This window comes from Polyergus mexicanus, unplaced genomic scaffold, assembly GCF_030449975.1.
Source record: "Polyergus mexicanus isolate NDT 795.1 unplaced genomic scaffold, iyPolMexi1.0 SCAF_12, whole genome shotgun sequence".
Lineage (NCBI taxonomy): Eukaryota > Metazoa > Arthropoda > Insecta > Hymenoptera > Formicidae > Polyergus > Polyergus mexicanus.
Genome location: NW_027223332.1, coordinates 2,123,447 through 2,370,810, shown reverse-complemented (window position 1 = coordinate 2,370,810; position 247,364 = coordinate 2,123,447). Strand labels below are relative to the sequence as shown.

Below are 247,364 nucleotides of genomic sequence, written 5' to 3'. Positions count from 1 at the left end.
AATCTTATCAGCTTTCCTACTTACCAATTCATTATTTCCTACAATGAATTGGTATTATCGTAAATAATGTGCATAATTGTTTCGATATGAGCCATTTGTAATAAATACTAATAAATTCTTTTGTATGTAAACATAATATCCTACTTTTATGGCATTGGTGCATCAATTAAAAGTATTATGAGTACAGTGTAACGTTTGTGCTAGATTATCGTGTATGATACAGTTTATATACTCTTTATTCTGTCTTTTTAATCACTCGAAATGAAATAATTGCAGTAACATCAAACTCTTCTAGAAAAAAAAATTCTTTTGTGATTAAAATAAACTAAATCAATTCTTTTATGATTCCTTTTTTGCTAATACCAAATTGACACACAATACTTTACAATTTTTATGTATCAGAATTATATGTTGATGATATTAACCAGACGCCAAATGGCATAATAACAATTTACGTAATTCTCTATCTCTCTCTTTCTCTCTGTAAAACAATGTAATTTACGTGAACGTATACAGAATACACATAAAATTAATCCAATTGCAGCCATCAAATAATATTGGGAGTGGGGGGGGGGAATGTTGTATATACAATAATACAATGTAAAAATTCTAATTCGAACTCATCGAATATATACTTACTTAAGGTCACTGATATTGTTTTAAATTTGTGTACAAAAAGCCCTATTTTAAATAAAATTTTTAATTTTTGGTTGATAAAAGAACAGATGGCATGACGTTTTTGTATGAAATGTATATAATTCTTTTTGCTCGCTCGTATATATGTCCAAAAAATCTTTTTTCGGATAGAAAAATTATTAAAGCCAATGGTGATCTTATTTTGATTAATAAAAATTATTTTTAAAGTACACGTTGTTCCACGAGGGAATTGACAAACTTTATTGTATTAATGTATCTAAAAGTATTTTTCAGCAATAAAAATCACATACACTATAGGTCTATTTAGCTTTGTTATGGAATTAACCATATATTATTGTTAAAATAAAATTATTATGACTGTTAAAAAATTAGAAGTTCATTGTTATACATGTCAAAATATAAAACTATCATAAATGTTATCTTAATATTTCTGCTATTTTCATTGATTTTTAAACTTTACATCATTAAAATCACTCAGTATCACTTTTGCAAATACTTCAAAGTGTCCAACTCCAAGAGAGAAAAAGAGAGTATCTGTGTGCAAACATATGTTGCTTTCTATTCCATCGATTCAAAATTTATTACAATCCATCAATATGCCTGTTTATAAGCATAATCATTAACTCGCAAGATATTTCTTTGTGAACAGTATTTGTAAAAGTAATTTTACAATATACAATCAAAACATTAATCAAAATAACAGATATATTAAAATAACATTTATGATAATTTTATATTTTGACATCTATAATAATGAATTTCTAATTTTTTCGATAATAAAATCAGATCGATTCATAATATTTATGATCTTTTTTGCTGAAAAATATCTTTAAAGAACATCCAGTATATGTTCTGTATACATATCATGACGTTTCCAATTTTATTTGCGAAATATGTCAATCTATGTACCAAACTATAATAATACAATATTGATACAATAGTTGCATCAATAAATTAAATAAATCAAATCTAATGCCTAGATTCGAGATTTTTGATTAGCGATTCGTTTTCTTTTCAGATTATGTATATTCATATCTACGAATAGTGAAAAAAAAAAAACGGAAGAAAAGATGAATTAATTCAATTGAACTCAATTCTGGGCCTTCTTTTTTTTTTTTTTTTTTTTTTTTTTTTTTTTTTTTTTTTTTTAAATTTATAATGTAAGTCTTTCTATTAGATTCTTAACTTTAATTATATCAGAAAAAAGCCCATCTATAATTAAATATAAATATGTTGTATAATTATTATATATAAAAAATTTTCTTTTTCTGTCTCTTATATAATCTCTGTCAGTATGTAGAAGAAAAAATAAGAAAAATAATTGAAAAATAATTAGAAGAATAATTTTCGCATTTTATTTTTTTTAGAAAACATGAAATTTGAAGAAACGAGGTAAAAATTGCCTATACAGGGTGAGTCACTTAAAGACCGGCCATCTGAATAACTCCTACAGTTTTGGAGATAGGAAAAAATGTTTAAAGTAAAAGCTGTGTAGTATCGAGGGAGACATCTTGTGGAGATGAATATTTTTTCCCAGCTGGAGGTGCTTAGGAGATTTGAAGGTTATCTTCATATTTTTTAATGGAATTATGCATTTTCGAACATCTACAATTGAAGTATTTTTACTGAAACATTTTTCACTGTTACAATTTAGACTAGCACGATATAAGGAACATTTTTTATCTGAGACTATGCGGATTGTTTCCATTGAATGTTACCTAAACGTTCCACCGAAATTTGTTTACATTAAATAATTTTGTTATTGACTAAACTTTATAGCTTAAATAAAGTAACCAAATCAAAATCACACATCAAACATAAATAATAACATTTCGGTTTGATTCAATTAATAAAATCGTGAAACTACTCGTCTTCTCTTCAAATATTGAGTGTTTGAATTGGAAAAATACGCAAATTTCGCATACAAATTAGAGGAAAAATATTTATGTAGATATATTTATCAATTTTTTCAAATATCAGACAGTTAAATGATGATAACTAAGTAAAATTTGAGATTTCTAATTGTAATGTATTTAGCGCGATAAATTAAATTACAATGATTCAATAAATACAGTTTGTAAACCAAATACAGATTATCAAAGTCCGGAGTCTCGTCAAAATTGTTTCATGCGTTTCGCAATAATTTACATTAATCCAAATTTTTCATTAATTTAACAAAATTGATTAACGATAAAGATATAGTAATGTATCGATAAAAAATTGAGAAACTCGCCAAATAAGAATATCAGAATATGAATTTAAATATCTTTCGTCTTACGCAATTTTATTCTTTAAGATTTATTATATTTCTCGATGCATTGTTCATCATTTCTTCATTAATAGAGAATTAATATCGAAATAGATAAAATTAAATAAATAAACTAAACATATATAAATGTCTTAAAAATTTTAATTAAAATTAATTTATATCGCTGTTATCATAATTCTTCTCAGGGTGAACATTTTAACCGATTATAATTTACCTCGATCCCCCGATATCCTGGTCGACGAACTCCATCGTCACTTGGCAGTAGACAATCTTGACAACGTACATTGCGACGCGCGTCGCGATCCGAGCCGCTACGGCACTTTACACTGACGACACTCCGCGATGCGAATGATTTCCAATGTGCAGATGACACACGCGGTTTGTCAAAGCCCCTTGTTCCGTACTGTATGCACGTGTGTATATGTATTACGAACCAAAAGGACGGAGTAGGAGGAAGATAGAGAGACACAGAGAGAGTGAGAGAGAGAGAGAGTGGTATTCGGATGCGCGAAGACGGATATCCGGTGTTCCGCTACTACGATCACCATAACGCAATAGCACTGCGCGGTTTTCGTGCTAATTAAAATATTACGGTATCGTGCGGATTATTTAATTCGAATCGATATCATCAAATAATTTCCCGATACCGTTGATCCACCGTCCTTTGAGCCTGTAATCTAATCGCCATTATAAAAGAGTGAAGAGACTTTTGTTGCAACAAAATTAATTATGGCAAATATTGTATATGTTTGATATCCCATAATATAGATCTACTCGCCCTTTACGCTAATAATATCTTGATATTATAGTTTTTATTTATGCATAGAAATATATTCTATAAATATTATTACTGAAATTGATACGTAGGCGGTTCCTATGATTTATTGGCAATATTGCGACTATCGATACGCAATATATGCTGCGAGTTATATATATATATTTTATTCCTCAATTGGGAATATAATTCGGTAAACGTGAATACTATAATTTAGGAAGAAAAATGATGTTTGAATCTATTTGAAACATAATCCGCGAGTTTAGCTCCGAAATAGTTTTGTCAGTAAAGCTCTATTTGAAATTATATTCAAACTTATATTTATACAAAGCATTCTGGCTAAATTATGAAAACATATTCGCGAAATTATTATTAATATTTTTCACGACAAAAATATTGATTTTGTACACGTTGACAAAATTACAAGACAATATCAATATAATTTTTCGAATCGTTCATTTGGAAAAGGATTTTAGCATAATTGGCATATATTGCTCGCAATTAAATGGCAAATTGCAACTCATGTATGTAAAACTATTTCCTTGATTCTCGAAATAGAATGGGGATTTGCGGGTAGCATTTTACGGAATATCTCCTTGTTTAGAAATGAACGCCTAGTTTATACAGACGAAGTCGTAATTAGACCACAACCGTGTTAATAAGCGTTGCCTGACCGTGGCAATATACACGGCAGTAATTAACTAATAACTATTACTAATCGTGACGCATCGTCTCGGAAAACCACGAAACCAACGCACTTCTAGATTCTCAAAACGAAGAGCTCGGAGCAGAACGCGCAGAAAAAATTTTCTCTCGACTTTTAAATTATTCGTGTCAGCCTTGTCCCGGTTACAGCTATTTTATTTCGGTCTTTGGGATCGCTTTGCGGAGAAGTGTCCGAAGGAAAGCTTCATCTATCGCTATTTTAAAAACAGTCGCACGAAGGACACCCACAATTATCGCAACTGTGAAAGGAATTTCGTTGAAGAAGAACAAATTGAGAGTTAGTTTCGTACTTTCGCGATGGAAATCATCTTATAATTAGTGGAACTTTCTGACGCTTGAATAATTAGTGAATCGCCGGCCCAGATAGAGAGAAATATTCTCCAGCATGGGCATTAAGGTTTCTTCATCAGTCTTTAAGATTACTCGGAGACACAACGCGAGTAATTAATTATACATATAATACATAGTTTTTATTAAGATTCTTGGATTAGCGTCATAGGAAAAGTCAACTTAATAAATCAACTTAAAAATTAAGATTGATACTTATCCATCGTGTATCCCAAGTATCTATATCGATCGTATATTTCACATAACTCGCATACTTTGCATGCGTTATTAGAAACCCTGTTACTCACCGATGGCACTTCTGCCGCTGTCGTTCCTGTACCCATAACGCCTCGCCAAGATTATGAGTTCCACTTTGCACACCGCCCATGGCCGATCGCGAAGAGACCTGATATAATTTAATATTTAATGCTTGAGTGATGTCGAGAGTATTTTTTTATATTTAATATTTTATATTTTTATATATTTTTTTATTGTTAAATATTTTGCAAATGTTTTCAAAAGTCGCGGCGATAGCATCATTTTGACAGTACGCACCTTACTTAAACACAACTTGATAAAACGATAAATTGTGCTGAATACGCGACATATCTCATATATGAAAATATGATGACATTATATTGTATATATATATCTTTTATTATTGTAATGACATACTAATTATTATTTATAATCGATTATTAATTTTTATTTGAAATGCATACAACTGATATTCAAATTAACGGTTAAAGGAATTGTTTCGGATAAATGATAACGTATTAACGTCATTATGAAAATTTATAATTAATTATTCAATGGGTTTGATACAGATCGTTACACTCGTCCTGAAGCCATTATAAATTTCGATAAAAGTTTCGAAGTTCTAAAGTGTAATATCCATTTATAACATACTCAGAATTGCATTAGAAAAGAGCGTTGCTAGTAACAAAAACTTTAGCTATAAAAGATTGAAAGGTACAATTACTACTAAATAAATGTACAGTTCCTTCCCTCTTATATGTACGTATGATTTATGATATCTCGACTCACTTTCCAATTTGTGTTAAAAAATCCCGTTAAAAGTTTATGATATAGCGTTAAACTTTTTTAACTTTCTTGACATATGAATAATAGAGAGAAAGAGATGCGTTTGTTAATAGTGATTTATATTCGTAATGCACAAACAGCCGATGTAACATTTCGTACATGTTTAAACAAAACTGATACCATCGAAACGATGATGTAAATCCAATGTTTTTTTCTGCTCTGTTTGGCTATGTAATAGAAACCTATATCGCATACACAATAACGTGAAAGGCATTTAGGGGCATATTGTCAAGCTCGTTTTCAACATGTTTATTCGGTGTTTAACGAGTACGTACGAGATTATCCAATTTTGTCGACAGACTGAGCACGGCGCTATGAAATTTAATGGGGGCAATGCATGTATTCGCGAGATACATATTGAATGCCCTTAAAAATGGAAGCATTTCAAGAAATTGCAAGCAAAACTAAAGCGAAAGGCCCGTCTGGCGCATGTGTTACAACTCGAGCGTAAAGACATTTATGATGAAGCTCCCTTCTCGTAACTCTCGTCTACGTCTTTCTCGTGTATGTATAAATTTTTAGTCAGCCCGTTTCTCGTATCAAGACTTGCTACTAGATGACACTAGCGTGCAGTTTTCTCGTGAATAAAATCGATCTAGGAAGGATATATAACGAGAACCGTACGAGAGATACGTTTATTGCGAACCGAGGATGTTCCAACGTTAACTTTTTCCAGAAAGGGTCTTGACCGTCAGGTTTAGACCTAATAAAATTATTAAAGCAAAACGTGTTCTATTTTTCCTTTTTGATAAATTTCACGATTAAAATATTTTATTCTTTCTTTCGGAAATTATACCGCACTCTACTTCAATGAAATGTCGTGGTAATGATTCGTAACGGTGGGGGTATTTCGATAGTAGAGATTAAAGTATTGTATTTTTCGGATTGATTTGTAAAAATTTAGATTTTTTAATTCAGAGTCAACGCAACATATTTCTATATAGTATTTATTCTGTGTTGTATTTACTATTTAATTTTATGTATTACTGAAAGACAATAATTAAAAAAGTATATTACATATATATATATATATATATATATATAATCGCTTGGTTGAAAGCATTAAACTAAATATCACTCATCCATATAAGATATTTCGAGCTTATACTACTTTCGAAAGGAAATCTCTGCATCAAATATTTTATATTTTTTCATGGAAAAAAAATGTTTACTTATATATATAAATATATATATTATAAATAACTAAAAATGTATACATTAGATATTTTTAAAATGCATGATTTTTTAGCGCCCCCCACGGAACTTATAATTTTAAAATCTTGGTTAATATTAATTTTTTTTTTTTTTTTTTTTTTTAGTTATAATATTTTACATTTATATATTTCTCCCTTAATTTTATTATAAAAATAATTATATATAATAAATCAAACATTTTCTTCCATGAGAAAATATAAAATATTTGATGCAGAGAGATTTTCTTTTGGAAATGGTATAAGCTCGAAATGTCTTACATGGATAAGCGATATATACTACTGTCTAATACTTTCAACCAAGCGATCACGTACATCCACCTGCAGCGTCAAGTATCCTAGAGTCATATATTATTTACATACCTAAGATGCCATGAGGATTCACGTTACGAAAAATCGAGTTGTATATTTTAATTGGCTAACGTTACGTTCATTTTGCATATTGCTTCGAAATAAAATAGCAAAAAGTTCTTTAAATCTTTAAATAAATCTTTAAATCTACAGATAGATATTTCGCAGATTTGAAAATTGAAAAGTCAAATATCAAAGAATATTAAATATTGAATTACGTAAAAAAGAAAGTAAATTTTAATTTTATATTTTTAAAGATACGATATTTTCATAGAAGCTACTATCAAGATATCCCAAACGTCCCAGACAATGATCACTATATCTCATGTGGTAGAGTACGATAGCATAATTTTTCCAAAAGAGGAAGTGAAACTGCAACATGTCAAATACGGTTACACGCAAACTGCCAGTTACGATCCACAGACACACACACACACACACATACGACCCCACAAGATTACGTTATTATCACCGCGAATTGCATGATATACGAATAACGGACTCGTCGGTGAACGATGAAAGAATAAAGATAATAATTCCGTGCTTAAAATTCTGGTAATACGGGATTTCTCAGAGCTGGATTTAACTCACGCAATGCTTATTAATTATACACGGTTATACGCTTTTTTCGTTCGACTTTATAAAATATTTTACCACATGTCAACATATCAGTAACTTTCTAGAGAATCATCGACGCGTAAATCTCTTCATAATTTGGTTGAAAGTTGGACGGAAATTTTTAAAAAGCATATAAGAAAGCTCGTATATGAAAGATGTATATGAAAGATTTTTTTATAATTTTAGAAACACATTGCCTATCAATTTTTTGAATTATCTATCAGACGCGCGAAATCTCAAGAATATATTTCATTATTTGTGCATACATATATTATATAGAAGTTTACATTTAAAAGATGATGCTTAAAAGATGAAGTTTATATTTAAAAGATGGCTAACAATTAAATAGTGAATTAAAAATTTTTATTATTATTTACATTATTATTTTTATATTCACTCTTTAATTCTACATAACAGTTTTAATATTAAAAACATAACTATATTTATACAGAAATTAAAGGTTTTTTTTTTATTTTTATTTTATTTATTTATTTCAACTGCGTATGCATTTGGTTCATTATGAATAAAATATTCGGAATGTATAATATTCCCAGCAAATTATATTTCAGAAAAATAGCTGTAACTAGATTTAATAAAACATAAAAAACTAAATAAACATATTTAAATCGAAAGGTTTAATGCAAGAGTGGAATAAATCTATATATTTTTTATAAGGTCCGTTTTAAATATGAAATAATGTCTAAAATAAACATTATAGTTTATGATATTACCTTTATATTTTGCCCTTAACCCTTCAATTTATAATCCTAACCACGCGATTACTCTAGTGCTAACGGCAATGGGTCCTCGGGAATATCATAAGTTATGAGCGGTCAATCTCATAAATATCCATCTACCTACCCTTGGGAAGTTCCCTTGGTAATCGTCAGTCGTACATCTCCGAGCAATAAAGCAAAATCGAGGTCTAGAGAAGTTTGAGGGAGCGTCGAAATATTATTGCGAAAAAAAAAAAAATAACTACGTCGCCTTAGTTCCACGTTCGCGTCACTTATTAATTGAGCAGGATCTTACGATAGACTGCGGCGGCACAGAAAACTTCACCACCGCATCGCACCACGGACAATAGAAGAAGGGAGGCGAGCGGTTAGGTGATGGTAAATTTCTTACCACTTCCACACCTGTGTATGCCAACCTATTACCGGGTGATGCACATGGATCGCCGTGTTCGCCGATCGTGTGTCATGTGCGTGGGGGCGCATTAATTGTCGGACGTTACCTGTCCGTTTAAAGAACACGCAATTATCGCGGCATTAAATTCCTATCCGAGTTGCAGTCAATCACTACCGATCGCTCTTTAAGCGTCCTAAATATAATCGAGAGATCCTAGCTCGTTGTTGTTTCCCTTTCGGGACAAGAACTCTCCATGACAAACGATTAATGATTTTCTCATAGATTTTCCTCGCCAATAAAATGATATTGCCGACGAATGATATGATATTATGCATATAATATTATATAGATAGAGATATATAATATTATAAATAATATTGTCAATATAAATGTTATTTTATATATAATTGAAGTAAGAATATATTGTACGATTGTCATATTTTGATGTATTGTACGATGCTATTATAATACACACAGTTCCATAAAATAAAAAAGATAATGTATAATTTTTTTTCAAAAGGGATTACATATTTTTACTTGCAATAAAAATTATATCTTTAATCATATAAAAATAATTACAACGATCGTGATCAGAGAAATAGCATCTTGATATGTAATTTCCAAATTATTGATTAATCATGTTCAATGTAAAATGTATCGTAATAATATATGCACTTGTATCTTTTGCAATACATTTATAAATTATTCGATCAGAAATATTAATTCTTCCGCTTCATCGTTAATCCATCACACGCTTTAATTTCTTGTATTTCATAATCTCAGGCGTGAAAAATTCGCATTTCTGTTTGAAAATTTTTAGTGCTGTTTATTAAAATTTCATCGTTTTTATTAAAAGCTGGAGTTTCTGTATTGTTTTTTCTTTAAAGGTATTTACACAATACATACAAATTTTTGAAATTATTTTTAAAACATATTGGTTCATATGATTTTGCATATGTGCATCGCGAAAAAATGCATCTTTTAATTTTAGCTAGAGTTTATATGTTAAATTTTTTATTTATTTATTTTATTTACAAAATATATCGATTACTTGCTAATCCTTTATCATCTCATCTATCGTTCGCAGTATCCTTCAGCAATTTCAATATTCTATGATGGCGTAACTCTTGCAATTAGTCGCTTATTGCTCTATTTGCCAGTTTAAAAATTATAATGACAAATTTGGAAAGAAAAACTTACGAAGATAGCTCTTGCGCCTATAGATGCATTTTTAGAGATCGTTAGCGCAAGCGGATTAATGCTTGGTTCCGTTCTGCTTACAGCGGAAAGACCTAGGTCGTCTCGTTCCGTTCTCCACACTCTAATACCTTCTTCATATCAACGGCTTGTAACCAGGTTAATACACACAGTCTAGCTCTCAATTGCGCGATTATCACGCGAACAAAATCGCGGATACATTGCGTTTTACCGATCCTACATATCTTTCTTCTTTTGTAGTTCTGAAAAATGCATGGATACATTTAAATAATCATTCAAACAAAATTTTTCGAATAACGATTAGATTGAGAATTTAACGTAGAACATGTTGCATTACTTTTTATGTAAATAATAATAGTTGAGGCAATATTCTTATCGATTTTGGATTTTTTTATAACTTGTTTTATTTCATTTAATTTGCAATATCCTCATCAGAGATATTTAGTAAATTAATTAATTGAGAGAAACAGATTGTGCATCAGAAAATTGTTCGACGAGCTGTTCCGTTATATGAAAGGTTGAAATTATTTTTAATAGATTTATATTGCACAGATATAACTTTAAGTATATACAATGGACAACACAGATAAAAAGCAAGTATGTAGCGTGTAACTAATGTTTAATGTGTGCTTTTATAATTGCGTATATTCGCATATTTCCATTGCCTCGATGGCGAACGATGTTACGTTCCGTTCTGCTACGTTATAATTTTAATTATTGTACATAACTAACAATTAACATTCTTTTGACATTATTTAATCGAATTGTCAGGAATAAATTAATTTAAATATTGATTGATCAATTAAGTTAAAAAAAAATTGATATTAGTATAATTTAATACTATTGAATAGAAATACCGATAAAATTAAAGTTGAGTATCGCTCGAAGGCTCGCAATGCTAAATTTCATGTTTGAACTCGATATCTCCCATCCGAATTTTCAACAATGGATACGAACAATCCATGATACGATTATACGCATGTACACATGCGTACTTTTCTCAGCATGTGTAAACTGTATTATGTTTTTGCTAATCGAGAGATATTCGCATGATGCGTGCAATCGAGTGCACACATATGGATGTAAAAAATATGCTAGAAATGATTATTAACAGATTTTCGAAAAAAGCTTTTATATATATTTTACGTATTGTTTTAAAAGAATAAAATCTTATAAAAATATTCACGGAATCTAATAAATTTTCTTCACAAAACTTGTTAATTTTATTCATAGTAAAGGCAATTATGTCTTATTTTGCGTGAAATATATATATATATATATATATATATTCTGTAGATTCGGATGTCACTGTGACATATTACAATGGGCTTCCCAGAATCACGGTACCTCTTCCATCTAGAAGAGAAAATTGCTCGTTCACCATGAAGCCGATAACACATACAGTCGGCAATTTTTTAGATATGTTGAAGACAGAGGATCGTGGCATCGATCGAGCATGCATAACATCGTTAGGTGAGATATCGTATCAATCATTCTCCTTAGTGGCTAATTAATAATTAAAGTATTAGAGACGGAATCGGATAGATCTTTATATAATAATGCAAGATAAAAGTTTTGATCGTTTTTCAGATGGTGTCAGGATATCTTCCAGTAATACGATAGAATCGCTTTTAGAAGAGGATTTCAAATTAATAATAAATAATAACGAATATATTGTTTCGCCGCCGATTCAAGAAAGGTGCACGATAGTGAGTTATCACATAAAGACTCGTCTTTTGTCCGACTTTGTATTTTTAATACAATTTTTATATAATCTAGAAATGCGTAGTTGTGGGAATGCTCTGTTTAATGATTGATTCGAATTTTAAACGAGCGATATTTTGGCTAATCATAATTTCCACACTCGGCGATATCTTTTATTACAGTTCACATATTTTCTTTGTCGAACCAAATGTAAACTTACAAGTATCACTATACATTTCTCACTTTCGCAGGAGGATCTTCAAAAACTTGGAGATATACAAGCACTTATCGCACAACTGTACGAAGCGTTTCACGTACGAGAATATCAAGTCGATATGGAAAGATCGGTTGTGGCCGAGCTGGAAGATATTAGATTACAACTAATACCTTTAGAACAGGTGGAAATGTTAGAATAATATTTCATATTATAGATTGCGCGACATACACACACGAGTTATATACGAGTTGTATACACAAGACATGGATATATTTATGTGACAGTACATAGGTTTGTTAATTGATTTAATAGTAATTAAACGAAGCGCATGCATCGATTACCTTTCCATCGTAAACGCGCATAAATTAGTTTAAACGCGACCGCATTCCTATTTTGTCAATCTTTTCTCATATACTACGTGTCGGTTTTACGACTCTTCTTAATTGCCATATTCTTCTAATTAGCACACTCGTATCGCGCTTCGCACACGTGACTGAAGAAACAGCAATACTTTTCTAATCCCTTCGTGCGAATTTCACTTGCTATATTCGCTATTATGCAATGTCAAAAGAAGAGAATTTCTATAAAATATTTCTTACGTCTTTTCTTTTCTTTCTTTATGAGATTATAAAGCAGAAAAAATCATATCACTTTAGCTTCCACAATTCTTCCTGATAAATTTATCCATCTCTGATATTATTCATACATCTTTTTTTTTAATTACATATAGGATATGATAGAAAATAAAATATATATTTTTACTAACAGAAACACCTAGATACACCTAGATGAATTTTATATTCTCTTAATTGTTTTAGAAATTGCTAGAAATACAAAATGCTGCTTATAAAAAAGCGAATTTTTTTATCTGGACGTTCCTAATTATGATGTCAATCCAATTTGGAGCATTAGCCAGATTAACCTGGTGGGAATATTCATGGGATATAATGGAGCCCGTCACTTACTTCGTCACTTATGGCACTACTATGATGTGGTTTATTTATTACCTCGTCACCAGACAGGTTGATTTTATAATAAAATATACACGTAGAAATCTATAACATTACGAAAATTATCAAAAATACATTATATAATGTTAAAACTATATATAATATTATATATATATGACATCGACACAAATCAATTATTTTTCTTTATACAGGAATATATGCTGCCGGATGTGTTGAATAGGCGTCATCTCATAGTACTTCATAGAAGAGCACGAAAGATCGGTCTCGACATTAACTTGTACAATTCGTTAAAGAATCGAGCTTACGAATTAGAAACCACTCTGAAAGTTATTCGCGGTCCTTTATATGACTATAAGATGCAATTGGAGCGAAAGCAACGCGCCAGATCCAGCTCTAGTAGCAGCTCAAGATCACCGAGTTCCTCGCCTAGTCCCAGTCCTAGCCCCAAAAGAGATGTTCCTAAAATCACGTCAGAACTGAACGCTTCGAAGAAACATCCCGATGAGGGATCTAAAGTTTAGTCAAGGTGGATGAAAGTTGGATCAAGGTTTGTCAAATTAAGTTCAACGTAGAATGTGCGATAAAAAACCATAGTAACGAAATCAACGATTACGAATCGCTTAAGTCGGCATTATCTTTTTCCAACGAAGTATTGGATATATTCAAAAGAGACTTTTTCAAGTCGCGCGATGCACTCAGGGGAATTTTTAAATCCGCAAAGTCAGTGCTGAACGCGATCAGATTGCAAAACAAAGGGGAATGTAATTTATTTTTGTGTTTGTGTGCGTTTGTGCAAAGAAATCTAGAATGATATCTTCAGATCTCGATTCAGTCTTCCAAGTATCGGCGGCAACCCTCACCACGCGTATTTCACAGGCATTAAAATATCGCGTTTATCGAATGCTCAATGCTGTCGACGTGTTTGGAAGACGTTAGAGAAAAATATAAGAGATAATTATACCAGGCATCATAAATGTCATAATAATCGCTAAATGAACAGTCTTCGAACCAGCTAGCACTTTGACAGAAGAGAGTAACATTTCACAAAACTTTTATAAAAGTTTTATAAAATAAAAGATGTTTTATTTGAAATACAATATGGTCAAAATGACGTATGTCAAATATGACGCGTTTTTTGCTAAAAATACATTTGGCAAATATTAAGGCATTTATGATGTCCAGTATATGTTAGCTTAGTGTATGCTATTTTGATTAACTTTTTGTTGTATGTATTGTAATTGAAGGGTTATTTCCTGAAATATGTCAACGGATGATGTTGTAGATTATATTTAATCACTGGCCAATTTCTCAGCACCAATCCAATCATTATCTCTCATTCTCGGCCGAATTATATTATAATAAATCTCAAGGCAGCAGTGCTGTAACTTGAAACTATATGATTATATGATAATGATGACAGTAATTTTTGCGCACTGGTGCAGACTAAATACAATTGACTACAAAGTTATTCAAAATTATAATATAAGTACGTTGACCAATGAAAATTTGGTAGTCGATTTATGTACACAGTAAAATTTATGTACATCGGTTTTTAGTATACATCTGTGCGCACTAATACTTACATTCAATCGAATTCGCTATAAAAAATAAATAGCAATTTAAAAATTAATTGACAAGTGATTATTCTGTCACTACAATATAATATGCCTCGCGAAAACTGTGAGAAGAGAAGAAAATTGATCTTCTGAAATGTAAAGCCATGTTAAGTGTAAATTATGTTTATAATTATGTATATAAAAAAATTAAATTATATATATATTTCATATACATAATTATTGTATATATATATATAACATTATATAATTTTATTTATATAATAAATTATAATATTTTATATACAGTAATTATATGTATGTAATATAAAAAAATGTATAATGTGTACACGCAAATATCTTGCTTGAGAACAAAACGATATAATGAAAAAATTGTAATATATTAAGGAACTGCAAAATATAATTATAATTATATTTTTTTTGTAAACTGTAAGGTAATCTACAGAAATACTGTCTTTTATTTATATTATTTAATGTTGTGTCCAACAAAAATATATTGAATATTTTCCTAAATTTTAAATTAAGTGGATACACATAAGATTTTTATTCTGCAAATATTAAAAGTAATTGAAAATCTTATTGAATTACAACAATTATAGATATATTATAATTTGATGGGAGATATACAATTATTAATGAATACTAAAATCATTTTATGCATAGTATTAAATAATGCTGTTGACTATTCACAAAGTGGTATTATGATATATACATCGACATTGATGTTATTGTATATATACAATTTTTCATAAAGTCAACGAAATTGCTAATCATTAATAATTAATGCATTTCAATAACATCACATTGTAAATATCAATATATATATACATTGCTATCCTTTCTTCTCATCAATTTCATACATGAACATTAGCATAGATAAAAAAAAATCCATCCGAAAAGACATTAGTGACTCGAAAAAATATAACGAAAGGTAGGTTAATACATTCGCTTACGTATCTTATCATGTAATTACCAAAAATATTTAATGTTCTTTCAAAACTATAAACTTGAACTTGAACTTGAAAATTTCTAGTTTTCAAACTCTTTATTGTAGAAAATCGTTGATATATGGTCAGAAAGGTCGTAACAAAAAGCACTTATACTCCTATCACTTTAGCATTATCAATGTTCTTAATGAAAGCACACGAATAATGCTACTATTACTATGCTATTACATACCATTTTCATGCGAGAATATTATAATATAAAAGAATCATACATAGATTGTACTTCTAAACTTATAAGACTTCTTCTTGCTTTCATAAATATCTATCCGTCCGTGAAAATAGTTTGTTGAATCTATAACTGGTTTCATTTCTTTTGTACTTATACGTTAATAAGGAAGTTCGATAGAATAATGATTGTTAGGTTATAATTCATATGTTAACAAAATCTTTAAATAAAATCTCGACTTCTCAATTTTAAATTTCTGATTATGATCTTCTATAATCATTGAAATAAATTAAAACAAATTTATTAAAAAAAAATATATATATATATATTCAGAGAAGTGAGATACAACGTACCTTATTTTGAATTTTTTATGTCACGTAAAACTGTTTTTTTATGTATCACACTATTACGATATTAAAATGTATGCCACATTTCAAACATAAAAAATAGGCGATCCTAAATTAGGGATATTAGGAATTAATTAAAATTTACTGCTAACACATTAGATGCCAACGCTTTTTTACAACAGGAAAACGAAGCATAAAAAATATATTTAGAGCATCTCTATCTTAATCACTCTTTAGTGAGCTTATATATCTTATTTCCTATAAGAATGTACGTTTCGAACGAAGAGTTAAAGATCTTTATATTGTTTGTAGTGGAATAAGAAGCATAATATTATCTAGAGTAATATGAATGAAAGTATCACTTTCCTATTTCTGATTGTCTCACCGCACAGTTATTTTCCTAAAATATTTTGTACTCTATTCTTAGAAAGAAGATATTTCGTATATATATAAAAATTTTTGTACATATATAAATATATACATATATATACGAACATATGTACATTACGCACATGTTATTTTGCGAGTGATATTGCCTTAGTGCATTTCTCATGTAAGCTTCAATGCCTAATTCTCGATTGATGCATCAATAGATAATCAAAGCTAATTACATTTGAAAAAAGGCTATTATATATCTATTGTATATCTGATGTAAATGTTAAGAGAAAAAAAATAACTTGTAAAATGTTCACGTTAATTATAATCACTAATCTTTGATGCCAAGTACTCTATTTCATCAAATTGTCCAAAGAAACGAGAACCAAGTATCAAAATTCATTTGATAAAAATTACTTCGTCATCAATTTCAATCATATTCATGTATATCTTATATCCGCATATTATTTTTTTTTAAATATGTATATCCAAGCCATCGGAAATATGTTTAATTCGACGAATTTAATTAAAAATTTTATGTATGGTAGATAAGATTGATAGATGTACCTATAAAATGATATGTAAAGGAATACACATCAAAATCTTATTTTGAAATATATGAATCTCGCAAATTCTACAATAGTATACTCAATAACAAATGTACTTGTAACCATTCATTTCTATTTTCGTTTCGATATACTACTACAGTCGATACATGAATATTTATTTGAGCGAAAATGTGTTGTGTAATTTTGCGTTCAATGTATTTACGTCTATGTGAATAAAATTGAAAATAATATATATATATATATATGCAACATTAAATCAAATTTCACATTCCATCTATGTAATTAATAAAATATTCATTCCTATAGACCTTCGATCTATTCATTTTCACATAATTTGTCTACAATATAGATGTTATTCCTTTAATAATTCCTTTCTATTTTTATATAATCTTAATAATAATTAATTTAATTACATATAAATTTTATAAATCGAATATTTATAAAGGATAACTCTCTAATATATGTACACATATATATATTAACTTTGTACATATAAAAGATATTTGTCAAACAATATATTTATTAAAAACTTATTTTTGTAAAGTCTGAGATTTATATATGTAAAAGTATTTGTATATATCTATATATACATATATCCGCGATTCGACTATTTTATTACGTGTTTTCAATCCGAATCATATTTAGATCGTCGAAAAGTCGGACGATACAGCATTGGACAAAATATATTTATTTTTAAATATTTTTATAAAAATAATTGTTGCCAAGAAAGAGAGAGAGAGAGAATTAATTTATTATTAATTGTATCAAATTATTTCTCGATATTTGTCGTGATCGCATTTAGACGAGAAATTTGAATACTAAGATGGCAAAACATCACGCGCAGCTAATAAAACATTAATAAATTCATAATATTTCTTCGCAATTTTGATCCACAATTATATGGATCTAGCACGTACATGTACCAATCGGCTGTTTTACCATGGCACCGAAAAGTGAATCTGGTCATGTAGTCTCGCTGACTTTAAAATGAATTTAGTTGACGCTACTGTAGAGCTACAAAAGCGCCTTATGAAAAACGATGGCGTGACCCTTCTCAGGTTTCTCATTGCTTATAGCTTATACATATACGATTCACTTTTGTACAAGTTTATGAACGACTGATATTTTTGGCGGTATTTGATATTTAACCTAACGAAGTAGTGTGTGTATATAAATTGTCCAAAAGAAATTCAAAAAGAACACTGAAGAATTTAACAAAGATGATCATACCGATTAAAAAGTAAATCTTTTTTTGACGTATTTTTACCAATTATATATCTTAAAACGGATTATTTATCATAAGATATGGACAACTTTCATTATAACATATAAAAGTCTATTTTCGCTATTTTTTTAGAAATGGAGTTATAGAAGATTGGGCTATCGTAGATTTGCAAGGTGATTTAAAATTTGAAAGAACCGAAAATTCAAATGATCAACTAATTGGCGACCTTCATTTTACGAAAGCTGGAATACCTATTTTGATTATCGGAATTCATGTGCTACATGGGAAGGAAATAACACTTGAAAAACCTTTAGTTGTATTAGAAAGGCATCGTGACAATGTAAGAGAAATCGGAGAGGAAGATCAAACAGTAAAGACGGAATACACTGTAAAGGCTATTGTAAAGAAGAAACTTCTATTTAAATCAAGACCAAAATCTATAGTAACTAATATTCCGAAACCATGTTAACATATACATTTGTATCACTTATGAATTTAACTGTATAATGCTTAAGAAACATTTTAATTTCTTATTGATTTAACAAAAGTAATTTTATTAGTCCAATTATGTTAATACTTAATAATACAAGGTTAAAATATAATACTAAATTTAGTATTAAGCTTAATATATTTTATTAATCTTTCATTTCACCCTCTTCATCCGATTCCTCTACCCCTCTTATATACATGATATTGTTACACCTAATTAAAATTTCTCCGAGATTCCCCGTGCAGTTGCCATCAATGTGTTCCTCGGTATTAGCCAGCTGTAAATTCATATAACCGTCCACAGAAACTAGATAACCTTTGTATTCGTGGCCCCATTTTAATTTTACCATGACTGGTTTCCCAGTCAAACCATTGAGGAATGGTTTAGGATTTATTGGCATTGTCGCAGCCATGGTAGATTCTGTAATATAAATTTTTTAAAAACATGTGGCACGTAACAAATTAGCGTTTGCAATCTGCATTCAATATATTTATAATCAAACCATATATATATATATATATATATATATATATATATATATATATATATATATATACACACACACACACACACACACACACACACACACACACACACACACACACACACACGTACAGACTTTAATATATATTAGATATTATTAATTAAAACATATATTTACAATATAATAATATCTATTGAGAATATATCTTGGTGGCTATGATAAATTATCAGCAATTATCAGTTAAAATACATTTACGCGAATAATAAATAATATATCCCTTTTTCGAAAGTCAATTTTTAAAATTAAGTTATAAAAATATATTAATATAGATATTGTATATTAAAATATATATTAAATATAAAGCATATGTTATTTCTTATGAATATGAAATATATACATATATATGTACTTACTTCTTAAATAGAATATAAATAAAAAATTTGTTCAAATACAATTTCAGGCTAACTATAACCTCGATTACTATACACACGCTTCTGAAGAATATATCTGCACTTTGCAATCTGCAATTCTACAGCGCTCTGCCGGCTCAGTCAGCAGAGAAAAGCTCTATCCCTCTCTTCGGAAATTCGTTTGCGTAGGTTGGTACACCATACAAGTTACCATCTGCAAAAAAATAAAAATTGACAAGTTTATCTAGTTCTGGAAGTTCTGCAGTAAGAAAAAATAGAATAATATCACGCAATTGGCTATGAACTAGATAACTTTTGAGAAATCCCTAAAATATTTCTATTTCATAGAATATTTCATAGAGCCAATCGTGAGACATTGTATCTATGTGCGTTTTTGTTGGAAAGTTGCCTTTATATCGCTAAATTTGTAGATATTTTCAATCATATGTCATACGCCATGGAAAATTATTTATATGTACTTTGTTAAATCAAAACAATTATCTAAATAACTTTACTGATTCTAAATTTATTATATCGAAACGATTGTTTTTGTGTAGCGTGGCAATAATGAATATTCTACCAAAGAAAAGGTATGAGTTATCTTTGTTAAATGTATTTTTGTATATATCTTGCATATATTCTAATTAAAATTTATTCAGGTGGCATGTCCGAACGAAAGAGAATATCGCTCGTGTACGTCGAGATGAAGCAAAAGCTGCTGAAGAAGAAAAAATTAAACAAAAGCGGATTCAAAAAGCTGTATGTCTATAATAAATTATATAAAATATTGATTATTTTTTGTTATACTATTTAAAAATATTGTTTATTGATTCACTTCCTTCTCAAAATTATCTCTTATTATTGTTATGGTTATGTAATTTTTTGGTTTTTTTTTTATTAGGAAACCGAAGCGAGAATAAATTTATTAAGACATCATACAAGATCCAAGTACGATGGTCGTGAAAAAATTGACAATTCGAATGAAAAATTAGAACATGTTAACTTCTTTGCTGAGCTTGAAGATGGAAAGATTGATTACAACAAACCTAATATAGAACATGAGAGAGAAAAAAAGGAAGACAAGGAAAAATATGAAAAGCAAATCGGATATCTGACATATCTAGGGCAAGATACTAATGAAGCAACTGGAAAGAAAAATTGGTATGAGGAATTGCCAAAGAGATTAACAGATACAGAAAAGAATGTGGAAGTAGAAATTAAGAAAAAAGCTTTGAACGATCCAATAATTGATATAAAAAAATATTTGAATGTTATGCGCTCTAAATCTGTTGAAGACCACCTAAAAATAAAAATAAAGGATACTAAGAGAAAATATTCTAATTCTGATAATTCTCATTCCGATCAGGAAACTCATAGTACATGTAAGAAACATAAGCACAAAAGAAATAAACATGAGAAAAAAAAGTACAAGCATATAATGGAAAAAGAAACCAAAAGTCAAAGTAGTATAGATATAAAAAAATTAAGAACAGAGAGGATGCTTAGAGAGCAGAGCGAGAAGTTAAGAACTGAAGCACTCTTGGCCAAAGTAAGAGGTGAACCAATACCTATTATAGCACCAGAAACTCCTAAACCTGCCATAAAACAGAAATACAATTCGCAATTCTTTCCTGAAATTGCTAGACAAAATGCAGAAAGAACACCCAAATACACAAATGCTAAATAAAGTGAACAAATTTTTAAACAAGCTACTTTCATTTCCGGGAAATCCTTAAAATATAATTATTATAAGTCTAAATGTAAAACATAATATATATGGAATTATATGTATTATATATATATATATATATATAAGATTTATGTATTGTATATACACTGTACATATCGTAATGAATGATTAATAAAGTATATATAGTTAAAATTTTGTAGGAAACTCTAAATGCAAAATTATTATAAGACCTTGTAGTTTATTATACATTATTTTTTATACTGTATTTTTTTTAAATATAATTTTCTATTTTTTATATTACAAAAATAAATAAATGTATTATTTTATTTTATATATTTTTTGCAAGAAGAGTTTGATCTAGTGAATATTTCCAAAATTTCCATAAATATTGCCAATCCTCAGGTGAACAATAATTTTGATTTTGGTACCAACAGATAAATGTATTAATAGCGTCAAAAGCATTCTTTGCTGTAAGATCATTCTCTGAACTGTCATCTAAATACTCTTTATTTTCTATTTCTATTTCTATTTCTTCATTTCCTTCATGGTCGATGTTATTTTCGTAGTTTTCAGGCAAGATCACTTGATTTAATATTTCCCAGTCCTCTTGCTTTTCATGGTCATTGGTCAATTCTCGACACAAGTCATCGCTTGCATCTTGAACAGTAGAATCTTTTTCCCCATCGGTGTCTTTCTCTTCACGAACTGATAAAATAATGTCATGTCTTTCTTTAAATTTATTCAAAAATCCTGTAGAAGCTTTGAAAGTCTCTGGACCATTAAGTATTTTATTTAATTCTAATGCCTTCTTTCGCAACATTGGTCCTGTGACACGAATCCCCATGTTTTTTTCCTGGAGGTACCATTCATATAACATTTGATCAAGACGACTATTTTCAACACCTGTGCATCTTTTTTTGGACGTTTTTCCTTGACACATAATAAGTGAACTTCTTTGTTTCAACAAATTTTCTTTCGATTTCTTTATGTTTGCTATTGCCGACGTAGATACTTTATACTCCTGTGCTAGAATCACACCTTTCTCTCCTTTATCAAGACGTTCTAAAATTTTAACACGATCGTCAATGCTGAGACGTGTTTGCTTAATATGTTCCTGAAAAAAAAAATATATACAAGTGTCAGCAAAATCATTGTCAATAATTTTAATGCAATCTATATTAATGTACCTTCTTTGTTGTCATTGATTTTTTATTGTTTATACAATTGAAATTCGATATTTTTTTTATCGGAACCAATTCCTCTTAATAAATTTCTCTTAAATCTCCCCAACCTGTAACCTCAGTAAACTTAATTTCTGTTCCTGCGTTGCTCTCTCTCTACTTCACATGAAAATATCAATGTACGCATGATCAAACAAGAAAGCGAGTAAAAGAAGTGTAATAACATGATGTAGCCAATCAGATTCGCTAACTTATCTTTTTATTTTTATATTCGCCTAAATAAATTAGTCTGCATATTTTTCCAGTTATTTTCTTATCTGTTATCGGAGAATATATAGAGAATCTGCTTAATCGCGAGGAAAAAAATATATGAAAACTATTATAAACAAGCAGTTTGATTGTATATACGTATATATCATACACATATGATAATGTGTGTGTTGCACGTGTGCGTGCAAAAATTTGATATTTATGTCATTTTTTTTTTACCTCTCACATCTTAAAATGGTCTCTACTTAAGTAAATTCCTCCTGTGAGTTTGTATTTTTTTATACAATGCTTTATTTACGGCAATCTTTCCTTATTACTTTGTAATACAAATGTATTTGGAAATCTCGAACCAGACGCTCGTATGCGCGAGGTTCTTCGCGAGATACGATTTCGAATTCGAATATATTTTCGAACGTGTATTTTCTATTCTTTTTACAAATATGTCATCGTAGGAAAAATTTGATTTATCGGTATGTCGATCCCGACTTGAATTACTGTTCGCAATATTACTAGTCTTACTGTTATAACTGCTCGCAGAGATAACCTCATTATTCTATATTGATGTACACATTTTAATTTATCATTTTGTGATAGAGATATTCATAATCATCGAATATTAAAATAAATCTACTTACATATTTCGTGATACATGTTTCTATAACAGCGTATTTTTTTGTTATTCCAAATATAGATGTATTACATGAATTATATGATTAAAATATAAAATTGTAGATTGATTTTTGTGTGTGTTGGGGAATAGAATCGTGTATTATAGCAAATAATTTTGTATATCTGTATATATCAATTCATATATATTGAAATTTGTATTGCAAGCTGCATTAAAAGTTAATTGTGCAAATATTCTGAATCTTAAACGATACGTTATAATGCTTAGTTAGATCACTCTACAATCCTTATCAGCAATGAATGAAGAGACAAATCTAGACGTATCCTATTTGAGTTGTGATATAAATGGCACAAAATATATTTATAAAATTGCACCGTATCCAATGGACATGATAAAAGATACATTTAATGAAGAGCAAAATACTGATGATATTATAAAGGAAACTAAGCTGGAAAATGAACAAGAGTCAATTTCTTTAGTTTATTTGAATGGGCAAGTGTATGCGTTTCAAAATGGAGTGCTTCAAGAATTGGACACAAATCAGATTATAGAACAGACAGATTTTCAGGAAAAAGCGCTCTTAGTATCAAAGGATGTGGAAAATTGTGAGAACGAATATATCACTAATGGAAATATAATAGTTAAAAATGAACATTCTGAAGAACAATATGAAGTTACTGCAGAAGAACCAAGGAAAGATTTTGTTATAGAGGATGATAATATTAATCTTGATGATTTTGTAGAAATTGTAACTGCTTTTAAATGCAAGATATGTGCTTATATAACTCAAAATAAAATTCAATTATTAAGCCATATTCAAAAAATGCATCTAAATTCTACTATAGATATTGAGGTAAATAATCTGAATTTAAATATTATAATTCATAATTTTAATAAACATGATAAATCTATAATGTAATATCAAATGGTTAATTTTTATATGTATGCAGTCAAAAGAAGAATCTAAAAATATGAGTGAAGTAAGAATAGTTTATATGTGTGCAGAATGTTCCAATTGCTTCCCTTCTTTTGAGGACTGTAGAGAGCATATGATTAATGTAATCATCTTAAACTGAATTTTTTTAAATGTAGCTTATTTTTATTTCTAGACAGTATGATAAAATATACTCTTTCTTAGGATCATCAATTAACAGACATTGGAAGCGATGAAGCAGGGAAAGAAAATTTAACTGATCTGACAAATCCCGATTTAATGACCGAACATGTAGATCAACCTATCGAAAATAGTAAAGTAGAACATCCAGTAAAAATCCCCAAAACATTAAGTTTAGAATATATGCGTAACAAGAAAATGATAGAATTAACGGAAAGAAATGTTAAGTATGTTATTTTATTATAAGAGATATGTTCGATAGAGATATGTTCTTTTATTTATATTTTACTTTTGTAATCTTTACAAGGTGTTCGTATCAGAGTTGTCCATACAAATTCGCTTCAGAAGAAATTATGCAGCAACATATTCTATGTCACACAGAATCTGAAACTATGACAAAATTCAAATGCAGTGTATGTCGAGATGTAAAATTTACAAAGTGGCGTCAATGTAGTTTACATTTGTGGAAAAAGCATCAAATTGGTTTGTAAAATACTGTTATATACAAATTAAAGCAATGTATAAGTAGTGTTAAAAGAATTTATATTCACAAAATTATTTTCACTTAGATATAGGTCTGTTCACTTGCAAAATATGTGAAGCTTACAAAAGCGCTACCATGGTAAAACTTTTAACACACATGAGAGTGCACAGTGATACTCGTGATTATGAATGTTCTGATTGTGGGAAATGTTTTAAGCAAGCTAGTCAATTGCGCAATCATCGTGTAATGCATTTAGATCGCAAAACCCTAGAAGTAACCCGATGGTATACCTCAAAGAAATGCGACGTGTGTGGTAAAATTTATGCAAACTCAAAATGTTTAAAGAATCACATTCAAGCCGTGCACTCGAAACTACGTCCATATGTTTGTAATGTTTGCGGCCACTCTAGCGCCAGGAAAGCGATGTTGCAAATGCATTTACGTCAACACACGGGAGATAAACCTTTCAGATGCGAGATTTGTGAATACAAGACTGGAGACCATAACTCTTTAAGACGGCATATTATGCAACATACGGGTAAGTATACTAAAAATATGTTTTAATTATATGATTTTTACTTATGAAAGAGCGATTTGATTTTTTTACCACAGGATTTCGACCATATAAATGTCCACATTGTTCATATACTGCAATACAAAGTAGTAGTTATAAAAATCATTTAAAATCAAGGCATCCTCTACTGTCTGGCTTATTTACGTGCGACCTGTGTCTTTTTAAAACAGTGAAAAATGAAAGCTATATTCAACATGTAAGAGATCATGAAAAGGGTTTAATAAAATCTAATGTGCAGAAAAAAGGTAATACTAAAAATCTGTTAAACTGCATGCATATACTCTCTTCATAATTTAGTGGATTTTCATTACTTTACAGACAGCGAGAATGTAGAAGTCTTTCCTGGTAACATTGCAGCAGCACAATTAGTTTATAGCTGTCTGGGTGCCTTTTCGAAAGATGGAGATACATTAGAAGCTAATTTGATGTCTTCCTCAACATCTGCTGATGGTACTTCACAAACAATCACAATACAAATACCATCAAAACATCTCGAGGGTTCATTATCAACAAGAGAAAGTTTAAACAAAACTGATTCTACAATTGAGCAAGAGGATGATGAGACAATGCACTGCTTTTTAAAAATTCCTAGAGAAGAGGAAGAAAGCATAGACACTGGTGGTATAACAATACCCGCAGAACCTGAGGAAAGAAGTGTAAGAAGCATTGATATTGAAAACACCAGCATGACAACCAGTGATATTGAAGAAACAAATGTGATCGCTATTGATATTGATGCATGAAATTATACAAATAATAATTAATTGATAATTAATGTCAAATTAATAAAATGATCTCCATATCCATTATTATTCTCTTGCTAGTGTCAAAGATTTTAATTATTTTTTATAATATACCATTCTTTTGTTTTTTCTGTAGTAAACATTACCGATATTGCATTTAAAATAAAATCAAAAATAAAGATCGAATAACTTAGCAATAATTCTCTTCGTAAATTATATACATAAAATCTTGAATAAGTTCTCCTTTTCACAATTTTAAAGCATATATATTATAAAATGTGCTTTTATTCTTGCAGATATATTTATTAATAATTAAAATTATGGAAATATTCTACATAAAAAATGTAATAGTCTAAATGTAAAGTAATAGTTTGAAAGATACAAAATGTAAATTACATTATCCTTCCGAGTATTACATTTTACAATAGAATTATAAAATATTTTTGAATGAACAAAAATGTGTAACAAGATTTTGATTCTGATAAAACCAAATAAAAACAACTGATATAACTGAAATGTAAATTTGAGAGATTTTTTTTCTTCATTCTTCTTTTAAATTATACTCTGGCCAATTCACCGTAATAAGCTGTACATGCTGTAAACCTGCCATTGAGCATATTTTGCTGAAGTTCCACCTTACCATACTTTTCAGCTAATTTGATAATCTGTAATTTTATTTATATTTGACAAATATGCAATGAAAAAGGATATTTCTTTTTTTCATACGCAAGTATTAGCTATAGGTTTGTTTGCATTGCTTGAAATTCCTAAAAATTTTTGCACTTGAAACGAGATAAATATATATTTGGATGTTGAAGAGAATGAAAGCGAAGATGCTGAGTGCAAAAAGTTCAAGCAATGTGAACAAACCTTGATATAGTTGCAAATAAATTATTAATTATATTATATTAAGTCAAAATTGTTTACCTGTAGAGGATCTGAATTTCTGGGTAGGTAATAGGCCACATGTTGTGTAATTTCCTTTGCTGCTTTAAATACACTTTCCCCACCAACAGGAGACATGATATTTTCAAGATTGAACACTTTCCTTTTTATATAATCGGGACCGCCCCATGGTGGACTTAAAAATACAACATCCGCAACCAATTGTGGTGCTAACTGCAGGAAATCTCCAATAATAAATTCTATTCTATCGTCTACACCATAAATTCCTGCATTATGTCGAGCAATCTTAATTTTATTGGGATCGATGTCTATTGCAATCACTGTAAAACATAATTCATAAATGTTTTTGTTTATAAATTTTTATGTAATAGACATACCTCTTTCACATGTAAATGCAAATTGAATAGAATTGCTGCCTGCACCACAAAATGCATCAATAATTGTATCACATCTACATCTTTCTGCTATGTTCTTCGCTATTTCTTCTGGCGTTACAGAAAACCAACTTTCTGCAAGAAATATATAATATTACTATCACTTCATATATACAAAAGATATTTATAATTTTTAAGAAATATATGAAGTACCTACCACGATCTAATTTAATTCCATCTTCATATCTGCTGAAGAGGCCAAAACGTTTGATATAATATTTCCATAGCTTATAGTCATTAGCTATTTCCTTTGGGAGGATTTTATTCAATCTTTTAACCTGCTTCTTCTTCTTTTTCTTTTGCATCTTTTTTATATTATCTTCATCGTCAGAACTTGATGTGAATGTAGCTTGTGCTTTTGTATAGGAACCTTTGTCATTAGACTGTACATCGATTTCTGCAGGTATCGACGATAAATCACAGGATAAATACTTGTTAGTCTATAATCAGGAATAAGTCGTTACTAACCTCTAAATCAGCATGGGCATGTTTATATGACTGCGTTCAGAAACATCACTCGTGTGCGTACGAGCGTCGTTCTATCTTTGTTCATTCCAGTCCAGTAAATAACAAAGATATAATGACGCTCGTGTGCGCATACGTATATGTATGTGATAATTTCTAACAAATATTAGAGATATATAATTGGAAAACACTGACATTTTCAGCTATGCGATATAAATATTTAAATGATTAACCTATATATAATGTAATATTAATTTTATAATTTATTATATCAATATTTCGTATATACGTAGATCGAGCATTTGTCTTTATTTAAGGAGTGGGGGTAATGATGCACGTAGAAAAGGACATACTCTGTTTCGTGCTCCTTGCGTTCTCTCTCGCTCACACAGAGCATAGCGTGGCATAACACCCTCTTTCGTCATGCTACATGCGAGCGAGAGAGAACGCAAGGGGCACGAAACAGACCATGTCCTTTTCTACGTGCACCTCGGCTCCCACTCCTCAACACTGGGTCTAGATATACTATGTCTATGGTGATAATAATCGAAATACACATTTCACATAGCATTTCATAGAAATATACATCGCACACACATATATACGAAATATTGATATAATAAATTATAAAATTAATATTGCATTATACAATATATAAGTTAATCATTTAAATATTTATATCGCATAGCTGAAAATGTCAGCGTTTTCCAATTATGTATCTCTAATATTTGTTAGAAATTATGTTCTTTTGCTCTCTATCATGACTAGATATTTAACAATAAGATACATTTGCACAAACTATAGATACACAACTATAGATACATTAAAAAAATAAACAATAGCTACAACTTATATGACATATAAAAGTATAAAATTTTACCTTATCTGTATGTTTGGTAATTATTTCTGCATTATCAAACATGGTTTTGTGCGTAGTTTTCAATCGTTTAAGTTCCGCCATTAATTGAAAACTTTGCCGCCTAATATTACGTTTCCGGTAAACAACTTCGCCTTGCAATTTTCTTTGGCTGTCATCATATTCTCTTAAGCCATAGCCCATTAATGAGAAAGCTTTTTTTACAGTTTCTAAACCATCTTCATTCTCATTACAGTTATCCTCGTGACTAAATGACAGAGAAAAAATATAAATAATAGAAATAATATAAATTAGAGTAGAATAAAAAAAGAGGAAAATAAAGAATAAAGATTTATTGTATTTTGCAAGAAAACTATTATTACTACTGCTGCTATATAACTCTTGCTTTATTATTATTAAATACATACCTTTGTTGAGTTTCTTCGTGAAATTCATCTCCATCAGAAGATTTTTGTTGATGATTATTATTGAAATTATTATTGGAAGCTATAGTTTCTGTTTTGGTTTCTGTAATTACTGAAACTTGGGCATGAGTAGTCTGTTGCTGTCCTTCATATGGTTTTTCTTCCTCGACAGTATCAATAGACTCATTCTCTTCTACCTTTATTGTTAGATTTCTCATAAGCATACCCACTGAATCTATAATTAGCCTCTTCGTCCTCGATTTATTAGATTTTGAATACAATGCATTATTCTTTTTTGTGTTTCTATTTCCAGATGAATTAACTTTACTTGATGTAGTTTTGTCAATTTGTACAGCGTCTGTGCTCTCGTCTTTTCGGTTTTCATGGATATCAGTCCCTGAAACTTCCTTGCTACTTATACTTTCTTGTTGCTGGAAGGTTACATTATTTTGTGGAAGTGCAATTGAATTTGCAATTGGTTCATTTAACTTGTTGAAATATAATTGATCACAATCTACATTGTGCTTCTTTTTATAATTAGCTATAAATAATTCATACTGTCTTTGATATTGCATCTGAAAATTCTCTTTCCACAGATGTTGCCAATATTTATCATTATCTTCTACTGAAAGTTCGTTTTCTTGATCGGAACAGCTACTGGTCATACTACTTTCAATGGAACTTGTAACAGAAGTAATGAGACTAGACGAATGAACAGAATTGGAATCGCAACTAGAACTAGTTAGCGTCATTTTGGTAACATTTGTCATGGAATCAGAAGTAGCATTTGTTTTCGCTATCGAGCCATTAATAGAGTCACATCTCGTTAATAATCTCTCGTCTTCTGCATTAGATTGTTGATTATAATTTTCTTCTATACTAAACGGGCTTAAAGGATTCCAGCCATCAGCATCTTCTGGTGATATCTCAAAATTAATAATTTTCTTCCTATTTTCATCCGCATCTTTGTCATTAACCTCTTGCCTGCCCATTTGTTCAAATGAGAAACTAATATTCGAGGAAGATATTGCCGCGACTTTTAACTCGCCGTCGTTCGAATTATTTTTATTGAAAATTCCTGCAAAGTTAGAATGTAGAAGTTCGCAGTTTTTGTGCGCTTGGTTCGGGAAACATGTATTTTGCTCAAAATATTTTTCTATGGCTACTTCATTAATCTCAGCATTCTGTAACTTTTCATCTTCTGGTATATGCACATTATTCTGAAAATAATCAGGATTGATATAATCTGCATATTTTTCAATCCAAGATGCCCAGATTAACTGCTCTCCATTTTTAGCCCAAAACTTGTCCCATGCTATATCCATTACGCTCTTATTACTTCCATAATATGCAGAATAAGGATAGCTATAAGAGTCACGATTATATTGTATAAAAGAGATGAGATCTTTGTTGTGTACTTCTCCATTTGACATAGTGATATTATCTGATAAACTTTGTGTCATTGATTCCTTGTCATCTAAACATATAAAATCATCAATATAATATATTTTTAACTAGATATATTACAGAATTTAAACAATTTTTTAAGGTTTCAAGATTTTTTAGTGGAATTACCTGATATATGTTTATATTCAGTTAGCATATCTACATTTTCATAATTGTTTTCAATTTCAGTCTCTGCAGTTTGGAAAGTCTTTCCATAAGATGCCACAAGATTCTGTATACTTTTCGCTTCATGCTGATCGTGATATTCAGAGAGGTCTGCACCAGAATCCGACTGATGTAGACCCAGTTTTTGGGTCAAGGAATGTGCAGTGGGCCAATGAGCCGAGTCGCGTACAGAATCATGTTCATCTGTAGAGTAATTGTTATCTGTGTGAGATGCACTGCAATAACAGCTTACTGGTTCTTCCTATATCAAATAATTGACAATTAATATAAAGATATTAGCTGTCCTGCTTATTATACTTTGTATATATATTAATATAAAGGATAAGCTCTATCATACATCATGTTTTTCTATGGATTGTGTCTCAATCGTAGATTCTTTGTAAAGATCCAACATCTCTCCCACATAATCTCCATCAATATCTTCCCCTTCACTGGCATCTTCTGAAGCTAAGACTGTATAAACTTCAGGGCTCCTAAAAAGAACAATGAGATAGAAGAATCAATGATAATATAAATGTAATTGTAATTATTTATAGCAAATTTTAATATCAAAATTTATAAACACAAAAGATGTCCAAAGTTCTAATGTATTTTTTTACAATTAAATTTAGATTTCAATATTAGCTCTTTCTTTGCTATTATGACTTTATATCACAGGAAATCTTTTCTTTATTCTATTAAGAAATAACGAAATATTTTTGTTTTGTTTATAAAGCTTAATTTAAATATATATATATATATATATATAATCTACAATTTGTAATAAAAATTCACACAAGAGAGAAATTTATCTATAGCTTCATATGCTGTATACCTAATATATATTTACATTCTAAAATGTATTTTATATATGCATATATTTTACTTCTTCAATTATTTTCTATACATTTAGAATACAAAAATTATTAATAGAATTCTATCCTACATTTTATTTTAAAATAAGCTTAAAAGTTACAAATCAGTCAACATAAAAACATCTTTCCTAAATAGAGATAGTTTCAAACTCTTCTTTCTATCCATAACGCCAACTACGTAATACATAGTATTACAATTCGACAAGATTTTGTAAAATTTATTCATGAACAATGAAAGATGAAATACTTCACATTTTGAGAAAGTTATTTTCTGAATTCTGTAAAATTTTGGCAAATTATAGCACGACCATGTCCCATGTGATTATCATTAGAAACATTGAAACAAAGAGAAGTTTGATAGCACTACTATCTTATTGATTTCTGAATTTTAATTATTCATAAAACGATATGACAGAAAAGCATTCCAAAAATTGACCGTGAAATCTTACTTATTCGCGATGGAGGAGAGTGGATGTCAAGGTTAAATCATGCTTCATATCACTGATCAATAAGCGCGGGTTAATACTTCACAGCGTTTCGCATGTCTAATTACGTTGGGTGCGTCGAATATTTTGTTTAAAAAAAAAAAAAAAAGGAAATAAAACAATAAATCGCCGAGGAAAAGATTGGATATGATTGACTAGAGGCAAACATACCGAATAAATACTCTACTGCAAAGACAGTAAATGTAATCATCGGGATCAGAGGACTCCTGATCCGCGATGTAGATTTCGGCTAAGGGCTCCCAAAAGTTATCGCACATCCCGAAGACGGGGATCCTCTCAATCTACCACGTTATCGTGTCAATCGTCACAAATGCGACATGCCTCATGCCCGAATTTTCACGACCACCGTCGCGCGAAAACAATCCACCAATTTCTTTGACGATACAGCATCGCGAGTCGCGAGGTTGATTAATCTCTAGCAGGCCTGTCTGACTTAAGGCCTATTCATACGTATGTTACCTTTGTAGTTATGTACATACAAGAAAAATCTACCGATCAATGAATGCAGTATCCTTTAAATTAGATATACGATTAATCGATTTCTCTCAATATGCATTATGTGATCGTGCAAGAGTTTAGACCTTTAATATTTTACTTCTCGTAAAAGAAATGTATCGTACGTGATTGGTTGTTAGCGCGGTTATAACTGATGTCTGGATAAACCTTTAGCTTTGCGCAATATTTTGTATTACAACCATGCCAATTATATCGCAATATTATCGACGATAGGTTATATCAAAAAGTTCTCCCATCAAATCGTGAAATTTTACAAAGGAGGCGGGCTATCTTTAATAAGTATTTTGTCCATGCTTGACTATTATTTTTTTTTTTTTTTATTCCGTAATGTTGGTTACAGAGCGTTCATGTATTTTTATATTCGTTCATTAATTTTTTCAAATTGTCACTTATAAAACTTTTGCTCTTTAATAATTCTTCGAAGAGATATACAACCATAAGAAATTAATCAAATCTAATATTTTTAAATCGATAGAAAATAAATAGAAACTATATCAATTTTTCTATAACTGCATACGGTAAGTTTTTTTGCTCGTGAGAATATTTAATATGTATTCATATAATGATCCGTGCATTAACGGACAATATATTTTAGCGCAAATAATAGAGCGCGATTTTTTAAGTATCGATTTGTGATATGAAAGTAATTTCGATAATATAAGATGAAAATTATCGACGTACACGAAATTTTCATCGGAACCTGGCGCCATCTGAAGCAACCTTTCAATTCCATGTACTAGTCCGTTTCTTTTTCAAGTACACGCCATACGTTTCTCCTCCAGTCTCCTTCTTAAAAATTTACCGAAAGTGTATATTCCTTGCAAAAATAATGTATTTCTTGTTTCGTAAACGTCGAGTAAAGCATCGATGAATGTTACAAGAAGAGAAACACGATTAAGCTTGGATGCGTATGTAATTTTCATTACGTCAACTTTTTCGATACAGCGGGTGGTACTTGCCGACATATATCATCTTGAATTTGAAACTGTCGATTATAGTCGAACGCGCGTTGGCGGTTGCTAGTATTAATCGATTATCAAAAAGGTTAAATAAAGGTAAAATAACGATTATCTTTCGAAATTTTTAATTTCGCCAAATGCTTGAAGCGATATATCCAGTAATCGTAAAATGCATAACATTTATATCTGCTCTTTTTAATAATTAAATGTAAGATATATATATGACATTTAGAAAGATTAAAAAGAAAATATACTACAATATTATCGTTATTATATGTATAAAAACATTTTCACGTAATGAATTTAATTACGTATTTCTTTGTTACAGATAAAAGATATGCTCAATGAAAATTTGTATAGTGACGCCGATTATTTGATCTAGTATCTATATATTGACCCAAAGATGCAACGCACGAGGAAATTTTTTGCGTGGAATATCTGATACCCGACAGGTAACGCTATCTCGCGGGATGCTGCAAAGTCTCGCTCGCGTGAACGGAGCAATGGCGTAGGCGGTGATTCATGCGATAAATTAATTTTTATTACTTCGTGGGTGGCGGCTCTTTCTATTGGTCGCTGATCGGGTACCTCCTACTTCGCACAATGCATCTGGACCCTCTCCAGCTTTATTCTGCGCAACGACGACGGTGATAGAACGGCATACCATTTGTCTCGTCTTAAGACGAAGCAAAACTCAACGAGGGAACCAATCGCGATATTGCCGCGCAGATTGGGAATTGCATGCGGCGGCGACCGCGGCTGGGACGGCTGATACTCATGCAAGGGTGTATTACACAGGTATTTCTCGGCATGAACTGGTGAGTCGCGCATGATTAAATTTATTTATACGATTGACCGTACACAAAATTTACGATCAATCGGAAGCGTTAACGATATTTAACGTGCCTCGGATACAACCGTAAGAGGAATAGGAAGCTTAATACCCATTGCGAAAAGTTGTAGGCTAATGATAGTATATAATTATTGTTATAGTTAATAATTGTGTGTATATGTAAAAATTATATTATAATATTATATTATAATATTATTCAAACGAATATCTCTGAATCAATGAGAAAATCAGAAATATGCATTATTAATTTACATTCACGAGAGTGACAATCAAACTCGTATTCTTTAAAACAATGCATCTGGAAAATAATAAAAAATATACGCTCGAATTATACGCATTTTCCAATGTATATTCAAACTATTGACACGCATTGAAATCACCAAGCAACCCGCGTCTTATATACATTGTTCGTATTTTCTTTCACATGTGGTCTCTTATCAATGACCAGTAATTATGTTATAATTATTATGCAAACCTCCTTCAGATATTTGATCTGATAAGATACACACACATATATATATATATATATATATATATATATATATATAATTTCATACAATAATTTTAAATACATTAATTTGTTAACTTGTATTAGCTTGTGTTAAAACAATATATACACAAAGCAACAAAATTCTGTTATAATAACAAATACATAGAATTCATATTTTTAGATCTGCATATATAAATTTTAAAGAATAACTGAAGATATAAAAAATTAGAAAGATTGACTTGTAACAACTTATTTCGTAACTGTATTTGCGATCATTGCGTGAACATTTGCAGTTTCAAATTGCTGTAATCGCGATTGCGTTTACTCAAAGCCGCACCTGTAGTAGCCGGCTGTATAGTATAGGCTATGCGGAAAAAAGATGCATAAGCAATAAAGTACCCTAGTATACGATGTGGTAGTGCTTTCTTCGATTACATTTACGAGGTGGCTGACTGCTAAAGTTACGCGAATCACCGTTGAACGTTACAGTACGCGCTATGTTTTACAGCGTCAACGCCATTCCTGTATCTAACTTTACTCCTCTTTGATTTATTCTAATAAGATAAACTTGGCCGATTACTTCGCCGAAAACTTAAGTGAATATCTGATTTTATCAGAATTTGTAATATTTTCTCTTTCGAGATTGGCAAATAAAAAAAAAAAAAAAAAAAAATTCTATCACGGATCGACGAGATGATTCTTTCAACATCTCAAAAGATGATATTTTAATAAAATAAAATAAACTCTTTATCACGATATAAACATGATTACAGAATCATATAATTGAGATTCAGGTTAAAAAAAGTGATCTATGAGAAGGTGGAAACTATACGAATACATTGAAAAAAAAATTTAATCACACATTTTGGAATGTTAGCTTGGAAACTTTTTTTTTTACTCGAAACAAGATTAATCTCTGCAGTTATTTTTATCATGATTTACGAATTACCTTGTAAATATTTAGAGAATCACGCATACTACGTATCGTTTGATTATAAATTTATTCATGATTATCTATTTGTCGATTACCATCGAATATTATCACAGATTAATAGAACATTAGTAAGCCTCGTCATTAAAATGATTACTTGTAGATTTCACTTTGTTTTCCAATTAATCATCAAATACCAGTTTGAAGACTCAGTTTAGTGTGATACTATCAATCAATATGTAAAATATTATAAAATAGTTTCACGATTTATTTTATTTTCGATTTGAGACTTTGGTATGTCATCGATCTAATCGATGTTTCTTCACTTTTATACACAAGATTCTCTTAATCGCGGCATCGCGCGATGAGTCAATGTTCTCTGCGGTTAAAAAATTTAGCGATTCTGCAATTCTCCAACAGAACCGTGCGGCATTATAGAGCGAAATAGAATTCTCTGTCGCGAATCTGCATAAGATACCACTGGATCGAGCAAAGGAGGGCTGTGTATGAAATTAGAGGGGGAGGGAAGCGTGCATACGTGTGTCGTCTCTTCAGTCGCGGGAGAATCGCGGCTTCTCGCGAGAGGATCAGTTTGTAACTGGATGGTGGTGGAGAGAGACGAACGCAAAGCGAATAGACGGCGCGAGACAAAGTACGAAACGAACAGCTGGAATGACGGAGAGGAACGAGCGCGCGAACGAGCGAGAGGGAAACAGCTGTACCGTGTTACCTCCACCGTAGTGCAGAGACGGATGCTGCGTTGAGTCCGTGAGAAATAGTGGGGGAAAAAGAAAGAGAGGGATGGGAGAGAGAGAGAGAGACAGATGGACGAAGCAAGAGCGAAGCAGTCGGGAAGAGACGAGCGTGAGAGAGATCGACCGACGAGGTGTGAGAAAGACGACGTGCTCGCAAGAAGGCCGCGGTAGTCCTTCTCAGCTGGCTAGGTGAGATAAGGACGAGACGGACAAACGGATTGACGAAGGTGCCTAAGGTAGGGGATACTCAGTCTGGCGGCCACGTGCTACACGAGCGCACGCCCCGAGCCGGCCGGCGGTCCAGCCAGTCATCCACGACGCCGTCCTCTTCTTCTTCGTCCCCGTATCATCCCCGCGCGTTTTCTCACGTTCCTCCCATCCGTCCCATCAGTTTATTCGTCTCTTTTTGTCGAACCTGTGACGGAAATCGTCGAAAAGTCGCGCGACGTAGTTTCGAGCGCGAGCAAGCACGCGATCGGTGCGATTCTCCAGCATATGTTCTAAAGGATCGAAGAGCAGTGATCCTGAAGAAAGATTCGAAAAGAAAAGAAAAGAAAAAAAAAAAACATTTGGTTTTTGTGACATCAGTCGGTGATCTCTGCGCGGTATCTTACACGCGATATACCTTTGTACCTTGATCCTTTCCGACAGATGATTACGATTTTTCTCTGTCGGAGGATATCCTTCACGCGAGTGTACCTCGGTTTGGTGTAATGACGTTACCGCGACGAAACGATCGCGCATCGTTTAATAATACGGTGCGTAGATGAAGAACGTGCGTCAATGTGTGTGTTTTCTGTGCTGGAAAAGAGCAAACGACTGATAATGCGTATTGTCGCGGCGAACTGACGCGCTTGCAGGCGCGACAGTGCGAAGAATTGACTGAACGGAGGATTTATATTTGAGTGTGTGCGTTGAGAGAAGAAAAGGAATAAACAGAAATATCGGTGAGGAATTTTGGACAGGTATGTATCGCATATTTTTCACATTCACGCATAGTCGTAAATTTACTAGTGTCAGAGAGTCATAGGCGGATCTAGCCTTAAGAAGGAAAAACCCTTTACCCTTTTCCTCAAAAGAGAGTCATGTCTTAAAATTCATCAAAATATATTATTCCTATGTATTTCAAATATATATTAAAATTCTCACATTTTTTAATTAATACATCTATTGTATATTCTTGATGGAGAGCGAAAAGAAAAATCATATGTGAGATTTTATTATTCTATTTATCTAACTAATATATTTTTCGAGAAAGAGAATTCGAATTTTCGTTACACAGATCCGTCTACGATTTTAAAAGCTTTTATCCGTTCACATGTTATCACATAATATATATTCGTTAACGATTATATGAAAGAAATAATAATGCGAAGAAAATTTTAGAAAATTTCAATATATATATTGTATTTTACTGCATTTTTAAATTCTTTTTTTCATCTATATATCTTTTTTATTTATTTATATTTTTTAATATTTTAAAATGGTATCGCCTTTCCTGCAATTTTTAAATGTTAAAATCAAACGTAATGACTTATTGCTAAAACTCAATAGCTCTTTCCTCATTCTGGTATTACATTAGTTTTTATCTCAGTTGGTTATGATTTTAGGCGTGCCGTGCAAAATTAATCGAATATATCTCTTCGATTTATTTATAACATAATTTTCTGACATAATGTGTACGCCGTATCTTTCGTTTTTCTCACATTTATCGAACTGCAGTTGAGAATCGTGACGTTACACACTCTCATAATAAGTTTCAAACATATAACGTTATATATGCCGATAGCGTGATCTCTTATTCGAATCGTTTCAATAAATAACGTAACAATATCTCTCGTGTGAGAAAGGCCTTTTACTATGCTATTTGTCGAGATGCTTGCCTCTTCGACGCTCGAGCAATCCCTTGTAATGAAATCGAGTTACGTTTGCGTAACAAAACGATCAAGAGTGTCAGAAATTAACAATAATTCAAACTCATTATTTTAGACTCGAAACTTTTAAAGGGGAAATCAGTGCTATACGAGATGTATAATTAGAGACTTAGAACTTTACAATTACAATGTACAAAGTGGCATGCTATATTTGACCTCAAATTCGCATATTGGAAATCGATTGATTCAATCTCACAGTGCTTGCGATTAATAATGCCCGTGATCGCGAACAATTCGACGAACCAGCAGCCGGTGCCGTTACATGAAAAATCGATTCAGACGATTCGCAGCGGTTATGATTAATTTGTCACGACTTAGAGAGAGAGAAAGAGGGAAGAGGGGGCGCAACAATTTCAAATGCTGCAGCCGGTACGGTGATATCCATGTGACGTGCCGCTCACAACCGGTTCATTAAAGGTGCAGTCCGCTCGTCACTCATTGGCTGCCACGGCTTGGCAGCGATGGAGATGTTCGCGCGCCCGCCCGAAAAGGAGAACAGGAGTAAAAAAAAAAAAAAGGGAAGATTACATACACGGATGATGCTTTTGACGCGAGTGTGTTTCACCTTTCAATCATTATTATTGCGAAGACGAGCAGAGAGGCAGCCGGCCGCCGATCGCGATCACCGCGCGCATCTGTCAGAAGTGGAGAAAAAAATATTGCCGGACAATCGAATTATTAATATCGGGACAGAGGAGTGGCTTTCGCAAGGCGAGAGGAACCGATAGAAGAAACGACGAATTAGCAATGACGAAATCAACAACGGCGGGAGATCATTTGAAATCGTTATCGCGGAAATAAATAAGCGTGTTTCGATAGGCATTTCAATAAATTGCCGCGCAAACTTTCGCGGATTGATATATTGGATATCACGGCCGTTCATAGAGGGATATTTCATAAGTTTAGAAAGGTCGAATTTCTCATATCGGATCTAAGCTGATAATTAATTCAAGACTCTCAAAGTTTCGATCGAGTCAACTTTGGATCCGTGATGGAATGCGATTAATACTTTAATAATGTGACGCGATCGAAACATTGTTCTAAGCGTCAAATGTCAAATCAATCTCGACGTTCGTCGTCATGGTGAATAAATTGCGATTTAATTTAATACCTATGCGCGGTATCATTATTTCTCGCGACAGTATCACTAATTACGCTTTAATATCCTAATTATTTCACAAATTAAGCTCACAATCGATTAAGATCAAGTGGGCTTTGTAATGAAATTATTCACGCAGGTATTCATTAGCAAATGCGCGAGACGAACGCGCCGCGTTCACGTTCTTGTACAAAGAGAAACGATTCTCCTTCCGCTGATTTGTTCAAGGACCGAGGACGCGTCGCGATCCGCGTAAATACCTAGATGTGGAATCCTTACGTCGCCCGATGACAGCTGAAACATATCGGCGATGACGGCACGCTGATAATAGTTTTAAGAGCGAAGAGGCGTCCTTCGGCATCGGCTAATGAAATATACGCTCGTTAGACGCAACTCGAAAACGCAAATAGGAAAAACCCTGATGACATCGATGATCGGTCATCATTGTCGTCGTAACTTCGGAGAACGCGTGATTATCACGAGCGTTACAATTGTGCTACCGCTGATTTGTGCCTTAATCCGCGGGAACAAGGATTTATCGGAGCCGGGAAGCATGGCGGAGATATTCAGGTGGAACCGGTCTTCCGCGAGCGTATACGGCTCTTAATTAATTTGTCATTAGTCGACGAAGAGAGATGGCGCGCAATAAAATTTATCGGTCTCTTCTTTTGTCACGAACACCGCCGATTACGTTGATTTTAATACATATGTCTGCGAAAACAGACGCGTTCGCCCGTCGAAAACAATCTTTTGATTACCGCGCGAATAAGAATTATATCGTTTTTACATGGGATAGTAATTATTCTTAGAGATAACACTTAGAATATATATAATCCTACGTTAAAAATTATGACGATGAGTTACATAAACAGGAAAATTTTTTCTTTGTTATAAGTACCAATGAGTATTGATTACGTCCTAGATATATATAGATTATAATAGTCACACTTATTATGAATTATCATTAAAAGAAAAAAAAAAGAAAAAAAAGCATTTCTGTTGTTTCGGACATATTAAAGTTCGCGCGCACACACTTTAGCTTCGAATTATTATCAATCGACAATTAAAGAGTTTTAGTGAATAAAGTTTCATCAATTATGGATTTTATGCTTATTTGCCGATTTTATTCATTAGTATTTCGTATTAAATGTACCAGTTCTCCTTGATACCGCTCCAACTTTACGATATATAGTGATGTGTTACAACTTGAGCATTAGTATTGTATAATCGTGGCGCTATAAATTCGTAGCAATTTAACGCAATCAAACGTACTTCAATTATAATCCATGAATATTTGAAATCTCGTATATAATCTCTGTTGCTACAAATTCTCGCGTATAACGCGATCATGTTGTAAATATGTATAATACTCCGTGATCGAGTAGATTAACTCGCTGCGGCACCAATTACTGCGTTCTTAATCGTGGCTTTGCGATTGACTAAGAAAATCTCAGTATCCTCAATTAACATTTACTTTCAAATCTCGAAACTAGCCTAATTCTTTAAGCTACAGATCGCGTTATCTCATACACGTCCCATCCGTCATCCTTTGTATTAATTACGTAAAGAGATTTAATTTTCGAATTCTTTTAGAATTCGTATGAATATTGATTTCCTCGTATTTACAACATTCAACAATCCCGTTCTGAGTTGCTTCGAGCTAACACGAGTTTATTCCTCAATAAATTGAAATTAAATCTCGGTAATCATATATACAGACACATACACACACACACACACACACACACACACAAGCATATACGTTTGTACACGTTGGTTGAATTCCCACATGATACGCAGGGCGAAAATTAATACGTGGCAGCCTCTGTAATTAGCTCTCGTATTTATGCGTCTCTCGCAGGGCGGGCTGCGTTAACATGGTAATGGCGTTACATCGTTGTAAACACGACATGTTATCTCGAGCGATACATACCTGAGGGCCTCGCGTTCGCCGATCGCGATTTCGGGAAGAGGACTGCGTTCCCTCGCTTTTATACTTCGCGACCCGCCGCTCGTATTCTGGAATAATTATTATATGCCGCGCGCTGATACGCCGCCTCGCGCGTTCATTCGCCGTAAAAATGTCCTTTTAATAGTGGGAGATATCGGTTAGTATATTCTCTTGGTGTTTCTGTTGCGAAAAGGCGGTATCTATGTGTGCTCGATACACTAATATCTTGTCTTATACAATACATTAGTGAATGAATCGCCGAATTCAAACAAGAATATTATAACAATATACAAAAAAATATTCAGTTTTATCAATTAGAGAGAAATAATTAATTCAATCCGTATAATGTACGACATTATAAGTTATTGATTTTTCCCGAAAACTTTTTGCGTTTTCACAGTGACAAGCGTGACGATACGGAAAAAGTGTCAAAATGTTGGCACGCCACAATAAACGAGAAGACGGCAGGTCGAGTTATAGGCCAGGACGGCTGACACCGAGGGATTAAAGCACGTCGAATGGATGTGGGCGATTTATCGGGCTCGGCAGGATTGATAGGGAGCGGATCCATCTCGGTTGCGACGGGTGTTGGTATTATCGCCAACACGACATCCGCCACCCCAGGGTGGTGGACGCCTACGTCGACAATTACCTCGGCAGCGGCCAACACCGACGTGGTGAGTTTCCTTCTCTTTATATATAAATTATTAGCTTCTGCAAAAGTTCATTTTCCGTCTTCGTATTAAAAATCGAAGAAAAGAAACTTTATATAAATAAAACAAATTATTTTTTATTTAAATTATAATTTGATTATTAAATTTTTTTTTTTTTTTTTTTTTTTTTATGATATATGTGTAATACTATTAGAGAAACGGTGACAATTATATCCCACGTACGTGTAATAAATGCCCGTATATTAATAATATAGAATTAATCGTCTTACGTCAGACAATAAAGATTCATACGTCACATGGCATTTATTGTAAATTACGATTTTTTTTTGTTATTCAAATATGATATTTCTGTGGCATTTAATGTTTAATCATGGGTCTTGCGATTCAATTAAATTACAGTGTCTCTCATAAACTGATCGGATTGAAGACACGTATCGCGCGAATTTCTTTTCGTCGTCACTCACTCGACAGTTGATTGGTATTTACATAGGTTGTATTATTCTCATTAAATTGCGCCGTTGCCTGGAATAACGGAATTTAGAGAGCGAACAAAACCCTGAAAAAGAAGAGAAATGTGTAACTCATTTTTTGTGGGAAAAAAAAACACGCATTACGCTATCTCTGCTCGTTATTGAATGTCGTTTGTGGCGACGCTTAATGAGATGATTCTCGCGCGTGGGACGTGGGTGGGCGATGGAAAGGATTCATACCGATGTGTAGCGATGTAGATTATCCGTAAATCGTGCGAGAAGCAACACGACCACGGGAGCAACGCGTTATTTAACATCGTCGATGTGTGGTGGTCTGTGGCCGCGGAGATTAGAACCGAGATTGACATAGCCGCGTCATCTGTTGGACGTTTAACCTTTTTTGCCTCCTACCTCGGCTTGCGCGTCGCTGCTCCTCGCCATCATTTCCGCGAGAAATCATCAGCCCGTACCGAGCATACGTTCCTAGATTAATGAGATCGAAAGTCGTTTTCGAATACCTGTGCATCGCTGTAGGCCATTTTAGCGTTTACGACGTATAAAGGTCGTTGCGATGAATTTTACATTTTAAACAAAAGGGGCGAATAAAAGCGAACGTTTACCTCTTCTCGCATCCGCGCGGGATTACACGGGTATGCGCGTTTGATGATATATATTTTATATGGTGATATACGTCTCGATAATATATAATCGAAATATTTCACAATTTAGGTCATTGTGTGAAAATCTTACCATATATGCATAATTGTTTTCTAATCAAATCGATTCCGTACGCAATGCGATAAATGTGTGGGGCCTAAACCCAATCAATTTATTCGATGCATAAATTTGCAAATTGCGCATTCATTTCATGTTATATATATCGGAATTGTAAAGCGCCATTAAATGCAGATAGTTATGATCGGTAGAACGAGCGCGTATAAAATGTTAACCGCGCATAAAAAATATATCTATAAAAATTATTGCTCGTAAAGCGAGAGACCTAGTCCTAATCTGGCCAGGCGACGTCCGTCGAATGAGCGAAAATAAATTCGAGCACGTTTGAATACAGATCCCAAGGATCGAACGCGTTGTGCGATCGCCTTCGATTATTCCCGCTCGATCAATTTCTCGTTGCTCTTACGAAAGAGAGCGGTCGCGTTAACTTAGTTCGCCCTTTTCGTGTGGGAATCGGAGCCTGCGCGAATCACATCCCGCGTACAATTCGCACGCTCACCCGCGTCCACGTACGCTCACGCTTAACATACGCAGCGTGCACGGTCCTCTCATCTTTGCGTCGCCTTTCTCGCGCATTCAAGCTGAGGATGCGCGGCGGAGCTGTGCGATCCGCTAATGACTGGCTAACTAGGTTTTAATAGGAACGCGGTTTCTCGTAGAGAAACCCCTCTCGCGCAAACACGAGAAGAAAAGGTCCTTTTTTTCTCCCGCGCGACGTCACCGTCGAGGATCCTCCACGTGAAGCAGATGCGCGCGCGCTGATTGCCGATTGCGGATCGCACAATTCGACGAGAGATTGTAATTGAGAATTTTAAGGGATCGAATCCGGGAATATGTTCGATATTCTTGGATAATCTTACACTGGAATTAATTGGGACGAAAAGCAGAAAAATAAACCCTTTTTTTTCGATAAACGAATTATTTTCAATTTAGATCTAATGATGCAAGGAATTAGAATATTTAAATATATATAACGAAGAAGATTCGTCATTTTCAATTTTGAGAATAATATAGGTGGCTATTATATACATACGCATGAAATAGTATTGTGATAAATCGATAGCGTTGCGATAATGTTTTTAAAAAAATATATTAGAGATATCTTTTTTAGTAATTTGTTTTATCACATGCGACATCGCATCGCAAACAGTACTTCACAAACGCATATTAGTTTTTCATATTAGTTTTTTATAGCCAAGTATAACACAAACATCTGATAAATTTTATGATTAATCGGCGTTCGAGAAGTTTAGTAATTAATTGATACTTCAAGTAAGTTGACATCTTATTGTCAAATGTAATTAATCATATTTTAAATATTTTTGATATTAAAAAATAGTTGATGAGCGAATTAATATATCTGGAGTATATTTTTAAAAATAATTTTCACGTTCCTTTTCAGTTACGATTTCATAATAATGCTTTGTACTGAAATAGAAAAATCCAACATATATTACGGCTTATCCCTATCACACAGTGCTCCCCGTTGTTCCGTGTTGAACTCGCGTTTCGAGAGCGTTAGACCGGGATCGAGAATCCTTTTGTGATTGGCAGACATTGTACGGAAATCATGCGCGATCGTCGGGAACATTCTGAACGTTCTCGGATCCCGAGCGTAACCACATATCGCATCTTTTTGTTGCAGATGAATCAGCTCTGCAGAGTTTGCGGAGAGCCGGCCGCGGGTTTTCACTTCGGGGCCTTCACGTGCGAAGGCTGCAAGGTCAGTATCTTCGCACCGCCATTCTTCCACGGCTATTCATCCGTGTCGTTATTCTCTGTGTAATAAAACGAAAAAGAAAAAAAAGGAAAAGAAGAAAGGGACGACCCGCGATTATTACGTTTCTCGCGCGACGGGAGATACTTAAGTCTGCAATTACGTAAATCGCGTAGAATCACACCGAGACAAAAAGTAATAGTATCGCAGACGCGATTGTCTTTTGCAAATCAGACTCTTGCGTCAACAGTCCATCCGGTGCAAAGATATCCCGGTGTTAAAATCAGTCATCCGTAATTTACCGTTAAATTAAAAGTCGCTACGCGTCGAAAGAGCACGTTGTCCGAAGGTTTAATTACGTCTCGCGAACGCGCTTGCTTCTACTGTATAGCTTGTAAACTTTCCGACAGTTGAATCTAACTTCTTACTAACAGATAGATAAATGTTTTATTTCGATGCGTTTCTCTGCACATCTGGTACGTAATCAAGCGAAAGTGCAAATCGTTAATCGATTGCCATTCATCAATGTGCGCATCTTTCGCTTTCTGTTGCACAGTCTTTCTTCGGGCGTACTTATAACAATCTGGGCAGCATATCTGAATGCAAGAACGGCGGCGTCTGCGTGATCAACAAGAAGAATCGCACCGCCTGCAAGGCGTGTCGCTTGCGGAAGTGCTTGATGGTGGGCATGTCTAAGTCCGGTTCACGTTACGGCCGGCGCTCCAATTGGTTCAAGATACACTGCTTGCTGCAGGAGCAGTCTCACCAGGCGCAGAATCGCCTAATCAAGGACCCTAAGTCCGCGTACGAGAAGGCTTTCGGCTCGTTGGACGCTGCGAATAACAACAACAATAATAACACCGAAAACGTAAGTAACACCAGCGCTAGCAGCGTCGTCGGCATCGTCACCACGGCGACCACTACGGCGAACAGTTACCATCATCATCCGCACCACCATCATCATCCGGACCGGTTGCCCAAGAGGGAAGACGGCGCGCTCAGGCCACCGGAGATGCCGGTGCAACTGAGATCGCCGGAGATCCCACCTAGGACCAGCCAGGACGCGATTTTGAGGCCCGGTGATCTTCCGAGGGTTTCGCACGAAATGCTCAGGCCTGAAGTTTCGAGGTTTCCCATGTGGCGGGGCCCGCCGTTGTTCCATCCGGCTCTCACACACATGCAGCTGCTTAACGCGCCGTTCTTTCCCTTCCAGCAGGCACGCTTCATGGTACCTTACATGAATCAAATAAGCCCGCCGCAGATAGTGACCAGTTTATCGACCTCGTCCAGCGAGAACGTTAGCCCGCGAACAACCCCGTCGCCAACGAAGAGGAACGAGGAAAATCGAGAATGTCACGAGATCGACCGCGACGCCAGCCAACGAGATCGACGTCCGAGGAGAGGATCGACAGAGATCGCATATGACAAAAGCCTGGCGTTTCTGCGATCTCTTGGACCGGAGCAGGAAGAGCCGATGGACCTCAGCATGAAGGACACGCAGACGGATGGGCATGAAATGGATGCTGGTAGTATGGAAGAGGAAGAGGAGGAGAAGTCGAGCGATAGCGAGGATAACGAGTTTCTGCAAGATACCGGACCGCCCTTGGATCTCACACGAAAGACATGACCTCGGATATCAGACGGTGCTCAATAGATGCTTAATAGAAATTTGCTCTGATCGCGAAGGATTGTCGTCGGTGTCGCTCCAAGTTCGCGAGGGCGACGTAAAAGAATAATGGTTCATAATGAAAGGGAAATTCTGACAAATCGAAGCTTGCCGGCGAAAGGGAAAAAATAAACGCTTGAAGGAAAAAAATGGGTGGGAAAATAACGAAGAAGACGAAGAAGAAGCTAAAGAAAGGTGAAGTGAGGTGAAGAAGAGAATGGAGTAGAACGTGCGAGGTGCGGAGGGAGAGAAGGTACAGTTACATCGTAATAACGTGGCGAGCGAGAAGCACGGCCAAGTGTCAAAGGTGCCTTGGCACAAGAAACGAGAAGACGATTCGGGGTGGGGAAGAAGAGTAGCCGAATACGATTATGTTGGAACGACACGAGGGAAAAGCGGGAGAAGGGGGGGAGAGAGCGCGGTCGGCCTACATCGGCCGATGGACAAGACAAGAACAAGAAGTGCCGCGCGTAGCTAGCCGGCATAAACGGCTTTATGATCGGTGATCGCCCGATCGATGAAAATTGCTCAAGCCGCTCGGTATTAGTCCCTTTTGCCCAGCCGTATACCGGCGACAGGTGCACGTTGACGGAACGGAGTCGTCGGCTCGTGACACATCTCGTGTCATTGGGAAACGACGGACGATTGTGCCTTATAAACGGTGCCTTCTTTGAAAGTGCGCCGATACAAACTATAGTTTAACGTTAAACGCGATATATAACTATTCGCTGTGTATAGCGCGACGACACGCTCGGCGATGGCCAGTGAATTCTTCGCGCGTGTTATCGTTCGGCAATATCCGAGGCCCGAACATTACTGTTCGATCCGCACACGCGCTCGTTCGCCAAAATTGATTCGGCGAAATGAGTTCGATGTGATAAATCGAACAAGATTGATTCGGGCACCGAATAGATCGTGATTCTACGCGTGAATCTCGAGTACTCTTAACGTAACTTATATTTTTCGAGAGTCTCTTTTTTTCGAATAAACACAAGCGCGGGGAAAGCTATTCCGAAACTCCTTGATCGCGCCGAACGTCCGCGGCGAGATCGCGAGTTGCGCTCAAGTACAAAAAAAGAAAAAAAAAGAAAGAGATGCATATAGAAGATGTGGTAATGACGACGCGGGCATCGTTTAAATGTCCGAGTCGAGTGAAATAAAGAATATTATATACCTGAATGTAACGCTGTTCATTAAATCCCTTCACACATGCTCATCGATCTTCCATCTTTCACGCGGGTACGTATACCGTTCCAAACTCGGAGATGGTATTCCAATACTTTCGTCTCGCGCGCCTTTCAAAACGTTTTTCGTCGCGCCGCTACGAAAGCGCGCGTTATAATATTATTACACATGCGCGCGTAAACGCGCGTATTATCGTACATGCAATGTTATTTATCTAGCAATAAATTTGCCCGTCTTGATATACTACGCAAAAAATTATCCTCTCGATAGTTTCACGCCGACGCGACGCGATGCTTCGGGAAAGAATGATGCGATTCCCGTCTCGAGAGTCGAGGACGTCGGAAACGCTTAACAATAAATTTTCTTAAAAGTTCAGCAATAAATACGCGGGTATATCGATCGTAAGGTTTCTCCTCCTAAGGTCGTTTGACCGGGTCAGCCGGAGCTCCTTTCCGCGCGCGAGAAGAACTTTCGGAAAAGACGGCCGCGAAACGCGCCGCTTGACGAGCGAGCGACGTACTCGGAAGTGCGTGCTTTATTGCTAATTAAGTTAAACTCTTTGAGAAAATCAAGGTGGGTTCCCGTCACCGTGTAATACCTAGCGCGCTGGTCCTGATAATTTATGAATATTTACGTCGCTGGCAAGATCCGTGCTGAATCTTCGAGGAGAGATCACGACACCGGAATTCACGTTTCGCGACATAGAGATTTGTCTTACAGGAAAGTTTTTACCTGTGTTAGACAGAGGCTTCTGCCTGTATGGCCTCTTTTATAAGTATGCTAACGCGTTCTTCACCGATGTGCTATTATTAGCGATTTCATGATGACATTATAACTTATGGTATCTTAAATGTGCCTTATTAAAGATCATGAATTTTTTGATTACGCAAATATAATTTCTAAATTATATTGGTTTTTCAGCGAAAGTATGCTTACTCCGAATTATACAAACATCGAACATTTTGAATTTCAACAAACTATTGAAAACAGTAGGGTATTCATATCTATTTAAAATTTATGCACGGTCTCTTCACGAGTACTTGCAAGGATATTTCAAAGTTAGAATAGGACGTAATATGGTCTGGTAACAGGGATTGTGCAACGCGAGACGTGCAAGTTCGCAAAATCGTGTAAAGTTTGCCCCGCGCGCGAATCCCGACACGAGTTCTCTGTCAATATTCTCAGGAACAAAATGGCCTTCCCTCTCAAATAACGCTTCGTACATATTGCGAGCATGTTTTCGCATATATTTAACGAAAGAACAGACGATTTATGTCTCTCGTCGCGCAGGATAATTAGTATCGAATTCATGAATTGTTTGACGCGACTCTCCAAGTATATGTGCATGATTTCTAACTTAATTACATATTTCAAAGTGCTTTTACATTGTACCGTAGATGAAATAACTTTAATTATATTTTACTTTGTAATTCACATTGCCATCAAATTTCTAAATATTTTACACGAAAGCCTAATATAATCTTGACAGATCTAAATATAATATGTATGTATATAATCGTCCAAATGCTCGCGCTTCGATCAATAATAAATTTTACAATATGAAAGAAAGAGAGAGAGAGAGAGAGAGAGTAGTCGCTTTTAATTTAACGAATATTTTTATTCTTATCACGGGCATTTAGTTTGATTCTTTAATTCGCGCTATTACATTAGATTAAATTCTCAACAAATCTTTGTATTATACGTGATATTAACGCAATAATTCCCATGACAGGTACAATTATTATCATTACGCACATAATTACACCAAATGCTAAAAAAACTGCGAATTATCCGTAGCACGAGATTCTTTTGTCGTGATATAGAACGAGAGCAAACCAGATCAGACTCGTCAATGAACTTATCGACTATTTCAAAAATAATCGCTCCATGAAAATCACATTTCCGATTTTCGATCCTTTCGCAGAATTTTCCCAACGGCGATCACACAAGAGGTGTTCATTTGCGTGCACCTGCGTGCGTGTGTTCACGCGACACACTCATACCCGTAATGCCGCGACAGTAAAATACCGAGCAGAGTCCGTTTGTTGACTTAGGTGGGACAAGAGAGGCCACTCGATGTCCATCGCGCGGGCATTTCCTGTCGAACTCGATTCAGACATTCCGAGGGACGGGACATAAGAGAATGTATGACGATGCACAATATATTTCTCGCGCACGTGGTCATTTCAAATTCCATCGAAACTCGGCACGCGATTCCCGATATCCGAGCATTCTTCATATCTCGAAGTACATATTATATTATGCTTTGCGGTAACTTGCAGATATATAATATTAAAAAGAGAAATTATATTCTTTCTGTTTAATGTTTCTAAGACTTACAATCAAAATAGAGAGACAATTACAAAGAATTAAAATAGACAAGATTACAAAAAAAAAAAAAAAAGAAACAGGTGAGGTATAATTATATTGTTTAAATTGTTTAATCTCAAAATTATCTCGATTATTTATTTTCAACGTTGTATACTGATTTCAATCAGGAATCTATATACCATGAAAATACATACTTTTATATATTTTAAAATTTTCTCCATCTTCCTCAATTTACATTTAGCAAATTTAAGATAATAGCAAAAAATAAAAAGAAAAAAAAAATAACTGTAACTGGAAAAAATGAAAAGAAGAAGAAATAGTTACGTTGTAAGTGATAAAGTAATGTGTATATGATATGTTGAAGGATAATCAGAATTTGTCAAGATATTCGAGGTGTATCTCGTATCAGGAAGATTTAGAAAAGTACAGACGATCGATCGGTTTAATACTTACAATATCGAAAAGGACGCAAAGTGCATGTGTAAATCATTAATCACATTTATCGAACTAATATTGTCGATTTAATCATCTTGACACCTTGTCGAACGTAATACTCAAGGATATATCCGTTATTCAATCGTCCTTAAAGTCGTGTTAATTCCTACCTTGACTTTTTTATAAATTCTCGATTCATTTCATGTTGAAACATCATTTTATTCATACATATTTTTTATGCACTTTCCTTGCTGTTATTGATCGTCTTAAAAATGCTTTTATACGCGTTGAAAAGACATTTTTGCTTTATTAAATATAATAGCTTACAACGATAATGCATTCAACGTTTAACGTCACCGTTTTTATTTCCACCTGCGATTTTTAATTCTCGAAACTTACGCTCTCTAAATTTCGCGTCTTAATTATTATTGAATATATAACAATTTTTTATACCATACATCGTACAAATCATAAATATTTTTCACACATTTTTTTACGATTATTTATTGATCGCTGATGCGCGCAACGACATTATAAATTATTTATTCATCTATTAATCCATCTATTTTCGTACGAGATGCCTCTGTCTTTCCGTGTTAATGAAATAAAGCCGCAGTTTAATTACCTTTGATAGCGCACGTTGTCGTATTGTGGAGCGTGCTGCTTATTCTATTACGTGTCTTGAAATTTAGGCTCATCTTAATAACTCTTGCTCCTCTCTCTTGCATTATATCAGTTGGGCACATCTTTTGTCGCGCGAATTCTTTTTATAGCGTGCCGTTTTATTACCGCGAGGACGACGGCAGTGACGAACCGTCTGCGATTCTGCCGAATTGTCTCTTCCCACTTCGCACTTGCTCGAGTAATCAGGGTGTTACTAGCCCGTGAAAAAGATATAGACCCTGGTCTCGAGGTCGCATATCATGCCATGTCGCCGGACAGCTAAAAATCGCGTCATCCACGTCATCGCGCGATCATTCGGAAGAAAGAGACGCACCTGATCTTTTTATGGCCGCCACTCGAGAACCGTTCGATCTCTGCGAGACGTCTCTCAGATTACGAGCATAATGGCGATGTGTTTGTCCATCGCCGAGCGTTCTCTTTTCCCCCCCCCCTCCCCCTCCCCCCCGCTTTCGTCTCGCGTCTCCTAGATGGGTTACGTTACGTCGTTACGTAAATCTTGACGAGGAAACTGTACGATCGTCATCCGTCTTGTCATAAATTAATAAATCTCTTTCTCTTTGTTCCTCTGAGAGCGAAAAACGAGAGTGAGAAATCGAAAAATGCGGTAACCGGAAAGGAACGATAGACAGACAAGACGGACACAGTGGATGAGAAGGGGGAGAGAGGAGGGTGCGGGGGAGGGGGGGGGTAGGTAGAGAGACGAAGCGATGAAGGAGAGAGCCCGGAAGAGAAGGACCGGTTGCTTGTTCATTGACGGCGCGAAGGCCCTCGCTCGTGAATGGTGGTGGACAACTCGCGAGCTAAGAATAGGATCTTCTCTCGGCGATCTCGAATTTTTCTGCGTCGCGCTCATGAACTCGCGCCACGGTCGTGTCACATCGTTCCCGTCCTTCCTTTTCCTCCCCCGTCACCCTGGACGTAGCTGTAGTTCGCGACGCTGATTAATGCGCGGATGCTGAAGACAATCTTGATCGAGTCCGACGAGCAATCAGCTGCGTCGCTTGTTTTGATTTCCGGCAGTAGTCATCAAGCGCTGGTACAACAATCGCGATTATTTCTGGTATGATTTCTTTGAAAATTTTTTTTCTATAATCGCTTCCTTTTCACATTTATCGAAATAATTTGTTGAGATTATGATTGATACCTTTATCGATATTAAAGTGTTTTATAAAGCGCGTGAGATCTTTCAATTTCCCACGATGATATAATGTTTTCATAATTTTAGATCCATTTGTGAAGGCAATGATTTGATAGAATGCAATGTATACGAGTAACTTTTAATATTACATGTCGCCAGAGATATATTTTTATTTCGGTCTTCGTAATGGATTGAATTAATATTCAACCTCGCGAAATTCCGAGTAGATTTTTATTCGTCTTCGCTTCTTGTTAATGGCCGAATGATGTCACGGTCGTTGAAGAATATAATAACATTGATTGATGAACGCTTCATGGATGCGTTAGAAAACCATCTGTTTTGATGTGAGACCGATGTTCATCGATTATTGTTTATATTCGAGAGGGTGACCAAAAGGTATCGTATCTAATGGATAATTTCAAAGACGAAGTGACGTTATACGGCATAACTTTTTACAAGGGAAGAATTGCGATGAACAACAAAAAATTTTTAAGTCATAAACAATATACATAGCGGATCGGTTTTAGTGTCCAGGTCGTGTGTGCTAGATAGAAAATTATCGGCAAAGAGGCCGACGATAAGAAAGAAGACGTAAACGCGAGTCGTGGCGATACACGCTAACAATAAGGTCGACAGATGCGCGGCACGAGTGTAAGAGTGGCCATTACGCGTGAGGTAAAGAGGTTTACTACACCTGTGGCCTGTAGGCTTGGCCAGGCACGCGTGAGGGAGAAGGAGAGACAGAGATAGATCGAAGAGAAAAAGAAGAAAGAAAGAAAGCTGGCCACGAGAGAAGACAGAAGGGAGTTTGTGTAAAGGTAGAGAAGAACAAGGGAGAAGGGAAAAGGGGACGTAAAGACGGAGAAGAGGGCGCGTTTAAAGTTGACAATCCGAGGTCACTCAGCAAAACTGTCCGTGCTTCCTCCGATTGGCCGCCGGGAAATTCATAATACGTTTTTCATAGATGCCGGAGTGCCTGGGCGCTGCTCCGGCCGGACTCTCTCCGGGGGTAGGGTCGAGAGTCGAGTCGAGTCCGAGTCGAGACGAGTCCGAGTCGAGCCGAGCCGAGTCCGGTCGAGTCTCGAGCGTTTCACCGGACGTTTACGAGCGTTTGACCCTAAGTGTACGGTGGGAGCGCGGGAAGTAGAGAAGGCGGAAAAGAGTAGACGATGGAGGCGAGATGGAGAGAAAGGGAGAAGTCGCTCTCTTGCGCGGCCCCGCTAATTGGGTACGTTGCGCACGCATCGTCGTAAGAGGATCTTTGAGTGGACGTAAACCCAATATCGCCGCCGTATATGAGAAAGGGATGCATGAGGAGAGATGCGCAGCGCTTTTAATGGGCGATTCGGTGTGACGCGCCGATGGTTTGTCGTCGATCGCGGACATTGCCGCCGCTGCTGCCTCTAAGGCTCCTGGAGTCCTGGAGACCGAGAGTCGTCTAAACACGATGTAATAAATAACGTCTCCACAAATCAATTGTCGCTGATCAAATGGATAATTACGAGATTACCGCTAGATATTTATAGTGTGCGTATAATATATGAGTATTGGTATTTTTATTTATTTGGTAGCAAAGTTGGTAGTTTTTTAAATTGTACTGTTTAATGCTGTCGAAAATAATAATTACTCGAAGCTTCCATAATTTATATGTATAATGCACATTACTTATTACATATATAAAATTAATAATCTTTAGATCAAATCAGAAAAATTCATCTTTTGTGATCAGTTCGTGAAACCCTTTAAATTAATGCGATCAAGTCAAATTTAATTGTGAAAAATACGAGTTCGTAAGTCACTGTCTGATTTCAAAAATATTATATCATCTCGACTGTCAAATTTAAATTATAGTAAAATGATAAAAAATAATTACACCTTTTTTGCAATAATGATAAGTTGAAATATCCGAAGCGAAAATTCAAAAATTTTTTGAAAAAACTTTTCCAAAAAAAAAAAAAAAAAAAATTCTCAGGTTTTTTAACGTTCGAGCGAAATATAATATTAAACGTATATTTTAATTGGGGCAGTTAAGCAAAAATAGCTCATCAAAATTTCGCCTAGCCGTTGTTCTAAAGGGAATTTGTCATTGACACGCACATGTAGGCGTTTAAAAATGGGATTGGCAGTCGCGCTATCGTTTCGCATAAAATTATCATCGGTCTTTCCCGATCGACCGGCCATCGAGTGTCAAAGCGTCGCGCATACGAAACACGTTAGATTGGCAATAATTATAATACACTCGAAGTTTGATCATTTATAACGTAACGCAGTTAATAAAGACTAGTCAACTGGTTTCGCCAAAAATACTGATAAACCTATTACTCATTATTTAAAAAAGTAATTCTATACCTCGCGATTTGGACGGAAGAATTAACGGCTGTTATGGTGGCAATATCCGCATTCTGCCAAATTTTATTGGTGACATTTGCATGCCTTGGCATAAATAAGGCAAATAAATGAGGCAAATAGCCCCGAGGCGCTAAAATTATTGAATCGCGTGCGAATTCTGAATATGCGTTGCTCAATATTCGATCGTTTCGTTTGTTAAAATTTTGATCGGATTTCATATAATGTTTTAACGATTATTCAACGCGATCGAATGTTCTCTGCGCGAGCAAGAACAAAAGAGATAATCGAGTATAATAGTAGTAATTTATAAGGGAAGTTTCATTGATTGTGCGATGCGACGAAGCGGATGAGAAATAAAAATAGAAATATTAATATACATTTGTATATTTCCATTTTGTCATTTTATATGTGTATTATTATTCGAAGAGAGTGTAATTCTCTCACAGATTAAAAATATTTCTGTAAATACAATATCTTACGTACACGCGCACATACAGAAAAAATTACTATTTACCTAATTTAATAATGCAACTTTATAATTAACAAGACAAAATACTTTTCTAAATTATCAAATTACTGTATTTTATAATGTAATAAATGAAATCACATTTATTGATCACTATCTTCATTGAATATATTTAATACTATCTATTTTTATTAATTGCTAATGTTTTTCGCGATTCTTGTATTAATCTCTTTCTCTCTTTCTCTGTCTCTACCTCTCTAAAAATCTAAAAGCTTCTATTTAAAAGAATCTATTCTATTAAAAGTTCTATTAAAAGAATTCTATTTAAAAATTTGAATTTAAAATTTAAATTTAAAATAATCTATCTAGTTATGCAAATTTTTTATAAAAGTACATTTTATAATTAATAAATTTATATAATTGTATATATATATATATATATATATATATATATATATATATATATATATGTAATTATTATATATTTGTTTGACAGAGAAACAGAAACACAAACTCATTCCAATTATGCGAAAGTCTCAAGGAATTCTGTAAGGCTCGTAATCGATCATCACATATAGAGAGTCATCGGAGCCAAGACTCGGAGCTTATATATCTTCTTGCGTGAATTTTTTTTTTTTTTTTTCCCCATTAGTAATGTGTTTAATGACGCGGTCGCGCGCGTCATCAAAAGTTTCACGAAAGTTATTGCGTAGGTGCGGGCACCGCTTTCGAAGAGATGCGCGTTCGCGCAACTATTAATAAAATGACGCCGTATCTACGATAAGGAACATCTATGATGACCAAGAAATATTTTATCTGTCGAAATTCATGCGTGTGTCTCGCTCGCGTGCGAGGCATGAAAAAGGAGGACGTCTCCGTAAGAGAAGATGCAAATGCCATTAGTGCGTAGGATGTTAAAAAATTAATACAAGCTACATAAGTTGTCTTTCCTGTTGCCATTTTTCATGGTTCGCCATAATTAAGAGAATATATTTCTGTATAAACAAAAATGCTAATGCCACTTTCTTTCAGTCAATCAATTATTTCGATGTAATCGAATATAAAGAAGAGATGCTATTATTTAACTGATTTTTTTGGACAATCCACACAACACTATTAAAAATTGCGTGTATTACATTGAAATTTTTTCCAATCGGAGAAAGCTAAATTATAATAAAATAAGTTATTTTAAAAGTTGTTTTAAGAAAAAATTATTTAATTACGAAATGATTTAAATAATATGTATTATGTATTAACTTCAGGATTTTTTTGTATATATATTTACTTATATATCCATATTAATTAATAGGACATTCTAAACTAAAAAATAGCAATGAATGTCATAACTTTAAGTCAAGAGGGAGTCGCGGCGACGCGACGCGATTCGATTTGGAGAAGTCGCCGTGGCGAATTCTCACCCGCGAAACGCAACCATTAATAAAGTGACGCGTCCAGGATCTTGGACACACGATAAGGACCCTCCACGTGCGACCGATGTGCTGCCGTTAAGGCCCCGCGCCGAGACCCCGCGCGCTCCCGCACGGCGGGAATTCCGTGGCGCGTACTTTCGCGCGGACTAAGGTAACTTATTCTCTGTCTTTGTAGGCGCCCTTCTTGCGCCTTCGCCCGCGGGATGGGGTTAAGTGGGTGCGACCCCAGGACGCTAAATAATATCGAGCTGCGCCCCATCTACCGAGCGCGCCATTTTGAAATATTATGCCGGACGCTTTATTATTCGCGTGCGCGAGAGTCCGTCCCCCCCCGACGACGCCGGATTTATAGACGCAGAAGTAGGGCCCGGTATCCCTGTGAGTACTACAGCTCCGGTATCAAAAAGCCGTAGAGAAAAATGGTGCTTGGAATCTTCCATAGTTTCAATCTCGCGTTCAAGCGAAAATAACAAATAATAATCATTCAACAGTTGATATTGGAATATTTTGTAAAATATATGTATGTATATTAAATAATTTTTTTTCTAAACGGCATAGTTTTTATACATTCAAAACTTTATAAAAGAATTCGTTATAATACTTTCTTTTTTTTTTCCCCCCAATAAAATAGCTATATTTTTTTGTATCGCATTTCTACAAATACGAGGGAAGTTATGCTAAAAGAGATTAACGCTATTTTAATCGAACAATATATTTACCTAAACGAATGCTTAAAAAAAAAGATATTATAGATAGTAAGCGAAGAAAATTTCCTGAATCATAAATACATCATTGCTATCTCCACCCATGATGCAACCATCCCATAGAATTCTCTTCTTCTTTCCCGTAATAATATCCCGCCACGTTATTATATGCGCTTTCGGATTCTTCCTTCTTTGTTGAGAATCTGTCGGCTACAAGCATGACACTTTCCCCTCTCGTTAGCTCTTGCCTCTCGGCATCAGAAATTAACGTGCGCGTAAATCAAAATTCGCGTCGCGGCGTACGTCGAATATTTCACGGGTTAACTGTCTTACTGTCTTACCGTCTTTGCGGTCGGTAGCGGCGCTTACGGTCGATAGCGATAAAACTCCAACGATGGCCGCGTTAACCCCTTTGAGATAGGGATTTTATTTATCTTTTCGTGAAGAATTTTAATTACGCGTGTGTAAGTCTTAAAGTCGCTTCAAAAGGTTAAGCGCGGCGGGAACAATTTTCTCCCTCGCAATTCTTCTGCATTCTGTCCTACTCATTAACAAGACTTTAATTAGATGTATAAATTACAAGGATGTATCTCTTACCGTACATCACTTTTCTATACGAGAAGGCAGAAGCTTCAAAACGAATATTAAAATCTTAAATTAGCTTTTATCCTACTCATTGAAGATGAAGAGATTCCTCTTCGTTGGACAAATATACTTCATAACTATCTATATATTTACCATTTTCATACGATTTTTTTTTTTTTTTTTAATCGAAGAAGACTAATCGTTTCTATTTCTATTGGCACATAATGATCGTTTGCCTTTGCTTCTTTATTGGGCAGATGTATTTTTATAACTTTTGATCATGTTACGTCGACGACGGCGACATGTCAGTCGCCGCGAACGTGACGAGAAAAGATTCGCTCTGAAACTGAGACGTATGTCTAGTCCGTTTCCAATATGGCTATAAAACAACAGTGATGGACAAAACGGACGAGCAACCTTGGAGTTTGAGATCCTCGTCCACCGAACAGAATTCGAGAGCAAACATGGGCGCGATCCGGCGACCGTTTTCGACATCGCGAAGAGACACGAGAAGCACTCCGCATTCATTCCGCCACCGTTCCGCTCCGCGGCCCCTCTCTTGGCCTCTCTCTCTTCGGCAATATGTGCTCGTACCTTCTCGAGATTGACATTTGAATTTCAATGAGCGCGTCGAGAATGCCCGGTACTTCTCGCCACTCGAGGCGGCGGGGAGGAATAACCGACGGCGACGCGACTGTACGTGGATTTTGGACGTGAAAACGGGAATTAGTGGTAATTTTGACGATTCCGTGGAAACTGGCGTGTTTACCCGGATGGAGGGCGAACAATGTCGCCACTTGGGACGGTGTTAATCGTGCTAAACGACGAGCCAGACATATTCTCGCGTTCTCTATCCGAGATTTCGTAGTTTTATCCAAAGAATCGTTAATATTAAATAACGTACATGGGTAGTATATCCGTTGTCACTTATTCTATATAAAATTGCAACTATACGGATGTATCTGGATCGCTTAAAATATTATATCATCACATTACGAACGAAAAATTCATTGTATGACTTTTTTATAAAAGCCATAAATTTTATAAAAATTTAAAAGTCTCCAAATTCTTCTTATCCTAAATAAATATGCTAAAAAAATAATTTATTATCTGTAAAACGAATAACGCACGGCACAGTGTAGTTGCGGAGGCACGCGTTCGGGTATGAGGTCGCCAAAGGTGTGCCAGAGGTCTTTTTAAACGCCCGGGTTTATTTTCTTCTGTCGAGACTCTCGTAATTTCGCGGCCGGACGTTCCGAGCACGGTGACGTGAAATCGCGAGCGAGTAAACGACAAACCCCGGAGGAGATTACAGTGCTTACATATGTTTACTTAAATGGCAGGCAATTAGAAAGACGGTAATGAAAGTGCCAGTCGAATCGCACGTTTCGCCGCTTCACCAATAAAGATCGTGCTTTATGGCGCGCGCTGAACCGACCGACTCGGTCCCCTCACCTAAATTTCCCGCGCTCGACATTAAATTCGTGCCCTCGCTCGCACATCTCCTCCCTCCCTCCCTAACGCGAATGCGCGTACTCCCCTTCGATTAACTGGATATTTATTAATTAGGGATAATTGCCGGAATTTACGATATCGTCGGGATTCATATGTACCGGAACGATTTGAGAATTCGCCACCGGCTTCTTTCATCCGGTGTAGAACTCGCGATAATTCGTGGTTTATAAAAGATTTTAATAAGCTTGGTTCGTTTTGTTGATATTACTCATATCGATAGATTTTTAATGTTTAATCGATAGCTGAATTAAGTAAAGAACGTCAATTGTGCTTTTCTTTAAAAAGTATTTATTATAATTCTATCGAATAATATCGCTCCTTTTCCTCCTGCATGTAAAGATTTGCATTTCCGGAGTTTATGGGACTGGACGATATCGTACGCTAAATTATTCGACAGACTGAGGCGACTACTTCTCCGATCTCTGCGTCAACGATCGATCGCCTGATTTGTTTCCCGGTCGGAGCAGCCGTGGAGTTCGCGTGCTAGTCGTAAGTCTCCGCCGCGATAAAATCGATTCTCAAAAGCTCCCGCGCCCCGATAGGTCTCGGGACCTCGCGCGTCCCGTGGGCGCATAAGCAGCCCTGGTACACCTGTAAGTCCTCTCCTTCATCTCTCTCTCCCTATTCCTTCTTCCTCTGCATCTCGCTCGCGTACTACCTCCGTTTATTTTTCTCTCTCTCTCTCCCTCTCTCTCTTTCTTCGCATCTTCGGGGTATCAGTTGCTGATCGATTCAACCCGTGGGTGGTCTCGGCCACCTCGGGTGTACGTACTGTAACCCTACTCTCAGCCAAGACTACCCGGTGTCTCGAAGATTTTCGTCGCGGTTTCTCGCGACGCATCGTCGCTAATATACCTAAACTTGGTGTCGAAATCGGTCACCGTGTATCGATTCGCGAAGGGACGTACTTTATGGCGTTGTATCGCCCGAACGCCAAGAGGTAGCCCATGCACTGAATTCAACGAGCTTGTATCAGAGATACTCGCCCGGCATCGATAATTTTCGAGAAAATATTGAATAGTATTACTAAAAGGAGAAAAAAAATTGTCGTTACGAATATTATATAAAAGACGCTTCCAACGAACGAAGCAAATCCATTATTGGATGTATTATTCGTGCTCTGATTTTTTATAATCGAAAAAAAATTCATCGGGAAGACTTCACCCGGTACATAGAACGATATGAGACGAGGGTGTAAAAGAGACTGTGACAAATGACATACAGGAGTGGTAACCACCAAGACCACCGATGATATCAGATCTACCTTGGCTATCTAAAAGTATCAGTTGGAATCGCTCTTGACCAGTCTCGAAAGTATGCCGGTATGCCAGGATCGTTAACACTTTGGAGACGGCATGGTAGGGCACAAATCACACGACCCAGACAATGTATCTCGTTCCCAAAATGTCAAGTGACTCGTGTCATTCGTATTTCGATATATTTAATATATATTCAATATTTTCAAAACAATGCGATCCTCGTGTAATTTTAATGACATGCCTATTAATGATAGAGAGATCTGTAAATCTTCCTCTTTATCATGGTAGCGCACACGGAATATATACATATATGGAGGATCTATTACATTTTTCGATAAGCATCGCTTAAAGAAAAATATTACAAAACGAAAGTATAACGTCCTTGCATTTCCCGGTGTTATAAACTAATATGATATATATATATATATATGTTTCTACGTCCGTTGCATTATGAGTTATGCGCACGAAGGAGATATGATCTCGCCTTTATCGAGTTTAGACCCGTAATGTCACGCTAACGTAAGACGTATGCGTCTCATTAATTCGCATTTGCAACAGGTCGACCGTAGATACAGGAGCCCAACCGGCCGCGCGAGGACTCTCATTGTCGCGTTTGAGATCTCACTTTCGAGCCCCGCATATCTAGTAGCTTACTGCGCTCCCCCGATTAATCTACGAGGGGTCGACAAATCAAAAGCGACGTACTTACATGCATTTATCCGAACGCTGATATATCGCATCGCGCGCGGCGTAAGCGAATTCTTTTCAAATCGGCTGACGCGACGCGCTTTTGCACGATATAAATTCGCGATTTCTCAGACGCAACGAAAATGCACACGTTTACCGTCTTTATATTATAAGTGGAAAAAATGATCGACCTAAGATAAATCGATGCGCGAGAAATTTAGTGCGGTTCTGGTGTTAGTTCGATATACAGGGTGTCCTCAATTTAAATGGCAAAACTTCAAGAGCGTGTAGGAGACCGAAAAACTAAGACATGAAGTCCTTTAGAAGTTTGCTCGTTTTTGCTCCATTTTAGAGAAAATCGTAAAAATTCAATCTCTCATTGTCCGTTGTTCTCTCGAGTCGATTGGCACCGAATAAACTTTTTGCTTCAAGGTTCCTTACATATGTAAACACTTGATGTTATCCTTTACGGTGCCAATCGATTCAAGAGAGCAATTAAGAGACCGAATCATAGACGCGGTGCACCAAATATCACTAGAACAATGTCTAGCTGCAATTAATGAGGTCAGTGCTAGATGTAACGCTTGCGTCGCTGCAAGAGTGCAACATTTTGAACAATATCTGCATTACATAGATGATAACATAAATAAAATATAAATAAATAAGTAAAAAAACGAAAACTTGTTTTGTTTCTTTTTCTGTGATTTTTTCCAAAATGGAGCAAAAACGAGCAAACCTCTAAAGGACTTTGTGTTAACTTTTCGGTTCCCTACACGCTCCTGAAGTTTTGCCATTTAAATTGAGGACACCCTGTATATTATTTATCACAAAAACAAGAGCACATCTGAAAATGAAGAAGTCCCATCGCAATTATTTATATATATTCTTCTGTCGTTCTATACCATAATCAAGATTATTAATCGTCGCGAAAAAATTCGCAGCATGAGATTTTCTATCGCATTATCTTAAGAAGAACAATGTCGGATGATCGGAAATGAAGGGGCGGGTACGAATCCTACGGATACTTTTACGATGGAATATATTCCTCTCTCTCTCTCTCTCTCTCTCTCTCTCTCTCTCTCTTCGCTGCGATTCTACGTTTGCCATTTTTTTCCCCGTCACATTAGCACAATAGATTTTTTTTTCTCGTCCCACGGCATGAAACGTTAAGAAGACAGCAAGTTTTGTGCCGCCGGGTTAAACACGTCGGAACAGTCGCTCTCGCCTACTTCCATCGCTTCTTGTTCTCCCGCCGGAGAGAGGCGCGAGAAACGAGATACGAGAATGAGATACGACGGAAGTGCGACACCGCAGAGCCGTAAGGTAGCCTACCTTATGAATCCTCGCGCCGATACGTATGGTGCGGGTAGTAAGTACGAGCGTTACGTGCCGCCGAGAGGCGCGTACGCGTCTCTACGGGGGTGGTCCGCGTTTCTCGCGCCGGTGCCGAGAAAACCAGTCGCTAATCATGTTCCCCGTTATACGCATCGTCGACGTATCCGCTACGTCTCCTCGCTGCCACCGGCGGTCGTTGTGGTTGGCGGTAACACGGCGATGCATTATCCGCGGCAGCTCGGGTGCTACCTGCGCCTGTCAACCTACGCGTCGCGTCGTTATCGAATTTCACAACGAATTATTTTTCGCCGCTATCTGTATTCCGTATTCACGGATTCGTTAAGAATCGCGATGCAAAACAGACCTTTATTCGAGAATAAAAAATTTAAGACAATGTTAGATGAGTTGAATTAATTTTTCTTTGTCAACATAATTATATAACGATAACTCTTGCAGCTATAAAATAGTATTAGAGAAGGAGATAGATAGCGTTACAAATTACAAAATTATACGAAAAGGGGGTATCTAATTAAATGTTTAATAGAAAAAGTCAATTCTGTAGGAATTCATACTTGAAACAAGTTGCCGAAACACACAATACACAACTTGTACACGGATTATGTAATTTAAGGAAAATTTGACAGACACACGATGGTGATATTATCTTACGTGAAGATGAGACGTTAGATTGTGTTCGCAGTCTTGTACCCCACGCAGGCTGCCCCTGCGTTCGCACAAGCTTTCGCGTCGATCAGCCGCGGCGCATTCTCGAGGAACGAAACGTCGAACACGTGTCACGTTCAACCAACGACACGCGGGCGCACCTAATCATACAACGGTGGTACGCGCGATGCGTGTACTTGTGAGTTTCTCGCTCCTAGGTGGTACCATACGGAGTACACACAATACCGAGCGAGTTGTATGCTGCAACGGTGAAACCCGGCAGGATTTCACGGCGCAGAAATCTTAATTCCTGGAAGAGAGAAGAGGAGGAAACGGGCGAGAGAGCGTCGAACGGCGGGAACGAGGGACAGAGGAGGGGGGGGGGAAAGGAACGGAGAGGGAGAGAGAATAGGAATGAGAGGAGAGAAGGAGGAAACGATTCTCGGGAGCTTCGTCCGATGGTTATACGAGGATAATGCAGATAAATCGTAATCCCAACGCCACGAAACGAGTGCCGATTAATTTCGAGATGAGCCCTGTCAAAATACAGGCGCGCCGTGAGGCCCGCTGTTCTTCCGCGGGTACGAGAGCTAATCTTGACTAATAACTGTCGCAACTGCGAGAGGCGAAAAGATAGGGCCCGTTATGGGTCTCTATGAGAGGCGACGGAGCGGCGTCTTTTCGCTGTCCTATACGCCGGCATCGTATCGTCTCACGATACATACATTCATAGATCAGAGATTATAAACCAATCGTTTTTTTTTCTCCGTATGAAAAATTTATCGTAAGAGGGATGCTTACCGCTGACTCGGTTTCTCAGATCGACGCGCATTTCATTTCATTTACAAAAACAACGGGAGAGAAAAATATTTCTATTATGTAAAAACATATATAATTAACAATTTTATATAATTAAATTATAATATTAAGTTTCTCAGACGCAATGTTGTCGCAAGCGAAAGAAATACGCTAGGAACAGACAAAAATTTTGAGAAATGTCAAATATATATCTAAAATTGGAAATAATTATAACAGGAAACACGCAATATACAGAATATTTTTTTTTTTTTTTAACGGATATACACAAGCTTATCCTTCAGTTATTTTAAGATTTATGATTTAAATAAGTTACCGAAACGATTCAATATTGAAAATGCAGAAGGGAAAGAAAAAGATTGCGCCCAGAAACGACATCGAGAGATACTTTATGGTAAATCATAATCGAGATCATTGCCAAGCGATGCGAATGCATGCGATTTACTCTTGCCGAGATCAGCCGAGGCGTTCGTTCTAAATCCGAGATTGGGCACTTAGCAAAAGGCGAGAGATGTCGGCCGACGGCGCGAAACGCCGCTCGTTTTACCGAGGCATTTCTCTCGACTACGTGACCGACCATCCCTCGAATGACATTATACGCTGACCCCGCCGTACAGTCGATCCACAAAAGGGGCAACGAATGATCCGTTCGCGATTCTGCCTGCAAGAGTAGCCGGCAAGAGATCGCCTCTCGTCACGCGATTATAATCGATCTAAGGAGAGATCCCTTTCTTACAAGAAATACGATTTCACACGTGGGAAAGTCAGTACGTATCACCGAACCGGAAGTGCGTCGATCGAATCGATCGTTCGTTCAATATCGTGCGGCCGGATCGTAAAGAGTGTTTTCTTTCGAGATAAGCTTGTCGATGAGTTGCGGCAAGATTGATCGCTGAAGAAATGGCGTGACCGAAAGGTTTGTATGCTCGCTTAATTGCACACAGAGAAAGAGAGAGAGAGAGAGAGAGAGAGAGAGAGAGAGAGAGAACTCGGAGGTTTTTATTACGCCGCCGTTACATTCTGCCGCGAAGCACGCGATCCCTGAGACGTTAGGAACAAAGTATTACGATCATAAATAAGGGTGGCGTAATTACTTTAACAATTACCATTATCTCCGTTTCCCCTTCTGCCGCCTTCTGACGTTGTTTGCCATTTAAACCTTTCGCGATCTTTCTTGCGATGTATCTTCTTTGAGAATTTTCTGCATTAAAGGAGAGTGAATATACTCGCCTCTTGTTTTCGCGTTTTGACTTTTCGGCCGAAATCTGTAATTAAAGAATATATTATTATTATTATTATTATATTTATATATTTCATTCGCCTCTACACAAAATAATGTAATACGATATAAAAATGACATAAAATCTCCATTTTTTTCTGTTCTTGAAATTTAATATCGGGATTTTATAATATCTAACATACATAATTTTAAATATATATATATATATAATATTCTTATTAATATTAAATATACATAATATATATATTTTAAACATACATAATATTCTTCGATGTTGAAATAACTAGAATTTTTTATAGAATTTGACTTTTAGTATCTCTAGGTAAAAAATTGACATGACACGTTTATAAGTATGCTTTATAAAAGTATTAAAGTATAAAATGTAAAATTTCTAAAATCTTAGGCTTAATAAATTTAATCCAAAGAAACATTATAGGCACACCGCGTGTCATCGATCTCTGAATCTTTCGAAGATACGGGATCGATGATCCCTACAGACATTATCTGAATGGAGTGTACGAGAACGAACGCAGCTAAAGTGTTCGGGGAGCAATCAGCGTTAAGTACAGCGATTCCCCGAGAACCATGACGCCATCTTGTTACGTGAGCGTCGTTTGTCTCTGACATATGATCCAGGGAACCCGTTGGTTGCCTTTTACCTGTGTCAGTTTCTTGCACGTACGCCGGGTACCGCCGTCGAACGCGATGGGACCCGCGGAGGAGGTCTGAGCGAGCGAGCGAGCGGGGATCTGGATCGAAGATCGGAGATGGATACACGCTAGTGAAACAAATCGATTCCGATGATAAGCCTCGATCGAATCCAACGAGCCGGTAATTTGCCAAAGAATCAGCCGGCGCAAATGTGCCGGACCGTATTAGGAGTATCAGCCACATATGTATATGCGTCAGACAGATTCCGATTTTTCTTCCAGAGACGATTGAGAGAGAGAGAGAGACGACTGTTTTCTTATCATACGATATTTGCATCATATTCTGGATTACGTCAAGTGTTACTTTGAAGAGAGTGTCCAGCTTGAATAGTCGACAATACATTCTAGCGTCCGTATAATTTTCATAGATTCCAAGTGTCAATCAATATCACGTTCACGTCTGCATGAATTCTGACACGAGTACAATTGGTAGCAATCGTTCTTGCATATAATGAGATATGATTGCTAGCGAATCAGTTGAAGCATTAGATTTATAATGCATTCAATTAAAGGAATGTCATCGTCAAAGGTTGACTGAGAGTCAAGAAGAATGATATTTTTAAAGAAAACATTACACAATTCCCGATACAAATTATTTTTAAATCTCTTATTATATACTTTTAAATATAACATAAACATAGACTATATTTAATATTACGTTGTTGTATAATGTCGTACCATTAACGTAAAGTAAGTACAGTTGATCAAATCCTCTTTCAATTCGTTACGCGTGCGGAAAGCGAGTAGCGGCGCGTTGAAATTCCACGCGTGAGAATGTCGTAAACTTTAGCGACGAAGCGGGATCCGCGAATACCATTGCTCCATTTAACGTCCCCTTCGATATAATGAATTTGCTTTCACATCACTGTCTCTCGTTCGATCGTAACATTCCAAGACCATTTGTTATCGGTCGCATTCAAGTATCCCGGAAAACGTAGCCAGATCGATCCGTTGCGGCTGGGATCGATTAACGCAATCTACATGCGATCGAAAGAATATACAATATGTATATCTATCTTTGAAATAGATCTGAATAGCCATTCTTTAACGGCGATGGCGGCTGGAATCGACCAGGTGTCGAAGATCACGATCTCGATCTCGATCATACTTTTGGGGACGAGATGAGAAAAGGGGGGCACAAGTCGCGCAGCGAAGAGAGGAAAGGGAACAACGATGGGATCCCAAGAGTGTTCGCGCATCGGCCACTTCCCATGTTAATATCCGGTTATGCGTAAGGTATGGAGGCGTACGGCCAGTTTGCATGGAAACTAAGGCATTACCGTCGTGGACCACCGGAGTCGAACCACTCGTCGAACGGCCCTGTTTGCCGACACCTCGGTGGACGACTCGCCGGAGCACCCTACTCTTCTTATCTCTCCCCTTCCTTCTTTATCCTCCGCACAGCTGTTGCCTTCTCACTCGCGCCTGTTCTCAGCTCGTACCCGCCATTCTCCCATTCTTACTCCCTCGACGTTTCCTTCTCTCATTCACCGCGGATGTTCAGATTACGCCAAAGTATCATCGCCGGATCATTGCGGCGGCGGTTTTATCGATATCGGCAGGGCCGGCCGTTCAGGTCTAGGGGCCGCCGCGACCTATCGGCGTTAACGATCGCGCCTAGCATCGTATCGACGATCGGCGAATTAAATAGCGAAACCGAATCGCTCACATCTCGCGCTCCTTTCGGATAGATAAGATCGATGCTGGGAATCGCGTTGCAAACTGTGTGAGATAGCGCGCGACGTTTCGGGAAAGCTTCGTTGTTGTTCTAGTCATTGTTTATTTCTCTCATGTTCGATGAATGTAATAAAATTTTAGTTTTGTTATGTTTACATCGTCGAAAGATATCTTATATAGAGCGTTGTTTCTTTCGTCTAATTTCTTCTCTTCATCTCTTCTTTCTTTCTCGTATGTTATCTGTCTTTTCTCTTTAAAGTATTATCCTACGAGAGAAAGTTTTCTCACAGGGGCCGTTAGATTGGGTGTCAATTAGACGTGGGCGGTCCATCACACAGATTTGCCTTACTCGGAAATTTTTATTTGGATGCCGGAGAACACGTTTCTCTTTTGCTCTTCTCCTTCTCATTTTCTCTTTCTTCAAGGAATTTCTTCGATATTTGTCGACATTCTTCTTCATAACAAACTAATTTAAATTAATCAAAAAATTCATTCGACAATATTAAATAAATAAGAATTCAAAAAATCTGAAGCCTCGTACATTACGCAAAGATAATGATAAATGTACTAATAATTCAATTAAAATTTAATAAAATGTTATGTGTATTAATATACATATGAATAAAATTAGGAAAGAACAGAATCAAAGATCAGAATCCCAATAGTCATATTCAGTCGCTGCATTCTCGCACTGTTCGCATATCGACAGATCGCTTTCTGATACGGCCCTGCTACATTTGAGACAGCTCGACTATGCTTCCATACGCTGGATCTAAAAAGCTGATCGGCGCCCACACTAGGCTTAAGGAGGTTCAAAGTTTCCTCCGCAGTCGTTTATGCCTTATTTATTCTCGTAATTTACTCCCACACGGCCCTTGCGCGCTGGCAATTTACTTTACGACGATCATATCTGAAAGTGGCCGGTAGAGAGAATGCTGCCCGGATCTACACCGAAGTGGCCTGAGATCGCGCGGATCGGGGCCCCTGTTCGCAGCGGCGGCCCTGAATAATGGGCCCAACGAGGGAAGGTAGGAAAGAAAATGGGCGATGACGCGCCGGTGAAAAAAAAAAAAAAGGAAGAAAATTTAACGGAGAGAAGAGAGCGGCCGCGCGTCTCCTCGCGTTCATCCGCGACGGCGATTTATGGACTGTCGACGCGAAATATAAAAAGCCGCGGCGAGCATCGAGCTTATACTCACAGCGGATACTTTACGATTCTTAAATGTCGCGACCGCGGGAAGGCCGCCGTTTCGCAGTGACGTCGTCGGTTTCGATCTCGTCGCCGAGGGGGACTCTTTTTCGCCGATTCCGGATTTCAAGCTGGCGTGACAAAACTGCAAAACTATGTTAAAATGAAAGAGCGAGTGTATACATATCTCTAATTAAGATTATATCGAAGATGTATTTTAAATCGAGACGCAATAATGCTTCAATGTTAGAGAAATTATATATGCGCGCGAAGAAAACGCGTCGTCTCCGATACGTCGCGCCGTTATTTATAATGTATAATCGGTTTCCGCGATAGGTATCTCTGAAATGCGACCTCTGACAAGCGGAGGACATCGAAAGTGCTTAAACGGCGTTGAAAGGGGGATCGTGTCGCACCAGGTATTCCTTCCTATAATGAATCGCAATTACTGCTTACACCGATATTCGCGCTTTCGCGCGCGTACAACCTTCGACGGAGTTTACAATTAAATCAATCGAATCAATATTACAAGCTGCTACAAGCGCGCCGCATTCGCGGAATAGATTTACCGATACTTGAAGGATATCTGGATTCTTAAGCACTCGTCGTCGAGAAGATGAGCCGTTTAAAGGTCTGAGTAAGATGGCATATGTTAAGCGTATTCAAAATGTAAGGATTCCAGAGACACTTTCACGATTTAATTAAAATAGAAGATGATACGCTGATCAGAGTCGATAATGCCGCTATATTTTATGAGACTATATATAGATAGAATACATACCAAGGTTCTAGAATACCGTCCCGTAATGCTTGCATCATCAGAGATTTTAAGGCTTTCTACGAGTTGCTACTTGAACGCGGTGCCATTTTTTAGAAACTCAAGATAATTGATTGCGATTACATATTGACGGTCTAGACCTGTTGCACTCTCTGACACTCTCGCTTACACAATCCCCTACTTACGACTTACCCACAAAGACTTTCTCTTATTCTATTCTTAATTACATGTACTACTTCTGTATCCTACTTGCACATCTCTTATCCATCTGTACATACTTTCTATATTATTATTATTTACAATTTTTTTGTTCCACTATCATAGATAATGCGTAGAATTGTTCCTTACTCTCTTAAATAGAATCAATATATTATTACAGAAAAGCAGATGATTAGTATCGCTAATCCTCCGTTAGTCACAATATTTTTTACCTAAGGTATTAGGATGGATAAAGAAAAATTGAAATGATAATAATACGGCTTAAAATAAATGAATTGGTATCAATGGTGACAAATATAATTTTTATTTTAATCTGTTTTCACATGCTCATTCATCAATCTTTTAATGTTGCATATCAGTTATAATATGTATCTATTGGATATTGCGACTAACAGAGGGATGGCAATGTAAATCAGTGATATCTCATTGAGAGATTTAATTAGTGATAATGGTAGTTTCAATCAGTGATATATTTCAAAATATGTCTTACAATATTATATATATGAGAAAAATTTGTAGCAATATATTTTATTAAAAAAATATCTGATCTAGAAATGTTTGAATAGTCAATATTTTCAATAGTCTTGTCCATTTCTTGTAGATTATATTTTAAGGATAGAAAATATTTAATTCTAAATTTGAATACTATTACCATATATAATAGTTATATTTTTCATTCTAGATATGTGTATATTGGAGGTTTTCTTAAAAAATAAAAATACAAAATAGAAAAAAATTTTTAAACTTACATCTTGTAAATATATATGATTATTGCTGATCTCTTTTAATAAAATCTTAATGCGAATGGTTTTACTTAATATCAATGAAATACCTATTGACTTTTGGTGAAACTTGTCTCATTACTATAATCGATAACATTTTCACTGATTTAAAAGAATATAATTTATAATTTTATGACTAAAAGATTATTTTTGACACTCAATAAAGGATGCTGAACGATAATAATAATGTTCACTCTTATAAATAACTCGCGAATTTCATGTACGTGACGAATAAATATGCGTCGTTATTTTCGCCAGATTTCGTATCGCGTATATCCCGCGTTTCTTTTTTGAAAAAAGATCTCGTACGTCGGGCACGCGGAATGGAATTTTAAGCATTCGTACCCATTCAAGCCCGGATCGACGTCCAGGTGGATAACATCCCATCGGACATGGGCGTCGCTGATGGTATTAACGCGGCAGCGTAATCGCCGCTAACAAGGATCTTTAAATTACAGACCGCCGATAAATATCGCACGGGACCGCAGAATCCACCCGGATATGACGGTCCAATTACGCAAGTGTATTTATATTCATCCGTCGCCATGTTCATTTTCGTGTGCGTGATTTAATAAGAAAAATACGAATGAAATGTATCGAAAAGAATCGAAAGACTGGCTGCCTGCCCGTTGCCAAAATCGATTACGTTTCTAATGCGAGGCGAATCAAATATTCTTTAAATGTAAACAAATTTCAATCAATTTTTTTTCCATCGGATTGCTTGTCGTAATATCATTCTTAATAAATCACGGTTAGTCTCTAGAGAGATGAAGAGAGATACCGCAAAACTAAAATTCGTTAAATAACGTTAATCGCAAATCCACCGCACGCAGTCAAAAGCGAAGGAGATAATTAAACGGTGAAAAGAGCCTCGTGTGAACGGACGATACGGTATCGGCGTGGTAGCAACGATAATTTCGCGAGAATTGAATTTGCCAATTAGCAACGCAAGAGGCACGGGAGTAATTCGGGGGCGCCCCCCGAATTGGCCGGTGAAAACAGCGCGGACACACGCGGCGTCGGGCGTTAACGGGCGCAAAATGAATTATCGTTTATACGCGGCTCGCTCGCCGCGTGCAAATTTGCATTGGCGTGACGGGCCCTGCCCGTCCCGACCCGGGCCCGGCGCGGGTTGTCCGCGGGCCCCGTTCCGCGAGGCCGCGTAGCCCCACTTCGCACCTTCGGCAACGGCATAAACTGCCCACTGTGTACGTCGTGCCGCGCGTTTATTTATTCCGATGCCGGCCGGTAGCTTTATGGCGGAAAATTAGCGAGGGTTATACGCGAATGCTGCGACTTGTCGCCACTTAGAGCCGTCGATGCATTGAGAGTTTCTTTAATGGACGAGACGACACGCCCTCCTTAGCGCCCTTTTTAACACCTATCGGTGAGCATCGCCCGCGCCAAAAGGCGCTCCTTAAAGGCATCTTTAAAAAGCAGGATACGCGCGCGCGAGCGCTACGGCTAAAATCGGAGAGGAAGGTCGATTAGCGAGTTCCGCGGCTCGATTTCATCCCGCTCGTTCGCTCACAAGTGGACGCTTTTACGACTCCTCGACGGTTAGTCGCATTGTTCGACGGGAAGTGGAGAAAGGTGAGCGCGTGACGAAAGCTGCGTCTCTTGAAAGCGGAACGACGTCGCTCGCTGAATGGGATGCGTGTTTTAGCATCTCGCACGTTTAGAGAACGCGGCTATTCGTTTGATTGGATAATGGCAGCAGCACACATATATACACACACGCACACGTATGGAAGGATACAATCTTCTTACAATTTTCTATTAAATATGAACCGAACCGAAAAATGGAAAAAAATATTTATCAATCAAATATTTATCGATGAATCATCGATTTCCTAAAATCTCTTACTGTCTTTAATTAATTTCTCAATTTCGGGAAATTGATGCATTATATCGCATATTTTATTACAAGTAATCTTTATTTAAGATGGAAATTATGATATTTACGGAACCAACCAATATACATATATGTACTGTAATAAAAAAGGCGATATATTTCGCGGAGTATTGTGTGTCCGTTTAAAATTCTTCCTTTATAAAATCAGCATTATTAATGAAACACTTATCAAGCAATGACTTACTCAATACCGTTAACGATTTCCGACGTTAGCTTTGAGCGTCAGTTATTGAAAGTCGCAAATTGGAGATGCTTGTCAACGCGTTTTTGATCCACCTAGGTAGAATTAGGCACGTAAAAGACGAGTCGCGACGCACTTTCTCGCGGTTCGCGTTTACATCTTTCCTCCCCCTCTCTTTTCTCCTCTCTTCGAGATCTTCTACGCACTGAATTCTCAAGTGTGCCGTCTCGTCTTCGAGATTTTCCTCGAGAGTTCTCCATAACTCTGATGTGACGAGTGGACAACCCGTGACGGGTTATCCATACTGTTTACGCACCATTGAGTTCCATATGTCGAGAATTACCTCGAACTAATTCGAGAAAAATCAATAAGAATCGCGTAGAACGACACGCATCTCTCGCTGATTCTTCGTGTGATTGATTTTGCACGATTAATATATGATAAAGCGATAGTTATTAATAATAAAGCTCAGTTTAGTTACCGAATACTCTTCAAAATAAGTGACGTCTATAATAATAATAATAATAATATTAAAATATTTTAATTTAGTTTACATCGCGCAAGAGTGAAGAAAATCAAATTAAAATATATTAATAAATGATAAGCTTTAAAGAAATACTGAGATGTCGACATTAAACATTTCGAATAATGCAACTGATGCAATTAAAATATTTTCACCAAAATATAAAAATATCTCCTCATACAGTATTATATTTATTTCGTGTACGATAAGCTTTTAAACGGAGACAATCGTAGAAAATCGTTGGACTTTAGAAACTCTCTCGGCAGCCTATATGTCGCCATGAAATTGCACAGGCATCAATCGTGCAAGGCATCATGCTGGTAACAGCCAGCCGTAATCGTCTGTCGTCGGCGATAAAAAATATCGAGTAGCGAGGGAGAACTCGCGAAAAAGTTATATCGTCGACATTGCGTCGATGGCGCGAGATCTAGCGTACTCGTGCGTATGAAGAGAAGCTACCGCACCGACGTGACGTGTAGCCGATGCGTCTCGCTTTCAAGATTTCCCTCGAGGGTACTCCGGAACTTCTCTCCGCGACGGCGGCGGCGGACTACCTACGAGAAAAAGAGAGGGGTACCTGCATCTCTCCGTTAAGTTACAGCGACTGGCGCTTAACCCCTGACACGACGCACAATAGCCAGACGGGACTCCATAATTGTTATTTTAATAAGCTAATTTTCGCTGCGTTCGACCGGCGCGAACCACACACGGGTGGAACACACCGGAGCGACATGGAACGAAAGAGGAAGAAAGAGGAAAGAAGGGAGAAATAGTAGAGAAAGGAAAGGAAAGCGAGAGAGAGAGAGAGAGAGAGAGAGAGAGAGAGAGAAGAGAAAGAAAAAAGATGAGAAGGTGCACTGGGTAAGGCTTCATCGACGGTTACGTCGGACGCGTCGAGATTAACGGCCATACTTCCGAGGGGTTTGACGATTTACCCGTAATAAATGTAGCCACGCTTCTTACACCGCGATTCGTCCCTGTCGTGTAGTCTTTTCCGCGAAAGTGTCCTTCCACGGTTGCGTTTTCTGGGCTCATCGTTCCGGGTGTACACGCCCCGGAGATTGTTGCATATTCGCGCGATGCAGTTTCTTGTAAACGAGACGCAGCGTCTTGTCAAATAAAAATAATCGCGCTCATCGAAATTGCGTATTAAAAATTGTGTTAAAAATTCAAGGAATTCAATTCACAACAAGTTATAATCATTTTGACAATCGCGCAAATCGAAACAAAAATAAAATATACAATAAGAATATAAATAATAAAATAAAAATCAAATATCAGTTTAAACTGCTTTTGATTCAGAGGCAGTTTGATAAAAAATTAGAGACATTTAAGTAAAAAGAATTATTTAAAGTCATATAAAAAACATGTGACTATAAAAAATTGACTTTCTCTATACTCGAGCCGTATCTTTCAACGCAAGCTTTAATCAATTTCTACTTTATGGCGCATAAATACTTTTCTCCGAGCCATTCATAGCTTTTACGCGTTGCATCGATTGAACGAGCAAATGTCACAGCATTTAGCGATTGTTTACAAACTCCACATACCGCTCCAAACAATCTCTCTGTAAAAGTGCATTTCTTGGTGCGAATTATGATTTTTTTTCTCGGATACAAGTTTTATAATAAAAATGATATATAATAACGTAGAAATTTTTATGGAGATTTATCTCATCACGCTATCAACTTGTTACTACATCAATTCTGTCTGATAAAAGTTGTTCAAGATTGCAAGACATGGATAAAAAAATATTAAGAAGGATTGACCCTGAAATATTGAAAGACTAGATACATTTAAATAATGAATTTGGATATAGAAAAACATTTTTTAAAAACAAGATTTCTTTGGAGCACAAGTTTCTAACGAATAAAAAAATACTATATATTTTAATTGTGTGCGCTTATATTTTTATATGTCGCAAAAATAAATCGCATAATTGCATATAATTTGCAAATTCTTTACTTTTTTGAAAAATATTTTCTTATTACGGGGATCTTTCAGATACAATATTACCTTTGACGGGATTCAATTCTACGTTACTACTGCAAGGGTTAAGAGAAAGAGAGAGAAGCCGAGATGAAAATGCGGCGCGATTAATTCGGCCGAGATAAATCGTAATGAGCTTATCGCTCGGCCAGCCGGTCGCAATATGCGATTCCGCATCGCTCGCTTCTAAGCTCCGCGAGCCTCAACGGCGGAACGTTCACTCGCATTAACGGCTTATGGGATTCTCGCGTAACGTATTTACGACGACAAAGAAAAATCTCGGCGCGCGCATAATATACGCTCAAATCCGCTATTCTTCAATTACGCCTCTACTCGCGGGGCCGCGGACTCGACGGACCCTCTTCTCCTTGCGTACGTGCGTGCGTGCATGCATGCGTGCGTGCATACGTGTTTGCGCACGAGCCTGTTGCGCAGGTCGATGTAAGAGTGCGTCGAGTACGGGTTACCACCCGCGGGTCAGAGGTCGGGTATCTTGTAAGAGAAAGAAACGGGGTAGAGGAGGATGGGCGTGGTTCGTATTTGAAGTAGAATCGACCCTCCACCTTCTATTCCCTTCGTTCGAAGGAGGCGCGCATAGACCGTCAAGGATAACGTCGTCGGAAAGCCTCGCGAATTCAAAAGAAATTCTCATCTTATCCCGCCATTCTCGTGTCGCGATATGAACGAGCAGGTCGATCCTCATCTCATCTTCCTCCACGCGGGGCGATTCATTAATTTCTACATTAACGGCGTGTTGGGCGAGGATTTGGATTTTGCTCGTAGCCCGAATAGGATGGCGGGATTTACGGTGTTTGTCGCGCTTAAGGTTTTATTAGTAGCGATTAAGCTTGCTGGTGGCGTACACGATTAGCCGGTACCAAATTATATACGTCGGTGCCGAGCTCGAAACGACAGCATCGCGAAGAACGATCGCATACGAGCGTGCTATCGAGAAATTAGACAAAAGGCCGATACGCATTTTTAATCGGAGAAAGAGACTGGCTCGATTCGACTCGCAACGCGATAAAGTCTCTATATAAACTCTGTAGACGCGTAAGAACGTGGCTCGATCATCGGGGCACGAATGTGGATGATTACATCTCGTAGCTATAAATTTACAATATAACGACGATGGAATTAGAAAGAGACGCAGCTCGCGATCGACGTAAAGATCTTAAACAAATTCCTATACGTAACTCCACAAGTAAGAATCTCGCATGCGTATCACTGACATATCGCTTAATTAATGTCCGACCTCGACGTGTATAAATCAAACGCGTTAATTTTTCAACATATCATTCGAGGACTATAGAACAGATTGTTTTTTTCTGATTACCATGTGTTCGATCGCGTATATATTGATATTAGAAAAATATAAATTTTTCCACACGGCGCGTTAAAGCATTAGTCATTTACCATGTTACAAAGCGGGGGCGACATACGCTATTCGAGGTAATCGTCGTCGTCATCTTGGCGAGATCTATTGATGCGTGAAAGTGAGGACCAGCGGTCGCGAGCAACGAACTGTACGTTATGAATTATTGTTTTCCACCAGGCGCGCGCACGTAGATGACAAAGAAATCGGAGAGAGAGAGAGAGAGAGAGAGAGAGAGAAAGAGACAGAGCGTTCTCGCGTCGCGAGGACGCAGAAAGCACCCGGGATGACGGGACGAGAAGAAATTGCGACGTTACGACTTGTCGAACGTAGTCGTAAAACAGCGGCTGATGGACGGTCGATGCGCTAGGAATTTCGTAAGACGGTTAACGCACGTTTTCGCTGTGAAAAGGCATACGCGCGCGGCCGCGACCTAGGGGACTACGACGTGCTTTCACACATGCCGGTTTAATACCACCGGCAGACCCTTAAAGCCTGACTGAACTTTGTAATGGCATAACGATCGTTATGCCTCTCGCGCCTCTTCCTCTGAAAAAACGCTGATGCGATAAATTATTTCGGCTCGTAAACATAATCGACTGGATATATATGTGCACGCATACACTAAATGTATATATGTATATGAAATGTTGAAAGCTGGTATAAAGTAATTGTCGTTTTTCTCTTCTGCTAAAATTTTTATTTACGCATAATGGAAATTTCTATCAATTCATATCAAATCGATATTAGCAATGTTATAAGCACTAGAAAAATACACATAACATCCATAAAATTGTATCAATATTTTAAAAATGTATTCGTAGATTTTTTTGTAAATTCAAAAATTTTAATATTAACAAAATTATTAATGAAAGAGACTGAAATATATTATTACATATAATAGAAAAAGTCTCTCTTAAAAATGATAACATTATTATCTCATTTGCATTGCTGAAGAAAATTGGCAATTAATTTACTTAATACAATAAACATGTAAATATTTATTCAAGATTGATTAGAAACCCATCATGTTGATTGATGCAATTTTTTCGAATGCGCGCGATAATACAATATTATTATAAGATAAAATTTAATGTAACAAAGAGTGTATTTAGCACGATACTTTGTAATAAAAATATAAATAGACTTCGAAATGTGCAGAATATCATATAATCGCATAAATAAACGTGATTGAAAAAAAATATCTTCAAAGATTTCTCGGAAAATAAATCCGGCGCTCGTATATAAACGCGCGCCGTTCGAGAAACAATTAAGCCGTGGCGCGCGCGCGCGGGATTGACGAAAGATGCAAAGTCTTTGTGAGACGATTCATCACCACCACCTCCTTATTGCTCGTGCGATTCGGCCCGCCGTGACGAGTACTATGCCGATGACCATCGCTAATTTAATAAAAGCGCCGCAAAAAAGGACACCGACGAAGACGTGATTCTACGCCTCGCTTTAAACGCCAAATGTTCTCGCATCATCTATCGTATCGATGACCAATTTAGATACCATTCCGATCGTGGCCTTGGACCTGCCAAACTGTCAGATCGATTCCATTGACGTCGCGGGAGAAAAGTTTCTTTTGCTTGGCGCCGTTACGAACAGCATTCTTATTGTTAAACATCGAGTACCGCTTTGTGAAACGAACAATTTTGGAGCAGCTTGCGCGATAATGTTGTGAGAACAGCGATAAGCGAGATTCTAAAGAATCTTAGAGTTCCAGGAGCTCTTCGTTAATCGTTATTTAGGAATGGGATTTAATAAGATCACAATTTTTTTAGTTGAATCTCGAAAAAGGCTTCTCTCGTCAAGAATTATTAAGAATTTTATATGTTCAACGATTTTGAAAAAAAAGGAATGAAAAATTCATAGCGATTTGCGGCACGCAGGCGAAAGGGCTGTTTGCGAGTCGTCGAGAAATTCATAGGGTGGATGAGTTCCTAATACTTTCCCGGACATTAAAATAATTCTTCCTAGGCAACTGGCTGGCTTCCCTCGACGATGTCGACAATTAAAGCCTTATATACCTTCCATTAATCCGCATAGAAGAGAGGAAGAGAGAGAGAGAGAGAGAGAGAGAGAGAGAGAGAGAGAGAGAGAGAGAGAAGATAGCCGGATGCCTCTCCGCGGGGGTCTCGCTTCACGATTCCTCGTCCCCGCTTCCTTTCGAAATGACACGAAACACTGGACAAACGATAAAAAGGAAACAACACGAAGCTCCTGTCACCGAGGGATCACCGCGGGTGGGACGGCAACGACCTACACAGCCCTTCCTTCTTTCTCGGGCCCTCTTAAGAGGAGATCTCTCGGCGGAGAATGCCTCCGCATACACACCGTCCTCTTCCGTGTTTAAAGATTGTCGCAATCGCGAGTCTGATTCCCTTTGATACCGATCGCGAAGCTGGACTTGATGATAGGCACGACTTTACTTTGTCACTTTATTATTTCACCGATCCGATTTGTCGATTCGATGAATTTTGTATTATTATTTTATAATAATTATCACACATCGGTTATTATTGTGAATTGCAATAGAAATTAATATAGTGAAAAAATGTGTAATAATAAATAAACAATTCATTCCGCGATATTTCAGTTCTGCAGTGGACCACTTTTGTTCCAAGTATCGATTAATAATCGATGCTAATGGATATCCTAAAGAAATCATATATTTACGGTGTTATTTGAGGACAACATATTGTGTACACTTTCTCCGAAATATTACAGCATTCGAATTTCCAGACATCCGGATTACCGCTTTCACAAAATTCAAACAATTCCTTTTCCAGGCAGCGGATAAACGGTTAGGTTTTCGTTAATATTGTCCAGCTCGCGTCGTGTTCGACGAGGCCTACATCGATAATTTATTATAATGTGACTGATCTCTCGTACGTGATTAAAGAAGAAAAATGTCAAATAAATTTCCTGGACTTTGTTACACGGATTCCTGTTTTTTAACGATGTTTTAGAAAGTGGAATATCGAATAGCGCGTTACTACATTTTCTACCGAGTATACGTGTGTGTGTGTGTGTGTGTGTGTGTGTGTGTGTGTGTGTGTGTGTGTGAGAGAGAGACAGGGTAATAATTGTACATAGAAGATTAACTAACACTTACTATATATATATATATTGGAGGCTCACTACGCGAGGTAACAACAAATAAATTAGCGATGCTCGCATTGCGGATGGGGTAATAGACGTCGCGTAGCGCTGACATTTAAACCGCGACAGTACAACCACCTCTGTTGTAATCCCGCGCATCGTGCCGTATATGCGCATCTCGCCTATCTTTGCGCTTCCATTTTCTACTTTCCTGTCGCGTTTAAAGCCGTAGAGCGTCTAAAGCGCATAATGAGCCACGACGAATCGCGCCAACGAGGAGGATAAGAGCAATCGGCGCCCGCGGCCGAAAAAAATCGTCCCGACTCGGCTACAATTGATATCGATCGGCCCTGCGAACGATCGCATCGCACGCTGCAGCGCTTTTGTCTATCGCGAAGAGATTCGCGCGCGAGATGAGTCAAGTGGGAGGAAGTAATCGTTACCTACGATATACACGTCCGCGTCGCTAAATTTCGCGCAACGCAACGAGCGACTATAAATAATCGAGCGATTATAGCACACGCCACGTCTGCTTCTCTCTCTTTCTCTCTTCCTTCATCCCTCTCTTCATATTCTCTTTTTTCTCTTTCTCAAAAACTCATCCAAGCCTACTCGCATCAGCAACTAATAATTTCTTTCCTGTCAAAATACAATCGGAAAATCTTTCGCGAAATAATCAATGACCAAATGACCTGGCATGAAAAACGTGTCGCAAAAAGATAAGGAATATATGCGAATCCATGCAACGACAGAGGTGAGAAATGAGAGGAAAATATCGATATCGCGAGAAGGTAATGTAATAAGAAATAAAAATGAATTAATGAATACAACGAAAGTGTAATTTTCCTCGGTTTTTACATTGTTTCAAAATCGATCATTAACGTTGCGTTAGCTTTATTAAAGCGATTTAATTGTTCCTAAATACACTTAGTAATATACTTTGTAATTATGTTTTTTATTATAGCAGCTGTTATAACGCAAATGTATATATCATTAATGTGATAAATCAAATCAGATTTGTTTATAATTATGTGTACACATAATGCACGCTCACATATTTTTTAAGTCTTCGAAATTATCTATTAATCAACCAATTCCTTGATAGTATTCCTCGGGTAGTATTACTATAAAAAATTTTATACAAATTTTTAAATATATATATATATATATATATAATTTGATATACAGGGTGTCCCCAATTTAAATGGCAAAACTTCAAGAGCGTATAGGGGACCGAAAAACTAAGCCTTTAGAGGTTTGCTCGTTTTTGCAAAATATAAATAAATAAGTAAAAAAACGAAAACTTGTTTTATTTCTTTTTTTGTGATTTTCTCCAAAATGGAGCAAAAACGAGCAAATCTCTAAAAGACTTTGTCTTAGCTTTTCGGTCCCCTACACACTCCTGAAGTTTTGCCATTTACTTTGGGGACACCCTATATATATATATATATATATATATATATTTAAATTTTTTGTACGTATACAAAAATGTTTTATAGTTGCATCTTTCAATTAAATATCAAAAAATCATTTAATATATTAATATTCAAATATTTTGCTTCAACTATTTTTTCTCAGCGGCAAAGATGTACATATCGTACATATTAATGTCGGAAAATCTAAAAGTCTTTATATCAGTAATACATATATGATGTTCTTCGTTGCGTCCTCGTGATCGTCGAGAATGATGGTCGTCGATGTAAAGTGAAGGGAGCCCAAACGCAATCTCATTAACGGCATTCTGTTTTATAGTCTCACAGATTCGAGCCAATTTACGAAGTAATATAGTGTTTTTAATTTCGGATTATACACGATGTGGCGCGCGTATAAAATCAAAGTTGGCTTATTATTATATCTTCCTTCATCTTTTCCTCTCCTCTTACGTCTCGCTATCAATCCATTTTTGCCATGTATGCTATGAATCGCAATTTACGTACATGCTTGTGCTTTTCGCACAAGTGAAACAGCTGTTGCTCGATGATAGCGAGATGTATCACGGACTGCGATTGCGGATGCACGTAATATATTAAATGAGATATTAGCCTGGAATTTATCGTACGTCGAACTAGATAGGAAGAATCTGAAGGCGAGGTATTTCGCGTGATCGTACGGTGCTATGTGGGTGGTTATTTACGGAGCTGTTGCATAAAAATACCGTTACCATCGAGATTTGCATCACTCCTTATATTTGATATTTAATGGAGGAATAATTTATACAAAATTAATTCCAGGCAATCTAGACAAATCGTTGATTAATTGCCTGTTATATTTTTATATTATCAAGTTGTATGAGATATGTATTATATATTAACGAATACTAATTCACATATAATCTGAATAATTTTAAATATATATGAGAGAAATATATTATTTCTTACAGTTGATATTGAGAATCTACGAAAAGTAATTTCTCAATTATATATAAATTAATTTTGATCTGAGAAAGAGTCAAGTATTTTCGGAAAATATATTTTCGAATCATAATTTCGCAAATTCTTCGAATCGAACGTTACTGATTATTTGTAAAAGGGGAAAATAAAAGTCGATAACAAGAGATGAGTCGGAACATCGGTTACGTCGCGCGCGCGCGCGCGCGCGCGTTGCAGTCCTCGAGACTGGATTAAATGTTCACACGTACGCACGAGTAGGAGATGCATGCTTATTTTCGTAGCGCGTAAGCTGTAAGCGGAGGTAGAGATCGCGTCCTCGTCTCTCGTAGTCGTCGATATCACGTCGCGGACTATCACGTGCGCGCTCGTGCGCAAAGTCGCATCGCGCGTCGGCGGAGGAGTACTCGGGTGAGGATGACCCCTGACCCGCGCGAGGCAGGTGAGGCGCGATTTTTCAGACGATCTTTCCCCGCGCCCCTCCCCCCCCCCCCCCCGACCCCCCCGTCCCCTGTGATGTGTACACACGCGCCGAGATATCCGTAAGCACACTGTGAGCACACGGAGGACGAGGGAAGGTGAGGTAGCGGAGGTAACGTTTGCCGATTGGTCGGCGCCGTCCTCTTCGCAGCCAGTGACGAGAATGGAGGCCACCTGGACCCACTCCCACCGCGCCTAGTTTATTCTTACCTTACCTTTCCATTCCTTTCCTTTCCATAATCCTTACCATCTCGGTAAGCGCGATCCCCACCTCGCCCCGTCGTCGCCGTCGCGACCGCCACCCGCCACCGCTGCCGCCCCCGCCGTAGCGACCACCCTGGCCGCCTATATCGCGTGGATAAGCAGTGGTATCAACGCAGAGTACTAAGAAGAATCGCGTCGTTAATACATCACCGGTCCCGCGAATAATGGCCTGCCATCGAAAATTTTCACTAAAGAAGAAAAAAAAAGGGGGGAAAAAAAAGTTGACGAGATAAATTTATCACCTATCTGTGAGTGAAAGTTCGAGCTGTCTCGGACAGACCGGATAGATAGTTTGAGAAGACTATCGATCACCCAATAGAGGAACCTAGACGCTCGTCGCGAGTTCGCTGCTCATCGCTCGTAATGACGCCATGGAGTGTTTCGAGGGCGAGAGGACCGTTTACGGACCGGTAAACGATCGACGTTCATCGATCATTTCGCGGGTAAATTCATCTCGCGCGCGCGCGCGCGCACGCGGAAGTCTCGCCGTCTTGTCCGTGCTTTGTTTAACGAACACCCGTAACGCAATTACTCCCGCGAGTTTCCCTCCCCGTCGATATACGTTTCGACCTCTCCATTCCCGGCTGCGAATGTTTCATCGCTCGTTCATCCACCTGCCGCGCGTACCGGACACTTGGACGTTTTCGAGATTAGCGCGTTAGCGGCCACGACGCCTATCCAAGGATATAACGCGTTGAACGTACCAACGGATACGGAAAATTTCCGTCGGACGTCATGTGTGGTCCGCGGCAGAAACAGATTGGCGTGATCAATCTGCGACGCCGATCCGAGTCTATCTTTCCTCTCCTCCTCCCCTCACGCTTACCTCCCCTCATTTTATTATACGCCTCCGCCATCCTTCCTGCTTGTCTTCCCACCTTAGTCGCGCGCGGAGACGCGTCGTTTCTTCTTCTTATACTTCACCTTAATGCCTCCTCCTGGTGGATGGTATAGATCCCTTTTGCCGTCCGCTTCATCTCTCTTTCTCTCTCTTTCTCTCTCTCTTAATCTCAAATTACGCGCGTTCTCTCACGACGCGTTACGATGTCGTAATGCCTGCGAGCGTAGAGAGTAATATCTCTATTAATAATGTAATTGCCGGGCGCCCGCAGGATCGTGCGCATGCCCGGTACACGATCATTAGGAAGGGTTCGCGCTCAAGAGTATACCCTCTTCTCGACATGGGTTTCACCTGGCGAACGTTTACCGCGGTCACGTCGATCGTCGTCGCCGCGATCCTCTAGCACACGTACATCGAGGTCACTCTTGTCCCGTGCGCGCGCGGTTCCGCACGACTATGAATATTTTATGGCTGTTTATTCAAATGTCTCTCTCTCTCTCTCTCTTCTTATCCGGAACCCTTATCACTCTTGTGTTTCTATGAATATACATATTCGCTCTCCATCGATCTCAAGTCGATTCCAACTATTTCGCAAGTATTAAGGAAAAGTAGTGTATAATAATTAATTTTTTATGAGAAAATTAAATTGGTTTCTGTGGTAATAAATTTATCCTTCACATATTTCCGTATATATTTTTCTTTTCGTTTGTCTTTGTTCAAAGCTATTCGATAAAATCCCTCTTTATATACATATCAATGAAATATATTTATTAAAGTAGGATGTCTCTACTGCTTCGAAAAATATGGAAAACCTGAAATTATCAGGGATTTTTTTCGTATTTGAAAAAATTAGACTGCTCTCATGGAATTTTATTGAGACTCCGGGAATTTTTTTTAAAATCCTCTCTTTGATAATTTTCTTCCTATATTGCAAGCAGTCGGCAAATCAAGTGAATTATGTATTTAAAATTTCTTACAAATATATATCTATTTCTGTTTATACATATTCGATATCCTAACAAAATATTGGCTATATAGTACATATCGTTTATTGTAATTTTTAGTCATTAAAATTTAGCATTAGAAAACGTATACAATAAATTTTTTTTTTCTTTTTTTTTAGAAAGTTGCATAGGAAAATCTGTAAAATCTTTTCCTTATACCTGAAATTTTGTACAAAAATAGGAAGGATCAGGGAATGTGGAGAGAATTTTTTTACAAAAATTGAGTAGACACCCTGTAAAGCAATACATGTGAAAGAATAAGAATGGTAATTTTCAGAACATTCTTTGAAATAGAAAGAAATTTTGACGTGTCGGGACTCTTGGAGGGCGTCGCTTTTACTTTTCGTCCTCCGTTCGTTAATTGAAAGTCGGTTTTTATCGGGTCGCGCGTAGCGGCGGATAAATATATCGCTCTTCTTGCGCGGTTCACCGGTTCGCTCGAAACGATAATAATTGCATTTGCACGGTAATGGATGAGGCTGAGCGGCGGCACGTTTTTCGCCGGTGAGAAAAAGCGTCTCGACGGCGCGTTCGCGGGTATGTGAGCGCGCATCGTGGTCGCGACGCGACGAGGAATGCGAGGCGTCTCCGTCGTGGAGAAACGATCGTCGTCGACGGTATTTATGTTCGCTTCTCGAGGATCTCTATGACGCTCGAGCGCAGGCTATTGAAAATAACAGCGTATAATTCACACGCGGGCGAGTAATAACGATAACGAACGTGAAGCGCGATATTGCCGCGGTGTTCGCGCTTTTTCGCGAACAAACGATCAAACTAAACTCGGCGTACCTTTCAATGCATTCTCGCGTTTCGCCTTAAACGAGATATAATTGTATTCGTTCGCCGAACCAAGTTTATGGAGCTCTTTATAGACGGAACTATAGTTACCGTGTCATTTAATAAACGAAGGGGACTATCGATTCCAAATGAGATTGTTGTTAACAACGAGCTTCAATATACATTGAGTGAGTTTTCCTTTAAATTGTTAAAGGGATAATATAATTATACAATTGCCGAGTATATATAATATAAATATGTCGTGAAATAATTAGCTAGCTATTAATCTAAAACAGAGAAAGAGAGATAGTGGAAGAGGAGCAATTTGCAGACTTTAGATGATAAAAAGATTAATATGACATGTCAACAGAATTTAGAAAATATTAATAAAAATTGAATTTTAACTACAAAAAGTCATATATGTCATACAATTTTTGAATTTAATTTAATTTAATTTTTGTATTTAATTACAAAAAATTAAATATATATTATTATAGATATATAAATTATATAAAATTATAAATTAATAAAAAGAAATTTTGTCTATCTATAAAAAGAAACGTAACGCAACGAAGTCCGTTAAAGGCTTGACAATGTTGAGAGGAACATTGCGGAAGAAAGACGACAACGACGACGGTGGCCGCATGCGTGAACGCAAACCCCTCGCCTATTAGGAGGGTATTTCACGGCGCGTCACGTTTTATGCCGGCCACGTGACTCCCCGTGACACTGCCGAGCCGAGCCGGTGCCAGGTCGAAGGTTACGCGCGATTCGCCTCGAACCGTCCGGTCCATCCGTCCGTCCGTCAGTCGGTCGGTCGGTCGGTCGGTTTACCATCCCGATCGACTTCATTTCGCGAGCTCTCGCTACTAAACGACCGGTCGGCGGTGCCTTTTGAGACTTTCCCATCGTGAGAGCGCAAATATACCAGAGACAGCGGAGTCGCGCCGCAGACTAATAAAATTGAGACCGCGTGATATCACCACGCAAATTCCCTATCGTTATATAAGAAGCAGATAAAAAACATATTTTTTATTTTATTTGCTATGTAGAATTGCACGCGCGAAAAATTGTATACCTACGCACAGAATTAATACCCATACGATAGATCGAGATAGTAGCGCGCACGCGCGCGCGTAATAATAGACTACATGACTGTAACTTTAATCCGAGAAAAAGATCGCTAATCCTTTTGGGAGAAGCAACGATTCGCCGACACTTGCGATTATTCCGACTCTCACCGTAATGAGCGTGCCGAATCTCGCGATGTGGCGTGTCGGCGCCGATTCGAGACGTCCACCAAATATTCGGGATTCGATCATACCTAGTACAAGGATAGAGGCGGCTTACACAAGGTCGACGCTCGCGGTGAATGCTACAGTTTTATATCCCGTCGTGATTTACACGCGTCGGAGGCCGGTACGGACGTGATGCGCCAAGTCCAGAACGATATATTCTAATTTAGTTAAAGTTTGGTAAGCCGGGTATATACATATAGTAACTGATGAGAGGCGAAGAGAGAAGATCGGTGAACCGTGGCGCAGCAGGGGTGCGTGCGTGCCTTTTAACGACTCATTTGCGTCCCCTGGGAATTTTACGAGCCGCCTGATCGATTATTTTATTTTATTTTATTCCCGACTCCCCTTCTCCTCCTCCCTCATCGTCGCGTTCTCGGTCCTTCGGCCTGTGTCTCCCGCTCTCTTCCCTAGAGATTTCTCACGTGGGGATGCGCAGGTATCACGATTTTATCGGTGTATCGCGTTTCTTGCGAGAGATACCTCAAGATCTCGGGATTTAGCGGCGCTCCGATCGGATTACGGGAAATGTCTCGCCGCGGGAGCGGCCAGGAAATAAGAAGGAATAGGACCACTGAGGAAAGAAGGACACCGCGTCCAAATTTTCATTAATTAATAACGTATTACCCTCTATTGTCGTTCTAAGAATATTGTACGTGTGTAACTCGAGGAATCTGTCTCAGCGTAAAATAAATCGCGTATGTGCGTCTACTATCTCCGACGCTCGAGATGTGAAGAACGCCGCGTTATCTTTACGTCGGCGTCGTCGGAGGGGCGAGTTTCTATCTTCTTTCATTCGCGCTCGCCTGACAACTTTACAATTCCGTATAGCGCGCGGGAGTGGTACAGGTTTATAGTACTTGCGTTTATAATACGTTTCGGGCTTTATGACCGACCGGCTGCGCATCTCGCCAACAGCTCCTTTCGCGCGCTCGATATGCTCCTTCGCTCCCGTCCAACTTTATTCCGCGCGAGTCACCATTTATGGAAATTCACGCGTCTTACACGCGTATTGATATATAATAAATAAATATTATTTTATATTACCATGTAAATATTTATCTCTCTCTCTCTCTTTCTCTGTTTTATAAGCGATTTCATATCACAAGTCCACGATATGGAAATAATAATAACGGATATAAGAACGGATATAAGAACGCGAAAAAGATTAATAGAAATTTCTTTAAATTATCGTAGCCAGGATTAACATATGTCTATACTATAATATTTATTTACTATTATGCAATCGTGGTAATAAAAAGAGAGATGCTGCAAAAATTGAATTTAAAATCTAAAATTGAAAGTAATATATTTTAATCGTTTCGCTATCAGCGTTATTTAATTTAATTATTGCTGAGTTTAAGAATTTTTATCTCGAATGTCACGAGTGACTTCGCGCGAGTTGTGTCCGAAGCCTATGTCGAAGATTGTGCACCGATGTCAAACGCGAATGAGGCATACGCGGCTCGTAATATTGGATATTTCCTCCGTACACTTGTCCAGAAACTCGCGAGTATTATCCGAGCCATTGGCGTGGACGCCGTGCTCTCGTGCACGTTATTACATAGTTAGCTCTATCTACGGCGCGCACCATAAATCACGAGGTATGAGCGATGCTCGGTGCTAACGGTGCTTCGAAAAATTGCGGGCACGTGCGACCATAGTTGTGTCTCACGAAAAATCGTTACTTCCAACTCATCGATGAGTGAGAACGATCATTCTAATTGCGCAAATTACCTGCCTTTGTGCGATCGCCATAAGATCATTAATATTCCTGTAATTATGTATTACGTTTACTCTCGAGTCGCCAAGGACTCTTTTATTAACGAAAATACCAACAGCTTTTGCTCTCCGATAGAAAATACGCTTTTTTCTGTCCTTCTCTCTCTCTCTCTCTCTTTCTCGCTCCCTCGCGCGCGCGAGAATAATCGCGAGGAATAAAGCGAGCGTGACACGTCGATGTCGATTTTTCAAAGCGAACGGCCCCGGGAAGGTAGAACCGCGAAAACGAGAGGAACGTTACGCCACTGTCGGGTGCACGCCAGTTGTATGCAAATAAGACGGGATAAAAATTGATCAACGTCAGCCACCCGATGAATCTCCGGAGCCAATCAGCGTGTCTCATTAACCCCCGCCCCCGTCGAACAGTGCTTGTCAGTTTGGAGGCGAGGCGTCCCGCTGCTCCGGGCTCCGAGCGGCTCAAGCGGAGCGGCCGCGTAACGCTGTCCGCGCGGCGTGTCGCGAGCGTGAGAATCACTGCATCCCAATTGATCCTAGGGTCAATGAAGCTGTTGAATGATGACCACTGACAGGTGCATTCACAGGATTGCGCATAATACCGCGCAAGAGTTGCCTACAAGTTTTCAGCCGTGCCTGTCCGTCCAATACTCGCCTTCTCTCTTCTCTATCGTTCTCTCTCTCTCTCTCTCTCTCTCTCTCTCTCTCTCTCTCTCTCTTGTTCGTTTCAACACTCTCCTCCGTATGCTTTTCTTCCTTCCTCTCTTCTCGATGCACCCTCTTCATCGCAGAGTCTGCCTCCGCGACGAGGAGGAAACGAGCTGGCGCACATACGCCCGTATTATCCAAGCATCCGCGCCGCGATCGCTAATTGTCCATAGAAATCGAAACTGCGTTCCCGCAAGTCACGCTTGCGGCCCGTCTTGTCCGTCCGCCGTACCGTCTGATACTCATCTTTGTTCATACCGGATCTCAACCAACCCTTCCATCAGCGTGTCGCGTCGCTCCGAGAACGATCGTCGGCTCCCTTCGGTGATACGTTCCGCTCGATCGACAAATCACACGTCTGTCTCTATCGCGCCGAGCGCTCGTAATTGATTTATCAGCGTTGACTCCACGATGCCCCTTTATATCCCGGCCGTTAAAGGCGCCAACTTAACGAGCGGCATACCACCCCTCGCAACCAACGTACAACGCTGTAAAGGTGCAAACGTGCGCGCGCTTAAAGCTTAAGTGGTACAAAGCTGTCCGCGATTGACGCTACGTTCGCGCCCGCCGGGCGTTCGCGCACCGTTAAACGCAACCGATTCATCATGAAATCATTCGCGTCGGGGGAATTCATTTATATTAATGAATGACTTATTAATCACGTCCCGACGAGAGTCGGCGATGTCGGCTCGGCCGTAACGTTCTCCGCGGAATATCAATTTATTGTTCTCTCGCACGTTGCAACCGCGCGAATAGTTTGAGAGAACGTCAGGATTGGCCATGTGGGTGTGTTTAGATTAATAATTTTGATACAATCAATTTCTATCGAGAATTAAAAAAAACTCTATAATATAATCTACCTATACATAACATATTTATTAAAGTCTATTTATTAGTATTAAATATCAAAAAATTTTTTGAAAATTGATTTATATTTTATGGGGTTGATTGATATGTTCTATGTGTGATTTCAAAATTATAAAATACTGTATCCCTCCTTTATAATCATTCTTAACATATATATTGTAGATAATCCCATTATAAAAAGAAGATAGCAATACGATTAAAAATTAAAAATTAAAATTATTCTCTAAAACACTTAAAACAACGATAAAGATAAATAATGATGCAGTTATATAATATTATATAATTCTAAGTCTATTATATAATTTCGCAATTTTTCCGCAAAAGCATCATCTTTAAATTATATTTATTTTATTCCAAAAAAAAAAGAAAAAGAAAAAGGATCAACCGGTGGTTTCATGCACGGGAATCAACAGGTGATTACATAGATTTAAATTTCTTAATGCCACTAATTTTTCTCTTTTATGTACTCACTATTATCTAATATTTTGCAGATTATATTATTATCCCTTTCTCTCACAAATTTAATTTAACAATGGTCAAGATCATATAAGATCTTTGTATCTAATATATACATATACGATTCTTATTTAAAAGAACTCTTATTGTGTGTACTATATGTCTTGATGCCGATGTCAAAACTTTCACCCTTTGAATCCCGTTGCAACAATATTTGTGACTTCGAGAAATGATACTGGGAAACGACGTCAACATCAAGACGCGATAGAAATAACAAGAATTTTTGAAAGAAGAGTCGTATTATATATCAGATACGAGGATCCTACGCAGAGTCGAACGTGAGCCTGCCACGTACTTGGAAGCAAAATGCGTCTGTCCGTCTATCGACGACTTCGACACCGGTTCATCGAGGTTGATTAACTCTACCGATACAGCGTGAGAAATCGACTCAAGACCAGATGCTAAGCCATAATGCGATACATGCATGCGCCAGTCTAGCTTTCCTACTTCCGAGACATGCGAGCACGCGTAAACTCGCGCGATAATTTATCACAGACGCGCGGAAATATGTTGCGCGAACGGGCCGTAAAACCGCCATATCCCGTATATAAATTTTGGCGCATCAATAAACGTCGGCTAAATGTCGTTTGTTAATGGCAGTCACCGAACGCTCCATCGATCGAGCTTCAAGGACACAAACGATTTACGATACCGTAATATGTGTATTGGACAACCAGGTGAGCTCAGAAACGCTTTCTTCTCCTTCAAGATAAAAGGAAGATCGTATTGGGGCTACGAGCAGCTGTTGGCGCGTTGATGACGAAAGAAAGAAGGATATATAAAATATATTTTCGATCGCGCGGCCGTCACGGTGGTCGAATTGTAATGGACCGCAATTATCCGTACGTCCGAATGGACGTCCGAACGTGAATACGTTGTCTCGGTCTAAAGAGATCTCATTATGCGCGCCGCTCCCGCCAGCGGAGCGAGAAAAGGGTTGCCATGAATTATCCTATTCGGCGCGCAGAGGGTTGACCGCTTTATACAACCGGGAGCTGATTAACGGTGCTCCGGGACACTAACGATCTCGCGTTACCGAGATATAAATGATGATATTAACAATCTTATAAACCGCATCGTGGGAGTCGGTCGAAGGTGAAACGCCGTTACTGGCCGTAGTAATTAAGATCTTAATTAGGTATTCATTCGCGTACGCGAGTGTGGCTCAATCTTCTATTCCCTTGGCCGTCCGGACCGTCCGTCTGCCTTAAACACATCGAACGTCGATGACACGCTAAAAGTTCCATAAATCTGTGATCATCTCGACGCGATAAATTACGCCAGCACCTGGGCGCATAAAATCGTGGATAATTTTCCAGTTATTAACATGCTTGGGAGAGGAGGGGGGGGGGGGGAAGCATTTATTCTTATTCTTTAAATGCTCTCTCTAACTCCAAGTTTTTTACGCCAACAATATTCGCATGCGTAAACGGATTCGCGATAAATTTAGACGTCGTTTTTATCTTTCCGTTTGGAAATACGCGAGAAATTTTAATGATCCGATTATTTGGTTAACAATGCAATGCGCCGGCGCCGAAACGTCGGAGTAATTAAAATATTTAGTAGATGGGCGGATAGGGTGTATATACGTAAGAGTCCGCGTTCTGTTCGTAATAGGACGGACAATAAAATGCGAGTGGGAATGCCGCTTGATTGTATCAGTGCGACTTTTATACTTTCTTATGCCGACCACCGCGATGGCCTCGCGGAATGTCTCAGGATGCTCGACGTTTCGCAAACATACCAATTCGTATCTGACAATTGACTTTATTCGTACGAATAGAGACAATTTACAGGGGGAAGGATGATGGTGATACGATACTCAGTGGGCCTGGCCGAAATCGAGATCAAAGTCTGTCTCTCGAAAGCTTGAATAGGGGGAGAGTCTGGCCACGTAACGAGGAAGTGAAATGTCGTGAAGATGTATTATACATGTCAAGAAAGCCAATATAACAAGTCTCAACACATTTAATATATAAATATTAAACGTATAAATCTACACGATACGATCTAATAGCTTTACGGTTTATACTTGATTCATTTTCATTTGACATCTAATAATTTCTGAAAATTATACGTTATAAATATTTTTCCTATAACGGTAATATTCTTATAAAAGTGTTATTTGTAACATTTTTTTTATATTAAATATTTCGAAAAAATTGAGAGATAGTTATTTTCTTTCACTAATAATAAATCTTAAAATAGATAAATAAATCTTAAAAATAAATATATAAAGTTTCAAAATAAAATCTCTTTTACTCGCTTTGAGCGCTACTTGTATTTCTATGCACAATAGTTTTACCGGATACGCCGCGTACAATAACGATAGCGAAAAATTCTGCGCGAAGAACACGAGGAAAGAGTGACATACGTGCTGTCGGAGGCGTGGCCGCATGTGAATTCGATGTTTGGGTTCCTCAGCTATACGAGCAGCTATACGGTCGTTATAACACCGTCCGTCTCATCGGCCATGCTTGACTGACAGCTCGAAAGGATAAAACGTACATAAACACAGATACGCGCGACTCGCGCAACCTCGCGGAGTGTGGCGTAGCGTGCGATTCATCTCCTTACGAGTAATCACTAGCGCGCCGATGAAATTCAATTTCCGTCACTTCCGTGGAAGACGCGTATTCTGAATCGCGTTCATTAAGCACGACGTTCCTTAACCCCTTGTCTGTCGCGTGACGGGGCAGAAGATAAGGAAGGAGGTATAGATAGGTATAGGTAGGTAGGGGTGCGATGCTGCCCGATGTAATAAAAGGATACATTGACGCTCGCATTATCAGATCGCTGGGAAAAGGGCACGCATCGCTTTCTCGGAACGTCGCGCTACATCGCTTTAATGCTTCGGATAGATAGAGAAGATAAAGGGAATAATGTCACTCTAATTATCAAAGTTGAGGGTTACTCTTGATGGCGATAGTAACATTCTTTTTTTTTTTTTTTTTTTTAAATCACACCCCCTTGTGTATATTACATATAACCATTACATTATTAATTATGTATAATAAAAATAAAAATGGTATTTATCAGAATCGAAATTGTTACAAGCAATTCTTTTTTTTTTTTTACTTTTCTGTTAACTTTTTTTATTACATCATAATTTTTTATTATACCTCGCCAGGCCTTACTTTTAATTGCGCCACGACCCGTTTGACAGACAAGATGTTTAGAACCATAATGAGCAATCGAGCCAATGAAGTCGGACTTATGAGCTGCGAAAAATACGCGATAATGCCCTGAAGAGGCTAGTCGAAGAGAATACGGACCCTACAAGCGGAACTCCTCGGAACGCAAGAACCCGTAATGGGATATAACTGTTTCGCCGTCGTGAAATCTGTTATTGTTTATTAAGAATTGCTTTTTGCGACGGCTACATGCGCGAGCACGTACCGGCCGCTAGTTAATGGAGAGAGAAAGAGAAGTGAACGTTATGCGGCTTGGGCGACTTGATGGCTGAGACCTGCATAGCGTTCCCATCTTCGAGATTTTCATCGTATCCACGTTACGTATAGTTCCCATTTCTATATCATACTATTCAATATTTCCCATACTATTATATTTGAAATAAATATAATAGAAAAGATAATTTAAAAAAAAAATCAAATTTAATTTTATACGTTAGGATAATTAAAATAAAATTTATAACAATTTCTATAAAGACTTTGGCAGTAATTTACCCTAATTGATTTATTTGTAATACTCTTAAGTTCTGATACACAATGACATGGATAAAATATGATTCGACTGTGATATTTATGACGGATGATAAAGATCAATTTCCAAAAAGGAATTCTTTCGCAATTTTACCGAGGATCGTGTATCACAAGCGAATTGATCTTAACCGCGCGTGGGCGTGCGATCTTTTGAGCGAAGCCGCGCCAAAGATTATCTCCATTATCTTGCTCTATCAGGCACGATCCTAAGATCTCACCCTAGAGGTGAGATACGATCGCGAACGCGAACGATCGGGCGCATCTTTCGCTCGCACACGCGGCACGGATGAGAGCAGAACCAACCATTCCATTAGGATCTTACGAGTGTACAGTCCTCCTGCTATAATCCTCATTGTACCCGCCGCTCTTCACGAACGGTACTGTTCTCGACATTGCGATCCTCGTACAACGATCGAGCGGTTCTCGCCGCGATCATACGTATAGTCGAACTTTGCCCCGAGATCGCGCGTAATTTCCTTTCCGATGCGCGTAAATAGTATTATTAATTATACATAGCAAAAATTCTAATCTATTAATTTTATTTTTAATTATATTTATTCATTATTTTTTACGGTAAGAAAATATCTGTATTTTTGAGATTATTCGTAATAGCCCGGGAAAAAAATGATGATCAAATCAAATTAAATTGTATATAAAAATAGATTTGATCAGATATAATTTGATTCGATTTGATCTCATCATTTTTTCCCGAGAGAAAGCATCAATTTTTCTAAATAAAATAAATTTTGAATAAAATTATTTAGTTATTTATTTGATTTAGAAAAATTAAATAAATAATTAAACAATTTTATTTAAGTTTCAATCTTACAATTTTCCCCCGTTCGATTATTTTTACAATATATATCGCAAATAGACGTAAAATAAATGTATTTTTCTATGAATTATTCCCGATTCTCTGAATGGGATCATATTTAAACGACAGATTTTGAATTGAGATTCGCAAATATATATCCACGCGATGTCATGGCCAGAGAACATGCTCTCGAATCGTCGATGGGGGATTTAGTCGATTCGCTGTCACGCATCAGTGTATCGGCGCGTCGTCGTCGTCGTCGTCGTCGTCGAGGTCCGCGATATCTGTCCGGTGATCTCCCGACGATTTGTCAGCGCTCGACTGGCCGTGTACCCGCCTTATCAAATATATATATCAAACACCGCTCTCGCCGTGTGTTTACCGCGGTAAACTTTCGCGTATGTATACGTGCGCATGCACGTGCCCCGATCGGATCGCCAACCCGCGCGGAGCACCATCCGAGGGTGTTCGCCAATTTTTCCCCTATGATCCGATTCGAATCTTTGCTCATGTTTTTCAGCTCATCTCGGCTAATTCGAATTGTGCGCTAAATATTCTTTGTCCCTTTTTTTCGTTGGCTTTTAATTATGTACGTTGACTTATTAAAAGTATCACCTAGTAAAATGCACCCGTCGGTTTTTTTCGTAATTAAAACCAGTTATTCCTCCTGCCTCTCCCCTTCTTCCAGATAGGAAGCTACCTAAAACTTGAAGATGTAGCTTCTTCGACTGCTCGTATATCTGTTGCACGGTTGGGCTTCTGATATTAAAACTAGTCGTACGTTTTATTCCTTAATGCAGTTGGTCGCGGGTACGTTTCTCGCCTTACGACTCGAAATCATTTCGAGTCGTCCACACGATACAGAATGCTCGTGTCGACCGGTTCTCGTTATCTCGATTGATGCCCCGGTGTAGAAGTCTTCGATTATAAAAAATCCGAGGCGGTGGGCTAGAATCCTAGCTTCGGAGGCGATCTTAGAGCCGCGGATAAAGTGGTGTCTCTTGTAAGCCTAATTTTCTTCGGAAGGCAGAGCTCATTTGAAATTCAATACGGAAAAAAGGCCAGACTAATATTTTTCAAGAAGATACCGACCTGGCTCTGTTTGTCCAGTCGCCTGCTCGCGCTTACTGTAAAATGCACCGTTTGAAATTTCGAAACTCTAACTTTAGCCGAAAGTTCGTAGCAATAGAATTGGTGGCTGTCTTTTTTTTAACCACGTTGTAACTCCGTTCTCGGCTTAAAGCGCATTCAAAATCGGATTACATAAGGCGTCGGTAGGAAATATCCAGATAATCCTATTTTGGAAGATCGGGAGATACTGTCGAATATCTCGTCACATCTTGTCATATCACCAGCCGACGAGGTATACGTAAATAGGATCTTTACGGAATTACGTCCAAAAGATGCTTAATATGTTTGACCACCGATGACACGAGCGGGAATAGAGATCAGCTTTCATGGCAGTGTGTTTTGTATATCTTTCGAATTTACATCTTTGAAAAGGAAGAAGAATATCGCGTGTTTGCGGCAGGATAAAAACTTAGATGAGAAATATAATCTCCAATAAATTTGAATCCAACTCATAGATAATCGACGTCATCTTCACTTTTCAGTAACGAATTCTCGGATTAATCTCGGCCTGGTACGTCTCGTGCCCGGCGATCTCGATAAGACGCGAGAGCGCTGCGCCACAGCAGCCTTCGCATGCCGCCTTCTAAATACCGGTAATGACGCTTAATATATCGCCGGCAGATAACAATCGTCGGAGAAACGCGGGGATACGCGCCTTCCAAGTTTTACCCGGTTTTATCTCGCCAAGGCTCATACAAAGGATCGCGAGGAAGCGGCGGAATCGAACATAGAAAGGGGAGTTCTTCTCCTTAGCTCGTCTCTTCAATTTATTTCCGTCCCTCTCTCACTTCCCGCTCTTCCTCCTTTTTTCCTCTATCAAAACAGCTGGGTCCAGACGACTCGCCAAAAGGAGGCGCGAGAGATGGACAATCAGGACGAATGGGGTTTAATCTTGAAACAGAGTATCGTCTGATATTCCACGCCATATAGATCTTCGCGTTCGCCTCTATTCGTGCAACTTTCCGCTTCGCGGAATATCGGAAATCGATCTTGACCTTTTGAGATTTATCGCTCGAGCGAGAGAGAGAGAGAGAGAGAGAGAGGAAGGCGACGACTTATAGTTTCTCGCTCGAATATCGCGTCCTTCTCTCTCCTTTCCTCGACGATTCTTTCGTCATTCGAGTTGGCGAAAATCGGATAAAAATCGCAAGTCGTAAGCCTCGTTATCGATCGTCCGAGACACCCACGTCGCGGGAAGCGCGGCTAGTTACATTTTTGTCGCGTCGAAAAAGGGAGTGACGCATTGACGTATACGCAGGATGACGATGACGATATCGCACGGAGAGGGAGAAACGATAACGTCGCGGCACAATAGCCAAGCCGCGGTAAATAATCGCGTACGTTCCGCGTTAGTGCCGGCCGCGTTCGGGGAATCGCTCGTCGCGGCCCGTAATTTTCGACGTAATAAAGAAACGCATATATGGAGATTCCATTACCGGGCTCAGCTGTTTCAGGGTCGCGGTGCATTAAACAAATTTATACGGCACCTGACTGTCATAAAAGACACGCGGCATGCCGAGGCGCCCGTCATAGCGATCGTGCTTTCGTCGCCGTTAAACGGGTACGCGCGCAACAGGCGGATCGTTTTCATAATTTCGCGCCGCGGCCGATCGAGTGAAAAATAAACGGAAGGAGAGGAAAGAGTATCGATCGCGCCAACGAGCGACGAGGAAACCGGCGATCTCGTCCCCGACGCCGAGAAGTCACCGCGGAAACGCGAGAAAGATAGTGCGGATGGGTTACGGGGAGGTCAAGAGGCTGCCAGCACGCGGGGTTGACGGATAAACATAATGATTTAATGACCATTTCGTACGCGAACGACACGAAATTCTATGATCGCGGCGCCTAATGACACGGCACTTGCCACGAGACTGCAATTATTTTCCAGCACGTTGGATACACGAATGACGTCATTGCCGATGCCTTCTCACGCCCTATGACCGACCAACCGCGACAAGAGAAATATACTTTGCCCTAAAAGCGCGCCTGTTGATATCCATACACGAGCTCTTCCCTCTCGTACTTTCATCCAAATTCTCATATCTTATCATCGAAGCAAAAAAATGTTTTTTTATATGGATGATGTGCGTTAAGTTACGTGAACCGTATCAAATATTACGTTGTTCATTTCATTATTTTATTCCAGTCTTAAAAATGTCAAAAGTCGGGCAAAAAGCGTCCGGAATTTTGAATTGGTTCGGATTTCCGTGTAAGTTTTTTTATCGAGCCTGCTCTTAAGCGGCTCGTCTCGCAATCGCGAAACTCACTCGAGCGTCGCGACGATGCGCGGCATCCCGGACCGCTTCGATACATCCGTTCCACGCTATAGATATAGTCTTCGAAACGTGGCCGCGATCATCTTGCGCGAGGTTACGCTCCAGTCTCGACCCCTTCCGAGAGTAGAGGAACAACCATCGCGATTCCTCCTCTCGGGAAGGAGGAATCCCAGCCGCGCCAAGAATCTCCGTTCCCGAATAACGAAAAGCCCGTCGTCGGACGGCGCGAGAGAGCGTTATCGCGTCCACCGAGAGAAGAAAACCGTCCGTCGTTTCTTTCGTTAGAAACCTTTACGACGCTGATGAGTGAAACGACGCGATATATACCGCTAGCTGATTAATTCCGAACGCGGCCGCTTTTAATTTCATCATGCGATCCGCGGCGGGAGCCGAACACGAAACGCCACATGCTGTAACGAGCTCCGAATCCCGAGCCTCGTCGTAATACCGATATCCCGTCGCGTTAGATAATCCGGCCATTTAAATAAAATATCAATTAATGCTCGATACTCGCTCTATCAAAAACTTCCGCGTATATGTATCTCGCAGTCGTGTTCGATATAAATCAGATTTTATCACGCGCGCCTTTTTCAGTTATCCATTGGAAGATCTCTCCTCGGCTCTTCTCTATTGAGCAATATCATCGATATATCAATGAAAGGAAATGTCACAATATCGAGAGAGAAAGAGAGAGAGAGAGAGAGAGAGAGAGAGAGAGAGAGAGAGAGAGAAACGTCAACGTAAGAAGCGCACGCGGCGGCATCGAGGTCGATCATTTCGCGGATAATTGCGCGCCTTCGCTCAATAATCTCCATTCGTCTCGATGGCCGGGACGATTAGTCGCGGCGCCGTCGAATAGAAAAACACATCGCGATGACGCAATCGCGGATTTCTAAATCGGACGCGGAACTCGAAGATGAGATCGCGGATCTATCGCGAGCGCAATCGGTTAAGAGATAAACGCGCGATCACGAAGACTGTGTCCGTGCGTTGCTGCCGGACGGTGATAAATAATCCATGTTCCGGCAGAAGTCGGTAAACATAAAGCTCAATTTCAATATGAATGAGACGGCAGTTTTAAAGCCGTTTGGAAATGAGATATAAGATTTGCGCATACATACAATATATTTCGAGATTCCGGAATTATCGATGATGTTTTAATCAAACTTCTCTCTCTTCTTTTTTTTTTATTATATTTCGATGTCAATTTTATCCCCGTAAAAATGAAAGTTTTCGGTGTCATTAGACTTTTGCGATACGACTATGACCGCATTAGATGGATTTTAAGCGACACTTTTCTTAATATCAAATATTGTATTTTTTTCGCAGAATAATCGATAAGTCGTTCGAATTGATTTGAGCAAGAATTGTGGTAAAATCGTATACACATCTAGTATTAATGCGTAACGTTCTTCTCTTAATTCAAGGATCAACGATTCAAAGAGCTGTCTTGGCCTTATGATATGTCGATTAAGTTAATTTACGACGACACCGCGCGACTCCTCGGCTAGAGATCGATTAATATCGAGATGTCCAAGCGTCTTTTCGGAGAGGAAATTTCACCGGCGTGACCTTACGTGCGGTTAATTTTCGAAAACCAACAGCCGTTACAATCCCCTAATAGTTCTCGTTAGAGTGGGCGATCGTAGATTTATGATCGATCGACGTGATAGACATCGTTCACGCGCGCTTTAAACCCGTAGTCTGAATTCGCGCTGCGTCGCTCGTTAAAATCGCCCATTTAAAAATACAAATTAGCAGAAACAATGACAAGACAGGATGTAGCGATATTAACGAATATGTATAATACGGTATGAATATATAATAAATTATAATTATGCGAGCGGCAAATGGGTAAATCACGCCAATGCGTTCCTCTACGATCGCGTTTATGGATTTAAACGTGGCGCTTCTAAAGTTTTAATTGCTCTCTGTCTTCTGAGAACGTATTACCGTAGGGATTCATCGAGCCCGTTTAATAATACTGATGAGGAAACTTGTCCTAGAGATCGACGTAGTTTTGTTTAATCGTACGAACACACGCTCCGACATGAGGATCGTCGCCGTGGGCGTTCCGACCGTCACAAATTACGACGTTCGCCTCGTCTCTTCGGGGCTCTGGTTCTTTCTCCCCTTCTTCCTTTGCCTTCCCCCTCGTCCCTGCGATTTCGAACGAGGGAAGAGGAAAGGAAGAAAGGAAGAGCATTTTGTCCTCGCATGTTCTAGGCTAGCGAAAACATAAATTTCATCGGCGCTCCTCTTTCTCTCGCCTAAATGCTCGAATCGCATCCCGTCGCTTTCGCGAGAAGAAGGTGAAGTGATCGAGACGCGAGTATATCTAAAAATTACATGTCTCGCGGTGCGTGACGGTAATTATAACATTAATCACGAACAAGTCACTCATAACGTCTTCATTAAGACAGGTAGATTGAGAGTCGCGCGGCATCTGTATGATGAAAGAACAGCGTAAAAATTATCGAGTAATATCGGAGCAAAATAGATAGATATTAATCGAAGCTCTAGTATGTACGTCGTAAAAGTCAATATTAATAATTCTAAAATCGATGCTGATATAAACGTTCACGATTCTTTAACCCTGATTGATCTTTAATGAAATTTAAAGAATCCGAGAATTAAAAATTATATCAATAAAATTATATTAGAGTATTAAAAAGTTATTTGATTCTTTTAACTTACTCACTATATATTTTAAGAATTTAATCATTTTTATGTTTATTAAAATTTCAATAAAAACACATTAGTAATTTATCCGAAATGGTATTGCTATATGAACCGTAAGCCTTTTGCCAACGACGATGTAACGTAGCTATTAAAATTCGTTTATCGCGCTATTAAAAGATACCAGGAGACTCCCCGTGTGTTCGCGATCGTACACGTATACTCCAATTCCAGTTTCACCGAAATTATCATAACGATCGCCGAAAAGATCGTGAGATGGAGGTCGATTTCTAATTCCCCGTTCGCGGTCGGTGCTCGCGGCCGTCTCCATAAATTCAGCGATTTACGCACGATTGCTCAGTTTTTTACGATCCGCCCAAATTTCGGCGAACGCCTTTGGGCTACTGGCGAGGAGCCTTGAGAAACGCTAGGAGTACTCGTCTCGATTATCGCGATCGTCGTCATTCGAATTTCGCAATCGTGAGAGAGGAATTTCGTGCGATATACAAATCTTTGCTGTTTCGTCACCATATCGTATAAAGCAAACGCGTATTCGATGTTACCATTAATAAAACGTTGATATATTTTACTGGTTGATTAATCAATCTAATTAATCAATCTTCATGTATCTATTTTATCATGATTTAATTGTAGAATTACGAGAAGACTTTTCTTGCGCTAAAGAATACTCTCTTGTTATAGAATTATCTTGAGATACTAGTTTATAACTATAATTTTTGCCAATCTAATTATATTTTCATTATACCGGATGTTTCAGGGTTAAACGCGCTTAAAACAGGCTATTAATTTATTTATTATAATCTGATAATAATTTCATAAAACTTTATAATGAAGATGTTTACATGTGTCAATATCTCACAAAGCGTTTACGGGCATACCTCCAGAGGAAAATTTTTTCTTATTTTTAAGCTCAAATTTCTTATTTTAAGTTAGGATATTTAACCCTGAAAAACATCCTGTACATTAATGTATTAAAATATACATATTTATTTATAACACGTATATATATTCGAGTTTATTAATAAATAAATTATGCGCGAATAAAATTAATTAATTTTATATTCAACCACCATGTACACCATAATTCTAGAATATTTTTGCCGAACGTGACTAGCGCTAATAACTAACAATAAGATCAAAAATGTTTGTATCATCTAGGCACACGAAGATGAACGAACACGCATTTCTACCTGAGATGGACGTGTGACACAGGTGCGGCCGAGTCACAGACAACCGGAAGAGCCAACGAGGCATCTCGGGACCGTAGACAGATAAACGCTCTCTCTCTCTCTCTCTCTCTCTCGCTTATAACTCGGGTTTAATTATGACTTTGCTAATGTTACCACGAGTTATCTTAATTGCCGTATAATATCGTTTTATCGCGCTGCCTTCTACTCGTGCAATCAAGGATACGAACGGATCAGTGAAACTTATACAAGATTTCGTTGCAGATTCGCGCAATTTTCCTCGCGTTATCCGTGTCACGATAATAAACGCAAACGAATGGCGTAAATCTATCTTGAATTTTACAAGCGAAATATCAGAGACGCTTATGATCGATGCTGTCTCATCGGTTGGTCTCTCGTGATATTTTATTGTACGTATTATTCCTTTGACGTGGAATTTTTTGCGAGAGTTCGAAAGGGCAAAGGGGTAATACAATGCCGGCGGATACGAAAATAGAACGATGCACGGCGATTGCATGGCGATCGTGTTCGATGTTCGCGGCTCGGCGCGGTGATCGTGCGCTTTGCTCGAATACGCTCGCGGACGAGCGTATCGACGCGGCTATTCGGCGCAAAGCGCGCTCGCGATGAAAAGTCGTTACATCTTTCACGCGGCGTGGCGCGGACGGAATCAACCGGCCCTTAACATGTAATTCCAAGTGTTAACGTTATTATAACGTCGGTTCCCAGCCACGTCCCGATGATTATGCGGTTAAAGCGTGCCGAGGCCCATAGAGCTCTCTCGCCGGGCTACAAAGCGGCTGACTTGTAAAGGATGTAGTGCCGTACGTCCGTTAATAGCTGACATCGTGAATGGCGGGAATTTCATGCCTTTCCCGTCGCGACAGGTTCCTATCCACCTTCTCCGTTTTCTTTCGCTCGTTCCGTGTCATAATGAACGAGACATCTGTATCCACGGCCAAGAACGCGGTCTAGGCTCGCGTTGACGCGATCGCGCGACTCGATTCGCAAAAAGGTTAACGACACCACCAGTTCCTCCTCTCTGTGGCCCTGGCCTCCCTCTATATAAGAGAATTAAAATACAACGGCGACGATCTATTATATCGTTCATTATTGCGCGCGTAACATCTCCAAGATTATGGCCTTTTATCATATTTTGACTTGGTTTCGGACGATGCGCTTTCAACAAATGTTTCATCGTCGCGATGTCTTCATTTTCAAGACAATTGTATAAAATCAGTTCAAAAAAATATCAATATAAAGGGGGACAAAAGAACAGCAACTCCCAACGAATTATTAATATCAAGAATCAGCATAAATACGATCCCCGCTATCGAGTGCACCTATCACGATTGGCGCTGCAATTATATCTCGATATGATTATAATTGTATACATTTCGTTGCGCATTATCGTTATTAAACATTCATTTTTTTTTTGAAGAAATATTTTTTTCCACATACCCATGCTTGTGCCGTAAACAAGTGAGTATTATGAGATGCGATTATCGTTTCTGTATGTATGTAGGCATTAAAATACTATTACATACATGTATATGCTTATATAACATTATGATGCTTATATATTACATAATATAAGCTCTCCTCAATCATTACATTAAATTATTCAATAGATATATATATATATATATATATATATATATATATATATATTTTTTTTTTTTTCACGAAATCAAGCTTACGAAAAGAGTTTTAGCTATTTAATTTAAACATCCGGAATCGAAATATAAACATTTGAATGTATTATTCAAAATTTCCACAGCGTAGTGTATGAAACTAATAAAATAATAAATGTTAGGAAATGCATTAATTTTTAATACAACAATCTTATTATGATGCTATTATCGTGCTATGTTATTACGAGAATCAAATTAATCAAATTAAAATTGATTTCGATGAATTAAGGATCCAACAAGCCAGTTCTGTAATTCTTTACATTATAGGATTCGTAGCTGTATAAAAAAAAAAAATACACTACAGTTATAACATGTGTATTAAAAACGGAACAGGCTTGCAGGTGTAAGAGTCGTTATACCAAATTTTTTTTCATTTCACATCGATTGAAATTTATATTTCGAGTATCCGCGATATATATGTATATTTTGTTCTGCATTTCCCTTGCCTATCGTCAATCTCTCTTTCTCTCTCTCTCTCTCTCTAACATGTATTCGCTTCAGCACGCTCGTTGATGAAGCAGCGAGTTAGCCGCGACGCAGCACACACATTCCCGGCGTTCGCCCGTAAATACAGCCGAGGGGGTTTTCCGTTCAGCTGATGATTTACGGCGCGAACGTGTCTCGGAAGGTGTCGATCGCATAATGGCGAGTCCTGTCGCCGTCGATCGTCGGCCGATACGGTAATCACGGGGTGGCATCTACCTGGCCGCGATCATAACGATAATGGTGGCTTCGCGGGGAAGACTTCATCCTACACGCTCGCTGTCTGCACCGGGTACGCGGGCACACCGTCGTGCTCTCCTGTGCACCATCTCCTTCGGTCGCATTAACCACCGGCTTCCTCTTCCTTCTCCCTCTGCTTCTTCCCTTCTTACATTGCTCTGGTTATTCGTTACCGGCGATCGCGACGCTGCTTCTTACCGGAGGCTGAGATGCGCATCACGCTTGACTGATCGCGGCAGAGCACGCGTGCGATGCAGCAACTCTGTTCAACGATCGAAAAACAGCTACGCTTTTTCGTCGCGCGATTCTCGTCGAATAGGAAGATAAAGATAAAGAGAGCGCAAAAACGTAGATTTAATTAAACGTGATAATGGACGCGACCAAATTGGATTAAATCGTCGCGCGCATAAGATAACGTTGCAGCTGTCATCGTGGTGCCGATGTCGCGTAACGGTGAATGCACGCTTGCCCGACGTAATAAACGTCTCGTCTCATCCACGGCGATTTGTCGTAAGTGAAAGAATTACGAGTTTCGCAATGAGTCAAATTGGTAAATTATTGTGTGTACGAGCGCGAGATCTGTCCGGTGGGTGTATTTACCGGCGCCGATAAAATGGCCGGGGCGCTTTACCGCGGCGCGCAGCGTGCTCTTCGAAAAAAATCTCCAAAATTGACAGCAATTTGTGACGGTCGTAATTTCTGGTCCTCCTCTTCATTCACACTGCGCGCGCGCACGGGACCCGACCAGCACCATCATCATCGCACCGGGTGAGGTCGAGAGTCCGCTGCCTCGTGATCGGTGTGGTGTTACAGCAATTTCTATAATATTGCCCACGTTGTTGTACGTGAGTAACGTTGTCGTGAGCCCTCGAACTAACAATAAAGAATTCTTAAGGCGTCCCGCCGAGCGGGAAAGAGAGAGAGAGAGAGAGAGAGAGAGAGAGAGAGAGAGAGAGAGAGCGCAAATGCGGCTCTAAGCTCAAAGCTAACGAGCCTACGGTTCTTCAACGTCTACCTGTTTGCCACAAGGCAACTTGTTTCTTCCAAATGCCGCTGACAATTTTCAACTCGACTGAACGCGAGCATCGCTCAAGCTCGACAGCGCAATTCTCGTCGTCGAGCAAAAAGCGTCACTCGCCCCTATTTCAATCTTATTTTTATCCCACAGCGTTCTTACAGTCGTTTGTTACAAGTATCCTTAGGAAGCATTCCATCTTGTGTTATATTATGATACATAGTTGTACTTGGCGTGTTAAAGATACTAAATGTATAAATAGATAATCTTTAGAGATATTTAATATTTATAAAAATAATTATAAAATATATGTATATTGTTAATTACATTAGTTTTCACGTTTTTATTGTTTACTACTTCGCTACAATTTGTTTTCTCTTCTCGTTAATTTTTCATCGAATCGACTATCGTTTCGATAACCGATTTCTCTCTCTAACAGTCGATCTGTGTCTATTCAATTTCACTTTCGATCATCTTCGATGATCTCAAAGTAATCATATACGTCACTCATCGCGAGTCTCGAAACTCACATCATTCGGACACAGACATCGATTTGGAAAACATCTATAAACATCGATCAAAAATTCCAATGCCAAAGGCGTGCGATCATTCCGATCTAAGAGCACATCCCGATTTCAAAAGCTCATCGCGGTCACATCTCGAGCGATCTACGTGTTACCTACGTGTCACGACACCGAGAAATCATAGCTATTAATGCCACAAATGGCGAGAACATTCCTATATTTGTGTGCTCGTCGATACGTCATCGAGTTATCGATAGGCGGCCATTGAGCGGCTGCCACTACTGCGCGGCGGAGTCATCGTCACGTGGGAAACCATCGAGTGAAAGTCACAAAATCTCAACCGCGTTATATTTCTACGCGTTTCAACGATTATTTATCGGTCGGTCTCGAACGATCTCATCCGCCCTCGTCCGCGCTAGGGTCGACCGAATTCTTGCCTTCCGTGGGTGTGGCGTCGACCGCGATCGAGAACTGGGACGATAAATTTCATCGAGACGATTCTCGTAACTATCGGCTACCTCGAAATTCGGTCGATCGAGCGTTATACCGGAACTCGATCTCGTATTATCTTGCCGTTTCTTCGTCGGCTCGATGATCTATTGGCCTTTATGTTGCGATAGTATAGAGTGTAGAATCTCGTATTGTATAATATATCTTTTGGATCTTCATTTAAATTGTTAAAAAAAAAAATGTATATATACAGGATGAGTCACTAGAAATTGCCTTCTAAGATATCATCATAAATATTGATTTTAGACAAAAGGGAAAATTATTTTGAAAGGACTAAATTTTTTGATCATCTTAATTTTTTTTTTTTTTTTTTTTAGTGCAGGCGTCAAAAAAAGATCATTTCAAGTTTTTTTAAGATCGCTCCATGGTCAAGGTGTCATAGGTCGTTGGATTCGTCTTTTTATCCTTGAAAATTATAGCTAATTACAAAATATAAATTTTCATTTAAAAAAGCCTTTTTAAAATAATTTAATTTTTGTTTTAAACTTTTTCGTCTAAAGTCGATATTTTTAAGATATTTTAAAAGGAAATTTCGAATGACTCTCTACCCTGTATATATATCGTAGAGACAAAATATTAATATAAAAAATTGAAAAATTGTGATAGAGATACTAGATTTATTTATAATAAAATGATATTCAATAAATATAGAATATACTTTATTCTTCATGAGAAATTATACTTAGAATTATAATTATAATTATAATCAGAATTATAATTAGAATTTATACTTTATAATTGTGTATGATTTAATTGACAACCTATTAAATATAAAGTTATAAAAATTTACAGAGGAATTTGGAATAGAAAGTTAGTAAGCAGATCGAGCTACGAAGCTCTTTTAATCTCGATGACCCAAACGGTCACCTAAATTTGCGTCACGAATAACCCCCGGCCCTGCCGTTCGCTTCCCCTCTCCCGTCCCACCGAAACGAGAAACCGTTGCTCGCCGCGGCTGGTCCATCGCCGCCGTAACTCAAGTTAGAAAACAACGCCCGTGAGCGTGTATGTATCCAGGTAGCGGTAAATTAGTAGCGTGGGGCTCCGAATTTCGACCGTGGTAAAAGGAGAAAGGTCCCACGGCGGGGGAGTCATCGCATCGTCGTCGGATCGTCGTCGTACCATCGTCTCCCTTTCCCTCCTTCTTCCCTCTCTCTTTCCCTCTTCAATTCTCCCTCGATCCGTCTCTTTTTCTCCCATCCCACGGCGAATCCACGTTGCTCCGGACGTCCCGCGGCGCGATCCGGCACTCCTGATTAAAATTACTCTGCCGAGATCCGGCGAGATTTCCGCGGCAAAATTTATGAAATTGTCCCGGTTTATTGTTTTAAATGAGCTTGCGTTCCCGAAGAGATCACCGCCGGATAAGGGGTTCCCTGTAAATCCACGGCGACAAGGTAGAGAGACGCGAACGCGGGCGGCGGTGGGGGCGGTCGACCCCCTAGAGCGGCACTGTCGCATCGTGAAAATCACCCGGGTACCGAAGCTAAATCAGAATTAAAATTATAACCGTCCCGCTAGTCCCGCCAATGGCAGGCTCAAGATATCTTCCAAGGGTTCCGCGACCGGGTTTCGAGACAATGGCGTTCGTTTTTCATCAGAAATCACTGCCGCTCTCCATGCCGTTCTCTCTCGGACAGCATATTGAAATATGACAACACATAAAGATGCTAAACAATGGCTATGCGTATACTGTAAATCTTCAAGCAGTAATATGATTCTTTCTGATATCATCGCGTTGCCTTTAATATTAATGTCACGCAAGCACAAGCAATAACAAGAATTAATATATACAATCATAAATATATACAAATAATCAATGATTGTCGTAGTTAGATGTTAATATATTTAAATAATGGGGTAAAATCGCTCTTTTTGAATAAATTCAATGCGCTACGCATGCACATATTTTCTTCCTTAGAATAGTAAAAATTAGTAGAAGCGTTGATTGTACATCGCTATGATGTGGCATAAATTTTCATCATTGCTAACTCGAATGAAATACATTGTACGTAGATTATTAACCAGATATCTTACACAGTCCCCCTCTATATCTGTATTTCAAAAGATGAATTTATAAAGAAAGACGCGCGGAAAATCTAAAATATATACGCGCAATATTTTAGCTAGTCGACTTGTTGTTACTCGACGGCAGAAGCAGGGGTGGGGGAGGGGGGGGGGCGGTGGAGACCTACCGTGATGATCTCTAGATATTGCGCTTAACGCGAACGTGATGAAATCATGAAGGATGACGTTGGCACGACGAGTGGCCTCTAGGCTGACCGGTATGCAACGAGAGAAAATTGTCTGGTGTCATTAATTAGCCTTGATTCCACGTGGCTCGATCCATCCATAATTAACCTTTTTTAATTAGAGTTAATATTAATCGCGCGATATCGCTCGTTCGTCATCCACGACGGGCGCGCGCGAACCGAAGTTACGATGCCGCTGCTGATATTACGAAGTTAAATATCGCACGGGACATTACATGATCGGATCACGATTTCGCGAGATACTCCTTTGCGCGCGAACGGATAATTTCCATGGATCTCGTTGTTATGTTATTCCGTTAAATGGAAAATTATCCGGCCCGATCGGCCTTGATTCCGCGCCGACCCGCACTCCGACCTGTTCGCAATTAATCTTGCAGAGTTAACCTTTGGAAATTGCGTTTTCGACGTATACTTGCACTTTCGTACACGAGCAAGATCGTCCCGAGTCCGGTATGAGGTACAACACCTTCCCGGCCTGCCGGTTACATGCGTATCGTGAGAAGATTGTAAAATCCCATCGGGCGCACGCGCATTCCTACGGAACAGCAGGTGTGGATCGCGAGAAAGATCGCGCGCACGATCTCCCTTACCGGGACGAGTCTGTCTCGATGATGGCGGGAGTCTTGGTGTACCCCGCGCGCCCGAGTTTCGCTCAATATCAATCTAATTTATCCATCCGTTTCGCTCGCGTAACGGTCCAGATGCCATGGGAATCGTGCCACGAGATCGGCACCGGCGAGACAGACAGACGCGAACACACCTTACCTATCTATAACGCTTTACGATTCGCAACGCTTCACTGGACACCGGACACCGGGGGCTCTCAAATTATTACTGCTGTCGCGAGAAATGATTATGATTAGAAATTTCAAATCTTGTTCGAAGTGGAATGAGAGTTTTCAAAGTTTCGGATTTAAATAATTCAACAACCAAATAATGAAATAATTTAAACAACGCAGATGCAAACTTTACAAATAAGCGTCAAAAGAATGAAACGTGATAGGTTTTTTTTTTTTTTTTAATAAATTAATTTATTACGTTATATCGTAATATTCCCCTTCTCTTCTTACTATTTCCTCAATTTCTGACGATGAAAACATTTACAAACACTAGCACTCTTTTATCATGCTGCAAGCTTTCGGCTACAAAGAAAATTGTGAAACTCGTGCCAAGAAAATCATGTTCCTAGCGATTTTCTTTTTTACCGAAAATGACACTCTCTCGTAGAACGTATGAGAGAATAAAGAAATGCTTGACGGAAGAGGAAGGCGACAGATGAAACAGAGGACTGATTAATAAATTCGCCATATTCACTTTCGGTGACTTTAGCGCGTGTCTCATTAGTTTCTTAAGACTAACTTTAAGAAGAATTAAATATAGCGTTACGAGAAGATGGGTGTCGACTCTCCGGGGACTCCATACCGAGAATGTACCGGGGACTCATAATGAACATTCATAACATCCTGCTTAAGCGTAATGTGTCCGAGCTCGCGACGCGTACACTTTGAATGCGTCTGTTAAAACCATGTGCGTGCGCACGTGAGGCATTCGCGAAGTCTGTCACATGGTCCCTTTAGGTCGCGCGAAAATCGCCGACGACATTCTCAACGAATGAACGATTTAAGGATGCGACGCATGAAAGATAGAGGCAATTAAAAATAATCATTCTGCAATATATTTGAGTGTGTACTTGACGATCGGAATTTGAAATATCTCGTGCCACATTATTTCTGCATTGTAATTAAAATGAAAAGTGGCAAGACTATTCCAATAACAATGGACGATGGCGTATACTTGCCGTAAGTTATATCGTGTGAAATCTGATGAAATATTATAACCAGTAATTCTTCTCTTATTGCACGTATGTGCGATAAAAAAATCGAGCCGACCGCATTCGGGAAGATGTCATCGCGGCTATTAAATGATGGTAATGACAGGAATAGCGCTGATCGTCGATATATCTTGCTGTCATCGAGCGACGCGACGTGTCGTTTTTTTTAGTACATTCGTCGAGGTCGTCTTATCGCGGAGCGGGATTAGATCCAGTCGACGGGTCAATTTACAAGCCACTTACGCGCGCGCAGATTATGCACGTGACTTTTTTTTTATCCGCCAACGGAGCGTTTAATGCCAGGAGAATCCAGCTCGCTCGTCGGAGACGATTTACAACGATTGCGTGTCCCGCGCGTCATCTCCGCGACACGCCACAATATAATAACGCTCAATTAACCCGAAAGGTTCGCGCGATTTCGCAAGGGTTTCGCACCGCGCGATTGCAAAAGCACCAGGCCCGGCTTTATATCGATGTCTTAACGCGACAAGCCACGTAATTCTGCGTCGCGTCGACGCGCGCAGGATCGGTAATTAATTTGAGAAATGAGCGACGCTTGTAATATCTCCGGGAGAAGACGTTTCAATTTTACAAACGGCAAAATATCTGCGTCGAAGCACAGTTTTGACAATGCCTGTAAATATCAAGGATATTATAAAACGATCGATCATTACCCTTCGGGAAATAATAATGGGGAAGAAGGATCGCGTAATAAATAAATTACGCGGGATTACAAGCGTTAAATAAACGCGTGATCGTTGGCCGGTGATGCGCGAGACAACGTTTCCCGCGATTCGTAAAAAGCACAGGGAATCGCGTAAAGCAATCGATTACGCTCCGGTATTACCTTCGGTAGTTTGTCGCCGGCTCGTTCCGCCGTATTTTATGGCCGTGGACCGACATCGGCGTCCTCCCGCGTCCCCCCGCTGACGATTAATACCAGCGGGCTTACAAACGTCCGTGGGCTTCGTGGATGTCGCAAACGTAAGAAAATTCCGTTTTCATCGCGAGCCTATCATTTTCGTGCCGGTCGTCGGGCGCGCAAGAAAAAGAGCGGGGTTGAAGGGGGAGGGGGAGGGAGAGACGCGTTGCTCCGACGTAAATCACCGAGAATCGCGCGCACGCGGAGGTTTTCCTTTGCCAGCAGGGCATCGAAACCCGGGCCGAGGCCCCATGGCGGTGCAAATGTATAAATACCAGCCACAAATCTGCCAACCGGGCTAATTTATAAATTTCACGCCGATCTCGTAAATGCGTTTCTGATTTAGCGCGTTTAAATTATCGCTAAACCACTTCTAACTGCCCGGGCGTATAATCTCCGCCGGCACGGAGCCTCCGTGGGGTTTCGCGAGAGAAGGGTACGAGGGGAGGGGGTGAGGAGGGTGGTCGTCGCACCTGGGGTGTTCGCTTAGGCTTGGCTCGCAGTCTTCGACGCATACCCACCATTCGCGTAATCGCGAACGATACTTGTTCCTAACGCAAGTTTCTCGCTACGCGAGAAAATATAGAGAGATAACGAGATATAAAGGGACGACACTGTGTGGTTTTCAGTATTTATATATACAGTATTTATACCGGTCGTCTCGTAATTTTTCGATCTTTCGCTCCCGGCTCACGCCGTACTTCATAATTTGCCGTCTACTAATCGCACTCGGCTCCCGTGCGTGTTACGTAAGACGATGGACGATGGACGATGGGCGATCGTAGGCATTCACAGGAGCGGCGTATTTTTAATATCGCTTAATTTACGCATCGATATCGCTGGTAGAATAACATTCGGTTGAAATTGAAGTAGTTTGAAATCGAACGATTGTTCGTTAAATATAAACATAAAGGACAATAGTGCTAAATTAAATGCGAATGCTTCATCAACTGTTCCCGCTATTTAATATCATAACTTTATCATTCACAAGCTTTATGCTCACAGGTTTCAATAAATTTTTAAATCGACATATATATTTAAAGTAAATAAGAAAGATTCAAAATTATGTAAATTGTTATATACTTTATAAATTTATCGTAATTAATGTTGGTAATAATTACAAAAATATCAATATTATGATTTTGTAACGCAGTTACCGTTATAGCTATCGAAAAAAGTAACTGTAACGGTAACAGCGTTACAAGCGACGCGTTATTAACTTTATGTAATACACCTTCCAGTTTCGATAAAAATTTTAATCATAGTAAAAAGGAAAGAACCACCACTGTATTAAGTTGCCTGAATCATATCGTACACTTGGAGTGAAAGTGTCTCGCAATTTACATCAACCCGACAAAATCTCGCTTGCACAATCGATCTACTATCCTAGTGTCAGAGAGAAAGAGAGAGAGAGAGAGAGAGAGAGAGAGAGAGAGAGAGAGAAAGAGAGATCTAGAAACCTTTAAATATCATCGCGCGGATGAGTTTCATTGATCGATATTAACCAGTCGCCTCGATGTTTATCCGTTGACGTGCAAATCCGTTGATCGAGCGAATGCCACGTATATACCAGCCAGCACCTCTCCGTTCGATTTATAGACGATAATTGAAAATTATTTGGTAACATGGGTGATCGATAGCGACCCGTTAACTCGTTCATACATCACCCGCACCCGCGGCCTCTCTCTACCCTTTCTTTGTCCACCGCTTCTGCGACCCTTCCCCTTCCCTCCCTCTCCCCCTCCCCCCCCCGCCTTCGTCGCCCGCTATCCGTGGGCCCCCTCGAATCCGCCGTTTCCCTTCCACCCGCCGAAGCCGGGGTCGGGGCCCGAGCGAGGCGTCTTAGTGGGGTCAGGTCGACCAATAAATCCAATATGCCACGGTTCGTCCCGCGCGAGAGCAGCAGTTTTACAATTCATGAATTTATTATGGGCACCACCACCGAGAATACCGCGGGGCCTCCGCTATTGATTTATCGTTACGCTTACCCGGCTTCACGAACAGGCCCGCCGATCTTCACGAGCAACGTATAGACGCATACGCTCTTGGTTAGGTCCCAGTTCACGAATACGCCAAATTCGTTGTGTGTGCCGACGCGCGAAAATTAACTCCCGACGCGGCGAGATGTTTGCACAGCTATTTTTTTACGCGATATATACAGATTATATATTCTAAACTTCTGTTTTATATACAATTATATTTTATACGCAATTATCTTTTCAATATTTTCTCTTCGCGTAAACAATAATATTAACTACCTTTATTCATTTTTAATTTACGATCAATAATATATAGACAGATTTCTTTAAGAATATTTTTTTTCACAATGATATTTTATATATTTGCCAAATCTCTCTTATTTTCATCTACAATTAATCTGAATAAAATCGATAAGACCCAGTTTTAAACAGTAATCCGGAAGTGATGTAGTCTCGGTGAAGGCGCGGGGAGAGAGGCAGCTTCGTCGTGGATGTTCCACGGTTGAGGGAACCCGGAGAGGTCGATCGGACGCGGCGCGGGCTTACCGTAGAAATCCCGTAGTTCATTAATCAAGCAACGCCCGGAGTAGGAATGCCTACGTATTTCGAGAGTTGCAGTCCATTTATCACGGCGGAAACGTATTTGTAGGCAGTGGCTGTGCCCGCTTCGCTAACAAGTGGATACGCTGTCCCCGTGGATGATGTAGCACCGGCTAGGCTCGAGGCCCCCCTACGGCGTCCGACACCTCCAACCTTACAACCTTCGACCAAACTCTCTCAATCCTAGCGCTCTCTACATGTGCACTCTATTTAACGAATTTTCCGGCGCATTAAATAGGGGGGGTTATCGCACCTGTTGCTCGCAGATACACGATCCACGTCTTACGTTAAGAACATGATCTATATTTATTTGTCAAAGGGACATCGTATCGTATGAGATTTTATTTGTGGAGATACTACAAGGATCGATAATCTTCGTTTTTTTTTTCCGTCGAAGAAATGCAAATATACGACTCACGTATATTTTTGTTCGAGATAGCAAGAGTTATCATTAGAGCAAACACGCTTCCTGCATTCGCGTAAAATTTACGAGTCCGTGATTTCGATCTTGCAATCTTGTGATTTATGTCACAAGCAATCGAAAAGATTATCGTTGCGTCGCGAGTGCGCGACAACCTTCGACCTCAGTTTCCTAATCATTCGCCAGGATTTCTGTCAAAAGCGCAGCACGTAAAGAGGGGTTACATACGTTATCGTAGTTTCATCGATCCTCAAGTAATTTCGCCGATAACTGTCGCTGGTATGCAGAATAAACAAAACGTTTGCGACGGTGACGGGTTGTGATTTATCGAGACGAGTAAGAGGGACAGCGATGCGCGTTGCATAAATTACGAATTTTACTTGATTATTTTTTTTTTTGCACTATTTGAGAAATAAATTAAATATTATATCGTGCAAGAGGAAGGATTGAGATACCGATCGAGATATATTTAACGTATAATGAACGGTATTTATCGGCGATTTAATAATAATCGACCGTGCGACGTTCGCTCGCACTTATTATGATATGTAAAATATTTATTATTGATAAATTGGCAACATAATCTCTATAGATTAATATCGCGTGATATTTCACGAGGATTACTATTTTTCTCTCAGTTGGGGACGGACGGATAAATCCGCGACAAGGGTAATAGCGAAGCGATTAGCCGCGATGCAAATGAATAGTCTGATAATGTATCGCCCGCGGGCGATTTGTCTAGTTAAGCGCTCAATCAGGCCTGTGGAGGACTGATGGTAACAACGATATTAAAACTGTTAGACGATACGTGCCGACAGCTCGCTCGAAATCAATTCGAGAAACCGCAAATGTGCCTCCACGCCCGTAAGTTCCAGAATCAGATATTCATACTCCGGTTATCCGCTCGATTATCCTACACGGCTATTCTTCTCTCACCCTCGCTTTGTAACGTTTTACCAACGAACAGAAATTACACGTCTCCGTAAATTAATAGTCTGCGCAATTTGCGCGAAAACAAATGCAAACGCGAGACGTGTGATTCGCGGCAGCCGAGAAGATTAATTTTGCTTCTTTCCATCGGCTGAATTTGATTATTACCTGTCTCGGCGGATTGGCGGCCTCTAAAATAAAGCGATCGCGCGGCTTATGTCGGCCTGGGCGAAATCGCAGACGCGTTACCGGAGGTGCGAGAGGATCATCCCTCGGGTCTCACAGCGATCGAAGGGACGGGCAAGAGAGAAAGAGAGAGAGAGAGAGAGAGAGAGAGAGAGAGAGAGAGAAAAAAGGGAGGAAGACGAGGGGCAAAGAGGGTCGGCGGGAGGTGGAAAGGCCCCATTCGTGATATTCGCATCGCGGCATCGCACGGGTGTCTCGAACTGGATCCACCGCGAAAGGTTAACCGACACTACCTACGATCGTTTTTCGCGATCACGCGGCGGCACATTGTGTAAAAGGGCACGGCCATAATTCGTTGCGAGAGAGCACGACCGAATTGGAATCTCGAACGCGCTTTCGTCCGTGCCAAGCGCTTTTTCCTCATTCGCGAGCAACGAAGGCACGAACGAGGTGAGAAACGCGAGTTCGATAATGGCCCGCGATTTCCTCTTTGCGAAACGATTCGCTCGCGATGATTCAACGATCCCCGCCGAGGTCGGCAGATTGAATTTTCGATCGACATCGTGCCACGGCTGGGAAATCCAGTCGGGATCGATTCGTTCCGTATGACTGACTTCCGGACGGGATCGCGTCTTCGGCGGCCCCTTGCACCGTTGCACCGTTGTCGCGACCACCCCGAAGTACGCTTTCCACTTCACGCTTCCATTTACAAGTAAATCGGAGATGGGCCGAGAAATGAGATAAATCTTGATTAAATAGAAAATTGCAAAGAATCGCGTCCGGCATTATTAATACATACACACCTAAGTAATGTAGCGAGCGCGATATATTCGCGCAGAGCCGAGACGATTGTTACCGAACTCAATGTTAACTTACACGCGCAATGTAACTTTCAACGATATCGAAACCCTCGAGTACAGAGACGGTTCCCCTGTCAGTCGAGTGCGGTCCATGAGCGATAGCGTACGGCAGCGAGGGCGTACTAATCCCGTCCCCCTCTCGCACGGTCTCGCGTCTTGGCGTCTAATACACGAACGACGCGGTAATGGTAAGGTGTCCGCGTTATAACGCGGTGTGTATGCCCCCTCATTCACGGTCCCCGCATCACTCGCCCTGCGCGCATCATCCGGTTCATCCGGTACGAGAGACCCGACTCCGGAGGGCGAGAGGGGTCCTGGACGAAGCAACGAGCGGAGGCGGCGACCTCTCTCTCTCTCTCTCTCTCTCTCTTTCTTTCCTTCTCACTTCCTCTCCTTGGGCTACGGAAAATAAATAAAAGGCGAGCCATGGGCTCGCTTATTGAAATCGGGCCCTCGCCGCCCTCGCCTCGCTCGTTGCCCGTTTTGACGGGGCAACTCGTTGCTTTAAAACGTGCCCGCGTGCGAACCTGACGTACCGACCCCTCCCAGCTTATGTTGCGTCGCTCGCTCGCCTCGCGCTTTCAAGCCTGATTTGGGCCAGAGCGCGAGGAGACGCGCGATTATACTTGCGTTGCGGTATCTCAACTCGAATATTCCATCATTTTACATGTATATAAAATATATTAAAAAATATGTTACGAAATATATGAAAATTAATAAGAATTAAATCGATAACACACAATGGACTGTCGATGATTTTGTATAAAGTTAATAGCATGTATTTACTTTGTTAAGTATGATAAGTATATATTTTCCTGTACATTTCAAAAGCACTTTGAATATAATGCAGTATGTAATAATTATAGAGATATAATTTAAGAATTAATTTTAATAAATTATTTCATCTTTTCCTTATAAGCGTTGACGAAGCGAACTTTGCTTATGTAAGTAAATATCATTTGTACTCTTAACACACATTTATAGAATGCATATTCACTTTATTACACACATATATATATATATATATATATAAAAGAAATATAAAAGTATTAAAACGCATCGCTTTCTCGTATAAAATGCATCTGCGTATCTCGCCAACCAATTGTCGAACGCTTATCGTTTACATACGGACAATTTTCCAGTAATTAATAATACTCGCACTCCCTCGAAACTCTCGATCTATCACAAAGATATGGCAAATCGATAATAACCGCAGTAATTCACGTCGTTGTTTTACCAAAAGGCGTGAAATTCCGCCGAAGGGACTCGTGAAATTAAAAATTAAGATTCTCGCAATATTTCGCGACAGGTATACAGATCGTAATACGCAATGCACGCGCTTTATCGCCTCTTGGTCTCGCGTCACGATAAACAGATGCAACTTTGCTAGCGGCGTTTTTTTCTTTTTTTCTTTTTCTAGAAACGACCAGCGTGTCATACACCCGAGGGGACGCTTACTCGCGCTGTCCGATGTTCCGATTAATGTTGCTCGACGCTACTTAACGCGAGGAGAATCGGCCGAGGGGGGCGGGGGAGGACGGTGCGTTTCGTTGGAAGTCGTAATAAAACCGGATTGGAAAATCGCCGGTGACGTCCGCGCGCACGGTAATGCACATACCGCGAGGCTAAGCCCAGATTTGCATTCCCGTTAATGATATTTCCAGATCTGTTCGGCTGAGAAACAGCGGAACAGCGCATTCCGCTCGTGCGAACGACCGACGAAGATCCTCTCGCGGTGCATGGTATTAATTAACACTTGACTTTTCTTTCGGTGACTAGAGACGCTCGTGTTGGCGCGGCGGTATCGTGCACGCGCGCGCTTTTAAGGTTTAAAGCTCGATGTAAACTCAGGCATAAATTGTAATCGAGATGGCGATCGTGCACCGGGCTTCGTAATCTTTTATTATTCCAATTCGCTTCGACTCGCGCTTAAAGAGTACGTAGTTTGATCGAATCGCGCGGCAGAATTTTTTTTTCCACGATTGTGGGATGCGATCCAACGCATTTAAGATATACGAAAAAGAAAATGTAAAGAGAAAATATACGTTTAATGGAGCGAGATACGCGAATCGTCATCTAATAATATGAGCGAGCAGATTATAGCTTATTAAAATTTTCTACGCAGCGTTAAAGAGATTGATATTTGATACGCTAAAATCTTCAATTTTTCACAATAAATGTCGCGACATTAAATTGCGAGCATAAATTTTTATTTAAAAAATTTACATTAAACTCGCTTTAAAGAATCTGCAGTTAAAAGAAAAAACGATACAGGTTTAAAATTATGTATTACCTTCAATTATTAAACAAATGCGCGTGCGTGTTATTAAAAAGATAAGATTTATGAATACAATTCCGAGAATGAAGAAAATAAGGGTATTTCCGCGACAGGTCAGATCGGCTTTGGCCGAGGCCTCAGGTCTGGAAACTAGTGGAAGTCTAGTCAAACGCGAACATACATATATCTAACGCCCGATAATCTCGAAGCCGCGAAGTTCTCTCGCCGATCTCGTTATAATAGCCGCAGACGATCTACCTGCTGACCTCGTCCGTACGACGGAGCGAGGTCGAGCGGGCGGGCGATCGATCGATCGATCGATCGATCGTGACGATCGGGTCTCGGAAGTAGAAGGCCGCCGAGAGGATTACCCAGAGCACAGGCCGAGCCTCGCTCGATTCACGAAGCGTTCTACTCGCTCGCACCGGAGAAAGCACGACGTGGGAATACACGTCGCCGCGGATTACGCCCCCTCTTCGGCTTGCTCGCACATACACACGTATCCGCAATATTCTCGCGCGCATAAATACGCATAGCGATGCACGGCTAGCCGGGCGAGCGTGTGCGAGGAAGCATCGGGTAAGTATTCACTTTAGCTCGGTTCGTGACCTCGTATCGCCGGGTATTACAGCCGCTTTTTATCCGTGCGCCCACCACGTCACGGAGGCTGCAATTACTAATTTAGAGGCGAGACCAAGTCGTGCCAAATCCCTCGGCTTTGGCGCGGCCGCCCTCTTTCTCATGTTATTTGTATGAAGCGGGATCGCGCGGGTAGAAACGCGCGCGCGCGCGCCCGCGCGCGGGCGAACACTCCTCTCGCCGACGGAAGGAAAGAGGCGCGAGAGACGAAAGATCGAGAGCCGAAGGGGGAGGCGATAGTGATCCTTGTGGCGAAGGGCACACCGCGCCGATGTACGCCGAATACATCCGACGCGCTCGAACGGCCGGAATTATATGCGTATTCGCGCGTGCTCGCTAATTACACGGCCGTCAAGCGCGCGAAAATTGTATGCGCTCGTTTGTATGCGCGTGCCGTCGAATTCGGGACACTTATGCAGAAGGATAACGAGAGGCGCGTCATTCATATCCCATCACAATTTTTAATCTACCATTCACTTTAATTAATCAAATCATCCTTCTTCTTTTTTTTTTTTTTTTTGCAACTTTTTAATATACAATTTTGCCGAAATCTCTTTATAATATTTAAATGGCAAAACGTTCGTTTATTATCTGAAGTAGAAAATATGAGCTTAGTTTTTATATGTATGAATTAAAATCAAAATCCCCTATAAACATGAGACGGGATGAAAAATAAAAGTAAAATTTCGACTTGGAAAAATCGAAGCGTTCAACATTACAGAATGAATTATATTTGGAAATTATATCTAATGTTGTTTTCATACTATATGTGACAGTACTTGATTGAGAATAGTTTTATATGGAACGTACGACCGAGGGAGAAAAAATAGAAACGCCACGAGATAATTACGGCTCGTTAATCCATCACATAAAAAATATCTCCGCGATAGATAGATAATGTCACCGGGACCCGGGACATCGTAATCCTCATACGAAACCACGAGATCTACGTCGTGGATTTCGAGAGTTCAGTCAGAGAGATCGGAACAGAGTGAGAAAGAGCATGCCGATCAAGGGGAGCGATAGAGGGGGGGGGGAGGGAGAGGGAGGGGTATCCGAGGGAGTTCGGATCTTCTTCTCGCGACCGGCGCGGTGTATCTTAGAACAATAAAGGGTCGCTATTAATATTAGCCGGCTATCGCGGCGCTATCGCGCGCTTCACACTCCCCACGCACTCTCGAATAACACGATCCGCGTAGGGACATTTTCATTGCATATTAATGTCCCTCATTACCGCCACTCCGCACCGCATTACTCAATGTTACGCAGCCGGGCCGTCTAGTGTTTCAAACGGGATCGAGGCGGAAGAGATATTGACCGCCTAGGTTCAAAGTACGAAAACCGTCTCCTCTTCTCTTCTCCTCTCTCGCTCGGGACGAAACGCGCGTTGTATATACTCGACGTTATCTTTTATATTAATACACCTTGCGATTTCTCCGGAAGATCCGACATTTCTTTTTTTGCCGCGAATTATCCTATTCTCTCCTTTCCCCTCTGTCATTTTTTATATCTTTTATTCTTTTTATTTCCTCAACTGCGCTACACACACACACACACACACACACTTATATATATATTTACTCTGACACGCATCTCTAATGGCATTTGCGCACTTTGTCATCGCCTTTCTTTTATCTTTTATTCGATTTCGCAGAAATGAAATGCTGTCATCGTATATAACCGATGGGATAAAACCGCAAAGTCCCCGCGGCGATTAGATAACGGAAATCGTAGTTATCGGGAATGGCTGCTATCTCGATACGGGGTCACGGAATGGGCGGGGGCGGAGATGCGGGGTTTACGGCGGGAACGAGACCGTGAAAAATGGTGTAATTTAATCGAGCGATTCGACATGGCATCGTCGGCGACGTTCTTTTACCTCCCTAAGTTCTGAGAAGTGAGAAATGCGACTCGCCCGGTGACCGATGTCTACACACCGCGCTGTCACGCACTGACATATCGCTCTGATAAAACCACGACCCGGCCAACGGTTTCCCCCTCGCGCGTCGACATTTAACTATTTCTTACACGTAGCAATGATTGCTACGATGGCTAATGTCTCGGACGTCTTCGCGTGTACATGTCGCGTGGATTCGTCCTTGTCACTTTTGTAGTTTCGAATGGCCTCGGCGCTGAACTCGAGTCAACGATATGAAAAGCTTTCGCATCGAGTTTAACCCACGAGTTGACCTCATCGAGTTCGACGATTAATCGAGAGAAAATACGTCACTATTTTTTATACCTCTCGAATGTAAAATGAATATTTCATCCTCTGAAATGCGAAATTTTAAAATTTTCGACGCTAATGAAATAAAAGATCGATCGCATCGCGATTATAGGAATATCGCGTAGTTGATGCGTACAGATAATGCGCGAAAAAAAGACAAGTTTAGTTAACGAAATGATAAATATCAAATATACGGGAAGATACAGGTGGTATATAGAGATTTAAACGCGTGGAAACACATTTCTATTTCTTTATAGTCAACGCTCGTTCTCGCATCGCGACTATCCGTGACGTGGGCAAACGTGACATCCGACACCGGAAGATTCCTCGACAGTCGATTATCGGACATGCGTCGCGCCGCGATCAGGCGCGCAGGTGCATCGCGTTCATAGGTATAACCGCGGCGGCATGGAGATAGACATTGTTGCTTAATTGCAAAAAATATCCTCTATACGGGCGTTATCGATCGCGCGCGGTCTGAAGGCCGGACTTAACAAGACAAATTCTTTTTATCGTTTCGATCCTTAAATGGTACTAGCGCTATTATTTCAAACGACTCCTCCATTTCCAGATGTTTAATCAAATGTGATTCTCGTATTTTCGAATAGTATGTACTCGATTGAAGTTTTAAAATATTCAAACTATTTATATAACTCTTTTTTTTTTTTTTTTTTCATTTATACATCGTCTTATCAATCAGAGAAATAAATTGTATCGATTTTTCACAAATTTATTAAACATTCTATTCATCTATATATTTTTTTTAGAATGCATTTGACAAGAATACGAAAATAGCTGCATTTCATATATCTCTCGGTATATTTATTTTCTCTAAACTCAATCTTTTGCCTTTAATTTCTCACCGATAAGTGAAATTTGAATATCGATGAGCGCGTAACTTCCGACGCGCGCCATCCATCTAATCATCCATCCACACGCTATCTCCCGTTACCCATTCGTCGTCCGTAGCCGTCGCGTACGCGTCTCCTCGGCGTACCAATCCTTTCAATAGAGGAAGGTCAAGGCTCTCTGTAAAGAAAAGTGCAGACTCGAGCCAAGTCGGGCTCTTTTCTGTCTCCAGAGGAACACGAGCATAGGATGTGTAGTACGCAGACATATCCCGGTTTGTGCTCTCGACTTTAACGTCAGCGCCGTCTCTTTCTCTCTCTCTCTCTCTCCTTCCCCTCCCCCCTTTCTCCTATATATTCGCTGTATACCTTTCTCCCTTTCTCACGGGGTCTCTCGCGATAGGTTGCGTGTGAGAGTATGCAGGGTCCGCGATACGGGCCCCCGCGTGCGTCCCCCGGTCGTCGGCGCAGCGCCGCGAAGATCGAGATGCAAAGGAGACCCGCGCCGCTTTTAAGCTCGCCGCCGCCAAGCGGATAAATTCGCCTGGGTCCCTCGATCTATTAATTCGAGCCGGCCGTTGCATTCCTACGAGGTCTCGACCGCTAGGCTCTCCTCGAACCTTGCCGACCTTCCTGCTTTCTCGCGCGATCGCCCGCGCCTCCTCCTCGCGCGCGTACATTTTACGAGCGCGTACGCGGCACGAATTTTTACGAGTCTCCCAGCCGATCAATCAAGCCAACGCGATTCCGATCGGTCTATCATTGATCGTTGTCATAGGAGAGGGAAAGAGAGATCTCTCTTGGATAAATCTTGCGTTTGATCAATATGATATTTCGGTATGTAAATCAAATACGCCGTCTTCGCACAACTCGTATATTTATTCGCGAAAGGACGTTCGCGCCCGCCCGCACGTGTCGTATAAAATACAATGTTGTAAGTGTCGCGCTATCGCATAATTACTACATTTTACGGTGGTCTTTACACTTGTTTCTGCACCACCGTATCTCGCGCTCATCTCTGTAACCGGAGATCTCATAGAAGAATTCGCCACGTACACGTGCCGCCGTGGCGTAAATCCGCCGCGACATCGATTTTTCTCGGAATCCATCGCCATTCTCTCTCTCTCTCTCTCTCTCTCTCTCCCTCGCTCCTACCGTCGCAGATAGATAAAGACGCGATTATCAGCAACATAGTAGTAAGAGGATTGTAAATAAGCATAATGCAGAAAAGGATAATTTTTGTAGGCGTAGGTGTATAGACGCGAGAAGAAACATAGATTAGATTGGCGTTGCCGCGAAGGTTGCATTTGCAGTTTCTCAGGCAATAATAATACTGATACGAGAGTATTTGCTAGGTGAAAAAACAATGGTCTCTTATTTGCTAACCCTCTATATATCCCCGTAAGAAAGCGTACGAAACTTATTACATCGCGATTGACATAAGAAGACGAAAATATTCAAAACGAAATAAAGAAAGCAATTCTTTCTTGTTGGATAAAATGATAAAAATGAGCAGATTGGTTCATATGTATTTCTAATAAATCCTGAATCAACCCTTAAATTAAGCGAAACTAAGAGAAATAAATTTATAATTTTGTGAAAATTTTATATATAGTGAAAAATATAAGAACAAAGAATATTATTTAAAAAAGTTTCTTTTTTTCTTTGCTTTCTATTCATAATAAAGCGACTTGCTCATTCTCCTTCCAGGATATCAACGTTAAAATTGCGCTTGTTAAAAGTCGCTTCGACCCTCGTCTACGATAGGTCGTGGCGATTAAATTTACTTCGGCGCGCTTCCGCGCAGAACGGCGAACCGGAAGCGGTGCGCGATATGACCGCCTCCTTTCTCAGGTATTCCGGTAGATCGCGGTTAAGAGGAGGATTTTCTCGGTAAATACGTCGAGGCAGCAAATCTCGCCGCCGATCACTTTGAGGATTTGTCGGGATGCGAGAGAGAGCTTTCGACGTCGAAGCATACGCGAGTCTCGGGAGTACATGCGCTTCTCGGAACGTAGATGGGTTGGTTCCCCATATACAGAGATCGACGAAGAAGCGAATCTCTAGAAGGACGAAGGGTCGGGGGAGAGGAAAAAGAAGGATCCTTTCTCGATGTATGAAGCTATAAATCTCGCGCGACAAATCGCTATCTCGCCCGTTCCTTCGTTCTCAAACTAATTGTTAGAACGTGCTCGAATACCACGAGATGCGTCTGTTCCCCTCTCCCTTCTTTCTCTTTCGCTCATCTATATGCGTTTCTTCGTCCAGCTGTCCGCGGCTATCTCCTTGGCATCGACAAACGTACAATCGATTAATCGATTATTCACCCCCGTCGTCTCACAGAGACACGACCGATGCACCTGCGTAATCACTGTCGTTCTATGTCGCGCGGCACCGATTATCTTGTCGTTTCTGTTATTTCGACCTCGTTCTGGAATCGTTTTAAGCTACAAAAGTAATCTTCCTATCTAGCTCGGTTTTTTTTTTTTTTTTTTTTTTACGGAGAAATCTCTTTATAAGCTTTTTTATAGAATAAGATCGAATTGTCAAGTTTAATATTTCATATTTAATGTTTCTAGGTTTTTTTGTCCCTTTGTTAAATATTGTGGCAAAAAAGTGATGAGTAAAGGTATTGGAATTGGTGTTCTACTTTTTGAAAGAGAGGACCGAAAGAAAAAGCAAAAGACCGAAGTCAGTAAAATTCAAAGTACTTTGATCGATGTACACGAGACAGATCCGTAATCCACTTAACCGTAGTCCCCGCATTCCAGGGACTTTGATCCCAACATGTACGATAAATATCACGTTTTCCTTCTCCGATCCTCTCCATTGAACGTCGCGATTCCGGCTTGTCCGGTGACTTACTGCGGTCGGTTAACGATACTAGTCCTATTATGGTTTGTTGCACAAACTCGGAAACATCGATACGGAATATAACTGTGCATCCGTTGCGATTTTGTCAATCATCTATTTCGAATAGCGGTGAGGTAGACGAGAAGAGAAAGAAAGGAGATGTAAATATATAGAACGGCTTTTTTTTTCTCCCGAGACATGCACGATGGATGGATAAACAAGTCGGCAAGATGGTTTATTCAAAAAGAGATTCACGAGATATTATTTAAAATCACGCATCGAACGAAACGTACACAATTTCTTACGGCGCGTGTACGCATGTCTCGTGAAGATATACAATACATATACACGAATAGAATGAAATTATAAATTCTATCTCATTAGTTGTTACAAGCACTCGGTCTCTATCCAAATAACGTTTTCAGAAAACCATCATCCTTGTATAAATATTTTCGGTACAACACTTCGATCGCTCCAATAATCGCAACGACTGATCATGATTTAACAAGTTGTTTGGCACTTTGCGGAATCTAATACGTCCAGATTCTCATTCATCTTCGTTCAAAATATCTAAATCATTTATATTCTTATAGCATTGGCAGCGGTTGACAGCAACTATTAGTCTTAGGCTTACTTAAATTTTGCAACCGAGTCTTATATAACCACATTGGTAATATACGAGTTAACTATTCTTGCTTCGCAACGAAAATTGTGAGATATTACAATGTATACCTTCACTTGTTTAATAAAATCGAAACATTGATATAATTAATTCTTCGCGTTACACGTAACATTGAAAAGGCTATTGTCTCATTGTCAGAAAAATTGAGAAAACATTTCCGTCATTTTCCTGTTAAATATATAAGAAGCGAGACCAGTGGATCAATATGAATTCGCTAATCGCACTAATTTTATTCGTGAGACATAGTCATTCATCCAACTGTAAAGCCATCTACGTTTTCTTCAACACGACACTTAGCATCGATGTATCGAAGCGAAAGAGCTTGAGAAAGGCCCGATGAGGCCGCTGTAAGGGATTAACTGTATTATGCGAATGACTGGGAGATCAATTTTACGCGAGTAAAATGCTAATCGCGTTGGCAATGCGTAAATCCGGGAGCATCTGTTGTCATTCAACTGGAGAATCAGGCGAGTTCTCGCGACGCGCGATGACTTTCTCAAAAAATTCTGCGCGAATATTAAAGCACGGCGTGCGAGGATCGCGACCCGCAATTCGACTTATCGTATAATGCCGATAATAGTGTTTGCACTATCTGCGAGAAAGTTTCTACATCGTGAGAGAGAGAGAGAGAGAGAAGAAGAGGTATATTATAACGGAAACGGCCGCGTCTCTGTGTGATTTCTCTCCTGGCTACTTCGCACGTTCGTCGCGCAATACGCGTCGCGAAGGTGAGAACAGCGTCACTTGTGCGAATGGCGCAATTTCAGGCTTCAACGATTCCTGTATGTAGGTTCAAACGGCGGTGCAACCGGCATACGTAATGTCTGTTTTGTTTCGAGGGCTGCTCGCGGCGCTATTTCGCTATTGCGCGAAAACTTTCGCGTAAACTGAAAATCGTCGTGACACATACACGTATTACTGATCGTTTAAGTAAATGGGGAAACGCGCGTACGCGATGTAAGAATGACCACTCTTTGCTATCGAGATGAAATCCGAGAAAAATAATATAAAATTTCAATATAATATATGTAGACAACCGTGATATTATCTGTTTTGATTTCTAGAATGTTTAAATTGTGTGAATAAAAAATAAAGTATAACAATTTGTAGAAATATATTTATAATTTAACTTTCTATTTAGATATAGGATATAGCGTAAAATTTGCGCTGTACCAAGTAAAATCTAATATTAGAATTGATTAAAATTAAAAAAAGAATTAACTAATAAAATCAAAATCAAAATTAAAATTAAAGAAAATTAAGATTAAAATTAAAAAAAAAAAAAAAATTTAACTGACAGATAACGATTAATATATCATAGTTACGCTTTATCAAGATCAAAGAACTGTGTAAACAAAGGTAGAAATGAAGGAAAAAGATCAACGTCTCGTGGGAGTATATCTCCGAGTGCGTCGACGTTTTCTCGAACCGAGTTGAGCGTAAGTCGATCCTGGTCGAGATGGGAGCAAATGACAAGGCGTGCTTTGCATGTCGAGGGTCCTTCCACCGGCTACCCAGCGGGAGTAAATAAGACGGAATCTGCACGTCGCATTGTTTGACTTTCCGGACGAACGTCCAGAGAGCGACGACGGTAAAGGGACCGACCGATCCTGGTACGCATAACCGCAAGTTCTTGGAAAAATCGCTTTTATAATCCTTGCTCTCATCCACCCCATTGAACTTTACATATTCAAATTCTAACTAAATGTCATTCTTTAAATATTTTCTAGTCTGCAGGAAAATTATAATGTGTAGCATGTGACAACTTGAGAAATAAATCTTCAGTTTTGAAAAGTCAGCTCTAAATGCTATATCGTTATTTAGTTTCTCTCCAATTTTTATTTATAACTTCAAGCTGGAGTGATATAATTTTTTAAATACAATAAATCTAATAATTCTCAAAAATTTCCACGATGCATTTCTTGTTTATAATTATATTTTTATTAAAATCACGAAAAGCGGCAAATTCTCACGAAGTTCTTGAATGTCTCTTGCGAGATTACTCAATTTTTCTATCAATTCTTCCTCGTTATTATCGATTTACGAGATGCGCTTGAACAAGTAAGAACGAGGTTCCTACGAAGGTCCCGCGGGGTCTCGCAAAGGGCACTATTAATTCCGATTTAAGGTTCCGTTACGCGCTTTGTGTGGTCCCCATATATCAGCCAGTGTTATCGCTCGTTGCAAAGCAACGCCTTTACCTAACTTCTGCTCGTGTTGGTATCTTACGCGGGACGCCTACCGGATGAATAATTTGGTTACAATCTTAATCCAATGACGCATGGGTTCGGTGGCTCCTCCGTCCTCCCGCTCTGCTTTTACTCTTCTTGCTCTCTCAATCCCTCTTTCTCCCCCTTCTGTCGCCTCGACCGCGCTTAACTGGCCACTCTGCTTTGCCCTGATTAAAGACCGGTCGCTTCTTTATATCGCGCTTTATACCGCGCCTTATAACGTCGTCTTACCTCATAAATCGTGCTCTTTATTTCACAGAGAGTCTTCGTTGTGTCTCCTATTTAGTCAGGTTTTGGTCAGAGCAAAGGAGGTCGAAGTAACGATCGATCTTTCCCTTTATGACGTTTCCTTCTATTCTTTTTTTTTTATTTATCTATTTTTTTATTTAATATAAAATTGCAAGAATTTTGTAAAATTATCTAATATGTCAAGAAGCAAGATTTATGTTTCGAAATCGAAGCATACGAAATATTTACCGGCTATGCCGTTAAATAGGCTCATCGAACTAACACCAACATTAACAGTCGAACAATGCAATTTGTTGCCGTGGAATGGTACAGACCCCACGCGAGCGACCGCGTTACGTTTTAAAATGGTATGTACGCGACTTCTTCCAGCCTCGAGGTGGAACACTGCGAAACTCTCGCAAAATACTACCTAACATCGCGAGCAACGAGATACTACCATGGGCCACCGGGGACTACCAACGACAGCGCAGCGGTTTCTTTTTTTTCCCAGCGTCTGATTTATAGCGTGAATTCCGTGCGCTCGGGAGAATTCCATGCGTTAACATTGGAACTCGCAACCTTCCGAACTCTTCCCCTCGCCACTCGCCCCTCGCCCCCCCCCCTTCCCACCTCCCCGGGATCCTTTTTTGGCCTTGGCAAAGAAAGCGTCATGGGACATTTACAAGCAAGTCAAGATGACAAGTTGAAGCATCTCGACATATGAGACAATATTATAAAAATAAATTTCAAAAAAAAAAAGTTTCCTTTCACGTTCGTAAAAAAATTAAAAATCGTCTTTTCGAAATAAAGCAATACGATACGCACATACAGTTTCCACATCGGTTCGTAATAAATGCATAAGAGGATAGAAAAGGCCGAGATAGATCCAGTCATCACATACAGCATTACATGTTCAAACGTATAAAGGTATAATTATCGGAGTTACCGTAATTAGAGCCATAATTATGGTGGCAGTAACAGTGATAGTAACAGTTGCGCAATCACGCGCGCCGATACATAGTATCGCATGGAAACACGGATAGGTTCTTAGTCGCGGAGAGAGCGGCGAGTCATCCGGTATATACCGTACAACACCGTCTATATAGTCGCGTAGAGAACGCGAGAGGGGGCATCGCGCGATGCGTGCCCGCGTACTCTGCTCGATATACACGACCACATTATCCCCATCGCGATAAAGAGCATGAAAAACATCCTATTATAATGCTTTCCAATTTCTTATCCCGCAAACTCGCGTGTCGCGTCCCCTTTTCCCGCCACTTATCCGAGATCCTCTCATCTGTCGCTGTAATTAGTCAATTAGTTTAATTGTAAGTGCTCCAAGCTCGCGCTCTCACAGCTTTGCTCGGCATTCGTCTATCCGGATCGCGAAAGTATTAATTGATATATGTGTATTGAAATGATTAAAAATATTGTAAAATATAATAAAAATCATAATATATGTAAATAGTAAAATTTTTCATCACATTACAGAGATGTCTCTTACCCATTAATTTATATTTATAGATTTATTATAATAATATTTATTAAATAAATAAAAATTTTTATCTACATAGAATATTACGATTTTTATTTCATGGATAGATCTTGGTATCTATCATTTGATTATCGTGTAAAACGTTTTAGAATGGATCGCGTGTAAAAATATTCAGTCGATTAACGACAGTGGGCAAAGCTGTTTTACGCAAAGTTCCTCTTCACCGAATAATTCAGTTCAAATGCCTATCACCGAGGGGTCAATGGAGAAATCAGGTTGAACGTCGTCGGACGAGCGTTCCACGTACGAGCTCGTACCGGGGGTCTTAAGTGCTCTGTGGTCTCAATCGCTCTGCCTAGGCCGCGACTGGGTACGTTAGTGCTTCAGGGTGGAGAAGAGAAGCGCGCGACCGACGGAGGTCGAGCAATAAGGAACAGAACAGTTTTGCGGTTCGGTCTCGTGGTTCTCTTCAAGGGACCCGACTATCCTCTGTCCCCGCGCATGCACGTTCCTACGTACATCGGCCGGGGTCGGCCATCATCAAGAAATATGATGATTGCAGGCTGCTACCATTTACAGTAGTGCGGTTTTGTCTCGTACTCTGGCGGTCTCCGCCGGGGCAGCTATATCCTCTCTCTCTCTCTCTCTCTCTCTTTCTCACGCGCGTTTGTTCTCTGATATTCAGGCCCGTTCCGAATTTTAACTACCTTCTGTGCAACGTTATCCTCGTCCGTGTTTGCAAGAATGTAATCGGGAACCGATATTGTCACCGATATTTGTAATGCTCTCCAACATCTGTCGATAATTTTTTTTTTATAATAATTTAAAATCATCGCACAAAAGATTTCAAATCGTTATTACGGTTTCGTTCGTCTGCTTAAAGTGGCGGATGCAAATTGGAGATCTACGCGTTCTCGAATTTTTAATATCTGAAATATTCATTTATTAAAATTTTCCATTCCATTAAAAATTTTAGATGGTTAAGAATGTAAAATATGAGCGGGTGAAATTTACAATACGCGCCAATTAGTCGACGTCCGCTCGACAAGAACCGGAATAAAATGGACTTTATGGGGCGTTCTCCGGAATGACACGTGATTGCGTGCCTCGGCGCGAGACGACTTTCCGTTTCGGAACGTCCGCGCGAAGGTAGCGATCATCGGCGAGAGAGTCACCCTACGCGTTTTCGTATGCGATAAATCATCGCGTGCCTCCACGGTGCTCGCACAATGCCGTACTAATCTTCCATCACGCACGCACGATATAACTACGCCCGCATGGCGTCTTGTGATTTACCATCCTGCGGCTAACCTCCATTATGTATAGCGCACGGTGGAAACTGTTGAGAATACCGTGCACCTTGCACTCGGATACTTACGTACAGTGCGTTTGGAAAGTACACACGGAGAGAGACTCAACGATTTCGCGCAGCGCCCGTTCCATCACGACCGATCTATCCGCGATTTCCTTCCGCCTTTTACGAAACGGCCGATCGGCCGATAAATTGTTATTTATTATCCGATCGCAAATGAATTTAATATAACAAGATATATATGGGAGTTCTTTAACGTATTAAAATACTTGAAAACTAAAACAATTATTTTACATCTTAATTATAGAGATAGAGAGAAAATGAAATATTTTTTATATAAATATTAAAATGCATCCAACATATTCGTGTATTTTCTATTTTCAATCTTGAGAATGACCTCGTTTCAAATTACACGTAAATTCTCGCACATCTCTCACGATTTTTTTTGACAATCGTATCTTCAATGAAATGACACTAATGCAAGAACTTGATTCAAATTGCAAATTCCTATTTAAATATTTCCGGAGGGCATCAAGCGATTGCTTTGTCCGCCGACTGTTGCATAGTCACGCGTGTACTTCCACCTGCAGATTTCTCGTGATTGTGTCTGGAAAGCCCTTGGCAGCACAGAGGTTACATACACGTTCGTTATGCCGTGGACAAAGTCCAAAAAAATATTTCATTACCGAGTACTTGTACGCGCCGTTATCGTAGCGATAATAGGGTTTCTTTATCGGCGATCCAAGACTAGAAAATCCGCGAAGAGAGAGAGAGAGAGAGAGAGAGAGAGAGAGAGAGAGAGAGAGAGCGCAGAAATAGTGTCCGCAGAAATAAGGGGGCAACGATATTCGCGCGTACATAAATTCTCGCGGTAGATAGGAATAAGTCGCAGCAGCCCGGCGATACTCGAAGAATGGAGCGATAAAGGACATTCTTTCGTATACAGGCCAGCCGATCGAACGCGCCGGAAATTACAACAATTAAGCGTTCATTCGGCAAAAGTTACGAGGTACTTGTGAATCGACAGCTCGGATTTTAGCGTGCGCCGTCGAAAGTTGGCCGTCAAATTGTGAAAATCAATATGATTCATAGGGGAAACCCGCTTGCGTAAAAATATCAAATTGGCCATTAATTGAATTTATTAGCTGTTATGAATTTATATTCGGTACGATGCATAACGTGCATCTTAATAAAGCATTATAGTGCGCATAAATATAACCGAGCATCCCCAGATACAACAGAGAGATTTCTGAGAATATCTTTTCTCTTTTAATAATAGAAACGGAAGGGAGGTGGGGGAAAGGATGTTTGTGATCGCTGAAAATTTTTTCTGCAACAAAGCGTGATATGCAAAACCCCATAAGAGAGAGAGAGAATTGATGTTCGTAATAAATTTATAATATCCAACGAAAGAAAGAAAGATCTTGCGATGCAAGAGCTGAACCCGTCGTTCTCCTACGGCTATTTTTACCGCGCCTCGGCGACCGGGGAAATCGAAAGCCGAGCGCAGGTTGTATTAAAGAGAGATAAGGGGATTTATGCGAGTCGCATCCGAATACGAATAGGTCGTCGTCGTCGTTGTCGTCGTCGTCGTCGTCGTCGTCGTCGTCGTCGTCGTCGTTAGTAGACCGGCGCGGTTGGAAGAATGGAGCAATAAAGGACTTCGACGTATACGCTTACGAGTCTGGCACCGGTCTTTACGAGCGATTTTCACGGAGTAACGGTCGTCCGATAAAGAATTATGCCGGCGCGATCGGAGATCCTCTCTCGTGCTAATAGCGTACAAATCGGGCGGATGATATTATTCACCGTTCGCGACCGTATATGTATCGATACATGCCATGCCATGCCATGCCATGCCGCCGGTTGGATGCGTGGCCCTTACCTCTGTCCTCTGGCGAGATTTGCGACAATGCTGGCTTCGCCGATGGAAAGAGCGCCTTTTAAGTTTCGCTCGCTCGCGATTCGCCGTATCCCCCGACTTCCGGAATTATTAGCCCCGGTGAACCGAAGGATGAATAAATAGAGGAATCGAGCAATTTTCTCTAGATTCTGAATCTTTACGATCCTGTATCTTTTTGCGATCAGAATTAGCGATTATAAACAATCGGGGTTGATTATTTCCTGCATAAATAATGTACCGCTTATTTTTTTAAATCTAAGATAAATTTTCCTTTAACGAGAAAATTTTTAATTTTTAATTTCTAAGAATTTTTTTATAAAATAAAATATTACGTTTCTATAAAATAAAATATGAAATGACACACCGCTTCCATTATCGCATGCATTGATAACGCGTTTACTCTTTTGCCCGAAATTCGGTCAACGTCGGGATAATCGTACGAACAGATCGCAAAGCTGCTAGAATAGAACAAATCCCTATTCTCGTAGGGCGTAATTTACGACTAACGAACAACCGGCGATATCCTTTCCAACGTATAATTTATGTCAGAGATATCCTCTCTTCTCTCTCTTGTCGCTTGTGGCTGTTATTACGTGCGTTAATGACGCGCTCGCGCATGCGGCTAAGCTCTGACGAAATATACGAATGAACGCGTAGAATATAGCGTAGATATATAAAGAATGAAATAATGGTGTGACATAACCGGTTGACGGCAGCGGGTGGACCTACGCGATGATCCCACGGTTGATCCATCACGCTGGACCGACGGTTCCACCGACCGACCGATCGACGAACCGACCGGCTGTAATGATGCAATCGAGCGAAAGGAACGCCGTTTTCTCTCGGGTTCGTTTTGATTTCATTAATGGATCGGGTGCGCACTAATGCGACTCTGTTTGCCAAGCACTCGGCTCACGTTAAGAGAACTCTTCGCCGCGCGCTGGACACACGCGTCGTTTCGCGCTCGGAGATGACACCGATGTCTCTCCCTCTTCCTTTCTTTCTCTCTCTCTCTCTTTCTCGTTTTCCTACCTATTTTTTCTGCTCTGTTATCGATTAATCATTTTTCAGTCGTACCTATATTCTTTATTTAATGTAACATTGCTTTTATTTTAATAATGTTGAAATTTATTTTTTTGCACAAATACGTTCGCGATTTTTAAAAAAACGTACATCTAATATAATTCTTCTACTTTTATTTAATTTTATTTAAATATTCGGCATTCTATATTAAGTTTAGAGCAAAGTTTCAAGCCTATTTGATGTGGAGATTTAAAATTCTTTAAGCAAATCTGCAAGAATAACTGTTCGCAATATATTTGTTTCTCTACCATGGAAAATCTCAACGAATACCATAGCATTTCCATTTTTTTTGTATAAAAATAAATTTATATGTCTGCCAAGATTAATGTTACAAAGCTAATATTATCCATTTCAAAAGGTAATGGATCTATATGTGATACAATTGTCACAATTTTTTTAATATAACATTAAAAAATAAATATCAAATTTAAATATTAAACAATTTATATGGAGAAATAATATACGATATTTTTTATCACTAAATTTATCATTATTAATTCAAATCTTTTAAGTATTGATTATTGATGGAAAGATTTGAATAATTCGATTTTTGTTCGATATTCGTTATCTTACGTGCGTAGATTTTATAAACGTCTAAAATATAATTTTTACAAATCCATTATCTTGAGATTGTAAAATAAAAAATTATTTAACACTCACCGGTACGATGCGCAGCAGCGGATTTGTAGCGCGCACGTTGTTGATCTGCAAAATATGAAAAATATATATTTAAATTATAAAATAGCGTTCAAATAATAATTTTAAAAAATAATTATATATTATATTTTTTTCACAAACAATAAATTGAATAAACTGTGCTCACCTCGTGGTTGCTCCGCTGTCACCCGACGCCTCCCTGGGCCTCCACTTCCTCTCTTATTAATCCTTCATAGCTTGTTTCCTCACACGACACTCGCGAAAACATAATTAATTACGATCGCGTGCACTAATCAGTAAAATATGACGATCGCACGATTCTTTATATTTTATAATTTATACGATCCCGATATTTATTATATTGCGATTAGAGGAAGCAAACACTACTAAATCTACTTGGCATTGCAAATGTTTTCGTTTTACAACGATTGTAATCTTATATCATGTCAAATGTGAATAAACGTACTAGTAAAAATTAAAGATCTCGATGACTAATAAAGACACGATGTATGTATCATCCGAAAGTATACATGTATTATTCTTGCTTTCTCTCAATAAATAAATTACGCGAAATATGTATATATATATACTTGCTTCGATAAATAATCGTTACAATACTTATAATTCGTTAATCGTGATAATTTATTAATCGCGCAGGCTGATTATCATTAAATATACTAATTGCAGAGAACGATCGCATCCCCTCGTACTTATCGCGATCGTGTTTCGAAACGTAATATGACGACACACACAGCGGCTCGCGTCGCTACCGAGTCGCGGCGTCGGAATGTCAAGGCCGCGACACATAAACATTCGCAGCGCGCTAATACGTCACAGCCACTGCGCGAGTGCCGAATTTTTATAAACACTTGGTCGATTTGTTATTATTCGCGCGAGCTTTCGAGCGAGTAGGCAGCAACAGGAGCTGTTCCGCGCGTATTGTCATATTAAATGAAATATATTCCCAACTACGATCGCGATAAATATGAAGAGATGTCGAAAAGAATTTTTCATTACAATTATTCAAAATCGACGATGTTATCGTATGCATAGTGAACGGTATAAGTTGCTCCATATGGCGTTGCGTTACTTCTCTAAACGTAATTATTCTTTATGATTATTTAGATGAGCATTTAATGACTGTATTAAAACGATCAAGTATTTATCGAAGCAGCTATCTCTCGTAATTTATTTATTTGATAAAATATAAAATATATACAGGAGTGTTTGAGGATTAAATGTACGAATTTAAAATATGAATTTAAGACCTCAAAAGAAGAAAAAATTTTTCTCTCGAAGTATCCCTGTAAACGCTTTATTTAAAAGATATTGACATCTAAATATTTTCATTATAAAATTTTATGAAATTATTATCAAGTTATAATAAATAAATTAATAATCTGTTTAAACTATTTTATTACTAGAAAATAAATAAATAATATTAATAAAAAATAATAATATTAGAATAAATGCGAGGAATATAATGATGCTTAGTTCGCGAAAGCGTCGAATAAATTGAGAAATATCACTGAGAAAATTTCTAAATGATACGTCGACATTTGTGTGCCGTTTTTATAATGTCAATATTGACATGTACAGTTATGGAAACAAGTACGTATTAGCACAATCGTACAATAAATTTATCATTTCTACCTATAATTTTTAGATGTCAATATCTCTTAAATAAAACGTTTACGGGTATATTTCGAGGAAAATTTTTGCTTATTTTGAGATCCTAAATTTATATTTTAAGTTAGGACATTTAATCCTAAAACATTTACATATATTTGCCGATGATTCATCGCGTTCTTACTAATCATTAATTCAGCCGGCTTAATATTACATAATATTAGAATAAAAAAAATCGACTAAAATGAAATAAATATACAATTCGTTAAAATAATAGAGGTATTATCGCTGCGATGAATTTAGACGTGCGCTAAATAGATTGTATAATTATAATATATTTTGTTCTTAATATAATAAAGTGCGTATCGTGCGGGAATAACGTCGAAAGTAGCGTATAGTACCCGGCAATGATTCGTTCCGTTCCCCTAGCGAGACGAACGTAAGTGTGAAAATATTACAATCACGCGAAACACTACGATTTACTTGGTCAGAAAAATTGCTTTATACTCACCACAACTCTATTGTTAACAAACAGTATACGTTTATAAAATGTTAATCCTAACAATTATTCGGAATAATTATATTTTTCCAAAGATATAACGCGACGACACACGGAGCGATTCCCGAAGCGACTGTTATTGCCTTCCTATATGCTCGAGTTCTGTCGTACGAATGATAATAACATGACAGCGTATCAAAACAATAACACGTCATACCCGTCAATGCCCTCCCCACTGTCGAAATACTTTATATAGAATAGATATCCCCACTCCCCTACGTTCACCTTACTAGAGAAACGAAACGAATCATTGTAGGCAGTATACAAAGTGCCTCGCAATCCTTATATCCCTTTGATTAGTGCGCCCGCGATCGTAATTAACTGACAATGAGTTTTCGTGAGTGAATATTCTGTGAGTGTCATGAAAGAGCAGCAAACGACAAACAAGAGAGAAAATAGCGGCTCGGGAAAGCGCCGGGCGACAGTGGAGCAGCTACAGAGTGAGTTTATAATAAATTAAATTTATTATTTGTATTAAAGTACAATTGCTCGTTCATCTTCGCGTTAGAGATCATTGTACGTTGTGTGATATAAAAATGTACATAATACATAAGATATTTCAAATTTCATTTAAAAATACTTGAAATAATAAAATATTTACGATAATTAATATTTTTCTATAGATAAATTTATATATACATTTTTTTATATATATATACATATATTTTAAAGTATTTCAACGTATATCGTGTTTAAGATTTATAATTATATAGATATTATTTGTATAAAAATTATATTTTTATTTGTCCTATATATATGTACACACACATATATATATATATATATATATATATATATATATATATATATTTTAAATAAAAATTAAATTTTTATTATACTGTTTATTTATCTCAAGTTTATTTTTTTTTATCAAAATGGTATCGTTTCATATATGTATATGTAGCCAATTTTGCAAGTTTATTTAAAATTAGCAGAGTTTTAAATATTCGTATTAAAATTATTCCAAACTTTGAGATAAATTTATGAATTATGGGTTATGTATGTACCATCCATTCTTCGTTTCCCTTCCACCTGCTATAAACCTACTTTCATCCTGTAGTCTCTCTCTCTCTCTATGTAACTTCTTGCAGTTTCTTATTTTTTTTTTTTTTTCATTATTCGCGACTTGTACCGGCGTCCTAGTGCGGTGTCTCGTCAATCTCCCCCTCCTGAAATCCTATTCACATCAGAAACTGCCAGGCCGTTGCGCGGCCTAGCGAAGAATTAACACTTCTAGCCAGCGCGCACGAAAGAATCGCCTCGGCGGGTTTGCTTATGCTAATCCGACGAGCGGTCGGTCTCGTACCGTCCCGAGCCACGTCGCCGACGCTTCAAATATATTAATTAACGTAGTCATTAAGCGGCGCGGCTGCCAGTTTACCGGATCTCCTCCCGCGCTCTTCTCGCGGCGATTCGCGCGCGAGAAGAGGACGCATTTCTTCCTGTCCCTCCTCCTTCCCTCCATTTGCGCATTCTACGAGCAACCGAGAGCATCCTCCGGCCGAGGCTAGAAACTTGTCGCGCGTGTTTGCAGACGCATAATTCCATGCCACGATCGTAATTGCGGTCGGCACATTGTCGACCCGCCGTGGCATCTAGACACGAGACATTTCGCGGGGACGTGCTACATCGGCCGTCCGATTATGCTAATGCGATCGAATAACGGGGCCCGGTGGTCACTTCCGTGTCAAGAAATTAAGAATACAGATGTATATTCGTAATAGACATAACCGTCTTCGAATATTCGATCGAGAGCCGACGCGTTTCATCCACCTGTAAGCGATCTTAAGATGAAATTGAGTAAATCGGGCGACAATATGTATCTCGTGTATGAAAAATATTTTGCATATTTTTGCGTATATTTTGTAACCGTAATTTAAATACGGTCGACTGGCTGTTTAATCGCTAATCATTTTTATCGAAAATCGCTCGTGGAAGAAAAATATGACCCAGCGATAATAAAATATGACCCGCGCGACATGCACCGGCCTTAACTCGATGTTCGATGTAATCGCTTTGACTGGTATACACGATCGTCCTAATTAAACGGTAATTAGATTCGAGGTCGGTGCATCGAGTAAATGACGATGCGAGCAATGAATTCGGAGATTCTCTCGCGAAAATCATCATCGATAATTTTTGAATTCTTTCTCCAATTGTCGCATATGCGCGAGAAAAATATAAAATATTAATTATATGAAATTCTCTTTAACATACCCATGTGTGTTTTATTAAAGGGAGCATTTTTATATGAATTGTATGTCAAAAATGTGCGTATAAAAATTATAATATCCCCTTTTGGCAAATGAGAAAAGAGTGCAGTTTTATGACTGTGACGCGAATTCAAGATTCTCTACAAAGGGCAACGGAGGCAACCTTATCAATTCAATGGACCCCGAATTCCGTTCCAACATCGGCCAGCCACCTCTTTCACTTCTTCTTTGCGCCCGCCGTTATTTACCTCGTTCAAGCACGGCCGCGTAAATTATGGCGAGCCCGTTTCATAAATTCCAGGACGAGATATGGAGCGACAAATTCAACTCCCAGGACCCGGCGCCCAGGTTGCGGCGGGCGCAAGTTACACGCGCGCATCGTGCATAAATACGTGCGCGCTCGTGCTCGCAGATTCTTCGCGTCCGCGTAGAACGCGCTGGTCTCAGATTATCATTTGTATGCCGACTTCCTGCTGCGATAAACGCACTACCGGCGTCCTTACCTGCTCGCGCGAAGTCGAATCCGACGCAGATCCGTCTTTTCTAAAAAGGTTCCGAGATGTTAAGCCACTTAAGCTGACCAGCTTTCAAAAGTGAATCCGGAAGAAAAAGGAAATTCACTGAGAACAGTCAGAATGGCGAAATAAATGATAGACGTGTATAAATAAATATAATAAATAAATAAATATAATAATAATATCACAGAACAGTTCAAAGTGCAGGGTCGGTCTCTATTAAATATGTATATTTTTATTATTTTTATATTAATAATTTGTTAATAATTAATATTTCGCTAAATCAATTACGAATGGAAATTTGAAACGTTGAAAGGCATCGCGTAGGATTGCATCACGCGTGTTGATGATTTTCATAACGGAAAAGCGATGATAATCGATGACGCGGATTCATCGTCAATGATTTATCGAACACGGCGTTCCTATCGCGAGACAAACAACATCTATTTCCAACACGATGACGCTAAATAGAGATCTTGTTACGTAGACGCGGCTACTTGCTGGTAAATACAAAAGAAAGAGAAGTCGAATCGATCGGTGGAAGCAAGCGGTGAAAAACAGCTGGTCGACAGCCGTAGGTCGTATGGATTTCAAGTTTCCGTAAAAATCGGTAACATCGACGTGTACGAGGAGAATAGGTGGAGGTGGACATGGGTAGAACGGTGGATGAGGGCTAAGGTGGAAAAGGGCCCCGAACGCGACGTCGTGGAAAGAACCGTACGGAGATCCCAATCTCGCGTGGAGGCCTCTCGAGCAGTGAGTAAAAGGTGGCTACATCTCGAACATCGTCCCTGTAATCTAATGAGCACCTGCTAGGTGTGCGCCGCCTACACTGTACATATAGAGACGGACGCTTCTACGTAAAGTCGCATATGTGATTCCAGGACCGTAGCCGTTCGTCTATCGACGAGCCTCATTGTTTCCCTCAACGTAAACGCTTATCATCATTTGTATCAAGAAAGTTATACGGTTACAAAGTAACTCAAATCGGGGAAGGGATACTTATCTCCAACAGCGAGGCTTAATAATAGATTAATTCATTGTTGAGTGTTTCCCGATAAGAGAGAACGTAATATTGATAAATGTGATAGAAAATGGAATCTATATAATTAGAGTTTATGTGCAGGTAGAATTTGAATTTATACAATCGTATTTTTTTTTTCTCGAGAATAATATGCCGAGAAACTCGATATTCTTTATATTCTCCTTTTCATATTTCATGAAACATCTCTCGGGTGTTGCGGATAGCGCGAACGTTGAGGTAGCCGAAGGTATCGGGGGTCTCGACGGAAGACAAATCGCGAGCCGCGGCGAGAACGTTCTCCTTCGGCAGCGATTCGTGCATATCCTCGTGCGAAATCTGGGATCGCTGACGGATAACTTTCAGCAGCGAATGCGCCCGCGAACGCGATCGCGGGACTCGTGTCGTGATCGTACGACGGCCCTGCGCCTCCACTCGCCATCAAACAAACGACCAGCGTATAGTCCGACACTCGCGGATACGAGGATACGTATACTCGAACCTAAGAGAAAGAAAGAAGAAGAGACAGAAGAGGGGAGGAGGATATGTTACGAGGGTACAGGTGCCGGTTTATTCTCCCCCGTCTCCACCTCCGTCTCTATACCCTCCTCTCCCTCTCATTTCTCTCCGCGTTTGCCGGCGTTGTCTACAGGCGCGGCTCCCCTCTTCGACCCCTCTTCTGTTCTCCATCTTTCCGCTCCTCTTTTCATTCTTCCTTTCTCTTCTGCTTCATTCTCATAATTTCTTTTTTCACGATTCTTCCCAGTCTCTTCGTTTCAAAAAAACTCCGCGTCGCGCTCGTCGCCATCCGGGAGACGACGTTCGAGAGAGAATCCGCTCGCGTATGCGTGAGGTCGCGCCGAGTGCGGGTGAAAGTCTAACCGCGGGTCATCCGCCGCCCGTACCCCGCCTGTCGCTTATGTAGGTGCACACCTATATCGCCGTTCGCGCGCACGATGGTCAACTTAAACTACAAGCGCGTCTTTCTCGCGGAAATGCCGCACAAGCTACCATCGCGTAGATGCGATGAAGCGGCACGACCGGGTCGGCTATCCTATTATCTCTCGCGCAGAAGATTCGAAAGATGCGCCGCCGCCGATAAACCCGACGGCGAGGTTCCCTTCCGCGTGAGAGAGGTGGCTGGCTCTCTCGCGCGTCCCGAACGCCGGGCAAATCATCCGCGGAAACATTATTATGATATCGCGAGTAATAACGCGAGTGATAGACGCGTTAACGCGTGCTAGGTAGCGGTTGTTGTTACGTCTCCCTACGTTGCATTCGTGGATTTCAGCGGCTTACGGATTGTGGCTTAATGTCTATTTAAGTGTTGCATGCGCGCTACTCGGATGCACGCTACTCCTCATTCGACTTTCACGCAAATTGTTGCGAAAAGTCTCGACATTAACCAAAAATAGGAAGCGCGTCGGGATATTTATTAATGAGATATCATTTGATACAATTGAGTATGTATATGTGCACGTTTGAGTTTAAAGATTAGATCCAATCTATGTATATTCGCGCCAACAGAGAGAATATGATGATTCATTTATCCATCAAGAAAGAAATATTATCGCTGAGACAAATTCGGTGAGATACTTATAAATATGCATTTGTTTAAAATTTATCCCATTGAATAATTTTATCCATAATGATTTTATATTTTTCCGATATTTTTTTTCGCAACAGATGCATCATATTCGAATGTTATTTTAATAACTGAACTTTGAACTCTCATCAATATCATAACTATTATATATGAATGAAATGGAAAGTTTGTTGTGACATTTGTAAAAATCTGATATATTTTATTCCTCCTACATCAATACAATAAATATATACATTTTTTAAATATATAATATTACATTGTATAATAATTAATATATAATTATAATTAATAATATTATTTGGACTCTGTGAAAATTATTTATAATTTTATTAAATTATTTATTCTTTATTAATATACTCTATACTGTAATGAAACTTTAAATATTCTTAATCCTTAACGTAGGAATTAATTCATTTTATCTTTTCTTTACGGTAATATTTTCCATCGGCAATTATTATCTGCACAAAGCCGTAAATCTTGTCTTTCGCTCTGAAAATTACACGATCGGACGATCGTTAGGTCAGATACTAACGAAGACGAGTCTCGAAATCGGTGAAAGCGTTGACTGTAACATTGTCGCGAGGCGTGGGTCGCGGGGTTAGACGATACGCGCGATTCCACTTCGCCGACGAGTAAGCGAGAGCGACTCCCTCCCGTCGAAAGAGAGACGTCGCTTTACAGACGCGCCTCTTTCCCGTACCATCGCGTCTTAATTACGTGGCTCGAGATATCGCGCGCACGCCGCAATCACGTTTGATTGATTGGCCCGTTGATTAATTGGTGTCCCGATGATGACGCCACAGCCGTCATTGGGTGGTGCACCGATCTGTATTACAAAACTTTGATACACGACAGGGTTTAAGAGTAACATCGCCAACATCCAGGCACCACATTTTATGGCAGATTACAACATGATTGTAAGCGCAATAGATTAATCGCGCAAGTAGATCTCTATCTTTGTAAATAATGAGCGATTGTTGAGAAATTTCATGAAAATTCCATAATCCTTCCTATAAGTCACAAGTTGCATAATTATTGTCTACTTATCTAAAGTGATGCTTATATAAATGACGGACTCATTTTACTTTTTCTATGAATTTTTTACGTAGATTTCAGTCGCATTTGCAATATGCTTGTAAATTATTTTATACACATTTATGTATGAACGGAGCGTTATGTCGTTATATGCATTGGAAAAATAAAAACTGACTTAAACCTCGGATAAAATGTCCACAGTTTTCTTGCGGACATACTTCAATTTTCAAACATACCCTTCTGTGTGAACTTTCGAAACAATTCTGATAATTCAAATAAATTGTCCGATATTTCTTTCAGATTTGAAAATTCGGACGAGACGGTGTCGGAATTTTTAGAAAATTTTTTTACGGTCTGTCGTTTGGATGAAAAAGGGGAAGATAAAAAAAGAAGAATTCTCATTTGAATTTATTTAAAATATCGCTTTCTACGAGATATAAACTTGCAGCGGGCGATATTGAATGTCGAAGGTATCGAATATAATTCGAACTTCTACGAGCGGACGATTGTGCACAGCCGGAGACAAGCGCCTTCACGGAGCGTTGCGCTTTGGTCGCGCGTAACTCGCCTCATTCGCCGCTAGTCACGCGTCTCGCACACCCGACGTTAACTCGCTTGAAAAGCGTTTACTCGAACGTGTCCGTAATACTACGCGTGGATGAGACAGGTCGGCAACGAGGAATACGCAATGAAATATACTTTTTAGTGTCCCCGGCATGGCGGTCGACGCCGTTCGCGTCTCGGCGCTCGTCCGCTCGGCGCAGCGATGAGCGTGCAATTATCTTGTTTAACATTAATACGGCGAACACACGATACCGACGGCGAGTCATTATTCGCGTCTAACCTAATTAGCAATTCTTTGACCGCTAATTATTATTAATAGCCGAACGTGTACCCGATACGCGCGCGCGATTAATCGCGAACGGTTATGGTTGTGATGAGGCCGCGCCCGTTCTTTGCCCGAGTCGAGAGCAAAGCAAATAATCGGAATACCGGTAATGATCATTAGACGAACAATCGACGCGCTTAATGACCGATGTCAGTATTTTACTTAAATTCCACACACAGGATCGGCGAACTCCCCTGACGGTAATTATCCGTCGTGGGGCTTTCCGAGGTTAAAGTCAGCCGAGCGGACGAGTAATATCGAATCGCGAAGGGATAAAAGGTAGAGAGAGAATGAACCGAGGAGATCGGAGGTGGTGGCTGCTTCTATAAGAACGGAGAGCCTCCTGATTTATACCGTGTGCTTTATGAGCGGCATGCCTCTCATGGTCGCGGATTAAGTTTTGTCCGTTTCGGATCGGCGGACAGATGCATAGAGTGACGGTCGAGAATGGCAACAAGTTGCGCGAGTAACCCAAATACCGAGAATTATGAGAGTATTTCATTCGTCCCTCTTATCTTCCACCTTCTATCTAGATAACGCATTTATGCATGCCATTCATTTAAACCTCGAGTTTCGATTCAATTTTCTTATTCAAGCGTAATGGGATTTATAATTTGAGGATAAGTTGGTTCGCGAAAGAGAAAAGAAATCATTTTTTTTTCCCTTTGATCGACAAAAACTTTTTATTTTTTTACGATATTAATACAACATTATTTAACAAATACTTAAATAAAAATTTTCAGCTTAAAAAAAAATGTTCTTTTTTTTTAAGTTCTGGGAACATTTACTTAGCTCCTCTAATTTCTAAATTATTAAATAAAACTTTTTAATATTAATCGTAAAAAAAATAAAAAAAATTTATCAAATCAAATTTTTGCGCTGCAAAAAAAATCTAGAAAATATACTTATTTTTCGAAAGCTGGAACGAATATGCCCCTCAATCATATCTCATTAAAGAGTGATATTTATGTCACTTATTACACGTATTTTACGTGTAATGTAATATCAGTTTTTAGAAACCGTGCGCGACAAGGTAATAGATTCCAAGAGCTATGCTTGAAGAGAATGTCGCGCGAATCGCGAAATAAATCCCGTCGGATCCCGCGACGATTTTTCGCGAGCAGGTATGTTGATTGCGAGCAGCGATGCGCATAGAGACGAGAGCGCATAGATGCGCCGCTTGCATAGCTTGCACCGCTCCGGCTGCAGCTATGCGCCAGCTATAATGCCGCTTGAGCGACATCGGTTAAACGATCCTGTGCTCCCGGGTGCACAGGACATCGAGGGATCGCCGGGCCCGTTGCCGGAGAAGAGAGAGAGATAAGCCGTGGACACGTGGGAAAATTACTGCGCCGGCCACTCAGCCGATTCCTTATAGACCTCGGCCGTCCATTGTGACTTCAAGATCGCATACCACTATTGATTTATTCTAAATCGCTTTCCGCCGCGCGGTACGCTTCGCGCGCCGATACGCGCGCTTATTTAAGATCGATCGGCACGTGGAAAAAATCGGCAAGTATAGCGCCCCGATGAGGAAGAGATAATTAAAACGATCGGGGCAAGATTGGAGGATGATAAAAACAAAGGGCGAGATAAAAGAGAACGGAACTTACTCGTCTCACACGCAATCAGGACTTTCCGTGCCACGCAATCCTCGAACCCTCCGAGTTATTCAGATATCTATCCGTGTGATTTTCGTATAAAGTATATTATACCGAAGGAATTCTATCGCCAATGAAATCGAAGACTCCCCGTTACTCCTGAGTAGACGAACGGGAGGCTTTTCCGATAATGAAACGTGGTTATAATAGTATTTAAAAAAAATTTGCATTTTCCGCAAAATCGGCTCGTAAACTTATTCGATCGATACGTCAAAGCTTTTACGAGGATCGACTCGGCGCAAAGATTTGAGTCGTATAAGTGAAATGTGTCGTTGCATTACCAAAGTTTCCCCGCGGTCTTTTCTCTCGTCTCCCCTTCTTCTTTCCTCGCGCTTCGTCTTACTCTTCTCGTACCGGGTCTTTTCCGTTCGGCGATGAACGGTGGAATTATTTCCTCGGCCGGTTTACGAGGGAATTCCATTCCCTTTTTTCATGTAAGACGCGGATGCGCCACGTGGTGTTCTCGATCCCAACGACGGATGCAACGGCAGAAACGGCGACAATCACGGTAATAGCGGTGGCAAATAGCGGCAGCTGGACGCGCGCGAGGACAAACGGAGGACTAGAGCGGAGAACGGAGGAGGCGGATATTCGCGCACGAAAACGAGTGTTCGGACGAGTGTTCACGCACGGGCGAAAAACTGGTCGTGCCACCTACACGAACGATATGGGGCCGCGCAGCGAGGTGAAGGGTCGCGGGGCCCCCGCACGGGCAGTAAAAGCAATTTTTGCATGGCGACCGAATGCCAATGAAAACCGGGTTATTAATAAATCGACGTAATTGCCGTGGCCGTGGCCGCGCGTATACGAAGAGCGCGAAAGGGCGAGAACCCTTGAATGAATGCGGTCGTTCTTGAACTTTTATAATGCGTCCAAATGGGGAGAATAAATTAAAAATAAAATATACAGAGAGAAAGAAAGGTCAAGCGTCGCGACATTGCATTAATAAACTCCCCGGGCAGCCTGTTTAAGGTTCACGGATTCTTCTGTATATCTCTCTCTCCTTTCCCTCAATCTCTACTTTTCTCTTCATCTTCCTTCTGTATCGTTATTTCATTTTCTCTCTCTCGTTCGTTCGCTCTTATTCATTTGATCCACGTAATATTCTTTTTTCTTCTTTAGTCGACGGTCGATCTCTTGACGCGCTTAATTCCGTCGACTCTTAATTTTCAGATTAAAATAAGAATGGTAAGAATCAATTTTTCGCGAACATGTGAAATAGTATTTCTTTTGCGATATAATGAACATTCTTTTATGATTATTTCTAATTTAAAAGAATGTTTTAACTCTCACGCATATATTAAAGAAGAATAATAAAAAAACGATCAGTATAAAAAATATTTCAATTATATAATATATTAAAATGAATAACAAGAGAGCAATTTAGCGAATGCTATCTTTCCTCATATGATATATTTATATCTTTCTAAATATATTTATAATATCTTTTTTATAATATTTATACAACAATATTAATAATAATCTTATTATTATTATAAATTTTAAAGAAAAATAATGTTTTCACGTGAATGGCGAAGAGAACTATTCGCTGTTGACAATTAATATCGATCAATGTTGAAAAATTTTCGTCGCCCGTGCGCGTTCTCTCCTCCTGGAAACGTGGCCTCGGTACCGTGGTGTATCGCGAAGAAGCAGTATCCTGGATACACCGGCATCTAGATACTTCCTCGGCCAGCTCGAGTCCGGTATCTGAGCGTAGATCGGAATTCAGGTACACGGTAGCGCTACCTCGGGGCACACAGCTCGTGAATACACCACCTCCGTTCGCCGAGGTAGAAGGGAATAAGTATAAAGGACGAAGGCAAGAAGTAGGAAAGAGACGCGAAGACAGGGCGAGAGGACCGGCCGGGTGGACCGAGCGAGTGGGAATTTCGCAACGAGAGAGAAAGAGAGAGAGAGACGGAGAAAGGAGTCAACTCGCGAGAACGGCCGATGCCACGCGGCGACTCGAGCCCCGCCGGCTCTGGCTGTCCGGTGATCTACCGTCTCGAGCCAAGCCCCTCATTAACGCCTTTGCTAAGAAATTACACGCAGTCGGTGGCAAACAAGAGCAAGAAGGTGTCGGCCGCGCTCGTTTCGATACATGAGAGACCAGCGTTTTCTTTCTCTCTCTCTCTCTCTCCGCCGCCTCTCCACTTCCGTACCGTTGTTGCGCGATACCTGTGTACTTTCACCTTCGTCACCCTCTTCACTCTTCTCCTCTGCCGCGAAGCGTGCGAACCTCTACGTAGCCAATTTGATCGAGATTCTGGTCCAGATAACGCGCACCCGCATTCGAGAATCTCAGCTTCGAGATCGCACAAGATTCGAGCTTGAGGTCATCCATCGTACATTTCCGGCTCGAAATATTAATTTTTATACGTTTTCATATATTTACAAGGATCAAATGCAAGTATTATATTAAATCTTAAAACTGTAAGAAATTAATTCAATAGTAGATTAATTAAGTTTTCCAATGTTTGTTTAATAAAATCATGCATTTTGCGTATATGAATCTTGCGTATAGGTATCTTTTAAATATTTTTATAAAATTTATCGGAAATAACAGATTAAAAATATTATGTAATTTATTGAAATTTTTCGGATCATTATATTTTTTCAACATTAAATATAAATAATATGACAGTGCTATTGCAATCAAAACCCCCTTTCTCTCTCTCTCTCTCTCTCTCTCTCTCTCTCTCTCTCTCTCTCTCTCTCTCTGCTATTTGTTAACAAGGATATTTTGTCTACGAAACTTTGATTAATTTTTTTCTACAATCATGACCGAACCTTCGATCATCTTCAAAGATATGGACAGTGACGGGTTCTAACGTATATATTGTCGTATTAACCGATTGAAAAGCCGGTTTCTCTCGTTAAACTAGGCAACACCCCTCCCCCCTCTTAGTATGGACTAAGAGCTTGAAATATACTTGACGCATCGCCAATCATGAGACTAAAAAGTCACGAACTCGATCGTTGTATACAGCGAGACGCGCGTCGGCCGAATTCCCGTAGGGTTGCCCTACCTACGCCTCCTCTCCGATCTCTCGTCCTCCGCGCTGATGCCTGGTGCCCGAACGTGGTCGGTGTTACGTGATCGAAATGACTGACGTACTGACGGGAAACATTGCGACCCCCCGCTGTCGAATGTCGTCGGCCGGATCGGCCGAGTGACCGATGTGAGTGAATCTTCTTCGACTCGCGGGCGAACGGCCGTGAGATGCGAAGAAAGAGAGTCGGACGATGAGAGTCAAATATAGAATTTCTCGAAAGGCCAGAAAGTTTTGGATGACGTATCAAACGGAGATGCATTTAATATCATAGTCAGGAGCGAGCTCTCGCAACGTCTGCGCGTACGTGCAGACATTTCTAATACGCGAAGTTAATTTACGTAGCTAATCCTAATCGCCGTTACGAGCCATGAAAGAAAGTAACGTTCTTGAGAAATACAAAGTCTGATGGCAAGGCAGCCCCGAATAAGCCACGTATAACGATATATTTGAAATTACTTCCGCCATGTTTGAACTCTGGCAATCCGTGCGAAATTCACGGGCATTCTTGACAATAAGTAACGGTTGTTACGAGCTAACGGTCGAACGTCAACGAGCTAACAGTGTAGAGCCGACCGACGTCGTCTAGCTGAGGGCCGATCAAAATTTTCACTCGGGCGATGCGCATAACTCGGTTGAGTTGTTGCATCCACCTACCCTGTCCGGGATGCCCATCATCGCGGCGCGGTGCCGGGCCCGCGGTGCACCTGGGATGACGGCTCTCTGCAAGATTGTAGATCCGTTAAACCAGGCGAAGAGAGAGAGAGAGAGAGAGACAGATAGAGAAAAAGAGAGCTCCTTTCGCGGCGGAGAAAAGATGTCGGAGAAGGTCGGACCGGAAAAAAGATACACAGTTGGAATCGAGTGCGAGGCCGCTTATATACGCGACTTCCGCTTCGTATATCGAGAGTAACGTCGGCGAGTCGAAAGTTTCGAGCAAGTCCTCGAATAAGTGCGGGAAGATAAGGGGATCGCGGGAGTCCGTCGTGTATCCGTCTCATTCTGTACGCGCGCCGCGCTTCCTCGTTACCGTGAAGGAGAGCACGCGTGTCTCACGGACGCGAGGCGCGACCGTGTAGGCGTGTAGAGAAGTAAGAGAATGTCTTGCCGTGTCTGCCAGATGTCTAAATGTTGATAAGCCTCGGCGAGCGGCTAATAGCCGTTTAATAAGATTACGTCTCCGCGCGGACGGACTTGACGTGGCCGGAACACGGCTCTCCCGGGCCGGGCCCGCCGTTTGCGTTCTTACGGCCCGGTTTTATGGTCTCGCGGGGTACACACATAGATTATAGTTATACACGACCGTCGTCCATCACTTTGCAATAATGGTTTACGCACATGATTACGTATGAGCGTTAATGCGCGATCGTGTCACACGGTACGACACAGTTTCGCGTCAAGAAGTCGAGAAACCTTATCGATCTTACTTTCTCCGGCTAATTTGACAATAATTAAAAAATAGAACATTATTTATACGAATGTCGCGCGATGCGATCGCGTAACTCTCTGTAATTTCTCTGCTTTCGACGATAATCACTCCAGCATGATGTTCATGGCTGACGGACAACTTTTTGTATTCAAGCAATTCCCGACATTGTTTATGATAACTTGAATAATAGTTACAAAATAATGTTGTTGTTGTTTTGAAACACTCTCGATATTATACAATACATCGTAGTCGCTTGTAAGTCTGGATGAGCGTCGTATCGCTATACAGGACGTTGCACGACCGGTTCTACGCGCGCGATCGCGCAATTTATTGATGCATAACTCACTGTATTTTATTAGGTCAATTTAGTAATATAAATAATTAGCGGCATAAATAATATCCGGTGTCGAGATGCTTTAAATAAGTGTACGCTTTTCCCACACACGGTATCGTAAAGACGTTCGTTTATACGTGAAAATATACGATTAAACGTAAATAAAAATTACTTAATAGCTCAATCAATATAGTAAAAAATATCTACGTCGTCACGTAATGTAATTTAATTTCAAAATGTTTTGTCATTAACCGCACGTATTATATATCATCTTAATAAGGTTAATCTATCTGAGAATTTGCCGTTCTATGAAGTACGCTATAAAAGGCGCTTGTATTTATATAAAACCATATAATATACCTATACATACGATACTTTAAAAACGCGCGAAGAATATTTTACGTAATCATTAAAGATATGACAAGCAATGTACGTATAGTAATGTACGCTATAAAAGATATGGAAAATATCGATGAAAAAAAAAAAAAATAAAAGAAAAAACGAAAAATAAAGAAAAAAAAATTAGCCGTCGAGTATTTTGCAATAAACATCGGCCATGAGAATTTAGGAGGGTACACGAAGACGGTGGCAACCGGTGGGCGCGGGTTCAGCGTAGCCATTTGCATCCTCATTTCCACTGGTTGAGCAGTTTCACGGGGCAATATCGCGAAACTTATCGGGGTACGGTATGCGATGATATTTTACACGACGAGATCGGCGTGTATATGTGCGCACATTGCGGGGCCCACCCATGGCGGAGTCCGAGCGCCACCCCATATATTTGGCGAGATAGGAGAAGGGGGAAGGGGGCCATCCCCTTCCACCGAGAGGCGGAGGGAAACGCCACAACCTCGCTATTATTCTGGTATTTATACCAGTGCGCCTGCTGCTCTCACCCACCTAAATCTTCTTAATACGCGGCGGTTAGTGCACTTTATTAAACTCGTGTTGGTGCGCGCGTCCTTCTCCCTCTCCCTCTCCCTCTCTTTCTCTTCCGCTTTCAGCCCCATTAGGATCGAGAAGGAGGGATGTAAATTTCTACGAATCATCGAATTACTGATACGCGATTTTAAATTCAATAAAAGTCTGATTTGTGCGACTCTTTTTCTTTCGTAATAGTTTCGAATAATTATGTGTATTTTAATTCTTCTCAAAATATGACTCGTGATTTTTATTTAGTTGTAATTGTGTATATATATATATATATATATATGTATTGTGGTTTGTTGTAATCGTGAAAATAATTTATAGGCCTTATAAAATAATAATGGCGTTAACTATAATTGAATTATACTATATAATATATAATACTGTAATATGTAATTATTTAGAATTATTATAGAATTTTTACTAGCTAAAACTATTGCGGTAATTAAGCATAAAAATGATTTAGGTAATTTACTGCAAAAAATAATTTTTGTGTGTGAAAAATTATTATAGTAAATCTTAATTAAACTAAAACACATTATTGTTTCATTACCATCTTAAAATGAGAAAGCAATTCTCTCGGGTTATTCATTTAGAACAGGTATTCGTCCGTTGCGGCCGGTATATCTGTTCTCTGCCCCCTCCCCCCCTTTCCTCTACCCTGAATTAAATTCGCCTTCGAGGTCGAAGTTCTGCGTGCTCCTGAGATTTTCGAGTCACCTCAGCCGAGTCGTCTCATTTGCATACGCGACCTGACCCGGAGTCATCCGAAAGAATGAAGGGAGGATGAGGCGGCTTTATAAAACAGTCGTGGGGGGAGACGCGCATCTTCCCGCCCTCCTTTCCCGTTCGCTTCATCATCAACCCACCGCGTCGGATCGCGTCGTAGCTTTACCATGTAGGTGATCGTCGTCCGAAATTTATACTCTCGAAAATTCCACGGAATCGTCGGTGCCGCTCGGTCCCCGGATACGTTCGACGAAACAATTCGCGGGCCAGCAGATTTATATAAAACTGTAATGCGGCATTGCGCGTATAACGAGCAAAACCATAAGCCCTGCCTACCACGAGCGAGGTTGACGTAAAAGGGGGATCTTTATAGCGGTAGTCGTATCGAGGTTCGTTATACTTGCCGGGTTTTTATAGATTTATCTGTGCGGATCCCGGAGCCGAGCGCGCCCGGTAGTTTAGCGCACTTTTAGAACGCCACGAGTAACGATCCTTTAAAATCCATCGTTTAACGACCGTTTTATTCGATACTTTCTTGCAAAATGTGTTTGTTTATCGAGACTTTGGCGGCTGATACAACGAGTTTCATCATCGGCTACATTATGCATTTCGTTTATACAATGTGTCGGGTAAAAAAAAATATAAATAATTAACTGGATATCTGCACAAATTTACTAACAAATGTTTATTACATGATACGTTATCTGGATATTTAAGAGCTACGTCCGCTTGATGTAAGAAAATACGTACATTATTTTTAAAGGACAACAAAATGAAGAAAAATATGGAAATTTTATTATATATTTTATATTTTTGATTTTATAAACCAAATTTAGACAATCGTCAAATTTAAAGATTCTTGTTCTATTTATGAAGAATATAAAGAGAGAGAGAGAGAGAGAGAGAGAAAAGAGGGAAAAAACATTCATGGAACACTTTGATGTATATATAGATGTATTATATACAATATAAAAAATTATATGATAATATCATTTAATGTATCATTAAATCATTTAAGGCAACAAGTTAATTAGCCATTTGCGCTCATCTATATGTAATGGATGTAAACATGTAATTCGCACAATTCACGCATATTCCAAGATGATCATTTTACGATTGAATTACGCGCAATGAGCGTCTCTCTCGTTATTTTCTACGATCATTTTTCTTCGATCGGTGAATATCGAAGCGACGAGCAGGAACTTCTCGCGGAGGGATGCCCCGAGGAAAGGGTAAGCCGCCAGCCAGCCGGCCAGCTACAGGAAGAGAACTTCGTCTCGAGTAGGAGGAATAGGTAAGGCCACGTACGTGGAAGTCGAGTCAAGGCGGGTCGAGTAAGCACGAACGAGCGAAAGACAGCGTCGTAATCACATTACCGCGATTTTTCGCGGCGACCGGCTATTAATTCCGCGGATGTACATGTATGCGCGCCGCGTCGAAGGAGAAAAGGTAGAAAGGAAGAAGAGGAAGAAAGAAAGAGAAAGAGAGAGAGAGAGAGAGAGAGAGAGAGAGAGAGAAGGATGGGGGATAAGAACCGAAGGAACAGGGAGAAAGAGGAAAAGGGAGAGAAAGGGGAGAAGGAGAAGCGAGAGAAAAGACAGAGGGCAAAGTGAACCGGTGAGAAGAAGGAGAAGGAGGAGAGGAGAAGGAGGAAGACGAAGACCTGCCGGATATAGTCCTGGGACCCCACCTAAGCATCTGCTAGCGCGGCCCCTAAGCATCGGTGTGCGGGTGTGGCGAATACGTGCCGGGGTCGACGGGTCCGGACCTCGATGGACCCTTGGACCTCTTGGAACCTAGATCTTCGTGCCCGTGAACGCACGCAGCGGGCGCGCATGTTCCATGCACCTAACGTGCACCATGCGCATACGTGTACATACGGGTGTGCGCGTGTGTGTACGCGCGAGATACGGGCGTGCAGCGTGCAACGAACAGGCCGAGCACACGCACACCTGAGCAACGGGTTGGAGGATGAGCGCGAATAGGCATAGGCGTGGGAGAGTTCATTCAGCGGAGATACTATCGCCGATTTTATATTTCTAGACGGAGGATATATCCCCGTACCCGTTAACCGGCGTACGGAAAGAGGGTGGCGGATTGGGGGACGGCGAGGAACGACCGAACGGGACGCTCGATGCATTGCGGGATTTAAATTAGAGAGATAATTTTCTATTAGTTGCGCGTGATAAACGCGCTGTTGTTGTTACTTTCGACGCGAAGGTGATATCGCGCCGCTTTCTCGGCCTTTTTTTTACGACCGCGCCGAATGCCCGAGGGTCGCCGCGTCGATCCGTGGGCGAGGAATTAAATCCTTTCTCGCAGCGGTGTGGTGATGCGCGGCAGACGATTAGACACCTGTTGCGTACAATCACTTGTAATTCAATGCGGTTACATGTATCTTGTTAACAGTAAATTTTCTGCAAACAATCGTCAATGTTTCGATATTTATTGCATCTCGTAAATGGCAGTGATATATCTTTGGAGAGAAGATATTATTAATGGAACGTTAAGTTACTTCTCTTATTCTCCATAATATTGCTAATAATTATACCATATATATTTATTTTAAAATTGATTCAATTATTGTTAATTTGTGCTTAAAAAATAGATGTAAAATCGTTTCTGCATAATAAGTGAATGCTAATATATATTGTATAACCAGATATAAACTTACATAATTTTACATGCAGTTCATAACGAGATACCAATAGTAATATTACTATGAAAAAAAGAATTTTTTTTCTGCATACTTTGATACGATATTATACATATTTGTATTAAATTTCAATAAAAATTCTAGAATTTACGATGAGGCTCTATATTGGATTAAGACTAAGATTAAATTCGTACAATTTTGATACATGATAGGTATAGATTTTTCACTGTCATGGGAAACTACCTACGTATCTTCCGTAATTTTCCGAGTATTGCGTGGCGTAAAGACTTTCCCTTTCCCGTCGTGAATAAAATCGTGACTCGTAGTGTAACTCGCCGCAAGTGTATAAACTACTACGACGATATTTAATAATAAAGGAAAACTCGCGAGGCACGTTCTTTCCATTCGTGCGAAAACGCGGATTCTCCCACGTGATATATCGATAAACAAAACATATTTCGCGCAGCTCTGATTCATGTCGCTCGCGGGATCAATCATCGGACGCGTCGATAATCGATAATACGTAACCATGCGGCACCGCTACGTCGTGGAAGCACAATAACCCGCGGCGTCGTCGGTTATTATCGCCGGATTCGTCGACGAAAGGAACGGGAAAGCGACGAGAGAGATGACGAAGGAGGAGGGGAAACGACGAAACGCGAGCCGGCGTTGCGTTCGCCCCATGCACATATTCAATGCGCACGATTCCGCCTAAATTATGCGTAGATACGCGAGAACACACGGCGGCGGCGGATCATTTATTGTCCGCGCGAATCTCACGGAGCCGCTCGCGCTTTTCACAGGCGGACAAAACATTTGCCGCGACGCGCGGTATCCATCGCCGCCGATGGTTCTCGCGCGCGGCCGGCGCCCCTACGTCTCGGATTCTTAATAGTATTGGAATTGCTAGTTAGACGCATAATCGAGTTACGACTTTTACCGCGAATGATGAAGGTGGATGCCACGACCGCGACGTTGATTCGCGAGCGAGAGCCGCGCCGACTAATGAAAACGAAACCCTCTTCGAGGAGAGGTTGCCTCCCCATCCTCGAAACGACTCCTTCGCTTCCTCTCGTTCTCTTATATCACTGCCGCTTCGTTTCCTCACGGACGGCTACTGTGAGAAGCTATTCGCTCTCCCCTGCAATTTTCCGCCTGCCATTTTCGCGTAGCGCCGCGGCGCCGCTTTCCTCGCGACGCGTGTTATTTATTAATTAATCGAGTTGTGTCAATTGCCCATTCGCATCATAATTCTTAAGGTCAATAGAAAATTAAAAGAAAATTTTAAATACCATAGCTTCGAGAATTTCAAATCAAGATGAAAACGCTCGCATGATTATCCGATTCAAACACTACTAGTAATATCTAAAATTTCGAGAACAGATACGAAGGCAAAAGATTCGACTACAAACACGTGTTACAGCACATGTGCTCTTTCTCTAAAATGATTATCTAACTTTGAGGGCATTGTCAAAAGATAAATTCAACGTTCGTATGTAAAAAGTACACCCATCAACCACGATATCAATTCGATAGAATGTAAGCACGTAAGCGATCTTTAACCTCCGCAGGAATCATGGCACGTCCATGGGACGACATGACGGCGAGGCTATCGCGCGACTCTTTTGTGACGGCTCCTCGGAACGCGTTCGCTCTTCTCGCACGCCACTTGGAGAGAGAGAGAGAAAAAAAAAAAAAAAAAAAAAAAGACCAACGAATGACACTGATCGTAGTCGAGCATGGACAATGCTTCATTAGAGCATTGTCGATGCACAATATCACACAATTAGCCCGCTCGGACGTTCCGAGCTTTTAAAAGATCTCGCGCGGCGATCCCACCACCATCGGGCATCACTACCACGATCAGACGATCGGGCATCGATCGGCGCGATCCTCTCGATCGCTTCGGTTACGTAGCGGCATTATGTGCCGGGCATAATGCTCTTCTTTATGCCTCTTATACCGCTAAAACGTCCGTGGCGTCTCTCGGACATGGTTAAAGTCATAGCTACGTCTTAGAAATTTGTAGTATCGTAACGTAAGTATCAATTCTATACACGTTTTGTGCGATATTTAAAAAAAATTAAGTATAATCGATATGGATAAAGCATAGGATCGAGTATAAGATAATTTTAATCTTTAACATGTTTACACATGGTGTGTGTTTAATCCTATCTAGTTACATCTAGCTAATGTACTTGTCAGATGCATATATTCAGGTTGTAATATATAATTTTACGTGATTAGACACTCGAGAAAAGTTGTCTTCAATTTCATTTCAGGCAAGTTGTTTCATCTCGCGCGTACATCGTACAAAATTAAGAGTAACGTCAATACGTTACGGCGATTATGGAACATTCCGTGCGAATCCCATAATCATTAGCTTCCACAAAGTTGCACCGTTCATCGCGCGCGGCGCGATTTATACGGCGCGGTGTCGTGCGAACGGGCCGATTTTGATTGCGAGTCGAATGAAGTCGAAGACGCGGAAATTTTTGATAACGCCAGGAATCCTCGAAGGAATCGTCCCGTTAGCGAACGACGCGCCTCGGATGCATCTACGCGCCGCGCCAATCGAGTAATAACTCTCGCGTAATTAGGGGACGGCACGAGGTATGCATTAATCACCATCGAATTGATTTGTTACCGCGTTAAAAGGTGACTTTCGTGGGAGAGAGATGGACGTCGTACGGCGCGGATGAGAAGGAAGGAAAGGGGGACGAGGGGAGGTCGGTTCCCAAGGCGTGCCTTGGATGGATAAGGAAACGAGCAAGAAGTCGGAGAAACAAAATCACGAAATTAGTAAGAGAGAATTGTATTTCCATCTTCGATGTAATAAACCAATTCTCTACCTTTCCTCGCTGCTCCCCTTCATTCGTCTCTCGTTCCGGAAAGGCACAACCAACCCTTCCCTAATTGGACCGCATTCCACGTGAAGGCCCTTCTCTACGTACGCGTTGTGTATGCTTTACCGGAATTTTCATTAGCGCGGCACTCCATCGTGACGGAAGGTCCTCGATACGTGGTGTACCTAAGTCGGCAACACGCCGATATACACGTAGCCGTGACTGCAAGTTATGCTCGGGGAAGAATCCACCGCGAGTGAATTACTATCACGGCGAGGGTTGCAGAGGGGGAAATCTACGATCACTGCTTCCCACTGTTTTTGATGAGCGTTGGCGAATATATGACAGCGAGAGTATTATGAGCCTAGTGTGATCCTCGCGCGCGATGCATTAGCACGCGCGCAGATAGCCAGATAATTTATAGAAGTCTATATGGGAAACTACGACTAGTCGTTTCCATGATGAACCTCCAATTACAATGCTGCTATCTTTGCGACCGCGGCGATGCAAATTTATCTGCGAGTCTGCTTATTATTCGCGCAATATAAATAATAAAGATTGGGAGCGCGTATGATTATCTCGCTTCCTTCTTCTCGCGATTCGCAACATCAGTCATTCGCACCGTCACTCACCCTCCGCGAACGATCGACGTAGAGGAAGACGTCAACGGGATCGACGCGATGACGATCCAATGAGGTCAGGAGCGGGATAGAAGCTATTAACACGAACCGTGATTCATGATAGTGGAGTCTTTCATCGCGCAGGAGATCGCGCCGTACTCGAAAGCTTTTAAACGATCAACGAGGAGACGCGGTGAACCTGTCCGTCACGTCGCGGCCGGAGATGAGCAGCATCCACTTCTTCGGGGCACGCCGCAAACCCTGGCGAGAGGTGAGAGGTTAGGCAAACACGGGGCCTTATCTGATGGCCCGTCAGCCGGTGCTCTCCGGTCCTCCTGCCGATCCACTCTGGCTCTACCCTGTAACGCGCTGCCGCGGAAAGGTAGACGAAATGTGGAGCCTTTGAGAGCGACGCTCTTGGCGCCGTATCTCTTTCATTTTGATAGATTCAATTTTAGGTGAGAGAGAAAAAGAGAAAAAGAGAGATGTCTTTCATCCGCTCAGGTCGGCGCTTCGAAATTTTTTCATCTCTTTCGTGGAGATGAATTACTTAGCGCGGGCATATAGGCGTAATGTAAATGTTATATGAATTCGGATGTTATCTCAATATTTTATATATTTTATATATTTCATATAATAAATATAATAAATATTATAATAATGTAATATTATTATATTTATATTTATTATATTTAAAAATATAATAAATATTATAATATAATAATATTATAATAAATATATAATAAATAATAAATGTTAAATATAATTTGGTATATACGAAAGCAATATATAACAGCGTTAATAATATTTTGTTTAATTTTCAATATAATCCGTGTTAAAAAAAGCAACATGTATATAATATATCTCATTAGTAATATTATAAATTTTTAAGATTGACGAAACAAGTTCTCTGATAAGTATCAGCTTGTAAAAGACATCAGCTAAGCGTGTAATCTTAACATCTTCAGAATCGATTCAAAATTTATAGTGTTCGCGTCCCTCTTCGATCCTTGCGCTTACATCATCGGGAGTAAATAATTTGTTCATACGATGTCGGCTGCATGGATCATAATTTCCAGCAAATGTATGCACTACAGGAAAGATACGCGGAGAAGAGAGAGAGCCCCATATGAAGTTATGTAAGGTCAAAGAGTAAAAACGGTATCTCATCCGTTTTAATAGAGTTGGTCTCGTGTTTCAAGAGGCGCGCGCGAAGATTGGAGATCTGGACCGCTCAAAGAAAAATTTGTGGCACGTCGTTTTCCTCGCACGATAAAAGGTGCGCGTCTTCTTTCGACAGGTATATCTACCTGCCAGTACGACGTCTTCCCGCGCGAACAGAATCGCCGCCGCTTAGTCCATCAATATTCTCGCCTAATATAAGATCTCATTTTATCTTAATTTCATATAATAGTATATAAAAATTATTAATAATTTTTTACAAATATAACAAAAATAATTTTGCGTAAAATTGTGCGAAATATTAATTTCAGTCAACGTGCATTTTCTCTAAATATATTCGAAAAATATCTCGAAAAATTACGAATTGCGATATATGTGTATAAAATATTTAAATAATTTATTTTCTCCGCCTTAAAGTTTTCGAAAATTTAAAACTGTTTACAATTCTTTTGACAATGTTTTATTCGTAAATATATCATTTAAATAAATGTAATTAATAAAGCTCGATTTATTTAAAAATATTCAAAGAAGACTAATACGAGTAAATGAAAAAACTATTAAGAATTAATAACGTTCTTTTTCATTATTAATTAATGTATTTAGTAAATTTAATGTATGAGAAATTTCGACATTTATTTGTATCTTTTCAGCCACCTAAAAAAAAAAAAAAAAAAAAAAAACCTAACGATACAATCATCTCATGATTAAAGATTAAATCATTTAATTTTCATGCTACTTTTAAAAAGAAAACCACGTTTTATCTTTGACTCTTGCGCCTTATTTTATAAGTTTTTTATGACAAAACAAATGCTGAGAAATATTATCTAATTGTAAGTAGAAAATAATCACGGCAACTGCGTTCCAGAGATGTCACACGTTCGGTGCGCCGCGACCGTCTCTCTCGCGGGACAAAGTCTTTTACCGTAAATCGTCACGATATCGTAATTGAGACGACTCTATCGAGGAACCTCTACCATACAGGTATCCCACATCTACCTTCCAACGCTACGCCGGGTGACTTACTAACGCAGAGACGTTACCTCTCGTACACGAGCGGCGTTCTCTTCGAGAATGCATTAACAAATTAATCCCGTCCGCTATCTCGCTCCGTTCCACATTCCCTCTATCCCGACGCCTTCTCGTTCAGCCGCGATACAAGCAAGTTCCGGTCAGAAATTCCGGGAAGCTGTATCCCGCTCCGCCGCGTCGACCAAATTTACGCGTATCGCATAAATACGCGATGTGATCATCGCGAAACTGATTCAGAAGGTGTGCGTGTATATGCTGGCATTCCCCCGCCTTAAGACAAGCGACCGTGCCGATTTAGGATCCAATCGGCCGAGTTTATGCGAGCTTCGCAGCTGGGTGTACGGCCGGTCTTATTTCACGGTAACGTTATTACGTGAGCGGACTCTTAGCTACGCGACTCTTACGTACTGCGACGCGTATCCTGCGTTCTATATGGCTTACAGGGTGTCTCGGAAACGTGGGGGAGTCCTCCACCGATGAAACACTCTGTCACTTTGCTTCTGGCGCCTCGCCTTCATCATTTTCGAATAAAACGACATTTTTCATATATCTCGAAAATAAAAATGTCGCATCTGATGATTTTTTTCGTTACTTATGTATCACATCATTCATTATTTACCTCATTAAATAAACACAATAAAAGAAGCATTTTTTCAATAAGATTAAATATATTTTTTCATTATAAAAAAATTTGTTGTCGACACATAGATCGACATATAAAATGAAAACGGAGCTTGATTGAATCTACATTGGGACACCCCGTAGATCTTTGTGATGATGCTAAGCAGAGTTCTCGTTCGGAGATAGGCTTGTTCGGTAATTAGGCGGTTGGAAAGCGGCTGCGGGGGGTCCCCGTTTTGCCACGCAAGCAAGTTCGCGTGGGCGTGCGCTACGTGAGCTTAAAATGTTGCCGGCATTATTAACGACGACTCTCTAATTAGTCATGCGACCGAATAATTTTACAGATCACACACTGATAGTTTTCTCACCTTTTCTATGGTCCCCCATTATCATTCCGATCTAGAAAGTTACCTTTGTAATATAAATAAAATACATACCGTATACAACCATAGTTTTTTTTTTTCTTATTTTGTAGTGTGATATATATGCATTCAAAATAAAGATATAATTTAGTAAAGATAATGTAATTCAATATTTAACTATCTCTTATCTATTGTTTATCACAAAATCGTAAGAGCATTCTATGAAAGTTCCGATATCGCGGTATATACTTAATAGGAGAAGCAAAGACTATCGTGTCGCGTGTAATTCGCTTACAATGCCCGTCGGTAGCGTGACGGAGGAAGGACATTCGCGACTTCTTGCGGGATGTATCATAGGACGGAAATGAGAATAGATTCTCATCCCGGCGCATCATCGTCGCGGCGAGAGAAGGCGTCCCTGCGCGGCGCCCACGCTTATCGCGAGCGTCCCTCGTATGAAGACATAAATCAAGACGCTTTCGCGGACGATGCTCGCAATTACACACGCGTAAGCGTAACGTAATATATAATGACGAACGCGTACGGCGATATGTACGAGAGGAGGGGGCTCGTTATAATATACGCTTGGCTTCGTTTCCGAGCTGATCTCTCGCGTTGCCTTGAGCTCTCTCCCTCTGTCTTTCTCACACGCGAGACAACCGACGCTAGTGTGGGAGTCGTGCCAATTTGCTCGGTATTTGGTCCGCCCTTTTACATAACGAGATGCCCTTTCACCTTCGCGAGACGAACGATCGAGTTCACTTGTGCAGCCGCCGTCTTTCGACGGCCCTTCGATATCTCGTGGCGTAAGATATCGACGAAAGATCGCGATATTCGTGCGGCCTTACACGCACGGAGCATATATCGTTTCCTTTAACTTTGCTCATTCTCACACAAGATACGAGAGAACAGTAATTTCCATGAAGGAGGAAAATATTGACGGTTAATTCTCTATTTAACGCATGACTTTAATAACGTTAATAAATTTATCGGGTATATCAATATTCAAGAATATTAAGAAAGATGTATTTATACGATATAATGTACTATGTTATTTTTTGAAAATATAATAGAATATTAAAACAAAGAAATAACATAAAATATATATATATAAAGATAATCAGTCGCAAGTTTCTCAAGTATATTAAATTCTCGATCGAATCTCACATAGCTTGTTTAGCGTTTTATACGAGCCGTTGTTTCTACTTGACTTCTTCGATTATCTCGTTATGAATTTACGCCGTTGCTATCTCGCGATAAAATCTGGTTCATCGTAGATCATCGGCGAAGCCTCAATAACAGTTTCACGAAACATAGCTCTAACTTCTTATCGCATTCACACTTTTATATTGACGTTTTATATTCCGCTCTCGACGAAAGATCCGGCACGTTCGTACCGATAAATCATTTCGCGATTCGATCGATCTTGCCGTTCGTGCCAACAGGTCTCGTGAGGACGATATTGTTCGACAATGAAGCTTTATTCACATTAGGATGCCATTACATTAGCGCACGATAAATTATTTTCTTACTAAAGAACAATGCAATATATCAGAAATATTTTTTTTGTAATAATCACTTTTATAATCCATATCAAATTCTCACTGTCATACATATATACATATAGGCAACGAAAAAAATTGATCTTTTTTTCTAAAATCATTATATTACGTAATAACTTATTGTGTCTTGTATAAGGGAGAAAAAAAAAGTTTTTAATCCGTATATTGCATTACTATCGACATTATCATGGCAAAATTTTCGCCTTTAACGCCTAAGTAACGAGCGAACGAAGCGAATAGCAGCGACGTTCGCGGATATACGCAGATGTTTGCCCTGCTTTAAGGTACCTGCTGTTGTCAAAGACAGTCAACGTTTGCTCGGCAATTATGTAAGCCCGTCAAACTGTTTCACCAAACAGTAGAAGACGGCTGCGTTCACACGACTCTGTACAGCGCCGGACGGCGACAAAAGCCAGTCCGTTACAGATCACCTGCCGCTTATGTTTGACTATCTCACGATGGCGCGATAAGAAGCGGCTTCGCGCAAATTGACTCCCCATCTTGCGCCACCCTCACCGGTTCCGCGAGAGGAAAAAAAGAGCGCATAATTACTCGCGGATTACCGTGACAATGCTATTAAACGCCAATTATACCGGGTTAGACCGGGTTTACCCGATACGAAACTGGAGAGATCGAGTACGCTAAATTTTTCATTATTATTTAATTTTTGTTTCAAAAAATTTTTATCAAAATCAGGTTTTATCCGATCCTTAGTTTGCGATTTTTTTCATTCCTAATTTGCTTAAAATAAATTCGCGCGTTGATTCCATATCGTCTATTAGGATCCGTACGCGATCGTGTGACAATCTCAAGTCGATTGAAATACCTTCGTGTTATATGATTCACGACAAAAGCTGGCGCACACTCCTCCCCGATATTCGTACGAATCTTAGATCCCGGGGCCGGAGTCGTTAACGGCAAATTATATCAATTTGTTAGTCGACACACGAGAGCGAGGAGCCTATGATCTGCGGGGGTGGCGCATTGCATGCGTGTTCGAGGACCATAGATCAAACCGAGTCGGGTTGGCAAAGGCGTGGAAGAAAAAGGAAGAGGCGAAGAGCGATGCGATGCCGGCGGGAGGAGCGTCGGGGAACGAAACGGGGCATCGACGGGCCCATCAGTTTAGTGCACCACTTTCCTTTCGCGCTTGCAAAAAGGAAAGTGGTGCGCTAAACTGATGGGCCCGTCGATGCGTAAACGCGCCTTAACATATCGCCTCGTTTACGCGTCTAATAACGCGGCGTAACAACGACTTTCCATTCTGGCGCCGCGCCAATCGATGTCCGATTTGTCGACGGTTAAAAAATGGTATCGATTTGTCCTGTCAAAATTAATCTGTACATTTTTAACGATCCGACGAGTGGCTCAGTCCCATCCATCAGATTGAAGATCATACCTATCCCGAGAGACGGTCCTTAACATTTTTCTCATCGGGTCTAGTTACGAGCGTGAAAAATGACGACCGCTTCATCATGCCGGTTAATTTTCTACGCGACAGTGATAGAAATGTATACGTGTTATCTGCCAGCCGATGAATAAGCCCGGAAGAGACCACTTTGTTGCGTTATTACATCTACGAAGAGGGCATATATCGACAGGAGCGAGAAAGGAACGCTTGGAAGGACGCGATTCCAGATAGAGGAGCAAGAAGGATCGCGAGAGGAAGATGAACGCGAAAAAGAGAATAAGAATGCGCGTTAAACGTGCATGTGTGTATACGTTGCGCTCCAAGGGGCAGAGAAACGTTAAACCGAGAAATATAACGACGAAATAGATCGCAGGTGCGCGTGGGTGCCGTGAAAACGACACAGCACGGCATGGCATAGTGGAACGGAGGTGTTACAAAATATGAAATTGAGTCCATTTGTTCCAGTGGCCTCTGCGAGAGTCCGGGACCGCGCCGTATGCCGCAGGGAACCCCGTTTGAATCCCCTCCATATTTCGCCATCCCTCTTCTCTCTCTCTCTCTCGCTTCTTCTCCTCTCCGCCGCGAGAGAAATAGACAGAAAGAAAAAGCCTTCAACTCTCGATACCATAAATCCTTCGAGGTGTTAATACGTTCACACACTCGGCGGCTTTTTCGAGTGTGGCACTCACCGGATCTGGGCCCCCACGTGGAGAACCATTCGAAGACCTCTCCGTGGCCTTTGTCCTCGCGATGTATCTACCTTATTTGTCTTACAGCGCGCGCGCGTTCAGAGAGTCACGGCCCGAGTATGGCACAAATGAGCGAAGAAGATATGGACGTTGGTACTAATTGTATTCAGCAATTCTATCGCACACGTTTAATCTCCGATTTAAAAAAGTATTCAAATTAATAAAATGCGAGCCAATCTCCGTTTGTAAAATAAAAAGTCTATACTTTGCTATTTTCAAAACGTATACCATGAATGAAAAACATAATTAAAAGATATTAAAAATTCCTATCGCGATATACGTTATATTATCGCATTTTATCGGGATGGCACGTGCGTTCGTTTGCGACGCCCGTTTTTCGAGGTTGAGCCTCTCCTCCTCCTTCGTTTCTCATCGTACTCGTTCCGACGATGCCTCGAAATTTTCGCAACGCGCCGTGAAACATAATAATTAGTTCCAGTTTAGCGAGGTAATGAGTGCCGGGCTCCATTACAGTGCCTCATAATTGTAACCAAACCCCTATTAAAATCGACCTTATAAACGTGCGCTCCGCACCCCTACTCTGTCCCCCTCTCCCCCTTAAGCTGCGGTGCCCTGGACCAACTGCGCAGGTCGGTCAGCACTATCTTCGCTGAATCGCATATTCCCTCTCGCGCGCGCCGTGCAATGCGGATAACACCCTATAATTTCCGACATACTATACCGCCGCGGCGTTATCCGAGCGATCCTCACGAATCGTCGGTCGATCGTCCGGTTTCGCTAGATTCCAAGATGGGAATTCAAGTGAGCTCGTCAATGAAATAGAGCTGTTTTTTTTTTACCAAATTTTGCAGCTACGGCGAAGCAGATCAAAGAAAAGAAGGCTGTCTTTTATTTGTCTAATTATCTAGAATCGTATGTAATTTATTACACACGTAATCATATATTATTGTATATCTTTTATGTACAAAACTAACAATTAATTATTAATTAATTATGTAAAAGAAGAAGATATGCATTGATTTATTAACGATATATTTAGTCTTCTCAAAATGTGAAAACATTTTATGTAAATTGATAATATTAAATTAATTTACATAGAATAGTTTCTTGATTAAACTAAAGTAAATTATATTCGTCAAATAAACGTTAGATTTTATAGGATAATGACTCACAAAAGTATAGACAATATTGACCAGCTTATTTTCATTTTTTATAACCCAATCAATTTATAAAGATCGATAACTTGGGTTATCGTTTGAAACAAAAATATTGCAATAATGTGAAATCCAAAAGATTCGATCGCAAAGGAGAACTTTTTATATACAAATTGTTTTAATGCAGAAATTTTAGCGTGCGTTGCAACAAGGGCGATAAATTTATCGACGAGCAGCGCGTTTGAGTTGATTTAGTAACGGAGGTTTGTTTTTGCCTCTCGCTGCTCTGTTCCGCTCCGCTCCAATCCGCTCGCGTACGCGTCGAGAACTAACTCTCACGACTTATGAGTTAGTGCTCTGGGAGAGGCACGCCATGGCCGTTAAAGATTTAATGCCGGCCGTTAACGGTCCTCGGCGATTTGCATGAGCGAGTCGCGCACGCGCGAGTACTCGCGAATTCGCGCAAATTTCATTTTCCCCTTTTCCATCGCGTCGCCCCTCGCAAAATTTATATTCTTTCGCGATTTTTTTAACTAAGGATTCTCTCTCTCTCTCTCATGAGAAAAAAGTAACATACGCTGCTTTAAGTTTAATTATTTTATGAATTATTATACATATAGTGTTAAACTTCTGTGAATTTGATTTACTTAACGACAAATCATAGATCTTATTAAACTCATCGCAATATGTTTCGAGATACACTCTATTCCATTATGTGATCGTGATTGCGTTAAATGATCGATCCATCGCATTGTTACACAATATTTAATTTTTTAACACTCTCGAATAGTGCGTTTCACCGCGCGCGGTGAAGCGAAATAATGTACATATAGAATCCGACTCTTATAATTTATCCGCGATACATCGCGGGACATAAATTAATACTAGATAAGGGGCACGATTGGCATACGTTCGTGGGACAGACAGGAGATCAGATCGAAAGTTTGCACTCTTGCGTCGGGAATCGTCAAATCACAAGCGGATAGATATCGATCCGCGAATGTTCGTTGGGTTTCGCGCTAAAGACCCATCGGTTTATACAGGCTTCCCGACGATCAATTATTGTCCCCCTGTTGGCGAGCGGGCGGTCTTCGAAGGCGCTCATTTTCGCGGATCCGCGAAAATTTGACGATCCCTCCATGTCGAGACGATCGCCGGTATCGTCGAGAGAATCGGTCGACTCAATCGGCAACGTCATTCTTATCCCTGTCGAGGAAAATCAAGAGAACTCGCGACTTCCGTGCGGACAATAAGTGTTCCACCGGCGAGAGACACGCGATATACCGCCAATAGGCGACGAGCAGAGGTCAGGGATCATCCGCGATCCGTCGAGATAAGAGCTCGAGCCGCGATTTTACCGCGAGCGGCGTACTTGAAAGCGGCGCGGCATATAGTGCCGTAGTCGGCTCTCGGCCTCGGCTCGCGTGAGTTTCCGATCCGGATTATATTAAGATAAAGGCGCGCGATGGGCGTGACGGAGATCTCGTTACATTTTCGGAAAGGTGAAAAGAATACATGCCGATCGCGTAAAGCGGTGAGATGCGAGCGAAGTAATCGCGCGAAGGAGAGATGCCTCGTCTTCGTCATGAAAAGGAATACCTGGACTTTACTCTTTCGTATATTTCGAGAATATACGTTTGCGCGTATTCTTTCAATTTTTTATTAAAATCGAATATATATTGTATATAATATCACAATGTAGATATAGAAAAATAAAACATCTAAAAAAATTGTTCATATAATAATAATATTTTGCTTTTATGGCATTTTTTGTACAAGTTTAAAATTCAATAAACATATAATTAAGTATGTGAAGAAATTATGCGAATAACAATTTCTTAAAGCTATGGCTAATGTAAGAGAGAGAAGGATCATAAATATAAAAGAGATTATAAATCTCATTTAAATAAAGATAGAATATTCAGCTTTATGGAAAAATGTGAAAGCAATTTATTTGAGAAAAATAATAAAAAAAAAAAATAATATTGTTATACACCCAACTTTCCACTTAGCAAATTCATGGAAATCGGACGAAGTAATATTTCTCTCATTGCGATTTGAAGAATTACAAATTTAAGAGTGGAAAAGCCGCGCGCGCTCTCTCAAATCCTCCCTACAACTTGTCTATCGGGAAATTTATTCGTCGCTTCTCGCGACGATGTTACGTGCGAGCGAAACCTCTACGGTTCATAAATAAACTTCGGAATAGTAATTAGTTATTCCGTTAGTTTTACGAGTGGCCAGCGGACGTTTGTTAGCGCGGTATTCGCGATTAGCGCGCGAGATTGCGAGCGACGCGGCGCTTTCTCTATTTCTCTCTCTCTCTCTCTCTCTCTCTCTCTCTCTCTCTCTCTCTCTCTCTCTCTTTCTTTCCCCAGGGTGTCTATTCAAATGTTGTAAAAAAATTACCCAATCTTGCAGGTATCTTTGTTCAAAATTCTAGATAAAGAAAATATTTTAAAGTTTTTTTTAAAGCAATTTCCTAAAATGTTTTTTTATTATAATGCCTTTTCTAATGCTTTTCATTTATACGAAGGAACGCAAAGTTACTTAAATTTCAAATGCCAAATTTACAAATGTACTAAAAAAAAAAGGAAAACTGAACAATTTTTGTTAAGATAAAAATTTTTAACTTGCGAAACATTTTTTTATCATTAAAAATTAAAATAAAGAATATGTAATGTATATTCAATATTTTGTTAAAATATCGAATAAAACATGGCATTTATAAACAAAAGGATAGATATATATTTAAAATATATTTTAAACACAACTTGACTTATTAGCGAATTGTTGTTAGACTACTGCTTATAGCATAAGAGCAAAATTATTAAAAAGAGAATTTAAAAAAAAAATTTCTGGAATCGCAATAAAATTCCCAGATTTCTACAGGTGCAAAAAATTCCCTGAGAATTCTAGTTTTCCATGTTTTTCCAGGGAATAGACATCTCTTTCTCTTTTTACATAACGAGATTTGCGAGGATCGGAGACGAACGCGTAAAAAAACGTGCTCTCGATTAGCACTGTTCAATCCACTACTTTACGAGATGAACGTCTGAATTTTACAGAGGCTCGCGGAACCGCGTCGACTCGTTTCCTTGCCGGACTCTGCGTTGCCCGATCGAAAGAGAGAAGGAGAAAGTATAAAGGGTGCCGACGAGCATTGTCTGGCGTTTAGTGCTGGCCCGACCTTTGCTACATGTATCGAGGCCCCTTCGGCATCCCGATGAACCTCGAGGCTCCTTAAACCTTCCAGCTCTCCGGCACGTCTCGCGTATTCGCGGCGAAGTCGTAATACGCGCGCTTACGACGCTATTTTTCCTCCTCTCCCTCTCCGTCTTCCTTCTATGTCTAGTCGATTCGCCGTGTTGTTTTATACGCTTTCAGGTACAATTATTGTATCTGAATTGCAATATTTATGGCTACAGATATTACATTTTTCATATATATCTTTACACGATTCAAAGATAATTATAAATCAGCTGTAATATAGAGAAGTAATTTAAATTTAATATTTTTTATTATTTTTTATAGAGATTTATCTTGCTCATGACACTTCTAGAAAAATAGCTAGATATCTTCCTAGAGAGATCATGTTTTAAAATGGATTTTGCTCTTAATCATTATCGCGATATTCGACTCGCGATAAATCGTCGAGCCATACATCGCGGCATTTTCGTTTTAACGCCTATGTCGTCGCGCGTCATTAGAGGAAAACACTCCTCGTCTCCTCCTTTTGCTTTAACGGTCCGATAACGGATGAGGTTTTTTTATCTCGTTAATTCTTTCCCATCGCACCGCCGGTCGCGCTTATGCCCCCGGCTACCTCGACCGGCCATTTCGCGTTCACGCGCCCATCCAAGAATTCCTTCCTAGGAAATTAAGCAGACTTTCAGAAATCGATGTGCACCTGGGGGGTCGTGGCAGGACACTCTTCAACAGAGAATGTTACGTGCACTGTGCAAATGTAAACGGCCGTTACTCCCTGACCTCGTCATATCTTCTGTTTTCCAGTTGTGTGTGACATCGGCTGGATACGCGTTAACTGGAGAATAGGATAAACTTTCTGTTTGCGCCGTTTTATGGATTTACCCGCAGAGTCATAAAGGATAACATCACGTGCGCACGGGGAACGTATTACATTTATATATGCGTATATCATGTATCTAATTGTAGGGAAACGGTTAGGTATTATGTTGATTATTAGCGTCGCGATAATGCCAGATGACCGTCGCGTTGACGAAAGAGTCAACACAGATTCGTCGTCAGATTGAATATCCTGGATCCAGATTGCAATTTCAGAGCTACAGAGGGTGACTCCGGAGAGAAACTTTTGTCCTATCTTAAAAAAAAAAAAAAAAAAAAAGAATAAATAATAAACAACTTCGTCAATTATTCCTAAAAAAAATTAAAAAACTCATTTACAATCGAAAAAATATTTAATACTGTCTTATTCCCCTCACCTTATCATAGTATATGATAATGAAATGCTGTGTCCGATATTTATTGGATTATTTTTTGGAATATAGACAAAGACTTGTGAAAACATATGAGGGAAGGATATTTCTCAATCGAAATATTCGCGCTCCGACTGTTTTTTTTTTTCCTCTTCATATTAGCGATTAAAGACCGAAGCTAATTAACCGTCTTTATGAGACGATGCGCATCTGAGCTCGATCAATGACACCCCGATAAATCGAAGATGCGGGACGGTGAATTATATGCTCGCTGGTAAGATGTCTGGCCGCGCGGTCGGTCTTAATTTTTCTCGATTGATTCGCGCAATTAACGATTATTAATGATCTCGGTGATTAGCGATGCGTACGCTCTCAGCCTGGAGACGCCTGGGTGAAAATGCGCGAGACATATGTAACCCATACGTCAACTTATTTACGTTGACATACGGGCGAGTGGCCGCACGCAGGTGGCGCGTCTCGACGCGACGCGACGCGACGTAATAAGGCGTTTATAGTGAACATGCGGTGAGATCGCGTTGTCTTTATATCGGATTTCTTCCGCGCGCGCTCGCGCGCACACATTACTTTGTCAGTGTTGAGTCGCTAGGTTGAGAGCACGATTCCGGTCTCGACCGAACACGGCTCGCCGGCTGCTGGTCGGCAATGCATAAGCGCGCATTACCCAAAGATTACGATTATTTTATAGCGCTATACGCGCGAGTCGTAAAATTCACGTGCCATTTTAACAACTGGCTTCCTGCTGGTGTGCAGGTTCGTGTTGTAGCGAGCGGTGACAGGGCAGCGGAGGACGCGCGCGGTCCAAGGGGATGGATGGTTTTTAATTGATAAATAAATCACGGCGCGCGCGACACTGATTGAGATTCGCATTCGACATTTTCAATTATCGCCGGCGGCGACCCTGCGTCCCGCCGCGTCGGGCCCTTTCCCGTCCTTCGAAATCTTGTTTATTGGCGAACGCTCGCTCTATCGCCGCGATCCGTCACTACTCATCGTGTGGAACGAACGAAGGACTGTCTAACCACGTGCCAACATCAGGCACGTGAATAAATAAAGTGTCCGCTTGTCTCTCTCTCTCTCTCTCTCGCATTGAAAAATCCCTAATAAGATGAATGATTTATCGGGTGAACGAGGAAGAATGAGAAATTCGTTGTCCTCGTGAGCCTCGTGACATCTTACTGTCCTTTCACGCGTATAAATCTGCTGTTGTGAAATTTTTCCGTAAGAATATATTTGAGTTATAAGCTAAACCGTTATGAAACGAGGTATGCGCATTCACTGTATACAAAATGATAATTAGAGCTGATATTATCACACGAAATATAGAATAGCATCAACTTCGTTAAGACGTTTTAGAAAGACCCATGGAGATTCTAAGTCAACTTCGAGAAAAGTCTCCAACATGTCCATCCTCGCGCGATAGAGATTTGATAAGCGCCGATGATTAAGCACCGAAAGCATTCACAATGGCAACCGAAGACCCGTATAAATAGCGAACACGTTAGAGACGTTAGGGGCGATATGAAGGAGTTACGGAAGTCGTGCGGCGATCATTGTGGTCCTCACAGTAGGAGCGTTTATATATTCTGACAATTTCCAGCGTTCCTTTAGGAGCCCGACCGCCGTCTTTTGTGTGCCAGCCGATGCGCCCGTCGAGTCGGCTATATGCTCGCCATCTTCCTTGCCTACGTGTGTCCGGTAGCCGAGGTATTTACCTACTTATGCCCCACACGCGAGAGCGCGTACACGCTGTCGAGACATAATGCTCGAGAAATATGAGCTCACGACCCCCCGGTAGCGTGGATTCCTATGGTGACGTGAATAAAACGCGCTCGCCGCTTGGAGAACGGTCTCGTTGCGTTATGTATTAGAGAAGCCTTACATAGTATATCAATTCTTAGATTTTACTCGCGGGACACCTCTTGGGAAGAACGCTTTTTAATCAGACAGGGAATAAATAAAATATCGATATTGTAGGAGCGAGAAAAATTATAAAAATTCGATTTAACGATAATATGCTCAAAAATGTTATTAAAATAATATAAATTCCAGAATCTAATCTTTAAAAAAATAGGATTGATTTTTTTTTTTTTTTTTTTTTTTTTTTTTTGCGGAAGACAAAGGTCGCTAAAATTTATAGATAATGTTATTCTAGATCGGTTACCATACAATATGTTCTTACTATTGGGGATTCAGTTGCGCGATACCTGAGAATGATCGTTCGCGAAACGACTCAATCAACGAAGCGACTCGCACGTCATCGACGCTGTCCCGTATTCTACTAAATTGTGCACTATATTCAAAAGAAATCTTATGAATGTTTTTCACGATCACCCGTGAACGGCCGTATCGGAGATTGAAACGATCCTGCTTTCCGCAGAAACTGCATTAGTAATCTCATCATTGCTTGGTAACATATACGCACTTCTCTTCGTGCGTGTACGCACACACACGCGCTCGCTGTAAGCGGAGATAAAACACGTCCGAAGTAATGTCGCGGCGAGGTACACAGGTGCACAATGCGCTCTCGGGGAACGAGAGTGGATAGGAGAGAGAGAGAGAGAGAGAGAGAGAGAGAGAGAAAGAGAGAAAGAGGTACCGTATAGTAGACTACTTAAAATGCATTGGCAATAAGCCTGCGTCGCGTTACGCGTCCACCGGGATCTGCGCGACTAGTCCAACGGCCTCGGTACTACGGAGCTATAAGACTTAAAGTCGTCTCGCCTAGTCGTATAAGCGGTCTCACCGACGGCGGCATTTACACAGAGAGAGGTTCAAAGCTCTCTTCTACGGACGCGACGGAGGACTTAGAGAGCGAAAGGGTGATGTGAGAGAAGCGATGCGGATTCTGGCGCGGCGACGGCGTTGCGTTTAATTGCGGGATCGGAGACTGTCGGACGTGCGATAGAAATTATTAAAGAATTATGCCGACCCTTGACGGCGTAAGCAACTTAAGGGATAACGCGGATATATAAGATGGAATATGAAAATGAAGATGTTTGGAAAAAATCGAAGAAATAAAATTAATAAAATGCTCTTTCTTTTGTATAGCAAGCCTTAATAAATATGAATCGAAGAAATGATTATATTCGAGATCGAAAATTATTTTGTCAGATTGATGATAATATCTATACTTTTTTCTGAAATAATATGATATAAAGTTATAAATAATTAATGAATTACAATCGACAATAATAATTTATTTATTTTAATTGAAATTAATTTGACGATTATTCAAACTCGCATTTAATCTTGTTGTTGAAAAATGCGTATAAAAAAATTTTTAAACTACATAAATATAATTTTCATATATTTCGTATACGCGATTGAATTTATCATCTCATGACTCTTGTTGAAATGTATTCTACTTCCGACAAAACAAACGAAAAAAGAGATTAAAAAATGAATTGTATTTCATCAAATAAAGTTATTCCAATATGTAGAATATTCTGTGACATACTCTATTACTAACTAAAACTGCTAAATAAAAGCCTTTACGGCAATTTTCCTTCTCTTCTGAGCCACGTGACTCGCGCGTGGGATTCACACGTAGCGAAGGGGTTGGCATTAACGTCAAAGTACCCAGCGAAGGTACCGCGTGGCTGAACGAGGTGGTTGAAACGTAATACCGGTAACGAGTACCTAATTCAAGCATGGCCACGTCATAAGTCCGGCAAAGTACGCTGTAAGTTGCCCCCACTGGCCGTAATGGTGTTTATGGGCCATTCCCGCGACTGTTTGCGGCGCGAGCAGCATCCGGTAACTGCGGCCGGCAACGCAGATACATACCTACTCCGGAAAATCATCGATGGCGGTCGCAATCGTTGACTGGAATTCCGCGCTGAATGGAACTGGCGTATACATACTCGGGAGCGATGCTAAGGAGGTGGAAGGGAGGGAGGGAGGGAGGACTCGAAGAGCTAAAGCACGAGCGAGAATAACGTCCGGTATTGTCTCGAGCTGCGGAGTGCGTTGAGGTCGCCGGTTCAACCGCGAGGAGGCTTTAACGTCCGAGCAAGCGGTGTCGCTCGATGCGGAAGCCGCTACGGGAATGTTTCCCGCTAACGCTTTGTTCTTTTAAGTTTCAAGTCGTTAAGGCAGGGTATTCGATACATTCGCAAGTCAATAATAAAAGTATTCATAATGGATTACCGTTTGTGACGATCTCGAGAGATGAGCGTACCTAAATATCCGTTTCAGGAAAAATTTATAAATACTTTAATTATATTTTAAATTAAATTATTTTATAGATATTTTCTTCGATCTCTAAGTAAACTGCAAAGCAAAAAGTAAGAAAGATTCATATATATTAGATCGGCTAATATAATTTTAATGCATCATTGATTATTAGCGAGTATGATATATGTAAATCAATTAATAACGAATTAATTTAACCGATAAAAGTGAATATATTAAATCTTTTTCGTGTCGATTATCTATATTCCGGGAAACAACAATCGGCTCATAAAATTTTATAAGTCATTAATTACTATTAAATTTCTCGAAATAATAATGGATATCGCTACGTTTGAAAATATCTATCACACTTTTCTCGGCTATTAAATGCATTCAATGCATTCATCGTCATTTAATGCCCGAGTAATATCGATATATTTGTACGCCAAATAGATCGAATTGAAAGTAAATTCTATCAGTAATTGCTATGAGGCGAATGGACTTTCTCGCATTTAAATTTCCGCTATGGACTGGATATAAACTTTGCAAAACGCGAAACAAACAATAATCGCAAGATAAAAAAAATGTTAATATCTGTTCTTATCATTTTAAAATCCGATTTTATCTTTATAGAAAATTTAGAATATTTAACTAATGTCTTGTCTCTATTTAATTAATCCAAAGTTTCAATAAAAATTAATTAACAATTAATAATTATGCTGTTATACCATTTCTATCCGGCAAAGTATTTTAAATATTCTGTTTAATCGTAACGTTAAATAAAAATAGAAAAAGAATTTTGAGAAAACATTAGAGAGGAAACAAATGAGACTTGCTTGGATCTAGGATCTAGAATATTGTTTTTAAAAGATTACACTTTTGATTTGGAATAATAATACCCTTAGGAAATCTGATTAGATTCCAATTAAATACCAGAAACTTTTTTATGCGACCATGCGTATGATATATAAGGAATAAATCAACACTGCGCTTTAATTCCACGCCGTAATCTCCAAACGCTCGAGCGCGTTCTCGCTTTCGTTCGCGCGATCGTAAAGAGTGCGCATTTGAATATGAATAAATGGTGCGCAGTCGGTTTGCTCCGCCCGTTTCTTCGTCATTTCATTTGCTCATCCATGTGTCCGTTTGCCAGTCCAGTGCAACACGACGGCGGCGGCTTGCATGCGTCTGTCCGACTCGGCAGAGTCTTTTACACACGTGCATTTATGGATTGCTTAATGGCGGCCGCCTACAAATTAGATGAGCGGTAAATCAGACATCGAACGGACCACAGTGCGCTCGCGCAATACGCACGGGCCCTACAGTGGGCATTGTGTATGTATCGTTCGTGCCATAGCTAATAAAATATTGGGTATACCGGGGCCGACGTTGTCAACGACGAAAAGTTTGATCTCCCTCATCTTTTCGCAGCTTTCCTTCGCGTCGAGAGAAGGGCAACCCCAAGCCCAGTCGTATATCACAAGCGAATAAAGTACATCTTGGAAAGAAATAATGACCCGTCATGTGGAAATACGTGAAGGAGAAAACGCGAGGACCATTGTCCTCGACGCTAATGTGATAAAATGGAAAAAAAGACTCGGGGTTACAGGCTCGATCATCGTCTAGCCGCGCGGTGAATTTTAATGTCAGTGGGTTATATATATATATATGCCAATGTTTTTTTCTTGTGTGAAGTGTCGGAAATCGCATCACTCGATTGGCGGTAAAAGATGTCTTTTTGCCACTTTCTTCGCTTCCTTTCTACGCTTTATATATGTAGTTGCAAAGGAACAGGTGTTTAATATTCATGTTTAATATCTTCTCTCATTAAAAAAAAAATTTAAGATTAGTTTTCGCGATATTTCTTTTTAAATATTTTTTCAAAACACTTGTTTTTCCAAACTAATTCACTTTTGACTAGCATCAACGTATAAAATATTCTATTTTAAACAAGTTCAATTTTACGAGATCATCAGTTCATGACTCTTTAATTTCACACAACTGAAAATCACAACTGTATGTGTGTAAATGCTCTGCGGTGGTCCGCGGATGGATGCCCGCTGCAAGTATAGCATTCTCGTCGCACGCGGCGAGTCGCACAGGAGCATTAAAAGACATATCGGCGCGCGCGCGAATAGCGATTACTACGAGGCTGCTCGGAGCTACGACTGCAGGTTGATTATCTCACCTGTCCGGACTCTTTTACTCTCGCTGCTGCTATAATAGGTTCCTCGTCCCCCGTACCAGTGGTCTACCGCTGCCGCACTCTCGCCGCGCGCGCGATTATATATTTCTTGCTCCCCTATATACCCTCCCCGCCTGCCGATCGGAGGTCTCCTTCCGCGTTGCTTTCGCGACTTTCGCGTTTTTTCCCTATTTGCGTCCCGTGTTCCTTTAGAAAATGATCGTCGGCAGCTGCTTGAACGCGATTTATTGCCGATCGGAACGATTTCCCGATTTTTCAGCCGCCTGAAACGAGAGACGGCGATTTTCTACGCGCGACGCAATGGGATAGGTAGCAAAGATGTGAAATGGCTATTACATTAATAGCTGCATTATTTAATAGAAAATAATGACTCAAAAACAAGAAGAAAAATATTTTTTTTTTTTTTAATTTCTCTTTAAAATGATGATAGAACGCCAAAGAAAAGTTTGTTTGCATTATATACAAAAAATGTGTGCCATTATATGTATATATATTATTAGATTATTAATTCCATATATACGAAAATAATCTCACGAATCTTTTCCTCGTGTTCAGGTAAATTGCGGCGAACCTAAGCGCGATCGGAGAACGTACATATGTATATCGCGAATATGCCAATCCTTACCTATTCACTCTCCATTTACGAAACGAGATTCGCGAACGCGCGCGGGCAATTACTCAGGCGATCGCGCTTTCGGAGGCGCAGGCGGAAGGAATAAATCGCATAATGGAGGAGAGTAAACGAACCGTCGTAGACACGATCTACGTCGCGGAATCAGATTTTTTGCCCGCGTCTGCGTACGTGCCACATAGAAAACTCCATTAGGAGAGACTCTCTTAGATCTCTTCTCCTCGTCCATGACGCGCGAGCGCTCCAGAGTGCATCGAGTCGGTGCATTCGCGTTCCCGCAGCACTCGATAAAGCGAGACCGTCGCGGGGTAGGGGGCACCCGTCGAGGAGGAATAACCCGGGAGAACGAAAGGGGAGAGGGGGCGACTCTTTGCGGCGGCGACCGCGGTGCCAGGGAGCAGAAGAACCGTCGCTTTTTTGTCCAAGTCAATATATCAGCGCGGGGGCCATGTCTAACGGGTAATGCACTGTCCGATCCTTCCTGCACGACGAAAGGAAGCTGCTGCTGGTGCTGCTGCCGCCGCTGCCGTTGCTCTCGCTGCGGCTGCGGCGGTAGCGACTGTTACCGCCGCGAAACGCTTCGGGCAATCGCGCGATCGTCGTTGTCGGAGAAGAAAACTACTTCATTTTCCGCGCCGCCGACGACCATCGGAAGCTGCCGTGGGGGTCGAAATCGTCGGCGCGATTATTGTGTTTTTCAGTCGATACCGAGTCGCGATGCACCGGCCGTCCTCCCTTCGCGAAATCGCCTTCGTTGGTATAAGATAAAGAGATGACCCGTTCTTGTTCATCCGATGATTACAATGTATATATGTACGATGGGAGTTAACACGTTCGTATACGATAAAAGTTGAAATAACGGTAAGAAATGTATGAGATGTGCAAAATGCAATCGCGAACCCTTATATTGGCAGTCGAAGATAAATAGCATAAATCTCTCGAAGTGACTTGTCTAAGGAACAGATAATGCTGCGCTTCTCGCGATTGCATCTAGACGATAGTGAGCGAGCCACCGATTTGACAAATTGCCGCTGTCTTCTCTCGGGTATAATAACTGCTAGCGCGACGATATTATAAAATCGCGATGTAGTATTTTTCTCGAACGTTCAGGTCAGGTCGAGACACTCTCCTCTCCGCTCAATTAGCCTCGCATTCCACGAGAGACAGATGCTGTTACCACCCGTAGTGTACGACATGTGAATTTGATCACAAAGTTATAGATGAGTATATGTAATATATTTAGTGGACGAGCGTATATATATGTATATATATGCATACTCGAATGTATTTTAACCTTTCAATCTTCGGCTTCCAGATAATTTCAATTTAAAAATCAATCGACGATGAGTATGTAATTTTCATATTTTTCAACAGTATTACTTACAACATTCCGTGAAAATATACAAAAATACATTTTACAATTATAATTAATTAATCTTATTTTTCAAGTATTAAAAAAGGAATCATGCACAAAATAATCATGCGTATCTTAACATGCGCGTCTTATATAAAAAAAAAAGAAGAAGAAGAAGAAGAAATTTACATATTTGTACAAACGAATATTTCATACGTACTTTCGAACATATTTTAATACACACTTTTGAAAAAAATTACTAATTTAATTAAGAATACTACAAAATTACTTGACTTTAGACGAATCTAATACGATTATGTTTGTTCATTTCGTTCGTCGACGAATATAAATAATCGCGAATCGATTGCGTAATTGATCAAATTGTGCGCAAACTTACGATCGATTCTTCGTAATAGCATCCATAATGCATGCCAATTTCACCGCGGAAACGTTTTTAGGCCGTCTTTGAGTAATCATCGTTCTTCGCTAGATCCGCCAAGCGAAGCTCGTACGACCCGGCGTTCGGAGACCTCTGACGTCAATCGATTAGCATCCACACGACCGCTTGACAGCGACGAATTATTGTCACTCGTGCGCTTCCGGGATACGTAGCTAGAGTCTTCTTTTTCTTTCGCGTGCGTAACCAATCGGATAAACGAGACGAAACTGCGTATCGTTTCTCAAAGTCCTCTCGATCGTCAGGGAAGTCCAGATCATATCTCATCCAAATCGCTAATTTTTTCCTCCTCTCTTGCTCCTCTTTCTTTCTCTCTCTCTCTCTCTCTAGTCCGACAGCGCTTCTTCTCTCGTTACACGCGTGCTGTGTGATTTACGATTACGCATCGCGAAAATCTACTCGCGCGATTAGAAGAAGCGAATTTACTTATTGGCTCGGCGAGAGAGAATTGCTCGGCACGATTGTTGTTTAGTCGCAGAGTCGATGTTATTCTCGCGTAACTATAGCTCTCTCGAAACGTTCTCTCGAGATAACTGCAAGGTCATGAAAACCATAATTTATTATGATGGCTCTCGCTAGAAGGAATCTGGTTCACGCACGATGTGCGCGAGTTGACCTTTTACGCATTACCGTCCCTTCTTCCTATCGTCCCGCTGCTCTTACAAACGCGAGCAAGGAGCGAGAAGATAGGTCTGGTTTTGCGTATTGAATTGAAGAGAAAAGAGATATATTTGATATTTGATATAAAAGAGAAAAAGAGAGGAGCTATTCTCTTTTGCGAATAAAAATATTAATAATATTAATAATTTTATTGAGTGTGAAAAAGAAATTATAGATATTAATGATAGATGTATAAATCGCTAGATATACAAAAAGAAAAGCGATCTCTGCACCTTAATAATTTTATAAAGAAAATATCCCTTGAACGATAAAATTTTCCAGCATAAAAACGTGATTTTTTTTATTTTTTTATTTTTTTATTTTTAGAGCTTAGGCTTTTGTGCGTTTTACGTTGTCAGCTACATAAAATAAATCATCATGTCTTCAAATTCATCAAATCTTCTTACTTGGTCAAAGTATGCAAAAACAAGATACAGTCTACGATTACGTATCTGACTCATTTCGACTTGAACGTCATTCTTTACATCTCAGCGGTTATAGGATAGAGGTTAACACAAGGTCAAGGCAAATAAATTAATTCTAGATTAGCGGCACACTCTCAAGTTAATCGTTAAACGCGAAAGGCATCTTTCCACCGAGACGGGCGAAGGCCAGTTAATGCCGCTGATCCGAATCTCTTCGGCGATATTATTATCGTCATTATTGTCGTTATCATTATTATTATATGGTGAATATGCAAAATACACGAGTGAGTCGGCGAAGTCATCCTCGCCCTCGTTCGCCGCGGTTAGAGAGGAGAAAGAGGGAAGGAGGAACGAGATGCGCGACTACATGAGTAAGGATGAGGCGAGCATCTAGAGGCCTTCACACGTCTCTCTCTCTCTCTCTCTCTCTCTTTACGTTTCTACCTGTCTCTGGCTGTCTCGTTCTTTCCTTCGTTTCTATACACCGTGCGCGAGTATTCGCCAATTAAGCTCTATTCAAGCAGCCCAGGCACCGCAAGGTGGCCCTCTCCCTCTACCTCACGGGACCTCTCGCCCTCACGCCGGAGACCTCACCGTTAAATCCAGATTAAGAGCGGCGCATGACACGTTGAATCCGCGGCTCGTCGATCCAGAAACATTTAATTTAGACGTTACCGTCTGTTGCCGGGAGGAGATATCTCTCTATTCACGAGACACGCCGTCTCCTCTCCCCCGCGGCCGATGTTCAGGAGCGGATCGTTTGAGAGTCTGTTCGCGCTCAGGGAAAGGAATATGTCTTTTGCAGTGCGGACAGTTTAGAGATTTATACCCTTTATAAAAAAAAAACTATCTCTATATTCTACACGTTATTATACAGAGTGAGGCGTCTAAAACAGGCCCTGAATAACTCGGCTGCTTTTGACGATAGAAAAAAAATGCATCAGACCAATTGTGCACCTACAAAAAAAAACTATTGACATCACCTTACGTCCCCTTTGAAACCAAGCAAAATTGGCCCGATGCATTTTTTTTTTCTATCTGTCCGAAGCAGCTGAGTTTTGAATGGACTTTAAGAAGATATATTCTTCATCTTTTTATCAGAGTCCAAAAATTTATACGAGTTTAATTTTTAACAATGCAAATAATGAATTTAATTCTATAGTTACATATATATAAAAATATCTAAAAGTTTGAACGCTTAAATAATTATGGAAAAAGATGACGATGGCACCAACTACATGACCGCGAGGATATCTTTTCTCGATAAGCATGAACGGATGCAATCCGGTTCCGCTTCAAAAATATCAATGAAGGGATGCTGCAAAGCATCGACTGAAGGATAAACCAAGTGTACAGGAAAGAGAAGGGCGTAGTAGCATGCCATCGTTACGAGATTACGACTCGGAATCGTTAGCGCAAGCGCGGTAGTACATGTATATCGAGTGCCCGGCCAAACTCCATCGTCGACCTCTCGTCGCCTTCGATGTATTTATCCAACGATAACAAATTACCGAACGAATATGTACAGTCATACTCTATAATTGCGCGACTACCGGCGGTGGAGGCCGCTCGATGAAGCATCCCACCGGGAGTTAGAATCCGCCAGAGAATCGAAGCGAGAATACCGCGACGCGAATACAACGGCTCTACAGCGGTCGCGGAAAATACACGCGTATTCCGTGATATGTAGGAGCGTCTACCTATGGCAGGAAGCAAGACGCGCCCGCGTCGCCTTCTTACAGACACCGTATAGATCGCTTCTATTTCTATCGTCGTGCAACCGCGCGCGGTCCGACGTCGCTCCCGCGACCCTTTTCCCGCAGATCGTAACGTCAAATTACTACGTGCGCGCGACCCGACCGTACGGTAACTGCGGGGCGATCGAGCAGAGAGGGGAGAGGGCTCGAGGAAAATAATACGTCAGACAGGTATTAATCCCTCGCGCGCTTCAAATATTTCCCCGCTCGGTAGTTCGCTCTGAAGTAATCTCGCTGAGATTCTCCCTCGAGAGCGATACGAGATTTCAAATCATTGCCGATTGGCAAATGAAGCTATTTTATTGTTCGAATATACTGAATGTGTTACCGGAACAATCTTGATATATTTTTTTAGCTAGTATATTTTATACCCTCTTTTCTCAAATAAAAATCTACGTATCGCTGATGCACCGAAAGAAATATATTTAATATTACAGATATTTTACGATATCGCTGATAAATGAAATTAAAAATAATTAGAAAAGAATAATAGAGCAATTTAGATCTTTCCGATTTCAAATGCGTCCACATTCGTTTAAGATGACTTCCTCGTCACCGTATTTACCACAGCACTCGCGCGGTCATCGATAATCTGAAAGAGAGTGTAACGTTGCAACGGTTCGCGCGTAGATGCTCCAGACTCGAGTGGAGAGTCCCGTGCCGAGGAGCCGGCAAACTCTCACGGCCTCTGAACTCGCACTCGTCGTAACTGCAAATGGAATGAATACCTGCCTGCCCGCCTATAGTAGTAGCCACGAGTGGCCATTGCCGGTGGATGGTTACTTGCATTTACGGCACTAACCCACTGAATGCAAGCTCTAAGATTGGCTCGAGATATTAAGCGCGCTGTACGTATACGTACACGTGCACCACCCACACACGCGCGCACGCGCGCGAGCGACACGCAATGCGCACGTAAACGTGCTGCACGTCGCCCTGGCGGATCCACCGCCATTGTACCGATACATCGACGCATACATATACACACACACACACACACACACACACACATATATATATATATATACACGCGAGAAGATCGCGAGAGAAGTGAGGATATACCTATCTACCTTCGCGTACCACGGTAGGTAAGTAGATAGAACGTAGCCCCGGAGGCAAGCCGAAGCAACGAATTACGCGATGACCCAGCGTCGAACGGTGCGACGACTATCGCGAAGAATAGAGTTACTATATAGGGTGAATATACAGGGTGAGTCACGTTTATGCCGACCGTCTCGAATAATTCGAACATTGCTGCGATAAATTTCTTTGGTCTCGAAAATGTCGCATGCCCTTTATAAATATTGATGAATAGTGAAAGAAATTTAAAAAAAGAATTATTTAAATATTGTTTTACTATTAAACGGCGTACATATTTTTATTCATTTCGTTCCTTTATCGCCATACACGGCTTGAGATTGGTTCGGGGAAAAAAAAACCAAAAAAAACAAAAAAAAACTAGACATAAAAATGCTATTTTCATATTCCTAGCTTCATCTGGCTCTGTTTTGCTCTCACCCTGTATAAATACGCGCGATGTGGTAGGCACGCAGACGCCGCGCCGGCGACGAGCGAGGTGCGAAGGTGGCATCGGCTCGAGCACCTGCTACCGTCATTATCATCAGGCCGGCACTCCAGAAAACCACGGGAAGCAAAGAGACGAGATTCGAGTCTAATTTCTGCCCACGGCAGAAGCAATCCGCTCTCGTTGCCCGCTCACCGCGGCGGTAAAGCAAGCCAGATACCCGATTTAACTTTGCCTCTTCTTCTCGTCCAAGCCGATCATTACTACATCGTGGCCGCGACAAAACCCGTCTACCCGCGCGCGATTTGTTCGGACGCTTCCGGCGTTTCTCGATCCGTCGCGCGAGCGTTAATTCCCTACGACAGTTGCGCGATTATAATAGCGAGCTAATACAGCTGGCAATACTCTGGTAAATCTAATCACGATTTTTCAACCGGACGCACGATGCTTACCGAAAGGTAGAACATGGTTGCCTTGGTTGTTAGAATCAAATCACGCGTTCCATACGTGTGATGATGGTGGTAGTAGTAGTAGTAGCAGTAATAGTTGTGTTTATCGACGGCCTAGGGCACGTCTTTTAAAATCACACGACAGGCATATATTAAGCGGTACAATACGGGATACAAGTTGTAAGCAAGACTGGGAAGGTATAAAGGTGAAAAGGTGTGAAGACGTAAATTATGTACCTGAATTACGTACGTAAGCTTACATGTGGCAAAATTGACAGAAAAGATTAGGTTTCGAAAGAAGGAGAACAACAATACTAAGCTAACGGATGTATAACCTGTGCGAGAGATATTTCAGTAAGCAGATACTGTTTTCTTGAAAACAAATTTTTTTTTTACTTCGCCATTAATTTCGTACATGTTTAATTAATATTGCATCCATTTAATTGACATAGTCGCAATTGAAATATGTATAAGAATCTAATGCTTTTTATTAGTGCTCTATTCCAGATTTCGTTGTATCTGTATCGTTGTAAATAATATCTATGTTTAAACTTAAAAATAAATTGCAACCGTATCAAAATAAAATTAAAGAGATTTTTTTTTTCTTCGATGCTTCTTTTGTTATTAATTAATTAGTTTAGTTTATCGGGTTTATTGCATCTTTAATTTAGGAAAATTATTTTAATTTAAAGTCAAAAATACGAATATCAAGGATTGAGATTTATCGAAAGAGATATGAGCATACGGATTATATGGCTCGCTTATAAATCGCGATAGACGAAAATCTCAGAATATACATATTACAAAGAAAGATGTACATATATCGTACGATAAATGATAGAGCGAGAATTCAAGCGAAACAAAAGACATTAACATTTAATTAGCATAGACGAGAAAAATTTTCGTAAAATGCGTGCGAACACTTTCTTCGCCGACTTCAACGACTCACAACGACCGCTTGATCTATCGTGGCAATCGAATTCAAAATAATTGGACGCTTATTCAAGGCAACGAAATCAAATCTGATCGGAATTGGTTGCTCGCTTCACCTCTTATAGACGAGAGAGAATATCTGTGTATATTTATTTAATCCGTTCGCATTGATTATAATATTCCGTAACTTTTTCCTTTTACTCATATTAAACTATTAGAAAAATTATAACGAATGCAATAATATTGTATTATTTATTGGTGATTTTTATTTCATTTTGTTCGATCGTGCACATCGTAAGCCATTCTATTGTAAAGTAGAAGCGTCGAAGCTTCAAATTGATCAGAGTCTCGGCAACAGATGATTAGATTGTCAAGCTGCATTTCCCGCGGAAAATATACAGGCGTATTAAAGATTTCGTTTGCACATACACATAAATGAAATTCTCAGTACGTTCATGCGGAGGTTCGAGTCTGGACAAAGAGATGGCAGTAGGTACACTACTCAAGCGTACTTTAAACCTTGAGTTCGTCCCTTCTCTTTGAACAGTTCAAGCATCTCGAAAGCGAAAAGAAATTACGCGATAGTGCTTATTAATTTCTTTTATCTCGACACGATCATTCGCGAATTATTCCGCAATAACCATCGGAAAGAGCTAGACAATATATATGTGGAATCATTGCGCGAGAATCATCTCGTCAATTCGTATCGAATTTCCGAAGCGCGCATACGATAAACGATCTCGCGTATAAGGAACACGGAAGGAAATGATGCTGGTCCGCTCGAAAGCGAGAAGGTGGAGACGTACCGGTAGGGTTAGGGATTTACCACCCAGCGAAAAATTAATAAATCCTGCTCTTAAACAAACAAACTCCACCTACCCGCGGATCGGATAAGAGCCTGGCTATTGATTTATTAATTTAGAGCTGCCCATTCTAAGACACGGTCAGGAAAGGGAGGAAGGGGAGGGGAGGGAAAGGGAGAATGAGAGAAAGAGAAAGGCAGAAAGAGAGGCCGGGGAAATATATCCGCTCGCTCGCTCCCTCGCGCGCGCGCGCGCGCGCGCAGACGCGCTTCTTCGTGTAGCGCTTCGGGACCCGAAGTTAAGGGATCCGCTATCCAACGTGGTATCGGTAATTATAGCCCTGAACGCGGGCGCGCGTTGGTTACGTTCATTACTGAATTATCGGCTTCGCTCGGCAAACAATGTGCCTCTTTCAACCCCTCCGACCCCTCCGACCCCTCTGTCTCGCCCCCGCACAACCCCCGTTCCGCGTCGATGCTCTTCCCTCGGATGCGACGCGATCGAGCCGCCTTCCTTTCTCTTTCTCTTTCTCGCCCTCCTCTCTCACCAACGGGATGCACCGCAGCATACCTTCTTCTCGCTTCACCCTTGAACGGAATCAGCGTCCTATCTGATGGGCCACGGGCTGAACTACGACCGTGCACCTCTCTCGCTCGTTTCTTCTCTTCTCGTGGCCTCTTCTCTCGAGACTCTTTTCTTATTCCGGCTTTTTGCGGAATATATCGCGCGATACTTCTCCGGACTACACGATAGCGCGCGATTACAATGCGCTACAATGCGAAATAGATATTGTTACCAATGTAACGGAGCCGAGCACGATTTTTCGGGACTGAAGTTTTGAAGTTCGCGAAGAGAAAGGAAGCGTACCGTGGAGTTAGCCGTCTTCTATAACCGTCAGACGGAATTTATCGTTGCGCCGTTCGAAAGCACGCGAAACCAAAGAAGCTGATAGCGCGCGGTGTACTATTACTTCCTTTCTCACATTGTGTGAACAGGAACTTAATCTTCCCCCTTCCGCCATAAGCGATGTATTGTATATAGTATATAAAATGCGCTTTAACGAGCGAAGCCGAGATGAAGCGGGTAACGCTTGAAATCCCGCGCTCCGAACGGTTTCATTTAGGCGTCGCGAGGGGTTAAAGTCGTCATCTACGAATGTGAATTCACCTTAATACGAGGTCCGCGGAGAGGTAGGCAACACTCGGAACGAGCGGGCAGGGGCTTACGGTATATCACACGGACTATACGAGATGCGAGTCCTCTACGAGGACGGCGCGGCATGCTCTTTCGCTGCGTCATCCGCGATGAGGAACGCAAGAACGCGCATTACCCACGGATCGTCGTGGCTCCTCCGGTCGATCGTGCGACCACTCGAGCCACCACCACCACCACCACGGTCGCGCTTTACTCCGGACTTGTTTTTCGCGGCGCTACATCCACCGCGGATTTCGATCCGCCGCGGTGCCTACTAGCTAGATACTACCGTATGACCTGACATAGCAAATAATTTTTATGTGAGCGGTCAACGGGAGTCGGATAAAAATAATTATATTGGAACGGATATATATGTCTGTCGATGATAATCTCGGGAAAGAGTATCTAAATACGAAACTACATCGGAAAAAATGCTATGAGATTTAATAAATTTGATATCGCAAAATGCACGTACGAGTAAATTAATCGCAATATATGAGATATATGGAAATATAGGTATCTAAAGATATTAATTAAAAAAAAAAAAAATTCTCAACGCGAGACCGTAATGATTAAATCAACCGTGATTATTATATTATCGAAACAATTGAAAGGTTCAACGGGCGGAAATAAATAGCGGCGCTTGGGAGCGCACCTCCGCTGAGATGCGGTGGCACGTGAACAATCGAAGCCCTTAATTCCCGAGCACGAGGCAGACGTCGATGATTCACGACAAGCCGGTTATAAGTCGCTCTACCCGTCGCTTCTCGCCGACCTGAAGCTATTTTCTCGCGGCGCTATTTTCTGCCTATTCGAGGGCGAAAGTTTATAGGATATAGAATGCCTAGCAGGGTCATCCGTCCGTACTCGTCCCTAGCGAGAAATTCCGCGAAGCCGTAGCTGATCTCGTTCGGAATCGTTTCTCCGACAGCGAGTTTACGATTGCGGCTTCGCCGCGAAAAGTGGAGCGAGTGAGACGCAGAGATGTTGGAGTTGGAAAGAGGGAAGGCGACACGTGTCCACGACAAAGGCTAGCTTCGACCGGTTCCAAGGTCTAGTTCTCCAACATCGAGCGTTATAGATATGCGGCCCGGTTGCGTTCGAGTTGCGTCGGCGGATAATTTATGCCGCGGCGATACCGCACCGCCTAGTTCGCCCTAAAAATTATTTATTTGATTGAGCGCCGCTTCGGGGAAGGCTATTCTTAGCCGAGTCGAACGATCCGAGTCCGCTCGCGAGAACGAGTTTCTCTCTTTCGTCCTCGTCCACAAAGGAAGGGCAGGATCGTACGAACGCCCGGTGGCGCACAGGTGGCTAAGCCGGCTTCCAAAGAAGTGTCGCGATGGACCAACTGATATCGATCCTCGACGGCGATCTTTAACATTCCGTCGAACCGAGAACTCGTCGTAAAAAACCGTAAACTGTTTCTCATGTATCGAACGTAGCCGAAGAATCAGCAACGTTAACAATTAATAACTGTGTGCGACGACACGCTTTACGCGATGAAGATATTATCTACTACAATCGACATCGAACGTGTGCGGGTGTGTGTCTCGATAATACCGATTTTACGTCTGTAATGATAGTACCGCTAGAAGAATCAAGCGTGGCGTGTTGGATAGACGAAGCGCAACGGATAATGGACGTCCGTTCTCGTAATTGGGTACACCTGCGAGACCGAACGATGTCGAAAGTGCGAGGTTCACGCATGAATCACGTACGTCGAATGGTATATCTCCGAGGTCGTTACGTTAATCGCGAGTCAGAGATCGATGCAGATACGCGTGTATTCGCTATCGTTGCCTAGTCTATACCAGCGGACCGCGACAGAAAGAAAAACAAGGGAAAAGAAGTTCGATTGCGAGTTCTCCGAGACCTATAACTTTCTACGTTATGTCTCATTAGCTTCCCACACTTGCCATCGTACGCGATCCCCGCAAACAATGCCGAGTATTGTCTCGCGATGGCCATAATTCGTAATTAGCTTCCTGATTAATTATCGATTTATCGGCCAATTATTATAATTATCCTTCCCCGCGTCCCGTCCATCTCGCGCACCAGAATATTTCGCTTTATCAGATAGCCCGAAAGGTCTCTCCCCCTCTCTTCGTTGCGCTCGAGGATCCTATGCGGCCTCTTCGTTGGCTAGCCTCGTGGATGCGCGGATGAGAAAGTGATGCCTGCGCGCATAAAATTATGTTACTCGACACGGTTACGTTACTCGAATTAATTTCGGCCTATCACATAGTGAGAGAGATGCACAATTTAACTCATAACAGTTTACGCAAATTGCATTAAAATAGATCGTTCGATACATATCTCGCTCTATAGTTGGCGATGTGAATTTTTATTTTTGTCCTTGTTGGCGCAATCTCACGGTCGGTCGAGCACGGGGAGACAGAAATGAACGGCCCGCATCCCTTTCTCGGTATTCCGCGAGTCGCGAGCGCGCATCAGGATCGAGGACGGGCTGGATGCGAGAGTTGGACGGTCGATAGGAGGAGTGGCCGATGCCAGATACGAGGGTCGACCTAACTTTATTGTATTTAATTAATTACTCCGCCCGATAGCCGATCCTGCAATTTGTTGCCCTCCTCGAACCGTCGCCGCCGCCGCCGCTGCCGCCGCCGCGGTCATCCCTCTTTCTCTCCGCGTCGTTTCTTCTTCATTCTCGGTCGCCGCCTCCGCTCCTCTCGCGATCACCGCAGAATCCGCGCGCTTGCTCATACTTGCCCGAGTATTATCGCAACCACTCGATAGATCGTCGTACTCATCGGACTCGTTCCTGTGTTCCTGTGTTCAATGCACGGGGCACGAGTGTGGGAGGAACATAGAGCGTATAGATATTGACATTTTCTTTGAACTTGAATTATGCGCATGCGGCCAAGTACGCGCCTCCGCTTTATTCACATATAATATGGTTCGTTATACTCCCTTTTAGTATTATACTCAAAGTATCTGTTAACAAGTGTGCCTATTATAGAGTATGCAGATTTCGAGGATTTCACATTTCAATGCAGCCAAGTTTATTGTAAATAAAGCGTGCATCGACTATGGAAGAGAAGAGGGATATTTAAAGGATTATTAAATATAATACGTATGAATTTAATGTTTGATGTACGAGAATAAAGGGGAACAGCCCGATTTGAGATTATCATGTTCCATTGATATATACATGCTTAAGTTGATTCGAGTACCGTGACGTATCGCTACGGCGATTCGAAAATTCGTTCTACATCCGCGATCCAACAGACTCGTAATACGATACGATAAATTACGCGTAGCTCGCGTAACTCGGTGTACCTTGGAGACGATTTAAGGAGACGATAAATAGGACGCGCGCATGTGCCGCAATAAGCGGCATAAATCAGAGTTAGAGAGAGCTGATCCTGCGTGTGAAACCGCGTCACAGCATCGATAATGCGACCATAACGCTAATTTACCGTTCGCATATCGGAGGAATCCACCTCTCTCCGCCTCGCCATAAGTCGATCGCGTACGCGCGAGTCCCGTCGCATTAAACGTCAGTTTCTTGCACCAAGACTTGACCTCGAGACCCTAGGTCTCGACACGATTCGCGCCCTCCCCAAGTACCATTTCGTTATACCGTGTACTCGATTTTTTTTTCCAATCCTTTATGCAGCGAATAATTTTTGTTCAAGTTATAACGTAAATTGTATTTAGCATCGAGAATTTATGATTAGAGATAGAATAGTTCTTTCTCATTGTTATGAAAATCAGGAAAATATATTTAAACGTACAAGATGTAAAGTGTTTACAGAGAAGATAAGGCTTATCGGGAGACTTAAATGGAGTGATCGTTAAAAAGAGATTTTATTAAAATTCATTTCATTTCTGAATATATTGTACTTCCATAATTAGATCTCGCGAAATCTCTCGGTGGTGGATATATGGTATTCCGAGCGTGCGTAAGTCTGACAAGCTCTTCCATATCATCTCGGCATTTTAACGTTTTGGTTTGCTTGGTAGCCCGTTACGCGTTATGTACACACCATTGTAACATCCTCGAGCAACTCGCGACAGGATCACGATAATGTTCCACCTATTAGCTCGAATTTGGAGCTCTCCATCCGTTCGAGAGTCCGCTGCTCGTCGTAGGCGCGCGTTACGATGAAGAGCGGTCGAGAGTCGAAGCCGAACGAGACTTTCCAGCGCGTATAAACATCCGTCCGAACGCGCGTCAACCGTTTAAGGCGCTATACGCTATCGAGTCTCGAAGCCACCGGCGGCGAGTGCACTCGGAGCATGACGTCTGCAAGTCACTTCGTGACCGTATCGTGGGAAATACAAATATGTAACTGGGCGTTCCTCGTCTCGTCTCGTCTCGTCTCGTCTCGTCTCGTAACGGCGCTCTCGTAGATTTACGCCCGACATGGAGAACGAAAGGAGAGTCCCTTCAACGCGAACAAAACGTCCGCGCCCTCATCGATTCGCAGTCTACGATGCGCTAGATTTTTATTTAACAGTCATTCGCGTAAAATATAGTGACGGAAAACTGACGTTCTCTAAAATTGCTACTGTAAAGCGAATGCTTTCGAAAGATTTTCGAAACTTTGACCGTTTGATTTCTCGAATTTTTTAAGCGTCTCTCGTTGCACAGGATGTCTACTTAAATCTTATAAAAAAAAATCTCTCATCTTCCAGATATTTTTGTTCAAAATTCTAGGTAAAAAGAATATTTTGAAGATTTTCTGATGCAATTTCTTAAAATAAGTTTTTTACGCCTTTTCTAATACTTTTCGTACGAAGGTAAAATACAAAATACAAACCGCTTGAGTTTCAAGTACTAGATTTACAAATGTAAGAAATGGGGAAAAAAAAAACAACTGAAAAGCTTTCGTTAAGATAAAGATTTTTAACTCGTACATTTTTTATTTTTTATCACTAAAAATTAAATAAAGAATATGTACTGCATATTCAATATTTTGTTAAGACATTAAATATATAAACACAGAGATAGATAAATATATATTTTAAACGCAATTCAACTTGGCTTATTGACGGATTGCGTCTACTGCTTATATATAAGAAGAAATTTATGAAGAAGAAAATTTTTTTAAAATTCCCTGGGTTCTAATAAAATTTTATAAAAATTTCCAATAGAATTCTATGAGATTTATTCGGGTATGAAAACAATTCGTTAAGAATTCCAATTTTTACCTCTTTTCCCAAGAGAAGTAGACACCCTGTTACAATTTTTTATATTTCTGATTATTAATATTCACTCACGTATTTTATGGCAAAGCTAAATTTTTAGAATTTTTACGTTGTCGAGTCTTTAGACGAGTATGCGATACGCTTCACGCTGGCCGTCTGTTCACCACCGCGTACCACGGAATAACGCTAATTATATACTATCGCCGTTATTCTCTGTTTTTTGGCCAAGTGCAGGGTAGTCATTAGGACGTAGACAACATTAGGTTGAAATACAGAACAAGCTTATCCACTTAACTAACTAACCTAATTTTCCTCAAGATTCCATCACGCGGTCGTCTTTGCTTTGTACTCGTGGTATAGAGAGAGAAAGAGAGAGAGAGAGAGCGAGAGCGAGGAGTAAAAAGAAACAGGAACGCGTGCGGCAAGATGAGGAGGCGAAGGGTGGAAGCAAATCGAGCTGAAAGTACGTGGAACCCCTCTCTTGCTTCGGGGATATTAACATTATAAATCGTCCAGGCCGGCGACACGCCCGGGGCGGGGCCGATCGTATCGGCCCGATATTCACCTTCGGGCCCCGATATCGATTATACTCCGGTGATTGGCAGGATTCGTAACACGCTGCGGGGAGCCCGCGGCTGGTGCGATCGATTCCCTCACGCGTATCCGACGACATTGAGTCGTGCGATGCGTGTCACGCAACGGAAAAGGGACGATCCGTTTCGAATCATTCGATTATCTTTGGCGATATGTAAGCGGAAACGCGCTCATAGCGAAGATAGATCTCATCTTGATGAATAACGGAAACGACGATACGTGTTATATCGCATACATTGATATAATTGATGTCTATGGTAAATAAACTTTTTTATATTTAAATAATTAACACTACCATTACAGGGATTATCCGTTCAATATTTTTTCTTGCAAATCAATTCGTTAAATATATAATCGTCAGATTATATAATATTTAATTATACATGGGACTGTGTCGAATCATAATGTATGTTTCGCAAAAATAATGCGTCGATAAAAAAGTGTATGTGTAATGTGAAAATTAAGATTAATAAATTTTACTTCAACTTTATTGGTACGTAAAAGCTTAAGCGTATAGCAGCAGTTTCTTACAAAGTTGCACGGATGGTTATTATCGATAATGATTATAATTCGGACAAGACATCCGACGAGCGGGAGGAATGCCGTAATATGTACGAAAGAGTCTCGAAAGCACGCGAGAAAACGTGGCAGGTGTCTACGGTAGCTATTAAATCCATTTTCGTTCGAGGATCCATCGCGGCTTTAAATCGGACCACGCTCGCGGTGTCGTTAAAATCCAAAACCGGACAGCGGTCGTAAAAAATATCGCTCTCTCCCCCCTGCCTTCTCCCCTACTAGGGAAGAAGATTGGTGAAAACGCCGGCGGATCTCGTGAAAAATGTACGCCGGCGGTAATTTATTGGGAAGTCGAAAAAGAGAGGCGGCCTTATCTCTCTCTCTCTCTCTCTCTCTCTCTCTCTCTCTCTCGCTTGCGGCGCGCGTCTTCATTCGTCTCACGAGAAACCTCCTTCGCCTTTCACCATTTTTATTGACACTAAATGTGAAAACTCGTCACCCTACCGGCGACACCTCCGTTCGGAGATCCTGTTGAAAGTGGCGCTCGTAGGTAAGGGATATCCCGGAGTAAAGCTGGATGCGATATCGAGTGAAATTGGCGCGAACACTAGATGGGTTGCTGTATGAGGTCGGCTTATACAATGTCAATAATCTTGATGTTAACTATCGAAATAATGCTGATGTCGCGTAAAATTCGCGCCGCACCTTGTCACGTGAGGATGGTTTTATGGCCTCCGGCACCGCCGATGAAGACGAACGCGGAGAGTCGCGATGGAGGCGTACTAATTGTCAGTAAATACGCCAAAGCTCCTCGCTAGAAACTCTACCTCGAGTCCTTTTGTCTCCTGTTTGCTCGTCACTTAATTACTCGACCTCGCTCGTTACTACCTTCCCGGAATGCCAGACGTTCTCGCCGTTTCTTTCCTTAAGGATTTACTCTTTCAGGGAAATCCGCTCTACATCCGCTCTTTTCTACGTTCTATATTTCTGAGTCCGTTTATGAATATACATTGACGTCTTGTGCGTTTTACAAATTTGCATTTATGCTGCTTATCTTTTCTTGTATTTATCTAAAGTCTTTTACAAAGACATATAAAAGATCAGTTTTTTTTTTATATTGTAATTATTTAAATTTCACATTTCATAGAAATTAAAATTCCGCGTCATAGTTATTAATACTGTTGGAAATTATTCGTCGTGCGCAGGTTTGCAGAGGTTTGTCGCCAGATGCGTGAAAGTGTCGTCCGACGATCGATTTTACGATCGAACGTGACATATCGCGCTCTCGACGCGAGAAAAAAATTCACGTCGTTTCTCGTCCTCGATAAATGTTGAGCGCGCGCGCTTGTAGAAACTGCGTTCGAGATCGTCGGATCTCGCGACGCGAACAATAGGCGAGCTCTCCTCGAGAGACTGTGTCGGAGGTGCCCTTTTATTAGGTCGTATTTCACGGCGATGGTATTCGAAACCGCGCTCGCGTAACGATCCGTCGACTTGGACGGCCGCTGTCGATCCAAGAGGATCCAAGATGCGCCGCGACGTGTCTGTCGATAGTTGCCATCGATCGCCTTCGTGATCCCTTCGTACGGAGACCCTCGCGAAGGGCAACGCGCATCTCGGCCTGATCGCGCGACTACCGATCACTTGGAAACGAGGAAGAACATCCTTCTCTCGCGCCGTGAAGGATCGCGTCGATTTTCTCGTGCCCCTCGTTACGTATTGCTGGAGAGAACGCACAATTTCCACGAGACGTTTACCTAGATTTTAGTCAAACGTGATTCTGCAATTTGCATAGTTATGAGACTCGATTAGTTTGCGTTTTACGTTTTTGCATTTTTAATGAAAAATCTAAAAAAATATGACAGATAATAATACTTAAATATTTGACAGTTGCGAATTATTTTAATTCTTCTATTCATCTATTTTATTTAGCCGCAATAACACCACCGACATTCTACATATCTACATCTTCCCGACTTTACACTTTACACTTTATACTAGCATACACACACACACACACACGCACACATTACATTTCATGTTTGTACAATGTCGGAAGGCATCTTAGAAATGCTAAAGCCGTGCGCGCCGTAAGTATGTACATACGAATTGTAAGGCATTTATTAATACACAGCTCTTTCATTCCGCAGGCGCGCATTAATTGTCCGGTGAAGTTCTAGTTAATAGTATTGGCGTAATACTCTGCCAAGGGCCTACGAATAAGCGCACCGATGCCGCTCGTACGCTCGTTGGTTCGCGCGGGAGCGTAGGAACGTATGGGAATGCGAGTGTGTGGGGGCACGTCGCGTCATAACTCCGTGAGTGCCGTAAATCAAGGTGGACGCCTCGTGCACCCATAGAAACGGTTATATTCGACCATAACGGCGCGTACCCACCGCGACGACGACGAGGCTATATTTTAATGGTAACGATAAATTACTTACGAGAGGAGAATCGCGCGCGTCGCGCGGAGACGACGGCGATGAAACCCTCACGCGGCGAGGCCGCGATCCTCCTGTCGGACATCCTTCTCGTCCCCCTTCTCGGGAGCGCGAATCCCTTTCCGTCCGGGACGCGATACCGTCATTGATCGCGATATCCGACGTGTCGGCGCGCGAGAGAATTACTTTGACTTTCCGATGCCACTGGTCTACCGGAATCGCGATAACGTACGATCGCCGGGATGAAATATTCACTCGTAGAAGACCGTCTCGATATCCGACCGCGGCAGCGACAATAATTTGCTGGCGGTCGGGAATAAGGTAAATTCTTTACGCTCGCGTAAAAGTATGCGTATCCAGCGACCTTTCCACGGTATAATCGCGCAAGTTCTCTTATCCCGCGTTATCCGTCGTCGTTCCGTGCTCAAAAGAAAAACGATCCTCGCCGAAATCCGCGAGAATGTTGCTCGCTCGCGGCGTTCTAGAAAACGCGACTCGCGCTAATCCTTTCTCATCCCTTTATCCGCGCGGCCACTTTGCAGGATTTCGCTTTTAGATATGAGCCTGGGTGGCGGACCGCTATTACGAATCTCCGACGACGCCAAGATTAATGCTCGTCCCTCCTCGTCCCTCATTAATACGTCGTGCAATCGTTGCGCTAGCGTGTTATATTATGATAACAGAATGGATTTCAATGTAATACGTAGTCCGACCACGACTGGAATAATGTAATTCCTTTGTACGTGGCAATATATTAGATACGGCCGTTGCTCGTCTACGCTTAGTTTATGCGTCATCTTATACATAATTTAGGTAGATAAATATCTACAAGTGATTTCTTTGTTTTATTTTGATAAACGGAAAGGTGTATACTATATATTTCCTCTCTATATAAAATCAAGATTATTTAAATTAAAAAAAAAAGAAAAAAATAAAATAAAATAAAATTGAATAACACAATGAATATGTGTGCATCTTTAAACACTCGAGCCAAAGGAATAGATATAAACGCGATACATGTAGATTTAATTAGATCTTTTTCTCGTACGTATATGTATGAGTCATCGTAACATCGCAGCTACCGAACACTTAACCGGATCACAGCGCCGACCTCCCGAAGCTAAGCTTGCGCAAGCTTCGCTAACTGCTCGCGAGCGGATCGCCCACGCAGCGTGCAAGGTGGTCCGAGCACTTGAGATCTTCGGGTCTCGGTCCCCGGACACTTTTATGCCCCCGACGAGCGACAACGACATCACCGAGCACCTTCTTCGCGTAGCGTGGGCGATTCATGGGAACTTATAACTGCTCGTTCAGTTTGTCGCCGTTTTCCGAACGCCCGATTGCTCGTCTTTCAGTTTTAATACGCGTCTCCCAGTACGCGCTCGGCTATTAAATATGTATTACGTTTATCAGAAATTTAATCGGTTAGATTTAAAAGTATATATACATTTCATAAAGATCTTGAAAAAAGATATATATATATTTTTTAAATCTTATCTATCTATTTATTTATAATTCCTAATTAATGGCACTTTAATTTATTAACATTTTTTAAATATATCGTTTTGTAATCGCTATTAAATTCTATTATTTACGCATTTATATAATCTCCATTTATACGGGGAAATCGAGAATTGCGATTCCTTCGAATTGATGACAAGCTGAACGATTCGGCGACACATTGTAGAACAACATCGACGTGATTTTCGCTCGTGAGACACGTGACCGCGGTATCGAGGGGGATTTATCGTTGTGAGAAATACGACGCAAGGTGATACGCGAGGAAGAAAGAGAAGCTCTTCTCTTGCGAGCATGTGCCGGTTTAATGCGAGATCGGAGTGCGAGGGAAGAGACGCAGAAGGCGAATCTCTGCCTCGCGCACGACGTATCTATGTACGCCTTGTCGTTGTCTCTTCTCATCCTCCATGATGATGCCTTCCTAGCTTCGTCTCTCGCTCTCTTTATCTCTTTTTCTGTCTCCATCGCCTCGCCCTCCCCTCTCTTCTTTCTCTCTTCATCGAGCGAATACATACGCGAGTGGTATACGTAATATCGCTGAAGTCCGAGCGTATAAAACGCGTCTTTGTGCGCTCGGACCAGCTGTTTGTCTAACACCTCGTACCTGTCCGGGGTCAGTGGCGATCCTGTTACGAGTCCCGGGAACGTCGGTCGTTCGATCCATGGACCCGGGGTCAATGCCACGATTCTGGAAGATCTATGCCAACGACGTTTCCGAAGACGCTCGCGTACCATTTACGCGATGTCGACGAGGCGTCTCGGAGATCTGCCAGATGCGTTTATCTTAAATTATCTAACTCTAAAAATTTAGATACATTCGAAAAATAGCTCAGTATATTTAATTGATTTAATTTTAACAACTTTATAAAATTTTCTATTCCAGACTTGTCGTAAGAATCATCTTTCTTTTTTACTTCTTTCGTATATTTCTATTTTTTTTTTTTTTTTTTTAATTTTTCTTCGTACTATCGTTTGGCGATAATCTACTCTCGGTGCTTTGGAAGTATTCGAGAATGCTAAAGACGTCCTCCGAAACAGCACCGAGCAATCGACCATAATTCGACCTGGATCTTCTGTCGCGTATCAGACGGGAAAAAGTCAATCGAGGATAATAAATACATCGCGAATCAAGATAGAGAACTGCGGGAGTTCGTCATTGATATTCGCATAGGTTTTCTTTGCCGGTACCGCTAATAACTTATCCGATAGACGGTAGCCAGCGTCCGCTTCTTGCGCGTCTATCGAGTGTCTCGTGGCCTAATGCTTATGCCGTCGCCAAGCGAATGTTTTACGGGCCAGGAGCGCTCTCTGTGTGGTCCTCGTGTCAAAATGTGTCAAAACTTAAGTTCGTGGTCTCGCCGTGTTTAATAAAAAGCGGTGGCCCTACAAATTAACGGGCTGTCCTGGTGGAAGACATGTCTGCTACTTACATGGAGGATGAGAAAGAGAGAGAAGGCAAGAGAGAAAAAGATAAATAGACGCTTCATTAGAATCTCGTTTGACAAGGTTGGCGGATGTACAATTGAATAATGAGGAGTAATTAAAGAATGGTGTTACCAATTTCAATTTTCGTATTTATTATTATTTATAGAAATGACTATTTAAGCACAAATGCAGATAACAGTATGGCGAAACTTGGTATTTTAATTGCGCGATGGAAAAAAAAAGAAAAACAAATAATTTTTATCGAGAATGGAAAGATTCGCGTCATATTCGCTCTAAGCAGAAATGGTCGGTGATTCGCTTCCTAGCATAGCTCGTCCGTCCTTCCTACGTCGCATACGAACGATCCTCTTTCGCTTTTACGACTATCGAACGGATCGTGAAGCGATCGTCCTTGGCAATTACAGTCGCTACCGCGTACAAATGCAGCGAGGGAATAATACGCCGGGAAATTGTAGCGGGTTTTGCACCGCGAATGCAAAAGTTCACGCTGCAATTCTCGTGTCAAATGATCTTCTTTCTTTAAAATCTTATACGCGAAGGCGAATCTCATCAAATATCGTTTGTTACTGACAATAGTATGAAAATAATTGGGCGAATACACAATTTAGATTATATGTAATATTTTTCTGATAATATATTTTTTGTCAAAACTTTTCAAAAATATTGTTACTTGGACGACAGCGATGAGGACATTGGCTGAACGATTGAAGCACTTTCGAAAGCCGGTCTCATTCGATTGATCCGTTGAAATTAATGTTTCATTATATATTCACCGTGTGGAGCGAGATTTTTACGATCGCAAAAGCTTAAAACTTAAACGTTCTCAAGATGATGCTATGAGATATGCAAATAAAATTAACGCAAATTTTGCGACAAGTGTACGAATATAAATATTTAAAAAAGAGGATATAAAATCACCAGAGCAAAAACATTTTTTTCCCCGCCCATGGTACGTCCACACGCTTTCGCGGTCGCTGCTGATTGAGATAAAATCAGCGGTTTAAACTTGCGGCGAATGGAGGTGCATCGCGTTCGATAGAATTGAACGCTTGATTTTCTATGGGATAGGATGCAACCATTGTGTAGAGCGTTGAATGCGCCATCGTACATGTGTAAGTGGATCCAATTGCGAGACACAGATTGCGTTCTCAGTCGTCGCGCAAAACGTTTGCCTACTTTAGATTTCCACCGATAAAGTCTTGCCTTCGTCTCGTTTAAGCGCATCGATCGAATACTTCCGCTTGTCGAATTTATTTCGAAATCATGGTGCCCTTCCAACAAGAGAACTCGATTCTTATTTTCATATATTTATTCATATACGTTAAATCCGCATGTTATATCATATGTGCGCGCATGTTTAAATGTGTATAAATAGAATATAAATATTGCATCTTATGAAGAAGGGTGTTAGAGGATACGTTATCTCATTGCACACGTGTTGACGTAAACGTTTCATTATGACATAAGTTAAAAGATATAGACAGAGAAGGATATCAACGAAGACGCTGCGTAAACCGCAGAATAATGAACGGTAAAGGATCGGTTAATGATTATACAATATGTACCGTACACTTTCAATATACGATATTCAATGACCATCAAAGTAACCGTTGTTCATATAACATACCGTCTCTTCGGTTTTTGTTCGGGTCCGAGAAAGATTTTTTAAGTTTACAGCCGAAAAAGAAAATTTCTGAATTGCATATATAAATCTTACTAGTTCCCTTTTTTTTTTCTTAGAAAATTACACGTGATACCTTTAAAATCCTTTAAAGTGGATTTTGTTTTCTTTTATAATAATAGAATCTATATTTCTTTTTTTTTTTTTACAACCTTGTCAAATATTCATAAGATCGCGAAAGTCACTAATCAGCCATTTCCTTTTTTCCATTTTTTTCTTCAAAGAATCTAAGTCTAAAAGTCTAAACATTTTACATAAAAGTGGCATTCTTCTTTAATTATGTTCACGCGAGAATTTCTCGCTAACAAATCGTTTGCAAATGATTTTTAACTATTAATTTTCATTTATCGTGTGTTTTTCACCTCATCGCCTATTCACTTGTTGAATTATCTCCATTCGAATATTGACGCGAATATAATAATATGTATAATGTACTCATAGAAATGTGCTCAATTTATCAATAATTATCATCTATTTGCGAGTACATAAATTCGAGCCTATTAACGAATTATGCGTCGATCTTGCTTAATTAAAAGAGACGGAAAGAGCTGGCGTTTTCCGTTCCACGTGCCTCGCGTGTGCCACTGCATTATTTTTAGAATGCTAATTGAAAATTAACCGGTTGCCGGCTCGGGTCAACGGAAACCGCTAGAATCTATTGCCGGCGATACAATGGACCCGCAGCCATAATCCGCCGCAAACCGGCGGCTTCCGTACGCTGAATCCCGACAAACTGCGTCGATCCACTCCGGGCTCGTTATTACGGCGGCGAATGAAATGACCGCATACACGTCGGAACGGGGCAAAAAGCCGTTTTTCGCGTAAAACGATCGGCGTTGCTCGGCTCTCTTTCTGTCGTAAAATCGCGCCCGCACACATGTCCGATGAGCCGCGCCGCTCGAGGGAGCGCGACCGGGCAACAACGTGAGAATGTCCGCGCGACGATAAAAGTTACGCTCGTGAATTTTACATTCCTCGCAGTGTCCCCGATCTCGCTGCGAGAGAATCGCAGAAAGATCGCGACGTCGTTCGTCCATATATTACGAATACGAGCGCGTGCCGCCTTATTTTCCGAAATTCGCGTACCGACGATTTTAGGTCGCGCGGCAAATTTACAGCGACGATAAAAATGGTATCTTTGTATCGATCACGTCGCCGGCGGTCACATAACAGTATATTAGTTATAACGAGTATTTATTTCGGTGACTGTTGTGTATGCGGAACAAATAAAAAATTCCATTTCTTGCTTTAGCCTATTTGCAAAAGATGTAAATTATATCAAAGATATTTTCCTGTTTTTATACTTATCTTAAATTAATAATCTTAATAAGAGAGTAATAATTTCTTCATTACTTGATGCAAGAGGTACTATATATAGTCAAGTAAGGCCAAGTAAAAATTTTTGCCGAAAGAAGGAATAATAAAAATAGAATCAAAGAATCGCTTTAAGAACAGAGAGGATATATACATATAATTTAGATAATATAATACAATAAAAATGTTAAAAAAAAAAAAAAATCATAAATATAAATTTATATAAATCTTATTTCTCTTCTCTTTATTCTAATATTAAATCTTCTAGCTAACTAAAAAAGTTTTAAAATCTCATTTATATTTCGATTCAATTGTTGAACAACATGTTTGCATTATCTATAAAAGTATATACATAGGAGCATAAAGATATTTATTATTAGTTTCTAATTAAATTAAAAGGGAGAATCTCATATGAATCATTATAAGGATTTATAAATTTAAGCTATATCACTATCTCTTTTGCAGAACAATTGAATAATGATTGTCTCTTATCCAATGTGGCAAAAGTTTTGTCAATTAGCCAACCAATAGATTTGTGTTTCAGGAGCGCATTTTTTGTGGAACGAAATGCGTGTAATCGCATACGCGGCTCTGTTCGCGGATTGTTTATGTCGCGCGGAATTCCAACTCGATAAATTGGGATTTTTATATGGGGACGAATATAGTACCGACCATTCAATCGGTACAGCGCGGATCGCGCAGGCTACCGTTCGCGCACGCTATTCGCGGAGAGGTTTACAAGAAGACCGGTCCATTCAAGAGTCAACTTAACTGAATTATATCTCGCCACAGATTTGCGCATGCTAGCTGTATCGCGCAAGTTTACAAAGATTTCACGAAGAATGGGACATTTTATATTAGAATAGCTAATAAGGGATACTAGATATCTAAATAATATATTTTTCATGCTATTTTTTATCGCACATGTAAAATATTATTATAATACTATTTCTTATTAATGACTGTATTCCGCGATCGCTATACGATGTGCGATAAATTATCATCAGCTTAACCATCGTAGACAGTGGCGCATTACAATGATTCGTCGAAAGTGACGGGTGCCAGCGGTTTCTTTTTTTCTCCCTTGTAGCTTTTTTTTACTAGAATATTACGTTACCATTGGCGAGAGGTGCCATGAGAATCGCATACGCGCGAGGACTATACGACGTTGTTTGATAGAGCGTGCAGAACAAAATGACGAAGGAGAGCGAGTTGGGAGAAGGGAGATAGAGATGCAGAGACGCGAGCTCTCCTAGCGAGGGAACGATTACCGACGACTTACGTATGCAGGCAATCCCGTGTTGCGTTTGCGCAATTATTGGAACACCTTGTGTGTTCGTAATAAATGGCGGAATATGCCCTGAAAGGTGTTAGTTCAAGATCACCCGGTGATACAAAAGATGCCGCTACGCCACGCGGAGATTTCATCATCGACGACGACGACGATGTCGGCTCATCCGAGACTATCTTACGGACACGTTTATGTAATCGCGACATTAAGGATATTAAGGTTGCCCTCGATCGAGGAAAGTCGCACTTATCTACTTATTCTATCCTATTTTTCTCGTTTGTGTTTCCTTCTCGTTCCGCTTGCGATTGCCATCGTACATAAAAGCGATTCGATCCTCTGTACGTTTACCGACTCGCGAAAGGTCCGAGATGATCGCGGGTCGCGACCGGGTTTGCACGCGCCGACGTCCAATCGAGATTACGCTTTACGCAATTATGCGTGCTGTAATGCACCTCGAAATTAAATTATGCGCGACGCGTTGCGAAATGTATGACATATCGATCGTTCGAACAACGGACCTTGATCTCAAGCGGTGGGTGTAATCTTACTGTCTTGGCTCATTTTTTTTCTCTTTGCTTTTCTCAGTTTGCAGTTTTTAATTCCGACCTTGTGATTGACACATCAGGGTTTTCGCAGATTTATTTTGTGCAATTTTTTTTGCTTTTATATACCGAGTCAAATCCTGCTAAAGATTGTTTAAAGAGATGTTGGATTAAAATATTAGATATTTTGAAAGAAGCCACAAATCAAAAATTTCACACCAAATTGAAATATTTAATACAATTTTTTCGAGAATATAATATTTCGACGCGCTCTTTATAATAGATAGCATATACATTTTCTAAAAATCATTGTCTCGCTAGCGACGAACATTTATATTTTCTTCCTTCTTTCTCTCGATATTCCTTCGTTTCTCGTATAATCACACATCTGCTCTGTCGTCGACTACTGCCGTTCGATACGAGTATTTCAATGCGCCATGACGTGGGAGTAATTGCGACACGCATACGCGTGCATGTATAGGCACACGGACGAGTAACGCCGTCGTCGACCTTGCGCTCGTCTTCCTTGTAAGGCGCAATCGAGTGCTTTGTGCCTACGATCAATTACGAGACATATCTACTTTTGTTACTCTCGTTGCCTAACGATGTGGTCCAATTAAGGTTCGACGATTAATGTCGCCGCTCGTTTCAAGATCTCTTTTGTGACTTCTTTTTTGCTTCTTCTCGTCCGTACCTCGATGTCGAGTCTCTCGTCTCCTTGCGAAAGGATTATGGAATTTCATGGTCACGTTTAGATTGTAATAAATAACGGCGAAAAAAAAATTATACACGTTAATATAAAAATATTTCACGCGCCTGGGAACTCAGATTGTTCGATTATTTAGGTCGTTTTCGAAAACTACAAAAGATGCCAAGACACAAGGAAAGTCCGATCTTTATATTAATTTCTCAATAATGCGAAAATCGTAAAATAATAAAGGACTTTTCTTCTCGGTTTCACGTGCGCACGAGACATGATACGATTATTACCGGATACTATTGGCAAAAAAGGTAAAGCTCTCAAAAACTACAAAAGATGCCAAGATAATTATACATGCATCCTGTCTACGCGCTATTGTTATAAAGATATAAAAAGAATCTCATCAAAGGGACATACTACAACTTTTGCTACCTCTTATCGAAACATATTCTTCTGATATTTTTAATTGCTTACTTGCTTAATTACTTATAAAGCAAGATAATACTATATATTATTTTAATAATTTTATGTTTTATCGAAAATTGTAAAAGATCCACCTTTTATTATAATAAATAGTATATATTTTGTGCAAAACTAATCGATAAGCATTTTGCTATTTGTTATAAAAATTTGTTGTATATATAATATGTATATGTATTCGGAGAACATACTTGGCAAAGAAGTAAAGCGCGAGGCTGTAATATCAGTTTTCGAAAACCCTCGAAAACTACAAAAGATGCCAAGACAATTGCACATATATATTATCTCACCGACTATTGTCATAAAGAGAGTTCCAACAAAGGAACCTACTACAACTTTTGCTACCTCTTATCGAAACATATTCTTCTGATAACTTTAATAATTTTGATTGCTTACTTGCTTAATTATTTATAAAGCAAGATAATACTATATATTATTTTAATAATTTTTATGGTTTATCGAAAACTGTAAAAGATCAATCTGTTTTTATAATAAACAGCGTAAATTTTATATAAAGCTAATCGATGAACATTTTGCTATTTGTTATAAAAAATAAAAAAAAATTGCATTTGTTGTATATATATTCGGAGAATATATTTGAGAAAGAAGTAAAACGCGAGACTGTAACACCCATTTTCGAAAACTCTCGAAAACTATAAAAAGTACCAAGATAATTACACATACATACACATACCTACATACTCTCTCATGGACTATTGCCATAAAGAGAGTTCCAACAAAGGGGCGTACTACAACTTTTGCTACCTCTTATCGAAACATATTCTTCTGATAACTTTAATAATTTTGATTGCTTACTTGCTTAATTATTTATAAAGCAAGATAATACTAGATATTATTTTAATAACTTTTATGGTTTATCGAAAACTGTAAAAGATCAATCTGTTTTTATAATAAACAGCGTGAATTTTGTATAAAATTAATCGATAAACATTTTACTATTTGTTGTAAAAAATAAAAAGAAATTGTATTTGTTGTATATATATTCGGAGAATATATTCGGGAAAGAAGTAAAACGCGAGACTGTAACACTCGTTTTCGAAAACTCTCGAAAATTATAAAAAGTACCAAGATAATTACACATACATACACATACCTACATACTCTCTCATGGACTATTGCCATAAAGAGAGTCCTAATAAAGGGGCGTACTACAACTTTTGTTACCTCTTATCGAAACATATTCTTCTGATAACTTTAATAATTTGAATTGCTTACTTGCTTAATTATTTAATCGATAAACATTTTGCTATTTGTTATAAAAAATAAAAAGAAATTGTATTTGTTGTATATATATTCGGAGAATATATTCGAGAAAGAAGTAAAACGCGAGACTGTAACACCCGTTTTCGAAAACTCTAAAAAGTACCAAGATAATTACATATACATACACATACCTACATACTGTCTCATGGACTATTGCCATAAAGAGAGTCCAAATAAAGGGGCATACTACAACTTTTGCTACCTCTTATCGAAACATATTCTTCTGATAACTTTAATAATTTTGATTGCTTACTTGCTTAATTATTTATAAAGCAGGATAATACTAGATATTATTTTAATAACTTTTATGGTTTATCGAAAACTGTAAAAGATCAATCTGTTTTTATAATAAACAGCGTAAATTTTATATAAAGCTAATCGATGAACATTTTGCTATTTGTTATAAAAAATAAAAAAAAATTGCATTTGTTGTATATATATTCGGAGAATATATTTGAGAAAGAAGTAAAACGCGAGACTGTAACACCCATTTTCGAAAACTCTCGAAAACTATAAAAAGTACCAAGATAATTACACATACATACACATACCTACATACTGTCTCATGGACTAATTGCCATAAAGAGAGTTCCAACAAAGGGGCGTACTACAACTTCTGCTACCTCTTATCGAAACATATTCTTCTGATAACTTTAATAATTTTGATTGCTTACTTGCTTAATTATTTATAAAGCAAGATAATACTAGATATTATTTTGATAACTTTTATGGTTTATCGAAAACTGTAAAAGATCAATCTGTTTTTATAATAAACAGAGTGAACTTTATATAAAGCTAATCGATGAACATTTTGCTATTTGTTATAAAAAATAAAAAAAAAATTGCATTTGTTGTATATATATTCGGAGAATATATTCGAGAAAGAAGTAAAACGCGAGACTGTAACACCCGTTTTCGAAAACTCTAAAAAGTACCAAGATAATTACACATACATACACATACCTACATACTGTCTCATGGACTATTGCCATAAAGAGAGTCTAAATAAAGGGGCATACTACAACTTTTGCTACCTCTTATCGAAACATATTCTTCTGATAACTTTAATAATTTTGATTGCTTACTTGCTTAATTATTTATAAAGCAAGATAATACTAGATATTATTTTAATAACTTTTATGGTTTATCGAAAACTGTAAAAGATCGATCTGTTTTTATAATAAACAGCGTGAATTTTGTATAAAATTAATCGATAAACATTTTACTATTTGTTATAAAAAATAAAAAGAAATTGTATTTGTTGTATATATATTCGGAGAATATATTCGTGAAAGAAGTAAAACGCGAGCAAGAGAAATGCCCATTTTCGGAAACTTTCGAAAACCACAAAAGATATCGAGAGAATACATACACGGACTATTGTCATAAACTAAGTCTCGAAAAAAGGCCTACTTTAACGACCGTCGTCCATTTGCTACCTCTTATTCAGCCTTTTGTTTTCTCTTATCGAAATATAATACATTCTTTTGATAATTTCAATATTTTTTCAAAAAGTCTCGTAAAAAATTATAACAATTCTCGCTATAATTCTTGTTTAATTGAATGTTCTTTTGATAATTTTTGTGCCCATAGAACATGTTAATAAAAAGCGATGTAATAATCAGTTTTTCGTTATGCATCTATTCTTTCCTCAAATGCGAGATATAATTTTGAGAGCTATCATAATTGCTCATTACACAATAATATTTTATAATATTGATACGTTCTGAAATTCGCTTGAAAAAGAAGGGTTTCAATCTTTTACCTAGTGTTGAGTGTTTATATATTATATATGTAAAAAATACATATTGGAATTGTGGATGTGTATTCCGTTTCCAAGTTTATAAATACTCCGAATCGTTTGAATGCCTGGGAAAATACGTGGAACGAAACAATAATCTTGCAGCTTCGTATTCACATCCCATATTTAACGCTAAACACGGTCATATAATTTGCAGTCTACGCTTAACGTCAACTAGGATCTTCATATTAGACAATTTTGCGGGACTTAGAGTCGCGTATAGCAATGTTTACGGTTAAATGTAGACTGTAAATAAGGACGAGAGTCTCTTTGAATAGCCAAGTGTACATTCGAGGAAATATCCATATCCCATGGTTGGATTTTTGAATTCAGTTGCAGTTCACGGAAAAAGAGTCCGATTCGCAATCGCGTGCGCGTACGTCGTGCGGAGGAGGATCGCTCGCAGAGTAGTGTATCCTGGCCGAAGATGATCTCTCGAGTGAGAGAACGGCCCGTCCTTGTCTACTACCTCTCGGTGCGGATAGCGCGGCATGATGCATACATCATGGTCGTCCTGGTCGGCTCCTCTCTCAAGATCAGGCGTTCTCGCGCGTGACCACACATGTGTAATTCCAATTAACGTTGCAGCGCGGGCGCGCGCGCACGTACGCAAGCGTAGGCTCGCATTACACGGCGCGCGCAAAGTTACACGCGGATTATTCCGTGCTAAAGTTAACGCGTACCAGCGTCTGATTGACTGACTGACTGACTGACTGATTGACTTCTTTTTCTATCTCGCAATCTTTCACGGATTCTCCGCCCTGCCACTTTCGTTCGCTCATTCGCTCGCTCATCTCGTTCGCGCTGTGGACGTATGCAGATTTTGCGCCATGTCGACATTCGCGTGGAATTTGCTACGATTTCGCGGAAATGCGCTAGCGAAATCGGTTGAGGTGATTTACGCGATATTTCGTGTAATAATCCGCCAGATATAAAAATCAATCCGCTGATTGGTTAAGAGATCACGTTCTCGGATAGAGCGAAAGGATTTTCAGATAATTGCCATATTTTCGTAAGTCTCGTAAATACGCGAGACGAATGCTCTATGCGAAGTCTAATAACGCACTTTGATTCATTTGCGTGCGATATATTATTTAAATAAATTTTGCAAATATATCTTGGATATTTTCGCTCGTCAATGATACGATTGATAAATATTATCGAATTCATTTACTTATGCGGAGTAACATACCACGCATAAAATAAAGAACGATAAATAACATGAATTTTAATTCTATTCCTGCGAAATCATTATGACTTTGCTTGTTAAATCGCGCGCGATTCAACGCATTCCGGTGAAAGGGTCGAATTAAACGACAATACCGAGAATGGGAATAATCTTTAGACATAATGCATTCGCGATATGCCCTTACCAGGCACGCACGATCGCGCCAACAAATCCGCACGATCGGTGAGCACCATCGTCTTCGTCGCTATCTCTCCTCTTTCTCTTTACGCGAGAAGATTCGCGTCTCTAGCGCGGCGAAGATCGCGGACCACACACGACGAGGCAAGTGCATCGTAAGTAGCTTCTATTTCGAGAGAAAATATTATCGTAACGCCGCGCGCGTCTGCACCCGTGGACACGTTATACCTACGCGCCTCTACCACGTGCTCGTTCGTATCTCCGGCTCGAAATAATATTTGGCCGCGCGAGTAGCCGTAAAGATCGCGATACCGCGGGATCGTCCAGGTGCATAAACGACCCGCTACACCATTTAGGATCGCGTGGAACCCGGCGATATTCTCTATCCCCCGGGCTCAACACACCGGCTCCATTCGTTCGTCGTTATCTCGTGAAATCGGAGCCCGAGCTGCTCCGAATTATTGTCGTCGAGAGATGCGACAATTATCGATATAAAGGAAACGTAGCCGGTCATTGTGCGATCGATCCCGCGCAGGAAAATCGATCGATCCTCGAACCGGCGACGACTCGCCGGATCCTCCCACCTTCTTTCAAGCGCTCGTCGCGCGTGGTCGATCCTCTACAAATGCGAAATTTATCTTCGATCTGGACCGAGGGTCCGCGGTCACGGCGAAGGGCGCTCCTGACTCTCCATTGTTGGCCGGGTCCGGTCAGTGGGTCCATTATTATCCGCGCCGCTCGAGAATGGATGTTTTGGGTTTTCGTGAATACGCCGAGTGACACCTTCGAGTGCTGTTCCTCGGACCTTCTCTACATATTTCTTTTTGATTCCCTCCTCTCCTTCGTCGCGCTCTTATGCCCACCGCTATCTCTTTCATTCTCGCCATTCGCGCTCTCGTTTCTCGAATCGGTATTCTTTTTCTTTCTCTTTTCTTTCCGGCCGTCTCGCGACGAGTAGCTAAAGATGCGAAATGATCCTTCAGCGTTCGAGGATGGAACGACGAACTGGTCGGTCATCTCCGACTGAGTTAATATATTACCACCTTTCTTTATTCTCTTGTTAATAATTTTTTCGAAAGATTATAGATACGTTCTCATTTATCTGGACCTTGGTGTTTAAGATTTATTTTGCGATTAATCCATTTAAGATACGTGAATTCGATTTGATGTCACATTAGAAGCCATTAAATGCATTAAATACATTAACTACAAATAAATATATAAATTTATATCAAAACAAAAACGATTAGAGATGCGCTCTAATTTATTATATCTGAATCTTGGTATTAAAACAATTAATATTTTTTTGAAGACAAAAGGATAAATATTTTATATCTGTATATATAAATAATTTGTTGCATGTAATTTATAATTTATTTTTGATAATAATATTTCCAAACTTTAAAAAATTACCATATTTTTTAAAACCCAAGTATATTTTACTTTTATTAATATTATATATATCAATCTCTACAGAAGATATTTTCCATTTAATTGCAAAATTGTTAGATGAATTTCAATATCGCTGCTAAGAAAATGGAAGTTGTAACCGAGAATACGCTATGTAGGAGAAGAAAAAGAATATCACGAGAAACACACGTATTTAACGTCTTTAAGGCCGCGTCAGTCACGCTCCGGTTACGTCATTGCACTTGCGATTATAGTACGGAGATAATTACGACTACATAAGTAGTATCGAGCGAAAACAGATGTTTTCCATAGCGATTATAATACGCTACGTCTATCAGGAATAAGTAATTCATGCATTCCGCGAAAACAGAACAATTTTTTATCCATTCAATCATGCAACGCCTTCAGTTTTCACGAACAGGATTTGAAACCGATATATTATCCGTCTTTCGTATAATTTATCTTTCGTAATACACACATACATTCCTTCGATATTTTTCCTTCTACATTTCATGTAATCTTGATGTATATGGTATTTTACTCCTCCGTATTTTGGAACACGTTAAACGTAATAAGAAAGAATTTGTTTTTAACTATATTATTGTGCTGTGTAATATCTTCGCATATTTAGCGGAAATCTAAAAATTTAAATGATTTAATTTATATATTTTAACTTATTATATATTATATTTAATTCTATTTATATTTAATTTAATTAATATATTTTCAATTACTTATAATATAAAATAAAAGAAAATATATATTTAATTATTAAAATATTAGTTATATTTTGTTGAAAATGTTAGCATTAAATTTTCGAATCAAATAAGTATTTGCATTTTAGCATATTTTTTGTATGTAGAAATAAAAGAACTTTTAGTCTAACAAAAATACGATTCCCATACTTAATTTACGCCTGATGTCTCGAGAAAAGTGGGACGAACATCTGTCATGAAGTTTTCCGACCGATCATTAGTATAAAGTAGCGACACGTTTCGAGCCCCGTGAAATCCCGAGAATCTCGTTATGCGTAACCGAGTACACGGAAGTGGCACAATGGCGGGCGCATGGTCGGGGAAAAAAAAAAGGGAACGTTTCGTCCCTTAATCTGACGGCGCACATAAATTCGCGGGAACGAGTCAGTTTTCGTCGATACAAATCCGGGACCGCGCCTAAAAGGGTTTTTGCCAGATGTTCAATCAGAGCTGGCATGTATTCCTTTCGGCGAATCGTCAAGCAAGAAGTTACCAAGGTTCAATAAGCGTCCAGAACGTGCTCTAAAATAGAATAGACAATGTTTATTAGTTATAAGGCAACGCTATTAAAAATTAAAAAAAAAAAAAAAAAAGGCTGTATGCAGCATATGGCGTGTCGTTTTTTTATAAGTTCCTTCCTTGTAGACTTTCTTTTTTATTTGTAAAAAAACAGATAGGGATGTATCATAATGAACGCTATTAAAGGGTAGTTTACGGTTGGTCGATATTGCATGTCGAAGGGTTGACAAGTGCCCTTAGTTATTTCTTTTCTTCTTTTTTTTTCGTAGAAAATTGAAGGAGACTACTGGACTTTACGGACATAGGTTGCGATGCTAGTATGCAATGTCGAGCCCAAAGAGTCTCGCGGTTCCGGTACACGCGCGTGTGATGACCCCTGGGGCGCACTGGCGGTGCGGAGGTAACACGCGCGCGGCGCGACCGAGTGCCCTTGAATTAAAATGGTAATAGAAATGTACGAGATTTGAATTGCGAATGTCATAGCGTGCGCGCTGCAGCCGAGACCGGGATATGTATATGCTAAGCAGCGCCTTGTTTTGAATTTAGAACAGGCGCCATCTTGCCGCCGAGCGGTTTGCTCTTTGCCCCCTTCCAGCGAGCAATTCGTGCCAAAGATCGTCGCGACCAATGGGAATGCATTCAGGAAACCACGTACGGTACGGTAGTAACTTGTAGGAGGTAATACACGTGTCTATTTCAAAGGGCAATAATGCCTTTTGTAGCGGACGACAAACTTATTAACTTTTAACCAATCACTTTTTTTTACTCAACTTTTTTTTTTCTCTATAGCCTGTCCTTGTATTTTCTATACAATTCTTTGTACAGTTGCATGAATCGCACAACATAGCTTGTCTTCGTATTATTTATATACAACCTTATTAATGAAAATCTTTTAAAATGTATAATAAATATGTACTTGTATTATACCACACAGCTATAGAAATAAGAGAGAAAGAGAGAGAGATTTTTATTTACAATATCCACGTAAAAAAAAAAAAAAAAAAAATCTATACAGAATATCCCGGAACTGGCGGTACAAACGAGAGGAAGACGATACCACATGAAAAAATAAGTCGAAAATGTAGAATAACATTAAAGAAAGTGTTATTACATTGTTTGTAAACACAAATGTATGCTATAATAGATATTTAGAATCCTCTTTTCTCTAAATCCATTTAACGAACATATATTTAGCCTTAATAGCCAAGAGAGGGAGGGAGGAAGAGAGAGAGAAATAAAGAAACAATAGAAACATATTTTTACTTTCCATTATGTAATAGCAATTAAAAAATATGAATCAACTATCCAGTGAGTCTTCTCTTTCTGTGCGCCTTTTACAATGCTTATTCTAAATGAGAAAACGAGCGCATTTTTTTTTTTTTTTTGCGAGCGTAAAAAAGAGACAAGGGGATGAAAAAAAGATGTAAAGAAAAGGAAAAAGAAAGAGATGATTTCGTCTTATATTCCTGTGGACACAAATCACCAGCATCCCTGCCATTGTTCGGACCTTTCTCCACATCGTATTATCCGTTCACCTAAGTCAACAGTTCCTTTTAAGACGTTGGCATAGTACAATCTTCTCTTTCTAGCTCCCTTTTACCAGTCGACACCTTCCGATCATCGTGAATATCACATACTTTTCAATGAGCGTAGTATTCGCCGAGCAACAGCAGCAGGGAAAAGGAATTCAAAATTATACTGACAGGCATAGCACAACAATGGCAAAAACGATAGAAAATGTATCAGGAGAGCATAATGTCAAAGAAGTTAATGCACAACAGTTTCAAATCGTTCAAAAGCGGGCCAAAATTAGATTAAAAAAATAATATATTGATCCTAAATCTTGGCAAAAGTATTATTTTTAATACGGAAAATTGTAATAATTATTTATGATTTTATTGTATTATATTGATCAATTATATAACATTACCAAAGCAGTTTTGCTCTCTTCTGTCTAGAAAGAATGTTAAAAATTAGCAATTATCTATCCTTATCTATTTCTAAAATTTTTCAAAATGTGAAACGGTTATTAATATTTGATTTCATTTCATATAATTTATTTATGCAGAAGTAATCAATTTTAATTAAATCAAATATATATATATATATATATTTAACATTTATACGATTTTTAATAGAGAAAAATTTGAGATTTATTTTTTCTAACTTATTAGAAAAAATTATTATATTCCTCATAAAAATGTAATGCAAATGCTTGAAAATAAATATAATCCCTTTTGTAATATTCATTAAAAATGACGTCATGTTTAATATATTAACTATATATTTTTTAAAGAACAAAATTGCACTTCCTTGCCTAACAAATTTATAAAATCTATTGAAAAATTCATATAAATATAAATGTCCAAGATAATTTTAACAGATTTAGAAGCCTTTAAAATTATTGCGATATAATTATATTTTGAACTGAAAAATCACAGGAAAAGAATAAATTCCATTTGTAAACGATTACGTAAGATGCTTATGCATATGAAGCGACCAAAAGTGAGATCGATAAAATGATTGCATGAAACATTATTTTAGTGCAAACTCTCATGATTTTATCATATTTTTTATGCACATTTTTGTTTATCAATTTGCAGAATATTTGTACGCTGCATATAAATTCTTAAAATATTGCTGAGATTGCTAAAGTTCAGACGTACAGAATATTAACGAATCGAAACGATGCTTTCAAAGATTATTAAGGTTAATTTCAACGATTATTCTTGCATACCCGACTAAATGTATGATCTTAATTCGCGCGCGTTATTTCATCGTATATTACGATTGGATATCGAAAAGTATGTAGTAATATGCAATCACGGCCATCTGTGATGTCCGATTTTAATTATGCCTTATATTTTCATGGCATTACGTAAGAATAATAAGACGGAGATGGATTTCGCCTGGATCATGCCAGGCTCGATCGAGAGATGTTGCTGGCAGAGAATTCCATCCGTTTATTCTCGCGGAAAGACGCAGCGGGTTCCGATAGGAATCATCTTGTCGAGAAAAAGATTTCCAGAGGATCTAGGAACGCGCATGCGTTTAATTGTTTTCCCGCACGCAAACTCCTCGCGCAATCGGCCAATGTACACGACGTGAACGAGTATTGGCGATCCGAGTTCAAAACCACAGGGCGTCTGTGACCCTTTCGCGCAAACGGAGAAATATTTAATTGGCGTGTAACGCGTGGTTTATCTCGAAACTTTATTGGAATATTAAGCGTGTGCGGCGGTATTTCCGGTAATAGAAATCGATGCGTTTTTTAATACTCTTATTTCGATGACATTGCCGCACAATCGACATATTGCACCGGTTTATCGTCAGCCGATGAACCGTCTGCGGAATCGTGCGAGGAATGCCAATTACAGAATGCTCCCCCTTTTGACCTGCGCGCAAGAGGCATGCCTTTCGTGTCGTTTCGCAAAAAATTTTAATACACTCGCGTCTCGCGTAAACATTTAGATCTTAAATCTCTGCCGAAGCTATGCCGTGCTTGAAAGCCAAGGTCTAGTGGAAACGAATTAAAGCCTGGTAATTATTATATGAGATATATATCTCGAATTTCAGGAATATTGATGCGCGAGTATTATAAATGTTACTTCAGAAAAAAATACCGAAATAATAAATTGTGAAAAAAATCGCCGATATCGGATATACGCTTGTAATTTTTGCATGCGATTAATATGTAAAGTAGAATCGTATAAATTGGATCAATTAATATTACATCACAAGTTTTACTTTTATTATAAATGGAATATATCGAAAATTAATTTAGAGAAATTATCATTATGTTACATTCTATTTTTTACAAGATATATAAGATTTGTTTTAGCTTTGCTTTTTAAATTAATTTACGATTAAATTTAAAAAATTATTATAAATTGCTAAATTATTAAATAATGTCACATTTAATAATTTACTTTTTAATATAACCAATCTTTAATGGAAAAAATAATCAGTCTCGTGCATTCGATATTTGATTAAAATCTTTTAACAAATTCGTTATTTCGATTATTCTATCTATGAGAATGAAATGGAAATAGAGTTAAAACTTTTTAATAAAATAAAATAAATTTTTCATGCTCGCAACTATTTTTAGCATTTTGCAATTATCGTAGAAATTAAAACTATGAATTTAACTTTAACCAATTACTCATTTCTCTCTCCTCTGGGCGCGTCGCGTGTTGCGTATCGTTCGTTCTCGACGCGAGGAATCGACTTCCGCATCGATGGAAACGTAGTCATATCCGATGTGCGGCCGTAGACAACCGGTACCCCATGCGTGGAGCGTTGTTCGCGATCAATAGATCGCTGTACCGGCGAATCGGCGATCTGGCGGGATCTAGCAGCGGGAGATCGTGTAGCGATGGTTCGTTTCGCGATCGCGTACAATACGAATCGTACGTTCCGGGGTCGTACATCTATGTACACATCACGTTAGATCCGTGAGAAGTGCCCGGACCAGTACACCGATCTTGCGTATAAAAGACACTTTTCAAATGTACGCACCGTTTCATACCCGGTACTATCGAAAATCGTGCTTTGCGAAACCGGCCGTAATTTGTATCAACCGACGTATCGTTTCTCGCAAATCGAAATATCGAGTCACAATAATTATTTTTGAAGATTGATTCTTACTGGGTAATATGTATAAAAGATGCGAATATATCCGATAATTATTAAACATGATTCTGCAAAAAATTAATTTAAACATAATCAATTTGCGAGAATAATTAAAGATTCAACTATCAATTGAGAGTCAAGATGTGCATTCGATATCGTGTCTTTCATTCATCTTGGCTCATTCTTCAATTACGTCAATTATCCTCGAGATGTTGCGTTCGGGTCGAAAGTTCGCGCAATTATTTCTTATAAACGTTCAGGGTAACGTTGAATATAATCTGATTTTAAAACTTAATATAAAGTCTTTACGCGCGCTATGTGTGTATGCTATGTTGTTTAAATATTTTAAAAACATACATTCTTTAAATATTTTACAACATACCATATACATAGCATTCATATGCATGTTTCATTTACATGATTAGACTAGGCATGTCGCATGTACTTACGAGGCATATTCATGTTTCGTCTTCGTCACCTCCCTCTTGAAGAAACGCGGGGAATATTCATCGCTCGCGAAAAGCATACGGTGTGTAAAATATCTCGCCGTGAACATTATATTACGCCAAGCATGTCTGATGCCACGCATATACAGAGTGTCTGATAACTCGCGCTTTCCGCGATGTCCGCTATTTCGTACACTTTTCCAAGACGTGACAAAGTTTCGCAAATCGACTCTCCGATTATAAACGAAACAATAAATCATTTCGAATTTTATTTTCGTTATACCGATCGTAACGGCAAATCAAACCGCGTTCTCGTAGGTTGCGTATAATCGGACACCTTGTATACCTGCATCCGCCAACACTCATGTTGCGCCTGACGAATACGAAATAATGTAAAGATCGGACGCGGCAGCTGCCGCCAGTCTGTGCCGTATCAAAGGATTTGCTGATTCAGACCCGTGGAACGAAAGGAAGTCTCGTTTCTTGACTAAGAATCGAAACATCGATCGATCATCGAGGGCGTAACGTCTCGAGCCGCGTATATCTGGCGCAGAAAGCGTTTTTCAAAGACCGACAGTAAGAATTATACCAAAGATTTATTTCGTGCAGCGATATATATTGCGTGGGAGTAAGCACGAGTGTTTCCCATAACATATATCCTATAAACGTTACGATCCCCAATATGTGAACGATCTGTTAAATTTGATAAAATATTTTACAACTCGATCCCCTGAGAAATTCCATTATCACATTTTCCATTGTATGTTTTTTTTTTTAACTACGCGAAAAATGTCTTCTTTTACAAAATAAAGAAAATAGATTGCTTTACATCTTGCTCATATTTCGAACACGTCTAACAAAAGTTTCTGTTAGATCTACCCCAAACAAAATGATTAATACACAATAGAATTCAACGATCGCGGCGTTTCATTCATCAAATACAATTTTCTATGACGCGAAAAAAAATGCGTAAGCGATTATCTGCGCCTACCGATCGCGATGACTATCCCGCAGTCTCGTTTTTCACGAAATCAGTTTTCCCTCGATCGCGAATGACAATCCGTTTCCTGGCTTCTGAATGCGCTTATTTCGTTGGATGCGATCCGCAGGGTGTCTCGCGCCAAAGACGTTTCGCAACGCGATTTATCGGCCGTTTAGTTATTTCGGTCGCTTCCCGTCAGACCGAGTCGAAGATACCATGGTGTCGATCGCTATCTTAATTTTCTATTGTGATCGGCCAAACCGGCCCGGTGTTGCGGGTCTTAATACAAGATAGGCATGTATACCTACGCGATGTTTGTGGCCTCTGTACTCTTTGTACATTTCAGATTATAAAGGGATTCTCTTGTAAGAAAAAAGACATAATGCCGACGAACTTCGTCGTTTACGAGACGTCGCGTGAAACATCGTACATATGTTTGTATCGCACCATGTCGAGAATCGAGCAATCAACGCGTCACGGAGATCGCGCGATCTAATCGATGCTTTTAGCATCGCGTATTTTACGTTCACGTCATCGTTGAAGACACGCGAGTGTGAGAATATTCGGAATAAACTTTGGCGAAGCATCAAGAGTTTTACGCAATCTAGATTAATAAATTATGGTTTGTAACATTATTAAAAATATCAAGATATAAGATAAAGATATAAGGTAAAAAAGTAAATTTGACTTTTTTTTTTTTTTTATAGAAAACTTTGTTTTATAAGAGTAAGAATAATCAGACTAATTTAAATGTTGCCAATATTTTGCTGAAAAATACTTGTAGAGATCAAAATTAGTTTTACGAAGAACAGTTGATTTACATTATTGAAGCTGTAAATAAGTAAATTGCAATAGTACAAATCTCAATCTAATAGAGTTTGAGATTGAATTAATTTTAAATTTAAAATATATTGATATTTTTCACATTTTTTACGAATTACTTCTAATGGCGCTATAAAATATCTTTATCCGTGAAAAAATTCCATATCATGTTAATTAATTTATGAATACATTAACGATCAAGGTCAGTTTATGCCGCGCCTCGCCGCGAATCTTGCCGCTGCGCTTTTAAAGTCGCTCGTTAAATTCATGAAAATGGAAAGAGAGCACGACAGACTTATAAAGCCGATAATTTACGCATTCGAGAATATCTCGGCTGAGAGATCCGCGGCTTTCGCCGGTCCGAAAATTCCCGAGATGACAAGGCAGGCAGGTAGAGACGGGGAATATGGGCCGCGCCGTGTCCACCGATTCAGATGCGTCACGATTAAGGCCGTAGGCGGGTCTCGTGATCAGATTAATGACGTCATAAACTCAATAAAATATCACTGTGAATGCCAACAATGCGGGCGAATCCCCCGAGGAATCGGGAGCGAGGCGAGAGAGAGTATAGATCGCCCCCTCGCCGTTTTACTTTTATTTATTTTTTTTTTCCCCTCCTTCTCATCCGCCATCGTTGTCGGTGTCTATCTCTGCTCCCCGGCACCCCCGCGCTATATGATCTCCTTTTTTTTTTTTTTTCGACTGATGGATGATGCAAATAACTTTGCCTCGTTCTAACGCAACCGTCGAACCGTGGACTCTCACGGAGCACTTTTCTCAGCAGGTAGCTGGTGCTTTGCTGGCAGCTTTGAAGAGGGAAAAACAGGGTACGAGAGAGATAGAAAAAGAGAAATGCATATCTATGCATGGCCAGAAAATCCAGAGCACGTCTATTTATGTTGCTTTTTTTTTTCTTAGCAAAGAAACGTGGCGATGACGATTTGCTACGTAAATGAATAAGGATAAAACTCCATATCCAATCCACGAGAGGAACACGATTTTAATACATGCATAAATCAATGCCAAGTCAGAATTTAACGTAAATATTTTTCTTATTATTCGCTGATATTTATCGTGTGGCAGTGCGTTTTCAGAATTGGAAGATATTGAAATTTGAATTTCATAGATAATTTGGTTACATGAAAAAATAACAATATATAATATCTACAAATTTTCTATAAAATGTTATATATTGTATTAGAGAAAAATATTTAATTCTCAGTAATGAAAGTATTGTCACATTAACGTAATATTGACTAACATGAAATCTGAAGATAATAAATAACGTGTTACTATATATATATGTGTGTATATGAAGGCCGAAATAAGCTGATATGTATAAAATAATAATACATTACTGGATTAAAGTGATGATGGAAACTTTCAAATTTGGAAAGAGAGAAGGTGAGTGAGATTTGTTTAAATCGGATAAAATTCTTTTAAAATATTACGTGGGATAGTCTGAAGAAACGAGCTGCTACGCAGGTGATTCGTAAAACACTCGACTATCAGATGAAGCCGATAACGTATGACAGCGCCTAGTAATGAGTGAAGAAATAGTCGCGCGCGTCAAGTAGTCCAAATAACGGCATGTCCGCGACGAGCAGTCTGTTTACCAGCCGTTCCACGTAACGAGCCGTACGCATGGTCGGACGCGCTGTGTTAAGCGACATTAAATAACGCTTTACGCAATCCCTCAAAGATATATATATATATATGTACTTGCGAGAATTGTATATTGGAAAGCAAGCTTCGGCTTGTGCGAAGCGTTGCGGAATCGTCGTATGATCTTTATCCCGGTGTATCGCTTATACTGTACGTTCGGATTCTTCGATCGGGCCATGAACGCGGTATTTAATCGCATCGACGTTTACCGTACGAGCGAGCAAACGATCGACATATTATGACGTATAGCTTATAGAGCGAGAAAGAGAGAGATAGACGGGGGATGGGAGCCGATCATCTAGCTTCTCCGTGAGGGTACACCTTCGACAAATTCGTGTCCCGTGGCGAAGGGGGCGGATCTGTCACATCCGCGGAGAGTAATCAGAACCTGCAGCGCCTTCGCTGTATATCGGGCCGTTTCGCTCCGTGTAAGAGGCACGACGGCTATGACAAGCTGAGGTCGCGAGGGGTCGGATATCGATACCTTGAATCGACGGACCATGTCTCTCGTCGTGCTCATCAAGAAGCGACAGCACGATCCGTAGGTTGCTGCGTCATTCGCACCGGGACACGGGATGCGTATCTGCTGTTCGTGGGTCGGCCTGGTTGGTCGTGTACTTTTGTTTCTACATCTCGCGCCGTATGGATATTCGGTCGACGCATTTGCATCGGGTCAAGTTGAAGATTCTATTCTTTCTATTCTTAATAGAAAAGCATAAACGTCGGCCTTTATACGATGCATGGAAATCAATGAGATTAATAAATCATAAGTATGATTTTGCAAAAATTAATAGCAAAAACATGAGAGATCGAAACGGAAATTATATATCCTTTATATATCTTAGTTTTTGTTCCTTCACATTTCAATCACATATTAAATTATATCGGAAATAAATATTTTACTAAAATTTCACAAGAAAAAATTTACATAAATTTTCACTTTTCACGTTATCATACGGCTTTCACACACATTATAGTATGGTGGCAATAAGAAATTAAGAAAGAACTTTCAAGTTTAGACAGATTTATATAGGAACATGACAAACGTATATCACTTGCGCAATATGCTGTAAAAGGTGTTGACATGTTTTATGGATTTTTTTAAATGTTAAAAAAGAAGACGGAAAAAAAAAAGAAAGAAAAATCCCAGTTTTTTCTTACTATGTCACCAAGATGGGACAAAGAATAATAGAAAATCAAACGAGGAGGAATTTTTTTTATGTCCAGAAGGAAGCCGTAGTGTTACAAAGAAAACTTAAAAGCCAAATAAAAAAAAAAAACAGATTTATCGTGATTTGTAATTTAAAAAAATAATACCTATGACTGCATTCGTGAGAATAAGTCTAATTTTAAATTCTTTTCAGCTGATTTTAACAAAAATTAGCTGGCGAAACAGTCAGCTATAAAAAAAAAAAAAAAAAAATAAAAAAAAAAACGATTATACATATACACATATAAAAGAGAGATATATAAAATAACTATATATAAATTGTACAATAAGTCGTAATCTTGTAGCCTCTTCAATAATGCATCGGTTTAAAAAAATACACACAATTCCATTCGTGACGGCTATGCACGGGCTATGCAAGGGCGGTCATAAAAAAAAACAAAAAAAAACACATAAATATCTGTTTTATAAAGCCGGAAACTAAAAAAGAACAACATAAGGCTACAGTGCATTCTAACTAACCTTGGCGATATAATTACAATCCAAAATTCTTTCTACGTGGAATATTTTTGAAGTTCCGGATATTGCGACTAAATATCGAGAATTAGACAGATTCCTTACAATCATGTCGTTAATGAATTATTTATCATGCCCATTTTCTTCAATCTTATATATAAATATTATTGTAGCAATATAATTTTATCGGCTTAAAATTAATTAATTAATTAATTAAAAAAAAAAAACCTTGTGAGTTTAAAAAATAGTGGATACAATTGGTGTAAGGAGATAGAAATAACGCGAAAAGAATCATATAGTTTAAAAAATGTATCGGAGTTTATCAAAGGACGATATGAATTTTCTGTAATTGTTATGCAACAAAATCGAATACGTATTGTGTTTAACTCATACATTTTACTGTGTACTTTATCGACGACGAATGACTCAAGGAATCTGCATTCGCGCGAAGAAACTATCGAAACTTCGAACTGCACTGTGCACAAATTAAATAAATGTAGGCGAAATACATCTGCGTTAACGATGTATCACGCGTTCCTCGCCATTTCTTCCAATTTTCATCGTATATCTTATCGTTAATTCTCTCACGAGATCCATATCGCTTCTAGCATTGTCATTTTATAACCTTTTACACCGTTTGCATTACCTGCTGGCTTGTCCGCAGTTTATCACCGGCTATTCAGTATAGCTAGATGATGCGCGTTAGTTGCATGTTCCACACTTTCCTTTTTTTAACCTTGCACTTTTTTTCAATTCGATTGCCATTTTTTTAAACGCTTCTCTAGCGATTGCATTTTCGAGGAAAAAGGTATCGTAAAGCAATTAAAATAAATTTCTTTCTGCGGGGACATTCTATTGGCGGCGTGATACGAAGAGTGCAGCGACTTCGAATTTTCTCAATAATGGTATGGCACTATATTACGAACGTCCTTCCTATTGTAGCCTTAAAAAAACGTTTCGCCTATTTTTCGCTCCGTTATCTATCCCTCTGCTCTAAGAAAACTGAACTGAAGTCGTAAAAAATCGGCTCAGGAAAGGAGAAGGGTTCCAATAATAATTTTTACCGTTGGTTCAGAACAATAGTGTTGAGTCTAAAAAAATGCTTTAAGTCTCAGAAGAATAGAAAATTTTATTACTAGCTTGTAGTTATGCAATGCTTGTAGTTATGCAATGCTTCATACTGTAATAATAAACTTATAATTTCATTCTACACAAATGCACGAATAGGTTTTTATTAATTTATTATTCATTTAAAAAATAGTTGATATTTCTAAACACATTTCCATTATTGAGGCATTATTATATTATTATTTCTATATTATTATTATTATTTTCTCAACTTTTGTATTTATTTTTTTACATATTTGCCATTTAAACCATTTTATTTGTTCCTCCAATTAAGAAAGATAATTATATGTATAATAGACACAGTATATTTTTAATATACATGAAAATATTTCTACTACACACACCTTTATTCACATTTCCATTTTCTTTATTAATTAAACTACATCAAAGGTAATAAAATGGCTATTGTTTTCGCTACTGATTTCGCTAGTCATCATTAATGCAAATATGATATATCTACATATAATGAATGGTCAGATACAAGAGGCAAACTCGTGCTGATATCGCGTCGCGCGAATAAATTCGCCCGAATCACGACGAAAGAGAGGTATCGGGCTAAAATGGAGCGAACATTCTTCGTGGGTAGTTTTCGCGACGTATCGTTACGTGAAACCGGCATCATCGAAATATAATGAGAGCCTAACGACGAGCATTCACGCAGTGCGCGCCCGTTTGCTCAAGTGATATGTAAAAATCACCCTACAGCTGAGATACAAGAGGCTGAGGATGACTAGCTCGTCCAATTGGCTTCAAGGGTGATGTAAAGAGGATGGGAAAGAAATGTATTAAAAGGGAAAGGGAGAAGGAACATTTCTTTCTCCGTTCTCCAATCCAGTTCTCCAATTCCTTTCTTCGAGATCCGAGAAGATCTACGTCGGGCTAATTCAACCGACAAAACGGACGTTTACGCCCGTTTTACATAAGCGCTAAGTCATGGCGGTTCTATTTTTTTCTTTCTCGCTCTCGTTTTACCGCCTTTCTCGTTTATCAGAATCTTGGAAAAAAAAAGCAACGTGATCGTCAATGAGTTGAGAACATCTTTCGATGTGAAGAATATATCGTTCTTTTTCAATCATTTCTCGCGAGATATATTGTTTAGAGACCTCGCAAAAAACAGAAGGTGAAAATAATCAACGAGGAATATTTTATTCGATGATAATAAAGAGCGAGAATAAAATTAAAAATTCGCGATCCTTTTTTCGCTTCCAATCGTCTATAATTGAAGATGCGCGAGTGCGTGCACCATCATCGGGAGTCAATAATAGCTTCGAAGAGCCTCTATCGGTTCGCTTTCGCATCTACTAGCAGCAACCCCGTCCAAAAGCAATATAAGCGCGACCGGATGGATCGCATGCAGAAACCGGGGTATGCAGAAGAACCGAAGCGCGGAGAGTAGATCCCCTGGTCCCGTCTCGCTTTACCGTTGGCAATCGCTCATTCGGGATCACGGTATATCACGCTTCATATAGAAAGCCTCAGGGCCGATAAATTATTGACCGGACAGCGCCATTCTAGTCCGCGGTCCGTCTCGCAGAAGCGATCGACCATACCAATTCCGTTCGCGGCAATGATGAATCCAATCATAATTTAGTTACATCTTATTAGACTCCTACCGTGCCGACTCGCCGTGAGACCGCCAGGTATATAACCTTCTTAATCCACGAAATGCATCTCGCTGCTACCCCTTCGTCCGACTCTCCGCCTGGCTACCTCCCATCGCTCCCTCCCTCAATAATGCACGAACTGCAGCAACAGCGTATCCTTCCTCGCTCCCAGAGAAAGGTTGGTATTCGTGACTACGAGCCCCGGTCGCTTTTTGTCTCGTTCCTCGGTTCGCTCATGAGTCCGCTCGATTTCATCGAGTAGTCGATTACGGTCGAAATTTGTACCGTGTCTACGTCGTATACGGGAGAACGGCCGACTGGCGACGGACCACCCGCTGTTTGTCCACGGAAAATGTCAAGTCCCTATGGACGATTTGCTTTGTATCCTCCCGGAGGGATCTAATTGGACGCGCGCCTCGATCGGAGTCGTTCGGAGCAACGTTTATTAGGTCCTCGTCGTGGATGTGATCGCGGTGATTTAGTTTACTCGCTAATCGGATGCCGGTGCCCTTTCGACAGAGCGGCATATTTCAGAATGCAACGTTGCAACTTACATGTTGAAAGCGATTATTTTCGGAGTCGATCACCTTTTATTTCATGTTTAAACGATTATACTTTCTGGCCATCTGTCATATATACATATATAAATTACTTCAAATATATACATATGAAATTAAATTAAATTAAACATAATCAAGTATAGAAATAAAATTAGATTACGATAATTTATACTAAGCTATTTATGTAAAAACGCCGATGAAACAAATATAAAATCTTAATTTTAAATATATAGTTGAAATATATATAATTGGATATTTTTAATTCATTTCATACAAAGTAGAAAGATGATCGCTGTTATATGACATATAAGCTGTTTATAAATTTGATTAGCGATGCCTGTTAGCGATAGCTGTTTATGTACGATAGTGATGCCGCGCGGAAAGTTGCATCCAATTATGCAACACTTTCAGTTGCGTGTTACCGTGCGTTGCTAGGAAATTAAACAAAATATTCGCGTTCGCCAACGGCGCATTCTGAAGCATCCGATGCGATCGTAATTGCCGTGTAGGTCGGAGCCTGAGTTTATACTTTGTACCTGTCTTCTACCGACAACACAGTTACCCTCAAACATATGCCCGCGACCCGACCCGACCCATAACATTCTAATTTGCGAGAAATTGCTAATATTCGAAAACAGGCTGCGAGATTGAAGAATGAACGAAGCGCGATTGCAAAAATGCTACAGCTTACGGCGAATGTGACGAAGTCACTCTCGCATCTTTAAGCGATAAACGTGGCGGGCGCTAACACGCGTTTAACTCGTGCGATTACGTGCCTCGTCGTCGATGGGCGGAAAAAACCCTTTCTCCGGTATCGCACACGGTTCGATAAAAATTTGTGCGCCGAACTGTATGTGCGATGCGCGTGTGTTTGCCTGACTCGTGAATTTTATGGGCCGCGACCCCACATTTCGCGATTCTCACGCTGGCTCGCTGGCGTAGGAATGCTAAAAAGCCGTTCCTCATTAAACGAACTGGAACGGAATTCCGGAACGGTACTGGGAATTCCGAACCCCAAATGAACATTAACTAGAGGCGAGTACGGATCGCGTGCTCGCCGCCGTGCCTTTCTTCTCGCGTGTTTTTCGCGACAGGTATGAAATACAGATGTACAGATCTTCGACATCGAGCCGCTGTGAAAATCGCTCGATTTTGAAAGAGAATACTTTTCGAAAATGATCGTGTTTCATTTCATATTTAAACAGTCATTCATTCTCCCAATCTGTAAGATATATCTATTATAGACATATTAAATTAAATTAAATTAAATGATATATAAATCAAGTAGAAAAATAAAATTAGATTACGATAATTTATATTAAAGTATTCGTAAAAAACAGATATGAAATACAGATGTAGATCTTCGATATCCGAATCACTGTTAAAATCGTTTTTACTGCGATACTTTAATTCCCCCCCCCCCCCCCGTTCCCCTCAATACTCGATTCTTCATCGCTGCCATGAAATCCATATCGCGACAAAATTCGAATTGGATAGCTGATTTTACTTATGCGATTGCGAGTCCACTTGTGTGAGAAGAATCGCGAAAGGCGGTGCGAAGTTCGCAGGAAGCTTTCGAGAAACGTCGGACTAAACAATAGCGACCAACGATCTATACACAGGCACGTTTCGCTAATCAGCCGTGACTAACGATCCGAAGACTATCCCGAAACGGCGGGAAAAGTTTTGACATTGGTCGATCGTTCGTCGATGTTTCCCTCCAGCCGCAATGTATGTCCGCGTGCAATATTATTATACAAAAACACGATAGATGATGTTAATATATGTAAATTTATAGATAATAACCAATAATTTCATACAACAAACTCTTCTCGTACATGTAATCTAAGTTTAATACAATACTCGTATACTTAAAACGATTATATGTAATGTAACGTTCGTCGTATGCATATTGAACTTTCTATTAAAGTAAAAATCGATTCTCTAAATTGATTAAGAAGCTGCGATTAAAATTGATACGATCAAAATGAGATGTCTTGTTTAAGTTTCATCGATTTCCACAAATCGCCAACATAGAACTATTAATTATTAATCTCTCTTTTACATTATCTTAAATTATAGTTATGTCTTTCTCTAATTATTTATTACGCGTCGATAATATCGTGCGTCCTTGTTTCGCGACATACATAATTTTTCTATCATTATATTTTATCGCCTTTGGAATGAACCGGTCAATGATTGTTCGTTCGTGCGAGGCGACTAGGAAGCGCGGCGAAATTGTCAAGTGTACAACTAGTCGGCGTCGCTCTCAGCTGACATTCGCGTAAACACGCCCCGACGGTTGTCCGATCTGCCCGCGAAAAGAATCCCAATGGTCGGCGATTAAACGTTTCGTCGTAAGCCATTAAAGGCCCGCCGTGTCGGCGTAGATGTCAACGCGACGCGTGACGTTTCTTGCGTTCCGACGTCCTGGTTATGCGCGCACGCAACTGCGTGTACGCAGGTGCGTTAGGTAGAAGCGGACAGAATCGTAAACGAGCACGCGGCGACCAACGGTCGACCGTTAAATAGCGTACGGGTAAAATCGTGCGGAGATGGATAGATAAATGTTTATTGGGGATGTCGCGACCTGGGCCTCTTAAGAGCTTCATAATTGTCGAGATAATGTTGAGATATATGCCGCTGGGTGCATCGTCAAGAAATGGTAGGAAAGCGGCAAGTCTCTCGCGTAATGTTTATCGAAACGCTTTTAACATAATTTTTCAAAAACTGCGTAAATTCTTGGAAAATGAACGAAATGTTGTAAAAGCTTTAAAAGCTTTTCAGGCTTATCTCCTTTTAGAAAATCAACACAATAACGTTGTGAAATAATTGATTGCGAATAATATTACGTAGATATGATATAGAATAAATTCATCGATACTTGAAATTGCAATGATACTATTCTCGACTCTTTCGATTTTCGATCTCCCGTTAAAATAAGAAATATAAGAGCGATTGGACGATTGAGATACGGTACTATAATTTGGTGAATGTTCATTAAATCGTTTGCCAGTGCAGATTCGCGCAGCGATTCGTGGTAATAATAAGTTCATCCGAATCCTCCTCGTACGCTAGCATTGACTTAACGAGCAACACCTGTACTCTCGAGAAGCGACCGCGTTTTCAGTTAACTGCCACGTCGTGCTCGCGAAGTAAAGGCGAGGAGGAGCAAGCCGCTCCAATTCCTCGACCTCTAACCCGGCCTTGCCGTTGATTTACGGTTTCAGCAATTCTTCGCCGATAGCGGCACGATAGACGAGGAAAGGATCCGCGGCGGCGGCGGTCTCTCTACCTGCCGCGGAATCCCGGGGATCGATCGGGAGGAGCGATGTCGAAACGAGAGTCGCTCCAGAATCGTGATAGTCGTGCATCCGATAATGAGGCTCGCACGGCATTTTCGATCCCGTGCCGCAAATAATCCCTTTTCCACATGGGAGGCTCTCATTATCGTGTGGAGGCAGAAGAGATGAAAAGAACGGTAGAAAAGAAGAACAGGAAGAGGAGGCAAAGGAAAGGGGGGATATGATGGAGAGAAACAGGGAGAGAGAGAGTCTCCGTCTCTCGGGCGGGGAAGAGACTGCGATCTCGACGTTTTATTTTTTTCAGAAGCTGATTGAGATTGAGATCATTTACCGGTCGACCTGCTCCGAGGCCGGACTAATCAGATCAATCAGAGAGAATGATCGCGAAATGAGTTCGGGATTATTATCCTCTCGAGATCGCGCGGTGAGGCCGCTTCTTGATGACTCGGTCCCCGCGACCGCAAATCGAATCGCGGAATCGATTTCAAGCCGTGGTCCGCAGGCCATCGCGCGGATCCCTTAAATACATACATGCGCTGTAATTCACTTAGGTATCGGCGGCGGAATTCGATCGATAATACGCCGTATCGAACCGTGTGTATAACGCTATTCCGTGTAATGAAAAGATTTCTTCCGTGAATACAAAACTGCTTGCTTTCCGTTTTAGCAGGATTCTCCGAATACTGGCGAATGAAATAGATGTCGATTCAAATGTACGAGTTCTTCAAGTGCATATTCCGATAATTGGATATTCAAATTTCGTAATTAAAGCTGCATAGAAATGCATAAAAACACGAGCAGATATTGTCTGAAATTATATACGATAATAGTATATGTATATTAAAAGAAATTGTTTTGCTAAATACAAAAATTAAGTAAAAAACTTGCATTAATTTTTAACTTAAACAAATCTATATATTATAGCAATGTCATTACTGTCGGATTTATTTAATCTAAAAAATAGTTAATCTCAAAAACACACATATATACTATTTATTTAAAAAAATGAAAGAAACGTATAATCATTTAGCGCGCGCGATATTCTTGTTCGCGTTAAAGAACAAAATCTGTATCGATTATTATTTTCATTTATATAAAACGATTTGTATTATTTCTAATGCATCTTCAAGCACGTGTAATATAATACGACGCTTATTTTTAGAAACGTTTAACTTATACTATAATAATTTTGATGTAACGTGTGGGCATTCGAATGAGGATGTTCAGACAAGACTAGATGATGTCAAATTATGTCCACCTGTGCACGTGTTTTTTTTTTTTTGCTTCCGTTATTCATCTATTACTTGATACAATTTGAAGACAGAAATAGTGTCTCTATTTTTTTTAAGTATCTCTATTTTATGTACATTTAAAGCTTCCTTTAAAATGTAATCAGAGTTTATTATAACTAAGCAAACCAAGCATATCTCCTTCTGTAGGACGTAAGATAAAAAATTTCTTATTGGATCGAGAGAGATGAAGACATTCTATAATACTATGTCCCTTGGATTTTTAGTGTTCACCCTCCCATTATCGGAATCACGTAATTTCACGCGCACGCCCCTGACACTTCAGAATATCTCGTCCCATGATGAAGAACGCGCTTATGGCCATTTTGTCCTATCCCGTCAAATCATTCGTTACTCTAACGACTTTGGTAATGATCCAGAAATATCCTGCTGCCGTAACGTATTTTTTAACGAACTTTAAACATTATTTTTATATTATCCATTGTTAACGCGGACGTTAAAATATGAGAGTTATTATCAAGTAAATTTCTATTAAGTACAATTAAATAAATAAAGATATGATTAATTTATTTATATAAAAAAGATTGATTAAAGTAGTGTCTGCAACAGCAACAAATATAATCTCCCATTTTCTATTCTTTTATTTTAATCATTTTTTTTTGTCATGCGCGATATTAATTTGCTATCATTTCAAGGAATTGCAAATCTCGTTTGTATTATTTTTTCGTTTGTAAAATTGCACAAAATTATATTAGTTTCGCATTTTATAAACAATTGTCTAAGGATTTTCTAAGGAAAACGGTGTGATTTGTAATGCTGTCTATTTATTTTAAGATGCTCTATACGAGCACTGAAACTCATCACTCGCGATCAATCATCACATGGTCCGAAACAATTAGCCGGCACGTTAGGTAAATCAGTACCGCGGGCGCCAACAGTACTCTGGTCTTTCGTCATGAAAATTCCTTTCTTCAGCTCATCAAAATTTAACATCATGTCCGGCATTCTCATTCCCACGGAACAGATAATCTTGCTATAAATGTTTAGTAAATTATTAGATCTTTCATACATTCTCTTTATTAACTCGATGTGAATAAATAGATGATGATAAATGAAATAAATGTATAATTAGATTTAATGAAATGAAATAAATATATTTAATCACACAGATCGACAAACAAATATTCATTTGTATACTTTAAGATTAAGATGTAATTCTGCATTCAACTTTGCAAAACAATTTATATAACTATTTTTATCTTATTTTTTTATAACATTTTACAAAAAATATGCCAAAACTTAATTTTATAAATTTTAGGATATATAAAATAAAACTTTTCTCGAGAGGCACCAACTTTCTTTTCGTAATATGCGTTATTTTATAAAGTAAATTCTCCTTCGATCTGTTTTATTCGTATAATTTACGAACTTTCAATTTTCCCCAAACACTAATAGCGGTATCTGGTACAAAGCAAAAGCTGATAAGTATCCGCGCAAGAATGTTCGCTGGAAAGCAGAACGCCCGGTAGAATTGGTGAAAAAAACCTTAGATTAGAAGCGAATAATTAGACTTGGCGTTCGAAATTAGAGACAAATTCTAGGCTTAGAATCCAAGCAGAATCCACGATTATCTAAAGCCACATGGCTTCGGTCACGCTCTCTTTTCAACGAATACGCCATGTATAACGTAAAATAAAATCGTTACACCGTCTCAAACAGATTCCATCTTGGTAAGATTTTTATCATGGCGAATGTGCATTTTGATTTATCGGTAATGAATATTCGTATCAAATTTTTCAGCGACTATCCTTTAAAGAGAGAGAAAGAAAAGAGTCAACGACGCGCGAAGCAAATGTGTCTCTGCCATTTCCTGTCGGTGAAATAATTTACGTGGGGAGGTCGGGAAAGTCAAACGAAGTCAAAAGTGAGAGAAAGATAATTACTGCGTAACAGCGTCGGGGACTTTCTCTTCTAGCATTAACGCTGCCGGCCGTTTACACGTGCGTAAACGCAAATGCTCGATGCGAACGATGCGCGCGCGGTAAAATTAATGTCATGCTAATAATAAGCGCGCGGTGTTTACATCATACGCGCGATTTGAGGCGCTTAATTGAAATGCACAGAGAACAAACATACTTTTCAGTTTTCGCAATCTAATCTTTTTTACTTCCTTACAATTATGGGACTGATAAAATATCTTTTACGAGTATCGTGTATCTTAACACGATTAACAAATCTGAGATATTTGGCAATTATAATATAATAATTATAATATATAATATAATATATTTATATTATAATGTATTTTATACGCGCATGTACAATTGCAGTGGATCAGAATATTTTTTTGAGAAAATAATTTCAAATAATTTTCAAGAGAAACATTTTTCATCTATTTGATAAAAGACGCATAGAAATCATGATCTACTATAATTTCAGCATCGGTGTAATGCAGAACGAGACACGAGGTAGTTAGCTGACAAACGAAAAATATAATGAAAAAAATATAATTAATAAAAAATATATTGAATTACGCGTTGGTAAAGTTGAGTTACATGTCGTAGAATTCAGAATAAAAGTCACAAAAATTAAATGAAAAAGATATCTCGCCACAAGTGTGGTGTTTAACGATTTCCTCGCGCGCATTAAACGATATCGAGGGCGATATCCTGCGGAATTTCGCGTCTCTTCCCCTGCTATATCCCGTACCCCTCGGGCACGTCCTTGATACCTAAAGGACGTGGATCACGGTCGAGGTTTTTCATACGAGGAGCGCTGCGTTGCTGCCGTTGCTGGGAAAAGGCTTTGAGATCGAAGCGCCGCCGAGAGCGCGGCAGTTGCCGTGCCTTGCTCATTTTGATTGATCGGGCAATATAGCCTGCTCGCCCCCCCGCGGTTCGTGCATTACTCGGTGCGACGTGGAAAAATTGCCGGATTGAGATGCACTCATTAATAATCCCCGTGCTGTGTGTGCGCGCGAGCGTGAGCCGAGGATCGTTCGGGCTCAAGCTTTCGCCTTCGCGTCTAAATGCCGTGACGTACGTCTCGTGCGTGCGTGCCGTGTAATTTCACACATACATAGATTGTTGGATACAACCTCGCTCCCTCTCGCTTTCCTCCCGCGCCGATACGCGTAATTTTTATGGAGCGCCGAAGGCCGTTTTCTTATTAAGATGAGAAAATCTGTGGAAAAGAGCACGGACGCTCCTTTTAAATTCTTCCTTACGATAATATGATATACTTAAGAGATACAAAAAGATAATAACACACGGTTTACATATTTATAATTACGGATAATAATTATTAAAATATAGCCATTAATCAATTAAATTGACACGGATATTTATTTTATCCGTGATATAATCAAACTTAAAGCAGTGAAAGAAATTATAAATAAAAGGGAATGAGAAAAAGATGCCCGATTTGTATAATGTATCGTTCTCAAGTCGATTTTTTAAGAATGCCGAAACCCGAACGAGACGCGAACGAGCTTAAGAAGACTCTCAAACTCGCAATTCGCACGCATTTGCCGTGATGTGGGTAGATCCACACGCGAATCACGTCTTAAATCCATAAGGGCCGAGGAGGAATAAAGCGTTTTCTGGCACGGGCCCTGCGGGGCCCGCGACGGGGATTCTCGCGAAATTCAATATCCGTTTATCAAGGTTCCACCACTTTGCTCTCCAGATCCGGTGAATTGCCCCCGGTTTCTCTCCCTCTTGTCGCCGATCAGAACGTAAAATAGGCAGATGCATACGGGTATGACATAGCCTGCGCGCGGAACCACGGATAGTTTTACGACGGCCCTCTGCCTTTCCGTAATGCATTCGGCTAAGAATCCCCCCTCCACCCCTCTTGCGAGCGAAAGCGAGAGGGGCGTGCGAACCAAGGGGGAGGAACGATCTTAATATCCTCTGATTTATCTCGGCTGGGTCACGGTTGGCGTTCTTTCTCTACCTTGGTTCGCCATCTCCCCCGCCCCCGCGCCCTCGCATGGGCGGGCCAATAAGTTTTTAAATAACCATAACTCCTGGTTTTATGGTCGAAACGGCGCGCGATGCCCCCCCGGCCATCATATTCTCTCTCTCTCTCTCCTTTTTTTCCTTGCTTCTTCGTTTCGCGCAAAGTGTAGCGAAACAACTTGTTTGCATTGTCCGCGGGCTGTCCGATCGGTTACGCGCGGATAATCGGCAAACGATCCGACGGGGCTGTTTTGCGAGCAGAGATTCTCGCCGTGCGATTTCTCCCGCGAGTCTTGCACGACCTGCCCATCCTCTCTTCGATTGCAAACCGGGAGCATAAATATAGCGGCGCGATATATATAATATCCATGTGTTCGAATATAACCAGAAATTCATAACTGCGTATAATCGTTTGTCATCGAATAATGATGGACTATAAATACCGATCTCGTAATAGTTTCGCGAAAATAAAATAAACTCTAAAGCATATCTCGTTCGTATTTCTCGAAATATGATAAAAATGATAAGTTGAACAGAATTTTTTTATGGGAAAGTGTATATTTTGTTAAGGCAAAAGTTATACAATATTATTTATTAAACTGAAAGAATTTGTTCGGTCAAAAATGTTTGTGTATCAAAAGTCACGTATGACATTACGGAATGGAAGCTAGAACAGCGAGGTGTTCGTTTATCCTCGTATCGTAGACATATCGGTCTGGCGTTCGAACGAAGCATCGTGTACTCCTGCCATGACATCGTTCTAGTCGCTGTTTCATGATGAACGATGATCGTTTGTCGTATGATCGCTAGAGAGCACACGTTAAGAGAATATCGAGATCTTCGAGGCTTCTTTCGTATCGTTTCATTCCTTATTCCTTCCGCCGAAGAAATATCGAATCATTTTCAAGCGATTCGTAAATAATGTCGCGAACGAGCAATCTGTTAATCTGTCCGAAACGAGGTGTCGCTTTTATTAATCCTAATATCCCGATCGAATAAATAAATTCACCCAGCACATTCTCGAGCAGTAAAATCTTGTCTAATAAAATTCTTCTGCGGTACAATTATTATATAGTTAACTACATGTGTACCTTATAATATCAATCTCTCGTTAATAATACATAATGCAACTTTATATTTCGATTAATCCGAGAAAAGAAAATAATTGTATGATCTTTACCGACTTTAGCGTTTGACTTATTCTTGGCAGGATCAAGGTGGTACGTGCAAAAACGAATAAATGGTTGCGCGAAGCAAGTTGCGTGGCGATCGAGAGCGAACTTTTCGGCACGCGTATGCGTGAACGCGCGTCGGAGGTAAAACACACGCGCGCGGATGTGGCACCCAACGAGTTGAAATCATGCCGACTGCCGACGAGACGCGTTACTACCGGAACTCGTCCCGCAGGACTAAAATAGTAGAAAAGAAACACGAGGAGGGCGATTTAAAAAGACGGAGGAGACTCGCGAATTTATTTCGTGACATTTCGAAGAAGGGCTGATTGATTTCGCGGCAATTACGATACGATTTGAAAGACGAAGATAGATAATGAGCGGTATTATCAAGTAAAAGATTCGAACGTCATTCCTCTGGAAGTATAGACTCTCTTTTAATACAGTGGGACTTTCGAATGCTCATTTTTTTTTTTAATCTGTTGGCTTTCAATAAGCGTATCGCGCAGGGCTCTCTTCCGTCGCGATATGTCGTTCTTAATCCTAACAAATCGAATTTAACCGTCGCAATACCACGTACGAGAGCCAAAAAGGCCGAGCGCGATGGAAAGACGAAGAGATAGATCGCGCGAACGTTACCACGATAGAAACAGGAGAAAAGAACAGGCGAAAGGGGGAGAGGGGAGGAAGGGGGGAGGAAAGTAGAAAGAGGGAGGCGAGGTAGGAAAGGAGAATAATAAAGCGAGTGAGTGCCAGGTGCCCGGTTGCCATAAGAAGAAGGCGTCCAAAAGCAGTGCGTGTCATTAGAGACCGTGAAAGACGTGACAAATGACAATCTGTCTGGTCTTGAATGAGCATTGGCGCCCCCTATCGCTGCCACTCGTTTGTTTGCGGTCGCATATTGTCGCGATGCAGAAGAGGGCACGGCGCGGATCGCTTCTTCTTCGTTCATCGTGGAACCTCCGCCGCTGGCATTTGCCAGGACGACCGCGTTTGCCCGTCTACTGTGTGAGAATGTGATTCGCTATGGATCCTTGGGGATGTTTTGACGGCCGCTTGACGAGCGATTGTCCTTTCGACTTTTGCGGCCCTTCGAGTACCTCGACGTGCTCTTTTTTTTTTGGCCCCCGTTTACCGATTCGCCTTTCTACTCTCCCCCGTGCGCCAAATACTTCCGGGCACGTCGACGATAATCGCGCGCGTTTTCGTCGATTCATCGCGAAGCTTCCATTTCTGAGAAAACGTTTTGCGCGATCGTAGCGAGGTGTATTGAAATTTTTTTTACAGCATCTCGGTTATTCTCGGGAAAAAAAAATGCAAGATGCTTCATAGGTTGATGAAATGACAGTTGCCTTTATTAAAATAAAGAAGATAGATATGATGAAATTGAATATAGCTGACGCTTTGTAATAAGTAATACTTATTGCATTAATCTTTATTAAAAAAACTTTTAAGATTACGTCATTTTTAATTTCATTTCCTCCTGTCATCGAGATATCTACGGATTATTGAACTGCGATGTCTTCGACAACGCGATACGCGCCGAGCATCGTTGGTGGCCGACGATAATCACACGGTGTTAAAAAAAAAAAAACCTAATCGCGCAGTTACGTCACACGGACATGCATCTTTGCTCCATGAAAAACAGTGGACGTTATCGCGGAACATCTAGCGCGGAGCATCTGATATAGCTTATAGAAGCATACGGATCGATGTGCCACGTACGGATTTGTGTATTAACACAGATCGGCGCTAATCGTTCACGTTTTCGCTATACCTGATTCACTACCGGCAGCGCTACTTTACGGCATTGTTCGACGCCGCTCTTGGATTGCTATCTTAACTAGCTGGCCCCGCGGGAGCCGGTAGTTTTCAACGCGCCCCGGTAAACCCCTCTAAGCTCGCAACACGATCGTTTCTTTCCGTCCGTGTTCCATGTCCATGCTCCGGCTTATACATGACGGCAGTAAAGCCAACGGTTCAACCACGAACTTCCACGATCGACTAGAACAACAGCAGCAGCAGCAGCAGCAGCAGCAGCAGCAACAACGGCGAGACGGAAAACATTTAAGATCGAGGAATGATACACAGGACATGATGCTGCTCTTTTCGTCTCGCGCTTTTCTCTCCTTTTCTCACCATCCTTTGCAATAAACGATAAAAAAAAATTCTGCGAGAAATAAGGAATCTTCTTGGAATTGTTTTTTCTTTCTTTATATCATAATTACACATTATATATTTTGATTTATTAATTAACGTAAGCACTTTGACATGGTAATTTTGAAAGCTTGCGAATATGTGGTCGATAGCTTTCCGATATTGATAATTAGTAAGCTGGAAATATATTTACGCAAAAAAATATTTCAACAGAAAACACACACAAAAATTGCAGATTAATATCAAAATATAAATTTAGTAATAATAATTTCTATCCTTATATGATAAGACGTACTTAATTTTATATATTTATGATAAGAAAGAAGGAAAGAGAGAAACATTTTTTTTATACATAATATGTAAGCGATCTATTTCTATATTCTTATTCTTCTGCGTTTCTCTCACATTTTATAGCGTTATAATATCTTCTCTCTCTCTCTCTCTCTCTCTCTCTCTCTCTCTCTCTCTCTCTGTTTCTTTTCGATTTTAAAAAAGAAGGGACCATGAGTCTGTTCTCTCTTTTGACACTGCTATTGTCAGTGATCCTCGGAGGTGCAAAAAAGATTGGCGGAGCGAGCGATACCGATACACGAGGGGAAGCCCCTGCAAAGATGGCTGTCAAAGGTCAAGTTACGTTAAGTTTCGAAGCCCTTCAACATAGCCCTCGATCTTCCTCTCCTTTCCTCTTCGACTACCATACTTTCTCGAGGTCACGTCCTTCCCGCGCGCGACGATTTGCGGTTACACGATTCACGGCGGGATCGTGATGGCCGAATAGATACCGTGTACGAGCGGTTTCGTGTCCGCTATGTCACCGAGCATTTATAGTTTCGAGCAACATTCTCTTTACGTCTACTTTATAACGACCATACGAAACCTGTTAGTTTTAAATCAGGTAAAGAATAGGTCTTGCTTAACTATCAAAATAATTGATCATATAATCGTTATATCTTTCCATATCATAGATAATAAATTTATATTTATTTTACGATGTATCTCTAAAAGTTTTCTCTCTCTAACGATCACAGATTATTACTCGCATTCGCAAAGATTATGATATTATTTCCCGTAGCTATGGCAAGCGACTTAGATTAGTCTTTAATGTCCTTGTTGTCGCTCGATCATTCGAAAATCCATCGGCGTGATACATAAGACAAGATCCGTGAGGCAAACATATCGACGACATGAGTGACGAATAAGCGAAACGGTCGACACATATCGATCTTAATAGATTGTCCATCAACCGTCATCTATCTTCGGGCGCTTTGAATCAACACGGCGGGTCTCGGCAGTTTTGAGTTAAAAGCCTGTCGGAAAGTGGCGTAGCCAGTGTCGCGTACTGCAACGTATAGGTAGAGTATCGTAACGATCACATACGAGAGAGAAGTAACGTACGTGGGCACCGACGGCCATTCGTCTCTTTCAGCGTTGCTGGAAGTGACACGCGAGCGACGTCGTATTAATGCCTACTTAGCGCCGAAGATATACGGTACCACTCGACCAACTTGAAGATCAAGGCCGCCGGTCATTACCACCGAGGCGTTTGTCGCGAGATTAGTCGCCGCCAACGAGATCGACGTGATTCCACATCACGCTCTCTAGATCTCTCTCAGTTCGCCAAGATTTATCTCACGCCACCTGTCCTCGTATCATTATTGTCATATAAATATCGGGCAATTTTCTTCGGCCGGTTACACGTACAACGATTAGTTTTTCCGCAAGGTGAAATTATCCGCGAACGCTTCATTAATAATGAATGACGGTACCTAACTGCGGACACCGCGAATGAAGACTCGCGATATTTCCAAACCTACTTTATCCTTATATCACTCGCAAACGAAAAAGCAGCCGCGCCAAATACGGAATCCGTCGAACACGCGGAACGAAAGAATCAAGAGCAATGTATCTACCATCGTATGGCGTCGAAAGCAACGTGTGTCTATCATCGATCTCTCGATGTGGTATCGCAAAATTTCAAATTCGTGCGTCAAATATGATACAACGATGATATATAAAAGTCGATTAAATTCTGCAACCGATCGAATCTTTTCTTTTTATATCATACCGTAGACTTGAACTGTCTAGCTATTTTTCGAGTGCAATTTTTGCTCATAACATTTTTTATTGTATAACAAATATAAAGAAAAGCAGATTTATCTCGGTTGAATTAAGATTAAAAAATATTATATATAAAAATATAATTCAAAAGCAGTATTAACTTGATCTCGTTCAGAGATACTGCGCTCTCATTATTTAACCGACTTAAAGAAAGCGCAATCAATTTGTAAGCATGATTGTGAACACAGACTGAAAAGTGACATGCCTAATGAGAAACGCCATGCGGCTCTCCTTCGAATTGATTATTATTCATTAGAGTGAAATTCTATACTATCGTTTAATTGTCGAACGTGCCGGAGAAAGTAGCATTGCAGAAAATGCCGCTACAAAATTGTTAATGTTAGGAATGTGAAGGTGAAGATACGACACGATCAACAAGCAATTGTTCTTGTTGAAATTAGGCGAGACAAAGCTAGTGCGAGACGGATTAAGCAAGAAATTAATTTATAATTAGTATTTTTAATGTAATAAAATACTATGTCATATATAATTGAAGATAATACACGAATTTATTTACATTGACGTTTTTCTTGTCATAAATTTTAAACAATTGTTATAACTATTTGCTAAATAATAAGAAAGTACACAATTGTGATAAATAATATATATATATATATATATATTATTAATTTAATTAATTAATCTTTTAATTGTAATATGAATTTTTATCTAAATTCAAATTAAATTTAAATCCTCAAATCGTTAATGCATTGAATGTCGATCTGTTAATTTCTTCTTTCTATAATTTCATGTAATTATCAAACATATCACTTTTCACAAAAATTGTTTTTAAAAACTCGAGACTTTTATTGTTTGTTACATATACTTTCAAATTTATTTTATAACATAGAAATATCGAGCAAACATGTAGAATAATAAATTTTTATAAAATTTCGATTATAATTTTCTTCAATGATATTTAATGTAATTATAGAAATTTCATATACTTAACTGTAATATTAATTCTGTTTTTCTTTTATTTTATACATATTTTTTAAATTCAAACAAACAACATTGTTATATATTAATACTGTATCAATCAAATTGCATTAATTTTCCGTATCATACTTATTAAAATTGATTGTAGCATCTCTTCTCTCCTGAATTATCGTATTTTTATTATATCACATTCTCTTATCAAAATATTCGGTAATTATAAAATTAAATTAATTGCAGAATTGTCCTCTGTTTTTATAAATATTTAATGACATCAGAAGCTGCATCTTACGGATTTCAAATATTAATCTGTTTTAGAAAATAAAAATGCTCAATGTTAATTAATCTAGATGACCATAAATTAACGTATTCGATCTATGGACGAATATAGTAAAAATAACTGTAAGTCTTTTGTGTTAAAGATTAATGATGTTCGATTCATCTTAGTCGACAGGTAGACAACTTCGAAGCAATTTGTATTCTTAGTCGGTTATTATCTCAACAAGAAAAAAGTAATTGTCAAATGTATGACATCCTTTTATATATTCCTTTATAACAGTAGCCAAAAGTAAACAAAGATCCCTATGGAAATTAACCCGTTCCATTAAATCTCTAACATTGTGGCTAAACGACCAAAAGTAAAATGTAAATAATAAGAAGATCGCTTTTTCGCAAAAAGCCCATCTTCTTCTAAGCAAGATAAATGGCAAAAAATTTTAAGATTAAAGCGTTTTTTTCTATTTAAAATGTTAAAAAATAGAATTCTTAGAATATAGAATATATTTTTAAAATCATATCATTAGCTGACAATTCGAAATAAATTTAATTCTTTTCTTAAATTCTCTTAAAAAGCGCTCAAACAAGAATATTTCTTCTTTTATGTATCGAAATAATTTAGCCCAGATTATGTGTAGAGTTTGCCATTAAAAAATTAAATGTCTATTCTTTTTTTAAATCCACTGACAATTCCTTTTAAAAGAAATTTCAGATTCAATTGGAATTTCAGAAATTTCTCAGATAATGAAACTAATAATCAGTAATATATATGCCATCGCGATGATTCAAAACGGAAAAGTCTTTTAACGATAGCAATAACGAAAAGTTGTAATTGTGCGACATAATTAGAGATAAAGAAGACTATTACTGAGTAAAGAATCGAGTAAGTCTTGATATCGAAATCGCTACGCCGAAAATTGATATGCACAAGCGAATGATCAGCTGATTCGTGTCAATAACTTTTTTTTTCGAAAAGCTGTTGACAATTGGGTCGTGACTCGAATTATTCTTCTATTCTCAAAATTTCGCATAGATTACGCATTATGTATGACTGCATACCCTAAATCTAAATGCTAAATGTGATTTGCTAATGCGATTTTATTCTACCCTTTATTTTGCTAATTCTCTATTGACTGACCTTTCGAAGAATCCTGATCTTATCTTAGATGTAACTTTAACACTCTTCTCTTCCGACTGTACGGATTATGTATACCGATTTTACGAGCGGCTGTGGTCGCGTTATACGGCGAAGACGCATCCGCGAGTGACAAAGGTTCTCCAAGTGAAACGGGACAGACCGGTGACGATGTTGCGTTGACCGGACATTGCGGCTGGATCGTGATTAACTGCACAACTAAGTTTATAGGACAATGAGAAAACGAGGAAAATATAAGAGTTGACCGGTCTAATTTCTTTTTTGTCCCGTTTCGATAGTAAAGGATTGACTTGCGTTATTTATGATGTACAAAAATTCTGTTTTCTTTTCTTTAAATCTTACTTTCTTATTGTTTTAAAATATGCATTGATCTCACAATCCAGCCCAATTTCCGTTAAAGCTTCTTCCAGTAATTTACCTTATGCCTGAAACAAAACAAATAAAAGAAATATAAATACAATAGAAATAATAAATTACATTTGACAGACTTTCATTATAATTAAATTACTATAGCGAATCTTCTTGTCTCGTATTTTTGACGAGGCAAGGAAGATAATGGAAAATATCCTTTATATTTTAGTTAGGTTAAAGCCGCTTCTAACAGACGAATAGAACAAATTGCACGACTTTACAAAAATTAAAATCATTTATCATCTTTAAGTCGAATAAGAATGTTTAATATGTTTTTCGAGAAAATGTGATTTGTTCGTAAAATGTGTGGATCTTAACAATAAAATGCATAGATCTTTACATAAGCAATATTAGCTTAAGCAAATAAATGAGGCATGTATGTATTATAAAAGTATATGAAAATATACAAGACACAATCATACAACATTTCTCCTATATTATTACAAAAATAGAATCACAATGAATGCACTTAAACCGTTATTACCAATAATTGGATTTTTCATTCAAAAAATACAATGCTGTACGTGCACCGTATTGACAAATTTATTTATTTATTGACTAATTTTATATTGCAAATAAATACAATTTACCGATATTAGAATAAACGAGAGTGTTTATAGAGCTTTAATACATGATGATGTTAAATGCTTTGAATTATATGTGTTTTAATCCTATAGATCTATCTCGGTTCGCTTCTTCCATAGTAAATGATGATAAATATTTTTCGTGAGTTTTTGGATATTGTTCGTAATTTGCCGAATTGAGCTTTCTAGTAGCATGATGTTGCTAATATTACCATTTTTGGTATGGAATTCGTTGTATCAGAGAGATGTCAGATACGCTCTCTCGTAAGATCTCATAATTGTGGCATCACTGCTCTGCTCTTTAAACGACGCCGATACAATCTCAAGACTAACATACAGCTAGAATCTTGTGTCAAAAATATAGCAACGATCAAGAATGAGATCGTCTCGTACAAGAGTGTTCCGTTAAGAAGTCGCTCCTTCTTGACGAGTCCTCTTTTCTTTCGCCTCCAATAACGTGTTTCCTACTCGGTCTGTCGCAAGCTGGCCCAATTTCTATGGTGGTGCGCCTTATAAATCGTCGCGTCTTTTTTACGATCTTTGCATAAAGAGACGGGACAAGTCGACCTGCTCTCACGAGAGAGATAACGAGCACCTCCTTTTTTCCTCCTTTCTTTCTCTCTTTTTTGTCGTCTTCTCGCACTCTCGCATTCCGCTACAGCTTCCTCTCGTTGGAATTCGTTCGCTCCTTGTTGGAGAATCGCAAGCGAGTGCACTCGCGAATTTACAGTGCGGTGAAACCGTCGTTAAAAATCGCATGCTGTTTCGTGTCACTCTGATAAGGATATCCCCGTACATTTTATTATTTTTGGCAGCACGTCGTCAGTCATTCGGCGAATCGCCCGACCAAAAATACAGACGCGTCTGCTATAAAACAGCAAACGCGGTACAATCGATGTTTAATTAATCGATGCAGCATGATTACAATCGATATTTTCGAAAATTTGATAGAAAAAGCATACTTGGATGTTGTAAAATATGTGAGGACGAAGCGGTATTATTTTGTCGCATGGAATTCTTAACTTGACCGGTACGCATTGTAAAGTCGGCGAGTTAATTTGTCGATAAAGAATCCTACTTAAAGTTTGTCGGCTCGGCGATATAACTCAGGCAATTTAAATGCTAATCTACGCATCACGGAACAAAGCAGCATCGAGAAAGTTTCACCTCTCTCTCTCTCTCCCTACATTGTCTCACGTATTCGTGGCGCGTCATACCACCGACTATTAGCCAACCACGACACGATTTTCTAGCAGATTTGAATTAGATTTGCATCGGAGCTAATGTACCGCATTGTTCGTTAAACCCATTGCACGATTCTTGATATTCAAAACAATCTATACAATATTAAATATATATTCAGATTTTCAATATGAATACATATATAAAATAGATTAGAATTACACAGACAAATATACGCGTCGCCTCCAATTTTTTAAAACAATATCTAGGCGAACGATGGTACCTTTATCAGATGAAATCTATACGAGTTTCATGATGTATCAGTTCCGTTAGAATAATCAAACGATAAACGTTCGTAGTATTGCGAGCTTTTGTAGCAGATGAGATACGTCGATATATTCGACGAATCTGAATTCTCCCGAGGGTGCTCAAGCTCTGTTCGCCATTCGCAGCTCGCATGCTCGATAATTTAGCGAGGAAATAAAAAGGAGAACGTCAACGATGCGGATTCGACTCGGCACTCCCCCAATATTTTGACTACCGTGTCAACGCGAGCCGGTCTCGTCCCGCATTCAGTATGCTTGCCGGCCCGTAACGCTATTCATTCGACTCTCAACGTTAGCGCGACAAGCAGATTTATCGAACGATGTGTCGCCGGTTCAACGCCGCGCGTCCGTGGTTAAATTTGTGGCTCTTGTGGTTTTGTCCTGCGGGATAAAAGGGGGACTTTGCCAAAAGGCAGACCAATTGCAACGAACTTTACGTTTAGCCACCGTTTCGTCTGGAGCACGATTATGAATCACCTTCATCGGTCGAGTCATCGTAATTTAAGTGAGAAATCATGCTAGTATCTTTACAATATAATTGAAAAATTGTAATGGAAATGACAGTAAATTGACATACAAAAATGTTTATATTTCAGAAACGGTTGAGCTTGCGACCTACTAAATTTACTAAAGTTTTTTTTTACTCAGTATGGTGTGTCTACCATATAAATATTGAATGTTTTCTTTTGAAATTCTGTATATATAGCTCCTATAGGGCAACTTGCCGCTACCTCGTATTTTTCCTCTAAGTAAAACGACAAAATATAATTGCCAATATTTTTTAAACACCCGCAATAGCTAAATAATGTATGATTTCAGGAACAATACTACAATGATAAGTAAAATAGATGTATTTAGTGTTAAAGTGATGGTACGCTTATCCATTTTTCTTGGTTTATATAGATGATTCCTTTTAAAGGTTTATAGAATGTACTTTCGTAAAATTACCGTACAAGCGAGATCCTACCATCAACAATCGCGCGGGGTGAATCCACAGGGTACATCCAGATACCGGAATGTGACGATAACGACCAGCCAAGGGTCCTAGAGAAA

At 39.5% G+C, this 247,364-nt stretch overlaps 8 protein-coding genes across 14 annotated transcripts; 5 read left to right on the top strand and 3 right to left on the bottom strand.

Annotated features, from left to right (window-relative positions):
• Positions 1-11,691: 11,691 nt before the first annotated feature.
• On the top strand, positions 11,692-15,234 carry LOC138938116 (calcium uniporter protein, mitochondrial-like). Its single transcript, XM_070304872.1, has 5 exons — positions 11,692-11,860; positions 11,978-12,096; positions 12,343-12,489; positions 13,127-13,330; positions 13,471-15,234. Exons 1-5 carry the CDS (start codon positions 11,770-11,772, stop codon positions 13,798-13,800), a joined length of 891 nt encoding a protein of 296 aa, XP_070160973.1. The 5' UTR covers positions 11,692-11,769; the 3' UTR covers positions 13,801-15,234.
• Positions 15,235-18,270: 3,036 nt separating this feature from the next.
• On the top strand, positions 18,271-19,207 carry LOC138938107 (chromosome transmission fidelity protein 8 homolog). The gene is made up of 2 exons (XM_070304861.1): positions 18,271-18,557; positions 18,675-19,207. The coding sequence occupies exons 1-2, from the start codon at positions 18,538-18,540 to the stop codon at positions 19,009-19,011; spliced, it is 357 nt and encodes a 118-aa protein (XP_070160962.1). The 5' UTR covers positions 18,271-18,537; the 3' UTR covers positions 19,012-19,207.
• LOC138938108 (small nuclear ribonucleoprotein F) lies at positions 18,984-20,046 on the bottom strand. Its single transcript, XM_070304862.1, has 2 exons — positions 19,930-20,046; positions 18,984-19,452 (listed from the first exon to the last, which is right to left on the bottom strand). Exon 2 carries the CDS (start codon positions 19,442-19,444, stop codon positions 19,178-19,180), a length of 267 nt encoding a protein of 88 aa, XP_070160963.1. The 5' UTR covers positions 19,445-19,452; positions 19,930-20,046; the 3' UTR covers positions 18,984-19,177.
• A 325-nt stretch (positions 20,047-20,371) lies between these two features.
• On the top strand, positions 20,372-21,722 carry LOC138938044 (leukocyte receptor cluster member 1 homolog). The gene is made up of 3 exons (XM_070304761.1): positions 20,372-20,516; positions 20,586-20,685; positions 20,828-21,722. The coding sequence occupies exons 1-3, from the start codon at positions 20,494-20,496 to the stop codon at positions 21,611-21,613; spliced, it is 909 nt and encodes a 302-aa protein (XP_070160862.1). The 5' UTR covers positions 20,372-20,493; the 3' UTR covers positions 21,614-21,722.
• Positions 21,723-21,848: 126 nt separating this feature from the next.
• Positions 21,849-23,140, bottom strand: LOC138938045 (jerky protein-like). The gene is made up of 2 exons (XM_070304763.1): positions 22,804-23,140; positions 21,849-22,730 (listed from the first exon to the last, which is right to left on the bottom strand). The coding sequence occupies exons 1-2, from the start codon at positions 22,816-22,818 to the stop codon at positions 21,945-21,947; spliced, it is 801 nt and encodes a 266-aa protein (XP_070160864.1). The 5' UTR covers positions 22,819-23,140; the 3' UTR covers positions 21,849-21,944.
• Positions 23,132-26,899, top strand: LOC138938042 (zinc finger protein 64-like). 6 transcript variants are annotated; one of them, XM_070304759.1, is made up of 8 exons: positions 23,132-23,205; positions 23,963-24,548; positions 24,646-24,753; positions 24,834-25,036; positions 25,117-25,292; positions 25,379-25,831; positions 25,906-26,112; positions 26,186-26,899. In XM_070304759.1, the coding sequence occupies exons 2-8, from the start codon at positions 23,991-23,993 to the stop codon at positions 26,608-26,610; spliced, it is 2,130 nt and encodes a 709-aa protein (XP_070160860.1). In that variant the 5' UTR covers positions 23,132-23,205; positions 23,963-23,990; the 3' UTR covers positions 26,611-26,899. The 6 variants fall into 6 exon arrangements, with proteins under 6 accessions (XP_070160860.1, XP_070160859.1, XP_070160856.1 ...); XM_070304758.1 differs by lacking the exon at positions 23,132-23,205 and adding an exon at positions 23,228-23,329 and having other exon boundaries at positions 23,967-24,548; XM_070304755.1 differs by lacking the exon at positions 23,132-23,205 and adding an exon at positions 23,228-23,329.
• On the bottom strand, positions 26,875-136,658 carry LOC138938041 (trimethylguanosine synthase-like). Of its 2 annotated transcripts, XM_070304754.1 has the most exons (11): positions 136,483-136,658; positions 136,320-136,364; positions 66,127-66,285; positions 31,666-31,801; positions 31,272-31,569; positions 29,700-31,173; positions 29,296-29,539; positions 28,108-28,390; positions 27,894-28,025; positions 27,538-27,836; positions 26,875-27,275 (listed from the first exon to the last, which is right to left on the bottom strand). In XM_070304754.1, the coding sequence occupies exons 4-11, from the start codon at positions 31,720-31,722 to the stop codon at positions 27,168-27,170; spliced, it is 2,895 nt and encodes a 964-aa protein (XP_070160855.1). In that variant the 5' UTR covers positions 31,723-31,801; positions 66,127-66,285; positions 136,320-136,364; positions 136,483-136,658; the 3' UTR covers positions 26,875-27,167. The 2 variants fall into 2 exon arrangements, with proteins under 2 accessions (XP_070160855.1, XP_070160854.1); XM_070304753.1 differs by lacking the exons at positions 66,127-66,285; positions 136,320-136,364; positions 136,483-136,658 and adding an exon at positions 32,839-33,105.
• LOC138938172 (zygotic gap protein knirps) lies at positions 36,944-48,882 on the top strand. The gene is made up of 4 exons (XM_070304963.1): positions 36,944-38,157; positions 42,577-42,853; positions 45,701-45,778; positions 46,329-48,882. The coding sequence occupies exons 2-4, from the start codon at positions 42,695-42,697 to the stop codon at positions 47,397-47,399; spliced, it is 1,308 nt and encodes a 435-aa protein (XP_070161064.1). The 5' UTR covers positions 36,944-38,157; positions 42,577-42,694; the 3' UTR covers positions 47,400-48,882.
• Positions 136,659-247,364: the final 110,706 nt, after the last annotated feature.

Excerpts from the sequence above, each read along its gene's own strand:
- LOC138938116 (XM_070304872.1), top strand. The coding sequence starts at position 11,770 with ATGAAGCCGATAACACATACAGTCGGCAATTTTTTAGATATGTTGAAG. Across the intron at positions 12,097-12,342 it reads TTCAAGAAAGGTGCACGATA|GAGGATCTTCAAAAACTTGG; the intron begins GTGAGTTATCAC and ends TCACTTTCGCAG. Across the intron at positions 13,331-13,470 it reads ATTACCTCGTCACCAGACAG|GAATATATGCTGCCGGATGT; the intron begins GTTGATTTTATA and ends TTCTTTATACAG.
- LOC138938107 (XM_070304861.1), top strand. The coding sequence starts at position 18,538 with ATGATCATACCGATTAAAAA. Across the intron at positions 18,558-18,674 it reads ATGATCATACCGATTAAAAA|AAATGGAGTTATAGAAGATT; the intron begins GTAAATCTTTTT and ends CTATTTTTTTAG.
- LOC138938108 (XM_070304862.1), bottom strand. The coding sequence starts at position 19,444 with ATGGCTGCGACAATGCCAATAAATCCTAAACCATTCCTCAATGGTTTG.
- LOC138938044 (XM_070304761.1), top strand. The coding sequence starts at position 20,494 with ATGAATATTCTACCAAAGAAAAG. Across the intron at positions 20,517-20,585 it reads AATATTCTACCAAAGAAAAG|GTGGCATGTCCGAACGAAAG; the intron begins GTATGAGTTATC and ends AAATTTATTCAG. Across the intron at positions 20,686-20,827 it reads AAAAGCGGATTCAAAAAGCT|GAAACCGAAGCGAGAATAAA; the intron begins GTATGTCTATAA and ends TTTTTTTATTAG.
- LOC138938042 (XM_070304759.1), top strand. The coding sequence starts at position 23,991 with ATGAATGAAGAGACAAATCTAGACGTATCCTATTTGAGTTGTGATATA. Across the intron at positions 24,549-24,645 it reads ATTCTACTATAGATATTGAG|TCAAAAGAAGAATCTAAAAA; the intron begins GTAAATAATCTG and ends ATATGTATGCAG. Across the intron at positions 25,037-25,116 it reads TTAACGGAAAGAAATGTTAA|GTGTTCGTATCAGAGTTGTC; the intron begins GTATGTTATTTT and ends AATCTTTACAAG.
- LOC138938041 (XM_070304753.1), bottom strand. The coding sequence starts at position 32,945 with ATGTGCGATAACTTTTGGGAGCCCTTAGCCGAAATCTACATCGCGGAT. Across the intron at positions 31,802-32,838 it reads TGCAGTAGAGTATTTATTCG|GAGCCCTGAAGTTTATACAG; the intron begins GTATGTTTGCCT and ends TGTTCTTTTTAG. Across the intron at positions 28,391-29,295 it reads TTACCAAACATACAGATAAG|ACTAACAAGTATTTATCCTG; the intron begins GTAAAATTTTAT and ends TCCTGATTATAG.
- LOC138938172 (XM_070304963.1), top strand. The coding sequence starts at position 42,695 with ATGGATGTGGGCGATTTATCGGGCTCGGCAGGATTGATAGGGAGCGGA. Across the intron at positions 42,854-45,700 it reads CAGCGGCCAACACCGACGTG|ATGAATCAGCTCTGCAGAGT; the intron begins GTGAGTTTCCTT and ends TTTTTGTTGCAG. Across the intron at positions 45,779-46,328 it reads TCACGTGCGAAGGCTGCAAG|TCTTTCTTCGGGCGTACTTA; the intron begins GTCAGTATCTTC and ends TCTGTTGCACAG.